Source organism: Dendropsophus ebraccatus, chromosome 1 (genome assembly GCF_027789765.1).
Source record: "Dendropsophus ebraccatus isolate aDenEbr1 chromosome 1, aDenEbr1.pat, whole genome shotgun sequence".
Classification (NCBI taxonomy): domain Eukaryota; kingdom Metazoa; phylum Chordata; class Amphibia; order Anura; family Hylidae; genus Dendropsophus; species Dendropsophus ebraccatus.
The window spans coordinates 195,605,657-195,858,562 of NC_091454.1; the positions used below are offsets into that span (position 1 = coordinate 195,605,657).

The window sequence follows — 252,906 nt, forward strand, 5'->3', positions numbered from 1 at the left end:
AATACCATTCCACCTGAAGCATTGACAACTGTAGCGGAGATGGTAGGGGTCGATATGGTTCGGTTATAAGTTGAGTTGCTTAGTTTTAAAGAAAATTATGCAATTCTAAAAAAATAACCTTGCCCACCTGTGGTTGAAACCCCAGAGGAAACACAGGATGACGAAGCAGAAGGCAGTGATGGAAATACCTTAGCATATTAAAGGGGTAGTGCGGCGCTAAGAAATTATTCACAAAATAACAAACATTACAAAGTTATACAACTTTGTGATGTATGTTATGTATGTGAATGGCCCCCTTCCCGTGTTCCCCGACCCCCGCACGTGTACCCGGAAGTGTAGTGCATTATACATACCTGATCCGTGTCGACCGACCCCGTCTGTAATCTTGTCAAAGACTTCATCTTCGGGAGGCCGGCCGACCCACTCCTGCCATCCCTCATGCCGGCCCCCCTCTGCCGCGTCATAACTGTGCTCAGCCACGATTGGCTGAGCACAGTTATGCTCAGCATATCGCGGCTGAGCAGCGGTCGACACGGATCAGGTATGTATACTGCACTACACTTCTGGGTACACGTGCGGGGATGGTGGGACACGGGAAGGGGGCCATTCACATACATAACATACATTACAAAGTTGTATAACTTTGTAATGTGTGTTATTTTGTGAATAATTTCTTAGCGCCGCACTACCCCTTTAAAGCTGCCTTACTTGCTGTTATAGACTTTTGTATCACTATAATTTACACTCTGCTGCTTCTTGCTCTTTCTTGCACCCAGGTTTCATGTGAAAGAGTGTTTTCAAGCTGAAAATTGTAAAAAAAAAATCAACTGAGAACCTCGATTAGACAAGACCTTTCAGAGCCCCTTCTTCTGCTGAACATTGAGCGTGATATTTTACAGGATATAGACTATGATGTTAATAAATATGCAATGTCATCTTCTCTTCTAAAACGTATGGTTTTGTAAGACTTATGGCGAAACGCATCAACAATGTTTGCTCTGTGACTGTCCCGGTATTTGAATAGAGACAAGCTTTTATTCTGTGTTGGTGCTGGCTGGACCTCTGTTTTAGGCTTTTGTAAGCCTGTTGCTAATGTCTGTTTTTGTGGTATTAGATGTTTTTTGAGAGAAACTAGAAAATGTTATTGATTAATACAGGAGGTAGGGAAAGCAATTGTTGAAAAAAAACTTCATTTGTGATTGTGTAAAAACCTATATCCTTCATATACTATATCTTTCTTTGATTGAAGTTATACAAGTTATATATTTGAAAGCTTCTGTGTAGGCAATCCAGAAACACCTAATATAGTTATTCTACTGGTGTAAAATGGCAAAGGGATTTATAGAATACTAAACAGATTCTCTTGTCATGCCATGTCACCACAGGGACTTCTTTTCTGTCTGGATTCTCACACATGGCGCCTGTTATTTACCGAGGACTTGCTGGGCATGAAGCACTGGAGATGGGCCCATCAGCCCCCAGTGTGACGATCTGCCCTCCCCTCAGTGACGCGGCTACATTGGTTATAATGGAGCCATGTCACTGGGGGGGGTTGTCATACTGGGGGCCGGCGGGCTTCAGTCCCGGCCGTTGCTCGGTAATAGATTGGCGCCGTGCTCGAAAACCAGGCAGCGGTTAAAAAAAAAGGGAAGGCTCAAAAAAAGGCATTGGCATCCCCACGCCGACATCGGTCTATTCATGTAAGAAACAAAAAAGCAATGTACCAATGGTATATTCGCTTTAAGTTAATAATAATAATAATAATAATAATAATAATATTTATTAATTGTTAAAGTTTCTTATTTTATTAATAAACATTGGGGGGGGGGGAGATTTAGCAAACTGGTGTAAAGTAGAATTATCTTGGCTGCCCCTAGCAACCAATCAGATTCCACCTTTCACTTTTCAAACAATCTGTGAAGAATGAAGAGTTGAATCTGGTTGGTTGCTAGGGGCAACTAAGACAGTTCTACTTTACACCAGTTTGATAAATCTCCCACATTGTGCTTTATATTGTGCAGTCATGCATTATTTCCGTATGATGGGCCCCAGGTACCCCAGTCCGACCCTGGACTAAGCACTTGTCACTGTGGCCAGAAGTGGTATGCCCACCGCTGGGACTACTGATACACAATTTTTTTATTTTTTTTATTTTAATTTTTAAGTAACCACAGAGTCCAGTTCTATACACAAAAATAATGCTTCATCCATGAGGTGCGAAAAGATAACAATAGTCCTTTCTCCTGATGGAAAACACAGAATGCTTAGGACTGGGTACTTGAGGTATATAGTGGTGTGTACGTTAGCTTCTGTGTACTTTGACTTGGTTTAGTAGGTTAAGTGAAGGTGTAGTTGACTTGTGAGAAGGCTAGGGAACTACCAATGGGCCTTGTCTAAGTAGTACCGTACTCTGTTGGGGCGACTTTGCTTAGTGGACGGATCTTGATAGATGAACTCTTGGTTTAGGATAAGTTACCGCCTCCTACCAGAAAAGATCACTGGGTAGCACAAGCCCCAGGCTTCTACAACTGGGCGTAGCTATTCCCTTCTTCTACTGAACAGGGAGTGTGATATTTTAAGGGATGTGGACTATGATGGCGTGTTAATAAATTTGCAATGTCTTGTAAAACGGATGCTTTTGTAAGACTATTGCTAATGTCTGTCTTTGTGGTATTAGATGCTTTTTAGAGGAACTATTACTAACTAGAAAATGTTGTTTAATAGAGAAGGGAGGGAAAGCACTTGAAAAAAGGAGCGATCCACACATCTTACCCTGTCCGGGGTCAGCGCCGTAATGGCGCTGATCCCGGCTCGGCACTCGATTGCTTCCGGCTGCAGCAGCCGGAAGCAATCGATGTGCCTATCTCATCAATCTATGCTGCATAGATAGGCAGTGATGGGAATACCTTAGCATATTAAAGGGGTAGTTCGGCGCTAAGAAATTATTCACAAAATAACACACATTACAATGTTATACAACTTTGTAATGTATGTTATGTATGTGAATGGCCTCCTTCCCCGTGTTCCCCAACCCCTGCCCGTGGACCCGGAAGTGTAGTGCATTATACATACCTGATACGTGTCGACACCCGTCCGCCGTCTTCTGACAGTGATGTAATCTTCGGGAGGCCGGCCGACGCGCTCCTGCCGTCCCTCATGCCGGCCCCCCTCTGCTGCGTCATAACTGTGCTCAGCTTCGATTGGCTGAGCATAACTGTGCTCAGCCAATCGCGGCTGAGCATAGTTATGACGCGGCAGAGGGGGGACAGCATGAGAGACGGCAGGAGCGGGTCGGCCGGCGTTTCGAAGATTACATCACAGTCAGAAGACGGCGGACAGAGGCCGACACGTATCAGGTATGTATAATGCACTACACTTCCGGGTCCACGGGCGGGGTCGGGGAACACGGGGAAGGGGGCCATTCACATACATAACATACATTACAAAGTTGTATAACATTGTAATGTGTGTTATTTTGTGAATAATTTCTTAGCGCCGCACTAACCCTTTAATAAAAAGCCCCCTCCCCTAATAAAATTCTGAATCACCCCCCTTTTCCCATGTTATAAATAAAAATAAACAAATAAATAAATAAACAAACATGTTTGGTATCGCCGCGTGTGTAATCGCCCGAACTTTTAATTAATCACATTCCCGATCTCGCATGGTAAATAGCGTAAGCGCAAAAAATCCCAAAGTGCAAAATTGTGCATTTTTGGTCGCATCAAATCCAGAAAAATTTTAATAAAAAGCGATCAAAAAGTCACATATGCGTAATCAAGGTACCGATAGAAAGAACACATCATGGCGCAAAAAATGACACCTCGCACAGCCCCATAGACCAAAGGATAAAAGCGCTATAAGCCTGGGAATGGAGCGATTTTAAGGAACGTATATTTGTTAACAATGGTTTGAATTTTTTACAGGCCATCAGATACAATATAAGTTATACATGTTATATATCGTTGTAATCCTAACAACTTGAGGAACATGCACAACAAGTCAGTTTTACCCCAGGGCGAATGGCGTAAAAACAAATACCCCCCAAATAAACAAAATGCGTTGTTTTTTTCAATTTCACCACACATTGAATTTTTTCCTGGTTTCGCAGTGTACTTTATGCAAAAATTCAGCCTGTCATTGCAAAGTACCATTAGTGGCGCCAAAAATAAGGGATCATGTGGGTTTCTAGGTGAAGAAATGTAAGTGCTATGGGCTTTTAAGCACAAGGAGGAAAAAACGAAAACACAAAAATTTAAATTGGCCGGGTCCTCTAAGGCAGTGATTTTCAACCAAAGTTCCCCAAACTATGGTGCCCCTGTGAAACAGGAGAAAACAATGGGGGAGAGAAACCTGGGGATGGGGGAGAAATAGGGGAGAGAAGCAGGGGGGAGAGAAACATGGGGATGGGGGAGAGAAACAGCGGAGAGAGAACCAGGGGGGAGAAGTATGGTGGAGAGAAGCACAGGAGAGAAGCAGGGGGGAGAAGTATGGTGGAGAGAAGCACAGGAGAGAAGCAGGGGGGAGAAGTATGGTGGAGAGAAGCACAGGAGAGAAGCAGGGGGGAGAAGTATGGTGGAGAGAAGCACAGGAGAGAAGTAGGGGGGAGAAGTATGGTGGAGGGAAGCACAGGGGGGAGTAGAAAACAGGCCCAGGTTTCACACTGAGTGAGTATAAATAAATTTAGAATCTATATTATTAACTATATGTATAATATGTACTGTTTTAGTGTCATTTTGTGCCATTTTGGTTGGTGGTGTGCCCCAAGATTTTTTAAGTATAAAAACTGTGCCGCGGCTCAAAAAAGGTTGAAAATCACTGCTCTTAGGGTTAAAGGGGTAGTGCGGCGGTAAAGAATTATTCACAGACTAACACACATTACAAAGTTATACAACTTTGTAATGTATGTTATGTCTGTGAATGGCCCCCTTCCCCGTGTCCCACCACCCCCACCAGTGTACCCGGAAGTGTGGTGCGCTATACTCACCTGTCACGTGCCGACATCCGTCTCCGATCTTCAGCGAGTGACGTCTTCTTCGGGCGGCTGGCGAACAGCTCCGACTGTCCCGAATGCCGGCCGCCCTCTGCAGCGTCATCCGATGCTCAGCCGTGATTGGCTGAGCATAACTGTGCTCAGCCAATCGCGGCTGAGCACAGTTGTGACGCGGCGGAGGGGGGACGGGCGGCAGCGACTCGGCCGTCCGACCGTAGATGACGTTTGGCACAAGATGGCGGACGGCCCTCGACACGGATCAGGTAATGTTTATTGCACCAACACTTCCGGCTACACGGGTGGGGGTGGTGGGACATGGGGAACGGGGTGATTCACAGACATAACATACATTACAAAGTTGTATAACTTTGTAATGTGTGTTATTCTGTGAATAATTTCTGAGCGCCGCACTACCCCTTTAAAGTTAAAAATGTGCATTCTTTTAATAAGTAATCAGTTGTGATTGTGTTAAAACATAGATCTTTCTTTCCTTGATTCACAAAAAAAAAAAAAAATCTTTCCAATCAACTGGTGCCAGAAAGTTATACAGATTTGTAATTTGCTTCTTTTAATAAAATCTTGAGTCTTCCAGTAGTTATCAGCTGCTGTATGTCCTGCAGGAAGTGGTGTATTCTCTCCAGTCTAACACAGTGATCTCTGCTGCCACTTCTGTCCATGTCAGGAACTGTCCAGAGCAGTAGGAAATCTCCATAGAAAACCGATCCTGCTCTCCAGACTGGAAATACACCACTTCTTGTAGGACATACAGCAGCTGATAAGTACTTGAAGAATTGAGATTTTTTAATAGAAGAAAATTACGAAACTCTGGCACTTTATAGCAACAGTTGATTTAAAAGGAAAAAAGTTTTTGTGTGGGCTATCCAGAAACCGCGTAATACGCCTAATATAGCTATTGTACTCTCGTAAAATGGCAATAGGATTTATGCTGTATAACATTAAACAGATTGTCTTTTCATGCCATGTCACCACAGGGACTTCTTTTCTGTCTGAAATTTAGTTATCTATTTATTCATTTTTTAAAAAGTTTATTTATTTATGTTAAAGGAGAAGTCCGGCCTAAATTTTTATTAAAGTATTTTATTGCCCCCCAGAAGTTATACAAATCCCCAATATACACTTATTACGGGAAATGCTTATAAAGTGCTTTTTCCCCTGCACTTACTACTGCATCACGTCTTCACTTCCTGGATAAAATAGTGATGTCACGACTCGACTCCCAGAGCTGTGCGGGCTGTGGCTGCTGGAGAGGATGATGGCTGGGGCACACTTAGGGACACAGGGCACTGGAGGGACACTGAGCATCCCTCTGCCATCATCCTCTCCAGCAGCCACAACCCGCACAGCTTTGGGAGTCGGGTCGTGACATCACCATTTTATCCAGGAAGTGAAGCCTTGATGCAGTAGTAAGTGCAGGGAAAAAAGCACTTTATGTGCATTTCCCGTAATAAGTGTATATTGGTAATTCGTATAACTTTTGGGGGGAAGTAGAATACTTTAATAAAACTTTTTGCCAGACTTCTCCTTTAAAGTGTATTAACATTGTTTTCTATTACACAACTGTGGTGGTCGTGCGTTATTTCCGTATGGTGGGCCCCAAGGATCATATCTTCTGGTGGGCCCCAGGTACTCCAGTCCAACCCTGATTTCAGCCATCATTAATGCCAGCCAGGGTATGGTGCTTATCAATCCACAGTGACATCTTGTCTCCAGCATGCTGACATCACCAAATCTCCGCAACATCAGAGTATGATGTCATCCGGCCATTGGAGATTAGGCAGACATGCAGAGTGTAAGGATAGGACATAATGCAGAAATCACTAAAGCCCTAGATAAAGAGGGAATAAAGACAGAGAGGAAAGACAATACAGGAGGTAGTGGGGGGTATGGCAGCATTATCACCATCTCCATCTAATTCTCTTATTATTGCTAAAAAATATATAATAACACTTTCTGAAAGCCATTATGTCAGGCAATGTTCCTGAGTGGCTGTCTCATTTGCACACGCATTGTTCTTTCGAGAAACGTGACAGTGCCAACGCCAAACCTTATTTATTCCATTTTTTAAGTTTCTTTACTAATTACTAAAAAACGCTTTGGTGACACTTTAAAAGGGAATTGTACCCATTCTCCCATTAACAACAGCGCAGACTGGGAAATCACCGTGTTCCATCAGCGAGTCTTTTATCTCACATGAATAGACAAGAAAGCATCAAAGAAGTCAGTCATACAACTTTACCTAATTTATATGGGAGCGCTGACATTAATAAGACGGGAAGGATCATTGACAAAGTCGACGGATTCAATGAGAAAACAGAATTTGGTTGTTATGCATAAGTGTAAGGACAGGACGTTAATTATCGAATGACAGGGACGTGACCACTGTGGAGCCACGGATCTCGGGAATGAGAAGGAAACTCTTGGCTCTTTCGAAAGATATGTAAGTAGGGACCTGCACATTTATTGAGCCATGTAATAAGCTCTGTACATTGGTGAACACCTTGTATATTGGGGCTGGTTTACAGCACGGGACTTGTAGTACTGCCCTTAGGTGTCTAATAGATGGGCCAAGGCCATCTGCAAACCAGTGTAGATCTCAGTGATCACTTACACTAGATCTGTTATGTGGCCCTTTATAGCGATCAGCTGTTACCAGCCATATAGAGGACAAATAAAGTACAGGTGGTCCTCGGGTTACGACAGTCTCGAGTTACGACGTTGCGTGGTTACGACGCTTTGTTCCGACGCCTTGTTCCGACCTACGCGGTTCCGTCGTAAGTCGAGTACGTGCAGTGGCGGAAGAATACAGTACAGTACTGTACTATACTATACAGTGACAGGTTCCAGACTGAGAAAAACGAGTCTCCTGGCTGCTATAACGCCCTGCATTATGGCTCCCAAACCTAAGCCAGACTCTGCTGATGCCAGTGCATCAAAGAAAAGGAAGGCTATCACCATGGAGGTGAAATTAGATATCATAAAGAGATATGATAAGGGGGAAACAGGGACAGACATTGGTCGGTCATTAGGACTTAGTCGTTCGACTGTCGCTACGATTATCAAGGATAAAGATCGTATTCTTGAACATGTGAAAGGATCTGCTCCTATGAAAGCCACAGTGATAACAAAGCAGCGCAGTGGGCTTATCATTGAGATGGAAAGATTGCTGGTGCTGTGGTTGGAAGACCAAAACCAACGCCGTATCCCTGTGAGCCTTATGGTCATTCAGGAGAAGGCTCGGCGATTGTTTGAGGTGCTGAAAAGAGTGCAAGGTGAAGCTGCTAGTGGTGATGACAAAGCCGCAAGAGAGTTTCCTAAAGCACTGGCTCAGATAATTGCGGAGGGGGATTACTGTGCCCAACAACTGTTTAATGTGGATGAGTCAGGCTTGTTCTGGAAACGTTTGCCTAACCGCACGTACATCTCCAAGGAGGAGAAGTCAGCACCAGGTCATAAGGTCAGCAAGGAGAGACTGACTTTGCTTCTTGGAGGCAATGCTGTTGGTGAGTACAAACTGAAGCCCATGCTGGTGTATCAGGCTGAGAATCCCAGGGCACTCAAGGGCATTTCTAAGGCTCAACTACCAGTCATCTGGAAGTCTAACAGGAAGGCATGGGTGACACTTGCAGTGTTTAAGGACTGGTTCAACAACTATTTTGTGCCAAGCGTGGAGCGCTACTGTACCTCCAAGGATATCCCCTTTAAGGTGTTGCTCATTCTGGACAATGCCCCTGGACACCCTGCTGATGTGGATGACTTTCACCCTAATGTAAAGGTGGTTTACCTTCCACCTGTCCTAATACCACTGCTCTAATACAGCCTATGGACCAAGGAGTCATTGCTACATTCAAGGCCTACTGCCTCCGAAGGGTCATTGGCAATGCTTTACAAGCAACTGAAAAAATAAGGACTTGACTCTAAAGGACTTTTGGAAAAAATACAACATCCTTGATGCTGTGCAGAACATTGCTGATTCCTGGGATGAGGTGAAGGAGACCAGTATGAATTGTGTGTGGAAAAAACTTTGTCCCCAGTTTGTGACTGATGTCACAGAGGTTCAAGAGTCAGTGACTAGTGTCATACAGAACGTTGTTGCTATGAGTAAGACAATGAATCTGGAGGTGGAGGAGGAGGATGTCACAGAGCTACTGGCATCTCATGGAGAGGAGTTATCTGCTGAGGACCTTATACAGCTGGAGAAGCAAATCATAGAGGAAGAAGAAGACATACCAACCCCAGAACCCAAGAGATTCACAAGGCAGGGCTTGGCAAGAGGGTTTGCCCTGATTGAAGAAGGGTTGTCTAAGTTTGAGGCTGAGGATCCCAACATGGAGAGGTACAGTAGTGTTGCCAGAGGAGTCATGGATTCCCTTAGATGTTACAAGGAGATCTTAGAGGAGAAGAAGATGGTCTCCTTCCAGACTAACCTGCAGCAGTACTTCAAGACGGCTGAGAGGCCTGCAACAGATCCTGTACCTGTACCTGTACCCTCTACCTCAGCTGCCCCTCTTGACTTACCTGCCCCAGTATCTCCAGCACCTTCTGCAGCTTCCTCCCAATAAGCCTCTTCTCTCTTTAGAATTTTTTTTCTTACTGTACAGTACTGTACACTGTTTATTACTGTTAAAGTACTTACAGTACTGTTCTCTCTGTTACAGTACAGTACGTATGTACTGTTTTTTTCATTACAGTACTGTACACTCTTTAATACTGTTTATCATTATTAAACATACTGCACAACATTTTACTGTACCTATGTGTTTATTGATACTTATGTAGGGTACTGCGTTAGCATACAGTAGGTGTTAGGATAGGCTAAGTGTTTACAGCACAGTACTGTTATTATGGTACAGTACTGTATGAATGTATGATCCGACTTATGTCGAAATTCGGTTTACGACGACGCGCAAGAACGGATCAACGTCGTAAGTCGAGGACCACCTGTAGTCACACCATGACCTCTACCCTCACCATACAATGAGTGAATAATGCCACTGTCACAGCTGTGGTGCCGACCCGTGCTCTGGGCCGCCATTGCACCCTCTCCCCCAGGTCCCTGCACTATGCGGACGCTGGAGCCCACGTGTTGGGGCCATAACTCCAGTCGGTACAGCCACTATATTTACTATATAAAGAGCAATATTCTCCCTAGGCAGTGACCATACAGAGGTATCCAGCTTTATACAGGTTCTGCAGACCTTATAAGTCATAATAGTGCAGTTACATCCAGTGACTCACAGGAAACTTCTCTCCATGAATTGCAGGTGATGTTTTTGATATTCAAAGTTGTTTCATTTTCCTGTGTTCTCCATCTGGCCCAGCCATCATGAAGACTACTTTGACCATGACTCGTCTCCCCAGGATCTAATAGGGAAACATTTTAGGCTCCTTGCTCCAGCATTATTCTCGTCTCTGTGTTTTCAGCAGAAAGCAGCAGTTTAGAACTGGGGGAAGGAGACTGAATAGATAATAAAAAAATATGGAAGGAATTGTTAGTTTTACAATAGGCAGCAACATTTAAAAAATTGTGTTTGAGCGGAATACCCCTTTAAGTACAACAACCAGGGCACCACTGGGGGGAGGGTTAACTACAGCTACCAGGGCATCACTGGGGGTTAACCACAATGCTAAGGGCATAGCAGGGTGCAATACCTTGCTTTGCCCTGGGTGCTGCCAACACACACTATGCCACTGCCATGCACAGTATAACCATGATGTACATGCACCTATCCCTCTAAGAAACCATGATCTACATGTACCTATCCTTCTAAGGAACAGTAGAGGCACACAGGCCCTTCTAGCTAAAATCATTTCTCGTCAAATAGAGTACTTTAATGTTTCTAAATTATTGTTTCAGCTCCACTTTAGAGAACATAAAAAAAAACCTTCAAGCACCTTAAAAGCTCTTTTTTTTTTTTTTAAGCAGCGATTAACGTGTTACCGAAGCTTTTGCTCATTGTAAAAGTATTCGGAGAGGTTTAGTGTCATCATTACAACTTTGGAATATTGAATGTAAAATCGCTTGTTGCAAAAGGGTTTGCTAGGGCAAGTTAATAACTCAAATTATGTAGGTTTTGAGAAAAAAGGAGATATACATACAAAATGCACTTAAGAAAAGTATGCATGTATTTATGACTCATAACTCATTGGTTCTGAAGAGGATGGTCTATGTTCCGCCGCCCTACAATGAGGCCACTCTGCGGCAATAATATTCCTAAAAGTGTCCCTGTCGTTATAACTTTCAAAATCTAAATCAACAGTAGATGTGAAATAAAAGGTGTTCTATGGGTATTTGCTACTTCCTTGGACTGTTTCTGTCACAGACACGGGTGGCAGCAGAAAGCACTGTGTTAAACTGAAAACAATACACCACTTCCTGCAGGACATACAGCAGCTAATAAATATGGGAAGATTTTTAGAGTACCCCTTTAGGCGGGTAAAGAAATGCACAATGGTGTGATCTGACATTGGCTGTGGAGAGGTACAACTGTACATGTACAATAACATGATTGCTTCATACAGTAGTTAGGTTTGTAACTTATGTGTAAGTCCCCGTCTCTAAGTCTGTTTATAGAGATAGAGACAGTCTCTAATACTTAACCTAATCCTGTGTCCCTCTGCTGTTCCGTCAGGCGTTGCCATCTTGGTGACGTCACTTGCCTTCCAGCGCTAGTACACCTTGACATCCCCAAGATGGCGGTGCCTGATGGAACAGCAGCGGGACACAGAATTAGGTAAAGTATTACATACAGACTGCAAAGTCAGTCTGTATCTCTATAAACATGTGGTGTGTAATTATCCCCATGATTGGTTCCAGACCTTTCCCCACTCCTTACCTGTCTGTTTTAATAAATCCTTGTATTCCCCATAAAATAACAGTTCTGGATCATCCTTTCTTATAGCTGTGTGATGTTCTGTTCCTCTGTTATTCCTACTAGAAATGAATGACCCAATAACCAAGTGGATGTGACCAGTTGGGGGCGTGTCCTTACACTGTCTAACACTGTCAGCTGTGATTGGATAGTGTCAGATAGTATAGGGACACGCCCCCAACTGGTAACACCCACTTGGTTATTTAGTCATCCATTTCTAGTGAGAATATCGGAGAGGAACGGCACGTCACACAGCTATAAGAAAGGATGGTGCAGAATTGTTTTTTTCATGGGCATTGTATGTAGTTACTAAAACAGGCAGGTGATAGCCCCTCACTAAGCAACATTCAGCAGGGTGTTATCATGCAGACTATTCCAATACCAATATATAGGATATATCCAGGATAAATTCAGGTAAATACATACCTTCACATATTTCACTAGTCGGATTTGGGGTGTCATCTCATCAGGTCACTACAGTGACTGATTCATACACACAAAAAAAAAAAGTCTACACATAAGCATTTACCGTCTCTAGAAAACAAAATGGACAACTGTCTATACAAAAGCACCCACTTTTAAAAGGATGATCCGCAAACACCCTAGAATTCTCCCTAACAATAGGATTCCAGATAAGTTTCATATAGGAAGAAAAGACTAAAAAAAAAAAAAAAAAAGTATACAATGATGTGGATATGCCATAACGGTCTGGTTGGGAATACTCCTTTAATAGTAGCATGGTAATTGCTATGAGTGCTCCCCCAGACTGTACAGTGTATTGACAGGAGAGACGCGGGCCCACAACAGGGCTCAGGAGCTGCAGACTGTTTATCAGTCTCTATGGCGGTGCCTATTGCACAGTCCATTGTTCTCTTTCTCTTCTTTGTCGGCATTGTAATCGTGAAGCCATAATTACCGTAGGCAGACAAATAAACAGTCAGAGATGAAATGCTGGAATACTATGTTCCTGCTTTCATGCTAAACAGCCATTATGCTGGAAGAATAGGTAAATTACAACTATTTTATTTGTTGCGCAGAGTATAAAAAAAACAGCGAGTGGGAATTCTGCAGTGGATTCATATTTTGCCTGTTTCTGTACTGTGTTCACACTGTATACAGAGGCAGCAGGACAGGATGTCCCCATCTTTAGCAGTGTATGCGCTGGATGGCATGTCTGTGTCATTTCACACGCCCTATAACCCGCCGAGCTGCAGTGGCCCCCTCTCTTCCGAAGCTCTGCTGGGACGTTGGGGTCAGGGGGCGGCCATGTGTCTGTTTGTATATATGCCTGTATACTGTTATGTGTATGTATGCAGCGTGCCTTGTGCCATGTACATAGTGTGAGACACAGTCCTATTCCAGAACTGACTTGTTTCTTCCCAGCTCATAAGCCACAGGCCGTACACAGGGGATTGTAGTCATCTGTAACATCAGCCCCTTCTCATGAAAGATCATGACCAGCTATTGTCGAGTCCTTACACTTATCAAATTAAGACACAGGACTCTGGCGTGGATTCAATTGTCCAAAGCAGCCATTTTATTAAATTAACATGTGTAAAACAGTATCCCCATAAACCATGATGTCAGGGAGGTCCTCGAAGCCCCTTAACCACCAGGTGTTCCCCAAACCACGTCCACACAAGTTTTTTCCTCCAGCCTTATACTTATTTTGACAGTATGATGTGATTATATTGCTACCGTATATCTGTTGTTAAAGGGATTATCCAGCAAAAATCTTTTTCTATCAAATCAAATGGTGTTAGAAAGTTAGAAAGGTTTAGAAAGTTATTTAGATTTGTAATTTACTTTTATTTAAAAATCTCAAGTCTTCTAGTACTTACCAGCTGCTGTACATCCTTTTTTTTTCAGTCTGACACAGCACTCTCTGCTGCCACCTCTGTCCGAGACATGAACTATCCAAAGTAGTCACAAATCCCCATAGAAAACCTCTCCTGCTCTGAACAGTTCCGGACATGGACAGAGGTGGCAGCAGAGAGCACTGTGTCAGACTGGAAAGAAAACATCACTTCCCGCAGGACATACAGCAGCTGTTAAGTACTGGAAGAGTGGAGATTTTTAAATAGAATTACAAATCTATATAACTTTCTGAAACTGTTGATTTGAAAGGAAAAGATTTTCACTGGAAAACCCGTTTAAAATTAGGTTGGCTTAAGCATAATTTGACCATGTTTTATTTTAAAGCCTAGTCATAATAAAGCATATACAGCTTGGAAGTCCTATATATAACCCTAATCTCTCGTGTATATATATATATATATCTTGCTATCTATGACCCTACGTGTTGTCAAAACAAAAACAAGACTTTATCCCTTATGGCGATGCTTGTTTTATCCTTGTGACTGGGTGACATGTGTATATCTGCTGCCGAGCTCCTGTCTGTGTCATCTTGTGTAATACAATTACAGCTGGGTGCCCGCGGGGCTCAGGGTTCCTTCAGAGTTTGAAGGAGGACAGCCAGGGACTGCAGGCAGCCAGTATGGCCATTTATTAGTCCCAAATCCAATCGGCTCTGTGAGAGGCGTTTGATTACCCTCATAGAGCGGCTCATCTCCACAAGGCAAATTCAATTTGGTTTGAACTGTTAACGTTTAAATTGCATTAATGAATATTCCAACTAACACATGCAGTAAGGAAATTCAGGATTTGCCCACAGTGCAAAGGGTGACACGAGCCAAACATAGCAGGAACGCTAGGAGAGCTGCAAGAGAAATAGCTCAATGGAAAGTAGAGAAAATAAACACAAAACAGCGTAATGTTACCGGGCACGTAATACGGACATAACATAGAAGACTCTTTTATAGTACCCATTCAGGGCGTGAATGTTACTTCACAAAGTGTGTGGTGAAACAAGCCAAACGGAGTAGAGCTATGTTCACATGCTGTATAAACAATAGCGGTTCCCCATGAACGCTACCCATGTCCTGAATTAATGATCATGATCATTAATTCTGGCCGTAGGTAGAGTTAAACAACATCCATTCACGCGGAACGGCCGTTGTTTATACAGCCTGTGAACGTAGCCTTAGGGTACTATTACACGGAACTATAATCAGCCGAATCGGCCCTATCCGGCCGGTTATTGTTCCGTGTAATAAACACAATGATCAGCCGATGGTTATTGTCATCGGCTGATCCTTGATATAGGTAATAGTGGTGCGTGGCCGGTGGCTGACGATTTGCAAACTGTATACATTACCTATCCATGGTCCAGGCAGGGCTCCTCTTCCTCTCTGCTTCACCCCGGGTCCCGCGCGCTGCAGCTCCAGAGCAGCCTGTCTTAGCTGACAGGCCCCTCAGCCAGGAGCTGAATACAGAGAGTAGGGATGGTCCGAACCTGGTTCGGTTCGGGTTCGTACCAACCCGTACCCTCGGAAATGATTCCCGCTGTCTGCCCTCTCAGTGAAGAGGGTGGATACAGCGGGAGAACCGCCTGGAAAACTGGGATACAGCCATAACCATAGGCTGTATCCCAGTTTTCCAAACGTCCTCCCGCTGTATTCACCCACTGCATGGAGCGGGCAGACAGCGGAAATCTGATGCCAAGTGTTCGGGTTCATACGAACCCGAACCTCGGCAGATTCAGACCATCCCTAACAGAGAGTCCAACAGCACCTGTAGTGTCCACAACCCCAGTGGACCAGGAATCTAGTAGAGTAGGAGTCCAACCAGTAGCAGATTATAATAGGTCCTTTTTGGGCGGTAGCGCGGGGCCCTGAGCTCCTGGGGGGTCCACGACCACCCAAAAAGACATACTTTTAGTGGTGTATTGTCTCCTGGTTACACTTCCGCCATGATTTGCAAAAAAATCGCTGCTTTTTACCGCAATTTTACACAAATCAGGGCATCATGACATTATCTACCCTGTACTATGAACAGTGCTGCCATAGTTACAGTGGGTTCAATTAAGACAGGCCGCTCTGAAGCTGCAGCACGCAGGACCCGGGGAGAAGCGGACCACAAGAGGAGCCCTGGACCATGGATATGTAATGTATGCCAGTTTAGCAAGGGCTGCAAGGACATCAGTAACAATGTCCATGCAGCCCTTGTTAAACGATTATCGGGCCGTGTAATAGGCCCAGTAAACTCGCTTACAGTTATCGGGCCACCATCAGCCCGTGTAATAACACCCTAAAGGTAAAAAACAGACACAATGCAGTTGTACTTCTACTTCTTTTTAACCTGTGTCACAGTGTCACTGAGGTGGGACTTTTCAGCCATTGAGCCCGCCCTCCCTGTCCAGTGCTTGCTGCATTAGGTGCCTGCTGTAGTCCACTCCATCGACCCACCCCCGGCGACACCACGGGGGGGGGGGGGGGTGGAGGGGAGATTGTAGATTACTGTGATGGACTGAACCAGGGAGAGGGAGAGGAAGTGGTGTATTCTTTCCAGTCTGACACAGTGCTCTCTGCTGCCACCTCGGTCCATCTCAGGAACTGTCCAGTAGCATGTCCCCATAGAAAACCTCTCCTGCTCTGGACAGTTCCTGACATGAACAGAGGTGGCAGCAGAGAGCACTATGTCAGACTGGAAAAAATACACCACTTCCTGCAGGACATACAGCAGCTGATAAGTACTGAAGACTTTTTAGATAGAAGTAAATTACAAACTTCCGTGTCCCTGATTTAATGCTTTAAAAAAAAAATTAAAAAAAGACGCACAGTAACAGCTGAAGTAATTACTGCACATGGCCAACCAAAATTTAACAAAAGCTCATTGTGAGTTTTACGCCCCTTTCACACATGCGTTTATTCAGTCTGCATTTGCTGATCTGCAAATGCCCCATAAACACACTTGTATGCGTTGCAGATCTGTGTTGCAAACACAAACAGGCAATTCACCTGTTCTAAATTAAGGGGTCAGTGCTAATGCAGACAGGTTGGGGACAGTGGATAACCTTGTCAGCAGTACCTCTGTCCCCTGCCCTACAGTATAATGCAGGAACATATTTCCCAGTGGGCTGTTGTGTAGTACCTTCCTTAGGCCACATTCACACGTTCCACATGGAACACAGACCCCCCCCCCCCCCCCCCCAGGGCAGCATCTGTGATAAGATGCTGGGAGTGGGGGAACTGTACAGATATGTGCAGTGCTGTAATAACAGCATTGCACGGTGGGTATCTGTACAGTTCCCCCGCTCCCAGCATCTTATCACAGATGCTGCCCAGGTGGGGGGAGAAATCCGTTACAGGTATTTCACGTCCGTGTTCCATGCGCAACACGAAATGTGTAAATGAGGCCTAATGGGCAGCACAGGGAAGAGAAAGAAAGAAATAACAGACAGTGCTAGAGGGACATTAAGGGTGAGCGCTGGATTTCAGTCACTTTTTTTTTTTAACTTTTGCTGGATATCCTTACGGACAAGTCACTCTTGCGTAACCAGCTTTTATCCCATATCACAAGGGTAGTGCGAGAGAAAAATATATACTCCAGCATCCTTAAAGGGAATCTGAGAGCTGTAATTTATATTCCAAGCTGCTGACACTGGAGACAGATGGTACCTTTCATGTATCCGGCTGTGCTTCCAGGATGTAGAAAAATGTTTTTATTCTCTGGTACAAAGAGTCTTTCCCAAGTTCCTAAAGTGCCGAGGGCTGTAATGCTTCCATACTCCCCATCCATAAATGATCCTGCTTGGGACTCAGCTTCCAGGTGTCCATCAGGATGGGAGGGGGAGAGAAAGGAAGAATTTCAGCTTGCAGCTTGTCAGGAGCTTGGGAAAGCATGTGTATAGTGAATGCCAAGGAGGCTCTGAGAGTGATGGAAGAGCTACAAGATAAGGATCATGAGTGATGCATCAAGAACTCCACCTGTACTAATAAATAAATAAAAAAAAGTATAACAGTATAAACAGTTCTTAGTGACATTGTCCTGCTGCAGAATAACAAACTGGCAAAGTCTTGGGGCTGGATTACACAGCCTGATCAGTAATGTAAATGAGCGCTGAGCCACTAAATGGGCACTGGTTTCCTGAGCCTATTACATGGCTCGATAGTCGCACAGCTATAGATATGTTAGCAATGTCTGTGCAGCCCTTGCTTCAAAAGTGTAAAATAATAAAGTATATACATATCTCTCCACGCTCCCTGGTGCTTCTTCCCTCTACCTGCTGTCCACAGCTGCTGTTGGAACTTCAGAGCCAGTCTCTGAAGTGACGGGCCACTTAGCCAATCACTGACCGCTGCGGTCCTGTCTCAGCCAGCGATCGGCTGAGCAGCCTGTCAGAGACAAGCTCTGAAGTTCCAACAGCAACTGTGGACAGAAGCCAAGAAGACATCGGGGAGCGTTATGTATATACTTTATTTTCTTTACACATTCACCAGTCATCGGCCATGCATCGCTATTACAAGTAGTGTAAAACACATGATCAGACAATGATCATTGTCATCGGCTGTGTTCATGTTTTCCAGACCTCCCTAGGGCTGCATCCACCTTTTTTAGCCACCAGTATTCAAATGGCAAACAATCACACTCATCTCTATTAGCCACTGTTTAGTAATTTTGTCAGTGACAACCTAAAACAAAAAGTAAAAAAATTGTACCGTAAAGCGTATTTAATTTTATATTAATTGCAATGGAATAGGGCGCCAGCACCTCAGCAATCTTGTGAATGATAAGTTTACAGCACAGTTTCAATGGAGTTGTACAAGATTAGAAAACATAGCCGCTATCTGCTATAAACAGTAGCACAATTATCTACTGATTGGCTGCGGTACTGCAGCCCCAACCACAAACAGTTGCATGGCAAAAAGGAGTTGTTATCCAGTACCTGAAAACATAGTTACTTTCTTCCTTCTAGAAACAGCGCCACTTGTGTCCTGAACCTGTGTGTGGTATTGAAACGTGGTCCCATTAAAGTGAATGGAGCACAAATTTAACACCCCATACAACATGAGCACAGTATGTAGTGCTGTTTTCGGGAGGAAACAGACATATTTTTCCACTCCTGGATTCCCCCCCCCCCCCCTTTTTTGTTTTGGAAAAGGCAGGTCTACACTGCACGGTAGAACAATATTCCTCTACTGGGAACTATACCCATTTTTGGCCCCAAAAAAATTACAAAAAGGATTATGGACTATAATTGCTATCCAGTTACAATTCTATCAACTTCCATTTACTCGAATGGGAAAATGCTAAAGCTTTCCTGAGTGCAGGAACAGCAGATCCCATGTGAACATGGTAGATGCTGCAGCATTCATCCAAACAGCAAGTTTACTTTAAACAGATTATCAGCAGGGGGTGCCGGGAGTAGGATCATCAATATTAGGTGGATAGGTCATCAATTGTGACTAGTTGGATAACCCCTTTAGAAGAATTTGGGGGGGGCAGGGATAGGATTCACAACTAATTGACTATTTCTACTATATCTTGACCCATTCTTATGTTTTCAGGGAAATTTAACATTTCATCCACATTGCCTAGGTGAAGTATATTATTGTAGCAGCAGAGATCTGATAAATATAGACATCAACACCTTGAACGCTTTGCAAAATTCTGTCAGTGTGCCACGTGTTTTGCTGAATGAGGCCACCGTCATCAGGAAACAGTCACTACTTAGTACATGTTAAAGTAATGTTAAAGAATGATAGAAACTAAGGTGTTTTAGTTGTAGAAGATTCTTTAGAGGATCGCACCCTTCCCATAATGAATTTGTGATGCACACATGCCCATTGTAGATACCTTTAGCAATGGACAGAGATAAACATGGACATTCAAACCAGTCTTAGGCTACAGAGCTGCCTTATGTTTGTATACCAATAACTCTATGGGCTTGGACCAGAACCATCTTGGCCCATACTCCTGCTGAACATCAATGGGTTCAGCCAGGGCCATATTACCAGCTGTTGCTGCCCTAGGCACTAAACCTGAAGACTCCCCATATTCACTAACCAACTAGCATCATGAAGAAATGGGAGAGTGGTTTCGGCCACATGCATTTTTCCACATGTAGAAACATTGTCTAAATCGCGTCTTTCATGGTAGGTAATAGCTCCAGGTGTCACATTTAACACTGCCAGACCTGACCAATACCACCATACCCCCTCCCCCCACCCAAAATCGAAAAGACACCAGATTTATTGGCAAGTCTGAATGGGAGGTGGGAGACTAAAAAATAAAAAAAACACAGCACTTCCTATGTTCTGACTTTTTTTTCTAAGCATCTAAACACAGGAAGTCCCGCGTTTCCCAAGTCATCTGAGTGGTCATAGAAGGCAGTCATGTGATTGATTGACACATTGAGCCATGACACTCTGTACTGGCTGGACTTCATGTGTTTGGTCTCTGTTCTTCAATCAGCACAATATTTAAAAAAAAGCTTCAGGAGACTGGACCTGGATTTCTGTAAGTACAGCTTTGTTTTACAGCATGATAAAAAAAAAAATGAATGTATATTGCAGACTTGCTTTATATCACACCTACTGTTGATTTAGCTTTTGAAAGTTATAACAGGGACATTTAAAGACATATTCCATTGCAGGTATACAAGTTACAGAAACCTAATTCAAGTGCATGGGATGTAAATAACAAATATGTTGGGTATTGTAGCAAAATCTAATGCAGAGTGTTTGAGGTTGACAAGGGGAAACTACCATTCTGTCTTGGATGATAAACCTTAGCAACCTTTTGCTCCTATGTATAGTATATATTAAGCAAGTTAAAAATAAAAATTGCACCTTTCAAAAACAGCACCGCTCTTGCCCCCAATTTGGATGTAGCATTGCAGCATACTTCTATTGAAGTTGTAAAACCGAAGAAAACCATGTTTTTATCTGATCCTAGATAACTTCTTTAAGCAAACATGTGGTAGTTTAGGCTCAGCCTACTTATTGGAGGACATTATCTAAAACTACCACTTATACTCCTGTGTCACAGAACTCCACGCATGCCCTAACAGCCATGAATATGCTGGGAGTTGTAGTTTTCCCAGTAGCTAGAGACCATTTACCAGTTCACACAGACAGGTATGACGTAAACATCCCCCAGAACAAGTACCGTTCAGCAGAAGAGACTGTTCCCATGCTCTCTGTCCCATTCAAAACCTCTCTGACCTATTGTGACTGAGAAGTGGACCTAGTCATTGTATTTTATTACAGTACTGTATAAATAGGCAATAGGGAGCAGTTAAAATAGCTTTGCTTTCATACACTACAGTTCACACATGGATTTCATTCCCATCCTATAATAGAAGGGACTTTTTCCCATTACTTTATGTAACATCTGTAGAAAATCTCAAAACTGATCTAAGAACCAAAAGTTGCAGGAAATATGACATGGATTTGACTTTTAATCAGGTATAGATAGGCCTATTCATCCACCAGATGACCACAGCCTGGGTGTACATAGAGACAATATATCCCCCAACTAGACTATACATTGTAGTAAGAGAACCATTTTATAGATGAACTGGTTAATTCTTGGGGGGTGGCAACGTGTGCATTGTTCTTTCGTTTGAACCAGAGTTTCTACAGAGCTGCAAGTACATCTGCTGCATTAAGACAGACATCTGTAAGAGTTAAACATAGCTTTGCTACAATCTATGCCTGACCATTGCACAAATTTATTTAGCCTGAAATATTGTGTATACTGAATATCATTAACAAATAGGAAAAAAAAATTGCAATAGGCTGAATACAATTACCATTTGCAAAACGTGGATCACACATGTAAACTGTTTTATTGGACCAAGCTCGGCTTGGCAGACAATGTAACATAAAAAGCAGAAGAGAATTTCCATCAGCAGTAAACATATAAACATGGCAGCAGTGATGGATTTGGTTCTTCTAGTACATGTCACATCTAGCTCTCTATACACCTACATCTGCCTGTTAGGTTTTATAAATAGAGAGTTATAAGCAACCTGTTCATTGCTGGTGGTCACCAAACAGAGTGCGTCCAATGGCTACAAAGAATCCGACGGAAAGCCTTCCTGAAGTCCTGGTTGAATATTGTGTAGATAACTGGGTTGAGGGAGCTATTACAGTATCCAATCCAGAAGAAGAACTGAAAGAGACTTTGTGGGATATAGCACACATCTGGACATACGGCTCCAAGACTGTAGGTGAAGAAGAAAGGAAACCAGCACAGGACAAAGACCCCGATGACCACAGCTAAGACAAAGGTGAACCTCTTTTCCCGGTTGATGTGGCTTTTCTTCTTAGTCATAGACACAGCTTCTTGTGACTTTGGCAGCAGAATAACCCCTTTGGGTGTAACGACAGTGTCCACGATGGAAGGCCCATGGCCATTTGTCTCTTTGACTTTGCTGGACAGTGCAGGGTCAGCTTGGTTCTCATTTTGTGCTGGAAGGGAGAGGTTCCCACCATAATGGATGTCCCCATCAGGCTTCTCCTGGGAAGTGGTGCAAGTGTAAACAGACAAGTTCTTCACGTTACCTTTAGTTTGACAGTCAACTGACTTTTTGTGGGGTCCTTTTGCAGCCTTGTTCTTCTTGCTTCGACGTATGGCTATGAGGTAAATTCTTAGGTACACCAGGATCATGATCAGGCAAGGTGCAAAGAAAGAGCAGATGCTGGAGGACAAAATATACCAAGGGTCCTCATTCAGCTTGCACTGAGGTTTCTCATTTTTGTGGTCTTCCTTTTTACCCTTGTAGATCAACGGAGGCAAAGAAATTAAGGCTGCTAGAGTCCAGACTATTAGTATAATACACTTTATCCTCCTAGGAGTCCGCTTGGAATTGTATTCAATGGCTTGACTGATAGACCAGTACCTGTCCAAGCTAATGGCACATAGGTGCACTATGGAGGATGTGCAAAACAGAACATCCAGGGCCAAATACATCTCACACCAAGTCTTTCCAAAGTACCAGTATCCCATTAACTCATTTGCCAAGGAGAATGGAATAATAAGAGTGGCCACCAGGATGTCCGCCGCAGCTAGAGACACCAGGAAGAGGTTCTGAGGAGCTTTTAGTGAACGGCTGGTCAGGACAGCGACGATCACCAAAAAGTTTCCAAAAATGGTGAAGAGGATGAGAAAGGTAATGATTGCCGCTATGGCAGCTGTTGTCTGTACGGAGTAAGAGACTGTAGATGCCATGGTTAGGACCACAACCAAAAGACTTGTAGATCTTAAACTCCAGGCTAAGGAAGTCTTATGATGAAATGTTCAGGCTCCATCAGTCCACAGGTTTGTTCATGCAAAGGCTGAAAGTTTTTAGAACTTCATGAAAAAAAAAGTTTAAATCATCAAGTTGTGGTTGTGGGCATGAAGTTCTTGTGGTCAAGGCTATACATCCAAGTGCTGTCTGGGTATGCTCTAAGGAGAGTAGTCTTCTCAGTTCAGTTGCAGTGAAATTAGAAGGTCTTTCTTAGACTTCTTGCATCGAGGTGAGAAATGCAGATTTTCTGTGCTTTTAAAGTACTGAATGTTTAGTTTCTCCAGCCCTAGTGTGATGTCAGATACTCTACAGCTCAACCCACTTTTCTTAAGGGGGAGGGAGTCTCCTGTTGAATCCTCTTCACTATACAGATTTATTCCAGAATTGTGTACCGCACAGCACTTCCTCCTGCTGTTTATTTGTTAGCAGAGAGTTTAGTGACTGCACATTACTTACAAAACCACCGGGAGCATCATTACTAATCTCACCAGCATTCAGATAATAGCATTCGGTGCTTCAGTCACACAGCACAGACATTAATGCTCTAGCCTCCGGGATATACACCACTTGATGTAGAAAGAATCTGGATATTTTTACCGTTTAGTTTTTTTCTGTTCTATTTCACCCAGTTCCTACCGATGCCTTTACTAAATGACAATATACCAATTAATGTGCGATATTAGCGCATAACATACCAAGTATTCTGCTTTCGTGTCCTGAATATATAGAGTGTAGATTGTGCGCTCGCGAATCCATCAACGTCTTAACCCCTTGTTCATCTCAATTTTAGTTCAGCACCAAGGATAGCATAGGCAACTCTACATCAGCAGCTCCCTCTACTGACAATTTGCTAAAGCAGTAAGACAATGCCACACGGAAGTCCTTTGTTAAAAGGTTTATTACGCTACACAGAACGCAACTTTACATCAACTGCACTGCCCAACATATAGATTGTCGATAGCAATGTTACTTCTCCGCGGTAATCCCAGAACTCCTTCCACAAACACCTAAAAAAGAAGAAAATTAGAAATTAGCATCTTATTCCTCTTCCTAGCCCTTTAGCATTGGAAGATTACAACACAATCTAATTGACAGATCCAATCAACACTACTCAAGTGTTCGGATTCTGTGATGCTATCTGAACACTCGACATTTGATCCATGTCGGTGCAGAAGCTGGAGGCATTCCTAAGGAGTCATGGAAAACACGGATAACCATAGGCTGCATCCACATTTAATTTTTGCAGCGACAGGAAATCAAACAGAGCATTTGGATAATGTTGCCAAATTATTTACATTATATAAGATCTTTGTGCAGCCATGTAAGCTCTAGGCTGCGCATCGCCCTGTATAGAGGGAGCATTTAAAGTTAAAGGGCTGATTGATAGACTTACATTTAGTCAGCTATATGGAGAAAATGCTTCATTTTTTCTATCAGTAATATATGTTAGATAAGGGGGGGGGGGCAGTTAGGAGACACTGTTTTGCAGTTTTTCTGAGCTGAAGAGTCCAGTGTGTGGGAGGGAAAGTCTGTGCTGTTCTCTTCCTTGATGCTTGTATATGAGCAGCAGTGTAATATGGCTTATCCTTCTCTATTACACAGGATATCTTCATAAGTAGTGTAGCAGTAACCTCTGTCCTCAATGTGGTGTTTACCCTCTGGGAGAAGATTGTGTGTTTTTCTTCAGTGTGCTATGGCTGCAGCAGTGTGTGTGTGTGTGTGTGTGTGTGTGTGTGTGTACGTGTGTGTGTGTACACGCTATGGCTGCATAGGCTGGCTGTGCGTGTATGCTATGGCTACAGCAGGCTGCGTGTGTTTGAGAGATGGGAAATTAATGGGTATTCTGGGCAAGTGTGAAAATTTCTAGAGGGGACATAATACAGAAGTACTATTCACCCTTCTCTGTGCCCTCACAGTGCAGCATCCAGGCTCATGGTCCCCTGATCCTGTGATGTCAGGGCTCCACTCAAAAATGCCAACCCAGCCAACCAGTGAGTGAGGTGGGACACAGCTGCAGTCACCGACTGGCTGAGCAGGTAGTTCCTATGGGGGTCACGATGATTCAGGAGTGCGGACACTAACAGATGATAAATCCGTTCCGTAAATTGTTCAGGACAAGGTGGCTGGAAACACATGAGAATCTGCTTTATAGCTTTCCTTAACTCAGAATGAGGATATGTTTCTGGCTTTGGAATCAAAGGCTGCAATTAAAAACCCTGACCATGTGAACATACCCTAGAATGGTATGAATGGCATAGTAAATAGTATGACTACTCCACCCTGTCTAGTTAGTATATTGTTTCAGGTCAGTGAATAGTGTCAAAGGTCTGGCACCCACACCCTACAAGTCGTCCAGTTTTAGACATGCAGCCTAAATGATTACTACACCAAATACATTACAGCAGCAGCATGGCTCTCCAGCTGTTGCAAAGTTACAATTCCCATAATGCCTGGACAGCCTTTGGCTGAAAGTTCCCCATCCCTGCATTAGATGGCAGTCCCAAAATGGTAGACTTTTTCCACCTCTATAAAATGTACCCAACCCTAATTATAAAAGTCTTATGATCCCTAAATAAGTGATGTCCCTACAGTTTTCTATACTCTGAAACTGGAAGGGGTAACTTACATGAGGGTTATTGCGTAGAAGACGAGGTGGTAGCATTACTTGAACTTCAGTCCACTTCACATGTTTCTGACCACCAGATGACCACACAAGAGCCTGCTCTCCAGCAGTAGTTATAATGTACACATTTAGAGTACCTTTAGAAGATGTAAGGGGGGGGGGGGGGGGGGGGGGGGGGGGAAACAAAAATAAATTAACTGCATTCCATGGATATGGCTTGGACTAAAGAAAAAAAGAGTTTTGGGAGATCTACCTGAACTGCACAGTAGCAACCTTACTAAAAAGTAACATCTACACTGTCAACGTCCTCAAGTATGTTCTAATATAAACACTATGCCGTATATCAAGGATATCCACCCTGCTATTACTCCTCTTGACTGTGTAAATCGACCTATACGACTACCTCCACATAGATGCCCCACCAGTTGTATGGTGACAAGACAACAGTCCACATCAGACGTGTCAAACTCAGATCCTCCAGCTGTTTTAAGACTACATTTCCCATCATGCCTGGACAGCCAAAGCTAAGGATGTCCCAGGCATGACTATACTTGTAGTTTTGAAACAGCTGGAGGGCCTGAGTTTGACATCCCTGGTCCACATGTAGGCAAATAGTTCATGTGGTCAAGGCCCTTCCACTCGAGTGTTGCCTGAGTATCTTCAAGGAATGTTTTAGGATTAGTCATATTGTGACCTTCATCTCCTTAATTTCATAGGTAGATAAAAAGGTAAGATTCAGGTATCCAGACAGAGATTTGGGATTTTGGCATACATTGGTTCCTGCAACTATCTGAAGGCAAGTGGTCTAGTGAGAACATGACCCTATGGTTGCTAACCAATACCATTAATAGTGTTACCACTGCCCTGCCCCCCCCCCCCCCCCCCCCCCAACTAAAATACCAGTAGGAGTTTTAGTTATGCAAAAATGGAAGATCCCCAAGCTTGAAGGCCAATACATTTTGCAACAGATTCATCATGGATCTTGTAATAAAGGAAGCCATGTCCTATCGCCCTATGGTCATACTTTCCGGTTCAATACAACCGGACACAATATTTAGTTTTAGAAATAACTATTGTAGAACTTACCCTTAGCACCTGATTGGGAACCATATAAAAAGGATATGCAATTGGATGGATGAACAATAGGCCTTAAAAGCCAAGCCTTCTGTCCAAAGACCCTCTCTTCCGGGTTGTGCTTTAGGGACAAGTAGAAGCCTGATTAAAAATTAAAAAAAAAAAAAAAAAAAAAAAAAAAAAAAAAAAAAAAAAAAAAAAAAAGGGAAATTACTTACGGTAATGAGGTATCCCGGAGTACATGACAGCACCAACCAGAGAGAGGGACTCCACCCCCCCCCAAGGACAGGAACCTGAAGATATAAAAAGAGCAGGCCCTCCTCTTCCTCCTCAGTGAATTTCCGAGACCAAAGAGAGCCTGAATCATTAGTTACAACAATTCTATAAACAATACACCTATTATCCAAATCCAACACAAAACACCCCGTGAATACCCTAGTGCGAAAGGAAGACAAAGGAAAAAAAGGGTGGGTTATACCATGGTGCTGTCATGTACTCCGGGAAACATCATTACCGTAAGTAATTTACGTTTTCCCCCTCGACATGAAAGCACCAACCAGAGATGGAAAATTAGGGAGGGAACACCTTTCTCCCAAAGGCAAGTTCAGAGGCAGAAGAAAGATCCAAAACGATAGTGACAAAAAAAGTGTGTGGTGAAGACCATACTGCCGCCCTGCATATCTGATCTAGCGAGGCGTCCCCCTTTTCGGCCCAGGAGGTGGCCACTGCTCGAGTAGAGTGAGCTTTTACAGAGAGAGGAGGAGACAGACCAGAAGACGAGTAACACATACATATAGCCTGCCTAATCCACCTAGCTAGCGTCCCCATAGATACTTTACTACCTCTGTTAGGACCTGCAAACTGTATAAACAGGGAATTTGCCTTTCTGAACAGTTTTGTCACTTCTAAATATTTAATCACTGCCCTCCTCACGTCCAGCAAGTGAAATTCCCTTTCCCTATCATTCCTGGGGTTCTCACAGAAGGATGGGAGGACTATTTCTTGTGTTTGGTGGAAATTAGAGACTACCTTAGGTAGAAAAGAGGGATCTGGGTTAAAGATAATTCTATCCGGCAGTATTTTTGTGTAAGGTTCTGTACTGGATAAGTGGACTCTCACAAACCCTTCTGGCTGAGGTGACTGCCACCAGCAAGGCTGTTTTCCACGTTAACACTTTCAGGGAAACTTCTGACAGACAATGGCTCAAAGGGCTCTTTAATTAACGCATTCAGGACCACATTTAGGTCCCATGGAGGAGTTCTGCTCACTACTCTGGGGCATATTTTTACTAAAGCGCTAAAGAAACGCATGATCCACGGGTGTTTAGCTAGTTGTTGATCATATAATGCCCCTAGCGCCGACACTTGTACTTTTAGGGTTGCTGGTTTTAATCCCTTCTCTAGCCCTTTCTGCCAAAAAATCCAGAATTTTTGCTATATTTGGACTACTAAAGTCCAACTGCCTTGTTCCCACAAAATTAAAGAAGGCCTGCCAGATTCTGAAATAAAGTTTACAGGTGATCGGCTTTCTGCTCAGCTGCAAGGTAGTAATTACTGCATCTGATAAGCCTTTGCTCTTAAGAATTATTCTCTCAAGAGCCAAGCCGTCAAGTGTAGATGTTGTGCTTGTGGATGCAGGATCGGACCCTGAGATAGTAGGTCTGGCAGTTCTGGTAGCACCCACGGGTCTGCTATTGACATGTCTCTGAGGGATGAGAACCAAGCCCTGCGAGGCCAAAATGGGGCAATCAGAATGACTCTCGCTTGATCCTGCCTGATTTTTCTCAACACCATTGGGAGAATGGCTATTGGAGGGAAGGCATATGATAGGTCCCACCCCCAAGTCTGTGACAGGGTGTCCACCGCCAGCGGATTGTCCTTGGGGGACAGTGAGTAGAACTGGTCTGTCGATTCTCCCTGGTTGCAAATAAATCCACGTCCGGACTCCCCCACAGACAAACAATCTTTTGGAAGATCTCTGTTCAACTTCCATTCTCCCTGCTTTAGACGGTTTCTGCTTAAGTAGTCCGCCCTTACATTTAGCGATACCTTTAGGTGAACAGCCGAGAGGCTTAGGAGATTTAGCTCTGCAAAGGCAAAGATTTCATAAGAGATTCAATAAACTCTTGCACCTTGTGGTGCCCTGCCTGTTTATTATTGCTACCGCTGTGGAGTTGTCTGTAAGAACGTTAATGTTTGAGTTCTTAATATAACACTCTGACATCTTAAGAGCCTCCCCTATTGCCGCCAACTCCCTGAAATTAGATGATGATTTTTCTGCAAAGGAAGTATCCCATGATCCCTGGAAGTCTAAACTACCTAGGTGAGCTCCCCAACCTGAGGGACTGGCATCTGTAGTGATAACCAAAGGGCATTTCCTGACACAGGATAACCCCACCGTAAGATGATCAGTTACCAACCACCAGGACAAACTTTCTACAACGCCTTTGGACAATACTATGGACCTGTCTAGCCCTCTCGGGGACACTTTCCAGAGATCTAGGAGATATGTCTGAAGGGGTCTGGAATGTGTCTGCGCCCATGGGACTGCTGGAAAAGCTGCCGTAAATAATCCCAACAAAGACATACCCCTTCTGACTGTGAGCCTGGAATTTCTTACTGCCAGCGACACTGCGGATTGTATTTTCTGAATTTTTTCCTCTGGCAGAAAAGACTTTTGCACAGAAGAGTCTAAAACGATCTCCAGGAATTTTTTCCTTTGAGCTGGAGACAGAAAAAGATTTTTCATAATTTACAATCCAGCCTAGTTTACCTAAGATGGCTAAAGTTCTATTCACTAGAGACACTGCTGATTCTGCCACCAAAAAAAAAAAAATAAATCGTCTAAATAGGGGATGAACAGACCTGGCCCTTCCCTGACATGCGCTGCCATCTCTGCCACGATTTTGGTGAATACTCTGGGTGCTATTGCTATGCCGAAGGGAAGAGCCTGGAATTGGAGATAAAACAAAGAGCCATTTATACAGATAGCAATATGCAGGTACTTTTGAAACTGAGTGAATAGGGACATGTAGGTAAGCATCCTTTAGGTCAATAGATGCCATGAAGCAGTCTTTGCCAAGTAAATTAACTGTAGACTTGATAGTCTCCATCTTAAACTTCTGGTATCTCAGATATTTATTTAATGGTTTTAAATCAATGATAACTATAGGATTGATCTGGTTTTTGGATCAAAAAAAGGTTAAGAGTAGAAACCATGACACCTTTCAGCCTCTGGCACTGGCACCAGGACATTTTTATTCATCAAAGAAATAACTTCCCCCTCCAAGGTCTTCTGACCTAATTCTCCCATGTGACTTTTTGTCACCAAAAATCGGGTTGGGGGTAAGGACACAAAATCAAAAGTAACTCCTTCTCGGACATAACTGAGAACCCAACTGCTACCACAGATCTTTTCCCATTCACTAAAAAAAAAAAAAAAAAAAAAAAAAAAAAAAAAAAAGAACAAATCTTAATCTGCCTCCTACCTGCTCTAAACTACTGGGCTGCTGGCTTCTTCCCGGTGTCAGACTTCTGGTTGAAGAGGTACCCTCTAGTTTTGGTTGCTCCTCTACCTCTTGATCTATCTGAACCTCTACCCCGGAAGTTTCCCCTTCCTTGTACCCGAAAGGACTGAAATCTTCCCGGTTGATAAGTAGAGGGGAAACCCTTCTTGTCCCCCGCTTTCTCTAGTAAATCTTCTAACACCGAACCAAATATTATATTTCCCTCACAGGGAATGTTACACAATTTTGTTTTGGCCGCTGCATCCCCTGACCAATTCTTTAGCCATATAGCACGCCTGGCTGAATTGGACAGGGCTGCTGATCTTGCGGAAAACCGCAAGGCATCCGCAGAAGCATCCGCTAAAAAGGATGCCGATTTTCTCAGCCTGGGCAAAGATGCCAACAGATTTGCTCTAGATTCTCCAGACTGCAGCCCTTCCTCTAGCTGCGCCAACCACAACAACATAGCCCTGGCCACGCAAGTGCCTGCTATACTCGGTTTAAAAGATTCTGTTGTGGCTTCCCAAGACCTCTTTAAGAACCCCTCAGCCTTTTTATCCATTGGGTCCTTTAAGGTGCCCAGATCGTCAAACGGGAGAGTTCCCTTTTTTGAGACTTTGGCAATGGCCACGTCTATCTTTGGGGGATGGTCCCACCCTGGATTTTCTGACTCATTGAAAGGGTATTTCCTTTTTACAGCCCTGGGTACAAACCCCTTTCTATCAGGCTTGGACCATTCCCTTTTAATAAGGGCTGAGATACTTCTGTGGACTGGAAAGACTATTTTCTTTTTCTCTTCCAGCCCCCCAAACATAATATCTTGGACTGATTTAGCCACCACTTGTTCCTCCAGCAGCATAGTAGCACGGACTTCTCTATCTAAAAAGTCCACATCCTCTAAGGGGCATAATGGTTTCCTTCCTGTATCTTCCTCTGCTACATTAGCTTCCTCCATCTCAGAGGTATAATTTTCTGCGCCATCCGTATCCTGATCAGAATGCCCCACACCTGCATGCGAGGGACCCGCAGCCTCCCCAGCAGGAGGGGCTGCAGCAGCTGGGATCATTTTTAGAGAGTTCTGGATTTCCGTCTTAAGGCCCTATTCCACCAACAGATCTGACGACAGATTATCTGCCAAAGATTTGAAGCCAAACCCAGGAATGGATTTGAAAAGAGGAGAAATCCAGGCTTTCCTTTATGACCTGTTCTCTGTTTATAGTCTGTTCCTGGGTTTGGCTTCAAATCTTTGGCAGATAATCTGTCGTCAGATCTGTTGGTGGAATAGGGCCTTTAATCAACTCCCTAAAACAGGAAAAATAAATGCCTTTAGCTATGTGCTTGAACCCTCTACAAGGTCAGCCAACATTACCAGCAAAATACAGGGCTAAAAGAGGAATCACTCACTTCATAGATGATAGTAAGGTAGACATATTAGGGACTTCTGCTGACACCATCTTGCTTACACAGGAGTCACATGTAGGACGATCCAAATCAGAAGGCAGCCTGCCTTTACAAATCCTACATTCCTTCTTAGTGCTCTTTGAGGATCTTTTAGTCTCCTCCTCCTGAGAACACATATTGTCAGCTCCCCATAAAATCTCGTCTTACCTCCAAGTGACCCTCAGCCCTCTGGTACCCTGGGTTTCTCCGCTGGCCGTTCAGATTTCTCACTCATCGCTGCGCTCCAGTGACCGGCCTTCTCACCCCCAATCGCCTGCGCCACACGCTCGCCCTCACTGATACCACGAGCGCTCCTCACTGATACCACGAGCGCTCCTCACTGAAGAGCCTCCAGCATCCGGCGCTCTTCCGGCGTGTGACGTGGCTTCCGGAACTCCCAGACGTGTCACTTTCCATAAGTTCCGGTACTAGGCCGCAATCATCCGGACCTTCCGACGCGCCACTGCGCGTCCCTCCGGAAGCTCCGATACTCCGTCCGGCCCGCCGACTGGGAAACAGACCCCGGTGCGTCCTCAGTCTCCGGGGTGAGTAGGTCTTAGACCGAAACCACGGCCTCTAGAGCGTCCCCCTCAGCATACATCCCCAGGGAATAGAGGGAGCCCCGGTCTCACATTTACTTTCAGGCTTCCCATAGGGACAGGAAACCACTGAGGAGGAAGAGGAGGGCCTGCTCTTTTATATCTTCAGGTTCCTGTCCCTGGGGGGGCGGAGTCCCTCTCTCTGGTTGGTGCTGTCATGTCGAGGGGGAAAGTTATATACCAGGAAAATGAAAATTAAAGCCTGTATTCTGTACAATGTAAAAAACAAAACTAACCTTCGGGAGCAAGATGGCCATCCTTCACATTCAGATTCCTCCAAACACGTTTCCAGTCCAAGTCATCTTCATCGCTTTGCTTCCATCCACAAAATCCATGTTGAAACCCACAAACATGTTCAGTTTCCTCTGAACTTTTGCTGTGTGAACGTGTTAATTCTTTACTGTTTTTCCACCTTGGATGGTGCTCAGGCCGCAAACCTAAAGTCTTAGACGCTAAAAACCTTTTCCTAACAACTTTCAGGAGAAGATTTTTCTGTACATGTTCGTCTTCTTCCACATTCGGAATTTCACCCATTCCAGAAGAAGTCCACGTGTCTTCAGTTGTAACTTGCTTTTCACTGCTTTGATAGCTTGAAGTCTGCAGAGTGCTGTGGTTTTCCATTATATCAACATTAGACTTGGTTGTTTGCGGCATGTGGGTGGACATGTCCTCAGTGAACGAGCCTTCCCTAATGGTGGAAGCTGCCGCTGTACTTTCAGACGAGTCGATATTAGGAATTGCTTCAGTTGTAAAGATTTCCGTCCCCTTTTTCCCCTCAGTAAAGTTGGACTCCAGTTCAGTTGTGTTGAATATGGGCGCTGGAGTTGACCAGGTTGTACCTCCAAATATCCACTCTGAATTGGTGGCAGAAGGACTTACAGCAGACATATTAGTGACAGCAGACATATTAGTGAAAGCTGTATGGCGCTCACTTAGTAACTGTTCGGTGGCATTTTGAGTGTTTAAACCTGTATAATTTTCTTGTTTGGATTCAGGAGTTGCTGTTCTAGTAGGCTCTGTCCATGGTTGCTCAATAGACCCATGTGGAACCAAAACTGTAGAATTGTCTTGCATAGATTCAGGGGCTGACGTTCTATTAGAAGACTCTGTTGGAGGTTTCTCTGTTGACCTATGGGGAACTAAACCTGTAGAATTGTCTTGTACGGACATAAAGCCAGTTGGTACATATTTGGACTCTTGAATTGAAACTGGAGTGGAGTCTGGACTAGAAGAATGGAGGACATCTTGGCTAGTTTTGGATTCTTCAGCAGGGGGAGGAGAAGCTGTACTTTGTTCTTCTTTCAAGATAAGAGAGAGGCCCTGAGAACCAGACTTTGCTTCAGGACAAGTAGACATATCCTTAAAAACACCTTCAATTTTCTCAGGGAATTTTAAATCCTCTGAAAAAGGTTTAATTAAAAAAAAGAAAAGAAAAATTGTTACAAACAGTACAGTGTATAAAAGTCACCTTCGCTTTGCTGCATAAATGGGTAGGGCTTAAAGTGACACTGTCACCCCTTTTTGCATTCTGACATCTCTACACAGGTGTAAAGAGTAAATTTAGCGTTTTTCATACCTTATTTTATATCATACGTCATGGTGCTTTCAAGTAAAAAGTGACCTTTTATCAACTGCAGATTGTGTTAAGTGGGCAGGGCCTCATGGCATTAGCGTCACTTAGCCCCGCCCACAATGCCACTGTTGGCCCCCACCCCCTTAATGCCCATTGGTGGGCCGACCTAAAGAGGGTGGGGCCTAGACCTTTCGGCCAGCCTGCTCTAATGGCCGACGAGGGGGCGGAGGTATGAAAAATGCTAAATTTACCCTTTACACCTGTGTAGACATGTCAGAATGCAGAAAGGGGGTGACAATGCACACTTCTGGCATAAAATGTCGACTAGTAGATTGTGTTGACAGTTTAAAGAGGTACCATGTTTTCACAACAGCTTGAGCTGCTGTGACACTGGCAGACTGTCTAGTCTAGGTTTACATGTCTAGGAATTAGTGTTTGAAACGGTGACCACTTAACGGGAATCTATAAGATGCAATTAATGTTCTAAGTTGCTGACACTTTTAAATAGCAGTTTGATCAAAGAGACACATTGTACTTTCAAAGACAGGGACACAGACTGCAAAGGGCCCCCATGCAAAAAAAAAAAAAAAGTTTGGGCCCCCATAACCTATTCATTTCTCCACCTTTCTGCCTTAGGGTACAAACCCACACACCGTATACGCAGCGTATTTACTGCTGCGATATGCAGCAAATACGCAGCAGATTAGATCTAAATAACTGAACAGGGCACCAAATCTGCACCATCAAATCTGCTGCGTATACGTCGTGTGGGTTTGTACCCTTAAAAGGCACACATGTATGTACGTTTGCGTATCTGGTACATGTCCTGGTTTCTCGTAAGGGCCCTGCAGCGCAGCACAGATGCCAGGGCCCACTAAAGGACTGTACTGCAGTCAGTGCAGGCCCCAGTGTGGGACTGAGGTACCTGTGGCCACCAATAGAATTTATCATGGGGGGCACCCAAATAAAGAACCCATCAGAAATGACATGCAGACCTTGTCCCATCTTGGACTGATGTATCTGTGACCACAACTCCCAAAACTACAACTCTCCGAATGCCTTACACTTCTGAAGCTCTCAGAGAATGCTGGGAGTTGTGGTTTCTAGGGAGACAACCCCTTGAGTTGTCTACTCATTTGTACTTAAAATCCCAGCATATCCTGAGGACTTCAGACTCCAGTAAATGCTGGGAGTTGTAGTATTTGCAGCTGCTGTGCTTGGTGGGTCCTAGGTGCATTGTACACTTGATGCTGTGTGGGGGATGAGAATATATAGCTCAGAGTGTGGAAGTAACCCCAGAACAGCACTAATAGGGGATAGAACAAATGGGCCCTTAATCACTGCTGGGGCACAGGTGGGATACATGTACCGCATGTGGCTTCACAGGTGGGATACATGTACTGTGTGGGCGGAAAAAAAAAAAAAAAAAAAAAAAAAAAAAAAAAAAACACATGCTGCAGGGAGATGGGGGGGGGGGCACAGATATTGGCTAAAAAGTCAACTTACAATCAAAAACTTACAGCAGAGGGGTGGGGGGGTCCGGTGCTCTCTTCACAGTCCACCCTCTATCTTACAACTCCCAGCAGCCTGACAGACACACTGACAATCACTGTAAGAGCTGCTGCTGCTCTTCAGTCCTATCCCTGGCAGCCATAACCCTGCAGGATCCCTCCAGCCCCGGTCACCACATGCTCCCTCCTCTCCTCCTCACACAAGGTATGGTGGACAGTGGAGTACAGGAGGGGGTGTCAGCAGCAGCGTGCAGAAGGAAAGGAGGAGAGAGGATACAGCATCTAGTCACCAAGTGGGCCCGCACTTCCCGGGTGCTGATACTGCCTGGGGAGCCCACCACAGAAATGTGCCATGCTGAGCTGACACTTTAGAGTCTGAGGCTGGTGGGACCCTCTATTGTGTGTCCTAGTAGGCGCCTTCATTTTGGTAGGCATGTTTTATACACTAAAAATGGTACACATGCATCAATCCCCCCCCCCTTCATGTTCCCATCTTTACTTCTATAGTAGAAACAGTGTAGATGTATAGTGTGCATTGGTAACCCAGACAATGGACTATTAACAATGGAGGGCAAAGTGCAAGCATATCAAGTTTGCTAAATGAATGCATGTGGGGAGGGGGGCTTATGTAACCCAACAAGTCTTATATGGTTAACTGTTAGTTGAGATGGGAATACCCCTTTAAAAAAAAGGGGGAACTAAGGTTAGACCAGTGCTTCTCAAACTGAGGCACCCCCTAGTTGCTGGGGAGGCAGTTCTCACAAAAAATGCCCAGTCCTTTCCCTGACTGCAACAATCTCTGCTTTAGGAACATCATTGACTCATTTTATACTTATGTTATACAGAGATAAGGAGACAAACAGAGGGTAGACTAAGCAATAGTTTTTATATTTGCATGGACTTCTACCATAGATGGTGAGGCCCCAACATAGTCTTGGTCAGTCTGGTGAGGCCCAGGCATCATGTTGTCATGTTGTCTGTTGGCTCCAGTAGAAAAACTGAGAAGCACTGGGTTAGACAAATCTAACCTGCTAATTCTCCCCCCCCCCCCCCCCCGCCCCGCCCAAACACCACCCAGGACATTAAGGTGGAAGCTATAAGGTCCTCCCTTCCTCCTTGGTGCCACTGTTCGTTGGTATAAACTCCACTCTGGAGCACTAACAGCACAGGACTGGCGCAGAGGAAGAAGGTAAGAGACATGCCTTACGCCTCAGTGTCCCCGATGCTATAGGGGGGCTATCAGCAGGTTAGATTGGTCTAACCTGCTGATAGTTCCTCTAAGAATTTTAATGTAAGTGACTGGTTTAATATTTCTCAAGAATTAGTCCCTGAAGGTATGGCATTTAAATACAGCACAGTTTGGCTCTCAAGGAGGTGACTATTAAAGGCTTGTGAACAGACGATCAAGTAACCCAAGTTATCCCTGTGTAGTAGAGGGCTATAGTTTATAAAAAAAAAAAAAAAAAAAAAAAAAAAAGCAGCTCTGTAGCAGTCAATAAAAAGAATGCTACCGATTTACATTACCAAATCCTTAAAGCAGTGCTTTCCTACAAAATACCAGTTAAAGGTTCTTAGAAGGGTCTTACCTGGCGTGGGTTTGTAGTACTCTGTGCAATTGTACAGTATGTTTACTTTCTGAACGTCTAAATCACTTAGACCTGTCCTTTGGCCGATTGTCACATTGTCCTTTGTTATAATTGTGACGGTGCCAGGCTCACCAAATGCATCTCTGACATGAAAATAAAACAATAATGATTACTAGCCAGGGGTCTGAAATTTCAACAGCTGCAGTCTACTCAGGTCAGTTACAGACTCAACCCCTTTGGCCCACAAGAGGTCATGGTCTTTCAGCTACAGATTTGTAGATTACTTCTGGTTTACAGAACTCCAGTCTTCCAGTACTTATCAGTTGCTGTATGTCCTATAGCGAGTGGTGTATTCTGGTCTAGTCTGACGCTTCTCTGTGCTGCCACCTCTGTCCACGACAATATAACCAGAGCAGGAGAAAGTTTAAAAAAAAAAAAAAAAGACAGGTGGCAGCAACCCTTCCTGCAGGACATACAGCAGCTGAAAAGTACTGAAAGACTGGAGTTTTGTAAATTAAAAAAAAAAAAAGTTAGTAGTTTACAAATCCTGACACCAATCAATTTAAATTATTTTCCTCCCGAGTACCCATTTGAATACACTAAGGTTTAATGCTTCCCAATATCGGATACCTTGGATTCTTCTATTTTTAATGATTCCTTTAATGGAAATGAAGTTGAAACTCCATCTTGAATAGTACAGCCAGGATACCTATGCTATGCACAGAGGGAGATTTATCTAACATGGTGTAAAGTGAAACTGGCTCAGTTGTCCCTAGCAACCAGATTACACTTTTCATTCCTCATACTTTGAAAAAAGTTAGAATCTTATTGGTTGCTAGGGGCAACTGAGCCAGTTTCACTTTACACCATGTTTGATAAATCCCTCCCATAGATCTCAAATGTATAAAGTAATGTTACATACTGAATACTGGCCATACTGAACATCGTTAGTCACCAGTTTCACACTGGAGTATTATACAGCCAGACCTGCAGTCAGCCCTGGACTTGAGACCACAATACACTAGCCAACCCCAACTGTACCGAGACGACAGCACCACTGGATAGACATCAGTAAAAGCATTCAGAACATGAAGATTGCCTTTATTCATGACCTTAATGTCAAGGGAGCGGGGCCATCATTCACAGGGCCCTAGCACTGTTAGGCCTCACTGTGCAGTATACCCATACAGTTATCAGGGCTGAATACGGAGACCGTGAGATGCAGTGGTGCTAGGGTCTAGTGAATAATAGGCCAACAGTGGTGGGTATATCCCAACATAATGTCACTGTCCTTGAGCATCAAATACCGGCCTCAGCGTCACAATAACCGATTCTGGTAAAATATAGATCTGGGCTGCACCAGCCATGAGCAGTACTGATCTAACCGATCAGTGCAGTATAATGTATACTAAACTGACCTCAATGAGAGATCAGTGCAGGGGGGACTCCTAATGTATGTGAAGGGGAAAAAAAAAAATAAAATCCCCTCCCCTAATGAAAGTTTGAATCATTCCCTTTTCCTAATTTTATAAACAAACATTTAGTATAGCCGCATGTGTAATTGCCCTAACTATCAACATTTTTGATCATGCACGGTAGATGCGTAAAACTACGCATTTTTGGTTGGATCAAATCCAAAAAATTGTAATAAATCAAAAAGTCGCATATACCAGGCAAGATACCGATAAAAAGTACAGATCAAAGAAAAAAAAGAAAAAAAAAAAAAAAAAAAAAAAAAACACACACCTCACATAGCCCCATAGACCAAAAGATAAAAGTGGTAAGAATGGTAAGCGCAATTTTAATGGCACTTTTTTTATATAAAGGCTTCAATTTCAAAGCACAAGTAATTTATTCCGGTTATGCAGTATATTTTATAGAAAAATTAAGTCCGTAGTTAATTAAAAATAAGGGTTTATGGGTCTGTAGGTGAGAAATTCAGGAACTGGGGGGGGACCCCAAAAAACTTAGTGCAAAAGCGAGGAATTGGCTTGTCCTTCAAGGGGTTAAAAGGGAATTCCTCAGGTCATTGAGGTTCGAGGCCCTACATGGCGATTCAGCTAATGCTATATGATTGGTATGGGTTACAGGTCTGGGGAAGTGTAGGCCACTCCTATGCTGGAAGAGTGACCTGTCGGCCTCGGACCTCACATGTAGAGCTCTATGTATCAGCCACTGTTCCCTTAGGGGGGGTGCTGGTGTTCGTGTGGGCAGGAGTCTTGTCTATACAGAACTGCCCTATACCTTGAGTGGTACAGAAACAAGCCCATACTACATGAACACCACAGGCCTTAGATAATCTTCAGGGATGCTCAACGGCACATAAGTTATTGAGACTTGTTGGAATATACCCACCACTGTTGGCTTTTGGTTTAATAGTTTGACATGAGGAAACCACCATTGCATGCTCTCACTTTAATGCCTTACGTCCATGACATCTAGTTTTAAATTTCTCTTTATTTAAATATAATATTGAGATTATATATATATATATATATATATATATATATATATATATATATATATATATATATATATATATACACACATACATATACACACAAATACTTACTTGGAGTAGTGAAGGACGGATCTATAGTCATACTTGGTGCTAATATTTGTTGAGTTGTGTTTACAAAAGTTTGCCTTATATTCTAAAAAAGGAAAAAAAAAAAAAAAAAAAAAAAAGTTTCAGATTGTAGATCTGGATAGATATTTGACAGATTGTATAAGCTCTATGTGTCACCTCTAACCAAAAACAAATCATGCCATGATCTGAAATCAATGACTGGTTGCATGCATGGGTACAACAAGACTCTAAAGTAGGTGTACCTTGAAGGCTATAAAGGTCATAGGGCAATGTTTATAAGGACTAAAACTAAGATATATATATACACACACTATATCTCTGTTGGAACTTTAAGAATGCTATATTTCGGCAAGTCTTCAGTAAGCCCCCCTGACCATCATTCTGTACTCACTACCCTATAATTAGGGATGAGTGAATTTACAGTAGTCTAGATGCAGCTTTTCCTGCAGTATAGAGTGCATTCACACTGAGGAATTCACGGATTCTGCCGCTCGCTTCTGCTTGACTCTCCACCTGTGCCATAGACCCCATTCTATGCTCGGGCAGAATCTGTACGAGCGGAGAGTCAAGCAACGGAATCCACTGGATGTTATCCGCAAGAATTGTGTAGTATGAACGCACCCTTAGAAGGCCGATGATCAGACTGCAGAGAAAGCAATTCACTTAGGGCCCTATTACACAGATTTGTCTGACAGATTTTTGAAGCCAAAGGCAGGAACAGATGAAGCCGAGAACAGGTTATAAAAGACTGACATTTCTCTTTTCAAATACGTTCCTGGCTTTGGCTTCAAAAATCTGTCAGACAAATGTGTGTAATAGAGCCTTTAGATGTGCTCATTCCTTTTCATAGTGACAAAGTGAAAACAGTTAGAAACCTTTGATAAATTTAAGAGACTAAAACCTTGCATTGATACAAGTATTCTGACCATTTAGTCTGTTGAAGGCTCTTGGTAGGGATTTGGAGGCTTTCTGGACATTTTTTGCTGTCAATCCTCTCAAGCTCTGTCTGGTTGGATGAGGACTGTTAGTTGATGCCATTTTCAGGTCTCTCCAAAGATGTTCTATTGGGTTAAAGTCAGGGCACTGACTGGGTCACTCAAAAGACTTCCAGAGTTTCAGAGCTGCCCCTAAGATGTTCCTGCTTTGGCTGTATGCTCAGAATATGCTTTTCAGCCCAGAGCTCTGGATCAGGTTTCCATTAAGAATCTTTGTACCTTAGCTGCATTCGGTATTTTAACATCGACCAGTTGCCCCGTTTGTTGCAGAGGAACACCCCTTGCAGCATGATGCTACCACCACACTTCACTGATTATTGGACAGGTGATGACCATTTCCCGGTTCCCACCCAGACACTATGCTTAGCATCAAGACCAAAAAGTTCAATCTTGGACCTGACCAGATAGTCTGATTGTAAGAAGCCAAAGTCCTTTAGGTGCTTATTTGCAAACTTCAGACAGGCCACCATGTGTATTTTACCCTAAAGCCAAAGTCGGTGATGTGTTGACGCAATGGTTGACTAGATCTCTCCATTCCCAAGTTAGGCAAAGGCATCCAGCTCCAGGAAGAGTCCCAGTTGTCCAGAAGATTTTCATTTAAACCTTGTGAAAGCCACTGCGCTCTTGGGATTTCCGTGCTGAGGAATCTTTGTGTCCCTTCTCCAGATGTGTGCCTACATACAGTACAATCCCGTCTGAGCTCTTCAGGCAGCCCTTTCCTCCTCATGGCTTGGTTTTCACTCTGATTTGCATTGTCAACAGCAAGACCTTCTATAGACACGGCTGTACCCTTCCAAATCCTCAACTGATTTTACCACAAATGACTCCCAACCAGGGTGCAGAAACATCTTATATGATCCAAAGAAGTTGGAAGTGCCCAGAGCTAAAATGTCAAGGGTCAGACCAAAGGTGATAAATACACAAAGAATTTCTAAAATTCTGTTTTCACATGTTCATTGCAGTGCACAAAATTATTTTTTGTCTGGTACAAGGCAACAATGAAAGGGTTAAAAGGATCTTAAGACTTTCCAAGTGTACCTTATGTGCATTGTATTAGCTGCCATTACTTACAACTATAAAAAGCCATCAACCATTAGACCTGGATAATGCAAGAGGTAGACAAATGTTCACAATGCAAAGTTGAACTTGTGATTTTTAAAGGGGTTAGGCAGAGCTACAAAAACATGGCGACTTTTCCCCCTCTCTTGCCTAAAGTTCAGGTGTGGTTAGCAATGAAGCTCCATTTACTTCAATGGAACAGAGTTTGAAACCCCACTAAATCTGGAGACGAGAGGGGGAAAAGTGGCCATGCTTTTGTAGTGCTGGATAACCCCTTTAAAGGGGTTATCCAGCGCTACAAAAAGACGACAACTTTCTTCCAGAGACAGCACCACTCTTTCCAGTTCAGGTGTGATTTGCAATTAAGTGCCATTCACTTTAATGGAACTGAGTTACAAAACCCACACCCAAATTGTAGACAAGAGGAGCTGTCTCGGTAAAAAAGTGGCCATGTTTTTGTAGTACTGGATAACCCCTGCAAGGCCAAACAAAATAAATTGTTCTTGGCATAAAATCTTAACGACCCCAGTACAGAATTAAACTAGGAAACTTATGTATACACAACTATAGGACACTGGAGTATAAAAAAAAAAAAATAATGACTTCCAACTCTCCATGTGTTGTAACATTTTTTTCATACTTTGAGCTATGGTACTCCACTCAATTGTCACATAGTCATCCCGGTCGGCACGCGAGTGCTCATGCAAGAAGCCAACTGCATGCATCAATTCATGTAACACAACTCCTATGGGTCTTTTTAAACAGTTGTGATCCAACGAGACTAATTGTGCCTTCCCAATACGTCCAACATAAGAGGAACAGCTGTGGGGGAAAAAAGAAATATCAAGTTAGACCTAACCAACCAGCTGGTATGTCTTACATTCATCCATGGCGCAGTTTCCTCCTCAGTCTGGCAAGACCAATAGGAGCACTGCCCCACCGCCATAGCACCACCCGGCCCACCTGCTTTGTCATTAGAAGGGTCAGGTTGGATTGGATTGGCACTATTGGGGGGGGCAGGGCAGTCCTCTAATGGTCAAGCCAGGAACAGACTATAAATACAGAACGGGTCATAAAGGAAAGACTGAGATTTTTTCTAATTCTCAAATCAATTCCATTTGTATTTTAGGTTAGTGGTAAAATTTTGACAGATATCCATACAATTTTCTTGTGAAAACACCTCCATTTCAAAGAAATAAAGAAAACAAAGGCATAGTTTTTCTGCAGTTTCCATGTAGGTTATATTACATGACAGTTTATTGACCACACACATACAATGACCAAAGATGGGATGCTGCAAACTAGATAGTATTGCCCTTGATTACCCCCCCCCCGCCCCCCCAAAAGAGGTGCGGTTTATGTAAATCAAAGTTTGTACCAGTACTACTCTATTACCCAAAGGTATGACTTGTCTTTATAATTTGTTATATTTCTCTCACCCGGCTCGTTCTGAAGAAATGTCGAGGTAGTCCTTTTCTGCCTTGCGTTCAATAAAACGCACACAGGTTTTCTCGTGAAACATTTCCATTGCAAGTTTTATTTTATTTTCTTCCTTCTCATCTGTAGATATAAATTGTCACATTAGTCATGATGGATAGATTTCATCAGCATTACTTTATAGATATTAGATATCTACAGAATAGAAATGCTTTAATAAAATGCTCACAAGACCCCTGTGCACCCACACAAAATCACTATGACCTTACGTCATGCTCCACTCTATATACAGCAGGATCTAGTGGCACCAGATAACATTTTACTGTCTGAACCTGAAACCTCTGCATTTCATTCCCCCTGGCTGCAGAAGTTGGATGCTGCCCTAGGAAAGTCCTGAAAACATGGAAACAACCATAGGCTGTAACAGGTCCACCCAATGCCATTTAGACCACCACACACTTACTATAACCAGTTAATCTATAGTAGACAGACACGTGTTCATTATTTTTCTTCCACAAATGCGGAGGTGGTACGGAGTACGGAGTGGGTGGCTGTGATGACCATGAAGTGGGGAGGTAAAAAGAAAAAAAAATAATTATTTTCCATTATAAATATAGAGATTAGGTGGTCAATAAATATTGCCAGGTGCAGTAAATACTCACATATGGATGGATGTCTCCTTCAATCAAGTTAGGAATTTCTAGAAGATAGATTTTTGCCATGAAGCAAATATTAAAATACTAGCACAGTGCTTTATTTACAAAATAAAAATTATATTATAATATATACACATACACTAGTAGTCCCCTAAATTATGGCTAAACCAAAAGAGACATCTAGTGTTCGGCAGGTGACCTATGGCCGGAGCCACACAACCACCTACAGAGAACCACCCCACCATAGAACTACAGCTAGGTACCATGTCAAGATTTTGATCAGTGAGATCAGTGTTAGTAGATACAAACCAGGAAGAAGTGGGATAGGAATGCAAGTAGCATTATGAAGGCTAGGCGAGAGCAATGGTGATCTACTATAAAGGCTTGAAATGTGGCCTTCAAATACACATCCCCACCCCAGCTTGCATCACTTTTGCAGTTCCTAAAAGATCAGGTTACATTTAGCCCACACAAATGTATGGTGACGGGAAGGTCGAGGAGGTGGAGACTTGAGAGCCAGAAGCAAATTGATAACAAGAGCGTATGAAGTTTCTCCTCAAGGCTTTATTCACAGCTTAAGACCATTCAGTACTGCTTTCTAATGTCCTCTGTGCTGCTGCCGCTTCTTGGAGTGTGCTATGCAGATCCTATCTTTCTGTGTGTAGTGTTTGGAAGTTCTCAGAGAAAAGGCACCACACCTGTCTTCAGGTTGTGGGTGGTATTACAATTCGGCTCCATTTTTTTTTATGGCAGCAAGCTGCAAAACAGCCAAATCTGGGACAATCCTGGTGGTAGTCATGGCAATGGAGGTCAATATCAATACAGCCACTGCCTAGACATTATGGCTAGTTCCTGTCCCCACATTTTCATATATATGCACATATTTTCTCTCTAAATTATCAGAACGAGAGTGGAGTGTTGCTGGAAACCTACACAACTGTACAATAGCCACAAATAAATTGCCTTTGGCCATAAGCCAAGGACCTTCCAAAGCAGCAACACTAACTAGAGTCACTAATTCCCATGGGTTTCGGCTGTGCTGTATACATATGTGTCACACAGATCTGTGTATGCAGGATTGCAGATTGTATGGGGCTCTGTATGTACAAAGAAAAGGGGAGTCACCGGAGCACTCTCCCCAAACACTATTAGATGCACACCTCCGGGATAGAGGGTGTGAAATACGGAAAGAGCAGGATGCCTTACCTTTGTTAATGTCCAGAATGCTATCCAGGCCATCAGGCTCATGGTGGCCATGCTCATCCGACATTACTGAGAAAGCAAACCGTAATAAGGATTCAGTTTCTTAAAACAAAGGTCATTTAGGACAAAAAAAAACAAACAAAACACCTGTTTCTTTCCAAAACAGCATTAGGGTACATTCACACAGTCTGCTGTGGATGTAACTAGGATGTGTAAAAAAAAAAAAAAAAAAAAAAAAGAAGGGGAACAGCAACAGATTTGCACAAATCATGGTACATGTAAATGTACCCTACAACTGTGTACACACTTACAGCATCAGCTGCAGATTTCATGCAGCAAGACCCGCAACAAAATCAACAACATCGCTGCAGGATGTGTTAAGGAGGCTGCGGGCGGCGGCTGGCTGGAGCATATACTTTACCTGGTCCCCGCTCCGGCTTGCTGAAGACACCGGGAACCGCCGGAGCCGGGATCAGGTAAAAGTATATGCTCCGGTGGCCCGGGGGTTAAAAGGGCGGGCTGCAGACAAACTTGCAGCAGGGATGTTCATCCCTGCTGCAATTTTGCCTGCCATTGACTACACAGGGACGGGATACGCAGCAAGAAACTCGCTGCGTATATGTCCTGTGTGTTTGTACCCTAAAGCTAATTTTACACAAGTGTATAAAATGAACCCTTTCTTGCAAACAGCAAGAAAGCAAAACAGCACCACCCATATCTTCAGGTTGTGTGTGGTATTACAATTCAGCTCCACACCTAAAATAAAAGGGTTATCCAGCGTGGGGGCACTTTTTTAGGGGGGGACCGGGGAGGAGGTGGTTGAAATAAAAGACGTCCACTTACCTCGCCGGTTTCAGCAGTGGGTCCCGCATCACTCAGTGAAGGAGGCGGGATCCGTTTGAAGTCCGCTCGGATCCCGCCTCCTTCACTGAATGGCTGAGCGGCCCTGAGACGTAGCGTCTCAGGCAGCGCCAGACACCAGGAGGCGGCCGGGAACAGGGCACCGGAGCGCCGTGATGCGGGACCCGCCGCTGGAACAGGGGAGGTAAGTGGACGTCTTTTATTTCAGCCACCTCCTCCCTGGTCCCCCCCAAAAAGTGCCCCCACGCTGGATAACCCCTTTAAGGACACAAGTGGTGCATTTTACTGGCAGAAGGCAGCCATGATGTTTTTATGTCAGCACACCCAGATAACTATGCTCCCACAACATAAAAATTAAGCACAAATAATGGCCAATGGACTTTTTTTTTTTTTTTTTTTTTGCATCCTTGTTACAGATGCAAGTTCTGACCTGGTTTCCCCACGTCTGTACAATTCAAGCAAATATAGGGGGAAAATAAAAAAAGCTAGGATTCCTATATTTTGTTAATCCTTCCCCCCCAAAAGTTATTTAAAAAAAAAAAAAAAAAAAAAAAAAAGGGGGAAGTAGTATATAAAATGTATTCCAAAATGGTACCGATAAAAAGTACAAAACCCAAAAACATGACTATTTTTATAGTTACCCCACTGAAAATGAAAAATAGTTTTTTAGAGACACCTGACAGCTAATATAGTATACAGCAACACATTATTGTAAAAAGTTTCCATATATCCAAAGAGGAGACCTGTATACCATAACCAAACTATTACCTCCAACTACAAGCAGACAAATGACTAGTATCCAACCCATGGTGATGGATGGAATGATGGCTGAGTCAGGCTGTAGCTGAATACTATATATAGGTCAGCTGGCCAGAGTAAATCAGGGAGGGCTCTGGATATCTCAGGCTGCGTTCCAACATGCGTGCTAACACCTGCACCTGAAACCATGCTCCCTTGCATTCTCCAATGGCCACATAGTGTTGCCAAAAGTCCCAGGAAAATCGCACAACTATTGGTGAACACAAGGGGGCATGTTTTCACGTGCATGCATTTGCTCGGCCCCAGGGTGTGTTCACATGGTCAGGTTTTTAATTGAATACAGATCAAATTCCGAATGAATGTGGAAATACAATCTTGGGTTATGTTCCGACACAGTATTTTTGGCCAGTATTTTGCAACCAAAACCAGGAGTGGATTGAAAACACAAAAAAGGCTATGTTCACACATATTTAGTGGATCGCTGTGTCAAACAATGGCCACTGTCTTACATGTTCACTCAGCTGATACTGCAGCTTCGTTCAGGTCCAGCGGCACCATTCAAATCCGGCGCGCGCTCCCGTCATCCGCTGCTGTGACCCCTCTTCTGTCTCCTGTGATTGAACACAGGAAGTCACACTTTACAATGCATTCTCTATGGGAGAGCGAGACTTTCGGCGTTCAATCACAGGAGACAGAAAAGGGGTCACAGCAGAGGATGACGGGAGTGTGCGCCAGATTTGAACGGCGCTGCTTTACCGGAACTCACTGTGGTGAGTATACGCGTCAGCGCCTGGGGGGGAAGGGTGCAGGGGGCAAAAATAATATATATTGTGAACTGCATCTTTAAACTGATTTGGACTTCACGGCATCATGTATCATTTTGATGCTGGGAGTTCAGTGATTCTGGTCCATATCACATCCTTCATGCATGGACCATAATCACAGAGAGTGTGAACGACGCCCTCTTTGTGTGAACCTGACCTAACTGCGAATTGTCCTGGTTCTGCAGTTGACATACCTGAAGACCACACACCGTATACGCAGTGTATTTACTGCTGCGATACGCAGAAAATACGCAGCAGATTAGATCTAAATAACTGAACACAAAATCAAATCTGCACCATCAAATCTGCTGCGTATCTGCTGCGTATACGTCGTGTGGGTTTGTACCCTTACAGACATCATTTTGAAGTAAAGATATGTCCATATTATACAAATTATGGGGGAGATTTATCAAACATGGTGTAAAGTGAAACTTGCCCCTAGCAACCAATCAGATTCCACCTTTCATTCCAGATTCACAGATTCTCTCGAAAATGAAAGGTGGAATCTGATCGGTTGCTAAGGGCAATTGAGCCAGTTTCACTTACACCATGTTTGATTAATCTCCCCCTTCATCCATAATTTGCATAATACAGACATATTTTGCCCCTATAATGGCAGCCGTCCAAAAAGACAGCTATAGAACGGCTAAAAAAAAAAAGTGTGAACATAGCCTTAAACTGCAAAACTGGTTCTTTCTTTTCTTGGGCCGTGTTCACACACATTGCCATTTCATTGCGGTATTGTTGGACTTGGCATTTTGCAGTGAGGAGAAGCTTGATAAAGGTGTCAGTTCGACACCGAAATGCGTCACTCATTTTTAAGCCTAGTGTGAATAAACGCCCAAGAAAGACACTTGTGAGATCCTTGGAGTTATTTTGGGAGTGGTGCACCATGGCTGTATGTATGGTCCAATGGTCAATTCCAAAATTGCAGTATTGTTGCAGTACTGCAGTGTTTTTACTACAATGACACAGCACAGCTACAGTACTGCAATATGTGAACACATCCATAGTGGGTGAAAGAAAGAGGGGTAGAGGACAAAGGGTTGTTCGGTTTGTAATGAATTTTTGTTTTGCTGTGTTTTTTATGACTGCTGTATGGCTTGCATTACACAGGACAAATTAACCCCCACCCAGATTATACCCGGGTATAGTTTGGCCTAGGTCAGAGTATACCCTAGGGTTCATAATAGCCTAGGCCAGAGTATACCCCGGGGTGTAAAATAGCCTGGCCAAACTATACCCCGGGGTACATAATAGCCTAGGCCAAACTATATTCCAGTGTGTAAAATAACCTAGGCCAACTATACCTTGGGGTGTAAAATAGCCTAGGCCAAACTATGCCCATCCAGGCCAGAGTATATCCATGTAATGTGGAACCTGGATATAGTCTGGCCCAGGCCACAGTATACCTCATGGGATATAGTTTCATTCTCGGGGTGTAATATAGCCTAGGCCAGACTATATACCTCCAGGCCATATTGTTATCACTTCACTGGTTTTCTCACACTGTCTCTAATTTGTTGAAAAGTGCGCTGTCTCCTATCTCTGCTGGGCTTCCGGGTCATGTGCTGATCAGGTGACCCATAAACATTCACCCGATAGTAGGGTAGGATTTTGTGCAAAAACTGAAAATTTGTACATGATGGGGGAGATTTATCAAACTGGTGTAAAGTAGAATTGTCTTAGTTGCCCCTTAGCAACCAATCAGATTCCATCTTTCATTCCTTACAGATTCTTTGAAAAATGAAAGGTGGAATCTGATTGGTTGCTAGGGGCAACTTAGCCAATTCTACTTTACACCAGTCTGATAAATCTCCCTGGATAAATCTATCATGTGGAGTATGAGGGAATGGGGTTGGGCAGTGGGGCCTTATGATTGTGGGAGGCCTAAGCGTGGGGGCCATATGCACAGCCCAAGCCATTATCTGCCTCCCTGCACACAAGTCAATCTATTCAAATACTGTAAGGCCGCATTCACACGTTCTGTGTTCTGCATGTAACGGACTTTCCCCCGCCCGGGCAGCATCTGTGAGCTGGGGAACTGTATTCATATGCACCGCGCTGTAATGACAGAGCTATGCGCTGATTCATTACAGCATGGCGCATATGCATACAGTTCCCCCGCTCCCAGCATCTTATCACAGATGTTGCCCGGAGGTGGTGGTGGTGGTTGTCCGTTACATGCATTCCACGTCCGTGTTCCGTGCAGAACACAGAACGTGTGAATGCGGCCTAACAATTTTGTGCAAGTGTTTTTTTTCCTGAGAAGTAAATATAAAAGTTTGTTATGCTATTTGTGTTGTGTTGTGATATTCGCAGACAATTAAACCTAATTAGCTGTAATTATTCTAATTATGTTATGATTGAGATCTGTTCTAGCTCCTAAATAAGCACATTTACTCACAATGAAAATACAGAGATGACGTGTGTGTGGGGAAAATCTAAGTAAATGAGAGGGGGCTATAAATAAAGATCCCAAATGGCTGATAATCACTAGAAATGGAAGTATGTTCAAACGTAGCATTTAGACTGGGTTCCCCCACAGTATTTTTGCCCAGTATTTTGCATCCAAAATCAGGAGTGGATTAAAAACACAGAAAGGCTGGTTGGGGGGATCCAGCCGCTAGACCATTATGGAAATTTAAATGCAGCTGTCATGTTTGATATTTCTGCGCTCACAATGTTTACTTTGCATGATTAGGAATGTCATAGTTTAATAGTTTGGGCAATTTCACACACAGCGATACCAAATGTGTGTGTGTGTGTGTGTGTGTGTGTGTATGTATGTATGTATATACAGGGCCGATTCAGGCGCCCCCCCCCCCCCCCACCACTGCAGCCATCAACTCACCTGTCCCACACCGCAGCCGGCCCGCGCTCTCTGCTGTCTCCACATCCCGTCAGGTCCCGCAATGTCACCCTGCAGCTGTCATGGACCTCCAGGCTGTGGTGAGTGAGTGGGGTGATCGGGTCCGCGCGACCCGATCACCCCAGCGCGTCCCCCACCGACCCCGGGCACTCACCACAGCCTGGAGGTCCGTGACAGCTGCAGGGTGACATCGCGGGACCTGACGGGATGTAGAGAGCGCGGGCGACGGGACAGGTGAGCGGCCGCTGTCATTTTTGTTAAGTGATACTTGACAGCAGGGGGGACATAATGCCGCCCCCTGCCGGACCGCAAAATCTGCCGCCTGAGGCGGAAGGCTTATTCCGCCTCATGGCAGAAGCGTGCCTGTGTGTGTATGTATATATATATATATATATACATACACACTCACCGGCCACTTTATTAGGTACACCTGTCCAACTGCACGTTACCACTTAATTTCTAATCAGCCAATCACATGGCGGCAACTCAGTGCATTTAGGCATGTAGACATGGTCAAGACAATCTCCTGCAGTTCAAACCGAGCATCAGTATGGGGAAGAAAGGTGATTTGAGTGCCTTTGAACGTGGCATGGTTGTTGGTGCCAGAAGGGCTGGTCTGAGTATTTCAGAAACTGCTGATTTACTGGGATTTTCACGCACAACCATCTTTAGGGTTTACAGAGAATGGTCCGAAAAAGAAAAAACATCCAGTGAGCGGCAGTTCTGTGGGCGGAAATGCCTTGAGGTCAGAGGAGAATGGGCAGACTGGTTCGAGCTGATAGAAAGGCAACAGTGACTCAAATAGCCAACCGTTACAACCAAGGTAGGCAGAAGAGCATCTCTGAACGCACAGTACCTCCAACTTTGAGGCAGATGGGCTACAGCAGCAGAAGACCACACCGGGTGCCACTCCTTTCAGCTAAGAACAGGAAACTGAGGCTACAATTTGCACAAGCTCATCGAAATTGGACAGTAGAAGATTGGAAAAACGTTGCCTGGTCTGATGAGTCTCGATTTCTGCTGCGACATTCATAGTTACATAGTTACATAGTTACATAGTTAATTCGGATGGTAGGGTCAGAATTTGGCGTCAACAACATGAAAGCATGGATCCATCCTGCCTTGTATCAACGGTTCAGGCTGGTGGTGGTGGTGTCATGGTGTGGGGAATATTTTCTTGGCACTCTTTGGGCCCCTTGGTACCAATTGAGCATCGTTGCATTGCCACAGCCTACCTGAGTATTGTTGGTGACCATGTCCATCCCTTTATGACCACAATGTACCCAACATCTGATGGCTACTTTCAGCAGGATAATGCGCCATGTCATAAAGCTAGAATCATCTCAGACTGGTTTCTTGAACATGACAATGAGTTCACTGTACTCAAATGGCCTCCACAGTCACCAGATCTCAATCCAATAGAGCATCTTTGGGATGTGGTGGAACGGGAGATTCGCATCATGGATGTGCAGCCGACAAATCTGCGGCAACTGTGTGATGCCATCACCAAAATCTCAGAGGAATGCTTCCAGCACCTTGTTGAATCTATGCCACCAAGAATTGAGGCAGTTTTGAAGGCAAAAGGGGGTCCAACCCGTTACTAGCATGGTGTACCTAATAAAGTGGCCGGTGAGTGTGTGTATATATATATATATATATATATATATATATATATATATATATATATATATATACTTTATTTTTGAAAAATGAAAAAGGTGGGTGATTTAAACTTATTACAGGGTAGGATTATTTATATTTAAAAAAAAAAAAAAAACTTGTTTTTTTTACAAATTTTTGTAGTCCCCCTAAAGGACTCCTATGAGCAATAGCATGATTGCTCATGGAGATCAATGCAATATCTATGTATTGCATTTGTTGGTGTTATCAGCACTCAATTGCTAAAGGCTGCTGACCACCAATGACTTTTAACACTATTTAAATGCCTCTGTCAGTTTTAACAGTGGCATCTGAATGGTTAATAGCCAGCACAAACTGATCAATGAGCCACAGTGCCCAGCTGCTATCAGTGGCCTGGTATAAAGAGGGCACGCGTTGTTAGCCCACTCTATATCCTCTTAAGGATACATTGGCGAAAGGCAGGGTCGCAGCGGTCGCCGCTGCGACCCGGCCCGCTACGAGGGGGGGCCCTGCTCCCCCCTTAAATTACTCTTGTGACCGCAAGCATTGATTTGCTTGCGGTCACAAGAGCGTGCTCGTCCGGGCCCCCGGCTGATGCGCGGCTGCCGGGGGTGTCCCATCCTATCCCCGGCAGCGCGCCGCATCAGTGAGCTGCCTGGGGCCCTGACTTCCGGCACAGGAAGCGCACGTCAGAGACGCTTCCTGTGTCAGAAGTCACAGCCCCGGCGTACAGGGAGCTCACTGATGCGCCGCGCTGTCAGGGATAGGATGGGACACCCCCGGCAGCCGTGCATCAGCCGGGGACAGCGCCTGAAGAAGAAGAGGATCGCCGGGGGAGCGGGATGTCAGGTGAGTTTGTGTGTTTGTTTTTTTTAAATACTGCTTAGCATAGAGGAGGAAGGGGGGGGGCATCTATAATGGTGGAAAGAGAACAGGGGGGCATCTATAATGGGGGGAGAGGGGGGCATCTATAAGGGGGGAAAGAGAACAGGGGGGCATCTATAATGGGGGAGAGTGGGGGCATCTATAATGGGGGAGAGGGGGGCATCTATAAGGGGGGAAGAGAAGAGGGGGCATCTATAATGGGGGGAGAGGGGGGCATCTATAAGGGGGGGAGAAGAGGGGCCATCTTCAAGGGGGGGGGGAGAGGGGGCCATCTATAAGGGGAGGGGGTATCTATAAGGGGGGGAGAAGAGGGGGCCATCTTCAAGGGGGGGGAGTGGGGCCATCTATAAGGGGAGGGGGGCATCTATAATGTGGGGGAGAGAGGGGGCATCTATAATGGGGGTAGAGGGGGTCATCTATAAGGGGAGGGGGGAGAAGAGGCCATCTATAAGGGAAGGGGGGTGCAACATGCAGTGGGGGCCATCTATATATACTATAAGGGGGTCACATAGTGTCAGGGCTACCCACTAAATGAGGGTGTAAAGGGGCCAATACAGATGTGCAGTGTGTATAGAGATGAGGATGGTGCCAGTGTGAGGAGACTAATATGTCTGTCTGGCAGATTCTGTGGATTTGTGGCTCGGAGAAGTTCTCATAATGGCCCAGGACGGATGGAGAAGATGAAAAGGAAAGAACTCCGATCAGAGAAGACGTCCCCTGTGAGTCACCTGATATATCTGCGCTGTAATTTATATGGTGTATACAACCTGTGTGGAGCTGCTTCCACCTCTATATGAGTGTATGAGGTGATAGTGATCTGTGTACAGTGGATCTTATTCAGTAGCAGAGGTGGTGTTAGTCAGTATGTGGCGGTGTAAGTTGGTATGTGGCGGTAATATTTGTTACTTGTTATCCGGTACTGTGTTTTATTGGTCTCAGTATACTGGTTTTGGTCAGTAACAATATAGTGGTGATGGTAGTGGTTGTGGTGTGGCGTTAATATTTGCCCCTTGTATACTTGTATTATTGGCAATATTGGTCTCAGTATACAGTAACAGTATGGCGGTAATATATATGGTGATAATATTTTCACTTCCTATATGCTGGTGTTATTGGTAATATCTGTCAGTTTTTGAGTCGAAACGTCGCTGTACGTATACGGGTGAATAAACCTGCACCTATTTACTTTACTGGAGTGCCGTCTACCTGCTTTATTTTATATTATATATATATATATATATACATATACACACACACATACACCTACCAGTAGCATCACTTGGTCGTGAAAGGGGGGGGGGGGGGCCCCAAGTTGACCTCTCGCACTAGGGCCCAGGAGACATTAGCTACGCCCCTGGCGAAAGGGTATATCACGTGTCCTTAAGAGGTTAAAGTAAATCTGTGACCGCCTGACCACTTACCAAGCTGGTGGCACCGCTGGATAGATATCAGTGAAAACATTCAAAACATAACTTTGTTGCCTGTGCCTTTCTTTTCATAAAAAACACCTTTACTTTTGCTGTGAATGGTGTCAAAGAGGTATTGTTCCCTGGGTCCCAGGAATTCCGCCAGCCTGTGTGTCATAATAGCAGTCTATGAGAGACTTGCACGCCTCCTCTCTCCACGCTGAAGAATAAACACGTCCATTCTTCAGTGCGGAGAGAGGAGGCGCGCGAGCCTCCCATAGACTGCTACTATGACACAGAGGCTGGCGGTAATTCCGCCAGTTTTACTCCGTGTGAACGGAGCCTAAGAAGACACAGACAAGTTTTATACAAGTATATATTGAATGTGCAGCATCTAAGCTTGTGGATGGAGCAGAGAACGGCACTCAATGCAGCGGACTTTGGGGTCTTTCAGGGAAATGTGTCAGACAAACAATCATTTAACCAAGTTATCCCCGTCCTTCCCACACACATAAATGTTCGGCATGGACAAGCGGTCCTGCGTTTTCTATGGCAAGGAGAAGAGAGACTAGTTGCCCCAGGTAGAAGAGGAAGAAGTGAGCCAGTGCTGTTGTGTGTATTTGTATGTGTGTCTGTCTGTGTGTAAAGATAATAGGAGGAGCCCGACACTCACCAAGTAAATTTTTTTTTTTTTGGTAAATCTTATTTTATTAATTTTGCATATAGAAAACAATAAAGCAGAAAAACAAAGTATACATGTGACAAGGATCACACATAGATACAAAATTACATAAGTTGCTTCGTAACCACAAAGAAAGAAATAGGGCCGTACCGACCAGGGAGAACCCTTACGTACGCCCTAGGCCCACTCCATTAAGTGGTGGATCATAGATACATGTTGATGGGCGACCCCTTAAACCAGGGGTACATTACCCCTCTTGCAAGCCCGAGCGATCTACCATCCACCCATTCTGCCTCAATACACCTCAGGGCAAGTAGACATAGAAACATAGAAAGGAACAGATAAGAAACGTGAAAGGAAACATCTTGGGGAAGGAAAAAGAAGGTTCAGTCATCCGGAGAAATAGGGGGGGAGGGGGGGGGAGGGGAACCAGGGAGGAGGGTGAGGCATGTAGGAAAGGTAAGTACACTTCACCAGCGCGCCTCCTAGCGAACCAGCCATCGGGCAAAGAGCGGACCCTCCTTGAATGTGGTCCAAGCCAGCCACAGGCGGTCCACCCTATTTCCCCGGGAGTGTTCCTCCGCCGTCAGGGACTCCATGCGGTAAAGGAGATCCATCTCCGTCACCCATTCAGCGATGGATGGAGGGATTGTAGACTTCCAATGTCGCGGGATGACAGTACGTGCCGCGGTGAGGAAGTGTCTCAAAAGGTCCCTCTTGACGGCGGAGGAAGAGCCCGGTAGCAGGGAGAGCAGGGCCAAGGCGGCTGAGGGCACAACAGATTTATCAGTTACTTGTTTATATATAGTGAACACGGCGTCCCAGAAGGGAGTCAATGCCGAGCAGCTCCACCATACATGTACCATGGTGCCCACATCCATTCCACAGTGCCAGCACAGATCCGACACCTCCGGATAGCAACGGTGCAGGAGTTGCGGGTATCTGTACCACCGGGTCAGAATTTTAAAATTTTTCTCTTGAGCAAGACAGGCCATGGGCATCTTGTGTGTAAGCGTAAATATTTTCCGTTTGTCCGAGTCGGAAAAAGTGAGACCTAACTCAGTTTCCCAAGTGCGCAGGTATGAGGGCTCAGGATCAGCATCAGCTGTCATCAGGATGCGGTACAGCCGGGAGAGAACCCTCAGCGGTGGAGAGGACTCCAGGAGGAGCGATTCCAGCTCCGTCGGTGAGGTCATAGGGATTCCCCGAGGGAAGGCGGAGCGCACGTAGGCCTTCAGCTGTTCATATTCCAGCCAGGATAGGGGCCTCCCCGGGCAGGCCTCCTGCAGCGACTGGAGAGTCCCTAGCGCCCTGTTGGGCCCCAGGATCTGTCCCATCCTCACGTCTTCAGAAGCCGGCCATCCCAGGAATGAATCCCGACCACAGGCCGGTGGAAAAGCAGGGTTACTGAATAGAGGGCTCATGAGCCCTGCGCGATGGGAGACGCTGTGGGAGAGAAGGAGTCTGTCCCACAGCCGCAAAAACCCACCGGTGAGATGTGGAAAAGTATCCATGTGTGGGCGGTGGATCGGGAAGACCCATGGTAAGGATTTCAAGGCTATGGGCGACAAAGCCCCCTCGATCCTGACCCATTGCTTGTCTGCAGCATTGTGGAGCCAGTCCACAACACGTAGAAGGACTGAGGCCCTGTAGTAAAAGGAGAAATCAGGCAGACCCGCCCCACCGTCCAACTTGTGTCTGGTGAGGGTTTTGTATTTAATGCGCGGCCGGATAGGGCCCCAGATAAACTTGCGAAGAAGGGTGCGTAATTGATGGAAGAAGGAGGATGGGGAGCGCCTGAAAGGAGTATAAGAACCTAGGCAATATATCCATTTTAATAACATTGATTCTCCCAAACCAAGACAGCTGCGATTTGTCATAAGAGGCCAGGTCCGTTTTAGTGCGGGCCAGTAGGGGGAGAAAGTTCAGGGAAAATAAAGCGGAGGGGTCCTTAGGAACCCACACCCCGAGATATTTAATGGCAGGGGCTTGCCATTTGAATGGGAAGGCGTCTCTCAATCGCAGCACCATGGAATCCGACAGGGAAACATTAAGGATCTCGGTTTTGGTATAGTTAACTTTAAAGTTACTCACATTCCCGAACCTGTCAAACTCCCTAAGTACAGCGGGGAAGGAGGCCAAGGGGTCCGTCGCGTAGAGCAAGAGGTCGTCGGCGTATAATGCCAGTTTGTAGTGAGTGTTAGCTAATTTAATGCCGTGGACATCGGGTGCGCGCCGCAGGGCCACCGCCAGGTGCTCCATGACAAGCACGTACAGCATTGGCGACAGAGGGCATCCCTGGCGCGTGCCATTAGCAACTACGATTGGTGCGGAGAGCATGCCATTTACTTTCACCCTCGCCGTAGGATTTAGATACAACGTCGCGATTTTCTCCTGTAGCACTGTCCCCAGACCTATCTGCTCCAACGTGGCCCGCAAAAAGGCCCAGTGTACCCGGTCGAAAGCCTTTTCAGCATCGATCGAGACTAGACAGGCGGGCACACCGGACCTCTGTGCATGGGACAGCAGGAGAAGAGTTTTGTTTAGGTTGTCCCTGGCCTCCCTACGTGGGACAAAGCCCACCTGGTCAGTGTGGATGAGCCCAGGGAGATGGGGTCCCAGCCGGTTTGCAATCATTTTGGAGAACATTTTGATATCCACATTGATCAATGATATAGGCCGATAATTGGCGCAGGAGGATGGGTCCTTCCCCGGTTTCGGGATGACCACTATGGTGGCCATGAGGGACTGGTTAGGAAAGGGGCAGGTGGGGGTGACAGCATTAAAGGCCCGCAGCATAAGGGGAGCCAGCTGAGCAGCGAACTCCTTATAAAAGGCCGCTGTGAACCTGTCCGGGCCAGGGCTTTTACCACTAGGGGAATGTTTGATTACCTGTGAGAGCTCCTGCTCAGAGAAGGGGGCGTCAAGGTCGTCCACAATCTCAGATGACAATGTTGGCAGGGGGGTGGAGGCTATGTACTGTTGCACCCTAGCGGAGAACGCCTCAGGAGGCATGTCCGCTAGCGGACCCCTAAGGCTGTACAGGGTATGGTAAAATTGGCGGAAGGCCTCAACTATGTCTGTTGGGGAGGAACAAAGTCCCCCAGAAGAAGTAGCCACGGAGGGAACAAATGTCTGTGTTGATCTCGGGTGTATGAACCGCGCAAGGGGGGCTCCGCATTTATTAGAGTATTCATAGTAAAAACGCTTAAGTCTCTCCCTATGGCGCGCATGTTTTTGGTCAATTAGTTTTTGCAATTGGCCTCTCAATTCTATGAGGGTCGCCAGGGTTTGTGGATCCTGAGATTGCTTATGTGAGACCTCAGCTGTATGTATCTTGGTGAGGAGATGGGAGATAGTCGCTAAGTGGTCTCTCTTCAGGCGCGCCCCAGACTGTATTAGCACCCCTCTAAGGACACATTTGAGGGCCTCCCATTGTATGGGGAGGGGAGTGTCGTCAGCTACGTGAGACTCCATGAAGTCTGCAATGGCCTTCCGAATGGCTGCCTGGCAGGCAACGTCCCTCAACAGGCTCGGATTAAGTCTCCAGTTCCACTCTCTAGGAGCGGTGTCTGGTAGAGTAAGCACGAGTGTGACGGGAGCGTGGTCGGCCCAGGTCATGGGGTCAATAGTTGTCCGCGGGTGCCAGGAGAGCAAGTGGTGGCTAATTAGGAACATATCTATCCTGCTGTATGTGTTGTGTACCGTGGAAAAGTAGGTGTAGTCCCTTACCCCAGGGTGTTGAATTCGCCAAACATCTACCAGTTTGAGCTCGAACAGTCGCCTCTTGAGAGAGCGAGCCTGCGATACAGGAATAGAGGACCTGCCCGCCGAGGAATCCAAGGCTCTATCAAGGACCAGATTAAAGTCTCCGGCCGTGATGATGAGGCCCTCTGCGAACCTCCCCAACGCCTTAAGGTATCTCATCCCGGACTGCACCTGATTATGATTAGGAAGGTAGACGTTAGCAATAGTGTATACCTTAGTCGCAATGCGCACTTTTAGAAAAATATAGCGACCATCGGGGTCCACTTCCGAGCCCAGGACTGTTGCAGAAAGAGATTTGTGTAAGGCAATACTCACACCTTTGGTCTTTGCTTCCGGGTTGGTGCTGTGGAACCACTGGGAGTAGTATCGGGTCGGCATGGCCGGCACATGTCCGGTTCTGAAGTGAGTCTCCTGAAACAACACTATCTGGGTGCGTTGCTTATGCATGTGGTACAACACCTGAGAGCGCCTTTCAGGCTTGTTCAAACCTCGTATGTTGAGGGAGGTTAATTTTAGGGAGGTCATCATGCAGTCCTATGCCGGGCTCGCTAGGAGTAGGGAAAGCAAATGGGGAAACCAGGGACAAGGGGGGAGGTAAGGAAGGGAGGGAAGATGTTAGCCAGCGACTGAAAGGAGGGACAAAAGAAAGACAGACGGACAACAGGATACAGATGTTCAGACGAGACAGACAGACAAAACTAAAATATAGGACAGGTCTATAGGAGAGCTGTCCTCCACTATTCACTAAGAATAGAGGGGAGAACTTCAACAGGAATATCGTGTAAAAATCTACACGTTCAGTAACTAAGTGGGAGGTGACTGGAGAGAAGTGAACAACAGGGTGTCTCCAGCACTCCCCTCTGGGCTCTGGTAGCCTAAACGGAAATTGGTTATAACAAGAAGAACAGATAAACTGTAACCTGGAGTATGGTCAAAACAGAAGCATGAGGGCCGGGACGGCCGACAGAGGAGCAATCAGTATGTAACCACCGGAGGCCCACCTACCCCGGGCCAGCCCAGGAACCCCTAGAGAGGCTAACAACTGCCAATCACTGTAGTGGGGAGCAACACAGGGGCTCCCGGCTGACCCCGCGCAGGGGACCCCCATAGCGGGCCACCAAATAATGGGAACCAAGAGAGGCCACAGCATATTCTCCTCTCCACAACAGGAAGAGGCACACATAGCATGTTTGTGTTCCACTAGCCCGGTGTCCACGGAGGATGGGGGGGGGGGGGGAAAGCCAGCAGACCCGGTAGTTTGTCTCCAGCGGGGGGGCTGACCACGGGGGCAGACCCGAGTGGGCAGCAGGTGACTGAAGGAGTAAGGGCTGAAAAGCTGGTAAGCCGATAGGAGATCAACGTCCACAGCGCCGGTCAGGCACTACGCCCGGAAAACCTCCATGAGACAGTCTTAGGCCAGATATAGGATCCCCACTGGTGCTGCAGGGCTTATGGCTGATGATAGGGAAGAGCAAGCTTCAGAAGTCTGCAGTAGAACTAAGGCCGTCTCTCCCAACTGGAGCAATAATAAGAAGGGGACCTCACTCCGGTACAGGGGACACCAAACCTATGAAGGAGGTGCGTGATCTCCACAGCATCACAGTTCGGCCTGCATCGGTTCCGGGGTACGTCTGCGGCGTCTGTTTGTCCGCGGTGGTCTCTGAGCTTGTGGTCCCGCTCTGGCAGAACGTTGCAGGGGCGGTAACATGTAAGGCCATTCGTTGAGGGTGACCGGAGGTAAGTCAAGGGCCGAGAGGAGGTCGGGCAGGTCAGCCGGGGTGCGCAGATACTGTACCCTGTTCCCCTGACGGACCTGCAGCTGGAAGGGGTATCCCCAAGAGTACAGGATGCGCTTCTCCCGCAGGACGGACAGCAGTGGCCTCAATGCCCTCCTCTTTGCCAGCGTCGTGCGTGACAGATCTGTTAGGAGCTGTATTTGTGCTCCATCAAAGTCAATGGTGCCCATCTCCCTGGCCTTACGCATAATGTCCTCTTTAATAAGGAAGAAATGTATTCTGCACACTACGTCCCTGGGCCGCGCTAAGTCCGAGCTCGGTGGGCCCAGGGTCCTATGGGCCCTGTCAATCTCTATGGGGTCTGTGACAGGTCTGTTGAGGACCATGTTAAATATGCCCAGCAGTGTCGGCACAAGATCTTGTTGTTGCACCGCTTCGGGTATACCCCGGACCCTCACATTATTTCGGCGGTTTCTGTTCTCCGCGTCATCCGCCATGTCATATAACTGTTGAATTTGCTGGGCGTGCATGTCTAGCTGTTGCTGGTGCGCTTGTTGCTCAGTCTGCAGGTGTGTGGCAGCCTGCTCCAGGGATTGAACATTGGAGGTCAGAGTGACAAGGTCTGTGCGTAGGGACCGTATCTCGGCTTTACATACAGCCTCCATCCTGGATATATACCCCTCCATGTCATGTTTGGTCGGTATGGCCGCCATTTGCTCCCTAAGAGCCAAAATGTCCGCTCCTGCAAGGGGCGTCATTGCGCCCGTACTCACGGTTCCCAGCGGGGGTGTAGCGGTAACATCTCGGGGGTCCCGGTCTCTGAGCAAAGCAGGGAAGTCCTGGGAGAGTGCGGGCTCGCTGGGAGCAGCTGCAGCTGCGGCAGGCTGTAAGCGCGGCACTGTGGACCGGACGGCCATCTTGGGAATGGAGGAGCGGGAGCCCGCCGGCGTGGTTTGAGCAAAAAAGCGCTGAATCCCGCTTCTGTTTCTCTTCGGGGTCACCTCAGGCTGCCGGGGGGACTTCGGGCTAGCAGACCCAGGCATTAATGCTTCCGCAGGCTGCGTTCAGACGCTGATATACCGAGGGGAGGCTGGAGGCTGTACGGAGCTCCTACAGTGTGCTGCTGCTCGGCGCCATGACCAGACCACGCCCCCACTCACCAAGTAAATTATGCTTCTTTATTGTAGTGTAGCACACATATGGTACAAGGACGCGTTTCGGTCAAGCATGGCCTTCATCAGCTTAGGGGTGTACATTTCTCTCACCTCGAGCACCACCGCCACGGAAGTGCTGTCTTCTACATATTTCTACACTGTCTGTGTGTAAAAACTGGCAGGTGAGTAGAGGGGTGGGTTATGAAGACAGGAGTGCAGCACTGTGCTGCTGGTTTACAGGTGGAGCAGTACAGTGTGGTGTTGGAATATACAGGTAGATCAGTATTTATTGGTGCAGTGTGGTGTTGGGTTATACAGGTGTAGCAGCATTTACTGCTGCAGTGTGATGTTGGGGTATAATGGTGGAGCAGCATGTATTAGTGCATTGTTCTGTTGAGTTATACAGGGAATTTTTTAGCTGCATTGTGGTTTTGGTTTGTCACTGGTAGAGAAGTATTTGGTGACCTTGAAATCACTTAAAGTGACTGTACCATCAGGCCCAGGCTGAAGCACTGGAGGCGGGCCGACCCACCCTTAGTGGGAGGAAACCCCAGCCCCTCTATGATAGGGTTCCATTGATTCTAATGGAGTCACATCATGGAGAGGCTAGTGTTTCCTCCAACTAAATGGTGGGTCCGCCCGCCTCCAGTGCTTCAGCCTGGGCCTGGTGGTACAGTCACTTTAAATAAAACTAGTCAGGTTGCACATGGGTGCTACTCAAACACACAAAAGAGGCAATTTTTTTTTAGTACCATGTACTTTTAATAACACATTTAATTAAAAATAAAAAAAAAACTAAATGTAACATCACATAAATGGGAGCTCCCGGATTGGAGGAGCAGTGCAAATGCTTACACTAAAAGGGATTTTTATTTAAATGCCGTACACTTCATTGTCCCAATTGGATATAAACAATAACACTTTAAAAGAGACTTAACACCACATGATTAACCCTTAAGGTACTAAGTCCCAGCTGTGTGCGTAGCCATGCTCTAACTCAGGGATGGGGAACCTTCGGCCCTCCAGCTGTTGCAAAACTACAACTCCCATGCCTGGACAGCCTTCGGCTGTCTAGGCATGATGAGAATTGTAGTTTTGCAACAGCTGGAGGGCCAAAAGTTCCCCATCCCTGCTCTAACTACTCCACAGTCTGTGACCACTCACACATTTGTATTTTCCACTAAGTTGGTCCTTTAGAATTTATTACTGGCTATGTAGGAAATAATTGGTTTCCTTGTATTGGTAATGCGGATTTAACAATACTGCACTAGGCAAGCGAGAGCTAAAAGCCTTGTTTTAAGTGCTGTGATTTCCAATGGTTATTTGTTATTATGTTCTCGCAAATTGCTTTTTATTTTTTTTGGGGGGGTGGGGAGGGGAAGAAAATTACACCTTTAAGCAAAATAGTTTTATTCGTTGCATGAAAATGATGCTCCCCCATTTCCTACAAATTTGTTATTTTTATATATATTTTTTTTAAAGTGCCAAGTTTCTGGAGAGCTTCAGAGGAAATTCTTTAGGCTTGGAGTGATTTCTTACCGCTAGGCATGTTTTCCCGTAGGGAGCACCACCTCCACTGCAACAAATGACGCTTTTATACAGCTCGAGAAGGTACTGTTCCCATCGTGAAGGGACAACTCCCCCCCCTTCCCTTATGCATAATTGGTTGTTTGTATGAAACATAAGTGCCTTGTAAGGATCCACCCACAAGTAAAAAAAAACACAGAGACAGGGTATAGAAAAAAAGCCCTTTTTGTATGGCAGCATCAGCTATGTTTTCGGACGCTTTTACACGCTAGTATTTTGCATCTGTATTTATCTAGAGTCTTTCCATTTTCACCCAAGCTTTTGGCTTAGGCTCCGTGCACACGGAGCAAAAAAGTGTCGGAATGCCGCCAGCCTCCCTGTCATAATTACAGTCTATGGGAGGCTCGTGCGCCTTCTCTCTGTGCTGAAGAATGAACATTCTTCAGCGCGGAGAGAGGAGGCGCGCAAGCCTCCCATAGACTGTCATTATGACAGGGAGGCTGGCGGCATTCAGACACTTTTTTGCTCCGTGTGCACACAGCCTTACTCTGGCACGTTGTTATACTTGCTGACAAAGTCCACAATAGCCACTTCTTCACACAGGAGAATACCACCATCACCTTCATGGTGAGTACCATGGTTCAGCCGTGATCCAATCATTCAGCATTTGAATATTGGTGGCTGAAGTAATTGTTGTCCTAAGGGGCCTGGGAAAACAAGGATACAGCCATAGGCCATGTTCACATGCTGTAAAACAGCGGCTGTTCTGGGACACTGTTCAACCCGGCCGATACTGCAGAACCAAGTTACGCTCATGTCTATTCAGCCATTACTGGTTGGTTTCATGAAACTGTACCATTTCACATTTCAGATCTGTTGCACCCAGGACTACCACAGTTCTAAGGTCATCTAAGAACCGTATGGTCACCTGGAATGATTCCAGAATGTCAAGTGAGCCGAATAAGAATTACTATAAAGCCCCATGATGGTCCGAGTCTACATAATAAACGGTGAGCAGGTCCTTGGCCCGGGTACTGAAACTTAAAAAGGGTTTTCTGCGCATCTTAGGGAGCCAGTCACGCATGTGCTATGGGCCAGCATTACAGAGCTCCCAACATCATTTATTATGATGCCGGGAGCTCCGAATGAGTTTAAATCTTTGGGCAGCTGCGTCAATACAGTAGTGTGAAGATATAAACTGATTCGGTGCACAGCACGTCAGACACCCAACACCCCCACCAATTGATCGGCACTACTACAACACACAAACATTGTGTAGTGGTGGCACTAGGTTCATTTCAGAGTGGATAGGCCATCAATGTAAAGTGCCCAGAAAACTACTTTAATGTAGACTCAAAACCATGGCTCGCTGCTCATCTGAGAAGCTATTTGGCAGAATATAGGCCCCACTACATGTTATAACCAAACACCAGAATCGGACCATGAACCATGGTTTTGCATCCTTTCCACTGGAATCAAAGCACTGATTTCGCTACTTGGTCACTAAACCTAACATCTACAACAGGGGTAGGGAACCTTGGCTCTCCAGCTGTTGCAAAACTACAACTCCCATCATGCCTGGACTGGACTTTGGCTGTCCAGGCACCACGGCAGTTGTAGTTTTGAAGCAGCTGGAGAGCAAAGGTTCCCAACCCCTGGTCTATAACCATCATTGACACATACATCTGTAATAGACACGGAGGTCTGCAGAACTGGAGATACACAATACAAAGACTTTTCTGGACTCTTATTGGAAAACACTCCAGGCAGCCTGCAATGGCTATAGGCAATAGCCAGCATTGAACTGCATAGAGAATGTAGGCAAGATAGGCTGTGGATTTAATATCCCTTTAAGAAGAAGAAGAAAAAAAAAAATAAAAAATTTTACATTCTAGGTTTCAATCTGCTTGCAGTAAAGGTCATCGGTGCACGTGTGCACACCATCACCATTATGCTACACAAAGGGTCAAATCCACAAACACTTGATAGTTGCGTTATTACAAAGAAAGTTTTAAGAGAAGTTTTTAAAACACTTGAGTTTTTTGCACACGAAGAAGAAGCTTAACTCTTTGGGTAATGTACAGCAGTGATTCCCCAACCCTCAACTGGTCACGTTTTTTCTTGATAACCTTACAGAAATATCTATGGGATATCCTCACAATCTGACCGACTGGGGGCAAAAGCAGACTTGAATCTGATCTTCAGCACTTTGCATCTTGGATATCACCTCTGTATTACGACATCTAACGCACAACTATAGGCTGAGGATCACAGAGACCAGGAGAGATTCCTTCATATGAATAAGGGAGGGGTAAACACAGACATTCCTATAAGGCCACATCTGATGTCCACCCACTCAGAGGAAAAACAGTCAATTCTCCATATCATCGCGAACAGACATCAAAATCCATCGTCGACATTCGTGTGATCCAGTAACCCAGTTCTTATACATATACGGATTAAAAAAAAAAAAAATCATAGTAGAAGGCCAAGATGCTTTCTTCTGCCATGCAACTGTTCCCTAACAATATTAATTCAGAAAGTCACCAGTGTAGTAGTAGTTGGGCAAGACGCCTCACAGTACGGATCCTACGAGACATAGACCTCAGTCTGCATTGGTGGTGCCCATGAAGCATTGCCCTGCAGCTGTAGAGGTGGCACCTGTAGTACAAGACACAGACGGCCTCACAAGGATTATGGAGTTCTATTTTTGCTCGCCGGTACCTGGTTTCATCTGAGATGCCATAAGGCCTCACACTGTGCTACAGCTGTGGTCTGTAATTGTGGCTTGTGGAGGTAAGGCAGGGCATGAGTATCCCTATTACGCGTAGTCCATCTGCGGTGGGGCGTGCGCTGCCGCCGGCTTTCGCTCGGGGCTGGCTCTAGCTTCACTGCCGCAGTCCTGAGGTCGGGAGGATATGTAATCTCTCACTTTGATCTCCATGTTCCTGGCGCGGAGTGTTGCTAGGTGTAGCTTCTCTAAGAAATCTGGCATCCCTGTGAAAAGTGTGAACGTTACTGGAGTACTCGCAAACATCAGATTATTCAATACCCACATGATTAAAGGGAACCTCTTGTTTCATTCCTGTAGAAGGATACAAGTGCAAACTCCTGGCAATGCCAGAGTTTGTGGCTAAAGAAAGTGGTATATTAAAAATGCCATAAATCCCATAGACTTGTATTGCAACATACTTGCTATGCAAGTCTATGGGACTTCTCTATAACCACACAAAGCTAAAGCTGAAGCTGTCCAGGCATGATAGGAATTGTTGTATTGCAACAGCTGGAGGGCTGCCAGTTCGCCATCCCTGCCCTAAGTAAACATAACCATGCATCCATGTCCAGCCGACCACACACTGCGACTATAAAAATACTAGCCCCATATGAAATGCAGTGATTGACAGTTATACATCATTGTGTTATTAAAGGGGTTATCCAGCGCTACAAAAACATGGCCACTTTCCCCCTACTGTTGTCTCCAGTTTGGGTGGGATTTTGAAACTCAGTTCCATTGAAGTAAATGGAGCTTAATTTCAAACTGCACCTGAACTGGAGACAACAGTAGGGGGAAAAGTGGCCATGTTTTTGTAGCGCTGGATAACCCCTTTAAAGGTTTGTCAACTGTGTTAGTCCCACAGCCATTTCCCTGAACCACGCGACATCTCAAATGGGGTTTTCCAATGACGAAACTTCATCTTAACTCTCCATAAGTAATTCTGTTACTTATTCTAAGGTTTCTCACACTTTCCTTCTGCTTTTGATGCAGAGTGTCTGATCTGTGGTCTTCAATGCCCCACTTCCTGTTTAGAGTACATCCTGTACTGGACTTCCTGTTCCTGCTGGGCACTCTAGCTTATAATTCAGCCAGCTTTGTCTCCCTCCTTCAACACCTTCTTAAGCCTGGGCCATTCCACATGGTGGGTGGGAGATAAAGTTGGCTGACTTCCTGTTTAAAATGTACAGCAGGAACAGGAAGTGTTACGGGAAGTATACTAGACAGAAAGTGGGGGAGTTTAGGACAGAATGACAAAAACGCCAAAGGAAAGCATGAACACACAAAGTTAGTAAAATACCCTTAAATTTTAATGAACTTACCGCTGGACACCATCCAGTTTACACAGTAGCGTGGAAACACCGTCTGTGGGTTGTCACTGTAGATCAGCATGTAATCGAAGCCGTTCTGAGGAGGAGAGAACACTGTAAGGAGAAGTCTACTGTGATCTTATACATAGCCCCATCCCTACTACTGAGGTTAGGTGACCACTCTGCAAATGGTGATTGTGGGTGGGTTCCCACTACGGAATCCGGGTGGATAACCCCCGCAAGCATCTCCACCCATGCCATAGACTCCATTCTATGGTCTGGCAGATTCTGCCATCCACCCAAACAATTCACATGGATGGTGGCATTTGCCCAACCATAGAATGGAGTCTATGATACAGGCGTGAGCGTGGGGCGAGGTACTGAATCCACGGCACGTTATCCATCCGGATTCTGTAGCCCGAACACACCCAAAGAGAGGACAGCAGAAGTGCTGTATCTGGAAGGAAGTAGTCATGTTTTTTTAATCCTGCATAACTTCTATAAGAATTAAGGTATGTTCACACTGAGCAAATATGATGGAATTCCACGGCGGAGCTCTCCACGACAGAATCCCACCGTGCTCAGTGTCCTGTAGTGAGTGAATTGGAGGGCGCGTGTGCATCCGCTTCCCCCCCTCCACACTCAAAGAATTGACATGTCACTCCATTGAGCGGAGAGCCGCGGCAGCGGAGGAGCGCGCTCTCTCTCCCATAGACGGGCAATGACACACTGAAACAGGCAGGATACCGCCTGATTTGCTCAGTGTGGACATAACCTTAGAGTATTTTTTCAGAAATCTGTTGCATCTGCAATATTGTCTGCTCCCCTGTGTGAACAGGATTATTTCCATGACTACTGAAAATACAGAATATGGCGTCGACAAGGAGACACCCCGATTTTATTATCTTAGAATCCACAGGAACGCTACCTCATCAAATGTGGTGTGTGGCCGGATCACCATCTGGGACTGGTAGTTACGAACCCGTACATAGTTAAGAGACTCTGGCACCTCAGGATGCTCCACCGCCCTACCGGATCCAATAGAAAGGGTAATTTAATTAAAATTAATTTGAGATTAAATTGTCTTCTAAAAAATGTTTAAAAATAAAAAAAAAAAATTATATATATATATATATATCAATCATTACCATAGTAATAAATAATATAATTACCGAGAAACCAGAATCATGGTGTTGTTCTCCAGGTCCACGTGATATTTCCTGACGTAGACATAATCCCGGGAATACATTGGATACTGTAAAAATATAAATGTTCATACACATAAGCATAGTGTCTGGTTTGGCGACACCTTGTGGGTTTGATCTTCTGGCTCCACTGCTGAAGCGCGTCCACCACTCTCTTTATATAGCGATTCAGCTGTTCAGTCGTGAAGCCAGATGGCAGGAGAAGCTTTCATTACACAGTGAGGAGGATCTAATCACAGTAACAAGATTACGGGAAGCTTAATCCAATCTATCGTATTATATAGGGTTGGATTTTTTTTATTTCTTTTGTTTTCATCCCTCTAGAGGACCCAACACGTCCATTCATTATACCAGGGATGAGGAACCTTTGGCCCTCCAGCTGTTGCAAAACTACAATTCCCAGCATGCCTGGACAGCCAAAGCTAAAGCTTTGGCTGTCCAGGCATGGTGGGAATTGTAGTTTTGCACCAGCTGGAGGGACAAAGGTTCCTCATCCTTGCATTATATCGACGATTGAACGATTTTAAAGGGGTCATCAAGGGTAAAAAAAACATGTCTGCTTCCTTCCAGAAACAGCACCGCCCTTGTCCTCAGTTTGGATGTGGTATTGCAGCTCGGGTCCATTGAAGTGAAAGGAGCTGAATTGCAATGCCACACACAACCTGAGGACAGGGGTGGCGCTGTATTAAATAAAATAATATTAAGACTCACAGGGAAATGAGTGACCCAGTGAACGACTTCAGATCCAGACACCACGTCTCTCTCAATCACTTCCAGTTTAATGACCAGCGCGTCCCACTTCTTACGATACTCTGTGTCCAGCTGAGGGCAAAGTACAGAATACTGAGCTCTAGAACATAGAACGTGATCAGGAACATGACACACATGAATGGAGGCAAAGCCTACCTGAACATTAAAGAACTGGCGAGGCGTCACATCCTTGTACGAGCCAAACACTGTGGGCGGCAGAACAAAGAAACATATCAGCAGTGTAACAGGAAGGTCACAAACACAAGGTTGTCATTATATATATACACCTATCAAGTCAGAGCTACGTGAGGGCAGAAGCGCGTTTGATGACTTTGGAACATGAGTGTCACAGCGGTGCCACAAAAAGGGGGTCACACATACAGCACAAACACAGCTCAGGGTGGGAGTGAACTAACGCAGTTGGTCTTAGGGCCCTATTCCACCAGACGATTATCGTTCGCATAATCGTTAACGATCTCAAACGACCTCTATTGCGAAAGACCTAAAAAACATTTGCAATAATTTTTTTCTTCGCTATTGCGTTTGTATCTACAGCGAACGACATCTTATTCAATGCGAACGTTTTGCGAACGAGCAACAATAACAATAGGTGCAGGTCTTATAAAGCGATCAACGATTTCTCGTTCGGTCGTTAATTGTTAACTGCATTTCAACCGAACGATTATCGTTTAGATCCGAACGATTTAACGATAATCTGAACGATAATCGTCCGGTGGAATACGGCCCTTAGGATATAGTCACACAAGATAAACGGACGACTGAACTTTCATGTAGATTTGACAAGGAAATATCTTAAAATCCGTATCAAAGATGATTAGATGTGGAATTTTTAAGTGCACTGGGATGATTTCACATGGAATCTGTCAATCCTTAAAGCAGAATTCAAATCCACGTCTATAATTTCTGTTTAAAGTGGTACTCTGGTGAAAACCAAGTTTTACCGATTTGTAAATGACCTCTATTTAAAAACCTCAAGTCTTTCAGTACTTGTCAGCAGCTGAATGTCCTGCAGGAAGTAGTGTATTCTTTCCAGTCTGACACAGTGCTCTCTGCTGCCACCTGCTGTCAGGAACTGTCCAGAGCGGTAGCAAATCCCCAAAGAAAACCTCTCCTGCTCTGGACAGTTCCTGACATGGACAGAGGTGTCAGCAAAGAGCACTGTGTCAGACTGGTAAGAATACACCACTGCAGGACATACAGCAGCTGATAAGTACTGGAAGACTGGAGATTTTTAAATAGAAGTAAATTACTATTCTGTATAACTTTCTGACATCAGTCGATTTATAAACAAACAAACAAATTTCACCCCTTTGTAATAAATATTAAAAAAAACAAAAACAAACAGGACTTTGTCTGCATGGGCCAATAGGACCAAAGGTACAGATCACAGGGCCCCTACTGAAATACATAGGGTCTTAGGGGGAGATTTATCAAGCATGGTGTAAAGTGAAACTGGCTCAGTTGCCCCTAGTAACCAATCAGATTCCACCTTTCATTCCTCACAGACTCTTTGGAAAATGAAAGGTGGAATCTGATTGGTTGTTCGGGACAACTGAGCCAGTTTCACTTTACACCATGTTTGATAGTGACAGACTACAACACAGGTTAAGGGGCAGCTTTTAGGTAATAGATATGGTAACCAAGGGTAAAAGAAAGGAAAATGGCAGAATCTGCATCACAGTTGGACTCTTATTACTTAGTATGAACGTACCCTATAGCTTGGACTACACAGTAATTTTGACCAGGGGTCACACAACTAAAGATCTCAGTGTGTCTCTCTGCATGGATCATATGATATCGCAGCTAAGTGTCCTTTTCCATGGGCCGATCAATAATGTAAACGAGCGCCGATTTGCTAGATTGGCGCTCATTTACTGGGCCTATTACACGGCCCGATAATCGTTTAACGAGGGCTGCAGGGACATAGTTACCGATGTCCTTGCAGTCCTTGTCATCATACTTACCTAAACATGTTGCAGGTCTTCTCCTGCGCTCCTTCCTGCCGGTCCCGGGCGCAGCAGCAGCTTTGGTGTGGCCTATCTGAGCTGACAGACTGCTCAGCCAATCACTGGCTGTGGCGATCCTGGCCAGTGATTGGCTGAGCAGTCTGTCAGCTCAGACAGGCCACACCGAAGCTACTGCTGCGTGCGGGACCAGGAGAAAGAAGGAGCGCAGGAGAAGCCCTGCAACATGGTTAGGTAAAGCATGCTGCTTGCGAGATCGCCGCTGCACGTCGCTATTGGTCGGTCGGTGCCCGATCACTTTTGGTTTGAACCTAAATAAACGATCAGCTGATGACACGATCATCGGCTGATCGTTATCTCCATTCCACGGAGCAATAATCGGCCGATTATCGCTCCGTGGAAAAGGCCCCTAAGCAAAGTGAAAACAGCGGCAACCTTGTCTTCACGTTGTGTGCGGTATTACAATTCAGCTCCATTTACTTCAATGAGACTGAGCTTCAAAACCCCACACCAAAGCTGAGGACAGGAGAGGTACTGTTTCTGGAAGAAAGCAGCCATGTTTATCTAAGCCTGCCCTAGACAACCCCTTTAAATCAAAGTTTAGAGGCACTGCCTCACTGGCTGAATAGGCCTATACACATGCACAGCTGACAATCTCACCTTTCTTGAGTTGCACCCAGACGCCTACTGATCAAAACTCCTACTGTACTACCTATTACATGTCCATTCATAAAACTCCCCTTTAAGGAAGCAGCTGTACTTTTATAAGCTACAGCGGCGATCTGTCCAATCCTAGATTACCATCACAACTTCCAGCACATTAACCCACTTACTTTGCTATAAGTAGAACTACTATCTATAATCCACTCGCTGAGCGGCTCATACACAATGAGAAAGGAGTCGGCTAAAGACTGGAGGGAATCTGTCACCGGGTTAGCCCTATGTCAGGGCAGCATAAGCAGGTGGCAGACCCCCCCATCCCAGCTACGTATTACTTACAGAAGGCTGGCAGTGGATGGCGGGGGCAGCTGTTCATAAAAATCCAGGACTACAGCAGCTACAACACCAATGAGATCTGCTTCATAAAGGACACAAGTGACACTGCCCTGGAAGCCGGTATCGGTCACCAGTCTATGCGGCAGGAAGGAGACTATGATATTGCACCATGGATAGTGCAGCCCAATGCCAATGCCCAATGTCCAGCATACTAGCAGCACAGCATTAGTGATGCACACTACAGCTACCAGCATGCCCAGCTCACAGTTAGAGGCACCATAGGGCACAGGTACAAAAACACAGCCAATAATCCCATCCATCAGCATGCCTTGATAACTGGGATTCTTGTGCGTACAGCTACCTGGGCCAATAGTGCTGGGAACAAGGCACGGATAGATAGATAGATAGATAGATAGATAGATAGATAGATAGATAGATAGATAGATAGATAGACCTCACCTCTGTACTGATACAGGTGAGTCCCCTCCATATAATATATATATATACACACATATATACACACACACATCCCTCACCTCTGTACTGATACAGGGGAGTCCCCTCCATATAATATATATATACACATATATACACACACACATCCCTCACCTCTGTACTGATACAGGGGAGTCCCCTCCATATAATATATATATACACATATATACACACACACATCCCTCACCTCTGTACTGATACAGGTGAGTCCCCTCGATCGGTCGCCTCCACAGCCGAAAGTCTTTTTTATCCATTACCAGCTCCCAGCCATCCTCACTGTCCTCATATGATGGGGTCTGCCCTGGAGATTTGTGACGTGCCAGCTGCATGCGCTTCATCTCCTCCGCCGGCCTGTAGACGAAAGGATCAGTATGAATGGAGGAGATCAGCAGATCAGATATACTGTAAAGTATCATATTATATTATACTATATATAAATACACAGCAGTAGCGTACTTTGGTGGGGGCAGAGGGGGCGGTCGCTCCCAGGCCCACACAAGCAGGGGGCCCACTGAAGATTTTGCCAGTTAATGCTGTCCACAAAAGCTATTGCAGAGAGACTTAACAAATGTCTACTGGCTGTAGGTGGCCCCTGGCTAGCAACCAGAGCCCACACAGCTACAGAATGTTGTGTCTGACCATTTAGCTGTATGCGAGGAGAACATACAGTTGAATGCAGCAGGGTGATTGACAAAGCGAGGAGAGCATTGGCTCTCCACCCTGCCAATCACTGTTGTGGCCACAAGAGGCCGTTCCCCCCCCCCCCCCCCTTAGAGCTGTGGGACATGAGTGATGTCACTTGTGCGCTCACAGAACAGGGAGAGAGTCAACATCAAAAGACTACAGTACTGCAACCGCACAGCAGGTAAGTATGGCTTTTTTCCCCTTATTTTTAGTGGAGGAGACCTATGTGGGTGGGTGGGGCTAACTCCTGGGAAGGATGTCATCTATGGGGGTTGGGGTATGGGATATGCTGGCTAACTGAAAAGGGGGTACCTAATCTGGAGGTACAGTCTACTCACAGTGGTGTAAAAGGATGATAAATCTCCCTCAATGTATCTATAGCTCTCTCTGATCAGGGCATTCTCTCTACAGAACCTAAATGTGTTAAAGGGGTCGGTCACCAAATTTTTTTTTTTCTTTAAAATCAACTGGTGCTGGAAAGTTCCAGAGATTTGTATTTTACTTCTATTAAAAAAATCTCGAGTCTTCCAGTACTTATCAGCTGCTGTTTGTCCTTCAGAAAGTGGTGTATTCTTTCCAGTCTGTAGAGCAGGGGGGTTTCCTATGGAGATTTGCTGCTCTGGACAGTTCCTGACATGGACAGAGGTGGCAGCAAAGAGCACTATGTCAGACTGGAGAGAATACACCATTTCCTGCAGGACATACAGCAGCTGATAAGTACTGGAAAGATTGAGTTTTTTAATAGAAGTACACTCACCGGCCACTTTATTAGGTACACCATGCTAGTAACGGGTTGGACCCCCTTTTGCCTTTAGAACTGCCTCAATTCTTGGTGGCGTAGATACAACAAGGTGCTGGAAGCATTCCTCAGAGATTTTGGTCCATATTGACATGATGGCATCACACAGTTGCCGCAGATTTGTCGGCTGCACATCCATGATGCGAATCTCCCGTTCCACCACATCCCAAAGATGCTCTATTGGATTGAGATCTGGTGACTGTGGAGGCCATTGGAGTACAGTGAACTCATTGTCATGTTCAAGAAACCAGTCTGAGATGATTCTAGCTTTATGACATGGCGCATTATCCTGCTGAAAGTAGCCATCAGATGTTGGGTACATTGTGGTCATAAAGGGATGGACATGGTCAGCAACAATACTCAGGTAGGCTGTGGCGTTGCAACGATGCTCAATTGGTACCAAGGGGCCCAAAGAGTGCCAAGAAAATATTCCCCACACCATGACACCACCACCACCAGCCTGAACCGTTGATACAAGGCAGGATGGATCCATGCTTTCATGTTGTTGACGCCAAATTCTGACCCTACCATCCGAATGTCGCAGCAGAAATCGAGACTCATCAGACCAGGCAACGTTTTTCCAATCTTCTACTGTCCAATTTCGATGAGCTTGTGCAAATTGTAGCCTCAGTTTCCTGTTCTTAGCTGAAAGGAGTGGCACCCGGTGTGGTCTTCTGCTGCTGTAGCCCATCTGCCTCAAAGTTGGACGTACTGTGCGTTCAGAGATGCTCTTCTGCCTACCTTGGTTGTAACGGTTGGCTATTTGAGTCACTGTTGCCTTTCTATCAGCTCGAACCAGTCTGCCCATTCTCCTCTGACCTCTGGCATCAACAAGGCATTTCCGCCCACAGAACTGCCGCTCACTGGATGTTTTTTCTTTTTCGGACCATTCTCCGTAAACCCTAGAGATGGTTGTGCATGAGAATCCCAGTAGATCAGCAGTTTCTGAAATACTCAGACCAGCCCTTCTGGCACCAACAACCATGCCACGTTCAAAGGCACTCAAATCACCTTTCTTTCCCATACTGATGCTCGGTTTGAACTGCAGGAGATTGTCTTGACCATGTCTACATGCCTAAATGCACTGAGTTGCCGCCATGTGATTGGCTGATTAGAAATTAAGTGGTAACGTGCAGTTGGACAGGTGTACCTAATAAAGTGGCCGGTGAGTGTATATTACAATTCTATGGCATTCTCTGGCAACTGCATATAATGGTAGTATGAAGCATATAATCCAGAGCTGCACTCCTAATTGTGCTGGTTGCCCAGGCAAACTGTCAATAATAATGCAGCCATGCAGACCTCTACAGACCTGAGCAGGCTCCTGTACAGCAGAGGAAGGGTACATTATACAGGATTACTGTGCTGTACAAAGGTGGAGTCAGCAAGGAATGCCGGGAGAGTTCAGCTCTGAGGGGTGCAGAATTATGGATCTGATCACTCAGGATCAGCGCTGTAAGTCAATGAGATCTGTCAGGATGACCTTCTCATTGCTCCAGGCCACAATGCAGAAGAAAGCCGCACAGCCATGAGCCTTGATCACACACTGCAGTTTCCCAGCTCAGGTTTTGCTACAGATCCACAGCACGTTTTAATTGTATCCTCCAAAAAACCGCAACAAAGAGAACCGCATAGTACAGTGATTGGACTACAACTCCCAGCATGCCCCGCTATCCCCCAGCCTGTCAGTGCATGCTGGGACTTGTAGTTCCCCGGACATGTGATAAGGCCGGTCTAACCTGAGGATCTCGTCCTCCCGCACACGCTCCTCTTCCCATAGGAAGGCCCCGGTGAGCGCAGCCAGCAGCCTGCCCGTCCTCCCCGGCCTGTTCCCGTAGCGCAGGCCCCGGATGAGAGCCCTGGCGTTCCGTTCTCCATGGCGCTGCTGGGCTCTCCCATAGCGGCACACTGGGGGCAGGCGGGAGCGGAGCCATCCTCCGATCCCCGCCGAGACACCGCGGACCACCTGCTGCCACATCCCGAGGAGAGAGCGCTCAGCGCCAGCCTGCAGCACGCTAGACAGACGCAGGCCGCGACCACACCTTCCCGCACTGCCATTGGTCAGCAGCTTCCAGAACTGTTCGCTGATTGGAGCTGAGAGCTGTCAATCGTAAACTGACTTTCCACTCTGACACCAAGCACAACCCTGCTCAAGGGCAACAGAGATGAGCTGATAACGTGACCGGCCACGTGACCGAGGACTGTACCTGCAGCAGCCGGGTGTGCCGGCCCCATTGTGATAATGGCCGGAAAAGTACAAGATGTTATGGGCGTCCTGTGCTTATTAGTATGGAGCTATGACTGGCAGAGTGGCAGTGCCCAGGAAGGCTGGGGTATAGCTATAGCGGTAGCAGGTGTCCTGTGGGGCTGGAGTATAACTATAGGGGTAGCAGGTGTCCTGTGGGGCTGTGGTATAACTATAGGGGTAGCAGTTGCCCTCTGGCACATGGTGGGGCATAACTATAGGGGTAGCAGTTGTCCTGTGGGGCTGGGGTATAACTATAGGGGTAGCAGTTGTGCTGTGGGGCTGGGGTATAACTATAGGGGTAGCAGTTGTGCTGTGGCACATGGTGGGGCTGGGGTATAACTATAGGGGTAGCAGTTGTCCTGTGGGGCTGGGGTATAACTATAGGGGTAGCAGTTGTGCTGTGGCACATGGTGGGGCTGGGGTATAACTATAGGGGTAGCAGTTGTCCTCTGGCACATGGTGGGGCTGGGGTATAACTATAGGGGTAGCAGTTGCCCTCTGGCACATGGTGGGGCTGGGGTATAACTATAGGGGTAGCAGTTGTCCTCTGCCACATGGTGGGGCTGGGGTATAACTATAGGGGTAGCAGTTGTCCTGTGGGGCTGGGGTATAACTATAGGGGTAGCAGTTGTGCTGTGGGGCTGGGGTATAACTATAGGGGTAGCAGTTGTGCTGTGGCACATGGTGGGGCTGGGGTATAACTATAGGGGTAGCAGTTGTCCTGTGGGGCTGGGGTATAACTATAGGGGTAGCAGTTGTGCTGTGGCACATGGTGGGGCTGGGGTATAACTATAGGGGTAGCAGTTGTCCTCTGGCACATGGTGGGGCTGGGGTATAACTATAGGGGTAGCAGTTGCCCTCTGGCACATGGTGGGGCTGGGGTATAACTATAGGGGTAGCAGTTGTCCTCTGCCACATGGTGGGGCTGGGGTATAACTATAGGGGTAGCAGTTGTTCTCTGGTACATGGTGGGGCTGGGGAATAACTATAGGGGTAGCAGTTGTCCTGTGGTACATGGTGGGGCTGGGGTATAACTATAGGGGTAGCAGTTGCCCTCTGGCACATGGTGGGGCTGGGGTATAACTGTAGGGGTAGCAGTTGTTCTCTGGTACATGGTGGGGTATAACTATAGGGGTAGCAGTTGTCCTGTGGGGCTGGGGTATAACTATAGGGGTAGCAGTTGTCCTCTGGCACATGGTGGGGCTGGGGTATAACTATAGGGGTAGCAGTTGCCCTCTGGCACATGGTGGGGCTGGGGTATAACTGTAGGGGTAGCAGTTGTTCTCTGGTACATGGTGGGGTATAACTATAGGGGTAGCAGTTGTCCTGTGGGGCTGGGGTATAACTATAGGGGTAGCAGTTGTCCTCTGGCACATGGTGGGGCTGGGGTATAACTATAGGGGTAGCAGTTGTCCTCTGGCACATGGTGGGGCTGGGGTATAACTATAGGGGTAGCAGTTGTCCTGTGGGGCTGGGGTATAACTATAGGGGTAGCAGTTGTCCTCTGGCACATGGTGGGGCTGGGGTATAACTATAGGGGTAGCAGTTGCCCTCTGCCACATGGTGGGGCTGGGGTATAACTATAGGGATAGCAGTTGTTCTCTGGTACATGGTGGGGCTGGGGTATAACTATAGGGGTAGCAGTTGTCCTGTGGTACATGGTGGGGCTGGGGTATACCTATAGGGGTAGCAGTTGTCCTGTGGCACATGGTGGGGCTGGGGTATAACTATAGGGGTAGCAGTTGTCCTGTGGTACATGGTGGGGCTGGGGTATACCTATAGGGGTAGCAGTTGTCCTGTGGCACATGGTGGGGCTGGGGTATAACTATAGGGGTAGCAGTTGTCCTCTGGCACATGGTGGGGCTGGGGTATAACTATAGGGGTAGCAGTTGCCCTCTGCTACATGGTGGGGCTGGGGTATACCTATAGGGGTAGCAGTTGTCCTGTGGCACATGGTGGGGCTGGGGTATAACTATAGGGGTAGCAGTTGTCCTGTGGCACATGGTGGGGCTGGGGTATAACTATAGGGGTAGCAGTTGTCCTGTGGCACATGGTGGGGCTGGGGTATAACTATAGGGGTAGTAGTTGTCCTGTGGCACATGGTGGGGCTGGGGTATAACTGTAGGGGTAGTAGTTGTCCTCTGGTACATGGTGGGGCTGGGGTATAACTATAGGGGTAGTAGTTGTCCTCTGGTACATGGTGGGGCTGGGGTATAACTATAGGGGTACCAGTTGCCCTCTGCCACATGGTGGGGCTGGGGTATAACTATAGGGGTAGCAGTTGTCCTGTGGGGCTGGGGTATAACTATAGGGGTAGCAGTTGTCCTCTGGCACATGGTGGGGCTGGGGTATAACTATAGGAGTAGCAGTTGCCCTCTGCCACATGGTGGGGCTGGGGTATAACTATAGGGATAGCAGTTGTTCTCTGGTACGTGGTGGGGCTGGGGTATAACTATAGGGGTAGCAGTTGTCCTGTGGGGCTGTGGTATAACTATAGGGGTAGCAGTTGCCCTCTGGCACATGGTGGGGCTGGGGTATAACTGTAGGGGTAGCAGTTGTCCTCTGGTACATGGTGGGGCTGGGGTATAACTATAGGGGTAGCAGTTGTCCTGTGGGGCTGGGGTATAACTATAGGGGTAGCAGTTATCCTGTGGTACATGGTGGGGCTGGGGTATAACTATAGGGGTAGCAGTTGTCCTCTGGCACATGGTGGGGCTGGGGTATAACTATAGGGGTAGCAGTTGCCCTCTGCCACATGGTGGGGCTGGGGTATAACTATAGGGATAGCAGTTGTTCTCTGGTACATGGTGGGGCTGGGGTATAACTATAGGGGTAGCAGTTGTCCTGTGGGGCTGGGGTATAACTATAGGGGTAGCAGTTGCCCTCTGCCACATGGTGGGGCTGGGGTATAACTATAGGGATAGCAGTTGTTCTCTGGTACATGGTGGGGCTGGGGTATAACTGTAGGGGTAGCAGTTGTCCTCTGGTACATGGTAAACAGTGGGCCAGGGGCATCTCTTCCAGGTTTTGCACTGGTGCCCAGGAAGTTAGTTATGCTTCTACTCTCAGTACTCAGAGCCAACCAGGGACTACCTTATAAGAAATAGCCCCATGCCCTCACCTAATGAAAGGAACCCTCATAAGCCCAAATATGGTGCCCCCAAATTGCCCCTACAAATTTAAGCAACAAGGTCTCCAGAGCTGTCAGATAAGGTTACCCCATTGGCAGCTACAGTAGAGGCCAAATCCACAGTATAGGTGAGCACCTTGATGTAGCCTGTTCCCCTTTATTGAGTGTTTTGGGTGTGTGGCGCCCCAGTCCCAGCTGTCCAATGACTGCTGCAAATTCAGAATGTATTGATTCAATGTCATAGTTCTTGGGGTCTTTTGGTTTCAAGGTATAGATGATGGTGTTATGTGGTTTGGCTCTCCAATCTCCGATGCCAGCTGATTTTTGTGGCCCAGTCCCTGGTGCCCACTGGTTTGCTGGCCCTATCTGAGTTCTGTCTGGTGCTGCTGTCTAGTATCCCAGTCTCTAGTACTCAGTAATGTATAATGCTAATCCCAGGTGGTCAGGCATTTCCCGCAAGTCCTTCATGCCAGGTGGTTCTTTTTATCAGCAGATTATAACAGCAGCTCAGATTGTGGACAGGGGGATAAAATCCTTGGAGGGCAGCTCACACGGACTGATGAAAGAGAGGAAAGCAGATATAAGGCTTCTGTTGGAAACCATATAGTTTGTGTACAAGCACAGAGAGAAAATTGAGCTTATACAGCAAACTGGTGAGGCTATAGAAGCAAAAATAAGCAACATTTTCAAAGGTGTCCATAGCTTATAAGGCAACCATCAGGATTCCCTTGACTTTGTTCAGTGAATCAACAACCATCACAGCATGGTATGGCAGACAGATAGCTATCTTTAGGTTGCAACATTGTTGGAGGTGTATATGGATACAGTACATACCTGTGACATACCAATATAGATTAGGAAAGAAACTCAGCCACTCCTGATCCACATAACTTCCATCCAGCAACACCCAAACATAATACAAGGCCAATGTCTCTGGATCTGGAAAATTACCAGGATACAATGTATTCCAAAGATGTAAACTTCAAATCAGTTTAGAGACATGAAAACACGTGAGGAGATCTGATGAACCCTATCATATATGATTGAGCTGATTGGTTTGTTTTAGCCTATGTTCTCACATAGTACAGTACTATGGTGCTCATCACATGCTAAAATGATCACTCAAAATGTTGCAATATGCCCCAAGTAGGAGCATTAAAGATGTAGGACACAGAATAGCCTTTAAAATGGAGCTAATCTGTAGCCACAAATGTGTCAGCCCTGCAAAAATCCATGGCTACCATTGTGTAATTTGCAGATGTTAAAAAAAAAATGCAGTGTGAACACACCCATAGAGATTACGATCATGTTTCTTATTGGCTGGTTCTAGTGTAGCTGCTGACTAATATGCTTGGGGAGAAAGGAAGAGCTGCGTCATTCTCTTTACTATCTATATAGCTTCTGTAGTACTAGGGATAAATAGTAAAATTAGTAAACAGCTACCATAAGGGTATGTTCACACATCACTTTTTAGTGCTCCAAATATCCCCAGGAGCATAAATCTTAAAGGGGTTATCCGCCTATGTGCAAAAAAATTAAATGCTAGCTGGTTTTACCAAGCCCCCCACTGAGTATTTTGAGCTGTCTCCTGTCTTTAGCTGCTGCCATTCCTGAGTTACAAGTCTTTCTAAAAGCCGATCTATAACAAAGATGTCGCTGGCCAGGAAACTACATTTTCTCCTCTCGCCCTATGACGGCACCCCTGGAGAGGACCACCTCCTCCCATTGGACAGGAAACAGGACCACTGGACCTTTAAAAGAAGCATCTCGCCCCACTCACGCCAGTTTCTGTTTCCTGTCCATGGGAGCAGGACGTGCAGGAGTGTATATCCTCCTGCTTGCTGGTTTTTTTTTTTTTTTTCCTTTTTCAGAAGCTTTTAAGACTGGGGCACCCGGCGTACCTATAGTGCCGTCATCCCGGCCGTATAAGTCTCCGCTGTAGGAGCCACGGCCAAGTCTGCCCTCCGCCCCAGCACCTCCTGGAGAGGGTCCCCGTGTGACCCCGGCGCTCCAGTCCCGAGCAGCGTGGTCTCCTCTGGTGCTGGGTCCTGCTTGGGCCTCTGGGCGCGGCGGCGCGCGCGCGCCCTGGTGGTTCCTGGCAGCCGCCGTCGGCGTGCGTGCGGGACGCGCTTACGTCACGACGCAGGACGCCGGCGCCCCGAGATGACGTCACGCGCTGGGGCCTGTGAGTAGGATATCCTGCGGCCTTGCCGGCAGCATCCGGGCCTCGGCCTGTCGGGGGTGGGGTTCCACACACACGGGAGGGTGTGCCGCATCAGCGCCGCGGCAGGGGGCGGAGCCAGCCGGTCTTCTATCAGCAGGTGCCAGGAATAAAAGCTGGATTCTGTCGCTGAGGCAGTGTACATCCAGGAGAGCTTGCTGCTAGTACAGGTGTACTCAGCCACTGTTTGGTGGTTGTTTTCTCTTTACAAACTCCCAAAAGTTCCAATAAGAGGAATATCATGGAGTCACAAGGCGCTGAACAATCGGATAATCCTCAACCTGAGACCATTGCGGTATGGTGTGGGTAAGAGGGGTTCCCCCCAATGAAGTCTTGTTTCTTATTAGAGTCTAAATAGGTTTTTTCTCTCTCTCTCTCTGTATATTAATCTAGGAGGTTGCTAAAGCCAGGGCTAAACCTAGGGATTGCCCTATATGTAAGAAGAGACTAAGTAGTTCCTACACAAAGACCTTATGTGGGGGCTGCATGAATAGAGTGCTGGATGACCAGGGACCAGCATTCTTGAGAAGTATGAAGGGATTAATTAAAAGGCAGATTCGGGTAGGTGTGTTAATTCCTATTTTTATCTTTTAAAAAGAAAAAGAGAGAGAGAAGAGAATATTTTATAGTACATTTTTTTCTGTGTATTTCAGGCCTCTCTCCCTTCCACATCCACTTCTACTCCCCCTGCAGTAGATCCCGTGGTGGAGATCCCTCCTAGGGAAATCCCAGGTCCTAGTGGGGAGGCTCCGAATATTCCCTATGAGGAGGTGGAGGATGAGGAGGAGGAAGAGGCTGAAGGGGATGAACAGCTATCTGGCCTGGAGGAACCAGGAGAGCTTTCACAGACCATAGAAACCCAGGGGGAAGATACGGCAAAAAAGCTCATGCCAGTTGAACTGGTGGACAATATTGTAAAGGCTGTCAGGCAGACCATGGCCATAGAAGACAATCCACAGCCTAAGTCCATTCAGGACATTATGTTCGAGGGTCTGGCCCCCAGACAACGTCCAGTCTTTCCTATACATCAGAGTCTAAAGACATTGATTACAAACGAATGGGCTCGCCCGGATAGAAAGTTCTTTGTTCCTCGGGCTGTAAGTTCCAGAGACTGTGGGTCTCTCCTTTTTTATACAAAGGATGCCTTATATTATTCCTTGTACTTACTTGAATTTTTTCCTTTTCTTAGTATAAGAGAAAATATCCGTTTAATGCTGAGGAGGTATCAACGTGGGAATCAGCACCTAAGATTGATCCTCCGGTGGCAAAATTAACAAGGAAAGATGCTTTGCCCTTTGAGGATTCCGCATCCATGAAGGACCCTATGGATAAAAGGGCAGAGGTCTATTTAAGGAAGAATTGGGAAGCAACTACTGCCACTTTTAAACCTCTCGTAGCTACTACCTCGGTAGCAAGGGCTACAGAAATCTGGGTGGCACAACTAAAGGAACAGATTAGATCGGGGGCCACTACAGAGGAATTGCTGAGCAAGTTTCCCATCATAGAGGGTTCGGTTTCCTTCATGGCAGAGGCCTCTGCGGATGCTTTAAGATTGTCGGCCAGGTCGGCAGCCCTTTCTAATTCTGCGAGGAGGACCCTATGGCTTAGGGACTGGAAGGGAGATGTCACATCCAGAGCTAAGCTCTGTGCGGTCCCTTGTGAGGGCAATCTTTTATTTGGCTCGGCCTTAGAGAAGGTACTAGAGAAGGCCTCAGATAAGAAAAAGAGCTTCCCACTAGTCTCTACACAAGCAACCAGGCCTTCCAGAGGTAGAGGCAGAAGAGGCAGAGGTGGCACCCAAGTAGGAAGAAAGGACTGGAGGCCCCCTAAAAAAGGTAGAGGTCTTATGTTTTCAGGAGGGGATACCTCTAAGAAACAATCACAATGACGCCAGATTCCTGTGGGAGGGCGATTACAATTTTTTTGTTCAGAATGGTTTGCGATTTCCAACAGTTCTTTTGTGTGTGACATAATAAAGTCTGGACTTAAGATTTCTTTTTTGTCCTCCCCAGGAGAAAGATTTACTATTACTAATGTTACCTCTAATCCCGAGAAACATACGGCCATGGTGACGGAGGTCAGGTCATTAATAGATAAGCGGGTCCTTGTTCCGGTACCGGAGGACCAGAAAGGTAGAGGGTTTTATTCGACCCTCTTCTTGGTTAAGAAGCCCAATGGCTCCTTTCGGACCATTATCAACCTCAAACCCCTTAACCAAGCTCTCTCCTACGAAAAATTTAGAATGGAGTCCATCTCCACGGCTATTCTAAACTTATCCCATAATTGCTATATGGCCACGATTGATCTTCGGGACGCGTATTACCACATCCCCGTTCATCCAGATCACCAAAAATTCCTGAGAGTAGCAGTGAATATAGAGGGATCGGTGTTTCACTATCAGTACACGGCCATGCCATTTGGTATTTCCCAGGCACCTAGGATTTTCACCAAAGTTATGGCTGAGGTGATGGCCCACGTCAGGGAGAGAGACATTATTATTATCCCATACCTTGACGATTTTCTTTTGGTCGGTGAGTCCATGGCCTCAGTGACAGCAGACATCTCCATAGTGGAAGAGGTGTTCTCTAGGCTAGGATGGGAAGTAAATGATGAAAAGTCTAATAAAACCCCATCACAGTATTGTAAATTCCTTGGAATATGCCTAGATTCGGTTTCTCAAAGATCCTTTCTGCCTGAAAATAAGATACTGTCGGTCATCCAAAAGGTCCAGGAACTAATAGACCACCCGGAAGTCGCTATTAGGGGAGCAATGTCAGTGTTGGGACTTTTTACCTCCTGCATCCCGGCAGTTCAGTGGGCCCAGTATCATTCAAGGACCTTACAATTACAGATATTAGAGGTATGGAATAGAGAGACTGACAATCTAGACGATGTGTTTGTTTTATCTCCACAGACTCTCAGGTCGCTATCCTGGTGGACAGAAAGAAACAACTTGAACAGGGGTATGCCTTGGAACATACGAGAGTTACTAACGATAACTACAGACGCAAGCCCATACGGTTGGGGGGCTCACTCAGACTCACTAGTTCTTCAAGGGGTATGGAACCCGGAGCACTCCAGACAGTCACAAAATGTGAGAGAACTAAGGGCAGTGTTTCTGGCACTATCACAGGCACTTCCAGTCATCAAGGGAAGAAATGTGAGAATCCTCACGGACAATGCGACAGCAGTAGCCTACCTAAACCACCAGGGGGGCACCAGGTCAGTGGAACTAATGAGGATTTCCCACTTTATATTCAGGCTGGCAGAACTTCACCTTCTCTCCCTCTCAGCTCTACATCTCAGGGGGGTAGACAACTGCAGAGCGGACTTCCTGAGCCGACATCAGCTGCACCAGGGGGAGTGGGAGTTAAATCAGGAAGTATTCCAGCAGATTTGCCTTCTATGGGGCTATCCACAGATAGACCTATTCGCCTCCCGTCAGAACAGGAAGACCAAAGTATTCTATTCCCTATGCCAGTCGGACAAGCCACTAGCGCTGGACGCGCTTGCACAATCATGGCAGAGGGGTCTACTCTACGCCTTCCCGCCTATTCGACTCCTACCACGAGTCATCAGGAAGATCAGGCAGGACAAGGCACATATAATATTAATTGCTCCATTTTGGCCCAGAAGGGTATGGTTCACTTGGCTCCGCAAGATGTCTCTAGCGGATCCCTGGGTTCTACCAGAACGAACGGATCTCCTGAACCAGGGCCCAGTATACCATCCAGGAATTGGGAGCCTCCATCTGACAGCCTGGCTTTTGAGAGGCAGTTACTGAGAGACCGTGGACTCTCGGACGAGGTAATATCTACTATGCTGGCCAGCAGGAAAAAGGTCACTTCGGACATTTACTTCAGAACCTGGAGGACCTTTCTCCGATTCGTTGGTCATCCCGTTAACATCCTGGAACCACCCAACATCCCTCTGGTTCTAGATTTCCTACAAGAAGGTCTCAAAAAGCACCTCAGGCCAAGTACTATCAAGGTACAAATTTCTGCCCTCAGTGTACTGTACGACTTTAAGCTGGCAGAGCATCCTTGGGTCAAGCGCTTTGTTAACGCAGCAGTAAGGCTCCACCCGTCAGTGAGAAACAAGCTGCCACCATGGGATTTAAATCTGGTGCTCTCAGGACTAACAACATCCCCCTTCGAGCCAATTGCAGAGATACAGATCAGATTTCTTTCCTGGAAAGTGGCATTCCTTCTAGCAATCACTTCCGCTAGAAGAGTTGGAGAGATCAGAGCTTTCTCCATCACTCAGCCCTACATGGTTATTAGAGATGATAGAATCACACTCTCCCCTGATCCGGCCTTCCTTCCTAAGGTAGTGTCAGAATTTCACAGATCTCAAGAGGTTATCCTTCCTTCCTTTTGTGTAGATGCATCTAACGATATGGAGGCTTTATTTCACACGTTAGACGTTAGGCGTGCTATAATACACTACCTTGAAGTTACCAGGGAATGGAGGATAGATAACAATATCCTGATAGCTTTCCAGGGGAAGAATAGAGGTAGGGCAGCCTCTTCACAGACGATATCTAGGTGGATTAGACAGGCCATCAAGGAATGCTATAGAAGTGGTAATAAGGAACTTCCTACTTCTATAACAGCACACTCTACTAGAGCAGTCTCTACTTCATGGGCTGAGAGGGCCGCAGTGTCTATAGAAGAGATATGTAGAGCAGCTACCTGGAGTTCCCCGCATACATTCTTCAGACATTATAGGTTGCAACTCTCTCCTTCGGAGGATCTTAGCTTTGGCCGTAGAGTCCTACAGGCGGTAGTCCCTCCCTAGGCGGATATTCCTAGTCTACTCTCCAGGGGTGCCGTCATAGGGCGAGAGGAGAAAATATAAAATTACTAACCGGTAATTTCTTTTCTTTGAGCCTATGACGGCACCCCGCCTATACCCACCCATTATAAGTTATTACACTTAATTTAGGTTATGCACATAGGAAGATAGTTATATATTCTAAGATACTTTCACTTGCCTAGCACACATGTGTTACACTTGTTGCTGTGTGTCCTTTTCTACATGTATGTTTGTTAAGCCTTCGCTCCTAGGTTCTTGCTAACAGACTGGCGTGAGTGGGGCGAGATGCTTCTTTTAAAGGTCCAGTGGTCCTGTTTCCTGTCCAATGGGAGGAGGTGGTCCTCTCCAGGGGTGCCGTCATAGGCTCAAAGAAAAGAAATTACCGGTTAGTAATTTTATATTTTCCTGATTGGTCCATTTGCGTACTCGCCCCCTTAGGGTACGTTTACACAGAAAGATTTATCTGACAGATTTTGGAAGCCAAAGCCAGGAATGGATTTGAAAAGAGGAGAGATCCCAGTCTTTCCTTTATGACTGGATCCCTGTTTATAGTCTGTTCCTGGTTTTGGCTTCAAAGATCTGACAGATAAATCTGTCTGTGTAAACGCACCATAAGCTTTCTTTCCTGCCCACTGCTGTCATTACTATTGCTCACTAAACACAGGACTGTTTTTTTCACTGATTTTGCATCACATCACCCCAGTATGTATTCCATACTAGCTGACGATGTAGCAGAGCTGACGTACGCATGGTGTATCCATGTGCTGCATAACGGGCATCTGTTTACTGGGGGTGGGGGGTGTAGTGTAGGGGTAGATCTCTGCTTGCTGACTGTGAATGAAAACATTCTAGTTCCATCCAGACTCCAAGAACATCTATAACATTTAGAATATGCATAGCCGTGACGCAAAGACAGGTACATATGCCTGCCTTCACTGACAGCAAGCAGAGATAGAACTATAACTTCACATATCAAAGAGACCAAGGCTCATAGACGCATGTAAGTCTATGGAAGCAGCACAGGTGCATGGAGATGATGCAGATAGTGTCTCATGGGGTTGACATTTAAGTGACACTTACACTTTAAACTTTGGGGGACATTTACTATTAAGTCTAAAACATGCTGAAGCTTTGGCTGTCCAGGCATAATGAGACTTGTAGTTTTCCAACAGCAGGAGGGCAGTGAGTTTGACACCCTTGCCTTATAGCAGCAGAATTCCATGGCTGTGGCCTGTCCCTCTTCTTCACAGATGCGCTAACTTCAATGGGTCATCCATGCACTGCCCAGAGGAGAAAGTTACTACTGAGGTTCCTTTAGTAACCCCTGTGGCAGCTCAGCAGTCCATAAGGTCCATGCTCGGAATTGCAAATATTGCCCCCTAAGTTACTTCTATACACGGCTATCTGTCTGGTATTGAGAATGTGACCTCTGACACATGGTGGGGCTGGGGTATAACTATAGGGGTAGCGGTTGTCTGGTGGCACATGGTGGGGCTGGGGTATAACTATAGGGTTAGCAGTTATTCTGTGGCACATGGTAGGGCTGGGGTATAACTATAGGGGTAGCAGTTGTCCCCTGGGACATGGTGGGGCTGGGGTATAACTATAAGGGGTAGCAGTTGTCCTGTGGCACATGGTGGGGCTGGGGTATAACTATAGGGGTGGCAGTTGCCCTCTGGCACATGGTGGAGCTGGGGTATAACTATAAGGGGTAGCAGTTGTCCTGTGGTACATGGTGGGGCTGGGTTATAACTATAAGGGGTAGCAGTTGTCCTGTGGTACATGGTGGGGCTGGGGTATAACTATAGGGGTAGCAGTTGCCCTCTGGCACATGGTGGGGCTGGGGTATAACTATAGGGGTAGCAGTTGTCCTGTGGTACATGGTGGGGCTGGGGTATAACTATAGGGGTAGCAGTTGTCCTGTGGTACATGGTGGGCCTGGGGTATAACTATAGGGGTAGCAGTTGTCCTGTGGCACATGGTGGGGCTGGGTTATAACTATAGGGGTAGCAGTTATCCTGTGGTACATGGTGGGGCTGGGGTATAACTATAGGGGTAGCAGTTGCCTTCTGCTACATGGTGGGGCTGGGGTATAACTATAGGGGTAGCAGTTGTCCTGTGGCACATGGTGGGGCTGGGGTATAACTATAGGGGTAGCAGTTGCCTTCTGCTACATGGTGGGGCTGGGGTATAACTATAGGGGTAGCAGTTGTCCTCTGGTACATGGTGGGGTTGGGGTATAACTATAGGGGTAGCAGTTGTCCTGTGGCACATGGTGGGGCTGGGTTATAACTATAGGGGTAGCAGTTATCCTGTGGTACATGGTGGGGCTGGGGTATAACTATAGGGGTAGCAGTTGTCCTCTGGTACATGGTGGGGTTGGGGTATAACTATAGGGGTAGCAGTTGTCCTGTGGCACATGGTGGGGCTGGGGTATAACTATAGGGGTAGCAGTTATCCTGTGGTACATGGTGGGGCTGGGGTATAACTATAGGGGTAGCAGTTATCCTGTGGTACATGGTGGGGCTGGGGTATAACTATAGGGGTAGCAGTTGCCCTCTGGCACATGGTGGGGCTGGGGTATAACTATAGGGGTAGCAGTTATTCTGTGGCACATGGTAGGGCTGGGGTATAACTATAGGGGTGGCAGTTGCCCTCTGGCACATGGTGGAGCTGGGGTATAACTATAAGGGGTAGCAGTTGTCCTGTGGTACATGGTGGGGCTAAGGTATAACTATAGGGGTAGCAGTTGTCCTGTGGCACATGGTGGGGCTGGGGAATAACTATAGGGGTCGCAGTTATTCTGTGGCACATGGTGGGGCTGGGGTATAACTATAGGGGTAGCAGTTGTCCTGTGGCACATGGTGGGGCTGGGTTATAACTATAGGGGTAGCAGTTATCCTGTGGTACATGGTGGGGCTAAGGTATAACTATAGGGGTAGCAGTTGTCCTGTGGCACATGGTGGGGCTGGGGAATAACTATAGGGGTAGCAGTTGTCCTGTGGCACATGGTGGGGCTGGGGTATAACTATAGGGGTAGCAGTTGTCCTCTGGCACATGGTGGGGGTGGGGTATAACTATAGGGGTAGCAGTTGTCCTCTGGTACATGGTGGGGCTGGGGTATAGCTATAGGGGTAGCAGTTGTCCTCTGGCACATGGTGGGGCTGGGGTATAACTATAGGGGTAGCAGTTGTCCTCTGGCACATGGTGGGGCATAACTATAGGGGTAGCAGTTGCCCTCTGGCACATGGTGGGGCTGGGGTATAACTATAGGGTTAGCAGTTATTCTGTGGCACATGGTAGGGCTGGGGTATAACTATAGGGGTGGCAGTTGTCCTCTGGCACATGGTGGGGCTGGGGTATAACTATAGGGGTAGCAGTTATCCTGTGGTACATGGTGGGGCTGGGGTATAACTATAGGGGTAGCAGTTGCCCTCTGCTACATGGTGGGGCTGGGGTATAACTATAGGGGTAGCAGTTGTCCTCTGGTACATGGTGGGGTTGGGGTATAACTATAGGGGTAGCAGTTGTCCTGTGGCACATGGTGGGGCTGGGGTATAACTATAGGGGTAGCAGTTATCCTGTGGTACATGGTGGGGTTGGGGTATAACTATAGGGGTAGCAGTTGGCAGTTATCCTGTGGTACATGGTGGGGCTGGGGTATAACTATAGGGGTAGCAGTTATCCTGTGGCACATGGTGGGGCTGGGGTATAACTATAGGGGTAGCAGTTGTCCTGTGGCACATGGTGGGGCTGGGGTATAACTATAGGGGTAGCAGTTGTCCTGTGGTACATGGTGGGGCTGGGGTATAACTGTAGGGGTAGCAATTGCCCTCTGCTACATGGTGGGGCTGGGGTATAACTATAGGGGTAGCAGTTGTCCTCCGGCACATGGTGGGGCTGGGGTATAACTATAGGGGTAGCAGTTGCCCTCTGGCACATGGTGGGGCTGGGGTATAACTATAGGGGTAGCAGTTGTCCTGTGGCACATGGTGGGGCTGGGGTATAACTATAGGGGTAGCAGTTGCCCTCTGGCACATGGTGGGGCTGGGGTATAACTATAGGGGTAGCAGTTGTCCTGTGGCACATGGTGGGGCTGGGGTATAACTATAGGGGTAGCAGTTGCCCTCTGGCACATGGTGGGGCTGGGGTATAACTATAGGGGTAGCAGTTGTCCTGTGGCACATGGTGGGGCTGGGGTATAACTATAGGGGTAGCAGTTGTCCTGTGGTACATGGTGGGGCTGGGGTATAACTATAGGGGTAGCAGTTGCCCTCTGGCACATGGTGGGGCTGGGGTATAACTATAGGGGTAGCAGTTGTCCTGTGGCACATGGTGGGTCTGGGGTATAACTATAGGGGTAGCAGTTGTCCTGTGGCACATGGTGGGGCTGGGTTATAACTATAGGGGTAGCAGTTATCCTGTGGTACATGGTGGGGCTGAGGTATAACTATAGGGGTAGCAGTTGTCCTCTGGCACATGGTGGGGCATAACTATAGGGGTAGCAGTTATCCTGTGGTACATGGTGGGGCTGAGGTATAACTATAGGGGTAGCAGTTGTCCTCTGGCACATGGTGGGGTATAACTATAGGGGTAGCAGTTGCCCTCTGGGACATGGTGGGGCTGGGGTATAACTATAGGGGTAGCAGTTGTCCTCTGGCACATGGTGGGGCTGGGGTATAACTATAGGGGTAGCAGTTGTCCTGTGGCACATGGTGGGGCTGGGGTATAACTATAGGGGTAGCAGTTGTCCTGTGGCACATGGTGGGGCTGGGGTATAACTATAGGGGTAGCAGTTGTCCTGTGGCACATGGTGGGGCTGGGGTATAACTATAGGGGTAGCAGTTGTCCTCTGGCACATGGTGGGGCTGGGGTATAACTATAGGGGTAGCAGTTGTCCTGTGGGGCTGGGGTATAACTATAGGGGTAGCAGTTGTCCTCTGGCACATGGTGGGGGTGGGGTATAACTATAGGGGTAGCAGTTGTCCTGTGGCACATGGTGGGGCTGGGGTATAACTATAGGGGTAGCAGTTGTCCTGTGGCACATGGTGGGGCTGGGGTATAACTATAGGGGTAGCAGTTGTCCTGTGGCACATGGTGGGTCTGGGGTATAACTATAGGGGTAGCAGTTGTCCTGTGGCACATGGTGGGGCTGGGTTATAACTATAGGGGTAGCAGTTATCCTGTGGTACATGGTGGGGCTGAGGTATAACTATAGGGGTAGCAGTTGTCCTCTGGCACATGGTGGGGCATAACTATAGGGGTAGCAGTTATCCTGTGGTACATGGTGGGGCTGAGGTATAACTATAGGGGTAGCAGTTGTCCTCTGGCACATGGTGGGGTATAACTATAGGGGTAGCAGTTGCCCTCTGGGACATGGTGGGGCTGGGGTATAACTATAGGGGTAGCAGTTGTCCTCTGGCACATGGTGGGGCTGGGGTATAACTATAGGGGTAGCAGTTGTCCTGTGGCACATGGTGGGGCTGGGGTATAACTATAGGGGTAGCAGTTGTCCTGTGGCACATGGTGGGGCTGGGGTATAACTATAGGGGTAGCAGTTGTCCTCTGGCACATGGTGGGGCTGGGGTATAACTATAGGGGTAGCAGTTGTCCTGTGGGGCTGGGGTATAACTATAGGGGTAGCAGTTGTCCTCTGGCACATGGTGGGGGTGGGGTATAACTATAGGGGTAGCAGTTGTCCTGTGGCACATGGTGGGGCTGGGGTATAACTATAGGGGTAGCAGTTGTCCTGTGGCACATGGTGGGGCTGGGGTATAACTATAGGGGTAGCAGTTGTCCTGTGGCACATGGTGGGTCTGGGGTATAACTATAGGGGTAGCAGTTGTCCTGTGGCACATGGTGGGGCTGGGTTATAACTATAGGGGTAGCAGTTATCCTGTGGTACATGGTGGGGCTGAGGTATAACTATAGGGGTAGCAGTTGTCCTCTGGCACATGGTGGGGCATAACTATAGGGGTAGCAGTTATCCTGTGGTACATGGTGGGGCTGAGGTATAACTATAGGGGTAGCAGTTGTCCTCTGGCACATGGTGGGGTATAACTATAGGGGTAGCAGTTGCCCTCTGGGACATGGTGGGGCTGGGGTATAACTATAGGGGTAGCAGTTGTCCTCTGGCACATGGTGGGGCTGGGGTATAACTATAGGGGTAGCAGTTGTCCTGTGGCACATGGTGGGGCTGGGGTATAACTATAGGGGTAGCAGTTGTCCTGTGGCACATGGTGGGGCTGGGGTATAACTATAGGGGTAGCAGTTGTCCTGTGGCACATGGTGGGGCTGGGGTATAACTATAGGGGTAGCAGTTGTCCTGTGGGGCTGGGGTATAACTATAGGGGTAGCAGTTGTCCTCTGGCACATGGTGGGGGTGGGGTATAACTATAGGGGTAGCAGTTGTCCTGTGGCACATGGTGGGGCTGGGGTATAACTATAGGGGTAGCAGTTGTCCTGTGGCACATGGTGGGGCTGGGGTATAACTATAGGGGTAGCAGTTGTCCTGTGGCACATGGTGGGTCTGGGGTATAACTATAGGGGTAGCAGTTATCCTGTGGTACATGGTGGGGCTGAGGTATAACTATAGGGGTAGCAGTTGTCCTCTGGCACATGGTGGGGCATAACTATAGGGGTAGCAGTTATCCTGTGGTACATGGTGGGGCTGAGGTATAACTATAGGGGTAGCAGTTGTCCTCTGGCACATGGTGGGGTATAACTATAGGGGTAGCAGTTGCCCTCTGGGACATGGTGGGGCTGGGGTATAACTATAGGGGTAGCAGTTGTCCTCTGGCACATGGTGGGGCTGGGGTATAACTATAGGGGTAGCAGTTGTCCTGTGGCACATGGTGGGGCTGGGGTATAACTATAGGGGTAGCAGTTGTCCTGTGGCACATGGTGGGGCTGGGGTATAACTATAGGGGTAGCAGTTGTCCTGTGGCACATGGTGGGGCTGGGGTATAACTATAGGGGTAGCAGTTGTCCTCTGGCACATGGTGGGGCTGGGGTATAACTATAGGGGTAGCAGTTGTCCTGTGGGGCTGGGGTATAACTATAGGGGTAGCAGTTGTCCTCTGGCACATGGTGGGGGTGGGGTATAACTATAGGGGTAGCAGTTGTCCTGTGGCACATGGTGGGGCTGGGGTATAACTATAGGGGTAGCAGTTGTCCTGTGGCACATGGTGGGGCTGGGGTATAACTATAGGGGTAGCAGTTGTCCTGTGGCACATGGTGGGTCTGGGGTATAACTATAGGGGTAGCAGTTGTCCTGTGGCACATGGTGGGGCTGGGTTATAACTATAGGGGTAGCAGTTATCCTGTGGTACATGGTGGGGCTGAGGTATAACTATAGGGGTAGCAGTTGTCCTCTGGCACATGGTGGGGCATAACTATAGGGGTAGCAGTTATCCTGTGGTACATGGTGGGGCTGAGGTATAACTATAGGGGTAGCAGTTGTCCTCTGGCACATGGTGGGGTATAACTATAGGGGTAGCAGTTGCCCTCTGGGACATGGTGGGGCTGGGGTATAACTATAGGGGTAGCAGTTGTCCTCTGGCACATGGTGGGGCTGGGGTATAACTATAGGGGTAGCAGTTGTCCTGTGGCACATGGTGGGGCTGGGGTATAACTATAGGGGTAGCAGTTGTCCTCTGGCACATGGTGGGGCTGGGGTATAACTATAGGGGTAGCAGTTGTCCTGTGGGGCTGGGGTATAACTATAGGGGTAGCAGTTGTCCTCTGGCACATGGTGGGGGTGGGGTATAACTATAGGGGTAGCAGTTGTCCTGTGGCACATGGTGGGGCTGGGGTATAACTATAGGGGTAGCAGTTGTCCTGTGGCACATGGTGGGGCTGGGGTATAACTATAGGGGTAGCAGTTGTCCTGTGGCACATGGTGGGGCTGGGGTATAACTATAGGGGTAGCAGTTGTCCTGTGGCACATGGTGGGGCTGGGGTATACCTATAGGGGTAGCAGTTGTCCTCTGGCACATGGTGGGGCTGGGGTATAGCTATAGGGGTAGCAGTTGTCCTCTGGCACATGGTGGGGCTGGGGTATAACTATAGGGGTAGCAGTTGTCAGTCCCGCCTCTTAATACTCCCACCCTCCATTTCTTTTGAAACAAGACCCAAATGACAAAGTAATATTAATTTTTTTTTATTATTTTCCTATAAAATAAAAAACACACAGAGCAGTCTGAACGAAATGAATATATAAAAAAAATCAATAGCATTTGTATCATTCAACAGATCCGTATGGGAAATTTCCTCCCGAGCGGAGACTAAAATGAAAACATCCACAGAATATTCATTGCCGATTGTGTGTGGTATCAGTTCACGAATAGAAGCTAGATCTAAAACAGAAGCCAAATCTACATTAAAGACGTTGTGGAACATATACAAAAACACATGGCAATCCGAAGTGGGAGATTATCTTCTGTATGCACCCTGTATTTCATGGTCTACCCCCGTATTCAAGTATGCATAAGGTGCAGTGCAATGAAATGCTCTACTCGACGGATGTAAACTGGGTAACTATATCAACTTCTGAATGAAAGAGCCCCCCCCAAGTGGGAAAACACACTAGTAAATATAAGAAAATCCATTATAACTATCTGCTGGAAAGATGGGTGCCAGCCAATAAAGCTCACCTTGTATGCTCACTGTCTAGTCCCTTCACTATGGCCCACATTTATCAGTGTACAACAGTTTTTGTGCCTTAAAGGGTTACTCCATATCTGGCATAACGGCTCTGTACATTGGTATAGTGGTGGTGGTGACGTCTGGCAGCTCCCATTCCCGTTCCCAGACCATGAATGGGCTTTCACGAATCTAACAAAGTTATAGAGAAGGGTGTGCCTTTTACCATACTTGATGTGGGCCGTAATCTCTATATGCCAATATGGCACTCAAAACAGCTTCCTCAGGGTTTTCACCACTTAACTAGTTCGCTATTAAAGGGGTTATCCTAGATTAGAAAAAAACACAGCTACTTGCAAAAACAGCGCCATCCCTGTCCTCAGGTTGTGTGTGGTACTACAATTCATTTTTATTCACTTCAATCGAACTGAGCTGCAAAACCCCAAACTGAGGACAGGAGAGGTGCTGTTTCTGGAAGAAAGCGGCCATGTATTTGCAAGCCTGTAAAGCTTAGTGTCTAACTATATAGCTACACTTAAAACTTCCAAAGGGGTGGCGCCCATCTTTTTCAGGACTAACTGAATACGGCTCAGTTCATACTTAGATTTTTAGGCATATTGAAAGTATACGCCAATGTTTTGATGAGTTCCTATGTCACGATGATTTTCCTTATGGCATATACTGGGTTGGTATGTATATTGTATAAATGTGGTGTGGTCTATTACTCTTTTCTATAAAGAAGGGCACAGTTAAAAATTTATATTGTATTTTCTTTCCCTAATAGATGTCAATGGCTGACATATATCACTTTTTCATACGTCAGGCATTACTCCTAGCAGATACCTTTAGCAATCCTAAAAAAATGAAGTGTGAACTGAGCCCAACTCTGCGTATACCAATAAGAAATGTCACCCAGCTTTCCCAATTTCCTGCTCAGTTATCTATTAACTTACTGCTCCTAGCTGATCAGGACTCTCGGAAAGCTGGGTGGCTTCTAAGATGGTTGTTATATATAAACAGATAGAATGATGTTTTACATTTACTAGTGTATACACATATACACTATGGGGAAGATTTATCAAACATGGTGTAAAATGAAACGGTCTCAGTTGCCCCTAGCAACCAGATTCCACCTTTCATTTTCCAAAGAGTCTGTGAGGAATGAAAGGTGGAATCTGATTGGTTGCTAGGGGCAACTGAGCCAGTTTCACTTTACACCATGGGCGAGATTTATCAAGCATGGTGTAAAGTGAAACTGGCCCAGTTGCCCCTAGCAACCAATCAGATTTCACCTTTCATTCCTCACAGACTCTTTGGAAAATGAAAGTAGGAATCTGATTGGTTGCTAGGGGCAACTGAGCCAGTTTCACTTTACACCATGTTTGATAAATCTCTGTATGTATATATATATATATATGTATATGTATATATATATACACGATCCATAGTAGAAAGGTCAGAACAAATTAAGAAGGAGAATATTGGTGAATACCGAAGGCCATAGGTCAGTATCAGAGCTGAGGATTATCCATATTAATGTGCAAAGCTATACAAGGCTTAACCCCGCCTCAGTGATCAGGGACAGCTATGAAATGAACCCAGTAACATCAAAGCCTCACCTATATACCAGTGTGGACTGATATCACAATAACATACACCAACAGTCAATAGAAGAACCTATAAATTACTCGTAATAGTAAAAACAAAGGTTACAGTCAAGCAGTAAGAAAGATAACCTGTCACTATAGGTCACTGGACCCTGCTTGGCCTGGAGGCTTGCACTCTTTATACCCCCCCCCCCAATGACCCAGTTTGGCCACATACATCTAACTTTATTAGGGTCTAATACCTGGTGACAGATTATCCTTACATCCTCCAGGTTTCTTTGTTCTTGTCAAAATATATATCTCAGGGAACACACCATTATTGCTCCATCTTTTCTAGTTACCTTGATGCCAAATGAAAAGAGGGTTTTTACCCCTAAAATCTTAAAAAGTCTCCAGTGAATAGAAAAGTCCTGAAGTCATTCTCTAAAAATTGATTCTAATACCATATATTTCCTTATTTCTTAGATAATATTGAGTATTCCAATTTCATCAACAAACTCCTAGGGGTCACCTCCCCCATTCCAGTCTCTCTGCTTTACATGTCCTGGTGATACACTGGCACATCATGTCCTGACTGTGCCTCACCAGGGTAAAAAAACAGAAGAACTGGAAACAGATCGGAGTGTTGGCACTTGAGCAAGTGAGATGAGTACAGTGTAGTTTATTATGTTACAGCAGTCTTTATTAAACTGGAATACTCCTTATAAAACTACATAGTCTGGTCAGCTATAACATAATGCTGGTAGACTGGAATTTTCATGTTTCTTTTCAAATGATAACATTTTGTCTGCCTGAAGCCACCACTAGGGGGAGCTAATAGAATTCATTTTAACCTGAACCCTACAGAACTAATTCATAATAAAGTATGCAGGTCATATGAGGGACAAAATTGCAGAATTGAAAAGAAAACCATTTCCTTTAGGCTGGGTTCACACACTGTATACTTCAGGCAGTATTTGGTCCTCAAGTCAGGTCCTCATAGCAACCAAAACCAGGAGTGGATTGAAAACACAGAAAGGCTCTGTTCACACAATGTTGAAATTGAGTGGATGGCCGTCATATAACGGTAAATAACTGCCATTATTTCAATATAACAGCCGTTGTTTTAAAATAACAGCAAAAATTTGCCATTAAATGACGGCCATCCACTCAATTACAACATTAACAACATTATGTGAACATAGCCTTTCTGTGTTTTCAATCCACTCCTGGTTTTGGTTGCTATACAGCCTCACAAATACAGCCTCAAATATACATAGTGTGAACCCAGCCATAAAGTGTTTGTTTCACTTTAAAAAACTTTTTGCACTGATTGTTATTGTCAGGGAGAAATACTTGGCTGAGCTCTTTACTCCTTGGCTCGCTGCCCTTTTCCTTCTTGCTGCATGAGACGGCTCCATTGTAAGTCGTCACAGCTCGTCTTCTGCAGAAAAAAAGGGATGGCTGCAAGGTAAAGAGAGAAGCACTCAGCCGTGCACTTCTCCTGGTTTTTGATCAGACCCCGAATGATCAAAAATTTACACTTGCCTTGTGTGACGAGTCAAAAGGGTTTGTTTTTTTTAAAGTGGCAGGGACTTTACATTACAACTCCAGGACTTCTATTCATTGGTGATTTTTTTTAGATCTTAGGTAAAAAGCAATAAACTAGCTATTTATAGAATAAAAACTAGTAAAAGCAATGGAATATTATTATTTTATTTTTTTTAAATGCCCACTATTTTTCCTAAAAATGTGCCACCATGTCGGCTGTAGGGAAGCAATGGAAAAAAAAAAATCCATTTTGTACTGAATATGTAAATTTTCTATAACATCTGGGGAATGGGATTAAATAATATTATATAATGCTCTAGTCATTTTTTTTTGCCAAGTGCCTGCCTGGTAAATGCCTATTGTGCCCCTGGAAACCAGAAGAAAATATATATATTTAAAAAGACTATATACACCAAAGGTATATAAATATCACCCATGCATTAAACTGCGTGTGCTCCATCACACGGGTGGCAGCCATTTTGTGGGTGGAGTCAAAATAACTGACAGTTCCTTTAAATTGGCCAATCGTAGAGATGGATACTGAAACCACAGAACGACTGCCCCCCGTGTGTGTGTACTGTAGAGACGGCCACACGTTATGTCATGGCAGAGAAAACCAAAATATTAAAACACATTGGGGGCAGATTTAGGAAATGGTCTAAAAGTTAAAAATTCTTTTGTTGCCCATAGCAACAAAGAAAGTTTTTTCTTTCCTTTTAGACAGGTTTTTTTTTAAATTTAAAAGTTTAAAAAACACTCAACTGTCACAATTGTGTATGCAGGACGTACGGCGCTCTCTTTCTTCTTAGAACCGCACGTCCTCTTCATACAACAGAACTGTAACGGAATATCAGAACCCAACTAAGCTGCCGCTTCCCCGAACCGCTGTCAAATCCCAGCTTCACTTTGGTATGTATGATAAAGGCGAAGCCCACCCAAAGCCTGAAAGGTCAGGTGTGACTGTGATAAGTATCACTATCTAGGAAGCTGAGATATCTGTATGCATCACCTGCAGTACCAGAAATGGCCACACTCCTGTATGGCGCTGTGCCTTTAATTTGCAGATCTGTATCAATCAGTGATCGCTCACTGATGTCCTTTCTCAGGGCAGTTCTACAATAACTCTTCAAACAGCTCCGCATATCTCAGCTTCCCAGATAATTTCCTAGAATACTGTGATAAACTAGATTAAATGTTCAGGTTTGGAGTGGATTTAGCCTTTATTACCCTTAAAAAAATTGATAGGAAATATATAGCTTACAATTGTAAGCATTATAGCATGCCCACGTGTGATGGTGACACCGCGCAGCAGCCAATTCTAGCAAAAAAGTGAGTGTGTCCAATTAAAACTAGTAATGGGGGGGGGAGGGGTCAGACATGGGTGGGGAGGGTGACGCGGTTATAGACAGGAAAAGCATTCTGGAGGTTGTGAACAATCACAAAAATAGAACAGCAAAGGAAGCAGATGTGAAATCTGATGTGGATGACCGAACTGCAGGAGGGTACGGAACAGCCCGTTTTCCGTACACGTACGCCAGTTTGGCCACAATGTCCTTTTTGATGCAAGCAGCAGGTTCTCCATGTTTTATAGGGAGACAGTCTTACGGATGATGCTGGCCCTCTCCCTAGGGGGCCCTGGTTATGGCGTGTAAGCAGGCGGTGGTTGGAAAGGATTCATGACGTCATACTCAGCTGGGTAAGAGTCAGCTTCCATCTCTGAGAGCAACTCCAAAGCCTGCTCTTCTTCCTCTGATGGATAATGGCGTAGGAGGTTGGCAGCGGTGGCCAGGATGGATGCTCCCCCTGCCCCGGCCACCAGGTAAAAACTGACGGCAAAGGTGACGTAGACTTGGGAGCCGTGGTATTGTTTGTGTTGCTGCTGGAGGGCGAGTATGAGCTCCGAGGCCCAGTAGCAGAAACCGATGACTGTAGCGCACTGCAAAACTGTAAGATATGGAAACCAGGAGAGAGGGTGGAACATTATTAAAGGGGTAGTTCACAAAAAAAAAAATCTTTCAAATCAACTGGTCCCAGCAAGTGTCAGAAATTTTCTAATTTACTTCTAGTAAAAAATTTCAAACCTTCCAGTACTTATCAGCTGCTTTATGTCCTGCAGGAAGTGGTGTTTTCTTTCCAGTCTGAAACAGTGCTCTCTGTTGCCACCTCTGTCCTTTTCAGGAACTGTCCAGAGTAGTAGAAAATCTCCATAAACCTCTCCTGCTCTGCAGACTGGAAAGAATACACTACTTCCTGCAGGACATACAGCAGCTTATAAGTACTGGAAGACTTGAGATTTTTTTAAAAGGAGTAAATTTAAAATCTCTGGCACTTTCTGGGACTAGTTGATCTCAAAGAAAAACATTTTTGGTGAACTACCCCTTTAAGGAGGCAACTATACAATGAACACACATATATTGGCTGTAAAGGTGGACATAGCTGAATTGTAAAGTGCTGCGGAACCTGTTGGCGCAAAATAAATAAAAATTATTATTATTATAGCCTTTACTCCAGGGATTAGGACTTCGCAGGCCTCCAGCTGTTGCAAAACTACAATTCCCATCATGCCTGGACAGCCAAAGCTAAAGCTTTGGCTGTCCAGGCATAATGGGAATTGTAGTTTTACAACAGCTGGAGGGCCGCAGGGTTCCCTTTCCTGCTTTATTCCAAAACTTTAATAAAACCAACGGTACCGTATGCTGTGATAATAAATACCTGTGAGTATGTGAGCAAACGCGTAGCGCCTCGTGATCTTGAGGGCTGGATGTTTGGGGCCAAAGACGTCGAGCAAAAAGGCGGTCATACTACAGGCGATACCCAAGAAGCAGAAGCCGGCGATGACACGGAGGAGGAGGATTGTCTGATGGTTCATACAGAATTCTAAGTGGAGAAGTGAAATCAAGTTATTTAGTTTAAACATAATTTCTAGTGGACAATCCATAAGGTAGAACCCCTGCAAACAGTGTTAAATGTTTGAAATTTGAATTCCAGATAGATTCACTTAAAGGGAAACTCCAGAGGAAAACAATATACTTTTAAATCTAGTGGTGTCAGGTATGTAAATTACTTCTATTTAAAAATCTAAAATTTTTCCAGTACTTATCAGCTACTGTATGTCCTGTAGGAAGTGGTGTATACCTTCCAGTCTGACACAGTGCTCTCTGCTGCCACCTCTGTCCATGTCAGGAACTGTCCAGAGCGGGAGAGGTTTTCTATGGGGATTTGCTACTGCTCTGGACAAAGGTGGCAGCAGAGAGCACTGTGTCAGAATAGAAAGAATACCCCACTTCCTGAAGGACATACAGCGGCTAATAAGTACTGGAAGACTAAAAATATTTTTTAATAGAAGCAAAACACTGACAGGGATGGGGGAAGGGTGAGACATTACAGCCTGCAGTCCTTCACTGACACTACATGTGCTAATGGCAGTAATACCTGGCTAGAATATAACCTGCACCGATAAAATGAAGGGATGTTTGCCGCTGTCTGCTTGCACAATTGCATGGAGCTCTGTATGTGAAGCACAACTCACTCAGTTGAGAGGATACTCACAATATCTTTTCTATCATTAAAAGATTTTCTAACCTTAGTAAGCACCCCTGCCCCGTACACCCCTCCCTTTCCTTAAAGTATTATTCCAAGTGACTCAAATCCTCCTGTATATATCCTTAAAGGGGTTATCTAGTGCTACAAAAACATGGCCACTTTCTTTCAGAGACAACACGACTCTTGTCTCCAGTTCAGGTGCAGTTTGCAATTAAGCTCCATTCACTTCAATGGAACTGAGCAGCAAAACCCCACTCTATCTGGAGACAAGAGTGGGGCTGTCTCTGGAAGAAAATGGCCATGTTTTTGTAGAGCTGGATAACCCTTTTAAAACGTTTAACATGCCAGTAACACTATAAAGCATGCAACTTACTTGTAAGAAGCTCAGGGTCCTCCGTTCCCAGTACATCGGCCACCCCCAGCTCCTGGCGTTTGCAGGTTCCCCCGTGGATATGTAACCAGGCTGGTTCTGCTAGAGCGGTACACAGGGCTGTGATGGACAATGCACCAGGCAGGGCAGATGCCAGGCTTCTTTCTGGCTGCTTGGGAAGGGCATGGGCCCCGTGACCTCTTCTCCTTTGCATCGAAGAACCACCGGACCCGCCGGGAGCAAACATCTCAGGTGCTGGTGTCTGTCTAGAGCCAGAAAGCAGAGAAAATAGAGGATGATATTCACCATCTGTCAGCTGAGAAAGCACAAGGGGGAAGGGGCCTAGAACACTGTATACGGTATACAAGCTTTCTTTCACAATAAATATGTCGGACGGTATTGGAGAAAATCTGCTTTGCTGATACGTTTATTAATTGGCTAAAATGATTATACGCATCCTTGCTTCAGAATCAATGGCTGCTTATCCCTGACATTTGCTCTCTCCAGTCTATGGTGCTACTGAACACAGCCAAGAGTTGTACTTGCCTAGCTCCGACATCTCCACAGACAATGAACTTAGGATTGTGGCTTCATACAGGACTCGTGTGCATATTTTTAAGACCACAAAGATCCAGCAAGGGCTGCGGGGGACATGTCAGCAATGTATACTTACCTGTCCTGTTCCCCTGCAGCTGCCAAATCTCGCTGTCAGTATTTTAGAAACATCTGGTGACATCCTGCTCCCCCTGGAAATGGCTGGTCAGCACAGGGAGGCAGCAGGACATCTCAGTGGTGGAGAGCGAGCAGCCCGAGATCTGGCAGCTGTAGGAGAGCGGGACAGGTAAGTACATATTACTGACATGTCCATAACCCAGGCAGAATCCGCAATTTTTAAATTTAACCTCTTTGAGTCATAGGGGGATTTACGAAGACCGGCGTACAAGTACACTGGTCTTATATTAGGCCCTGCTCCCTTTTCCCAAGTAGGAGGCGCACGCCTCTTAGTGAATCCGGCCGGCGCCCAGCTTACCAAATCTACACCTGCTTCCAGCAGGTGTAAATTTGCCTCATAATGTGCGCCTGCGAGCAGGCGTAAATCATGATAAATGAGGCGTGGAAGGAGGCCACGCCATCGGGAGAGGCAGGCGTGCGCCAGGGATAAGGGGCGAATCTGCACCTTCTCCCTGGCGTACGCTTCGTAAATCCCCCCATAGAGTATATTATACACCCCCATTCTTACCCAAATAGATGTGCAGGACCCCTCTATTTCTATTTGGAGCCACATTCATCCAGAAGGTTTACTCCATATTTTCTGGCAAAATCGCCACTAGGCTGATATACATGGCCTTCTCAACTTAGGTAATACTAGCCCCATTGGTGTGTCTACTGGGACATGTAGATGATCAAATAGCAGAAGAAGAGAAAAAAACCTGCAAGAATATGATAACATGGCTAAGAAGGTGATAACCAGACACTGCTTAGTGACAACCCACCAAGTATAACAAATCTTACTAAACAGGTCCATCGGCGCATCATGCAGCAGAAAGCAACTGTATATATGGTTGTCCCTCAACTTACAATGGCCTCAGGATACAATATTTCCAACACACAATGAACCTTTCTAGACCATTGTAACTTGAGACCAGACTCAGCATACAATGTTAGACAGTCAGGATCTGCCGCACAAGAGAATAGTTAGATGATCGACCAATAGAAATGGCCATTTTAATGGTAAAATCCCAGTATTACTGAAGTACCTGCACTAGTTGGCTGTCTAGTATTTCCTCTCTATAGTACAGTTTGAGGCTATGTTCAAACTACGTATATTTGAGGCTGTATGTTTGAGGCTGTAAAGCAACCAAAACAAGGAGTGGATTGAAAACACAGAAAGGATCTGTTCACATAATGTTGTAATTGAGTGGATGGCCGCCATTTAATGGCAAATATTTGCTGTTATTTTAAAATAACGGCCGTTATATTGAAATAATGGCAGTTATTTATTGTTATGTGGCGGCCATCCACTCAATTTCACCATTGTGTGAACAGATCCTTTCTGTGTTTTTAATCCACTCCTGGTTTTGGTTGCCATGAGGACCTGACATGAGGACCAAATACTGCCTGAAATATACATAGTGTGAACCCAGCCTTATACTACATGTCCTGTACTGCTGTGTCTAGTATCTCCTCTCTACAGTACAGTGTGATACTACATGTCCTGTACTACTGTGTGTGTCTAGTATCCGCTGTACAGTACAGTGTGATACTACATGTCCTGTACCACTGTGTTTGTGTGTGTCTACTATCTCCTCTCTACAGTACAGTGTGATAGTACATGTCATGTACTGCTGTGTGTCTGGTATCTCCTCTCTACAGTACAGTGTGATACTACATGTCCTGTACTGCTGTGTGTGTCTGGTATCTCCTCTCTACAGTAAAGTGTGATACTACATGTCCTGTACTGCTGTGTGTCTAGTATCTCCTCTCTATAGTACACTGTGATACTACATGTCCTGTACTGCTGTGTGTGTGTCTAGTATCTCCTCTCTACAGTACAGTGTGTTACTACAGTGATTTTCAACCTTTTTTGAGCCGCGGCACACTTTTTATACTTAAAAAATCCCGGGGCACACCACCAACCAAAATGACACTAAAACAGTACATATTATACATATAGTTAATAATATAGATTCTAAATGTATTTATACTCACTCAGTGTGAAACCTGGGCCTGTTTTCTTCTCCCCCCTGTGCTTCTCTCCTGTGCTTCTCTCCACCATACTTCTCCCCCTGCTTCTCTCCTGTGCTTCTCTCCACCATACTTCTCCCCCCTGCTTCTCTCCACCATACTTCTCCCCCCTGCTTCTCTCCTGTGCTTCTCTCCACCATACTTCTCCCCCCTGCTTCTCTCCACCATACTTCTCCCCCCTGCTTCTCTCCTGTGCTTCTCTCCACCATACTTCTACCCCCTGCTTCTCTCCTGTGCTTCTCTCCACCATACTTTCCCCCCCTGCTTCTCTCCACCATACTTCTCCCCCCTGCTCCTCTCCTGTGCTTCTCTCCACCATACTTCTCCCCCCTGCTTCTCTCCTGTACTTCTCTCCCCCATGCTTCCCTTCTGTGCTTCTCTCTCCCATGCTTCTCTCCTGTGCTTCTCTCCCCCATCCCCATGTTTCTCTCCCCTGTTTCTCCCCCATCCCCAGGTTTCTCTTCCCCATTGTTTTCTCCTGTTTCACAGGGGCACCATAGTTTGGGGAACTTTTCCCGCGGCACACCCGACCATGTGTTGCGGCACACTGGTTGGAAATCACTGTGTTACTACATGTCCTATTCTGCTGTGTGTGTCTAGTATCCTCTGTACAGTACAGTGTGATACTACATGTCCTGTACCACTGTGTGTGTGTATACTATCTCCTCTCTACAGTATAGTGTGATACTACATGTCCTGTACTGCTGTGTGTGTCTAGTATCTCCTCTCTATAGTACAGTGTGATACTACATGTCCTGTACTGCTGCGTGTCTAGTATCTCCTTTCTACAGTACAGTGTAATACTACATGTCCTGTACTGCTGTGTGTCTAGTATCTCCTCTCTATAGTACAGTGTGATACTACATGTCCTGTACTGCTGCGTGTCTAGTATCTCCTCTCTACAGTACAGTGTAATACTACATGTCCTGTACTGCTGTGTGTCTAGTATCTCCTCTGTACAGTATAGTGTGATACTACATGTCCTGTACTGCTGTGTGTCTAGTATCTCCTCTGTATAGTATAGTGTGATACTACATGTCCTGTACTGCTGTGTGTGTCTAGTAACCCCTCTCTATAGTACAGTGTGGTACTACATGTCCTGTACTGCTGTGTGTGTGTCTAGTATCTCCTCTCTACAGTACAGTGTGTTACTACATGTCCTGTACTGCTGTGTGTGTCTAGTATCTCCTCTCTACAGTACAGTGTAATCCTACATGTCCTGTACTGCTGTGTGCGTCTAGTATCTCCTCTCTACAGTATAGTATAATACTACATGTCCTGTACTGTTGTGTGTGTCTAGTATTTCCTCTCTACAGTACAGTGTGATACTAAATGTCCTGTACTGCTGTGTGTTTCTGGTATCTCCTCTCTACAGTATAGTGTGATACTACATGTCCTGTACTGCTGTGTGCATCTAGTATCTCCTCTCTACAGTACAGTGTGATACTACATGTCCTTTACTGCTGTGTGTGTCTAGTATCCCATTTCTATAGTACAGTGTAATCCTACATGTCCTGTACTGCTGTGTGTGTCTAGTATCCCCTCTTTATAGTACAGTGTGATACTACATGTCCTGTACTGCTGTGTGTGTCTAGTATCCCCTCTCTATAGTACAGTGTGATACTACATGTCCTGTACTGCTGTGTGTCCTCCAGTCCTCTTCATAGAAAGTAATATAAGGTCTCCAGTCTCTCTGACTGTTATATATAAGGACTTGCTTTATCCATATTAGTTACAGGCTCTTTTTTCTTTAAATCTTCATTTTTTTCTCATTTTGGGGTGACATTATGTGGGTTTCAGAACCAAATGCCAGTTTTCCATAGAGTTTTGGACTCAAGATGCAATATTTTCAACATACAATGGGCGTCCTTTACCCAGTTAATATTGTAACTTGTGGCACCATTCTATGTGTGTAGACTCCAATGTCTCCTACATTGGTCACCTCCCTGGCCCATTACAGGTAAAGGCTGGACGTTATGGTGTGTGTCTGTCTGCTGGGACCCCCATGATCACAAGAATGGAGGAGCCCAGTTAGCTGAGCCTCTATAGGAGTACCATGCTTGGCTATCTATCCATGTGAATAAAGTGGAGACCAAGCATGTGCACTGCAGGTCCAGGAGACAAGGGACTTATGGAAGAGACCTCAGGGGTCGGACACCAACCAGTCAGCTAGTTATCCCAATTTTTAATCTTGGGATAATCCCTGTAATGAATATCCATGTGGCCACCAAAGAAAAGACAAGTGGAACCAAGAGAAGACAACATGGCATGGCCTATTTCCAGAGCTGCTGCTACTTCTTCTGCCTATGGTCAGGGGTCAAAGCAGATGACCCCCTGCCGATCAGAAATGGACACATACTATAATGATATCCCCATACTATAGTAATACTAGACAAATCGATTTTTAACGACTAACGATAAACAATCGCAAACGAGATTGTTTATCGTTAACCTAAAATCATTCACCATATTACACAGAACGATGGTTGTTGGTTACGATTGCTACTACGATCGTTTACTCCGCCTGATCCCAGCAAAAGAAGGAACAATTTGGAATTACACTGAACGATTAGTGAACAAATGCGGAATTACAGCGAACGGTTGGCGATTGTTTTAGGGCCAGATGTAAATCAACAATCAACGGCACGCAAACGATTACACAGGACGATTATCATTTAAATTTGAACGATATAACGATTTTCCGCACAATAATTGTCCCGTGTAATAGGGCCCTCAGTCATAGACTTTTTTAGCAGGTCCTCATATTAATGGCTGCCCTGTAATCTGTCGATGGTGAAGCCGGGACCGGACAGGTGGATCTCAATTCATCACAGTAAACAGCTGCAGAGAAGTCAGGCAGCTGCTCATCTCAATCTCAACGCAGACATGTCCATCGGTCACATGCATGGTTATACTGGAGTCGGGGAAGGTGGCATTTTACGGCAATGGGCAACTATACTGTAGCATACATATTCATATGTATAATAAAAGTAATGAAGAAAACATCCACTATAGGCCTTAAGGCCATGAATGTGCCATGGGCCCAGCTAGTGGAGTAGTAAACCCCATGGTGAGTCACAAGCATTTCTGTAACAAATCATCTACTGTGTATACACCTTGAGGCTGGGTTCACACTACGTATATTTCAGTCAGTATTGTGGTCCTCATATTGCAACCAAAACCAGGAGTGGATTAAAAACACAGAAAGGCTCTGTTCACACAATGGTGAAATTGAGTGGATGGCCGCCATATAACAGTAAATAACGGCCATTATTTCAATATAACAGCCGTTGTTCTAAAATAACAGCAAATATTTGGCATTAAATGGCGGCCATCCACTCAATTTCAGCATTGTGTGAACAGATCCTTTCTGTGTTTTTAATCCACTCCTGGTTTTGTTTGCAATATGAGGACCGCAATACTGACTGAAATATACGTAGTGTGAACCCAGCCTAAAGCAACTCTGTACCCACAATCTGACCCCCCAAACCGCTTGCACCTTCAGATAGCTGCTTTTAATCCAAGATCTGTCCTGGGGTCCTTTCAGCAGGTGATGCAGTTATTGTCCTAAAAAACAACTTTTAAACTTGCAGCACCATGCCAAACTGGTGTGGCCTAGAGTGTCTGTGCCCTAACTCTGCACCACCCCTCCGTTCCTCCTCATCATTAGGAATGCCACTGGCAGGATTTTCCTATTCCTCTGCAGTAAACACTGCACAGTTGCCTTAAGGATCCAGCCCATGTGCCGTACTGACACAGGTGATGAATAGGAGACAATCTGCCTGGGGCATAGCTGATGATGAAGAGGGCAGGGAGGAGGGATGGAGAGGTTGTGCAATTCTAGGGCACAGTTACTTTAGGCCATGCCAGGTTGGCATAGGGCTGCAAGTTTAAGAGTTGTTTTTTAGGACAATACCTGCATCATCTGCCAAACGGACCACAGGACAGATCTTGGATTAAAAGCAGCTATCCGAAGGTACAAGTGGTTTGGGGGGGGGGAGGCAGATTGTGGGTACAGAGTCACTTTAAAGCGCCTTTTACACAGGCCAATTATCGGGCAAAAAAACGTCAAATCGTTAAAATTTCTGCAATAATCTTCTGGTGCAACGATAAAACAACTAACAAAATTTTTTTCCTATGTCATTAATCGCATCTTTTGAGCTGACCTCAAAATCATTGTTAGGGTACAAACACACACGGCTTATACGCTGCGTATTTACTGCTGCGATACGCAGCAGATACGCAGCAGATTAGATCTAAATAACTGAACACAGCATCAAATCTGCTGCGTATCTGCTGTGTGTGTTTGTACCCTTAATCATTCTCAGGTCTCAGTGTAAACACTCATCGGTCCCAGTATAAAGGTACGAAGGCAATTACGAATATTCACAGTATATACATACGAACACAATTGCAATCGCATTAACGACTTTTCATAGTGATTTATCTTCTCATCTTATCGTTTACAAGAAAAAAATCATTGCTTGCTGTTTGCTAAGTAAGCAATTTAGGGCCCTATTACACAAACAGATTATCTGACAGATTTTTTGCAGCCAAAGCCAGGAATGGACTATGAACAGACAACAGGTAATAAAGGAAAGACTGAGATTTCTCCTCTTTTCAAATCCATTCCAAATGTTACGGATCATAACATCTGTAACATTTCAGCAATCTTGCACTGCACCATATGCTCTTCGGGCCTCCATTTAAAGGGGTAGTTTGGCAAAAAAAAAATTCAGATCAACTGGTGTCAGAAAGTTATATAGATTTAAAATGTACTTCTATTACAAAATTTTAAGCCTTCCAGTAGTTATCAGCTGCTGTATGTCCTGTAGGAAGATGTATTCTTTCCAGTCTGGAGAGCAGGAAAAGTTTTCTATGGGGATTTGCTCCTGCTCTGGACAGTTCCTGACATGGACAGAGGTGGCAGAAGAGAGCACTGTGTCAGACTGGAAAGAATACACCACTTCCTGCAGGACATACAGCAGCTGATAAGTACTGGAAGACTTAAGACTTTTTAATAGGGGCGCTGCAGGTAAAGTAAACACTTCAAGGGATTAGAGGGACTCTCGGCTGTTATTAGGCTATTGTCAAGGGACCCTTGTAACCAGTAGGGATTGTCCAGAGGATTACCCCTATTGTTATTCTTATTTACAGACAGGAGGACACTTCTGACCAAAGACAACAATGGCAGGAATGTTATGGGGACAAAATAAGCAGAGCAGAGGGCTGTACATTCTCTGTATGTCAGTATACCAGCACTGAGGTCACTGGGCTGAACATACTTCACCATTAACCACGACGGGTCCATTTTGCAGGACTGAATGGTGCAGCTGACCATGTTTTTTTATGTGCTATAAAATAAATGGATACATTTTGGAAAATGGACCCATGAGTATGTCTGGCCCATTAAACTCAACAGACCGGCCATCAGTGTGTGGCGGTATACAGCCCTCCAGCTGTTGTAAAACTACAACTCCCATCATGCCTGTGCAGCCAAAGCTTTAGAGGTCCGGGCATGATGGGAATTTTAGTTTTGCAACAGCTGGAGAGCTTACAAGTTTGACACCTGTGATCTAAACATTTAAGGCCCTATTCCACGGAACGATTATTGTTCATAAACTCGCTCCAACGACCGCTCGTTAATGTTAATCGCTTTGTGGAATTGGTGTAAACGAGCGAATGGCAAAGGCAAAATCGTTATAGTCTCGTTTAAAATTGTTTTTCAGCATGTCGAAAAAAAACCGTTGGTCTTTGAAAGATAATTCGCTAATCGATTCGTAAAATTTGAAATCTTTCAGTCGTTCGTAAAAAGGTTTAAAAAAAGTAGACCAGACTTGTGCTGTTTGGGGGCAGCTTCCTCCGCCGGCGGTGCTGGCCGGGTTTTGGTGTGGCAATTTTGGGTCTGGTCCTGTGGCACGGGGGTTGCAGGGCCGTTCCATGGCCTCCCTTCCCTGACTGTGCACGCCTGCGGGGGTGGTGGTCGCTGACTGGCACAGTGTGGACTTAGTGTAGGAACCCATGTGTATCAGATACCTGCACGCGGTACATGGGGCACTGTGGCTTGATCAATTCACATACAGAATTCTGATGTTTTTTATGCAGCCGAGAGGCACTAGTATCAGCCATAGGTGTGAGGTGCAGCACTCTTTTTCTTCCCTGAACCTTAAAAAAAGTAGGTGTGTTGTATGGTCATGATCACCATGGCGAACGTTTTAAACGACCATGAAATAATATTTACACTACATATATCGTTCGCTTAAAAAAAAATCGTTTAGTGATCGTTAACGAGCGGTTGTTGGAGCGAGTTTACGAACGATAATAAGGAACGATATAAGGAATAGGGCCTTTAGGAAATATGTGACTGCCTAATACAGGAGCGTTATGTACCCACATTTTGACCACAAATTTGACTCTATGGGCCCTTGCACACTGGGTAAAAGAGGCGGAATTTACGAGCGTAGACCGCTCAAAATTTAACCTGTCCTATTTCTTCAATGGGATTTCCCTTGCGCCTCTCCTCTCTACTGAAACAATTAACATGTTCGTTCTTTGAGCGGAGAGGCGCAAGAGAAATCCCATTGAAGAAAAAGGACAGGTTAAATTTGGAGCAGACTACCCCCATAAATTCCGCCTCTTTTACACCGACCAAGTACCTTGTGAATTACTAGAGCAGGGCTAGGGAACCTTGGCTCTCCAGCTACAACTACAACTCCCATCATGCCTGAACAGGAGGATCGAAGATTCCCCATCCCTGCTGTGGGGATTGTGTTGCATGGCAGCCAATGTAAGAGAATGGAGTGACACTGTGACCACTAGACCTCCATCTTTGGCTGTGGCCACTAGTAGGTGGTGACATAATCCTATCAGGACACCTGAGTTGTAGTTTTGCCATAGCTGGATAGTGATATGTCGGGAAACACTGAATTATACAATATTTTACTATGGCGCTTATGACATCACAGCCGCAATCTGGAAAAGTTTTGATGGTGTAAGTTCTTGCTGAATACTATGACATCATCACTTCCATATACTCCCCTTATAACAATGGGCATAGCTGGGAGCTGTATGTGTAGGAGTCTACCTGGAGGCAGGATGTATGTATATATATATATATATATATATATATATATATATATATATATATATATATATATATATATATACAGCAGTCACAGGTATAATAACAGTATAGTATAATAATCCTATGTATTATGTAATAAACCTATTATTATAGTATGATCACATGATACAATGATCCTAAGGTCTATTTAGGATCTCTAAACACCAACCCCAGCCCCCCAACACACTCACCCCGAGCCCTGATCCCCTCACAGCCATCCTACCCCGGCCCTTCCCCCCATCTCCCCGGTGTTACTGACCGCAGCCACCGGTCCTCTCCTCCCCGTAGCTCGGCTATAAGCACAGCTGACTTCCGCCTCCTCCCTGCGTCATCGGCCAAAACCCAGGTAAAAAACAAGAGGTTAGATTATAACAATAGACTTGTCTGCTGTAAGCAGCTCTAGACGCCATATTTCCGGAGTCTATTACATATGCCGGAATACGAAGTTATCTACTCAAAAATGGCGCTGCAAAAGAGACGGGGGATGGAAGATTATGTTTGGCCTCCAGTGATTAGAATGCGTGCGGTTTAGGAAGCGCAGTTCTGTGAATGACCGGGGGAGGCAGCAGCGGCGGATGTCCCAGAGTGCAGTGCGGCCGAGGGAGGAGGAAGTGAGAGAAGTAACGTGGGAAAACAATCAGGGAGAGGGTGAGTGCGGCATGGGTTGTGACTATAGGACGAGATGGAAGGAGGAAAGTAACTGGGTGAAGTGTGAATAGCTGTGGTGTCCAGCTTTTGTGAGACTACAATTCCCAGCATGCCCTGACAGCCACTGGTTGTATACAGGGCAGTGGTCTCCAACCTGTGACAGTCCAGCTGTTGCAAAACTTCATCCCCGGTACGGTGGGCATGCTGGGAGTTGTAGTTTTGTAACTATGACCTTGATTAGCCTCCATTTCTTGGTACTTCTGTAAGCTCCATAGCGGCCTCATTGTGCTGATGGGTGGAGGCTGGCCTCTCATTGCTTCATGGCTTGTAGAACAGCATAACCCCATCCCAGTACTATAGCAGGGGATGGGCAGCCTTGGCCCTCCAGCTGATGCAAAACTACAACTCCCATCATGCCCGGACAGCCGAGGCTTTAGCTTTGACTGTCCATGCATGATGGGAGTTGTAGTTTTGCATCAGCTCAAGAACCAAGGTTGCCTGCCCCTGCACTAGTGGGATGTAGTGTCCACATAATATCATGGATTCAGGAGCTGTGAGCGACTCTTATAAGTGGAAATATAAGCAGGTTAGAAGAATCTAACCTGCTGATAGTCCCTTATTGTGCAGGAGATGCCGAGGATGAAGATGTCTCTTACCTTCATCCTCAGCGCTGTTCCCGTGCACTGTCGTTTACTCCTTGGTCCGGTAAGTCCATTAGTGCTGCGGAATCTGTGTGCGCTATACAAATAAAAGCATTATTATTATTATATCTTCATCCTCCACGTCTCCTGCGCTTGTAATCCAAATCCACTCTTATACCAAAGCAAAACTTTCCATAAGAAATCATAGAAATGCAGATAATTGCTTCCACGCCCCAAAAATAATGATTTTTTTTTAAATTCTGAATAACATGTAAAACAGATGAAACAAACAATGAGAAACAGCTGGATATGTGATGATATAAATTACTGTACAGTAATAGCAATCAGCATGTGGAGTATAATGTATAGTACATAGTGCATAAACCTGCAGCAGCAGTTTGTAGATACAGGATGGAGCTGCAGATCCCCATAATAGTGAGGACTAACAGAGACTGCAAGGAGCATGAAGGAATGAGCAGGACAGATGTGGGCACATACATGCAGCACTCTCTGTCCGGGGAGAGAGGGGTTACAGCTATGGAGAGATTACCTCCACAGTCCTGTCCTCTGATGTAAGCCCAAGCCTGAAGTGGATCTGCTATGATTTGGAAGGTGAGGGAGACTTCCTGGGTCAGAGTGCTGAGCTGTAGACCCCGCTATGCAGACCATGCCCCTCCCCCGCTCCGCCTCCCACCCAGTACAGGGAGCTCTTAAACCAAAGCAATGCTCTTAAACCAATCACAATTTTGAAAATTTGTGAGCTCTTAAACTAAAATGCTCTTAAACGAAGGTACTACTGTGTGTGTGTGTGTGTGTATATATATATGTGTGTATGTATGTGTATATATATATATATATATATATATAATGTATGTATGTATATATATGTATATGTAAATTAAAAAACTATACATTTATTTTAATGAATACCACAAAGCAATAACTTTATTAAAGCAATGGCAATGTATTAACAAAAGCATTTGATTATGAATAACTAGATATGAAGAGATGTTCACTCATCAGGAAAGCCTGACGCCCGTCGTAGACATGAGATCACTTGTGTTCAGCTTCAGAGTAACTGGGAGGAGAAGGATTGCAGCAAAGGGGGGGGGGGGGGTGATCAGGAAGGTCAATGAGGAGGGTATAGGGAGTACTGAGAAATATTTGGGATGGTATATAAGTAGTATAACTGAAAGGGTCATCCTATTTGGACATCCTCTTTCCATATTGTCATGGAAGTCGCTTCCTGTTACCATAACTATACATGGGCACAAATACCTCGCTATAAGCTGAATGATTTACTAATAGAAAAATCAATCTCATGCAGAGCTATTACCACTGGCCCGCGCCATTAATCCTCATCTGACTGTAGTTACCTCTTATATCAGGGCAGGACCTGTGCATTGTCACTGTGCTGGAAGGGATCTCGTGTGGCCGCCATTAGAGGTGCGTGTATTATCATATCTTATTTCTCCACAGAATCGATCACAGCATGAAGGACTCGCTGACCCTGCTGTGCAGAGTAAGCGCTCACCCCGACTCCCGCTGCTGGTTCCTGGCCTGGAACCCTACAGGAACTCTCCTAGCGTCATGTGGAGGAGATAAGACTATCCGGATTTGGGGCAAGGAGGGTACGTACACTTGTGTTGCTGTACCACGTGAAGGGGTTGTCAAGCGAAAATCTCTTTCTTTCATATCAACTGGTGTCAGAAAGTTATATAGATTTGTAATTTACTTCTATTAAAAAAAAAAAAAAAATCTCAAGTCTTCCCATACATTAGCTGCTGTATGTCCTGCAGGAAGTGTTGTTTTATTTTTCAGTCTGACACAGTGCTCTCTGCTGACATCTCTGGCCGAGACAGGAACTGCCCAGAGCAGGAGAGGTTTTCTATGGGGATTCATAGAAAACCGAGACCGAGTTCCTGTCTTGGACAGAGGTGTCAGCAGAGAGCACTGTGTCAGGCTGAAAATAAAACAACATTTCTTGCAGGACATACAGCAGCTAATAAGTATGGGAAGACTTGAGATTTTTTAATAGAAGTAAATTATAAATCTTTATAACTTGATATCAGTTGATTTGAAAGAAAAAGATTTTCGCTGGATAACCCCTTTTAAATAGCAGTAAATCAGCCAGAATAGGGTGGAGGCATCTATAAAGAGCTGACAGATTCCCTTTAAGTATGACTAAAAGAAAAGCTAAGTGGAGGACAGGCATAGTCCGAAATATCACTGGTGAAGTGCGTTGGGGGATGTCTCAGTTTGACATTCCTCATTGTAATAATTTTTTGCCTCGGCAGGGGATAACTGGGTCTGTAAGTCAGTCCTTGGAAAAGGTCACCAGCGCACAGTCCGGAAAGTAGCATGGTCACCCTGTGGGAATTACCTAGCCTCTGCCAGTTTTGATGCCACCACTTGCATTTGGATGAAGAAGAACAGTGACTTTGAGGTACAGAGACATTAAGGAAGGGCACTGCCAAACAGCATTATCTATTAAATGAGAAGACAAGGGTATGACCATAAGAGTACCAATTCTGTTTTTTCTTTCCAGTGTGTCACCACCCTTGAAGGACATGAGAATGAGGTGAAGTCTGTGGCCTGGGCTCCTTCTGGCAGTCTCCTGGCCACCTGCAGCCGTGACAAGAGTGTGTGGGTTTGGGAAGGTGAGCTTATGTATACAGCAGCGTACAGTGCCCAATGCTGCGTTTCATGACAGCTTGGTAAAGCCGGTATTCTTGTTTCCGCCGTGTAACTTTATTATCCGTCTTGTATCTGTTGTTTCCTGCAGTTGATGAAGAGGAGGAATATGAGTGTGTCAGTGTCTTGAACTCACACACACAGGATGTGAAGCATGTAGTGTGGCACCCAAACCAAGAGGTGAGAGGTCAGGCATACTACAAGCCAGGATTACATTAAAAAATGACTATTGTACTGCGCTCAATGGAACCTTGTAAGATGGAGCCATAGCGAGACTCAGCGCCACACACTTACATGGCTTTGGATCTCTCAGGACAGGGCCCGGTCTCATAAGGTTCCCCTAGTGCTGTACTGACAGGGTGCTCTTGTAGAGGGTTGCATGTCAATTTAAAGGGGGCACAGTAACAGAAAATGGTGCGCACATAACTGATATATTTTGCCCTGTACTGACATGTTATCACTTTATCTTCTGTAACTATGTCCCTATGTATAGGTATTAGCCTCAGCCAGCTATGATGACACTGTGAAGCTGTACCATGAGGAGGAGGATGACTGGGTGTGCTGTGCCACTCTGGAAGGTCACACGTCCACCGTATGGAGTTTGTCGTTTGATCAGAGTGGGGAGCAGTTGGCCACCTGCAGTGATGATAAGACTCTGCGGATCTGGAGACACATAAGGTCTGGAGAAGAGCAAGGTAAGGAAATGTAATAGCACGGATTACACGGGGAATGTTAGCGGATGCAAAAAAAAACTTTAGTTGTGATCATCACAGTTGCACCTTTGTATGAAAGTCATCATTCTGACAGACTGGTTCCTGGCATTCATTTCTTATAGAAGGGTGCGGAAAGTTCAGGTGAATGTTAGGCCCCTTGCACACAGTCAATCCTCACTGCTGTATTCTGTGGGGCAAAGCACATGAACATGGATTCCACAGCCTGTGCATTTGTCAGAAGCCCAGACCTCAAAAAGCCGGACACGCCATTATATGGCCACCCCCTCCTTTCCTCACATTCGAATGGTCAGTCTATGAGGCTATGTATCATTCATGAACACACACCATGATATAAAGTGTGGGAAGCTGAGGCAGCAACAATGCGCTAAATTCTGCACCAGCTGAAGTTTGTAAAAACATCAAAAAACGATAATGCCTGTGTCAGGTCTGACATATCAGGTCCCTTATAGAGTTAAAGGGGTAGTGTGGTGAAAAACATTTCCCCTCATTCCCTCCCCACATGCAAAGTTATATAACTTCATAATAAACATTGGTAGCCAATTCCAGGTACTTACCCCACTTTCCCTGGTCCCGCTGGCCACCGGAAGTGGCTTACTTCCGGGTTCGTCAGGACCATCTTACAGCCCCGGGCCCCATCTGGGGGTCGACACTTAGGCCGGCACCTCATGATCTGCGGCGTTCCTTGGGCTCCCAGGCATTCCCTCCCTGCTTGGCACGCCTCTCCTACCTCCCCAAGCTCTGCAATTGGGTCCTGCTTCACTCTGTCTCTCTCTCTGTCAGAACTATTACAACTGCAAGTTCCAGCGCACCCGATGGTGATACACATATCAGGCCAGTGTGTAGCACATCACAGTGATTGCCCACCCGATGTATACAGTCGTGTACGCCCCCCCCCCTCCTGTATACAATGCTGTTCCCCCCCCCCTCCCCTGTATTCAATCCTGCTCCCCCTGCAGGCACCGCTAACGACATCTGTCACCTCCCACCCATCGGGCAGGTGACAGTGCCGCAGAGTCGCCATCTACCTCCTGTGTCCTGTAACCCCGCCGGCACCACCACCACCATCATCGACGTTCCCCCTCAGCGCGGCTCACAGCTGACAGTGCCGCACAGCTGCCGGACTCAATGAACTCAAAATGGCCACTGTGCAGTACTGTCAGCTTTGAGCCGCGCTGGGAGGGAGTGTCGATAGTGGTGGCGGTGCCGGCGGGGTTACAGGACACAGGAGGTAGATGGCGACTCTGCGGCACTGTCACCTGCCCGCCAGGTGCCTGCAGGGGGGAACAGGATTGTATACAGGGGGGGTGTACATGACTGTATACATCGGGTGGGCGATCGCACATCACTGTATAACCCAAGCGGGGCGGATGGGAGTCGGGGCGGTCGTACATGACTGTATACCCGGGGGAGGGGGGTTACATGACTGTATGTTTATGACCTGCTTTACCCTGTCGCTCTCTGTACAGCTGTCAGTACTATTAGGGCTATGTTCACACTGCGTACGATTCCGGCTGCATTTCTTACGCCGGCGTACATGTGCGGCTTAAACTACGGGCGTAGTAAAAATAGACATGTGGCCGGATGCGTACGCACTGCGAACATACGCCCGTAGTAGAGTTATGCTTCCCTAGCTTGTTTCGACGCGATCTGAGGCAGGTCATTTACTTGGAAATCTTCGCCCAGCCCCAAAAACCACACAGAACCTTTTGGATCGAAAAATCAAGTTCAATTTAGCTGAAATAAGTACTTCAAATGGGACCGCATGGAAATCCACGGCCGTGAGTTTGAACATTACCGTCCTCAAACAATGGTCTTGTTCATTTTTCACGGCCCCGTATACGATCAGGTCGTAAGTTCATACGTAGTGTGCATTGTGCGGCCGTATATCGTTTACTTTCAAGCGAACGCATCAACCTCAAAACTACGTGCATATATTCTCGGTTCGCACTACGAGCGGAAAGATACGTAGTGTGAACATAGCCTAGAACTGCAGGTCCCAGCAGACCCGATGGTCATACACACTGGCCTGATACGTGTATCACCATCGGGTGTGCTGGGACTTGCAGTTGTAATAGTTCTGACAGAGAGAGAGACAGAGTGAAGCAGGACCCAATTGCAGAGCTTGGGGAGGTAGGAGAGGCGTGCCAAGCAGGGAGGGAGTGCCTGGGAGCCCAAGGAACGCCGCAGATCATGAGGTGCCGGCCTACGTGTCGACCCCCAGATGGCGCCCGGGGTTGTAAGATGGTCCTGACGAACCCGGAAGTAAGCCACTTCCGGTGGCCAGCGGGACCAGGGAAAGTGGGGTAAGGACCTGGAATTGGCTACCAATGTATATTATGAAGTTATATAACTTTGCATGTGGGGAGGGAATGAGGGGAAATGCTTTTCACCGCACTACCCCTTTAATAAAGTTTAACCAAAAACAAAGTGACTAAGGGTGCCTTTACACAGAGAGATTTACCTGACAGATTTTTGAAGCCAAAGCCAGGAACAGACTATAAACAGAGAATAGGTCGTAAAGGAAAGGTTGACATTTCTTCTCTTCTCAAATCCATTCCTGGCTTTGGCTTCAAAAATCTGTTAGATAAATCTCTCTGTGTAAGGGCACCCTAAGGAAAAAGGGACTTTGCAGATGAGATGTATCAGGAGGAGTACATTTTGGCAATGTAAAAATCGGAGTGTTCTAGTTATTTTTTTTGTCCATCCCCTGTATATAAAGTGCTTGGATCAAAAACATTTTAAAGAAATTAAGGGGTTGTATTTATAAGCAGTTTTGCAATATACTCCCTTTTTTTTTGTTTGTTTTCTATGTTTAAATCAAGGTTATACATGCTCCATGCTCCCCCTGTGCTGATATTTGGTCTAAACACAGGAAGTCCCAGTCCTCTGTGCTCATACAAGAAAGACACCTGTTTTACTTTGGCTAATTATATATCAGCATGGAGGGAGCATGAACCGCAGTTTGACAGGAAGGGAGACACCTAGTGGCCATGTGTATAACGTAGATTTAAAGGGGTTATCCAGCACTACAAAAACATGGCCACTTTCTTTCATGGACAGCCCTACTCTTTGGGTGTAGGTTTTGCAGCTTAATTCCTTTAAAGTGAATGAAGCTTAAAGGAGAAGTCCAGCAAAAATTCCTTCCCCCAAATCTTATACAAATCCCCAATATACACTTATTACTGGAAATGCACATATAGGGGGAGATTTATCAGACATGGTGTAAAGTGAAACTGGCTCAGTTACCCCTAGCAACCAATCAGATTACACCTTTCATTTTCCAAAGAGTCTGTGAGGAATGAAAGGTGGAATCTGATTGGTTGCTAGGGGCAACTGAGCCAGTTTTACTTTACACCATGTTTGATAAATCTCCCCCAAAGTGTTTTTTTTTCCCTGCACTTACTGGAGACAAGGATGGTGCTGTTTATGGTAGAAAGTGGCCATGTTTTAGTAGAAAAAAAAAGTGTAAATTGTAAATTGCAAAACTGTTTGCGATCACAACCTCTGTTGGCTTCTCTAAAAAAAAAAATTGTGACAGCTCCACTTCAAGCACAGCTGGACGGACAGTCTCTTCTTATGGCATTGTTCTTTCTGGGCACAGCTTGTAATTCTCTCCAGTTTCTTTAATGTTCCCATTTTTATTTAGGTAAAAAGGATCCCACTTGGAAGTGTGTATGTACCCTGACAGGATACCACACCAGGACCATCTATGATGTTCATTGGTAAGCAGTAGGCAATTGTTGTCCAGTGCTGTTCTTTCCATACATTTGCTGTCTGTGGATTGACTGGGAGCAGATCTTGATGGAAGAGGGTAAAACATAGCTGCAGGATCAGACTACACTGCAGAAATTTTGAGACCGTGAGGCAGGTAGAGTCTGTGGCAGGGATTCCACTAGGAATTTCCGCCTTTTTTCTGCAGTTTGAACTGGCCCATAGAGTGGGTTTATAGTCTCACTATGGGGAAAACACACAGTAGGTCTGCATAGAGGTGCATGGATGCCTCATTTTCATTCTGTACGTATTGGAGTAATACGTAACATTGGTTGTAGCCTTCCAACTTGGGGATAAGGAGAAAACTCAGGATCAGTAATTGGGGTGGATAGACAAGGGACATTCTGACGTTCCTTCTATGGCCTTTTACCCATAGGAGTCATCTGACCGGTTCCATTGCTACGGCCTGTGGAGATGACGCTATCAGGATCTTTGAAGAAGACGCCGGCTCTGATCCTCTGCAAGCGACGTTCTCTCTGACAGCCCACATGCCCCGAGCCCACTCTCAAGATGTCAACTGTGTGGCATGGCACCCTAAACAACCCGGTCTCTTGGCTTCTTGCAGTGATGATGGAGAAATGGCATTTTGGCAGTATCAGCGCCCAGAATAGTGTAGAAATGGATTGTCCTAAAATCTAAATATTGACTTTTCAATTACTCAGAACCAGAAAATGCAGGTCATTTCTCTTATCACTATATTAACCATCTTCTTACCCACTTTATGTATATTATCACATTCATTTCAATATGTCTCAAGTATCGGATATAAATTGTGGGTGTCCGCTAAGTGACATCATGATGTCCTTACTCATAGTCATGTTCCATAGTAGTTTTATTTTATGAGAATGCAATTCAGAATTAAAGGATTGCTGAAAGGTACAGAGTCGTTTACAAACTTGTTACTACTAATGCTATATATATTCTGACTTTAAACAAATTGACTTAAAAAAAAAAAAAAAAAAAAGCAGTGGTGGAGATCTTTTGCTTCAATTTAGTGTATATTTTTTAAAGCATTTTGTGTTAAAGGGAGAAATCTGGTTAAGAAAGATGTAACCTGTCCAATCCCCACCTATACTCTAAGCCTGTTTGTAATAGGTTTCTATTACATGAATTGGTCCGTTTATCTGTCACACACCCTGAAGCTGCAGAAAATCCTCACTTCCTGGTCTTCTCGGTCTCAGCTCCTCTGCCCTCCCCCTCCCTTCTGAGACAGAGGTCACATGATCTGTTTCTTTTGTTGCCAGGCAAACTGTAACATGTCATCTGTAACCCTGTCCACCACTGACATCACACTGTTATTACATGGCCAGAGGGAGGGGGAACAGCCTCCCCTGAGTAGTATAAGGGAGAGGAGACACCATTGTTTCATCTCTCTATGTAGATGAATAGAGAGTTGGATAAATATGGGGAAAGATTTATCAAACGGTGCAAAATATACACTGGTGTAAACCAATCACAGCTCAGCTTTCAGCTCTGATAAAATGAAAGCTGTGCTGTGATTGGTTGCTGTGGGCAATTTACATCAGTGGATATTTTACACAGTTTGATAAATCTGGGCCATTGTGTATACTGTGCAAAGTAAAAGGAGATTGAGCCAGTGGTGGTCAGATAGTACAAGACAGGTCTGGGTACCCAGCAGTTGGCTCTGAGGTGCAGTGCATGATGGGAGATGTAGTTTCCCAGGTGAGTGCCATGATGTAAAACTGGGATCATATGTATAAGTTTGAATCCTGGTAAAGGAGCAGCGTAGACAAGTGGGAAAGGTCTGACAATTGGTGGGGAATCGGTGAGTGCACCTATATGCGTTTTGTACATTTTTTTTTTTTTATGGAAGCACTGAACGTCCCCTTTAAGCCCCAAAATAGAGGTCCGTTGTTAACAGGGGCAGGGATATGGGTGGAGAATAGGATTACATGTCCTTACCTACTCTCTGGCCAAAAACAAAAGTTACTGGTAAATGCTGTTGTTTTTTTTTTTTATACTTATATATACGTCATATCATTTTAAACAGAGCCCCATCAGTGCTGCATAATATGTGAAAGTTGTGTCGGTAAAGGAGCTTTGATACTTCAGTAGTAGTGGTGTGTGTGTGTATGGGGAGGGAAGTCATGCTGGTGCAGGAATTAGTGATTACACTTCTGATATAGTCCACACTGATCAGGCAAAGTGAGCTGTGATCCAGAAGGGAGGTCCAGTCTCTTGATGTGCTATGACTTTTGATGTAAGAGCAGATTCAGCAAGTTATGGTTGCTGTAAAAGCCCCAACTCCTGAGACAGCAAGTCTGATCACCAAATAGAAGATATGACTAGAAGAGATTATAAGAGGAAAAGCCTGCATAGTGTCCACAGAAGTGACCACTCCCAAGGATGGCATGGAGAGGAACAGAAGAAGAGCAAGAGTCCTTATTAAAAAGTGTCTACAACATTTGGGAGCAGAGGGGTAAAATATGAAAACACACTGTGTACTGATGAACTATTGGGAGGGTGAAAGATAGACACCCCCCTCTCACCCATTACCCACTGGGGTACTCAGATATATCCTTTTACTTTCGGTTCTGAAATAAAATGGTGTTGACTTATCCTGCACAACCAGAAATGAGACACAAGAAGCATCACTAAAGAGCTCAAGAGAAAACCGAAGGGTCTTCATACAAGGTCAGGATTTCTGAAGTTTGTACTGTAGTTTTAAACAAGCAGGAGCAGTCTGTGTTTAAAGGGAACCAATCACGCAGAAAATCAATGTAAAGCTAAGGATACGTGCTGGTAGATCACCCAGCACACTTCCCAAATATGCCCCTGTAACCTATGTGCCCCCCTCAATTAGACAGTATTCTTACTTTGTTCAAGTCACGCGCTGTATGTAAATTTTTGGTAAGTAGTCAAGGTGGGCGTATGTAGTCACGGTCCGGGGCTGTAATCACGCCCAGAGGGGCGTGATTCGGAGGCTTGCGGTCCAGTGACGTCATCCGGCGGCTGACGTCTTCGGGAACCCGCGCATGCGCAGTAAGTCAGCGTCGTCTCCCGCCCTACTGCGCATGACGGACATAGCCTCGAACTCACTTAGCGCCGGAGATCGTCACTGGAGGCTGTGTTTCACCTGCTGGGCTCACCTCAATTCCTCTTTCTGCAGAAATTTGGTATTCCTCATAAGTTCTTTCTTCACTGTCACCAATGATTTTATTTGCAGGTCCCCACTGCCACCAATGATAATCGCCCTCACTGCCACCAATAATAATCCCCCCACTGCCACCAATGATAACCCCCCCACTGCCACCAATGATAACCCCCTCACTGCCACCAATGATTAACCCCCTCACTGCCACCAATGATTAACCCCCTCACTGCCACCAATGATAATCCCCCTCACTGCCACCAACGATAATCCCCCCACTGCCACCAATGAAAATCCCCCTCACTGCCACCAGTCATAACCCCCCCACACCTCACTGCCAACAATAATTGCATTAGCACCTCACTGCTAGCAGTCTTTAACCGCCTCACTTCCAACATTGATTATCCCATGTTATGGTGCGTTTACACAGAGATTTATCTGCCAGATTTTTGAAGCCAAAGCCAGGAATGGATCTGAGAAAAGGAGAAGTCTCATCCCTTCATTTATGACCTGTTCTCTGTTTATAGTCAGTTTTTTCTTTTGGGTTCAAAAATCTGTAAGATAAATCTCTGTGTAAACGCACCATAACTTCCAACACTCAGTACAGGGGGGGGGTTATCGTTGGTGGCAGTGGGGGGTTATAATTGGTGGCAGTGAGGGGGTTAATCGTTTGTGGCAGTGGGGGGGGGTTAATCGTTGGTAGCAGTGGGGGGGTTATCATTGGTGGCAGTGAGGGGATTAATCATTGGTGGCAGTGGGGGGGGTTAATCATTGGTGGCAGTGGGGGGGGGGTTAATCGTTGGTGGCAGTGGGGGGGTTATCATTGGTGGCAGTGAGGGGGTTAATCATTGGTGGCAGTGGAGGGGGTTAATCATTGGTGGCAGTGGGGGGGGGGGTTAATCGTTGGTGGCAGTGAGGGGGATTATCATTGGTGGCAGTGAGGGGGATTATCATTGGTGGCAGTGAGGGGGATTATCATTGGTGGCAGTGAGGGGGATTATCATTGGTGGCAGTGAGGGGGATTATCATTGGTGGCAGTGGGGGGGATTATCATTGGTGGCAGTGAGGGGGTTAATCATTGGTGGCAGTGGGGGGGGTTAATCGTTGGTGGCAGTGGGGGGGGTTAATCGTTGGTGGCAGTGAGGGGGATTATCATTGGTGGCAGTGAGGGGGATTATCATTGGTGGCAGTGGGGGGGTTAATCGTTGGTGGCAGTGGGGGGGGGGGTTAATCGTTGGTGGCAGTGAGGGGGATTATCATTGGTGGCAGTGAGGGGGATTATCATTGGTGGCAGTGGGGGGGTTAATCGTTGGTGGCAGTGGGGACCTGCAAATAAAATCATTGGTGGCAGTGAAGACCTGCAAATAAAATCATTGGTGACAGGGAGAGTTTGCAAAGTAAATCATTGGTGGCAGTGAAGAAAGAACTGATGAGGAATACCAAATTTCTGCAGAAAGAGGAATTGAGGTGAGCCCAGCAGGTGAAACACAGCCTCCAGCGACGATCTCCGGCGCTAAGTGAGTTCGAGGCTATGTCCGTCATGCGCAGTATGGTGGGAGACGACGCTGACGTACTGCGCATGCGCGGGTTCCCGAAGACGTCGGCGCGGCCGCGATGCGCAACGCAAGCCGCCGGATGACGTCACTGGACCGCAAGCCTCCGAATCACGCCCCTCTGGGTGTGATTACAGCCCCGGACCGTGACTACATACGCCCACCTTGACTACTTACCAAAAATTTACATACAGCGCGTGACCTGAACAAAGTAAGAATACTGTCTAATTGAGGGGGGCACAGAGGTTACAGGGGCATATTTGGGAAGTGTGCAGGGTGATCTACCAGCACGTATCCTTAGCTTTACATTGATTTTCTGCGTGATTGGTTCCCTTTAAGACGACAGCAGCTGTGCCAAACGAAACATCTAAAGGGGTATTCCACTCAAATATAACTATTTGTTGCTGCCCATGGTAAAACTAACAATTCCTTCCATACTTATTATCTAATTAGTCTCCCCCAGTTCTGAGCTGCTGCTTTCTGTTGAAGACACAAAAATCTGCCCTCCTTTCGGAGATTGCTGACGTAAACAATTCTCTAACTAAGGGACCTGGTTACATCAGCTGTCTCAAAAAGGGGGGGGGGGGGGGAGAGGAGAAAAACTCACACAGATTTGTGTCTTCAGAAAGTAGCAGGTCAGAAATGGGGGAAGGAGACTGAATATGGAAGGAATTGTTAATCTCACCATGGGGAACAACATATCAAAAGTTATGTTTGAGTGGAATACCCCTTTAAGTACCAAGGTGTGCAGACTGATAGGTCACAATAAGCCTTGGACTAAACTAGGGTTGGTCAGGCAATTGGGGGGGGGGGGCAAAACTGAAAAGCATGTTCAGGGGAGTGGACAAGTAAGCCCAAATAGTTGTCAGTGAGGGCAGAGCCAAAACTGGAGCCCTTGGTCTGAGGCATGGAGAAACCTCATTGGGCTGGAACTACAGTTAATGTTTGGAGAGACCCAAGATAGCTGATGTGGATTCTTGAGAAGTACTGCTTAGGCGGATGGGAGCGCATCATGACCCCTCTCTGTATCATCTTAATGGTAGTATGATGGGTATACCCATCGTCTGTTGTTAAAAGGGTTAATGTACTTTCCCCTCTGGACTTTTGGGCTTTCCCGTTGTTGTAAAACTTCAAGTTCCAGCATGCTGTTTTAAAGGCAAAAAAAACCTTAACTCCTTCTCCATTACAGGTGCCTCCAGGACATAATACTTTTACACTTTCTTCTTGGCCTATGCCCCCAGCGAAATCAAATCCTATAACAGTGACTTTTTCACAAGACATGAACACAAGATACAAAACCAAAAGTTTATTTTATAAACTAGTTAGAGACAAAACAAGGACAAGGACTTGTAAAGATTCTTCTGTCATTACATAAGCTCCCTGCTGTGCCTCTCATTACATATTCACTGGTGTCACACTGTTCCCGAGCATCACATTAAACAGCTCCTATTTACAACAACATTGTCTACAAGAACTCCGGAACACTTGCTTCATTTCACTTGCAGAGTAAGAAAGACAATGATCTGGACTAACATTAACCCTCCTGAAATGAGAACGTCCTAATCTGAGTCGCTGTCGCTCTCGGCCTCTTTTACATCTACGCTGAACTTGTACTCCTGGTCACATCCCATGTAAGCGTCGCTCATGAAGTAAAGGGTGTAATTGTGCGTCCCGGTGGCTGGAGCCACAAAATCCAGCTTAACCTGAGGGAACGAAAAACAAGCGGATTAGACATATGGGCAGCATTCTCAAAACAGTCAACATGTTAAAAGAAGTCTTAAAGAGTCACTGTCTTTTTTTTTTTTTTGCAGAAATCAATAGTCCAGGCGATGAAGAAACTTTGTAATTGGGTTTATTAGGCAAATATGCCATTATCTGCATTTAAAAAGCTTTTTCCCAGGTCTCCCCCCCCCCCCCCCTCCCATCCACTGCTCATTATCAGGAAATTTCCACTCTTTTACATCGGTCGAGCCCTGTGTAACCTATGGAGAGGGGGGAGGAGGGAGATTAGTCGGCAGCAGAGAGCATAAAACAAAGGATTACACAGCAGGACCTGTGTGAAAGCTGTATTCAGAGGTCAGTGCTAACTTCAGAGGAGATAGCCTGGTGATGTAGCTGTAAATTAACTTTTTGTTGTCCTGTTTTGGTGCCTCATCTCCCTCCACCCTTTCCCTCTCCATAGAAAACCATGAAGACGGGGGTGGGGGAGAGCTTCAAACTGCTTTTTCATTTTTCGGCTAATAAACCCAATTACAAAGTTTCTTAAAAATTGCCTGTACTATTGATTTCTGCAAAAAAGATTTTAACGACTGTGACACTTTAAGGCCTGGAATCTTGCTGGCATATTGCACACAATTTAAAGGGAGCCTGTCATTATTTTCTTGCTGCCTAAACCACCACATCATGGAGAAAGTGGGGGGGGGGGGGGGGGGGAGAATTGTCCCTGATGGCATCTCACTGCTCCACTGGCCTTGCTTGATAGGTCTCTCTCTATATCCAAACAGGGTGAAATGTATCAATGGAGGCTAATAGGACTGGGATAAGCTGCAGGTGACTGTCCTCATAATGCATGGTTTGCACCACACTAAAGTGATGGCAGGTTCCTTTTAAAGGGGTTGTCCAGCAAAAATCTTTTTCTTTCAAATCAACTGGTGTCAGAAAGTTATACAGATTTATAATTTACTTCTATTAAAAAATCTCAAGTCTTCCCATACTTATAAGCTTCTGTATGTCCTGCAGGGAATGTTTTATTTTCAGCCTGACACAGTGCTCTCTGCTGACATCTCTGGCCAAGACAGGAACTCTGTGTCGGTTTTCTATGAATGCCCATAGAAAACCCCTCCTGCTCTGGACAATTCCTGTCTTGGCCAGAGATATCAGCAGAGAGCACTGTGTCAGACTGAAAGTAAAAACATTATAAAAGTGTGGGAAGACTTGAGATTTTTTTAAGTAAATTATAAATCTATATAACTTTCTGACACCAGTTGATTTGAAAGAAAAAGATTTTTGCTGGACAACCCCTTTAAGACAAGATAACCGCACAATCTCACATGTGGTAATACAGTTTTCTCCAGTTATCGCAATAGCACAACACTGCAATCCAATAGCAATACATTTGCGATATTGGAATACCACTGTGGTGCCCTGAGCCAAGGTTTCACAAAGTGGCAATATAAGTATTCGTACGACAGCTGTTACTCTCAGATCCTCCCTATAGTTTTAATTGAACAGAACCAGGATCACTAAAACTTTGAATCTGCCCTCTCTGTGTAGACTGCTAAAAATGTAATGACAGGTGGCAGTACTGGAGGCAAGATAACACTATATGCAGAACAATCTTTGTATGCAGCTCCTATATCCCATTCCCTGGGGGCTTCTATATACCTCTTCATGGAGGCTGGATTAGCCTGTGGACACTTTGACCATTACCGACCAGCTGTCATAAAGCAGACAGCCCCTGCTGCACTAATGCAAAAAAATGGCCAGCACTTCACCACCTCAGTTCACACTATGCAGTTTGCTTCTAGTGTTATATATGGGGTGTGTGTCTACCTCCTTGGCTAGCACTCTACCCATCTACTGTGAATGTTTTAAACAGAGATTAGTTGGATCCCAGTGTGTAGGCTTAATGTGAGAGGCCAATGCTAGAGTAGGACCATCTCTCCGAGGGCACCTTGGTGTGGTGAGTTGGTACACTCTGTTTGATCAAATAGATTGCTAAGAACCTCATTTTTAAACTCTTTAGAATAGGTTTTTATCGTGTGTATAACAGAGGAAGTATGTGCGGTACATCCTGGCGCTTGCACTATTGCAGGACTTCCATATGGCCTACCCAGGAAAAAATATTGGAAATAAAAAACAACACTTTTATTTCTTCTAAAACATGTGTCTATCTGGTACTCACCTTGGCCTTCTGCTGAAGCGTCAGTCTCTTGATGGAAATCAGGCTGTTTGATTTTGCATCTCCGATGACAACCCACCAGCCCTCCTCACGTTTCTACAAGGATGAACATGTAAACTTCATTAAAAAGCGTCAGATTACATGTTAAATTAGTCAAAAAAAAAAGAATGAAGAATGGTCTAGGAAGTCATAAAAAACACACAGCAGATTGATCTCTGACTGTAGACCATACCTGAGGGAATAGGGGGGCAATAACTGGTCCTGTAACTTCCTCTTCTCGTTCTAGCTGCACAAGTACCACGACAGCTCCTCCGCTGAAATAAAAGAAACAAGTCACATTAGCCGAGAGCTCTATACATTAAAGACAGCTTATACCTGAGGACTTAAAGGAGTTCTCTAGGACTTGATATGGATGGTCTAGACCAAGGATAAGCAATCATTATCATGGGCCTAAAAACCCAACATGTCCACAATCTGCAAAGGGCCTGTGGTGTTCTAGCATAAATTGTGGCCATTTTATATAGTTTACCAGGTACAGCTCTGTACATTTTGCAGTGGCAATGCCAGGTACTGCAGCTCTCTAAAGGGCATTTGGGTAAACAGTACTGAACTGCGCCCAGTAAACAAGGGAGCGCTGCATTTGCCCTTTCAGTCATCTGAATAATGGGGATGCTGGGAGTTGCACTTCCCCTGATCGGCTATGGATTGCCTATCCTAAGGATAAGCCATCAATATCATAGCCAAAAATATTTTCTGCTTTTTTTCCCCTACCATCTCCATATTTCAGTAGGCAATTTGGCTATCCCATAGATAAAAGGCTGTCAGAGAATCCTCGTGTTTTTGGACAATATTAAAGTGTAACCACTACCTATAAGCGCTGCTAGGGGCCGATGTTATAATGATCATTTCAGGACACCAGATTCATAGAACTGAAGCCATAGAACTCTTACAAACATATTATTGCATTGCCAGCACTTACCTCCTAATCATTTCCTTCTCCGCCACCTCATAAGAGAGTTCAATATTGGGATAGCGGTTGCAGAATCTGGCCACATCAGCCATCTGGCCGTCGGAGAGTTGCAGCAGCTCAGTACGATCCTCGTCCTCCATCTCCATAATGTCGAACACGCTCTCCACTCCCTGCATTATAAGATACATCAGTGGTCAGAGGTGTGCCCTGAAAGGTGGTCACTATGATAATACTGAGAGAGGTTATACCAGAAGCAGAGTAGCATTACAGATGCCATCTTACCTTGTCTGTGCACCTCTTTATGTGCTCAGACGTGAAGTGCGGCAACTGTTTCAGATAGGAGTCCTTGGACCACATGGCTTGGGTGACCATTTGTGCCAATTCCATAGCAGCGAGAGCTGGGCTGAGCCAACCATTACTGGAGAGCACATCCACACATGCCTGGATGAGCCGGATTGCCTGGAGAATAGACACATACAGTGAAGGTTAAGTGGTGTAATTCTGGGATGACTTAGCAGACATTGCATTGTACCTTATTCCTCACCTTACTAAGGATTTCCTCTGTATCTGACTGGAGTTCTGCGCTCAGCTGCATCCTGGAGAGGTGAGCCTGGAGCAGTAGGTTGGTCTTCACATGGGGGTCATTGAATTTAGGATTAGTAAGCTTATGAGGAACTTTCTGTGCCAGCTGGAGGGTAAAAGAAGAATAATTTACATGACTGTAAATCACTAAATCATCATTCTACTACTAGATCCTTCTATTACTTTTCTCCTCGCTTACCTGGCGCAGCAGGTTATCCTCACGGTGGCGGATAGGTATGCTTTCATACTCCGCAGCATTGGAGATAATTTCTATCAATCCCCGCACCTTGGTCTTGGCATTCAAGGACATGCTAAACAATTCTAGGAAAAAAAAGTAGAAGAAGGATTAGCTTGGGCTGGAGCCAGAGAATATTCCGAGAAGATAGAGTAAGGAGGTTTTCTTCACCTATGGTGGTGTAGTTGATGTAATAATAAGCTGCTATCATGCCCAGATTGAGAGGAGCAACATCCATTTCATCTTCAATGCTGATGCATTTGGACTGTTCTAGGTCGCTGAGCGTCTGTTCAACCAGTTCTGACAAGTGGTCCGACAGATGTCTGTGAGACACCCCTGAAATGTAGCCAAATAATGACTTTAGTTCTCTAGAACCCGAGGCACTCAGTTAAACTAACCGTACCAATCTGTATCCAGTCCTCACCCTGCAGGTTGTAGTAGTTTGGATTCTGTGTCATCCGTCTGTACAGGAATGTCCAGGTCAAGTAGTCCACTGCGTCCTGTTTGTTTTCTATGGTTTTGGTGACAATCTCGGCATTGAAATGGTCATGTAAGCAGTGATCCAAGTGAGATTCAACCGGCAGAGGCTCATACAGGAATTTCTTGAAAAAGTCCTGGAAGAAGTTAAAAAGGGTAGAAAAAATAAAAAAGTGAATATATTACAGACAAACAAAAACAGCCACTGTAACTAAAGCATAATACCTAATGTAATAAATAATCTAGTATACGATATATAGTGATATATACAATACTTAAAGGGTCACTGTCGTTTAAATCTTTTTTTTGCAGAAATCAATAGTACAGGCGTTTTTAAGTAACTTTTTAATTGGGTTTATTAGCCGAAAAATGCATTTTTATTATGAAAAAGCAGTTTGAAGCTCTCCCCCCTGTCTTTATGGTTATCTATGGAGAGGGGAGGGGTGGGGAAGGGAGATGAGCACCAAAAGAGGACAACAAAGTTAATTTACAGCTGCATCACCGGGCTATCTCCTCTGAAGTCACCACTGACCTCCGAATACTGGCTTTCATACAGCTTCCCACTGTGTAATTCTTTGTTCTCTGCTCTCTGCTGCCGACTAATCTCCCTCCTCCCCTCTCCATAGAGCAGACAGGGCCCGAATGATGAAAAAAAGTCAAGATTTCCTGATAATGAGCAGTGAATGAGAGAGAGGAGGGAGGGGGGGGAGGGAGTCTTTTTGAATGCAGATAATGGCATACTTGCCTAATAAACCCAATTACAAAGTTTCTTAATCACCTGGACTATTGATTTCTGCAAAAAAATTAAATGACAGTGACACTTTAAAAAACACAAGGAAGGATGGAAATGTCCGTTCTCTTACCTTCTTTGATCCTTGACACATAATAACACATCGGCCTTCGTCGTCTTGCAAAGGTCTGTTTGCATATCCCACCATCTGGAGAACATCATAGATAGGATAATCCACATACCTAATAAAAAGGGAAAAATATTAGGAGGGCAAATTTTACAGTAAATAAACTCAACGTTTACAGAGTGAACTATACGTACGCATGAATCTTTCCATTGTAATACTGAGTGTCCATGATGATAACTAGATGAGCAGAAATGTTCAGACCCCAGCAAAGGCTGCGAGAAGCTACAATCACCTGCACGGCCCCTGTTGTGGACAAGAAGGATTAATATCTAAGAGACAGTGAAGTCATCAATTGCATATGGTGCATGGATTATTACTAACTGTACAGAACCATGCATCTGATACATGGAAAGTAGCTATTGAATAGCAGCATGAAGAGATATAGATGACTGAGGATTTGATATAGGAATATATTGAAAAGATATGTTTCATGATGACATTAATAACCTTTATTAGCTTCAATATAGTATTAGGACAGGGGAAAAACACAACAAAAAAAAAAGTCCAGGAAAAATCAAACAGCTTTATTACCTGAATTAAAGAGTTGTTCCACAATGCGCCTCTCTAAAGAAGAGAGCCCCTCGTGCAGATATCCCACACCGTTCAGCAGGGTCTCTTTCAATGTGCTGTCACCGAGTTTCTCCAGGTAAGGAGCAAGATCTTTTTCTGTACAGTGAAGGAATCTAAAAAAGTAAAACATTAGGATAACATTAGTATTGGGTTTATATAGGGAATAGTTTAGGTGGAGACATTTTATTTTAACCATACCTTTGACGCTGGACATCTGAGGCGCATGTGGTGAGTATATCAATGGCTGTGAGCCGCGTCTGCTTCCGAGATGGGACAAAGACAATGATGGGCTTTTTGGGAGAGTGCTTCACAATGGCGTGGTAAACTGGCTTGGCCATGGAGAGCAGTCTGGTTTGTGTGTGACTGATGTTAAAACCCTGGAAGGTGGAAATGGGGTCAGAAGTGAACATGGATGCAAGATCTGGGTCAACATTTGTACCTTGCTAAGTAATTCTATATTTAAGTCTTTAAATTAGAGAGAGAGTACTATTTAGGAACAAGACAATGATGTCAGACAAAAATTCTACCAGTTCAGCATTAACAAAGGAGGTGTTACTACTGATGTTACACTGTATGCTAAAGAGGTGGCCATCACCACTTATACATCAAGTTTATGTCCACACACCAACTACACTGTAGCATGAGATCTACTTTAACCCTAACGGTGGCCATTCACATTATGCCAGGGTTAGATTAGTGGTGCCGCCAAACAATCTTTGAACATTTGTGGACAACTTAGAAATGCTGGCAATATTACATGCAAAAACCTTACCTGTATGTGTAGCTCCAAGGGAACAGGCCTCACATTAGGGTGGAAATTAAAAGTTGATGTAGCGCTGCATCCAAGCCAGTGAGCCACATCTTTGGCGTTGGACAGAGAGGAGCTGAGAGCCACTATACGGATCGGCCTTTCAATCTGGGAGGAGATGTAGCGCATACGGGAGCAGATAACCTCCAGCACAGGCTGTGGGCAAGAACAGAGGTAATGTCACAAATCTTTATAATATTTAAAGTGTCACTGTCGTAATTTATTTATTTTTATTTTTTTGCAGAAATCAATAGTCCAGGCGATTTTAGGAAACTTTATTAGGCAAATATGCCATTAACCGCATTAAAAAAAGACTTTTTTCCAGGCCCCCCCCCTCCCTCCTCTCGCTCATCTACTGCTCATTATCAGGAAATCATGTCTTGTAGCATCAGACATGCTTGTCTGTTCTATGGAGAGGGGAGGACGGAGATTAGTCGGCAGCAGAGAACAAAGGATTACACAGCAGGACCTGTGTGAAAGCGGTATTCAGAGGTCAGAGCTGACTTCAGAGGAGATAGCCCGTGATGTTGCTGTAAATTAACTCTTTGTTGTCCTGTTTTGGTGCCTCAGCTCCCTCTCCAAAGAGAACAATAAAGAAGGAGGGGAGAGCTTCAAACTGCTTTTTCATGATGATAATGCATTTTTCGGCTAATAAACCCAACTATAAAGTTTCTTAAAATCGCCTGTACTATTGATTTCTGGGGGGGGTGGTAAAGTAATTATGTTGATAAACTGGAGAAATATTTTCTTGGCGATGGGAATGATCAAAAACCAACTCACCCCGTTGGCTCCACCAATGAGATGAGTCTCATCTACAATGAAGAGGCTGACGTTTTGCACATTTTTACGTTGCTTCCAGCGTCTAGATAAGATGTCCCACTTCTCTGGGGTGCTGATGATGATATTCCCCTTTCCAAGTAGCTTCAGATCGGTGCTGGTTTCACCAGTCAGCAGGACGACCTTCTTATACAGCCTGTCTTGAAACTTCTCAAACCAATCCATAAACACCTACACGAAAACAAGACGGCAAAAGTTAGAAAGTGCTGCTTACATAGTCTCCAAGAAGAGATGCCTTCTGGTTTCCACAAGGACACTGTTCCATAGCGAGAAGATGAAATAGGTTTACCTATCTGCACAGACAGCCCACTGAAAGTCATCCACAGACTATGCGCAGAATAGCATAGGAACCTGGACTGTGTAATGACTTGTCAGGAATAGTGATGTTAAGATACCAGAATTCTGAGTTCAAAACTGATGCCAGCTTTTTAAAATTTTGCTACCTGATACACCAATTTGACAATTAAAGGAGAACTCCGGGCTGGGGTGATGTTTGGCAAAGTGCTGGGGAGGATGGAAGTAGTAACAAGCTCTCACCAACCTCACGCATTTGCCGATGCCGCTATCCGGCAGCTCCAGCCCCTTCTGGCTGAGCGGGGTCCCATTTCGGCCACTGACTGGCTGAATGGATCTAATAAGTCACATCCCAGGCCCCAACTCAGACCCAAAAGTGTCTGGGTCCAGGAGACTGGAGCTACAGGATACCGGCATCAGCGCTGGAGCGGGGGAGGTGAGAGCATGTTACTTCTTTCACCTTCCCCAGCACTCTGCCAAAAATCACCCCAGCCTTTAGTTCTGCTTCAAGTTTTAAAATACAAGTATTTGTCCCTCCCCCAGACTGCATATATAATGTGACCTTGACACTGCCATGCTTTTAGGAGTATACCTTATGTTAAGCCATGCTACTGCGCAGCTAAAAAAGTATCACATAATCCTGGTATTGAACAGATTTTTTTGGCCCCAAGTATCGTCGGTGCATCACGCTTAACTAGTCAGGAATTTTTTTTTTTTTTTGGGCAAACGCACAGCAGAATAGAATGGGGCCTATACTAGCCACAATGGTGGATAGTATATGGACAGTCTTCTACAGCTGAGCGCAAGCAGCCCTGCTTTGCCAGTCATTCAGCTCCGTCAAAGTTGCGAACTACTTCTCCAGCAAATTACTACTCTTCAGGACTTGGGCGAAGAGCCATCAACACTATAAACTCAAGTCGCTTGATTCCTAGTTTACATATTCGTCAGTCTGATCTCTCACTGACATATGCATGAGCTGAAAAGTGAAAGCTTTGTGAAAGTGAAGAGATAAGTTATTAGCATAGATTTCCATAAGTGAATCATATCTAACAGCTGACATATATGGCTAATGAATGCACAGAAAGGAGTAATGGGATAATGCAGCCGATTGAGTGAGCGTGTGGGTGGAGGACAGATTAGATGTGTACTGATTCCTCTGGAGAGCTGGAACACCAAACACACAAAACTCTAATTATTGTAAGAAACAAAAGTGAGATCTTTAGACGATGTCTGAAAAGGAAGAGAGGATTTAAAGGTAGATTAATACCTCTATGATGGTCGTAGAAAGTATACAGGGAGGCAAATCTATGCAGGAGACTGACGTGGGAGGATGGAAAAGTTTCTAACAGAACATGCAGACAATTACTAAAAGTACCTAGAAAACCGCTCAAACTAAAAGGCAGAACACAACTAAAATTATCATAATGCATCTGGAATATGGGGAGGACAGGCAAACCGTTTAAAGGAATTAATGCGTTTGTGGGACAAAGAAAAAGAAAGTATTTGTAAAAAGTCTTAAATGAAAGCCAACTAAAGCAGAGGTACTCAGTGTAAGGATCCATAGGTAATGCAGGAATAGATTTAAAGGGTTTTTTTGCAGGAAAGAAGCTATGGTTTTTTGAATTCTGGATAACTCCTTTGAGAAGAAAGCAGCATGGTGAATAAAAGTAAATGCTGTGGGGGCATTTATCAGATAAGTTGCAGAGTGGAGGGGGAACGATCCTCAAGCACATTTGGGTTTATCCGAACCCAAGCATGCAACATTTGATTACCGGTGGCTGAAGAAGTTTGATGCAGCCCTAGAGGGTCTGGGAAAACATAGATACAGTCTATGGGCCATATCCACGTTTTTTTAGGCAACCTTAGCGCTGCAGCCTCTGGAAATCAAATGCCGCATACTCAGGCTCTGACAAACCCAAGCATGGTCGAGGTTCGCTCACCTCTATTGCAGAACTTTCTGCTACCATACCCATTCATCTAAAGAGGCTTGCATAAATTCAAGTACATACTGCAGAAACAATCACATCCACATAAATGGAATGGCTGTGAAAGATGCTGAACCCTCATTCTGACCCTTAGTCATATAGCGCATGAAGCTGTTCACACAGCATCACATGACTGAGGGATCTATCGTGCCAGTGTTCAAGTAGCCTTGTCACCGATAACATGACTGCAAGGGGCTTGAACAGAGTACGTTTACCAGGCACTTGCAGTCATGATATCACTGATGTCCAGACATCAACGGGAATCGGGGGATAAGGGACAAGAGAGACAAAAGAAGTGCAAAGGAATATGGAGCAGGGCAATATTTGCAGACCTTCAGCACCCACTGAAAGAATAAAAAGGATCCTAATACACAGGCCAGCAATCAGCCAATGAACAAAGCCAACATCAAGTTATGTAATAGGGCCCCAAATCCTGCCTCCATAAAAAATGTAAAGTAACAGGACATTTGGAAAAATGGTGGTCTGTAAGGGGGTAATATACAACGTTTCATTGGATGATGCTCAATCACGTTGGGGAAGATTTCAGTGCAACCATATAACCCATTTAAATGAAAAGCAACAGTAGCATGGAGAGATTACCTGTTCAGCTAGAGCCTCCATGGGAGTGATGTAAACACAGCGACCTTCCGAGTTCTGCAACAGCATACGAAGAATAGCAAACTCTGCACAGATGGTTTTGCCACTGCCTGTGGGAGCGCCCACGAAGACATTGTCATCGCTGTTATACACGGTGTTGAATACTAGGGAGAAAAAATAGAGATAAAGAGAAATTTAATGTAAGTTTACTTACTCACTAACAGCGCACATTCCACAGAAACTGCACAGACTCAAGAGACGGGGTGAAAGATTTCAGTGAAATGCAACAAAACATTGAAAAATATTTAATTTGTAATAAACTATTCACAAAATTACTCCTTACACCATTAGCACCACCTACAGCTAATGCCCAGTGCAGGTTGTGTGAGGTATTACAATTTAGGTGCACATATTTTAATGGAACTAAGCTGTAAAACCCACACCCGAACTAAAAACAGGAGGGGTGCTGTTTATTGAAGAAAGCAGCCATGTTTTTTTTTTTTTTTTTAAGCCTGGACAACCCCTTTAAGGGTACGTTCACACGTACCGACTCGCGGTAGAAATCTCGCTGCGAGTTTTGCAGCGAGATCAGCTACGAGTTAAAAGGTCCTGGCAGGCCCCTGTCAATACATACTCGCAGCGGTCTTTTACACCGCTGCGCGTATGTATTGCAGCTGCCCCCTTAACACCTTCGGCTGCCTCTCTCTTTGCCGCACGGGGTCCCGGCGTCCTGTTCTCCTGCCCAGCCAATCGGTGGCTGCGGCTGGGCAACACACTGATTGGATGGGAGGGAGAGCAGGATGCCGGGACCCTGTGCGGCTAGGAGAGAGGCAATGTACATACAGACAGCGTGGGAGCCAAGCGGCAGCCGAAGGGGTTGAGGGGGCGGCTGCAATACATACTTGCAGCGAGTATGTATTGACAGTGGCCTGCCAGGACCTTAACTCGTAGCGGATCTCGCAGCGAGATTTCCACTGTGAGTAAGTACCTGTAAACGTACCCTAATAAATGATACCTACCATAAATATTCATGTGGGCCCTACTGAGGCTGGAGGAAGAATACTAATATAACCTTCCTGACACACTGGTGGATGGGGGGGGGGAAACACTAGCTCTAAAGTATATACCTTGGACTTCAAAAAATAAATAAAAAAACACAACACTTACCCTGGGTCTGAATAGGGTTAAAGAACGGAAACTTGTCTTGGTAGAGACTCTCAAAAGCACTGTTTCTCAAAGCAGAAACAGGTAGTGGCTGCAAATCCAGAAGCTCTGTGGGAGGGGGGTATTTCTCAGGCAGTATTAAGTGACGGAAAGACACAGGAAGTTGTGTTTCACAGGCTGAAAATAGAAGACAGAAAAGACATTTATAATGGTACTCGCTATTAGATCAAATCCTATGCGAAGAATCTAATTTTTCCTATAGTAGTGTTACAATTTAAAATTATCTATATTATGTATATATCTTGGCAATTGCAGTGTGCTGTTGTACTTTATGCATTTGTCTCCTTATCAATCCCCTGCTGCACCCATAATTCCCAGAAGCCCCATTGGTGTGTTAACATGTGACCACTGCAGCCAGTCACAGGCTATAGCAGTGATTGTCATTGACTGGCTGCCGTGTCTACTGTATGTGGATGGACAGACAAATTGGGGTCCCATAGACATGCTGGCACAGCAGAGAACTCCTAAAGCAAACTATCACCTTTGTTCAACTGTAGCATTCTAGGCAGTTCACATAAAGACTCATGGGACTACACAAGCCCTTTAACAAATATATACTTTATATAAACAAATACAATGGAACTGACATTTAAAGGGAACCAATCACCGGAAAAACGCATATAGAGCTTTTGAAATGTGCTGTTAGAGCACACAGCACACTTGCCACACTTGTTTCCATAGCCTCCGTGCCTTCCCCGTGTAAGCCGCAAAGTAACTTTATAAAACTGGCGCCCTGTATGCTAATTACCTGAGGTAGTCACCTGGGCGGTGTTCGGCTAGCAGGTAGTCACGGTCCCCTGGGCGTTCTACCGCTGTAATCACGCCCCTCTGGGCGTGATTCAAATGGCCGAGTAGTTGTTACATTCTGATGCCGGCCGCCGCCGCACATGCGCAGTGCAGCCGCTTCCATTCCGGCGGTACTGCGCCTGTGCAGAATAGCCTCGAATAGCCTGTTAGCCGGAGTTCGAGGCTATTCTGCACAGGCGCAGTCCAACCGGAATGGAAGCGGCTGCACTGCGCATGTGCGGCGGCGTCCGGCATCAGTACGTAAGCGCGCCGACGTTGGGCACGGCGCGCTCCCAAGTGACGCCACAGCCACTCTGCCATTTGAATCACGCCCAGAGGGGCGTGATTACAGCGGAAGAACGCCCAGGGGACCGTGACTACCTGCTAGCCGAACACCGCCCAGGTGACTACCTCAGGTTATTAGCATACAGGGCGCCAGTTTTATAAAGTTACTTTGCGGCTTACACAGGGAAGGCACGGAGGCTATGGAAACACGTGTGGCAAGTGTGCTGTGTGCTCTAACAGCACATTTCAAAAGCTATATATGCTTTTTTCCAGTGATTGGTTCCCTTTAAAGATGAACTGCTCTCTCTCTGGGCAGGTATCCTGATATTTTAATATTTGCACTTCCCATAACAATAACTGAGGATATTTTCTTTGAAATATACATTGTGCTTTTCCTCTGTTATACCTCCTAAAATGTATATATAAACTAATAACCGATAGGTCCATTAGAGATGTGCCTTCACAGGCAAAGTCAACAATGTCTGACAGTGAGGGAACACCAATTGGAAATTAGAAAAAAAACTGAACTGTTACTTTATGAGTTATGGAAGAATAGACTAAAACATTACAGGAGAGTGGACAGCTCCACTTTTAAGAATTGTCCAGCTTGGTTACTTACAAAGCCAGCGGTCTGACACAACCCTAATGAAGTACTGTGGAGGCAAAGGCTCGAATACTGGCACAAAGAAAGTGACAAGATGCTCATCCTGGGCATATTTGGCTTTGAGGAGAAAGTATTCATGATGCAAAATCACTTCACTGTCCACATCTTCTACTAATATCCAAAAGGCTTCAGAAGAACCGTGAACCTGGCAACAAAAGAGGATGAGAAAATCAGAACACAAAATGCAAAAGGTAGAAACAAAATGCAAAAGCTGGCGATCAGGCCCATAGAACGCACCTTCTCATCCCACTGGAAGTCAGGGGTTATGGTCAGCTCCACTTTCAATGTGGAACGAGTGATGGGCTGTAAGTGCACAGACAAGTCGAGCTTTGGGAATAAGTGCACGTATTTATGGATGGTTTTTCCCATCTTGGGCATACGGATCAGCTCACCTATGGAGGCACAAATATTTTAAGCGTTAAAACTCACGGCACGGACGCAAAATTAAAAATGAAGGGAAACAACCTGAGGGTATACAGGCTACAGAATCCAGGGGGATCACCCATGGCCACGCGCATCTCCACTGGTCCCATGGGCTTCATTTTATGATTTGGCAAAATTTGCTGTCTGCCCGAAGAAAGAACCCGCTCCTTCTTCGGGCGGACTGCGGAATCTGCCAAACCATAGAATAAAGCCCATGGGATCAGCCGAGATGCACGCCTCCGTGGGCGAGGTGCGGAGTCCGAGGTGGGTGATCAGCCAGGATTCTGTAGTGTGGACATACCCTGATTTAAGAAATTAAAAGTGAAAAAAATGACCAAACTAGGAAAATGCTAAGGGAAGTTGACACAATGGGGAAAACTTAAAACCATTGACCCTTTAAGACAAAGGCTAATCGGGAAGCCACCGCTACAGTAAACTGGCTCCTACTACATTGTATGTACAAATGTATGACTACTTGAATTTCTTTCCACCAAGAAGAGTCAAACACTGAAGTTTTGGCAAGTGGACCCACGCTGTCTACATTCTCGGTAAAGTACTGCCCCAAGTTAAGATCTCACCAGGAAAGATGATCTCCTTACCTATCTCATTATGATTCAAGTCATACAGACGTTCAAATGGGAAGTTTTTCTTCTCAATCTTCTTAACCACTTCTTCTGGAAGCTTTCTGAACTGACGAAGAGGACACATGGACTGCCACCTGTAAATAAAGATCAGAGCTTAGTGCTTTAACAGGGAGGTTGGAAACAAGTCTATGGACCCATCAAGGAGGTGACTTACATCCTCTTATCTATCATCTTGCAGAGATTCAGAGTTTTGTCAGTGAGCTGTGCCCATCCTCGGTTCAGTACAATTTCAAATATTGCTCGCATGAGACGTCCTGCAGACTAGAATGGGGGGGAAAAAAAAAAGTCAGGACAGAACACTGGGTGAAAATGACAACAAATAATTCATGTGTTATTTTCTGGCTGAAAGGTAAATTCTTAACATTAGGTAGTAATATAGATGTGTCAATATACCTGTGTGACGTACACCATGTCAGCCATCAGCGCAAAGCCTTCTAGTTTCAGCTGTGAGATGTAAGCTTGGAGTAAAACATTGATCTATAAAACACAAAAAGGTAAAGCCATTAGTTATTGGCCTACAGCGATAAAACACTGATCATGTAGAACATGGCATAGCAGTAAAAGTCTCACTTTTGCACTTGGCTCCTCTATACTCTCTTTTACAGGAATTGGTACCCTTTCCAAGAGTTTCTGTAATTCTAACTTCTCTTCCTAAAAGACAATTCAGATGTCAAAAATCTGTAAAGACACCCAATTATTTACAGTCAATACACATCCACAAGTCTTATATTCACCCACCTCTCTGACTGTGATGTTCTTGAACTCTGAGGACAAGGAGAACACGCGGAACAGTTCAATTTCACTGAGAGTTGGCTTCAGCAGCTGGTTGTAAGTCTGCATGGAATCATTGGTAATGTAATAGTGGCTGGCAATACGACCCAATTCAGTGACCTGTAAAAGAAAATCATCAATAAAACTGAACGTGCAACATATCTTAACGGGAGTTACAGAAACAATGTAGCTTGCTTTACTATGCCATTTCCATTAATGTTTATGGGAGGGCCCTTGTTCAAGACAGATGTGGCCATATGGCATAAACATCTCAGAGGGCAATATCGTTTTAAGTTAACAAAAAAGTTGTAATGCCAGCACACACTCCAATTGTATTTTTACCTGAAAGTTCCCAGTCTTCTTGTCATATTTGACCAAGTTGTTCTTGTCCAACATAAGAGCTGCTGTATGGATTAAGTCTAAGCGCCGTTGCTCCAGTAAGGAATCAGATTTTACATCATCATGTGAGATTCCATAGAGATTGGGTGAGCGAAGCATACGTATGTATAAGTAAGTGTAACCCAGCCAGTTCACAGCATCCTAAAAAACAGCAAACATCAGCACGTAACCCGGTGAAGTCCTCGCCCTCATCCACTACAGAGTAATGCGCCCCTGCATACAAACGCAGACACATTTACCTTTGCATTTTGTACATTTCCAAGGACCACCTCAGCGTTCAGCATGTCTGGGAGTTTGGCCACCATCTGACTCTCAATCGGTAGTTGCTGGTTGAGGAGAGAGAGGTAATACTGCAGCTCCCCATGTGATGTAATGAGGATACCTTCACCTTTTGTATCATACTGAGGACGTCCAGCTCTACCCAGCATCTAAAAGGAAAAAAAAAAATAGGGAAGTGCTTTACTGGTCAGTTTCAGGTTATACATCATGTGATGTATAAAAACTCTACCCAAATTATACAAATCATACAGGGATACTAACCTGCAGGATATCCAGGGCTCCCAGCTCAGTCCACCTGCCTTTTTCAGGACTGTAAACCTGAGTTCCTTTGATGATGACTGTATGAGCTGGAAGATTCACACCCCAGGCCAGCGTGGCTGTAGAGACCAGAACCTGTAACCAAAAATATTAGTTATGAATTTGGATATCTATCCATAATACACAGTGAAACCTTTTACTGTGTATTTAATAAAAAAAAAAAAAAAACGCTGTGAAATCTGTTGGCGCTATACTAATAATACTAATACTACTAATACATTATTATTATTATTGTTATTATCTCTCCCCTCTCCAGTCTATGCTTAACGCAGCAGCCAGACTCATCTTCCTCTCCAGCCAATATACTGACGTCTCCCCTCTGTGCCAGTCACTGCACTGGTTACCCATTAAATTCAGAATTCACTTCAAGCTTCTCACCCTCACCCATAAAAGCTCTCCACAACTCTGCCCCTCCATACATCTCCTCCCTCATCCCCACCTACCATCCTACCCGTGCTCTTCGCTCTGCTAATGATCTAACCCTAACATCTGCCATAATCAGAACCTCTCACTCCCGCCTCCAAGACTTCTCTCGTGCTGCACCAGTTCTCTGGACCACCTTACCCAAAGACCTCAGACTCATACCCAATACTCAGTTTCAAGCGTGCCCTGAAGACTCATCTCTTCAGGTTTGCTTATAACATTCCCTAAACTTGTTCCCCCTTCTGTTGTTTCCCTCGCTCTATATCTCTGACTGTTTCTGCACTTTATATGTTTACTTGCAATCAGATACTGGCGTTGTTACTGGCTCATCCTGTATTTCTAACTATGTACAATGGCTGGACCATGAACAAATAAAGCACTTATGCCTGGTGTCAACCCAAGTTGTAGTCTGTAAGCTCCAGTGAGCAGGTCTCGTTTATACTTTGTATTTTTATTTATTCTAATTATTTAACTGTGTATTATGTACCTCTGTACTGTATGCATGGGAAAAAGCGCTGCAGAGTTTGTTAAAGGGAACCTGTCACCCCCCGTACCGGGGTGACAGGCTCCCGACCCCCCGTTAGAGACCCCTATACTTACCTCATTCCGCCGGGTCCCGCTTCTGGATCCGGTCGGGTCCCGGAGATCTCAGCCGCTGCAGCCCGGCGCGCGCGCTGAGAGATGAGTCCAACACCCATAGAGAATGACAGGAGAGTCCAGCGCTCCGTCATTCTCTATGAGCGTTGGACTCATCTGTCAGCGCGCGCGCCGGGCTGCAGCGGCTGAGATCTCCGGGACCCGACCGAATCCAGAAGCGGGACCCGGCGGGATGAGGTAAGTATAGGGGTCTCTAACGGGGGGTCGGGAGCCTGTCACCCCGGCACGGGGGGTGACAGGTTCCCTTTAACGCTATACAAATAAATATATTATTATTTTAAACCTCTCCAAAATACACAGATATCTGGTTCCAATGTATTTCATGCATACTGAGTGCTTTCTTTGAAAAGACTACCCCCTAGAAGAGGAAGTCCGACGCTTTACTGTAATGGCAATATTGTTACAAATTATTTTACTGAAAATCCACATTGTAAAATATATTCTGCTTTGTTGGTTTATTGCTTTGGACAAACGCTCACCTGTATGTGCTTATCAGCAAACAGATCCTCCACCAGGGTCCTGTCCACACGGCTCATACCCGCATGATGAATAGCGAATCCATATGGCAGGAGATCTTTCAATTCCAGGTTCTATACAGGAAATAATTATTTAAAAAAAAAAAAAATTATACAATTTTAGATATGGAATTACAAAAGTAGAAAGAAAATCAGCATTGGTTTTACAAGAGAAAGAAATTCACCTTGCATTGTTCAGCCTCTGTACGCAGCACCTCAGTTGATGCAGAACCCTCACGGAGGAACAGGCCTAATGTATCCTTCTCCAGGCACATATCTCTGATGGCACGAGAGGTTTTGCCAGTTTCTTTCCTGGAATGGACAAAAACCAGCACCTAGGAGGAGAAGAACTGAGTTAAGCATATACCCTTTTTTCACTTTTGGTGGAACATCTGCATGAAGATATCACACAAGAAAAAGTCTCTACTTTAGTCAGCAAACAGACCTGGTTTTTCCCAGCATGCTCCATAATCTTCTCGTAAACAATCTCATTCATGATCTGGAAACGTTTGATAGCCTTTTTTTCTGTGATTCCAACATATGTTTGCTCCAGAGGTACTGGGCGGAAACTAAAAGCAGAAGAAAATTAGAAAAACCTTCATCTGACTTCAAAGGTTATAAAAGAGGTCAATGATGACATTTAATATAAATCAAAAGGTACCTGTTGTCAAAATAGAAGAGTCCTTTAGCAGGATCAACGCGAAGGAAAGTAGCTACGTCTTCATAGTTGGGGAGTGTGGCACTAAGGCCCACCAACCTCACATCTTCTTGGGTCATCTCAATGTTACGGATGGCTCTGGCCACTAAAGATTCCAAGACGGGACCTCTGTCATCATGAAGGAGGTGGACTTCATCCTGAAGAAAGAGAAAATAAAAAGCAACAGTAAATTGTCAATCATGCATAGCCATAATCATGTGAATATGATGCAAGGATATCTGCTGCTAGATATGTAGGGACTGACCAGGATGATCAGACGGACAAGCTGAGTGTAAGTTCTCTCGCCTCCTTTACGGGTGATGATATCCCACTTCTCTGGTGTGCACACAATGATCTGGGTTGCGTTGATCTCCTCTTTACAAAGTTGATGATCACCTGTCAGCTCTGCCACAGTTATACCATATGTGGATAATCTCTGAACAGAAAAAAATAAGTGTGAGGGACATGAATGCTAAACCAAGCTACAAGGAGATCCAAATGTTAAAAAAACAAATAAACCAAAAACACACTTTATCCCTTACCTTGCTGAAACTGCCCACCATTTCTTGTACCAAAGACCTCATGGGAGCAATGTAGATAATTTTGAAGTTGTCGATATTGATAGTGCCATCTATATTGATGTGCTTCCCAATCTCCCTCAACATGCACATGAGAGCAACGTTTGTCTTACCAGCACCCTAAAGGGAGACAATTACAGCTAAGTCAAGGACCTATAACTGACAGAGTACTACTACCCTCAGTGGGTTGTGAATAAAATACTCACAGTGGGGGCACAAAGCAGCAGATTCTCATCTGTTTCTAGTGCAGCTTTGAAAAGTTTGCTCTGTATCCTGTTTAAAGTTTTAAATCCATCAAACCCAGCTTGGGCGTATTTTGGAAGTTTTTCAATGGGCACAAGTTGCTGGAAAAAGGAAAATAAATAAATAAATAAATAAAAAAAAACTGATGATAAAATTGAATTCTTCCAAGAAAAAAAAAAATATTCAATGAATTTCTATTTACCTCATCAGCTGCAAAGGGTTTTGGTTTCAGTGCAGGTACATGAACTTCCTCATAACCTTTTCTTTGCCGTCTAAAAGAGCCATCAGGAAGCTGGCAACGCTTGTTGGCCATGAAGTGGCTGCCCTGTGCAAACACCAAGTCTTCAAGGTCCAAGACTTGACGTGGTGTGAAAGACTGTAAAAGCGGAACATGTAAGATTTTATCAAAGAATATATTATAATAACATTATATATATATTAGTTAGGTTTATTTAATAAATTACATTAAAAAAAAAAACTACCTCCCCTTGTTCCATCTCCATGCTTTCCAAGTCTGTGTCCACACGGGACTGTCTCACCCTCTCTCTGCGGGTGCGCTCCTCCTAAAGGCAAAAGCAAACTTAGCATTAGTAACAGAATCCCCTAGCATAAGCAGAGGAGGCAGAGATGATAAAGGCTTTCAACATCACAATGAGTCAACCATCCGAAAGAGGCCCATGGAGTCTCTGACCTTATCCACCACTAGCAAAGAAAGCAAGTATACTTGAAAGGTAAACTGACCAGTGTCACGCTACCTCAAACCCCATGCTTTTAAGAACTAAATAATACAGACAGGAATTCACCTGCCACATTTGACATTTGAGAGACTGCACAGAAACTAATTTGGCATAGCTGGTCTGCCAACAGACTGATATATTCTCACATGCATTTTTTTATTGTTACAACTGCACTTTTATTCTACTTCCCAGTGCCTTGTGTAGTTTAAACCTTGTTTGAAATTAACCAATAATAAAATAAAATTATTGAAAAAACAAATCCTCCATATGTCACACATCACAACTCACCCGAATCAGATCCTCCTTCTCAGTTTCCTGTAGCTGGTACAAATACTTGGATAATTCAGAGTCCGACTCCATTTTGCCAATAATTCTCTCTTTCTCCGCTTCACTCTGAGCACTGGCCAACAGCGTACAATACAGAACTGAGGAGAAAAAACAAAGACATTACACTATTATATTCACTTGAAATGAACTAAAATAATGGCAGGAGAATTCAGCTAAGCACTGTGCCCTTATATTTCTGATTAACTCCTTCGGTGAGTGATGAATTATGTGGTGCACATAAGCCATAAAGGTCTATTAATAGGCACTATGCATGTTTTGATGAGCAGATTAAATCAGAAACCTTTTTACTGAAAAGAAAGCGTCCATGTGTTTCTAAGCATGGCTAACCCCCTTTAAATAATGAATTAGGGACTAGCCGCAAAGGAATACTTACTCATCATTCGATGCTGTCTCAGTACTTTGATGAAATCGAAGGTGTTGAACCCTAGAAGCAGAACCAGCTGATTTTCACATTCACGATCATCTCCAGCAGTCTAGGGACAGAGGGTAGATGTAAATATTTACAATAACCCTGATATTCTAGAAGGCTGCAACCATCCCCAGGATAGTGTCTAAAGGGAGGAACTTATGACAGTAGATGTAGCTGTCATTTGCAACTATGGCAGTTTATACAGAAATGAAAAATGCAAACATCTAAAAAGGGAAAAGAAAATGTCAGCTTTACTAATCTATGGACATATTTATGTTATGGATGAAATACCCAAGATATTTATATACCTTTAAGATTTCCAGAACCTCATCTGCTTTTTTTTGGGAGACAATGGCATCATCATAAAACCTGCTCAGCTGCCTCTGCAACCAAAAGGCATCAATGTCTAGAGGGTGAAGATCCTTCTTCTTAGAACTCATAAGTTCTCCAGATGTCACAAGCTAAAGGAATAATGGAATAAATGCTGTCAATAATACTTCAATGATTTCATGGCAGCCAGGTCAACTCCATGAAAAGGAATATTTAAATGAAAACTACAGTATATTGTTTGCTGTTTTAAAAGGGGTTGCCCAAGATCAGAAAAAATATGGATGTATCTTAACAGTCCCAAACCTGTCCATACACTTTGTGTACTATCAGATGCAACCCATGGAAAGTGTGGCTCAGTTGCTGATAGAAAGCAGCCACGTTTTCTAATCTTCTACAACCCCTTTAAAAATTGTCCATAGTTCAAACAGACAGACAGTCAAAGCCAGAAAATATTCTCTCATTTGCAGGTAAAAGAGTTCATTGGCTTCTTACATTTGCAGATAGTGTCCCTCTGACAACTGCTTCATCTCCATCCATATCATCATCGGAGGCTTCATCTCTCACCTCACCATAAACATCTTCGTCACCCACCTACCAGAGAACAAACATTTATACAAGATTATGCCCTTAATACACCAGGTGGATACAATCTATGCCATACACTGCATAAGCCACTCACCTCTTCATCAGACTCAAACTGCACATTGACCCCATAGGTCTCATCTATATTATCATCTGCAAAGACATAAAAAAAATATTGAATAAATGAATACACTTAAGGGAGGCATTTGCAGTGTTTGTGTTGTGCAATGGTAGTGAAAAGAATGCATAATCTAAAATGAAAGATGCTGGGACATCACTAAGAATTGCAGACTGCTAGAGCCAAGGTGGAGAAGCGTATGGATGAGAACTTGGATGAGAACTAGGACATCAAACGTTTTTTTTAAAGTGAAAGTCCCACTTAAATACAGTTAATAATCCCGATACTAACCCATGTTCTGGATTTCCTTGTCCCCTCCATAATCTGTTATCTTCTTGCCCAGATTGACAAGCACATGGTACCGCGTGTCATCTGTCTGTCCCAGGAGCTGCTCTATTTCCCTTCTTCTCTCCTTGTCTCGCAGCTTGTCATTCTTCATCACTGCCAGGACCTCATCAGCAGCACCACACAGAATGTCTCTCGGCTGATATAAGAGAACAATATAAACATTTACATAATTAACTACAACCTAAAGCACAAAGTACAATGAGGAGAGACAGTAAAGAAAACAATGTAAACTTAAAGGTACTATTAGAAAAAAGAGGATTTTTTTGTACTCACCGTAAAATCCCTTTCTTGTGGCTTCATTGGGGGACACAGCACCAGTGGGTATAGGCTACTGCCACTAGGAGGCGACACTAGACAGAAGAAGAAGTGACTCCGCCTGGCAGGCTATACCCCTCCTACAGGCACCAGGCTAACTCAGTTTAGTCACAAGCAGTAGAAAATAGTAACAAAAAACAGGCAAAAAAACAGACTGGTCCCGGGAACGAAAACCCCAAGAACAGAACAAGCCCCGGGAGCACAACCTCAAACAGGGTGGGAGCTGTGTCCCCCAATGAAGCCACAAGAAAGGGATTTTACGGTGAGTACAAAAAAATCCTCTTTTCTTGTGCCTGTCATTGGGGGACACAGCACCAGTGGGACGTACAAAAGCAGTCCCAGAGGGTGGGGAAAGAAGATTACAATCCCCATGCGGCCCGCCTAACGCACAGCGGCCTGTAGAACCTTGCGGCCCAGACTGGCGTCAGAGGAAGCCAGGATATGGACCTGATAAAACTTTGAAAAAGTGTGGACTGAAGACCAGGTGGCGGCCTTGCAGACCTGGGACACTGAAGCCTGATGGCGGACCGCCCAAGAGGCCCCCACAGCCCGAGTAGAATGAGCGGTGACCCGAAAGGGAGGAGCCCTGCCACGAACGCGGTAGGCCTCTGCGATGGCTGCCTTGATCCAACGCCCAATGCTGGTCTTGGAAGCAGCCAGTCCCTTGCGCGGACCCGACGGGACCACAAACAAGGAATCCGAGCGGCGAAAGGAAGCAGTGACGGACAAGTAGATCCGTATGGCCCGGACAAGGTCCAAACAATGCAGGGACCGTTCCCTAGGATGGGAGGGCGCAGGGCAAAAAGAGGGGAGAATGATGTCCTCATTAAGGTGGAATGCAGACACGACCTTCGGCAGGAAGGAAGGAAGAGGACGAAGCACCACCTTGTCCTCGTGAAGGACCAGATAAGGGGAGCGACAAGAGAGCGCTGCCAGTTCAGACACCCTACGGATGGAGGTAATCGCCACCAGGAAGGCGACTTTCCAAGAAAGGAAACAAAGAGACACCTCACAAAGAGGCTCAAAGGGAGGACCTTGTAGAACCTCGAGGACTAAATTAAGATCCCAGGGCTCTAAAGGCTGTCGAAAAGGAGGGGCCAAATGGACCACCCCCTGAAGAAAGGTCTTCACCTGAGGGCGGAAAGCCAGAGCCCGCTGAAAAAGAACAGACAGGGCGGAAATCTGCGAACGCAAGGTGGAATGACTGAGGCCTTTATCCAGCCCGGATTGTAAAAAGGAAAGAATCTTGGGCGTGGAACACACCAAGGGGTGAAAATTATTCTGTTCGCACCAAGAAAAGAAGGCCTTCCACACGCGATGGTAGATCCGAGCTGACTGAGGCTTACGGGCCTTAAGCATGGTTTGGATGACTGGTTCCGAGAACCCACGAAACCTCAATACCGCGGCTTCAACAGCCACGCCGTTAAACTCAGCTGAGGTAAATTGGGGTGGAACATTGGCCCTTGTGAAAGGAGGTCGGCCCGCAGGGGAAGTTGCCAGGGGGCGTCGGCCAGGAGGTGCACTACGTCGGCGTACCAGGATCGGCGCGGCCAGTCTGGAGCGACAAGAATGGCGGAAACGCCGAGTGCCTTGAAGCGCTTCAGGACTCGTGGGAGAATGGGCAGAGGAGGAAAGGCGTAAACCAGGGAGAACTGCTCCCATGGGGTCACCAAGGCGTCGACCGCGAACGCGCAAGGATCCCGGGCTCGAGTCACATAGATGGGGAGTTTGTGGTTCAGCCTGGAGGCGAAGAGATCTACGTCTGGGAATCCCCACCGCCGGCAGATTTGAAGAAACACCTCGGGATGTAGAGCCCATTCGCCCTGATCCAGTCTTTCGCGGCTGAGGTAGTCCGCCGCCCAGTTGTCCACCCCGGGAATGTGGACTGCCGAGAGGGCTGGAACAAAACGCTCCGCCCAATGGAGAATGCGAGCGGCCTCGGTCATGACAGAGCGGCTCCTGGTGCCGCCTTGACGGTTCAGATAAGCAACGGCGGTGACGTTGTCGGTCTGAACACGGACCGGGTAACCCCTCAGGAGATCGGTCCACTGAGACAGGGCGAGAAAGATGGCCCGGAGCTCCAGGATATTGATGTGAAGCCGAGCCTCCATCGGCGACCAAGAGCCCTGAGCTGTGTGGCTCCCGAAGACAGCCCCCCACCCGGACAGGCTGGCATCCGTAGAGACGACCAGCCAATTGAGGGGGAGGAACGAGCGGCCGAGGAGGACCACCGGAGACGTCAACCACCAAAGAAGCTCCCTGCGAACAGCAGGGGACAGGAGGATCTTCTTGTGGAGAGACAGAGGGGACCTGTCCCATTGAGACAGAATCGCCCGCTGCAGAGGGCGCGAATGAAACTGAGCGAAGGGGATCGCCTCGAAGGAGGAGACCATCTTGCCCAGGACTCGCATGCAAAGGCGAATCGAACAGGGGGCGCCCGAGCGGAGCAGAGAGACTGCCGAGCGCAGGGAGGCAACTTTGTTGGGAGGAAGGAGGACACGGGCCGTCTCGGTGTTGAATAGCATCCCGAGAAACTCCATAGAGCGGGAGGGAAGTAGGGAAGATTTTCGGTAATTGATCACCCAACCGAAAGTGGTCAAGAGATCGAGTGTGATCTGGAGGCTGGACAAAGTGTCCTGTTTGGAGCGGCCCTTTACCAAGAGGTCGTCCAGGTATGGCAGGACAGCCACCCCCTTTGACCGAAGCAGAGCCATCAAAGGTGCAAGGATTTTTGTAAAGACCCGAGGGGCCGTGGCGAGCCCGAAGGGCAGGGCAACGAACTGGAAATGTCCAGAACCGACGGCGAAACGTAGGAAACGTTGATGACTGGCTGCGATGGGAACATGCAGATAGGCGTCGCGGATGTCTATAGATGCAAGAAATTCGTCCTGCTCTAGAGACGCGACCACCGACCGCAAGGATTCCATGCGGAACCGCCGAAGGCGAACGAACCTGTTCAGCCGTTTCAAATCCAGGATAGGACGGACCGAGCCGTCCTTTTTGGGGACTGTGAACAGATTGGAATAGAATCCCTGGAAATGCTCGGAGGGAGGAACTGGGACCACAACTCCTTGAGCTAGGAGATTCTGAACCGCCCGAAAAAGCTCGGAAAGCCGCGCCGAAGAGCGTGGGAGATTTGACGGAAAAAAGCGAGGAGGCGGCATGGACGCGAACTCGATTTTGTATCCTGAAGACACCACCTCCCGTACCCACACATCGGGCACATGGGCGAGCCAAATCTCCTTGAAGGAGAGCAGACGACCCCCTACTTGAGGGAGAGACCCGACAGGGAAAGGACCATCAGGAAGAAGACTTGGGGGCAGGACCTTTAGAAGGGCGAGAACGGGGCTGCCAGGAGGGGCGGGGTTTGAAAGAGGGCTTCCTAGAAGGAGCTGGAGGCGCATCCTTAGCCGGCCGACGACGCGCCGGAGGCTCAAAGGAGCGGAAACGGCTGGAACGCCTGTGAGGCTGAGGGCGCCGGGACCGGTTTTGAGGGAGCAAGGAACTCTTCCCCCCTGTAGCGTCCGAGATTATTTTATCAAGCCGCTCCCCGAAAAGTCTGTTCCCTGCAAAGGGAAGAGAGGTCAGAGCCTTCTTGGAGGCGGCATCAGCTGACCAGCATTTTAACCAAACAGATCGTCGGATGGCTACAGAGTTAGCCAGGGACCGCGCAGACAAACGAGCAGCTTCCTGAGAAGCGTCGCACAAGTATTTGGACGCATGCAGAATCTGCGAGGCCAGAGGCAGGAGATCCTCGCGCGGGGTGTCCAGGGAGAGGTCATGGACTAACTGCCTGGCCCAAGAGGAACAAGCCTTGCTGACCCAGGATGCAGCAAAGGTAGGACGTAGGGCCGAACCGGCCGCAATAAAGACAGACTTCGAAAAAGCGTCGATTTTCTTGTCGACTGGGTCAGTGAGTGAAGCACCATCTGCCAGAGGCAGAGTAGTTGACTTGGAAAGTCGAGAAACCGGAGGGTCCACAGAGGGGGGCACTGTCCATGTAGTGACCAAGTCAGGGGAGAAGGGAAACAAGGCCTCGGCACGCTTAGAGGATGGAATCCGCCGGTCAGGGTGATTCCACTCCTTTGCTAGAAGATCTTCAAAATCCTTATGGTTGGGGAAAACCAAAGGCTGTCGCTTATGGCGACTGAAAGAGACTTCACTCCTGGAAGTAGAAGGGGACTCTTCTGCAATATGTAAGGTGTCCCGCACTGCACGGATCAAGGCCTGCACTGCAGAGGCCAGCTGATCCTCCCTGTCGGACTCTGAGGCAGAGTCAGAGGGGTCCCCCGAGGTGGCGGAGAGGGGTCGCTGGGAAGCGGAACCGCCTGCAGTGGATCTGTCCGGAGAAGGGTCTGAGGAACACCTAGAAGGTGACCGTGAGACAGAGAGTCTAGATCTCCTAGAAGGTGACCGTGAGACAGAGAGTCTAGATCTCTTATGAGACCGTCCTCTGGAAGGCGAGTCAGGAGATACCCTGGAGGGTCCCGCCGCTGGAGGCGCTTGGGAAGGCAACCGCTCAATGGCATGGATCATGACCTGGGACAGCTTAGAGAGGTCACCGATCGCCTGGGACAGGGATCTAGCCCACTCAGGGGAGGCTGCATCTGAACCTGCAGGGGAGGTCTCCTGGGAGGTGGCACTAGGGTTAAGGCATAGCAGACAGAGGGGGCCAGGCTGACCGCAGGGGAACTTTTTATTGCAGCGAGCACACGCAAAGTGTGTCGCCACAGCCGCAGGAGCGAGCTGCCTAGGGGGGTCGTCCCGGGGACCAGACATGGTAGCTAGGGCTGGTAGCCTGGAGAGTGGAGGAGGGGAATATCACCCACTGGGTGAGCCTACCCGACCCTGGAGCTGCTGCGGCACTGGATGCTGGAGCTGCACTGGATGCTGGAGCACGCTGGATGCTGTGGATTCTGAGCTGCTGCTGCTGTGCACAGGGAGCTGAGGCTGCTGTACTGGCAGGCAGAGAGAACAGCAGGTGGCCACAAGCTGCTGCGCTGCAGAGACGAGAGGAGGAAGGGAGGGGGCACAGGAAGGAGCAGGTGGGGGCTACAGGAGTAGCCAATAAGAGACAAGCTAGCGGCGGGAAGGGCCGAAAACGGGCGGGCGCTCCGCCCCCGTGACGTCACTCGTGTGCGCCGATGCGGCCTAGCTCCGGCAGAAGCCGGGGGCTAAATTTATGGGCAGGCCGGCGGCAGCGAGACGGCGGCGCGGAGCGCTGAAGAACGCGGCCGCCGGCAGAAAGGAAGGGAGAAGAGCCCGGTAAACCACCCGGTCGCCCCTATGGAGCTGCTGCATGCGGGCAGGAGCTCCAGAGACTCCCTCCACCCCCTCTCCCTGAGAAAGAGGCCCGCACAGACCATCTTGCCCAGGGCCTCTGAGAGGGAGGCAGGGAGGGAGAGAGGCAGGGAGGGAGAAAGACAGGAGGGGAAGAGGCAGGGAAGGGGAGTAATTAGGCGCCCTGGTAGGATGACCCCCCCCAGATTCCAAAGAGGGCTAAGGACAGGAATACTCACCTGTCCAGCGTCTTCAGGTGCGCGCAGGGTCACCCCTTCGGTCACCTCGCACCTTTGTGGGGGACCGGTATCCTGCCGCAGGGAGCGGGCGTTGGGGGACGGGTGACCGGCGCAGGGAAAAGAAACTTTCCATGCACCCTCAGGGGGAACTGCGTCTGATGTGGCAGCCCACGCCGACGGTCCCCCTGATAACCTAAAAGAAAAGAAAAAGAAATAAAAAATGGAGGTGCATGCACCTGTGTCTACCTCCTACGGACACTAGACTAAAACTGAGTTAGCCTGGTGCCTGTAGGAGGGGTATAGCCTGCCAGGCGGAGTCACTTCTTCTTCTGTCTAGTGTCGCCTCCTAGTGGCAGTAGCCTATACCCACTGGTGCTGTGTCCCCCAATGACAGGCACAAGAAAAAAAGAAAAAAAACATTGAGATAGAGTGTACCTGATCTCCCAGTGCCGCCTGTATGAAGCTGAGCAGGACTTCATAGGTCTCACGAGTCTCCTTGGTTTTAGGTTTATATATAATTCCCACCATTTCATCGATTCCTTCTGACAAGAGGGTGAAACCTTTCATCTTGTTTATGTCATGTCTGTCTTCATCTCTCTTTCTCCTCCTAAAAGGGGAACACAACGTAATATAATACAGTTAGAGAAGCTCTCTATCCTATATCACTCTGAATTGATAGGGGTGTTATGTCAAAAGAACAAGAACATTGAATACGTCTGAAAATAATCCTTCCCCATGAGGTAAACAGCACATAGCTGTGGATGACACGTCGTAACTAAAGATTGGTAGGGGTAGTGCGGCGGTAAAGAATTATTCACAGAATAACACACATTACAAAGTTATACAACTTTGTAATGTATGTTATGTCTGTGAATAGCCCACTTCCCGTGTCCCACCACCCCCACCCGTGTACCCCGAAGTGTGGTGCGCTATACATACCTGTCACGTGCCAACTCGTCTCCGATCTTCAGTCATTGGGGCAACCTTCGGACGGCCGGGCCGAATCCCTCCGACCGTCCTGAGTGCCGGCCCCCCTCTGCCGTGTCATCGGCTGCTCAGCCGCGATTGGAGACGAGTCGGCAAGTGACAGGTATGTATAGCGCACCACACTTCCGGGTACACGGGTGGGGGTGGTGGGACACGGGAAGGGGGCCATTCACAGACATAACATACATTACAAAGTTGTATAACTTTGTAATGTGTGTTATTCTGTGAATAATTCTTTACCACCGCACTACCCCTTTAACCCTTTGAGGACCAGGCCCAAAATGACCCAGTGGACCGCGCAAATTTTGATCTTAGTGTTTTCGTTTTTCCCTCCCCCCTTCTAAGAGCTCTAGCACTCTCAGTTTTCTATCTACAAGCCATGTAAGTGCTTGTTTTTTACAGGAATAGTTGTACTGTGTAATGGCGTCATTCATTTTACCATAACATGTATGATGGAATTCCAAATATATTATTTATGAAGATATAAATAGGTGAAATCGTAAATAAGAATGCAATATGGTAACGTTTGGGGGGTTCCTGTGTCTACGTAATGCACTATATGGTAACAGCGACATGATATTATTCTATAGGTCAGTCCGAACACAACCATATGCAGGTTTACACAGATTCTCTAATGTTATATATGTATTTTTTTATGAAATCCTTTTTTTTGGCAATTAAATATTAATAAATTGGGCCTATTGTGACGCTTATAACGGTTTTATTTTTTCACCTACGGGGCTGTATGGGGTGTCATTTTTTCCGCCATGATCTATAGTTTTTATTAAGACCATATTTGTGAAGATCGGACGTTTTGATCACTTTTTATTGATTTTTTTTAATATATAATGTAACATAAAATCGGTAATCTGCGCACTTTTTCCCCTCTTTTCGTGTACGCCGTTTACCGTTCGCAATAACGCTTGTTATATTTTAATAGATCGGACAATTTCGCACGCTACGGTATATTATATGTTTATCTATTTATTTATTTTTATATGTTTTATTTATATAATGGGAAAGGGGGGTGATTTAGACTTCTATTGGGGGAGGGGTTTTGGGGTAGTGTAATAGTGTTTTGAACTTTTTTTTTTTTTTTACACTTTTGAAGTCCCTTTGGGGGACTTGTACATACAGTACTTTGATTTATACACTGATCATTGCTATGCCATAGGCATAGCATTGATCAGTGTTATCGGCGATCTGCTCATTGAGCCTGCCTGTGCAGGCTCAGTGTAGCAGATCGCCGATCGGACCGCACGGAGGCAGGTGAGAGACCTCCGGCAGTCCGTTTCAACTATCAGGACCCCCGCAGTCACACTGCGGGGGTCCCGATTGGTAAGTGACAGGGGACTCCCCCTGTCACTTACACTGCAGCGTGTCATTACCGGTGAGGTCCCGGCTGCTGTTTGCAGCCGGCCCCCACCTGCTATGAAGCACGCTCCGCTCCGGAGCACGCTTCATAGCGGGAGAAACACCCAGGACGTAAGGTTACGTCATGGGTCGTCTGGGGACAGACTTCCATGATGTAACCCTACGTCCAGGGTCGTCTAGGGGTTAACAGGGCTTTAAAACATTTCAGAGTTCAGCAGAGGCCAAGCATGCTCACAGCCGCTCTATCCACTTTCAAGACTTGTGATTAGTTGCAGCGATAGGGCCCTTAACAACTGACTGATCAGTTCTCTTGTGGATCGGGGAAAACTTCTTAGCTTGGGATTGGCCCTCTAACTTTAATGTGAAAAAGGTGAGCACAGATCTGCTTTGTGCAAACTACAGAAACCACACGGATAACTTCCAGCGGATTTCGTGCACGCTGCCGCTTGAAGTTCCACCCGTCCCATAGGCTCCAATCTATGCTTAGGCAGATTCCGCTGTCTGCCCAAAGAACATGTCAATTCTTTGGGCGGACAGCGGAATCTGCCTGAGCATAGAATGGAGCCTATGGGACAGGTGAAACTTCAAGTGGGAGTGCACGCGGAATCCGCTGGAAGTTATCCATGCGGATTCTGTAGTGTCCACATACCCTGACACAGGAAGTCCTGCCAACAAAGTGATGAATTCTTTCACCAAAATCATTAGTTCATTTAATCAAGTTCCCCCTTTCCTGCATCTGCTACTTAAAATATATGATGCTTGTACATTCCCACTATTTGGTGTTTGTGACATAAGAAACTAGTTTCCACAAAGACAGACATGGCCCAGTGTTTTACCACAGCACTCACTTAGCTCTTCTCTCCTCCTGCATTTGTGGCTTGGTTTTTTGCGCCTTATCCCCCATGCGGGTCCCTTCCAGTTTCCCCACCAGTGACAGCACCTCCCCAGTGGGCTCATCTCGGCGGGTCCTATCGATCAAGGAACGATCTGCTTGAAGTACGAGGTTAGAGTTCTAAGGAAGAAGAAAGCAAATTTTAATTTAAAAAAAAAGCAGCGATGTACACATTATCTGTTCGTGTTTTAGGTTACACACTACACATCAGCAACATGATAAGACTGAGGGTAGTTGTAGATGTAAGTCAATAACGCTTAGTGCATACACAGGGCAAGCAATTTAGATACCTATATATACCTATATAAACCATATATATAATCAAGGTATAGTGTTTATAGGGGTATACTACATTCAACCTATATACCTATATAAACCATATACATAAGCAAGGTATAGTGTTTATAGGGGTATACTACATTCAACATGTTTTACCTTTGCACACAATAGGTGATAGTTGTCCAGAATGTTCAGGGTATAACCCCCTTAGGTGACCACTAATTACCAAGACACATGTGCTGCCTCTCCTACCAAATTCTACGGTATGGAGCAGACATATAGCAGATAATACCGCTCATCTATCTTCATCAGTCCGATAAAGCTTAATAGAGCTCGCAGAATGTATGTCCACAAACGTCTATTCATTCCTAGTGGGATCTAAGAGGAGGGACTGCCAGGCAACCAGACCCTTATTACCTACTGTGATCCCCAATGACACCAGCAAGAAATACTCTCCTGGGATTACTACACAGATATAAAGTAACCAAACATGAGAGAAACTACGGTACTATGAAACCAAACTGAAGGGTCGGAGGTGGATTTTTTTCTACTGAGAAAAAGAAGTTCCACTTTTCCTGGAAAAGCTCTATCCACAAACAACTAATTTATATAATATATATATATATATATATATATATATACACACATGTTTTAGTTTCTATCACTTATGTGACTCCATGTCTGACCATGTGGCTCTAATAAAAAGAACAATTCTATATCCTCAGTATTTCTGGTATCTAATAAAGTTCCATTATTCTTTATGTAACTTCTATTTGTAGACACAAGAAGTCCACCATCCACGTATCAGTCTGAATTCATACTGTAGCTTCTTTACTTTTTCCACAGACTCATTATCTTATTTATTAATGACGGGGTTCAGACCCAGACTATTCAGGAGAAAGAGCGGGGAGGAGTGTGTGCTTGGTGTTCTCTCTCTCCCAGGTCCATGCCATGTAATTCTATGGGGCTGTTTCACAAAGACACAGTGTGTGTGGTCCAAACACTCGCACCAATTAAAATATCTGACACGTCAAAAGCTTTCAGGAGCTGCAGGCAGGCTTCAAAGTGTACCTCCAGTAGTGGGGGCAGTTTTGTGAATAATCACAGGGGAAGTCATGGGGGCCATGGTAGATGAGTATGTGTAAAAGGGGTTATCCAGCACTTAAAAACTTTTACTATATTTTGCTGACTTTATATAAAACATACCAAACATCTTATCCTCAGCAAACTCCCCCCATGCTTCAGAGTTCCTTGCTGACCACAGCCACCGTCACTTCCTAACTAAGCCAATTGCTGACTATTGGTCCTTTAACACGGAGCAATAATTCGCCTAATCCAACGATTAACTATTTCGTAGTAACGATGTGTTTTTTATAATGATCAGCATTTTAACAGATCGATATATCATTTGAAAAAATTGTTATTGCGATCGTTTTAAGATTGCTTAAGCCCATCTCACACATAGGGTGAATCGGTAAAAGACTGTTTACACGCAGCAATCTGCAAGTTTTCAGTGAACGACGTTTGAGAACATGTTGAAAGATCACAATGACCGATTTCTCGCTCGTCGCTTGATCGTTCGCTGTGTTTACACAAGCCGATTATCACTCAAATGCGATCCTTATCGCAAAAATTCAAATGATAATTGTTTTGTGTAGAAGAACTATAAGACGGGACATCACCGCAGCCAGTGATCAGCCAGTCACTGCTGAGACAAGTTTATCCCGGACGTGGTGGCAGCTGTGGTCAGCAAGGAACCTGGAGACGCTGCAGAGCGACACTGGAGGATCTTGGAAAGGTAAGAATAAGAGGTTTGTTATATTTTACAATAGGGCAGCAACATTTAGGGTACAAACCCACTTGACGTATTTGCTGCGTGAATCAGTCTTAAAAATAAGCAGGCAAAACGCAGGTTGGCTTTATACAATTGTTCTGCGTTAAAATACGCAATTGCGTATTTTTGAAGCGTGAAGCTTGTTGTTAGCAAAGCATCAGTTGTTAACAACCTGTGCGAAAAACGCATGTAGCTTCACGCTTCAAAAATACGCAATTGCGTATTAACGCAGAACAATTGTATAAAGCCAACCTGCGTTTTGCCTGCTTATTTTTAAGACTGATTCACGCAGCAAATACGTCAAGTGGGTTTGTACCCTTAGGGTACAAACACACACGGCTTATACGCTGCGTATTTACTGCTGCGATACGCAGCAGATTAGATCTAAATAACTGAACACAGCATCAAATCTGCTGTGTGTGTTTGTACCCTTAAGGGTATATTCACATGAACGGACTCGCAGCGAGATTCTCGGTGAGAGTCCGGCAGGTCCTGGCAGTTCCCACACACTATATACTTGCTGCGGTCAGTATGTAATTCTACCGCCCTTAACCCCTTCTGCTCCCCCGCTGTAAGCATACATTACCTGTCCTTGCTGCACGGGTCCGGCGTCCTGCTGTCCCGCCCGGCCAATCAGTGGCTGCGGCTGGGCAACACACTGATTGGCCGGACGGGAGAGCAGGACGCCGGGACCCCGTGCAGCAAGGACAGGTAATGTATGCTTACAGCGGGGGAGCCAGCCGGGAGCAGAAGGGGTTAAGGGCGGTAGAATTACATACTCGCTGCGGTCGTTCAGACCGCAGCAAGTATATAGTGTGTGGGAACTGCCAGGACCAGCCGGACTGGCAGCGAGAATCTCGCTGCGAGTCCGTTCGTGTGAATATACCCTAAAACGGATTTTTATTGCCGAATAACCCCTCTAATTTTTTTTAACTGTATCCAGAATAACCCTTTATATGTCCTTTAATATCCCTATTCTAAGAATCTATGGGGGTCCCGGCAATCAGACCCCTACTGATCAACATATTATTCCCTATGTTACAGATATTGGGTGAAAAGGGAATACCCCTTTAATGTCTTGGACCCTTTACAGATTACATTGGCGATGCCAAAATATACCTACAATGTGTGGCCATAAAGCGGTGTGTGTGGGCAGCAGCAGCAGCACACCTCATAGACTCACTTAGTGACTGTAGTACTATGGTACACCAAGTCAGTGAGGATCTGCTGGTGTTATACATCCTGTTCACACAGTCAGGTAAGTATTTCTGCAGGCTGCAGGCCCCACAGGTTCCTTTATTGCTGCCATTTCTGCTCTCAAGACAAAGAAAACCTGATTTTTTTTTCTGCCCCAGAATAGAGGTGCTCCTGTAGAACTACAAGTCTCAGCACTGACATAAGCAGGAGCATATAGAGCTGTAACCTACAATCTGCGGTTCCCCCACTATTTACAAACTATAAAACCCAACATGCCATGGCAGAATGACTGTCCGGGCATGCTGGGCTTTGTAGTTTTACAACGGAGAAAGAACCACATGTTGAAGACCACTGACGTAAATCTAACTGCAGCTGTAGATGAATCGCTGATTCTGTACCGGCCTCCTCCATTGCGCACAACAGAGCTATGACCTATCATATCCTCACCGGACTCCCGAGACGGTATATCACACCATAACCGAATTACTTACCGCCTTATACTCGTACTGAAGGCTACGGGCAGTTACATCCGCCATGGCGACGTCGGCTGCCCGGTCTACGCTTCACACACGGGGCAAACAACGCGCTAGAGACGAAACTTCCGCCCTGGCACTTCCGCTTCCGGGTTGCAATGCCCTGTAGATGGATTTTTTTTTTTAAATAAACTTTATTTTAACTTGTTCAGTTGCGGACATAGGTTATGTTTTTGATAACAGTTGCACAATGAAACGAATTATTTTTTAAAATAAAACTAGACATTTAAAAAAAAAAAAAACTATAATATTGTTTTTCATTCCTATCTATTTTATCACACATTCATTCCCTATCTGCAGGACAAATTGTTTGTCACTTGAATACCCCTTGAAGTAAACTTGACTGTTTCAGGTTCATGTGATTCTAAACCCCTTGTTATAAGTCAGGGCCGTCACATTACTGTACTTATACTGGTGTGTACTGGTCCCCTCATATGAGACCTTTTGCGCCCCTTTATAGTTACCATCCTTGACTGCACCTGAAACCTAAAACAGTAGTTTTTTTTGGTTTGTTTATTTTTAAACTACAAACAGTACAATGTATCTGCCCAAATTTATAAATAAAGTTATTTTCTCAATCTTCCATTATATTCCACAAGGATCTATTTATTGTTTTTTATGTATTTTATTGAATTGTTGCATCATGTGACTTCTTTATAATTGTCTTTCTTGAGGGTGTGTTCACACGTACAGGATCTGCAGCAGATTTGATGGCGCAGATTTGAAGCTGCAGATTCAAAGCAAACCAATTCTGGGCCATCTAATCTGCTGCGAAATTGCTGCAGATTCAAATCTGCGCCATCAAATCTGCTGCAGATCCTGTACGTGTGAACGCACCCTTACTCTATTTTTTTTTCCTTCAAGAATTTAAAGGGAACCAGTCAGTCCAATCGGGCTGATATAGTTCCCTGAACCGCTGTATACAGCTCCTGCAGCAGCCGTGGAGAGGATAAATGACAGTCAGAGAGGTCCCTTACTAGCCTCTCTGCCTGTCAATCATCCCTCCGAGCATGCTGACAGGCGGAGCGCGCTGACAGGAAGACGCCCAGATGACTACTTCCCCGCCGCTGCCTGTCACGCGCACGTGGGATTAAAGTCCTTTTTTTCGGCTATACAGCTCCTGCTGCAGCCGTGGACGGTATGTGCCGCATCTGCTGCAGGAGCTGTATACAGCGGTTCAGGGAACCATATTAGCCTGATTGGGCTGATTGGTTCCCTTTAAAGAGCCTTCTCCATTTGGTCACTCTTCTAGTCATCTCCATATTGGTTGATTTCCATACTTCTCCTTCTTCTTTTGTGTCCTCTGTATCACCACTCTCATTGTCATCAACTAGGTCTGATGGTTCCTATACTTCTATTCCTCAGTTCATCACTTCCTCTTTTTGGTCACCTTCCTCGTCATCTTCTATTGTTGAGTCCCATACTTTTATTCTGCCTTTCACAATTAAAGGGGTATTACAGTGAAAAAAAATATTTCTTTCAAATCCACTGGTGTCTGAAAATACCTGAGATTTGTAATTTATTTCTATAAAAAAATGTCCAGTCTCCCAGTACTTATGAGCTGCAGTATGTCCTGCAGGAAGTGATGGATTCTTTCTAGTCTGACACAGTGCTCTCTGCTGCCACCTCTGTCCATGTCAGGAACTGTCCAGAGCAGTAGCAAATCCCCATAGAAAACCTCTCCTGCTCTGGACAGTTCCTGACATGGACAGAGGTGGCAGCAGAGAGCACTGTGTCAGACTGGAAAGAACACACCATATCCTGCAGGACATACTGCAGGTGATAAGTACTGGAAGACTGGAGCTTTTTAAATAAAATTAATTTACAAATCTGTATAACTTTTTGACGCCAGTTGATTTGAAAACAATATTTGCTCAGAAGAGTACCACTTTAACCATTTGGTCACTCTTCTTGGCATCATCTAATCCACAATCTTTTTAGTTGTTTAAGGTTTCTGTTTTTATTTCCCCCAGCTCACCATTCTTATAACTTTAATGATAATTTACATCCTTCATCTTCTGGACGACTTTTATCAATCCTATGGAGGGGGCTCTTCTTCTTATAATTCTAAAAAGGAAATAAAAGGAGAAATCCGGCAACAATTTTTATTAAAGTATTGTATTGCCCCCCAAAAGTTATACAAATCCCCAATATACACTTATTACGGGAAATACTTATAAAGTGCTTTTTTCCCTGCAGTTACTACTGCATCAAGGCTTCACTTCCTGGATAACATGGTGATGTCACTTCCTGGATAACATGGTGATGTCATGACCCGAGTCCCAGAGCTGTGCGGGCTGTGGCTGCTGGAGAGGATGATGGCAGGGGGACACTGAGGGACACAGGGCACTGGAGGGACACTGAGTGTCTCTCTGCCATCATCCTCTCCAGCAGCCACAGCCGCACAGCTCTGGGAGTCGGGTCGTGACATCACCATGTTATCCAGGAAGTGACATCACCATGTTATCCAGGAAGTGACATCACCATGTTATCCAGGAAGTAAAGCCTTGATGCAGTAGTAAGTGCAGAGAAAAAAGCACTTTATGTGCATTTCCCGTAATAAGTGTATATTGGTGATTTGTATAACTTTATTTTTTTTGGTACTATCACTAGGATAAGTCAGGAGATGTACACACAGTGCGATCGCTCTTGTTTGTGTGTCACATGACCTGGAGAGACTCATAATGTAAATCTATGGGGCTATTCAGGTCTCAGATAGAGCGAGAAGAGGAGCTTCCAGCAGCACGGCCAATCCCTATTCATTCTACTGATCAGTCAGTGTCTGAACACCCAAATACCGACCAATAAAAACGTTTGACATGGCCTCTAGGATATGTCAAGTTGTTTTAGTCACATGTAAGTTGTTCGTACAGTTTTTCACTGTCTGTCCTGTGAATACGTCTTTTTTTAGCTATAATCGGTTTAAGTAACTATTCTTTAAAAAAACTCCTGACATTTCATAGCAACACGTCAAAAGTTTGCATCATTGTTCTATAGGCTGCCATTTTAACGGAGATCACTCGTATTACAAGTTTATAGGAGAGAAGAAGGGTCAGAGCGAGTGCTGCTGAGCGCATCTACCCCTATGTTCTAGCGATTGTCAGGGGTCTCAGCACCTGGACCCCCACTGACATGTCACTATGACCTATCAGTAGTTTTTTTTAAATGATTGGTAACCTTGAAAAATTGGCAGATTTTGTTATGATAATGCATCTATTGATGTCAATGAAGAATCAGGTGTTAGTGCACACAAGGGGGAAAAATTTAACATTCCAATGCCCTTAAAGCAAATGTACCGCTTCCCTATATAATTTTTTTTATATGACCTGGTTGGCAGCAGTGCGTAGATCCCGACGGCACTGGGATCTGTTGCCTGGTTACCACCATCTGCGCTGGATTCTCTATATACAAATAGGGTGGCTCAGTGCACTGCAGACGGATCGGCTCCCCAGTGCACCATTAGCCTCTCCCTTCTGGGGCGCAGCAAGACTAGATTCAGGAGACACGTCACAGAGGGAAGGGGATATCTGTGTACTGGGGGTGCCGGGCCGCCTGCAGTGCACTGAGCCGCCCTAATAGCCTAATGAGAAACCGTCACAGATAGCGATTTAAAAAATGGACGCCGCCACTGGAATCTGCATGTTGGCATAGTCCAGGTCATATTAAAAAAAATTAAAAAGTATATAAAATATATATATATTTAAAGTAGTGATACATTCGCTTTAAATTTGCATCTCCTTCATTTTCTGCCAATTTGGTATATATATATATATATATATATATATATATATATATATATATATGTGTGTGTGTGTGTGTGTGTGTGTGTGTCGACAATTTTTTTTTTTTTTTCACCAATATCAATTAAACTGCGTTTATGAACACAGCCAAATTTCTGCTACAAAAACGGCCAAAAAGCCGCATGAACATGGCCACAGTCTACAAAACGAGACACAACGCGGTACCGCACGCACCCGCACAGTTCACTACCAATAATGTAGACTTAGGGCAATTGGTGAAAACAAATATGGCGCTCCAAAACTCAAAGCTCCGCCCACACGTTGGAATCCTTTGACTACGTGCCCCTCCCACAGTTCCTTTCACACATTCGGCCGCCCTGAGCCGTTACCCTGTGACGTCATCACGTTTGGAGGAAGGCGCGGAAATTTTGAAAGCGCAGCAGGACGGAAGCCGGGAAGAGTTGAGGTATGCGGTGCTCTGTTATGTCCTTACGTGAGTCTGTGTGCCGCGCTGCTGGCTGTCAGTACTTGCTGGGAGTAGTAGTTGTTTATTAGTGTTCATCTATCAGGGCTTTTCTCTGTGTCTGACAGCAGCCTCCTATGTATAAAGCATGTCTGTTAGTGAGGAGTATAACCACCCCAATACGTCCCCTAGCCTCCCACCCAGACTACAACTCCCATCATGCCCCTGCAGTCTGTGACTGTCAGCCTGCTGTGGGTTGTAGCTTCAGACATCCCTATACATATAGGTCAAGGGTATGAAACTTTGGCTCTCCAGTTGTTGGAAAACTACAACTCCCATCATGCCTGGACAGCCAAAGCTAAAGCTTTGGCTGTCCAGGCATGATGGGAGTTGTAGTTTTCCAACAACTGGAGAGCCAAGGTTCCATATCCGTGTTCTATAGTATCACTGGGTCCCCTTATCTCTATAATGAGTAACCAGCGATGACCATTAGAAGGCAAGGAGCGGTGGGCGGCAGTTTGTGGGGTTTTGACATCACAGGAACCACTAAGATGACAGGTGTCAATCTGCTGCCCTCCAGATGTTGCAAAACTACAATTCCCATCATTCCTGGACAGCCAAAGCTTTAGTTGTCTAGACATGATGGCAATTGTAGTTTTGCAATAGATGATGGGCCTCAGTTTGACTCCCCTGACTACGGAATCTGCCAAAAAACTGTCCCAGCATTATGATTAATTACGGTCTCGGAAGTTTTAAAACTGTTTAAAAGTTCAAACTAGTGTACTGGCACAGCCACACGGCTGTGTCGATACATTAGCGCAAACTTTTAAACCGTTTCGCAGGACTGACATGTAATTAAAAGGAACCAGCCCCAGCTATAGTGCATAAAACGCTGTAAGCTCCTTATAGAGATGCTGAAGTGTTCTCTTACCATACTCTGTGTGCCATTTTCCTAGGGGGTATATCAGAGAAAACGTTGTTGTTATCTGACGCACGGTGTAGGGGGAAAGCCGTGACTAGTCACCTGAGCATTTTCCCGGCCGTGACTAGTCATGGCTCTCTGCCTGTCAGTGTGCAATGCAGGAATGATTGACAGGCACAAAGGCCTGTTAGAAGCCTGTCAATCATCCCTGCAGAGAGCCGTGACTAGTCACGACCGTAAAAAAGCTGAGATGACTAGTCACAGCTTTCCCCCTACACCGTGCGTCAGATTAAAATAACATTTTCTCTGATATGCCCCCTAGGAAAACGGCACACAGAGTATGGTAAGACATCGCTTTAGCGGCTCTATTAGGAGCTTACAGCGTTCTATGCATGATAGCTGGGACTGGTTCCCTTTAATTGTGATGGGGCTCTGAGGTCTGGTCTGCCGAATATCATCCTTGTACAGATGGTATTTAAATGCTAATGTTGCTATTGAATATCCAGCTAGATGGTTAAAGGATACAATTTTATTAAAGAAGCAGTTCACAAAAAAATATTATCCCCCCCCACTCACCACAGCTGATCGGTGTCTCGCGGCGCCGTTCAAATCCGCCGTGCGCTCACATCTGCCTCTGCTGTCACTCCTCTTCTCTGACCTGTGATTATTTGCCAGAACTCTCACGCTTCCATGCATTCTCTATGGAATCACGTGACTTCCGGTGTTCAATTACAAGGCAGAGAAGAGGAGTCACTGCAGAAGCTGAAGTGAGCGCGCGCCGGATTTGAACGGCACCAGGGGACACCGATCAGCTGTGGTGAGTATACGTGCTGGGGGGGGGGCCACAATGATATTTTTTTTTGCAAACTGCTTCTTTAAAGTATTGTATTGCCCCCCAAAAGTTATACAAATCACCAATATACACTTATTATGGGAAATGCTTGTAAAGTGCTTTTTCCCCTGCACTTACTACTGCATCAAGGCTTCACTTCCTGGATAACATGGTGATGTCACTTCCTGGATAACATGGTGATGTCACTTCCTGGATAACATGGTGATGTTACGACCCGACTCCCAGAGCTGTGCAGGCTGTGGCTGCTGGAGAGGATGATGGCAGAGGGATGCTCAATGTCCCTCCAGTGCCCTGTGTCCCTCAGTGTCTGCCATCATCCTCTCCAGCGGCCACAGCCCGCACAGCTCTGGGAGTCGGGTCGTGACGTCACCATTTTATCCAGGAAGTGACATTACCATGTTATCCAGGAAGTGACATTACCATGTTATCCAGGAAGTGAGATCATTTTATCCAGGAAGTGAAGCCTTGATGCAGTAGTAAGTGCAGGGAAAAAGCACTTTATAAGCATTTCCCATATTAAGTGTATATTGGGGATTTGTATAACTTTTGGGGGGTCAATACAATACTTTAATAAATTTTTTTTTGCTGGACTTCTCCTTTAAACGGCTGTGATCAGAGTTCTCTTCAGTCACATGCCCACTCCTTCCGTCCTCCTCACCAGGACTTGTGTATATGGCTGCAGTGGTGACATGCTTATACACTCATCACAGCTGCTACAGTAGTGTACATCAACAGAAGCCAGATTGGCCACAGGGGTGACGTGGATATATACGGATGTGTCATCAGTATGGCCATGTAAACAACTCTGGTGGGGATTAGACTGGTATATGTAGCTTTGTTTGACGTTTTATCACATTTTGTTCTAGTGGCCTCCCAGGGCCTCCCAGTGGTCTCCCAGAGTTGGTGAGTTGCCCTAATTTTCTTTGGCTGCAGTAACTTTTCATTAGGTTGATTTCACACACAAGTGTTTTTTTTTGTTTTTTTTTAATTCCATTGTCGTCTTTGCAGTTTTTTGAGCCACAACCATAAGTGGATCCAAAAAGAAGTATATGTAACTTCTGACTCATTCCTTACTGCTGTAGGGGTGTTGCTGTTGTAGGTCTCTAAAATGTTATACCCCGTGTAATCTGTAATTAGTCACTTAGTATAGGAAATGCTCTGTGTATCCTGGTGTCCTATCACCGCTACTCTTCATGGGTCCTCGTGGCCTATCACCACTACTCCTTATGGGTCCTTGTGGCCTATCACCACTACTCCTTATGGGTCCTTGTGGCCTATCACCACTACTCCTTATGGGTCCTTGTGGCCTATCACCACTACTCCTTATGGGTCCTTGTGGCCTATCACCACTACTCCTTATGGGTCCTTGTGGCCTATCACCACTACTCCTTATGGGTCCTTGTGGCCTATCACCACTACTCCTTATGGGTCCTTGTGGCCTATCACCACTACTCCTTATGGGTCCTTGTGGCCTATCACCCCTACTCTTCATGGGTCCTTGTGGCCTATCACCACTACTCTCCATGGCTCCTTGTGGCCTATCACCCCTACTCTTCATGGGTCCTTGTGGCCTATCGCCCCTACTCTCCATGGCTCCTCGTGGCCTATCACCCCTACTCTTCATGGGTCCTTGTGGCCTATCGCCCCTACTCTCCATGGCTCCTCGTGGCCTATCACCCCTACTCTTCATGGGTCCTTGTGGCCTATTACCACTACTCCTTATGGGTCCCAGTTATTCTCATTGTGCCCATATGCTCTGGCATTGCCATTTATCCTAGGAGGAACACTACTTGCATACATGGTCTTCTCTATCTGATACAAACTCTTTACCAGGACTGGCGCTCTGCCTTAGCCCAAGCTGGTCCAGTATTGACTTTTATTCCCCCCAGTCAGGCACTAACTTAAAGGGAATCCATCGCCTAGTAGATCCATATAAAAAATGCTGACACAGTATGGTCAGTATAATCATTATCGGTCGCACGTCCCTCTGTGTAAACAGGGATGTGCAGCTGATAACGGTGTATGTTAAAGGCTCCTCAAACAACACAGCGAATGTTCATGCTGCTTGATTAATCATGCTTTGTAAAGACGCCACGAGACCGGCGCTAGTGTAAAAGGGCCCTAAGGCTTGTCCGTGTCTTCAAAAAGTGAAAAGATGGTTTTAACCCCCGCCTAGTGAAGAGTCAAAGAGGCGTGCCAGTGCACTTAAGTGCTCCGCCCCCACTCCTCCAGCTATGACTGACAGGCAGGGCTCTGCACTATGGCTATGGCTCACAAGCATGCTCTGGCACAGTCATGGCTGGAGGAGTCGGGGAGGGCAGTGAGAATAGTTGCGGCTGGGACACTTGAGACAATCACTGCCTTCACCTGTAACTAGCTACCTCTCCTAGAGAAATGCTTCCCCCTCGTATCCCATTCACTGTCTGTGCTATTACACTCACAGACAGCGAGCGGGAGGAGCTTCCCGGATGATCCTTACATCATTGAAGTCAGCGGTGGTCTGCATGGTCTTTTAATATGTCCTATTACACTAAACGATTAATGGCCAAGATACTAGACTTGAAGACCATTCAAACCTTGGAGTGGCTTTGCGTATGGTTGACTGGCTCTCCAGGCATGATGGGAATTGTAGTTTTGGAACATCTGGAGGGCTGCAGGTTTGATGCCTGTACTTTTTTTGCCTGATATACATATAATTCATCTAAGTAATTCCAGTTATTCAGACATACCTATTATAGTTCAATGTTTTTTCTTCACCAGGCACCATGAACACATCAACTCCTCAGTCAGGGGGGCGCCACAAGCCATTGTCTCCATCTGGTGCGTATCTGTCTCCAGCCACCAGATCACAGCCCGTCAGCGCCGCCGGGACCCCCACTTTACAGAACTTCACCAGCAACGATGATGAGTGGGAAAGGAAACAGAGACGGAGGTCCAGGGTGATAGACTTGCAGCTTAGCAACGCAGATTCCCCTGCATCTGTCATCTCTCCTGGCCAGAGGTGAGTGTCTGAAGCACAGGCGTCTAATTCGCAATTGCAAAACTACAACTCCCATCATGCTAAAGCTTTGGCTTTCCGGGCATGATGGAAACTATAGTTTTACAACAGCTGGAGGGCTGCAAGTTTGACTCTAAAGAGTCCGAACATGTGCTGCACAAACCCTGGAGCAACCGCATCCAGTTACCTGTTTTGTTGCAAGCTTTGGTTCTGTAAATGCAGCTCTAATACTTCTGTGATGACATCTTGGATCACAATGTAATGAATATTTTATTGCATTAATATTAGATCCTAATGCTGCTAAATCCCAAATATAAAAGCAGCAGTAATCCTTTGTAGCGTCATTTCCCACTACAGAAGAAGGAAAAAAAAACAAATGTGTTTAATATCCAACAATAACCTTAAAACAATGTTTTAATAAACTTCCCTAATCTACATGGAGGTCCTACTGTGAATAGTCATAGTAACCTGCTGAACAAATAACATACACCCACGTACAACAATTATGAGCAGTTTTCATCTGCAGTTTTTTAATGGGCACATGGCCTAGGCTGGGTTTGGATTAGAGGAGGAACATTTTTAAGTAATATATTGTGAAATTAACAATGAAAATAAGCATGTATATCAATATCAAGCTCTTCTATTTATGGAGACATTTTCTAACTTCAGTGGACATCTAACGGGTGCAAAAAGACATACGTGTTATTAAAGGGGTACTCCATATTAAATGGTGTCAGAAAGGTATACAGATCTGTAAATGACTTCTCTTTAAAAATCCAAAGTCTTCCAGTACTTATCTGCTGCTGTATGTCCTGCAGGAAGTGGTGTATTATTTCCAGTCTGACACAGTGCTCTCTGCTGCCACCTCTGTCTGTGACAGGAACTGTCCAGAGCAGTACAGGTTTTATACTTGCTGCTGAGAGCAGAGAGCACTGTGTCAGATTTGAAAGAATACACCACTTCTGGCAGGACATACAGCAGCTAATAAGTACTGGAAGACTTAAGATTTTTATATAGAAATAAATTACAAATCTATACCAGTTTATACCAAACACCAGTTTGTTTGAATGTTGTTTTTTTCTGGAATGCCACTTTAAGGAAGTTTGTTATGGACAGTAACTAATACTAAATAGCAGCTTTAGTTTGTGTCCTAAAGGGGAAATGTCCATGTTAGGGCACCTGAACCTGTTAATAGAGGGTAATAGGGGGAAGTCACACCAAGGAATATGGTATCTGAAAATATGGTTCTCTGGTGTTGCGTTTCTCTGTAATATCTATATTACTAATAAGCAAATGAGGCTGTTTGGTGTACAGAGGGTCTTCCTTTACCCTCAGGTGCACCAATACAGTCATCATCATGAATACTGAGGAACCCATTTGCTATGACCTAACTCCATACCACTGCATGGGGGTTCAGTATTGATAAGCAGGAGGAGGAGTAAGAGGAACCATAATCCATAGTATAACCTAAGCCTTTAGCTTTTTTAAAACAAGTTAGAATGCCCTAGAGGGGTTTTCTGTACAAATTTATTGTTGACCTGATCAATGGGGAGGGGGGTCCAACAACTACCACCCCCACCAATCAGCTGTTTGCCAGAGCACCAGCATACCCAGTGAAACAGAGCAGGAACTGGACAGCGCCATTCATAGTCTAGTGGGTAAGCTTGGTTATTGCAGCTCAGCTCCCATTGGATTCAATGAGAGCTGAGGTCCATATAGATTGTGCTGAGACTTTTCCTATATACAATTCCCAAGCTGTGTGCTGCTTATTTCATGGCAACTCCACATTTTGAATTGACGTCTATATTGTATGGACAGCTACAATATGTTCTCATTGTGTTGGCTTATCGTGTGCAGTCATAGAATATATTTCACAACCATGACTAATCTTTGTTTGACAGATCTGAGGCCTTATCGCTCCTCTTACCCAAGCTGTCCAACGCGCAGATCTCGGACCATTACTCCACCTGCATCAAGCTGTCTCAGGAGAATGTAGGTTCTCAGCTCATCACATATATACGCAGCTGATAGCAGTAAGTGCGCACAATACTGTATGTCATTTTTCCCCCCATGTTTTTACCGCAGAGAATAACAACAAAGAATGCCTTTGGGCTTCACCTGATTGACTACATGGGAGACATACTTAAGGAGAAAGGGAGTGAATTAACCAATTTTAAGGTACATTAAAGTCTCATGTCTTTAGTTCTTTCCTAGAGATGAGTAGAACTAAAGCATGTTTACCGGTGGCTGAAGAAGTTCGATGCTGCCCAAGGGAGTCTGGGAAAACATGGACACGGCCATAGATTGTATCCATGTTTTCCTGGACTCCTTAGGGCATGGGTCTCAAACTCGTGGCCCTCCAGCTGTTGCCAAACTACAATTCCCATCATGCCTGGACAGCCAAAGCTAAAGCTTTGGCTGTCCAGGCATGATGGGAATTGTAGTTTGGCAACAGCTGGAGGGCCTCGAGTTTGAGACCTCTGCCTTAGGGCTTTATCCTCCACCTTCAGCCCCCAGTGTTCATATGTCGAATGATCAGACTCAAACATGCTCGGGTTGCACTCATTTCTCATCTATTATTATTTATTTATTTTTTAGCCATTTACACAACTAATCTCCCCTTTTATTACAGGTTGCCGCAGGAACTCTCGATGCAAGTGCCAAAATCTATGCTGTGAGAGTTGATGCAGTACATGCTGATGTGTACAAAGTATTAGGCGGGCTTGGCAAAGAGTCGCAAGGACCAGAAAACGCAGAAAACCAGGGAGCTGGTGTGTACAGATTAGCGTCATGGCCTTCTGTTCAGCTGTTTAAGAGCTGATTCAGTTTATAATGCGAAATCTGGTTTAATACACGTGGTAGCGGAAGTGGCTTCTAGTCTGTAATCTTATCAATGGAGAGGAGTATTTCCTTAAAGGGGTATACATTTTTTTTAGGTCATGTGAAATGCAAAAGAAAGCAATTTTGCAGTGCATTGCATTAGCAAAATTTCTTTCTTTTTTAAGTGTGGTCCCTTTCTCCTCCCGACCACTGCCATTGGCTATGAGAGTGGTGGCCGGGCAGTGACAGGACTGGTGGTTGGACCTGGTAAATATGTTTTTACTACTTAGATATCTGCCTCTGACAGCCCCATCCGCAGCTTCCTGTCCACTTCTCCCTCCTCGCTGTCTGTGCGTGTACAGTGAGCAGGGAACGAGGGGGCCCTTGCTTCCTCCCCGATACTGTAATACATCCTATAGACAATCTGCAGCAAAGGTAGGCAGTGCCTTCGAGAAATCTGTCCTTGTGCGTAGTCCTGTGTAAGACTCTTCTCTAAAACAGAAACATTTCAGGTCCTGTGGATTTTTTTCTTTTTATAAATGTATTTTTTTTTGTGCTCTGTTTGATAGAAAATGCCAGTCAGGAACCTCAAAATAAAAAGAAAAGGAAAAGGCAACATTCGATGGAAACCATCGAGCAGAATCTTAACAACATTACACGTTCAGCAACAGACAGAGTTGATCAGGTGAGTTCCTGTAGTCAGGATAGGTTTAGAGTGTGTTCAGGTGTTTAACTGCATTTAATTAACGCAAAAATAGGTAAGGGTATGAACAGCGGAGTGGGCCAGATCACAAAATAAATGCTAATTAGATAAAGATTAAACCCCTTATAGTGCAGTGGATGAAGGTAAGACATTTACCTTCATCTTTGGCGCCCTGTGCCCTATAGGGCCATATCAGCAGGTTAGATGCTAATAATAAGTTCTTCAAATCACACACACAGCTGATACTGCAGACCTAGATATGATCTCCCCTTCAGTTTTGTGTTCTCCTTTCTGTAGGTCGATCCCCTCTTTCAGAAAGCCGCTGCCTCATTTGATGAATGCAGTACTGTGGGTGTATTCCTCACTGCGCTCCGGTGTTCTGACTATCGCAGCGAGCTACACTTTGATGATTACCTGATGCCGCTATCTACCATTGAAGAGGAAACCCTTCCTACTCTTAACTCTACGGACACTGTCGAGCTGAAGCGTAAGTCATCCAGTAACCTTTAGGCTGCGACTGCATGCCGATTCCCATTAGATGCCAATAGATCATTATAATGCCTTTTCATATGGAGCGACTATCAGCAGGAGAGGAATTATACAATCCTTACATGGATGCCGATATCAATGGAGTTCAGCCGAAGTCCACATTCAGCTTTTATGCAGTGTAGAGGAGTTGATCGACGGGGAGAAATCTTCTGAACTAGGCAGATGCTCCGGCCGATAGCACTGCACATAAGTTCACACAGTCCAATTTTCTGTGGCAAAAGTGGGATACTGAGTGACGTCACTCTCCTTAGTTATGGATCCTAGTGCAAGCCAGAAGTTATCCTATGCATTTCAGTGTACACAGACACCTTCATCAGGGACATCCTCTACACTGGATGTGGACTTCGCCTGAACTCCATTGATATCGGCATTCATGTAAGTGTTCTATTCACCTTTCCATCTGGATTTCTATACAAGTATTTGTCACCTATATAATCATGACCCTCCTTATTCTGACTGACCCACTAATAGTCTGTGCTGGGTGTATCTATATGTTTAGTCTTTGATCTGTATAATTGGGGGAATAAAGGGTTTCCCCCACACACCAAGCAGCATTTTTATTTTTGTATACAGCGCTAGTGAGCATATCAACACAAGGTGTATACTAACAAAGTGAGTTGACTACATTAATTAATATTAATAATAGGAATTGTGTAATAGGAATTATACAATGTAAAACCTCAATGAAACTGTTCAAATTAAACTTATATTTTTAATTTTTGTTATTAGTTTGTAAACCTCTTATTGTTTCCTGTAGCTCTGTTGGTGACTTGTGCAGAAAAGCGACCATTATGCCCATCACTCTCCAAATTCCGCTTGCTGCAGCTAGATGGTGATGAGGTACAGTAATATTTTCACGTCGAATGAGTTATAATCTGCTCTGTATCCGTAGAGATCCCAATTATCCGTGCCCCCAGTCATACTGAATGTGATCTCCTATTCCTCTGGATGGCGTGCAGTCAGGAGTAAATGAAGTGATGAGAGCTCTCACAATCACGCCGCCCCCTGCTGGGGGATGCCTGCCGCTAATACATCTGTAAGCCATTATTTCCACTGTGCAGGAAAGCTCAACAAACAGCACTTTCCTATAGAGCGATCCACTGAAAAAAAACAAACATGTTGTGGATGACTTATCCTACTTTATCCTTGTATTGCGGCATTCATCAGGGTTTTCCATCAGATGAGCCTAATGTATCTCTATATTCACCTTGTAATAGTACAATGCTATTAGTCATGACAGGACACTAATTGTAGAATGAATTTTTCAGACTGTATCCACTCTAACCGATAAATACAAGGAAAGCGATCACGCCTTTGACATAAATGCTGAAGTGGAGGATGATGTTCCTGAGCCGGCAGGTCCCGAGATGGATGATTTTGATGCAGACATGTGTGATGGGAATGAAGTGGAAGATCTTGGACAGTTCCCAGAGCAACGTGAAGCTTGTAGAGCGGAGAGAAAGGGGTATGTTCCTCCTCCTTTCCTGATGCAATGTAATGCTGATTAGTTCCTTACTGTGACATAATTCATACAATGAGGCTTGCTTTTTTTCATCTTGACAAGCCCTTTCCTCGTGCACTTACTATTAGGGCATAAATCTAAAGATGTCATATGAGCCAGAGCCACTGACAATCAGTGGATATAAATGGCTCCGTGTCATACCGTGATAAAGCCTTCTGTATTTCTCGGCTACAATCACACGTTCCTGAATTTTTCAGGACCGTATGTTATGTTTGCAAATGTTGACCAACGTACAGAATGTGCTAATGTAGCCTGTTATTTGTTGTATTTAGCGAACCTAAAAAAGGTTCTAATACTAGAATGACCTACATGGTCAGCAGGGGGCGGTAGTTGCTGTACAGAAAGCCATATAAGTCATACACGTTATTGCTGACCGCGTGGGCACATACGCAGCTATGAGTGCAGATCAGTGCTAATCACAGTGTGGACTGGCATCAATATACTATCGTACAACTTAGCAATTATTGGCAAGGAGCTTTGCTAGAAACACTAATTTTCCCATTAATCGTCATCTTTTAAGCGGCCTTATAAATCATTGTCTACTGGCTGCACATCTCTCGATGTAAACAGTAAAATGTCCGTCTAATAGCAGTGAATTTAAATGGCCGCTTGATTAGTTGCGCCTGCGGTGTGAAGTTTACACCCACCTGACTTTTTATGGAAAACCACAGATCGTCAACCGTATAGTGAAATCCCTATGTCTTGGGCACAGGGGATTTAGCAACATACAGTATATTGTAATTAATGCATCATATGCTACAAAATGGCCAGGAAACAAAACATTATTATTTTTATTATTTTTTTTTTATTATACTAAACACAGTTCTCTTTTAAGTGTTGTAGGCAACGTTCGTGATGAAACCACCCCATCAAATATAGGGTATTAGTTTATGATAGAAAACACTTGTTGAAGGGGATCAGTCACATGGAGTATGCTGCTCGATTTGAGTGCAGCACATTACTTAGCTGTATTTCTTCTTTTTTTTCCCCCCCCAAGTTGCATAATGAATGTAGTAGTAATACAATTTTTTACTTCTATAACACCAACATATTCTGCAACACTTTACAATTCTGGGGTAACATACATAGACAAAAATAGACGAGATATACATGTACTTATCAAACCATACATGAGGAGTTTGGGCCCTGCTCACCTGAGGTTAGGGTCCTATTACACAGAGCAATTTTTAACGATAAACGATCGCAAACGAGATTGTTTATCGTTAACCTGAAATCATTCACCATATTACACAGAACGATGGTTGTTAGATACGATCATTACTACAGTCGTTATGGCGGTTGTTACTATGATCGTTTATTCCAGCAAAACAATGAACAATGTGCAATTACACTGAACAATTAGTGATAATTTTAGGTTCAGATCTAAATCAACGATCGGCGACATACGAACGATTTTTCGATCGTTTACTGTAATTACACAGAACGATTATCGTTTAAATTAGAATGATTTAACGATTTTTCGCCCGATAAACGTCCCGTGTAATAGGGCCCTTACAGTCTGAGGCAAAAGGCAGAGCGGATTGGAGAGGAGTCAGATTTTCTTGGGTAATTCATTCCATAGAAGCCTTTTAGTAAGTTCTTTTGTCTAGCTCACAAAAATAATCTCCAAACAATGGTAGTTTGGGCGCTGGGGTATTACTGTACTTGAGAGGATGTAGGGGGGTAAAAGGTTGAAATGTGCGTAACTGACTAAATGTTTAATAATGTTAGATTTCCCATAAATTAAATTTTAGTTGTATTTCTATTAGGTCACAGATTACTAAAATAGCAGAAGTAGACATTGGTACCATGTGCCTACAGCTGTCCTCTTGTCCTGGAGAGTATTCATATTTCAGTCCCCGCACCATGTCCATGTGGGCCGGCCCTGAACACTGGCGATTCAGACCGAGACAGAAATGTAAGTGATTACACGTTTTGCCGATCTTCCTAAAAGACTAGACAAGAACTTTATCGGTAACCGCCGTCTCCCTTCTGCCTTAAATAGTTGAGCCTGCTGGTGAGAAGCAAAAGGTTAAGAAGGCGAAAAAAGTCTTTGTTCTCGACTTTGAGGAGGATATTGATTTTAAGGCTCATTTTTGCAAGACGAGGGTAAGTCATCTCAACGTATATTGGAGGTAACAGAAGTGCTCCCCTAAAGTTATGTAGTCGCAACCTATCTGTCACATACTGCTTTAAAGCATCACTATGGGATCCCTAATAAGTACCTGCTATGGTTTAACCCTTTCAAGGCCTGAGGCTTCTGGTTTCCATGGCTACCATCGGTGCTCTGCAATCACTTCTCAGAACCCCGATGGACATCGGCAGAGAATTCTCCCTCTGTAGAGGGAGAATTCTCTAACAGGAGCCCTATAGATGCTGCAGTCGTACTGACCGCAGTATCTATTGGGTTAACTCTCAGCACCGGAGCTCAGCGGGTCCCCAGCTATCACTGATAGCCGGGACCCACCGCGGATGACACAGGCGCAGCTTCTATGCCTGTGTCATCCTGCAGAGTAAATTAACGTGGCTGCAGAGTCGTTAATTTACTGTGGAGCGGCGGGAGGAGGTAAAAAATGCAGAGACTGAGGACTCCCTAAGATAATGTGGATAACATGCTTATGTTCATCTGTAAAGGGGAACACAGTTTAATCTGCTGTGATCTCATGAAACTTTCATGCTTCGTTTCTGACAAAGGAAGTAAGCATGAAGAAATTGTGTTCCATGTTTATAGCAAAGTATATTGCGGTGAATCACTTCTGTTCCCTTAATAGGCAGCCACGACGCTGGCAAAGACAACGCTTGAGAACCAAAAAAAGAAGGCCACCACGCTGCCAGCGGATTTCCACTATGATCCAGACAACATTGCAAAGCTGAACCTACGGCCTGCAGATAGGGTAACGTGTCTCCCTCATTCTGCCCAAGTTAAAAAGGTTGTCTGGGCTTAGAAAAACATTGCGGTTTTCTTTCGCTAACCACACTCGTCCTGTCCTAAGTTTGGGTGTCATTTTGCATCTTCATTCCAATTAAGTGAATGGAGTTGAATTTTAATACCACACAACCTGAGGACAGGGGTGGTGCTGTTTTTGCAAGAAGATAGCTGTTCTTCTTCTAATGCTAGATAACCCCTTTAACTTTTTCTGTTTGTATTTTTTCCACCCCACAGATCAAAAAGGTGACTCCAATGAATCCTAGTTCTGAGCAAGAAGATGGTATCCGAGAATATGATTATAACAACCCCAATGATACCTCAAACTTCTGCCCAGCTTTGCAGGTAAGTGCTGCTGCTCAAAGCGGTTATGCAATTTAATTTCCACAGGATAGAGGACAAGTATGAGATTGCAGTGGGTCCGATCTCCGGGCCCCCGGAGGATCTCTGTATCAGCATCCCTACTCCTTTGTTTTTAAGACAGTTGTGACCCGCGGTTCTCTTTATTTCCTATGGGGCCGCTGGAGAGAGCCAAGTTGGCTCTTTCTGGGCAAAAAAATGTTTTTTTTTAAATCCGCAAACCCCTTAAAATGGGATTTGGTTCACTGTATATGGTGCCTTACTAAAATAGCAAGGTTACTTAATCACTAAGTGGATCTCTGTGTCATGCACCCACTAGGCCCTGCTTTGGGCCTTACCTCACCACAGTGATTCCCGTACACTGTAGGAAGTGGTGACAATACACTGTCTAGAACTGTAAAAAAAAAAAAAAAAAAAGTTTGACAGAAATCATAATTTTATAGGTGAGTCTTGAATGGGAATATCAACTAGCTAGTTCCTGTGTTTATTACAGGTCTCTCCCTGTACATGAATAAGGTGAGACTTAGTCAATCAAGCCCAGAAGGGCATAGCATCCATCAATGAACCGGTAGACCGCACTTGCTGTGTTTGGGGTCATCGTGTGCAGTCTTCACTCAGCCAGTCAGTGGTTAAGGCTGAGCAGAGACTGCATGTGCCGACCTCAAACACAGCAAGTATCTACCAGGTCTGGTGCGGGTGAATAGAAGTGATGACTTGTGCACAGGAGGTAAGGACTTACCCTCCAAACAGGCACCAATAGAGAGTTTTTTTGGAACACCCCTTTAAAGCTGCATTTACGTCTCATTTTAAAGCTATGATTTCTCTGAAACTGTAACGTTTCGCAGTAAACCATAGTTCATTGTAATAAAGGGAGTCTGTGGCTCCTTCATCCTGACAGCCCTATTGTAATGCTACAAGGAATGCCCTTCTAGTGTTATAATTATGTTACTGAGCTTTTGAACCATCTTGTGGTTTAGGTTGATGATGACTATGATGACGATGGGCCATTCATGGGAGCCAGCGATGACTTTACAGTGTGCAATGGGACAGAAGGCAACAGGTTAAGTCTGGACGGTGAACACAATCTTATTGCAGAACCACAGAAGGTGAGTAGCACACTTCCAGTATGAAAGTAAGAATTGGAAGAAGAACTGAAGCTCCTCCGTGTCACCATTTTCCCAATCTACTTGCAGGTAAACAGGATAGAAATAAATTATGCTAAAACAGCCAAAAAGATGGACATGAAGCACCTGAAAACAAGTATGTGGGGGCTGCTGACCAGTGACTCACAAAAAGACAATGAGGTAAGCAGACTTATCATAGTTATTGAGTATTATAACTTACAGGGTATCTGTCTTTTGGTGGCACTAGAGAACACAGATTTTCTTCAGGAGGAGAGCCAATGTGTATGTGCCAATATTTAGCAAGTTACATACAGAAAGTATTCAGGTCGTATACACGTACAATTATTATATGGATGGCTTTAAAGAGAATTCTATGAGATGGGTTTATGGTGACCAAGCATGATCTATTAGTATCTTAGCAATGGGACTATGTTTTATGTATCAGGTTGTTCTCAATTGATGGAGTAGTCATCTGTGGTTACACCACCTGTCTTTGTAAGGAACGTTATTGCCCGTCACTGTACGTTTTCTCTTAGGCCAGATTACTGTTTTTTTTCCTTTCAGGTATTACATTTATGGCGTTTGGTTGAACCTATAGGCAACTGTACAGACATATAGTTACCTATTTCTACCATTAACTGTGTGACTACATTTTTCTGCACATGTGAGCTACAAGTATCCTGATGTATGCCAGCCAAGCACACATCACATATAACATTGTTGAGCACAAAGCTGATATATTTTTATCCAATTTTAGCCGGCACCTAAGAATGAAACAGAAGATGCAGTTGTGAAGGATGACAGAGTATTCAGCAACATTACACGTGATCTTCAGAAGAGGTACAGAGGTTAAAAAGAGAAAAAAAACCTATTTAGTGTTTATATCTGTATGTTCTGTGACTGACATTTGTCTTGTGATTCATAGATTACCTACCACCATGGCACAGAACCTCTCCGTTCCCTTGGCCTTTGCTTGTCTTTTGCATCTTGCTAACGAAAAGGTGAGTAAACAGAAGATGAGCAAGCTCATAATTGCATTCCTGCAATAGAAATGTCATGGCGTCTGGTATTCTTTTTTCTTATCCCTGAGTTAAAGTGACTCTACCCACAATCTGCAATGGATCTGTCTCTACACAGCCTGCACAATGCTGACATATACAATACACAGTACTAGAGTGGAAGTGCAATGTATTGTATCAGTGATCAGAAGATCACTAGTTAATAGAGATGAGCGAACCTCGAGCTTGCTCGAGTCCATCCGAAGCCGAACTCTCTGCATTTGATTAGCGGGGGCTGCTGAAGTTGGATAAAGCCCTAAAGCTATGTGCATGGATATAGTCATTGGCTGTATCCATGTTTTCCAGACAACCTTAGAGCTTTATCCAAGTTCAGCAGCCCCTGCTAATCAAATGCCGAAAGTTCGGGTTTGGATGGACTCAAACCCGAACCCGGTTCGCACATCTCTACTAGTTAATATACACTAGTGTAAAAGTTAAATAAAAGGTATATAAAACAATTGTTACCTAAATATACCCCAAGTAGGTATACGTTTAGTATCACTGCATCCATAAAGACCCAAGCTATAAAACTATAATAATATTAATTCCCCCCCATTTATTTATTTATTTATTTATTTATTCTTACTGCACACTGAATAGCCTAAATTTAATATTTTTACAAAAAAAATAATTTCCCATTATCCCTCCAAAACAGCTAATAAAATTATTAATGCAAATATGGCAGCAATCAAATAAAAGCTGTCCTGCAGAAAAAAAAAAAAAGACCTCCTATGGCTACATGGGCAAAAATAAAACAATGGTATGACTCTTGGAGGGTGTCAATGAAGAAAAAAAAAAAAAAAAGCTTGGTCATTAAGGCCCCAAATAGGCTGGTCACTAAAGGTTTAACAGGGACAATTGACCATAAAATATCATTTCTGGAAGATAACTTCTGGTATAACTGTGCTGTGTGTCTCCTCTTTTATATATACACTACATCTCATTGTGGTTTCTTTGTCTCTCCCACCTGCTTCCCTAGAATTTAAAGCTGCAAGAAGTGGACGATCTGTCTGATGTGATAATAATGCAAGGAGAATGACCTCACGCCCTAGAAGACCCCTCCCAGAATTCTCACCCACATGACTATAAATTAGTATATTTTTAGGATTGTTCCGCTCTCTACATCTGAGCTGTGGATGGCGGGGACACGTCTGTAAATAATGTATTTATGTGACATTTTTACATTTTTTATTCTTTTCCTCTACGTACTAAAAAAAAAAAAAAAAAAAAAGAGAAAATAAAACACTTATCAGCCAAAATCCAAACAGTGTTTAATATTTCACAGCAACAAAAACATTTACAAGAGGGAACTGAATGGGAGAGTGTTCATTTTTTTTTTTTTCATAAGGTTTAGGTTCATTGCCTGTCAGGAGGGGGAGAACCAGGAAGTGCACCTGTCTGAGCTTTTATACTTCTGCTTTCCGCTCCCTGCGATCTGCTGCTGTCTGGAGGCAAACTCTGTGTCGAGGCTCTAAGAGAAACACAGAAAGATGTGATCAGAAAGGAGTATAGACGTACTGGGCGCTTACCAGAAGTATATATGGCCCCCCGTACCTCTTTACTAAGTCTCAGACGCTCCTGCCACTGCTCTGACTCCATCCGGTGTTCTGCGTCCAGTCGTTGTAATTTTTTGGTTTCTTGATCTTGCAAAGTTCGCATTTTTTCTTCCTGTTTATGGAAGAAGCACAAATTCCTGTATGAAAGCGGGGGACATCTACAGCGTGCCCGTTTTGCCTGCTAAAATATACTTTTGCCTTGTAGCAGGTTTTAGGCAGACCCAAAACCAGGGATGGAAAACCTTCGGCCCTTCAGCTGTTGCAAAACTACATTTCCTATAATTCCCAAAGCTTTAGCTTTGGCTCTCCGGGCATGATGGAAAATGTAGTTTTGCAACAGCTGGAGGGCCGAGGGTTCCCCATCCCTGGTCTTAAAAAAAAAAATCAATAGAACCGTGCTTCTGTATCTAGTTTGTCTAGGTCATGAGACACAGCAGGGAAAGAATGTGTTAAATGCATACTTGTTTCTCATAACAGATACATATACTTATACTACATATAACTTCACGCCATGAAAATTTTAAAAGGTATCTTTTTTTTTTTTTTTTAATGCATATTTTGAATAGGTACTTTTTTTCCGTTCAAATCAACTGGTGTCAAAAAATTATATAGATTTGTAACTTCTACTAATTAAAAAAAAAATACCAGTACTTATCAGCTACTGTATGTCCTGCAGGAAGCGGTGGCAGCAGTGCACACTGTGTAGGACTGAAAAGAATATACCACTATACAAGTAAATTACAAATCTATAATTTTCTCACACTACTTGATTTGAAAGTTTTTTTTTTTTTTTTTTTTTACCTGAGTACCCCTTTAAACAAACGTGTCAGAATGAGAACTAAGGGGTTGAAGTGTTCATTGGAGAGTGGAGTAAGAATTGCATGTATGTATAGAAAGTCTGATATCTATATGCTGCACTTTTAAGAAGAGCTGAGCTGAAATGAATGGGAACCTTAGTTAGTCTACTATTCTTTCTGTACTATTCTGTGTTTTTTTTTTTTTTCGTTTTTTTTTTTTGCAGAAATCAATAGTACTGGTGATTTTAAGAACCTTTGTAATTGGGTTTATTAGGCAAATATGCCATTATCTGCATTGAAAAAGACTTTTCCCGCCCCCCCCCCTCCTCTCTCTCATCCACTGCTCATCATCAGGAAATCATGTCTTGTTGCATCAGACTTTCCCCTGTCTGTTCTATGGAGAGGGGAGGGGGGAGGAGGAAGATTAGTCAGCAGCAGAGAACAAAGGATTACACAGCGGGAGTTGTGTGAAAGCCTCTATTCAGAGGTCAGTGCTGACTTAAGACAAGATAGCCCAGTGATGTAGCTGTAAATTAACTCTTTGTTGTCCTGTTTTGGTGCCTCGTCTCCCTCCACCCCTCCCCTTTTCATAGAGAACAATGAGGACAGGGGGGAGAGGTTCAAACTGCTTTTTCATGATAAAAATGCATTTTTTTGGCTAATAAACCCAATTATAAAAGTTTCTTAAAATCGTCTGTACAAATTAAACAGGTACACTTTAATTGCAGGCATCCCACTGTATGTATGTCCGATATCCCCTATGAACTAAGATGGACAGATTTGGATGTGACGTTCAGTCTGGGTTGTGCTTATTTTCTCTATCCCAGTTAAAAGAACCCTTCACGGTAACCGCTTCCCAAATGGAGCCCATTGTAATGGACGTTGAACCAACACTAGATGCAGTCTACCCCATAAATGTGTATTCATCTGAACACTCCGAGGTTTCAGACAAGGAGGCCTTGAGGGGCTTTATGGGTGGCTGAGGTGGATGATTTACCTGTATCTGTACCAGCTCTCTGCACGTCTCCTCTAGATGTTCCTTGAACTTCTGCAGCTCCTGTTCTTGCTTCTGCTGCAGTTTCTGAGATTCTTCCTTTTGTCTCAGTGTTTCTTGTTGCAAAAACTAAAAGAAAACCATTGTCTTTTGAGTCATACAATATAACTTGGCCTTTGTGTTGAATATGCTTTCTCTATAGCCATAGTCATTCTCAGTACCAGAGCGTGCGGCATTTTGAATACCAGTGGCTGAAGTAGTTTGATGCAGCCCTAGGTAGGTCCTGGAAATAATATGGGGGGGAGAATTATCAAACATGGTGTAAAGTGAAACTGTCTCAGTTGCCCCTAGCAACCAATCAGATTCCACCTTTCATTTTCCAATAAGTCTGTGAGGAATAAAAGGTGGAATCTGATTGGTTGCTAGGGGCAACTGAGCCAGTTTCACTTTACACCTTGTTTGATAAATCTCCCCCCCCCCCCCATATTATTTCCAGGACCTACCTAGGGCTGCATCAAACTACTTTAGCCACTGGTATTCAAAATGTCGCACGCTCAGGTTCAGGCGGACCTTACTTTCCACCTATGAAACAATATTACAATACAGGAAACAAATGTCCTTTTTGGATAGTTAGCTGTGAATGACAATGTTTTTTGCTTTCTATAAAGGGTCTATTTTTCTAAAGATTCTCCCTGTTCATATCACCTAGTTGGACATATGAGGTATAAGGGGTATTACATGGTTCATGTAAACAGTGTACCTGGCTGTCAGTCTCTGCACTCTGTAATGTCGGGAGGGATAACCTGATGACCTTGCTTTGATTAACCTTCCCAGCATTACAGAATGCAGAGACAGCCGGCCAGGGACGCTAGTTACATGGGCTTACATGAGCCTTCTCGGAAGGGAGGAGGAGAGAGCAGGTCACACACAGTTTTCATACTTTACTGGGGTGGGCCCTGGGCCCCTCTGCCACATGGGCCCTGTAGCAGCTGCGTGGTCTGCCTTCATAGAAGCTATGCCAGTGCTCTTCTGGTTAGACATAGTTTCTCCTGGTGACAACTGCAGATTGCAGGGACTCTAAGGGTCCTATTACACGGAACGGTTTTTAACGATAAACAATCTCAAACAAGATTGTGTATCATTAACCTGAAATCTTTCACCATATTACACAGAACAATGGTTGGTAGTTATGATTGTTACTACGATCGTTATTGTGATCGTTACTATGATCGTTTACTCCTTCTGATCCCAGCAAAATAATGAACAATGTGCAATTATGCTGCGTTTACACGTAACGATTATTGGCCTGATCGTACGATTAGCGATGTCGGATTTACGATTTTTTTTTTATAACGATCAGCGTTTAGACGGTACGATATATCGTACGAAAATTTGCACTGCGATCGTTTTGCGATCGTTTAAGCCTATCTCACACATTAGTTAAATCGGCGAACGACTGTTCACACGGAACGATTTGCAAATTTTTTGCGTACGATGAACGACGATTTGCTGACCTGATGAAAGATCACGATGTACGATTTATCGTGCGTCGTTCGATCGTTCGCTGCGTTTACACGTACGATTATCGTTCCAATTCGACTGTTATCGCGCAAATTCGCACGATAATCGTTACGTGTAAACGCAGCATTACACTGAACGATTAGTGAACAAATGCGGAACTTGAGCGAACGAATGTGGAATTACAGCGAACGATTAACGATAATTTTAGGGTCAGATCTAAATCAACAATCAACCACATACGAACGATTTTTCGATCGTTTCCTGCAATTACACAGAACGATTATCGTTTAAATTTGAACGATATAACAATTTTTCGCACGATAATCGTCCTGTGTAATAGGGCCCTAAGGGATTTCCCAGGAATTTCTTTTTTTTTTTTTTTTAGTGATTGCCTGCTCTCAGGACAGGCCATCAATATCTGATCTCTAGCACAGTGATTTTCAACCTTTTTTGAGCCGCGGCACACTTTTTATACTTAAAAAATCCCGGGGCACACCACCAACGAAAATGGCACTAAAACAGTTCATATTATACATAGAGTTAATAATATAGATTCTAAATGTATTTATACTCAGTGCGAAACCTGGGCCTGTTTTCTTCTCCCCCCCTACTTCTCTCCTGTGCTTCTCTCCACCATACTTCTCCCCCCGCTTCTCTCCTGTGCTTCTCTCCCCCGTGCTTCTCTCCTGTGCTTCTCTCCACCATACTTCTCTCCCCCGTGCTTCTCTCCTGTGCTTCTCTCCCCCGTGCTTCTCTCCTGTGCTTCTCTCCACCATAATTCTCTCCCCCGTGCTTCTCTCCTGTGCTTCTCTCCACCATACTTCTCTCCCCCGTGCTTCTCTCCTGTGCTTCTCTCCCCCGTGCTTCTCTCCTGTGCTTCTCTCCACCATACTTCTCTTCCCTGTGCTTCTCTCCTGTGCTTCTCTCCCCCATGCTTCTCTCCACCAAACTTCTCTCTCCCCTGTTTCTCCCCCATCCCCAGGTTTCTCTCCCCCTGCTTCTCCCCCATCCCCAGGTTTATCATCCCCCTGCTTCTCCCCCATACCCAGGTTTCTCTCCCCTCTGCTTCTCCCCATCCCCAGGTTTCTCTCCCCCTGCTTCTCCCCATCCCCAGGTTTCTCTCCCCTCTGCTTCTCCCCATCCCCAGGTTTCTCTCCCCCTGCTTCTCCCCATCCCCAGGTTTCTCTCCCCTCTGCTTCTCCCCATCCCCAGGTTTCTCTCCCCCTGCTTCTCCCCATCCCCAGGTTTCTCATCCCCCTGCTTCTCCCCCATCCCCAGGTTTCTCATCCCCCTGCTTCTCCCCCATCCCCAGGTTTCTCTCCCCTCTGCTTCTCCCCCATCCCCAGGTTTCTCTCCCCCCTGCTTCTCCCCCATCCCCAGGTTTCTCTCCCCCTGCTTCTCCCCATCACCAGGTTTCTCTCCCCCTGCTTCTCCCCATCCCCAGGTTTCTCATCCCCCTGCTTCTCCCCCATCCCCAGGTTTCTCTCCCCCTGCTTCTCTCCCATCCCCAGGTTTCTCATCCCCCTGCTTCTCTCCCATCCCCAGGTTTCTCATCCCCCTGCTTCTCCCCCATCCCCAGGTTTCTCATCCCCCTGCTTCTCCCCATCCCCAGGTTTCTCATCCCCCCTGCTTCTCCCCCATCCCCAGGTTTCTCTCCCCCCTGCTTCTCTCCCCCATCCCCATGTTTCTCATCCCCCTGCTTCTCCCCCATCCCCAGGTTTCTCTCCCCTCTGCTTCTCTCCCGTTTCATCCCCATCCCTGCTCACCTTCCCTGAGATGCTCGCCGCGGGTGCCGTCCCCCTCACCTACTACCGGACGCGCTCCTCCAATCAGGGGAGACCGGGAGCGTGGTGCGCTGCGGCGGGCCGTGATGCACGCATCCAATCAACATGTGCGCTACGGCTTGCCGCAGCGCACCACGCTCCCAGTCTCCCCTGATTGGAGGAGCGCGTCCGGTAGTAGGTGAGGGGGACGGCACCCGCGGCGAGCATCTCAGGGAAGGTGAGCAGGGATGGGATGAGAGGGGAGAGAAACCTGGGGATGTTCGGGCCAGTAGGTGAGGGGGACGGCGCCCGCGGCACACCCGACCATGTGTCACGGCACACTGGTTGAAAAACACTGCTCTAGCAGACTGCTATATACATTCTTGCAAAAACAGCGCCTCAGGTTGTGTGCGGTATTACAATTTAGCTCCATTCACTTCAATGGAACTGAGCTGCAATACCCAAACTGAAGACCGGAGTGCTGCTGACTATAGGGATGTATGCCGAGCTTTAGAGAAGCCAGACCCATTTACTTCCTGATGCAGGACATCTACACTCTGCTTTTGTGACCACTTTTTGTTCTCCCTGTGTGTTCTGCCTGTATTGTTTCTTGATCCCTCTCCATTCGTGCTGGGGTCTAGGAGTTAAAGCAGCCATTTCAGCTCCTGTGATGGCAGGATTTATCCAGTTGTCATAGAAATTTATAGTCTCCCTCTCCTCTTTGTCTGACTCGCTTTGTTAGCTTCTGTGCTATTCAATGTGTTACCTTGAAAGTAAAACACTGAAAAAAAATAAAAAAAATAAATCATGTGTCGTGATGGCAGTCAGCATTAGCTATCTCCCCGTATTTATTATTCCTATAGGGAGAGGGGGGGATGAGCCGCTGCCTGAAATCCCCGCTTTTTCTTATCTTCCTGCGTACATTGTGTTCCCAGCATCTGTCTTATATCAAGCTTCATATGTTTTTAGTGTGTAATTAATATAAAATATACTATTTCATTATATATATATATGTATAGTAAAACCAAACAATACAATAAAGAGTTTTATGGTAATTAATAGAAATCTAACAGTCTGATTGTTTTGTTCTGGGTTGGATCATGTGTAACTGTCCCTGTGAGAATTAAGGGGGTAGTTCACCCCCCAAAAAACTCTTCCACATCAACTGGTGCCAGAGATTTGTAATTTACTTCTATTAAAAAAATCTCAAGTCTTCCAGTACTTATCAGCTGCTGTATGTCCTGCAGAAAGTGGTGTATTCTTTCCAGTATTACACTGGTCTTTGCTGCCACCCCTGTCCGTGCCAGGAACTGTCCAGAGCAGTAGCAAATTCCCATAAAAGAAAAACTCTGCTGCTCTGGACGGTTCCTGACATGTACAGAGGTGGCAGCAGAGAGCACTGTCAAGACTGGTGACCACTTCCTGCAGGACATCCAGCAGCTGATAAGTACTGGAAGACTGGAGATTTTTTTAATAAAAGTAATTTACAAATTTCTGGCACCTGTTGATTTGAAAGAACAAAATATTTGGTGAACAACCCCTTTATATTGATTATTGCTCTGAGAACCTGTAGATCAGGGGTACGACTTTGACACTTGTGCTATAGATGATCCATTAACTGTTTTAGGATTAAGGATGTGTCTAGTAAAATAAACAGCAAATAAAACCTTAAGGGTGCGTTCACACCTACAGGATCCGCAGCAGATTTGATGGTGCAGATTTGATGCTGTGTTCAGTTATTTAAATGAAATCTGCTGCGGATCCGCAGCAGAAAATGCGCTGCGGATCCGGTAAGTGTGAACGTACCCTAAGGGTACAAACACACACCTTATACGCAGCAGATCTGCAGCAGATTTGATGGTGCAGATTTGATGCTGTGTTCAGTGTTCAGAAAATACGCTGCGGTACGGTGTGTGTGTTTGTACCCTAAAGGTTTTTTTTTTAACCTGTGATGTACATTCTTTTCTTTTAAATCAACTGGTTTCAAAAAGTTATATAGATTTGTAATTTACTTTTATTTAAAAATCTTAAGTCTTCCAGTACTTAGCTGCTGCATGTTCTGCAGGAAGTGGTGTATTCCTTCCAGTCTGACACAGTGCTCTCTGCTGCCACCTCTGGTCATGTCAGGAACTGTACAGAATATGCCAAAAAAAAGTGCCCATGGAGCCTCATTTAAAGTGACTGTACCACCAGGCCCAGGCTGAAGCACTGGAGGCGGGCCGACCCACCCTTAGTGGGAAGAAACCCCAGCCGCTTCATGACGTGACTCCATTAGAATCAATGGAACCCTATCATAAAGGGGCGGGGGTTTCCTCCCACTAAGGGTGGGTCGGCCCACCTCCAGTGCTTCTGCCTGGGCCTGGTGGTACAGTCACTTTAAGAGTCTCAAAACACAGGACTAGCCAGATATCCCTTTGGGAAGGACCCAGCCAAGAGGTGGCTCCTGTAGCCCTATAAGTCAATGTAATGATAAGGAAAAACTACGGCCAGGTATCCATCCACATACAGCTGTTTCAGAGTGTTGCTCTGTACAGGAACTGTCCACAGCAGTAGCAAATCCCCATAGAGAACCTCTCCTGCTCTGGACAGTTCCTGTCACGGACAGAGGTGGCAACAGAGAGCACGGTGTCAGACTGATAGTACATCAAGTCCGGCAGGACATATTGCAGCTCATAAGTACTGGAAGACTGGAGATTTTTAAATAGAAATAATTTACAAATCTATAGAAACCAATTGATTTAAAACACTTTTTTTTTTTGCCAGAGTTCCCTTTTTTAAAAAATACTATGCTATTCCCATACCCTTACATTTTCAGAAAGTAGCTACTTAATGCATTGTGCCATGCAGCACCTTTGTGCAACTTTGCATTCAAAAGGTCAATTAATGATCTTGATTTAACTTCAGCAGAAAGCGCATGACAGATAATGCTGCGGCAGCGGCCCGAACAAGCCTGAGGGCACATGTACGATACTCTTAGATCACTCAGCCTGGCACCGTGAAGTCATGCGTAACTGTCTATGTATATAATGTTCCCCTAAATGTGTCTTCACACATCATTTTTAATTGCAATTAGAGAATACAGAGCCAGAAACAGATGATAAATGGAGGTCACCTATATAGCAAAAACTAAAACGAATCTTCTTTTCAAATCAATTTCCAGCTTTGTATTCAATGATTGCAATTATAAACCTGAAGGTGTGAACGCACGCTCAGCATTGTCGCCTTCCTCCTCTGTGGTGTTGTGTTCTGATTGATCCTCACATATCACGGCTTGTTCAGTCTTTTTCTTCCTTTCAGTTACATTTTACATTTAAAATGGAGAAGGTGAGATATTTTTGGTTTAAATGGAATCTGTAAGCTCTATAAGTTCAAGTGTCAAAGGGACAGAGTCTTTTCCCTCCCCCATCCCTCCCTGCCTTGACGTCCAGGGTTCCTCTTCCTGTCCAGAGCAGGAAAGGTTTTGTATGAGGGTTTGCTACTACTCCGGACAGAGGTGGCAGCAAAGAGCATTGTGTCAGACTGGAAAGATAACACCACTTCCTGCAGGACATACAGCAGCTTATAAGTACTGGAAGACTTAATATTTTTATATAGACGTAATTTATAAATCTCTATAGCTTTCTGACACCAGTTGATGTGAAAAGAAACTATTTCTTTTCTCCGGAGTACCACTTTAAAGGCTGAGATTTGGCTGCATGGGCCCAAGATGTAGCAGTCAGCTGAAGAATGAATAAATGCTCATTCACTGGCTGATTTTTTTATGAGGTGCGGCACCAAAATCATTGTTAGTCAGCCGCACCTCTCACCATGTAGAAGGGATGGGAGGCAGACAATGAAGTAAGTAAAGGACCCCATGAATGATACAGCGCTCGTTTGTGTGGCCCTAAACTGCTGATAGCTGTGATAGGCTCCTGCATGGAGTGCCGATGGCGCTTGTATCCATCTTCTAAACAGACCCTATATGAGAGAAAGGAAAGCTGGCAGAATGGTAGTGTGAGGACTGCTCAGCACATGGGATGTCTAGATCTGGATGTCACAGCAACTAATGCTAATGCTCAGCTGCTTGGATTTCTCCCCCTTAAGACCCTACTACACAGAGAGATTATCTGCCGTATCAGGGGCCTCAGCTTCTAGGTATCAAGCAGGGAGGAAGGAGAGAGGAGACATTACAGCTTGTAGCTATTCAGGAGCTTGGGAACGCCTCTTTGACTCCTTGTACCAGAGAATAGGAGCAGAGGCCCAGTTCACACTGAGCAAAAACAGCGGAACTCTCCGCCACGGAATCCCGTCATGTTCAATGTCCTGCAGTGTCTGACCGCTACCGCCGCTCTCAGCTTAAAGAATTGACATGAGTGGGGAGGCTCTATGAAGTGAGCCCAGGAGCTGACCTCACTTCATAGAGAGTGAAGATCGTCTGCTATCAGCAAGCCGGGTTCTCACATTTTAATAATGGGCTACTAACCGCTTAAACACGTTTAATTGTCAGTGACAGAAGCTGCACTCCAGTCACTATCTGATAAGACCCCCGGGAGGGTTAATATTTATCTCTGTGTGGTCTGATTAGTAATCTTCTCATAGAGTCTGTCTCAGGCAGATTCTATGAGAAGATCACAGATAATGCCGATCAATGCTATGCAATGGCATAGCATTAACCAGTGTATGCAAACTAATAATTGCAGTCCCTGGGTGGACTTAAAAAGTGCAAAAAATAAATAAGTTGTAAAAAATATGACAGCCCCTCCCCCAATAAAAGTTAAAATCACTCCTCCTTTTCCATTTTCAAAATAAAACATGTAAAAATATATAAACATATTTAATATTGTAGCGTGCGTAATTGCCTGAACTAGTAAAATGTAACAATATTATTTCTGCATAATGAACAGCAAAAACTAAAAGAAAAAAAACACATTTGTCCCATAATCAAAAATGTGTTGTTTTTTTTAAGCAATCACAAATTCCCATGTGGACAGATATGATACTAATAAAAGCAAAAAATGATGTGCAAACCAGCCCTGTAAGTGGAAAAATAGAACCGATATGGCTTTTAGAAGGCAAGAAGGAAAAAAGAAAACATTAAAGGGGAATTCCGGTGATTTTTGTTTTATTATTTCAAATGAACTGGCATTAGAAAGTTTTATAGATTTGTAGTTGACTTCTACTTAAAAAAAAAAATCTTAAGTCTATCAGTACTTATCAGCTGTTGTATGTCCTGCAGGAAGTGGTGTATTCTTTCTAGTCTGACACAGTGCTCTCTGCTGCCACCTCTGTCCATGTCACGAACTGTCCAGAGCAGGGGAGGTTTTCTATGGGGATTTGCTACTGCTCTGGACAGTTCATGTCATAGACAGAGGTGGCAGTAGAGAGCACTCAGACCGCACTTCCTGCAGGACATACAGCAGCTGATAAGCACTGGAAGACTGGAGATTTTTAAATAGAGGTAAATTACAAATCTATCTATTTTCTGTTCATTTAAAAAAAAAAAAAAAACGTTTTCACTGGAGGACCCCTTTAAGGCCGTAGTAGTAGCAGCAAAGATACTCCATAGAGAAGAGTGCAACTCAAACATGTTCTAGTTCAATTGTTAAGCATTTAATTCCCGCTGCCTGAAGAAGTTGGATGCAGCATTGGGGAGTTCGGGAATACATAGATACAGCCATAGGCCTAAATATAAAAGCTGAACATGTAAGTGATCCCATTTTGTTCCTGCATAAATGGAAGCGGTAGAGATTTATAGTCCAACAAGCCCTTCTGAATAAGAGAACGCCTCCGACCACATCAGCCAGCTCCATTTCATTTGATGGCTTTGATGTTAGTGGATTTTATTGATTCCCACTGCTTATCCAAAAGGCCAAGTACCATTACTGTCCATAACCAAGGTTGGAGGACTTTACCGCAATGGTACCAGTCTAAATCAATTACCAATCCTCCTCTTTTCAATGTGAAATCACTGCAGGTAAGCACTAACTGGAATTTGCCATCTCTATATCATGCTTAGAGCTGCAGACATGGGCAGATAGCTGAAAGGGAGAGAAAATAAATGATACCTGTCCTTTAGCTAATGGCTGTTTACAAAGTTATAAAATAATGTTTTGCTCCTAAGGTCAAGAGTAGGCTTGATCGAACAGCGGAAAAAGCTAGGAAGGCTTGATCGAACAGCGGGAAAAGTTAGGCTAGTTCATGGAAAAAGGAGACATCCCGGGGACTGCCTGGAATTCTGGGATTCAGCCTAGGACGCAAACTGCGCAAATCAGTAGTAGCAAGATAACAGGTACTATCCCACATATACAGTATACAGCCCTATACTGGATATATAATTGTTTCTTTTACAACAATAAAATTAAAGAACTGGTCAACTCCTTTACAGGACGCAGACTGCGCAAATCAGTAGTAGCAAGATAACAGCTATTATCTCACACTCACAGTATACAGCCGTATACACTATCAGTAGATGTCTGAACACACTGCCTGTCTCACAACAGCTTCTAAATATAAGGTTTTTATACTTTTAGCCCTAACAAGGGCTTTGGGGGTCCCTGCCTACCTAACTTCACCTAAAAGCTTTCTCTCCCTGGCGAACAGCCTGTCCCTCTCTAGCTCCAACCAGCAAGTGACACAAATCGTAAATCCACTATTTTAGCCAGCCAATCACAGTTAGAGGTTTTTTGAAAAGACCTGCCTATTCCTAGTGCCTGTCCCTCCCCCTGCATGTTTATTGGCTGGAAAAAGAGCGAATCGAATTTTTACTGCGTTGGCGTTCTAATATTCGAATAGCTCGAATAGAGAACTATTTGATCAAATAGCTATTCGATTGAATAGTATTCGCTCAACACTAGTCAAGAGTCGTAAAGGCTGGGCTGAGCTGCAGCATGCATATCTCCTCTCTCCCCCACCCCTCCCTGCTTTCTATGATTGATAGAATCAATACAATTCATGACATCAATTATGCAAGGTAGGGAATGGTGCATGCTGCAGCTCAGCCTACCCTAAAGAAAAACATGATATTGTGGCAAGCAGCTATCAGCTAAAAGACGGGTATCATTTGTTTTATCTCCCTACCTTCTCATGTCTATGATAAAGACCTATATAGCTGACAGATTCTCTATACTAAAGACTTGAAGCGGTACTCCGGCGGAAATCTTTTTCTTTTAAATAATCTGGTTTAAGAAAGTTAAATAGATTTGAATTTTACTTCTATTAAAAATTGTCCAGTCTTCCAGTACTTATCAACTACTGTATGTCCTGCAGGAAGTGGTGTATTCTTCCCAGTCTGACACAGTGCTCTCGGCTGCCACCTCTGTCCTTGTCAGGAAGGTTTTCTATGGGGACTTGCTACTGCTCCCGACCATTCCTAATATGGACTGAGGTGGTAGGAGAAAGCACTGTGCCAGACTGGAAAGAATACTCCACTTCCTGCAGGACATACAGCAGCTGATTTTTAAATAGAAGTACATTACAAATCTATATAACTTAATGAAACCAGATGATTTGAAAGAAAATGATTTTTATCGGAGGACCCCTTTAACAACCTGAAGTCCAATTTCCAGCTATAAAGCAATGCTTTGGTGGTGATTTTACTAACAGTCTTATAGCCTTTTTTTTCCTTATGCTGCGTTTACACGGAACGATTATCGTGCGAATCTGCACGATAACGATCGAATTCGAACGATAATCGTACGTGTAAATGCAGCGAACGATCAAGCGACAAACGAGAAATCGTTCATTTTGATCTTTGAACATGTTCCCAAATCGTCGTTGGTCGGTCGCAAAAAATTTGCAGATCGTTCCATGTAAACAGTCGTTCACCGATTTACCCTATGTGTGAGATGGGCTTAAGCGATCGCAAAACGATTTTTCCGTACGATATATCATTCCGTCTAAACGCTGATGGTTATAAAAAAAAAAATTCTTACTTCGAAATCGTTACTCATACGATCGGGCGAATTATCGCTCCGTGTAGATGCAGCATAAGTGGGATTTGTCTTTAATCCCAGTAGTTCCTCGCTCCTCCACTTCTCTCCCTGCCAGATCTGCGGCTGCAGTTTCAGACTTGGAATCCTCAGTTCCTAGCAGCGGATCTCCCCAGCCTACAAATCATTGTTAGGTACTTTCAAGTGTCTTCATTGTCTCAGGGAGGTTATATAGGGAGCCATCCGCTATTCGTTTAGCTGCTGACCCCCTTTATGTTGCTGACTTTGAAATCGATAAAAGGAAATTTTCAGAGGGAAAATTTTACATTGCTTGTGGCTAAACGTCTGACCCTGCAGATGCACAGACTGTCCTTTAAAGAAACGCTCAAGATGTGCAGAATGGCGCTGCTTGTCAGTCTGTGTCTAGCTGCACATATTTTCCCAATATCATCAAAGCTAAAGAGATCTAAAATCTGGGTTTAAATAAAAAATGAGTTTACATCAGGACTCTTTACAGCATAAGCTGCCTAGTGTCTGTATATGAGGAGTAGCACTATTTACAGCCATTATATAACTTGTATATGGGATATTTCACCTAATTTCTACCCTGCAAGCTTCACTTCTAATTTTCAGAATCTAATCTCTATGAAGACTTTGACACATACACAGAAGAGGTGATCCTGTACTTCTATCTTGTTATAGTACACCCTAGGAAGCAGCAGCAGCATGGAGGACATTATACAGCAGTATAGAGAGGTAGAAGCTGTGAATAAAATCTGGGGTGTTGTCTCTGTTTGCTTCAGGCTTTCTACAGTCACTACCTCTCTCTTTCTCTTGCTTCCTTTATCACCCCCTTCCCCAACATGTGTGGAAAGTATGTAAATTAATCCTGCAGTGATCTGACAGACATAAAGGGGCACTCTTGTGAAAATAAATGTTTTTAAATCAACTGGTGCCAAAAAGTCATACAGATTTGCAAATGACATCTATTAAAGAAATAACTAAAGTCTTCCAGTACATATAAGCTGCCCTGCAGGAAGTGGTGTATTCTTTCAAGTGTGACACAGTGCTCTCTGCTGCAATCTGTCTGTGGGCGGGTTCAGACTACGGAATTAGTGCGGATAAAATCCGCCGTATTCCGTTGCTTGTGCGCGCTCACGGCCGCGCGCCTCTCCGCCCGTGCCATAGACACCATTCTATGCATGGGCGGATTTCGCATTCCGCCGAAAGAATTGACACGTCAATTCTTTCAGCAGATAGCGGAATCAGCCAGCTCATAGGATGGTGTCTATGGAGCCGACAGAAAGGCACGCGGCTGTGAGCGCGTTCTAGTGACGGAATTTGGCGGAATTTATCCGTGAGAATACCTCAGTGTGAACCCACCCTGTGTCAGGAAATGTCCAGAGGAGGAGAGATTTTCTATGGGGATTTGTACTGCTCAGGACACTTCCTGACATGGACAAAGGTGGCAGCAAAGAGCACTGTGTCAGACTAGAAGAATACACCACTTCCTGCAGGACTTCCTGCAGCTGATAAGTACTGAAAGTTTTTTTTTCTTTTCAATTACAAATCTGTATAACTTTCTTGAACCTCTTGACATGATTTTTTTCTCCGCTGAAAGTTTAGCGGGGTTGGAGGGTGCTGATAAGAGGAGGGAAGTTATTTTCTCTGATAAGATATATTATAAGGTTTCCTATATTTGCTGGCCCTATCGATTTACGCAAATCTTCTTTAAAGCACATTGACCATTTATATTACACTATATGTTTTAGGGCATTGAAAAAAGCCTTAGTAGCTGGAAAAACCTGTGCAATCTTATGAAAGACATGCAAACTCCATACACTTGTGTTCAGAAAATGCAGAGACAGCAAAATCTTGTCTTCATTTTCAAATATGATACAAATATATATTTAATATCACAAACAGCACCTGTACTATCAACATCTATATTTGTTCAAAAGGCCCCAAAACTTCCATGTACACAAAACAAGTGACACAACTACATTGATTCAACTTTTCATCAATTATTTCAAGTAAACTTACGTTAATATTTACAACTATAACCCTGAGGGATCATCATAGCAGGTAGTAGAGCTGAGCACATTAAGAACTGATCGTTAGAAATCACCTGCAAAGAACACTGCTGAAAAATGCGTCAAAAAGGTGGCATTGTGGATGCAGCCTAAGGACTGCCTGGAAAATAAAGATACAACCACAGGCTGTATCCAGTGCCGGACTGGCCCACCGGAGCCCCGGAGAATCCTCCGGTGGGCCACCAGCTTTAGGACCTGCACCAACACTGATTGACATGTCTTTTCTCACTCTTTCTTCATTGGTGGGGCCCCCAGGATCATTTCCTCTGGTGGGCCCCAGATACCCCAGTCCGACACTGGCTGTATCCATGTTTTTCAGGCACAATAGGATTCAAATGCTGATTGTGCGAGTTCATACAAAAAGGAACTTTCATAAAGTTCGCTCATCTCTAGTAGCATGCCATATTTCACTGTGTATCCAAGCAGATCTACCACCTGGGAGTCGAGGTAAGCGGGATGACGACAACTGCAGAGTTCACCCACCTTTCCCATAAATAGAATATGAATAGGAATAGAATTTATGAACTACTCAACAAAAGCAGTATTCTGCGCTATTCACCTGTTTGTTCCGCTCTTTCTGTACTGAAGCACTCAGTCCTTGGTTTTTCAGTCGCTCTTTGAACATTGTCTGGCGGTTTCTTGCTTCTGCACGCTGTGCCTTTTGACTACGTACTTTTTCTTGCAGCTGCTGACTCTTCAACTCTTCCAACAAGATCCCCTGATAGTGTTTGAGACGCTCCATTTCCTGGGTTGGGTGTAAATACAGTTAATATTCTGCCCCCTGTAGGATGTGTGACTTCTAATGTTCAACCTTGAAAAACAATAGGATATCGGAATATTGGCAATAGTGTAATCACGCTAAAGGGGTACACCGACAAGAATCTTTTTCTATTATATCAACTGCTGTCAGAAAGTTGTAAAAACTTTTACTTTACTTCTATTTAAAAAATTCTAGTCTTCCAGTACTTATCAGCTGCTCTATGTCCTGCAGGAAGTGGTGTATTCTTTCCAGTCTGACACAGTGCTCTCTGCTGCCACCTCTGTCCATGTCAGGAACTGTCCAGAGCAGTAGCAAGACCCCATAGAAAACCTCTCCTGCTCTGGACAGTTCCTGACATGGACAGAGGTGGCAGCAGAGAGCACTGTCTCAGACTGGAAAGAATACACCACTTCCTGCAGGACATACAACAGTTGATAAGTACTGGAGACTTTAGATTTTAAATTGAAGTAAATTACGTTGAGAGGGATTCTTCACTGTAAAATCAGAGAAACTATAAAATTTGGATCTCTTTTTTTTGCTGGGAATTTCTTTTTTTTTTTTGTAAGATACCACCAGGAGTCATCATAATGTTAGCGGTTCAGGCAGCTGCCTCAGACCCCGGGAAAGTGATCTTGTCACTGCCCCACCAAAGGATCGGAGTGTCCCAGGAATCCAGGACACAAACACAATAGAGCAATGACAGTGTCTGTAACACACACTGCCTATGAGGGAAGACAGGAGAAGAGAGCTGCACCTAGAGAGGAACAGCAGGCGGGGAATAAGTGGGAGTTTTTTTTTTTATATTTATTGTCATCATGGGGGCCATCTACTAAAAGGGGGGACTACAGTGCGGGGGGCTATCTACTATATGGGGGACTATAGAGGGGGTTCTCTACTAAAGAGTGACTACAGAGGGGGCTATCTACTAAAGGGGGACCTATACAGCGGCCATCTACTAAAGGGGGCCTAGAAAGGGGGCCATCTACTAAAGAGGGGACTTCACAGAGGGGGCTATCTAGGAGGCTGCTGTAAAGTAATCTGTACAGAATTACAGTAAAAGTGACAGTAGTAGATAAAAAGGTAAAAAATCTCCGCCTTTCCCCCTGTAGAATGACCTCTGCATAGGTCACAGAGCATGCTTACAAATGTGTCCAATACAAAGAATAGGGTCTGGAGATGTTCATTGTGTCTCTGTCCATGAGGCTATTTCACGGGCCGGCTGGAGTAGCAAAGAACCCTTTCAGCACTCGTTTGCTCCTTGTTGCCCGCTCGTTGCTGCCACCGCTATTCCACGCATCGGCAGTGAGCAGGGGAATCCGGAGGGGGGGGGGGGGGAGCTGCCCGGGTGATCGCTAGATCGTCCTGGCAGCCCATAGCATATAGCAGCTGCTGGCGGACGGAGTGACGACAGCAGATCGCTGCTACATGTTGAAGAACAAATGACTGCAACGATCAGCCGACATGAACGATGTCGGCTGATCGTTGCCTTCTATTTCACGGGACGATTATTGGCTGTAACGGCCGAATACGGACGATAATCGTTCCGTGGAATAAGGCTCTTACTGTAAAACACCAACTGCTGATAAAACAAATCAGTTAAGATGGCGCTAAACTGTACTAAAATAAAATAAAAAAAACTACAATCTGGAAATAGAAACAGATTTAAAAAAAAAAAAGAATGTTTCAGTATCTGCCTCTAACCAGTAAAAAAAAAATCTGGGCCATACATGCCCTTTAAGGTTCTATGAGCTGCCTGTCTGATACTGAGCAGGATACAGGTGACATTTACAACAATCAAAGAGTTTAATGCTGGTTGGCAAAGGAGGAGTTACCTGCTAGGTAATTACTGTCATTTTCTTCAGCTAGTCCTGTGAAACCTTTCCACACATCAACACTGGGCAGCATGAAACATGAACAGGTTCTCTGTCATTAACTCTGAAACGTTCTGGTGACAGGTCTCTCCTTAATTGTGGGAGACCTGTCAATCAAGCCCAGCATGGCGGGAGAAGCTGGAGGAGGGCTCTCCTCCTCGACTTTCCCCCTGTTCTTAGCTCACCTCTAAACTATGATTTTTATAATTTAATAATTTGTAATTTGATAGCTTCCTTTTAAATCCAAAAATGAATGATAAAATCAAACACAAGTAAAAGTTGCCCACAGTTATTATCAGCCTGAAGGATATAAGAAAGTTACATGGGTTTGTAAATTTTTCAAGTCTTCCTATATTTATCAGCTGCTGTATGTCCTACAGAAAGCGATGTATTCTTTCCAGTCTGACACAGTGCTCTCTGCTGCCACCTCTGTCTGTGTCAAGAACTGTCCAGAGCGGTAGCAAATCCCCATAGAATCCTCTCCTACTTTGGACAGTTCCCGACACAGACAGAGGTGGCAGCAAAGAGCACTGTGTCAGACTGGAAAGAATACACCACTTCCTGCAGGAGATACAGCAGCTGATAAGTACTGGAAGACTTGAGATTTTTAACAAATCTGTGTAAGTTTCTGGCAACAGTTGATTAAATAAAAATACAGAGTACCCCTTTAAATAAACCCAAACCAGTGTACTACTGCATTGGATTTATCGAGAGGTGTACATCTCTTTATAAATCGAGGCGCACCTGAGACTGCCTGTGTGACAGTGTCAGAAATCACTGCCAGTTTGGAGCTATTACAAATGGCAAGTAAATTTAGCACACGGAGGCTGCCATGCTCCTTTCATGCAAAACAACACACCCCCTGTGCTAAGCTCCACCCATTTGGCAAGCAGGCCACAGATCAGCAAAAAATTGCTAATTGATGCCAATTTGCACCTTGTAACACAAAGGGTTGACAACCAGAATTTTTTTTTTCTGGATGATTTATGCAAAAAATCAGGGTCAGCCAATAGTTTTTACAGGCAAGTTGGAAAAACCATAATAAATAAAAAAAATTATAAAGTATAGCTCATAGCTCAATATACTGATAAAATATAATCACCAGCATTTACTATCACAACGACCCGCTAAAGAGCCAACAATCTCATCAATGTGTCTATTTCTTTCCCCAAAAACACTGAAAAAAAGCTCCTTATTATAACCGACTATCCAGGAACTTCTAGATGGTTGTCAATCCTGCCAGCACCACACCATTCACCTATGACACAGACAATTAAAACTCCCTGTACAATGCTGTAAATCGAGGACTGGCACAGGAGCTGTATATGCCAGCTGTAATATATCGCAAACATCCAGCTGCAATGGTTGGAATAAGAGATAACTCTGATCCCAGCTGTTTGACCCCTTGGGTTTCCATTGTAGTGGGAACTAAAGAATCTATATACTTAATTGGGAACCAAGAACCTAATCGGAAACAAATATGTTTAAAACGCCCTATTGGGAGGTAAAAAAACAAACAAACCATAAAATAAATTTCAATGAGGTTTATTTAAAAAAAATGTCCAAAGTAAGATGAACCAACCTGTTTCCCTATAAACTATATTTTATTAAAGGGGCACTCCATAGGAAAATAAATGTTTGCGAAAGAACTGGTTTCAGATACAGAAATGTAAAATTACTATTTTAAAAAATTCTGTACTTATCAGCTGCTGTATATCCTGCAAGAAGTGGTGTTTTCTCCAAAGACACAGTGCTCTCTGCTGCCACCTCTGCCCATGTCAGGAACTGTCCAGAGCAGTAGCAAATCCACATAGACAACCTCTCCTGCTTTGGACTGTTCCTAAAACGGACAGAGGTGGCATCAGAGAGCACTGTGTTAGACTGGAAAGAATACACCACTTCATGCAGGACATACAACAGCTGATAAGTACTGGAAGACCTTAGTTTATTAAATATAAGTCATTTACAAATCTGTATAATGTTCAGAATTTTTTTTTCTTCTCAAAGAGTTCTAAAAAATTAGCAAGAAAAAAGAAACAAAACACAATGCAGTGGTATGTTATGGGGTTAAACTGTGAGCGCATAAGCCTGTAGATAAATCGTGCCCTCCTGGCATCAGGACAACATTGGGCAGCAGCAGTCAGTTCCATCAGCCCATGAGCAATAATGAATTTTTACCTTCTCGTGCCTTTTGCGCAGCTGATGCTTCTGCAGGGCGTATTGTTCTATCACCTGATGTCGGAAAAGTTGATATTTCTCCTGTAGATGCCGCTCTTCGAGCTTGAGAATCACAGACTCACGAGCTGCAAAGAAAATATTTTTTTTTTTAGGTTAAGCCTATAAAAATACAATAAAAACAGAGAAAAAAAATGGAATGTGCTAAAACTGTGGATCCCTTGCTATAAGGATTGTTTAGATGTTAACAGATGTATTGACTTCAATAAGCCTATTAGACCAGCGATGCGAAACCTTCGGCCCTTCGCTTTGGCTGTCCAGGCATGATGGGAATTGTAGTTTTGCAACAGCTGGAGGGCCGAAGGTTCCCCATTGCTGTATTAGACTCTATATCCAGCTTATTCCACCGAACGATTATCGTTCAGATTATCGTTAAATCGTTCGAATCCAAACGATAATCGTTCGGTTGAAATGCAGTTAACGATTAACGACCGAACGAGAAATCGTTGATCGCTTTATAAGACCTGGACCTATTTTTATCGTTGCTTGTTCGCAAAACGTTCGCAAATCGTTCGCATTGAATAAGACGTCGTTTGGTCATTCACAGTAGATACGAACGTAATAGCGAAGAAATAGCGAAGAAAAAACTATCGCAAATACGATCATAAGTAACGGCCAGTAATGTTCCAACTACGGCCGTGGATTTCAATGCGGCTGCGCACAGAATAATTATTTCAGCCAAATTAAACTTGATTTTGAAATTAAAAATGTTCTGTGTAGTTCAATGGGCTGGGCGCAGAATTCCATATAAATGACCTGTTTCAGCCCGCTTAGAAACAAGCTAGGAAGCAAAATTATACAAGTTTCAGGCGCACATGTCCGGCCAGGTAAAAACAACGGCCGTAGATTTACGTAGCCATATACAGCGATGGGGAACCTACGGCCCTCCAGCTCTTGCAAAACTACAATTCCCATCATGCCTGGACAGCCAAAGTGAAGCTTTGGCTGTCCAGGCATGATGGGAATTGTAGTTTTGCAACCGCTGGAGGGCTGAAGGATCCCCATCCCTGGTCTATTGAATCAATACATCTGTTTGATAAATCTCCCCCCATGTTCCTGGAGATCAATGGAGAATACCAGTCTTCTATTCTATCAAATCCAATATGTATCCGCCAGACAAAAGGTTCTTCAGCCTCCCTCGTGGGCGCTTACCTCTCTTGAGGCTGTAGATTTTGCAGAGGTTTTCTCTCTCTATGCTCATCACCTTCTTCTTATGTTCATTCACTACTTTCTGTAAAGCCGAGTTCAGCTCCTGCTGTTGCTCTACAAGGAATTTCTCCTGTAACGAGAACAACCTTTCAGTAGTTCAATGTATCTGGGAACGGCGGGGATCAATGGGGGGCCGAGTGCAGAGCTCCTAATCTGCTTCTCATTGTGTATCTATCGGGGACCTTTTTTATCTGGATTCTATGTTTTCCCAAAAATAAAATAGGATCCCATTACAGAAAAGGAAAGTTTTTTTTTTTTTTTTTTTTTACAAGTGAACAGATAAAACACAGACTAAAAATAGGAGCTTGAGAATCAGGGTCATGTTAGACCACCGGAAAGGATGAGGATGGCCAGATGGGCTCAGGATTCGGTAAGGGCCATATCACATGTGGCTAAACAGGCCGGTAATTGCCATGTGTAATAGGGCCCGGCCCTTACTGTATCAGATCCTAAGCCCATCAGGGCACCTCAGCTTTTCTGATGATCTAACCGGACCCTGATTCAGATTTATGACCCTTTATGACTCTTATTTTTAGTTTATGTTCTATGGGGGAGATTTATCAAACATGGTGTAAAGTGAAACTGGCTCAGTTGCCCCTAGCAACCAATCAGATTCCACCTTTCATTTTCCAAAGAGTCTGTGAGGAATGAAAGGTGGAATCTGATTGGTTGCTAGGGGCAACTGAGCCAGTTTCACTTTACACCATGTTTCATAAATCTCCACCTATGTCCGGTAATCAACTGACAAACGATGGTTTTAAAGGGGTTGTCCAGGCTTAGAAAAACATGACTGCCTTATTCCAAAAACAACACCTCTCCTATCTCTAGTTTGGGTGTGGGGTTTTGCAGCTCTGTCCCTTTAAAGCTGAATTGTAATACCGCTGTGTTTGCTCAGTGTAAACTGGCCCTAATAGGCGATGTATTCAGATATGTCTATACCTGGATAGTCTATGCAGTCATCCCTTCCTGATAACCAACCATTAGGAGATCAGTACCGGTATGGGGAACTGGTCAAGCTGTACAATGCAACCCTCTTAGCCCCACAGAAGACAATAAAAGGTTCAATAGAAGACAAAAACATAAGCACAGGTTGTACATCAATAGCAGATCCATCCATCCATCCATCCATCCATCTATCTATCTATCTATCTATCTATCTATCTATCTATCTCCTATCTATCTATCTATCTATCTATCTATCTATCTATCTATCTATCTATCTATCCATCCATCCATCCATCCATCCATCCATCCATCCATCCATCCATCTATCTATCTATCTATCTATCTATCTATCTATCTATCTCCTATCTATCTATCTATCTATCTATCTATCTATCTATCTATCTATCTCTCTCCTATCTATCTATCTATCTATCTATCTATCTATCTATCTATCTCCTATCTATCTATCTCCTATCTATCTATCTATCTATCTATCTATCTATCTATCTATCTATCTATCTATCTGTCTATCACAGATAGAGAAAGAAGAGTTGAATCTGTTGTTGTTTAGTTTAGCATAGGCTTTTATTACAGAAATATCAGCCATATTCATTTGTATTTATCCACTGAAATGTTTTCCTAATGCTGCCTACAATTCCCATGAAGCCTCTGGCTTTGGAGATAGAAGGGGCAGAGTCTCATCATTGTTTTCATCTAAACCAGGGATGGGGAACCTTCGGCCCACCAGCTGCTGCAAAACTACAATTCCCATCATGCCTGGACAGCCAAAGCTTTGCTTTGGTTGTCCAGGCATGATGAGAATTGTAGTTTTGCAACAGCTAAAGGGCCTAAGGTGGGGTTAGTTAAATTGATACAGTTTTGATGCATTTTGTAAAGAAATATTGCCATGTAGCGAATGTGATTTGACCTATAATAACGATTGAAGGGTTTTATGAAGATTTAAAGTCTTCAGTCTGTTTTTCCAGCTATTTGTGTTTGCTGTGATTTTGCAAATGCAACATGTAGACACAGCCTGACAACATACAGACAGAGCTGGTGCGGAGAGGGGTGCGTAAGCAGCCAAGAGAGATTTAATAGGTGAATCTGTCATCCTGCAGTTCACAGGAAGCCTGCCGACCCAGGGCAGACCACTTCCTCTTACACAGTAAAGGGAAAATATTGCCTAGATTTATTTTTACTAATTAGATACAGATACTGGAACATGTTATTTTTTTAAAGGTGAACTCCAGCAAAAATATATATATTTTTTAAATAATCTTGTACCAGAAAGTCATACATATTTGTAATTTACTTCTATTTAAAAATCTTAAATCTTCCAGTAATTATCAGCTGCTGTACGTCCTGTAGGAAGTGGGGTATTCTTTCCAGTCTGACACAGTGCTCTCTGCTGCCACCTCTGTCAATGTTAGGAACTGTCCAGAGCAGAAGAGGTTTTCTATAAGGATTTGCTACTCTGGACAGTTCCTGACATGGACAGAGATGGCAGCAGAGTGCACTGTGTCAGACTGTAAAGAATACACCACTTCCTGCAGGACATACAGCAGCTAATAAGTACCGAAAGACTTAAGATTTTTTAAATAGAAGTAACCTTCTGAAACCAGTTGATTTGAAGGGAATGTTTTTTTTTGCTGGAGTGCCCCTTTAAATTGTTCTATATTCTATTGATAGTTTTTTATTTTATTTTAGTACAGTATTATGGGGCTGCCATTTTGCCTGAGCTGCTTTTAACATTTAGTAACATACTTTACAGCCAGCTTCATTAACATAGCCACAATGAACATCTCCAGCCCCTAATCTGTGAATGGGATGCCCTTGTAAGCATGCTCTGTGACCTATGTGACCTGTGGAAAGGTTATTTTACAGGGAAGTGAAAGCAGAGCTCCAAGTTAATTTGATACTTAGTGGTGTTACCTATCACTGTAATACTGGACAGGTCACTTTCCAGCAGCCCCCCTACTTATCAGCACAGAAAGAAAAGGAATTCTAAGCTTAGATTTAAGCCTAGTGGCCAAAATTTAAATTGCAAGATATCAGGATTGCAGTGGTGCCTTGGATTACGAGCATAATTCGTTCCGGGGCCGTGCTTGTAATCCAAATCCACTCTAAAACCAAAGCAAATTTTTCCAATATGAAATCATTGAAAAGCAGACAATTGGTTCCACACCCCAAAAATAATTATTTTTATTCTGAATAACATGTAGCTGCAGATCCCCATAATGCAGTAGCGTAATACAACAGGCTAGAATAGAGAAGCAGGGCTGCTGTCAGAGGTCTGTGTGGTCACATGACAGCAATGCGGAAAGGGGTGGGTGGTGTTCAGCATGATGGACCAATCAGGAAGTGAGAATCACAGAGCTGTGCAGGAGGACAGTGACAGAAACTTCTCTATACAGCAGTGTGAATGGCTGAGTTTGAGTGCATGCAAATTATAGCAACAGTGTATATAGCTGAGTGTGAGTGCAGGCACATTATAGCAGCAGTGTGTATAGCTGAGTATGAGTGCAGGCACATTATAGCAGCAGTGTGTATAGCTGAGTGTAAGTGCAGGCACGTTATAGCAGGAATGGAGAGGATGGGAAACACAAGGACTAACAGAGACTGCAGGGAGTATGAAGGAATGAGCAGGACATATGTGGGCACAGTATAGCAGCACTCTCTGTCCGGGGAGAGATGCTTTACAGGTATGGAGAGATTACCCCTTCAGTCCTGTCCCCTGATGCCATCCCCAGCCTAAAGTGCATCTGCTATGATTTGGAAGGTGAGGGAGACTTCCTGGGTTAAAGTACTGTGCTGTAGACCATGCTATGGAGACCATGCCCCTCCCCCACTCCACTGCCCACCCAGTACTGGGAGCTCTTAAATCAATGCAATGCTCTTAATCCAAGTTACAATTTTGAAAAACTGTGAGCTCTTCTTGTAAAACGCTCTTAATCCAAGTTACTTTTAAACCAAGGTACCACTGTATTTCCTAATATATAGATAGTAAAATGAAAAATTAAAAAAAAAACAACAACAAAATATGTTAAACATAAAAGCACACTGGCACAAGATGATGGGGATAAGCACCTGTCCCCTCCACATCTCAGAAGGCTCACTTCCAAGACGTGAAATCGCCAGAAGTGAGCTGTCTTCTGCTCCCTGGACAAACCCTTTAAGCACTGTCATTTTCTGTCAGGCTTCTGATCACATGTTACAGTAATGAAACAGATGGCACTCTTGGAATAGTGATGGCAAGTGTGCATTATATGGGAAAAAAGCAATAGAACGGCACAAATACCTTCAAAATATTGATAATACCAACACCGATCCCAGACTTATACCCCAACATTAGTGGTGGATGTCACCAATGCTATTAGTCTACACAAATCTCAGCCTTATGCTTGAAAGTCAACTCCATAGCGACGCCACGATTTACAAATTATATGTTAACAATGGATATGTTGTAGATGCCCCAAATATTTGGCCAAATTTTCTCCCCATTAAAGTACCTAGTGCATATACATAACCTGATGGTTGTACGGCAGAACCTAGCCACCACCATCACCACGTTCCTCTCTGGTTTTCCCAATAGCGACACAAAAATTTGGCCCATCGATTTATCCCTCGTCTAATCCCAGTGCAACCCCTCCAAAGCTTTGTCTTCCAACACGTAGGGAAAGCCTGGAACATGACAATTAATATTCATATATTTGATCCTTCTAATACATTGACACATTTTCTTCTTCTCCCCATATGGTGCCTTCTGGGAAGTTGATATTCTCCACCCACACCCCTTTCCGACAGCCAATTTCTGTCATACTTCTAGATTCGTGATTCGACAGATAATGGCTCTGAAAGCCTCGTGACTCGAAACCACACTTAAGTATAATATATATAATAGATGATACGTTTAGTTTAGCGCATAAAGCCGGTTTTACCTCTTGCCTCTTGTCCCTCAACTCCACTTTCCTCTTGTTCCTCTCTTTCTGATGCTGAGCCTTGATACGGAGGGCATCTTGCTGCAGGCGGTTGGTGTGCTCCTGCTCCCTCCGTGCTCGTGCCTGTTCCATCTGTCTCTCCAAGGCCTCGATCTCTCGCTCGTAATACTGCTTTTTACTCTGAAAGCCGACACAAAAGCTCTGTGTGAATACATGCAGGTCAAGCGTCCTCACCCCCCACCCCCCCTTTCCCAATTTCTGTGTCATTGGACATTAGCATTGCAAGCATGTATCCCTGCCATCCATATTAGATCTCTCCGGTTATCGATAAGTAATAGGGAACAGTTTCCAGTAAAAAGACGTCTGTCAACAGTTTGTGCTGGTCCTCCTGCCCACCCCATTGTCTACAGCTTCCAGTACAGCTTTGTTTTGCGACCCCACTTACTATAATCTCCTGTTCAATGTGTCGGAACATGATCTCCCTCTCTCTTTGCATTCGCTGCTCCAGCTGGCTCTGGGCTTTCATCTCTTCCTTCTGCAGCACTCTCAGCTGCTGTAGCTCCTGGCGCCTGCAGAATACATTAAATGGAACATTTCATGTGCTGGGTTAAGATCCCCTTTGCCAAGTATGGCAGAGATGCCACAGGCTGGCAGAGCATGCGAGGAGCTGCAATCATACCGTACCTAGAGAGCTACAGGTCGACGCTTCTAATCGTGATGAATGTGTACCCCTTGCCTACACACAGTGGAAGCAGCCATTTTTTGGGCTAAACCAATTTTTTTTTTCCCCCCCTCCCCGAGAATACAGCTTAATAATTCCCCTGGAAACGTTACCATTAAAGGAAGCATCTGTGATGTCATTAGTTTCTAAAGAATTTATAGACTGCATTCTCATGAATATTCATCCGGACGACGTCTTCGCTACTTAAATGCCAAGTACCTTTAAAAAATGCATCTGTCGCTTAGACACAATGATGTCAGCCATTTTGTGGACCGGAACACTATAAAAAAAAAATACTATGTGTCGATTCATTAGCAAACATCGTTTTTTGCGGGATTTTAGCTTTGGTGGGAGGTCACATGGGAGGTCGGGAGCATTAAGTTATATGTGAATGGCCTATTCAATGGAGAAAGTGAAATCTGTTCTCTTTAAGTTCAAGTTCACCCTTAAAGACAGCAGGGCGCCCCCCCCACCCCCCGCCTCTCCACCGCCACAACAGGGGGGGAGTAAAAGTACACTATCCGACCGAATGTTCTTTAATGTCCCGTTGAGAAAGAGTCTTTTTTAATGGAAATTGGGTTTAGGGGATAGCTTTAAAACAGGCTGGGATAGGAATAAGAAAGTATCTGACTTTAAAAACTCTATAGGAGATAGATAGATAGATAGATAGATAGATAGATAGATAGATAGATAGATAGATAGATAGATAGATAGATAGGAGATAGATAGATAGATAGATAGATAGATAGATAGATAGATAGGAGATAGATAGATAGATAGATAGGAGATAGATAGATAGATAGGAGATAGATAGGAGATAGATAGATAGATAGATAGATAGATAGAACAATCTTTCTAGAACCATTGGTGATTAGTTGATCACCAGACAGTCCACAAATAGAATGCACAGTGGCCACTGCAGGAGAAATGTGGTATTACATGGCACCTATTCATTATTAGACAATTATGTTCCACATTATCATGCAAAGAGCTCCAAGATAGTATTCTCTAGTTAATGGAGACTTAGAAAGTGGCTGTCCTGATGGTGAGGGTAAGTTAGGCCATAGTTTTCAGGGTTTTATGATCTTCTTTTACATCAGTCAAGGTCAGTAAATGTCTTTTGTTGTTTCTTGCCTTGTTCATATTGAATGGTTACTTATTGAATGATAAAGAAGATTAATATATAAAAATATATAAAAATAATTGTAGGCAATAGCACTAGATTGCTATAGAGAGAGCAGAGGACTTCTCTTCACATCTAAATATTTGCTCAGCGCAACAAGATATATATATATATCTTGTTGCGCTGAGCAAATATTTAGATGTGAAGAGAAGTCCTCTGCTCTCTCTATAGCAATCTAGTGCTATTGCCTACAATTATTTTATATATATATATATATACCGTGTTTCTCCAAAAATAAGACAGGGTCTTAAATTATTTACGCCTCTGAAAAAAAGGCCAATCCCTTGATTGTACTCAACGGGGGTAATATGTACCTTTACCTATAGAGTAAACCAGTTAGAGATCTATTCGCAGATTCATAGATTCGGCCCAAATCTGCAGACTTGGGAGGAAAGATGTGGGACTTGGAAGAGGGTGAAAGCAGATTTTGCCCTGCCATGGCACGAGGTAGTGGGGCACTTATTCTGTATGGTTGGAAGCTACTGTATGCCCAGTCTTCGGCTCTGTGACGTCAATGACTCTATGTGACATAACCTAGCACTAGAGAAAATGACTGTAACTAGGGCTTATTTTTGCAGTAGGCCTTGAATATGACCTCCTTCTGCTTACACAGAGACCGCCATATGAGGTTGTTCCTAGGTCTTTGTCTCTAGGTCGAGCTCCACTAAAGATTACCCCAAGTGGACAAGCATGTGTCAGTAAGATACGTCGGCACTTAGCAGCTTTGTCTTATAGGGGATCAGTCGCTCTTCTAGGGGGTGACTGTTCTGACGTCTAAGAAGATCCACAGCATAGACAAAGGTGTCCCAACTCACCGTTACCCCACTTTTGAAGCATAGCACTGCATACTAGTGGGTTCAGTCTCTAGTGAAGAAAACAGGTCCTCTCTTTTTCCTAACTGGAAGTTGACTCACTAAAAGAACCCGGACCAGGAAGTAACTCTGACCTTTATAAGGTTGTGTGACAGGAAGAAGGAAGAATAGAAAAAGGAAAGGGTAGAGTGTCTTGATTGGCTAAACACAACACAAAGCTAAATTTTGACACTACAGCTGTGTACAGGGGAGAGTGAGACATCTAGTGGCTGGAGCGGAAAATCACAACTACCAACTCTTGGTCTGACACCTAACAGAGTTACTTTCTGACAGGCGATAAAAGCTTTGTGACCCCTGTACTGGGACATTACATATGCATAGGGAGACATAGGCTTCTAATTCCATTCTTACCTAACCGTACGTTCTTTCATAACTCTGTTGCTTGGTTGAGCTTTACGTTTACATGAGGAGACTTGCATCTCCTTTCCATCCACTATGAATCTCCTGGTAATTCTGATTGTCTTTTCGGTGTCCACAGAACAGACGTCCTTTTCGTCTGAGTTTGGATCTTCACATTGCACCTAATAAACGTGATTACAATGAGGAACATTATCGAATTTAGACAAGTCTGAATTGATGCTTTTATTTATCAGGGTACCAGACATTGTCAAATATTGCAAATTTGAATGCTTTAATGCTTTTCATACCACCTGGTGGCAATGGTTGGGGTCATCCTGGATATGATGGGTATAAGAGAAGCATGTTACTTCTTTCTCTCTAGCTTAGGCTAGGTTCACACTGCATTTTTGCAATCCGTTTTTTTCATCCGTTTTTTTGCATGCATTTGTGTGCATCCGTATTGATCCGCTTTTTTATTGACTTCCATTGTAAAAAAAAAACTGATCAAAACGGATCCGTTTTTTTTTATTTGATGGGCACAAAAACGTAGCTGACACTACTTTTGTGTCCGTTAAAAAACGGATTCGTTTTTTTTTTTTTTTTTTTTTACAATGGAAGTCAACGAAAAACGGATCAAAACGGATGCACACAAAGGCATTAGTTTTTTGCAAAAAAAAACGATGAAAAAAACGGATTGTAAAAACGCAGTGTGAACCTAGCCTTATACATCTCTAAGGATAAAATTGCGACTAGAAATCTTGTCCCATTCAAAGGGCACAAGCAGGACACCACTGGGTGTCTCATTTGCCTGCAAACTGCCATCCACTGCCTGTTGTTAGGGGAATTCTGTCTTTAGCAGCAGGGAGAGCAAGACAGAGCACCAGAAGTGGGGGTGAGGCTTGCAGTATGCACAAGAGATACTCTGGGCTGTTTGCATACCAGCTGAGCCAGTCTGCCTCCACTAGAGGGTCCACGCTGCCCGTGAAAGGTAAATCTAGGCTTTCCTTGCATCTCTTACCACCCATAAATGGGTGGGCAGCTGCCTCTTGTTTTCTTACTATATACAGAGTGCTCCACTCTCCCTTTAGCTGCTTAAGTTTACTGCTTAGAACAGGGTTTCATTTCTGAAGGAAGGGAAAGGACGTTTGGGTGCAAGTAATGCAGCCAAATGACCCTGCTCTAGGGTAGAATCTATTTGCATTTTAAATGCTAAGTCTCATTTAGTGTGTTATTTAGAAGTATCATATCAATTGGAAACTATATGAGATTTGAGCTCTATCATTGGGTATCTATCTATAATAGGACTCTATATCGTCATCCTGTTTTTCCAAAGGGTAGTGCCAAACAGCTATGTGTTTTTTCTTTTAGGCTTCATACCTCCTCAGTTGAATTTAGGTCCTCCGTTATGTCTAGCATATCTTGAGTTGTTTCCTTCTGTATATTGGATTCACCATTGACTTCTGCAGGATGAACACTCCAAGAGCATCTGGCAAAGTTTAACTTTTTTTTGACTCGATGTTCCGGAGCAGGATCCTTTTGCTCATTCGTCCCACCACAGGCGTGGTCAGCATCCAAACCTTCATCAGATCTTTTTCTATCTTCTTCTTTATCAAGCAATGTCCTTAAATGTTCTTTTCTTTCTCTCACTTCATATTTCAGCTCTTTTTCTGTTGAACCGAACCGTGATTCCAAGTTTATTTCTTTTCCTGAACTTGCTATTGTCCATCGTCTTAACAATCTTCTGGCTGAATGATTATTACTCGCGGCACCGATAACTGGTGAGATAGGCCTGTATGCATATTCGTAGCCATTGGACGTGTGATTGCTGTATTGCTGTATATAAAGGTCGGTATCATTCTTGCTGTCAGTTTCTTTTAGAATTGGTAGATTTTCCTTTTCAACCACATTAGTGTGTATATTCTCCTTGTCACTATGACAAACTCCTTGGCTAAGCTCTGTTGTACCCCCAGAAGCAGGATTTACCGTTACTTCTGAAGATGACGTCTTCTCCTGCCCCATTAATACCTTGTTTTTGGCTACATCCTGGGCTTTTTTAGCAACCCATTTTACCGATGCCTTTTTTCCATGTGGAAACGAATGTGGATGTTTTTGTATTCCAATAGGCTTCTGTTTTTGAGGTTCAGACCATGAACATCTAAAAGAGTGTTGGAGTCCATTATTGATATGATGAACAGTTCTTTGCTCTTTAGTCTTATTTCCTTCATCCTCATTAGAACCTGACTTAATCTGCATTGGTTGTTTATCATCTTTGTTAGGAAGATGTAGATTTTCATTGACGTTATTTTCTGTGTGATTCTGTCCACTGGACAATTCTCCTCCCAATGTTCTCCAAGCAACAATGGAATTTCTCTTACTAGTCGATGGAACTGACCAGGTCTTTGCTAACATCCTGGTTGAAGAGCTAAGATTTTCATCACTTCTCCACCTCTGAGGAGCAGGTGCTAGAGAGCTAAATAAGTCCGAGGCTTTGCAGATGTCATGTGATTGATTTTCAGGAGTAATGATATCGCATTGATTTTCTTGGTTCAATATTGGAGACTCTTGAAGGTCAATATTAGCTTTTTCTTTAAAATCTTCATTAGCATGGCAAAGAGTGTCTGAACCCGTATCCATATGTTGCATATCAAGTAAGTCAATGACCTTAGCTCTGTCCTCATTTTCTCTCGGTACTCCAGAGATTTGTACGTTGGCAGGAACGTCCATTGGAGGTGTGTGCTGTTTTTCGACATGTTTTCTTTTACTCGTTTCAAGGTGATCACTGTCAACCCTCCATTTGACAGACGCTCTGGCTTCCCTTGACAATGAAGGAGCAGACCGTCTACGCATTTCCTTCAAGAAGCTTGTTCTTTTTTTTACTCTCATAGCTGGTTTTTGGTCTGTGTTTTTTATAGAATTTCTTTCTTGGGTGTCTTGCAGGCCATCTGTTGTTTTTACAGTGTCTCTGAGAATAGCTTCTTGACTTTGGACATCATTCTGAAAATAAAACAAGGTTTTAATTTTTCTGCTCTGACCTATGTGAATTACCATACAGCGTTACACCACTATTATTAGAATCTATAAGGATAAAAGTAGATTGAAGAAACTTTCTTCTTACCATCAAGTCACAATCTTTCAGACTCCCAACTTCTTCTTCTTCTGTAATTTCTGCCAAAACTTCAGCCACTAGTTCTCTTAATGGAGTATTATCAACATCCTTGGACACAAAGGAGTGCTAGATAAAAAAAGAGATATACAGGAGGCTGAATTGCTATTTTTTTATTAGACTGTGTTATGTTGTTGCCTTTTCTAATATAATGGAGTATTCCAACATTAAGTAAAAAAAAAGCATGCAGCAGAAGCATATAGCATTGTTTTGGGGGTCTAAGTTCTGCATTTTGCGGTTGCACTACCTGGTTAAGCAATTGCTCAGAACTACAATTCCCAAAATGCATTGCTTTCCCTTAGCTGCTGACCATAGACCTCCATCCCTACTCCCCTTCCCCCAGCAGTCCTCCCGCCTGCTCAAAACTGTTGCAGAACCAGTAAGGCTACAGCACCTGCTGCATCATTCAGCACAAGGCAGCAGGTACTGGTGCAGCAGGCTCACTTTTCCTAAATAGATATATATACTGTATGTATTTGTGTATATGACCAAAAGATGGTGATGTAGGCGGGGGGGGGGGCAGTCAGAGATGGTGACATAATTCAGGGAGGTCGGGCTACAGCTCCATTAGGAGCACTGCCGCGTTTCCCACCCTGCCTCTTCTAATGATAATCAATGGAGCTGATGACACGGCAGTGCTCCTAACTGTGCTCTGGATTGAAGTTTACCCCGACTAACAGGGCTGGACCGCCACTGAGAAGGAAGGTAAGACACATACCTTCCTCCTCAGCATCCCGCCACTATAGGGGGCTATCAGCAGGTTAGATTCGACTAACTAGCTGATAATTCCCCTTAAAATACAATTTTCTAAAACCCGATAACCCCTTTAACTAACCTCAAGAAGCTTATTGACTGAATATCGTTCTTGGGGATTCCTTTGTAAACACTTGTCAATAAAGTCTTTAAGGTCTTGAGACCTAAATAGAAAAATATAGAATGAAAACAAGTAACATTGCAACTAAAAATGGCAATTGTCTAAGCTCTGAAGTATAGATCTAGGAAGATATTAATATCTAGTTGCTTAATCAATAGAATTGTAGAAAAATTGACTTACCACAAGTACCGATACTTCAGATTTGGTGGCTGAGACTTGAGGATCTTGAGCAAAACACGAGTGGGATTCATTTCGTGGTTCGGTGGTTGAGTTTCAGCCAGCTCAATAAGAGTAATGCCTAGAGACCAGACATCAGCCTTGTAGTCATATGGGGCGTCTTTACAGGTCTCACACATTACAACTTCAGGAGCCATCCTACAAGCAATTGGGAAGAAAGTATTTTGTAATTCGGAATAAGGAGAACTCTAAATTCTTCTTGAGCTACATATATTTTACTCTGAATAATATGAGTTTTACTTTAGCTGTATTGAAAATTTGAGCCAGCAGAGTGTATCTGTCTTTACTAGATTTGAGTGGACTTGAGGACACTGTCCGGGTTCGGCAATTTCTGCCGAGCAGTCAAGTTCAGAGACGTTGCCGAACCTGGACAGTTTCCTCAAGTCCACTCAGCACTAATCATTACCACTACCATAATAACTATTAATAATGAGGAAATAAGAAAATATTGTTCTCTCACCAATAAGGAGTTCCAATGAAAGAGCTCCGACGTTGTAGGGTCTGACTGTTCACCGCCGAGACACCAAAATCAGCTAATAAATGCAAGACATGGGTAAGTTTAATACACATATGGTCAATAAAAGCTCATATTGCCTGTGTAATAGTTGTTCATCAACTTATGGCTTCTTTCTGGCTTGCTAAAAAAATCATCATTGAACTGATGAACAAATGAAGCAAAGGGCCACAGAAAAGATATTGGAATCACTTATGTAGCCTTCCATTTAGGATAGTCAAGCTTTGTAAAGGAATGCCGATCTACAAGATGGGCCCTAGTTTACAGTGTGCATTGGACCATGTAATAAGGCTCTTAGGCTACATGCACATGCATTGTCGTACTGGGGGAACTGGGGCCCACCAGAGGAAATGATCCTGGGGGCCACCAATGAAGAACCAGTGAGACGAACATATCAGTCAGTGTTTGTGCATGTTCTAAAGCTTGGGGCCCACTGGAGGATTCTCTGGTCTGAATTTCCTAACCCATAGACTTGTATTGGGCATGGAAACCCTTCAGGATTTTTCCTGAAAGGTGTCAGTTCCAGAAATAGGGCCTGTAAAATAGAGACGGTAATCTTTGCGGCTTGAATTCCAGCATGGATGCTTCATAGAAGCCTACGGGACCATCTGGAAATCCAAACAGCTCCAGATGTGCATCCAAAACTGTCCAGAATTCTGGATGTGCGGCTAGCCAGCTATAATCAAAAGCGTATTTAGTTAAATGTGGTGCTGTGTTTGACAGGGCAAGGAGCAAATGGCTCCCAGTCTGTGAAACACTCTTCTGGCCAAAAACAGCATTATGCCACAAGAGGCTGCTCTCTCCCACCCAGCACTGTGGCATATCAGTGAGGAAGAAGGGAAAGGAAGAAGCTGGGAAGAGAGCACGGAGAGTATGGATTTGTTTTTATCTTTATTTATTATGGTCAGGAAATACTGATGGTTTCCTGAAGCCTCCCGAAAGACTTCCTAACCAGTATTTCCTGACTGTAAAAACTGACACTCACCAACACAGATATTTTTGTAATGTGACCTTCTGGAGATAAAGGACAACTCTTACCCAGACGGATGTCTCCATGTTGGGTGAGCAGGATGTTTCCAGCCTTTAAGTCTCTGTGGATGATTTTATGTGAGTGTAAATGCTGGAGACCACAGAGAGTTTGGTAACAGACGACCCGGATCTGGCCCTCCGTCAGGCCATGGCCCAGTTCTGCAGAGGAGGGCATAGGAATTCAGACATTAGCATGGATTTTCATGTTGTCGCAGTTACATGTATAAAAATTGTGTTTTTTTACTGACCCAGCATTACTCCATCCAGGGCTCCTCCAGCACAGAACTCCATGACAATCTGAGAAAAAGAGACAGCTGCCAATCATATATGTATAGTGTCCTTTCTACTGCATGTTGGCCAGCATTTCCTATACCCTGTCTAATGATGCATTTTAACAGAAGTATACAGTGCATTTACTATCATGTCCTCTTACCCAGAGCTGTTGATCCCAAAAAATTGCCTCTAGGAGCTTAAGGATATTGGGATGCTGGCATTGCCCGAGGATATTGATCTCAGACACGTGATCCTCCAAGTATTCTTCACAGGAAATCTCAAGAATCTTAACTGCAGCCAACTCCTGTTTCTCCTTATGATGTGCCTGGAATAAAATATTAGCAGGTAATATTAGAGATGAGCGCAGTCAGATTATTCACCATTTGAATATCAATGGCTTTAGCTTTGGCCCTCTAGGCATGATGGGAATTGTAGTTTTGCAACAACTGGAGGGCCGCGAGTTTGACACCTGTGCTCTAGTGCTGGTCAGTCACACTCTCCTTTCCTAAGGGATTTGTTCAGCATGGTAAGGCTGGGTTCACACTGCGTTTTTGCAATCCGTTTTTTTCATCCGTTTTTTGCAGTAGTGTGCATCCGTTTTGATCCGTTTTTCCATTGACCTCCATTGTAAAAAAAAGGATCAAAACGTATCCGCTTTTTTTAACGGACACAAAAGTAGTGTCAGCTACATTTTTGCGTACGTCAAAAAAACGTTTTTTTTTTTTTACAATGGAAGTCAATGGAAAAACGGATCAAAACGGATGGACACAAATGCATCCGTTTTTTTCATCAGTTTTTTTGGCAAAAAAAAGGATGAAAAAAACGGATTACAAAAACGCAGTGTGAACCCAGCCTAAGCTTCAGAAATAATGCATATGGCCCATCAATCTTTATATAACCATTATGTAACACCATGGGGGAGATTTATCAAACTGGTGTACAGTAGAGTTGGCCCAGTTGCCCCTAGCAACCAATCAGATTCCACCTTTCATTCCTCACAGACTCTTTGGAAAATGAAAAGTGTAATCTGATTGGTTGCTAGGGGTAACTGAGCCAGTTTCACTTTACTTCACTTTGATACCCCCCCCCCCCCATATGTCTATAATTTTATATAAAGAATTTTTTTTTTCTATTGGATTCTTAAGAAAAAAAAATAGTGACATGCTTCATTGAATAGAATGTTAAGGAGTTATTATCCCTTAGAATCACTGCCGGTAGAGAAGAATACCCATTGTTAGACAGCATCAGGCAGCATGGCTTTGCAGGGACTAGTAAAATAGCTGAATGCACACCTTGAAGAAATAGCTTTAATGCCTCCAATAATCATTTACATTTCATTCAACAGATTTTCTATTTTTTTTTTTTTTTTTAAGAAAATATTCACAATATTTTGTCATTTGTCTTAGGAAAAATGCTAATATTCAAATTATATTCATGCCGAATAATAGAAGTAAGTTGCACTTGTCTCATCCTGAGGCTCTGTTCACACACAGCAAAATAAAAGTGAAATACGGCTGTAATTTTGAGGTAAAAATGATATAATTTTTGTAATTTTAAGGTAAAAATTATATAATAATGTGCTCTATCAACAGGCAACTGGCCGCCATTGAACAACGGCCGTAATTGATTATGATCGTCCAGATAATAAACATGCAAATTTTTTATACTGTTCTTTTGCAAAACACTTTTTACACCTTTTGGCCATGACCACGCAACATCTTTTTTTTTTTTTTTTGCATTTTAAATAAAAAAAAAATTTTGCCGTCAAATGGTCAAAGAAAGGCGTTGTGTGGTCATGGCCAGTAGTTACGCCAGTAGGTTGTTTTTTGTGTCATGATTTTTTTTCTAGATCAAACGTATTGATTGCTTTTTATTAATTTTTTTTTATACATAAAATTTCATTAAAAAGAAAACAATCTCTGTGTTTTTTTTACTGCTATTTGTTCACGCCGTTCACCATGCGGAAATAGTATTGTTTTCTTTTAATAGATCGGACGATTACGCACGCTACGGTATATTATATGTTAATATATGGGAGGGGCTTTGGGGCATTTTTTAAAACTTTTATTATTTTTTTTTTTACATTTTTTAAGTCCCCTTAGCGGACTTTTACATTATTACATTTCGATTACATACACTGATCACTGCTATGGTACAGCATAGCAGGGATCAGTGTTATCGGCGATCTTCTGATAGAGCCTGACTGAAGAAGAGTGAAGACCTTACTGCACGGAGGAAGGTAAGAGACCCCCGGCAGTCAGGCCATGCGATCGCTAAGTGACTGGAGTTGCTCCGGTCACGTATACTTAAACCACACGGTCGCAGCGTTTAAGGGGTTAATAGCGAGCAGCCACGCGGTTGTGTCGGCCCGCCACTGAGGGTAAGGGCCTGGCTGCAGATAGCAGCCGGTCCTTACCGGCTATAGAGTGAGCTCAGCTCGTGAGCCCGCTCCATAGCCCAGGACCCCGGCAGGGCTTACATTTACGCCCTCCTGCGTTAAGGCACAGGCAGTGGGGGGCGTAAATGTACGTCCATGGTCGTTAAGGGGTTACTAATAAAAAGATAGGAAACATACTCTTTAAAGCCATGAGGGCCCACCATTAGGATATACTGTACATATACTACTCAAAACTTTAAGGATATTTGGTTTGCTGAGGAAATTTATGGAAAATGTAAAGGACATACTGCAGTGATATTATACCATGAAAGTAGAAGTGTGCAATGGTGATTCCCTCATCTCAAACAATTTATTGAAAAAAAGCCAACACCAGTGGTGGGTATAACCCATCAGAACACGCCAGTGTCTCAATAACTTGTCATGAGTCCTTGAGCACCAATTACGGCTTGACAATGTCATCTCCTGCTGTTCACAAGTCGCCTTACTGTCTGCTGAGGCATGGTCTCCCACTCTTCTTGAAGGGTGGCCCTCTGGTCATTGAGGTTCTCATATACAGAGTTAAGAGCCTCTACATGGTGACTCAGCCAATCTCATAAGTTTTCTATGGGATTTAGGTCTGGAGAAAGTACAGGCCACTCCATGTGAGGTCTACAGCAGCCATTGCCTGATGATGTGACCTCGATGAGCTGGAGCATTTTCCTCCTGATGTTGAGGTCCCATTAGACAAAACAGTTTTTAACGATAAACGATCGTTAACCTGAAACCATTCACCATATTACACAGAATGATCAGCACTACAATCGTTTACTCCATCTGATCCCAGCAAAAGATAGAATGATTTTGAATTATGGTGCGTTTACACAGAGAGATTTATCTGACCAATTTTGGAAGCCAAAGCCAGGAATGGATTTGAAAAGAGAAGAAATCACAATCTTTCCTATATGGCCTGTTCTCTGTTTATAGTCTGTTCTGGGTTTTGGCGTAAAAAATCTGTCAGATAAATCTGTCTGTGTAAACGCACCATTACACTGAACAATTTGTGAACGACTGTAGGATTACAGCGAATGATTAACGATGACTTAAAGGAAAAGTCTGGCAAAATTTTTTATTAAAGTATTGTATTACCCCCAAAAAGTTATACAAATCCCCAATATACAATTATTACGGGAAATGCTTATAAAGTGCTTTTCTCCCTGCACTTACTACTGCATCAAGGCTTCACTTCCTGGATAACATGGTGATGTCATGACCCGACTCCCAGAGCTGTGCGGGCTGTGGCTGCTGGAGAGGATGATGGCAGGGGGACACTGAGGGACACAGAGCACTGAAGGGACACTGAGCATCCCTCTGCCATCATCCTCTCCAGCAGCCACAGCCCGCACAGCTCTGGGAGTCGGGTCGTGACATCACCATTTTATCCAGGAAGTGACATCACCATGTTATCCAGGAAATGACATCACAATGTTATCCAGTAAGTGAAGCCTTGATGCAGTAGTAAGTGCAGGAAAAAAAAACACTTTATAAGCATTTCCTGTAATAAGCGCTATATAGAATTCAAGCAATAATCGTTTATGTGCATTTGCCTTAATAAGTGTATATTGGTGATTTGTATAACTTTAGGGGGGGCAATACAACACTTTCATAAAATTTTTATCCGGACTTCTCCTTTAATCGTTCTCTGTAGTTCCACATTAGTTCCCTAATCGTTCAGTGTAATGCTGCGTTTACACGGAACGATTATTGTTCAAATTTTCGCATTAACGATCGCATTTGAGCGATAATCGTTTTGTGTACACACAGCAAACAATCAAGCGACCATCGAGAAATCGTTCATTTTGATCTTTCAACATGTCCTCAAATCGTTGTTTGTCGTTCGCTAAAAATTCGCAGATCGCTTTGTGTAAACAGTCTTTCAAAGATTCCCCCTATGTGAAAGATGGGCTTAAGCGATCTTAAAAACTATCGCAATAACGATTTTTCTTACAAATTTTCTAACAATTTTTCTAACGATTTATTTGTCTAAATGCTGATCGTTATAAAAACCAAATTGTTGTTTCAAAATCATTAAACAATCGATTGGACGAATTATAACAGCATAATTCCACTTCATTTGTTCAATTGCTGGGATCAGCTGGAGTAAATGATCGTAGTATTGGTGTGTTTACACAGAGAGATTTATCTGACAGATCTTTGAAGCCAAAGCCAGGAACAGACCATAAACGAAAGACTGAGATTTCTCCTCTTTTCAAATCCATTCCTAGCTTTGGCTTCCAAAATCTGTCAGATAAATCTCTCTGTGTAAACGCACCATTACATTTGGAACTAACGACTCTCGTTTCTGTGTAATATGGTGAACTATTTCAGGAAGTTTTCATTTGTGTTCGTTAATTGTTTATCGTTAATAATTGCTTCATCTAAGTTCCTATTTTTCTAATCTCATACACACATATACCACATATACATGACCCGTTCATCTATGAGTATTTTTGCAGCATGTGGGAGGAAACCAGAGTATCTTAAATAAGTCATGCCAGGTTCTCTTATTTGATTCATCATTGTTCCCTACTAACCCTATGTTGCCTGGCACATTCTTAAAGGGGTTATCCAGCGCTACAAAAACATGGCCACTTTCCCCCTACTGTTGTCTCCAGATTGGGTGGGGTTTTGTAACTCATTTCCAAGTAGTCATGTTTTTGTAGCACTGGATAACCCCTTTAAAATAAAATCAGGCCATGTCTGGGATCTGCCTGTATATCTGGAATGGGCCTCCCTGAACCAGTCCAGGTTGTGGCAGCAAGAAGTGACTTGGATTACAAGAAAAGCCAACCAAGGCGCTAGTAAATGGTAGCGATGGAAATGGCGTAGCACTATGAGCTGCGCTCTTTCTGTATCTCCTCACTTAGTCAGTGAATTGCATACCAGGCATACAACATAGATCACAGGTGTCAAACTTACAGGCCACCAGCTGTTGCAAAACTACAATTCCCATCATGCCTGGACAGCCAAAGCTAAAGCTTTGGCTGTCCAGGTATGATGGGAGTTGTAGTTTGGCAACAGCTGGTGGGCCATATGTTTGACTCCCCTGCCACATTACAAAGTTTTCTACAACTATGTATAAGGTCATATTTTCAGTTCCTCTTGTGCAGATACCATACAGTAGAATGAACATGATAGCTCAGACATATCGTGGCTTTTCATCTCACATCGGAAGTCTGTGTGGTTTTTCTTCTACTTCACCAATGTGTTGTCAGAGGAAATGCCCAAGCTGTCTACACACTGAGTAAATACGTAGTCACTATATAGAAGTCATCTAGTACTAAGTATTTGCATTTTTACATTAATCACTGATTCTCTTTGGCTTCTGCTTGGGGAGATTTATGAAACATGGTGTAAAGTGAAACAGGCTCAGTTGCCCCTAGCAACCAATCAGATTCCACCTTTCATTTCTCACAGACTCTTTGGAAAATAAAAGATGGAATCAGATTGGTTGCTAGGGGCAACTGAGCCAGTTTCACTTTACACTATGCTTGATAAATCTCCCCATTCATAACACATTCTGTCCACCTACATTTGGACCACCCTGTATTTGATCGAAAAATAGTACAGTAAAGAAAAAAAACCTGACAGGTTAAAGAAATGTACCCTCCAACTCAAAAGACCAAAAATATTTAAAGTGAACCTGTCATTATAGAGTAGAAGGAGCCAAACTTGCGTAAATCTCTGCTCATTGTGGGATAGTCAAGTGGGCGGTCCTTGCCAGTGACTGACAGATCTCTCTGTATGCACGCTTATGCGCAGATAGCTGTCCATCACTGTGTAGCACCACCCATGTGACTACATAGCTTAGAATGAACAGAAATTGATGTGAATAAATGACAAGTTATAAATTGCTTAAAGTCTTTCCATCTGACAACGCTATCCACCGATACACATGCTAGAATGTGACAGAGAGACGAGTTCTGGAAGATGGTGAGGGAGTATGTAGTGGACCACACAATCATCCTCCCTGATCCCTCTGCGTCATTTAACTATTGAGGTGGACAATGCTGTTCCCCAGTTGTAGTTTTTCACAAAACTACAAATCAATCTGCTCAGCTCCTCCTGCTCTATAACATGATGCCTGCAGATTGGGCTGCACTTTAACATACCATGTTCTCTTTGATGTTTATTATATGCACATATTTCCAGACAAGTAACATAAAAACAACTGCAAAAAATACACATGAAGTGTGCAAAAATATACCAAAGTGTAGACCCCAATAAGCTGCTCCCCTATACCACAGGTAATCCCCATGTACAATAGTAAATTAATGTAGGTCAATGACAAAAGGAGGTGATAAAATGTTCTACAACAAAGAACAAAACTACAAAAATATACATAAATGACAAAAAAAATATTGTTCATAATAATAATACAATGAGGCATTGCAAAGTTGTATCAATAAAAACAATGTGTTGTGATTAGAGGTGAGTGAACCACTAGAACGCTCGAGTTTGTCCAAACCTGAACTCTCAGCATATGATTACCGGTGGCTGAAGAAGTTGGATTCAGCCCTAGGGAGTCCTGGAAAATATGGATACAGCCACAGGCCATAGGCTCTGTCCATGTTTCCCAGGACTCCCTAGGGCTGCATCCAACTTCTTCAGCCACCGGTAATCATATGCTGAGAGTTCATGTTCAGCATACTCGAGGTTCGCTCATCTCTAGTTTAGATTTTTTTATATGGATGTGTTATACTACAGTTATTTATTTGTTTGCAGGGCGTAACTAGAAATGGGTGGGCCTCATAGCAAACTTTTGACCCCCCTTTCCAACTGACCACTAAGCCGTCAAGTGTAGTCATAACTGCATAACAGCATGCGATCCTCAGGAGTGCTTATAGTTAAAGGGACATTTACAGATCCACCTGGTGCTGCAAATGATGACAGCTCAGGGGGCCCAATGTATTGCAGGAGTAGTCCACAGGGACCCCTGATGCTGTGGGCCCCGTAGCAGCCGCTATGGCTGCTACAGTGGTAGTTACGCCCCTGTTTGTTTGTTGTAGCACTGTTGAGCGCTTGCTTGCTATTGCTATGCATTGATTTACTTATATTCTGGGAGATTATTTCTCTTTACGTTTAATCATAGTTCTATACAGTACTTTTATGGGCCTGGTTCTGTATACGGACACAGCTTTTTGGGGTCAGCACAGCTTTATTTGTACACACTTGTTCAGGACTCTATATCTGTGCCTGTAATTAACTAATAAACATGAAATATTTTTTGCTTTTGTATTTGCTATTATGAGTCTGGGCACACGCGTTTTGCCTGTGATGCTGTATGGAACAAGGTAGGAAGTTACCTAACTACAGTATTTATTTTTATTGTTAGCAATAGAAGTGTTAGCAATAGAGGAAACCTAATGTCCTGAGATTACCCAGAGCCTAAACAGAAAGACAACATATAAGCGCAAAAGTATGACAATGTAAAATTCAAGTATAATAGATTGCAGTGCAGTGTACCTAACCAGTGGACCAGGGGCTACATGTGGCTCGCCATAGCAGTTCTGAGCAGCGACGTAGCTTGGGTTGGGTTCATGGGGCAAAAATCTGTATGGGGCCCCATAAATCTGATGTGGCTTCCACCCAGTTGTCCAGGGGAGGGGGATAGTGCTGTCAGGGCCCTATACTCATTTCTCACTTGGCCCTGCTGTCTCGTCATTCTGACAGATCCCCAACACAAGAGTGACAATGCTTAGGTGCTGCAGTGATCAGGGGGGTTGCTGTCCCCTCTCGGGGTGCTGATGGTGCAACTGCAATTGGGAGGGGGCTCTGAGAGTGGTGTACCATGATGTCAGACCATGCTTTGTCCTTCGCCCAGGCCCCATAGCAGCTGCATGGTCTGCCATCATGGTAGCCACTGGTTCTGAGTTCTAACCATAAGAACTGTTAAACGACATTATTGCAGACATATCCTAATAGCTGAACTGTGCCGCTGCTGTGCTGGATAGTATATCATTAGTGACAAATTAAAAACCTTCGGATCCCCACCATCACTTAGTGTGACTCACAAGGGACAGAAGGTTGGAGACCTCTGGATTAAAAAATAATATGAGGAGTGAGTCAACAGATTTTTATCCGAATTCTAATAAAAAAAAACCCATTCATTTGGTTAAAAGGCTAGTGTAAAGGGCTGTGATAGTTAGAGGGTTAAAGTATTGGAACTTTTGATAAAAAGGGAAATTCTCATTTGCTCATTCTGTTACTAGAGGTGGGAGGTTATTTTCCACACAGTGCGGTATATGTACACTGTGGGGATAGCCAGGACAAAGGAGCCGTACAACCCCCTCCAGCTGGGGGTGTCCACTGTAAGGACCCTATTCTACGGGGCGATTATCGTTCGGATAATCGTTAAATCGATCGGAACATAGCGATAATCGTTCGGTTGAATAGCAGTTAACGATTAAACGACGAATGAGAAATAAGTGGAAACCAGAAAAAAAGTAAATGGTACTCTAGGTCAGCGCTGTCCCCAATGGAGAGAGTTAGCAATGGTGAATTAATGAATAAAAGAATTTAATAATAATGTATTAAAATGCACAGATATAAACACGTCATATCTGTGCTTTTTAATATATTATTATTAAATTCTTTTATTCGATAATTCACCATTGCTTACTCTCTCCATTGGGGATAGCACTGACCTAGAGTACCATTTACTTCTTTCCTGGTTTCCACTTATTCGTCGTTTGATCGTTAACTGCTATTCAACCGAATGATTATCGCTTCGTTCCGATCGATTTAATGATTATCCGAACGATAATCGTCCTGTAGAATAGGGCCCTTACAGTGGACACCCCCAACTGGAGGGGTTTGTACGGCTCTTTTGTCCTACCATTTCCCTTTTTCCTGGTTTGCACTTACTGTTTTCACGGGCCCCATTACTTTTGGGAGTATCCTGTTTTTTGGTACAGTCAGCTTAGCAGTCCTCAGGACACTGGGTTCTGTAGCCAGCTGGATCGCATCCTTGACTTGGACCTGTACCCCACATATTGGAAGGGGTGATATGCACAAAGCTCAAGTGACATTCAGGTGAGCCTCTGTTCACCCGACTCCACCCTTCTCCACTTAGGTATCACACGAGGCGCCTGTGTCCTGTTTTTTCTTTCTTTTTCAGTTTTGCCTAATAATGACATTCTGCTGCAATCCCATCCATCTAAAGCAACCAAGTAAGGGGGACACTCCCTCCATAATCCGTGATTAAAGGAGAAATCTGTTAATTTTAAAAGTTTGCCAGCAGGCAGAAGCAGGAGGGAACATAATAAATAAGTGTTACTTACCTCTTCCCGTGCTCCCAATGTGCCGCATCACAGGTTCTAGGATCCTGGCCAGCACTCATTTTTCCCTAAGTTCCAATGTCGCCAAAACTCAGGGGAAGATGACATTTTTTCATGAACTGCTACTTGAACCAATAATAACAGGAGAAGGCGAAAATCTTTTTCTTTCAAATCAACTGGTTTCAGAAAGTTATATAGATTTGTAATTTACTTCTTTTTAAAGATCTCAAGTCTTCCCATACTTATCAGCTGCTGTATTTCCTGCATGAAATGTTGTTTTCCCTTACGTCCCATTGGCATCACAACATATGGGGTAAATTCGCCCCTGCGAGCCCCTGGGACGAAGGAATATTTAATGAAAAAATAACAATTAAATTTTAATCCCCTCCTCCATGAGGTATAAATAGGCTCCACCTCCCCCTAGACCTCAGTCTTTTTTTACTTCGTTGCTGTTAGCCCTAGGGGACTTTGTCCCTCCTCCGTTTTTATGCTTTGTTAACCTGTTGCATTCAGGTTTTCCCTACAGGTAATGATTGCTGGGATGCCGCTGGAGCCGGTGTCCAGGTAGTATCCTGATATTTGCTTCTGCAGGTCTTAGCTTTTAAGTTTTTCTTACCTAGTGCTTCTTGGAACGCACTCTGCGTGTCACCCGAGCCGCTGGCTTTTCTTCCAGTCGCGTTCGACTGTGGAACGCATCGGCGCTGCGTGAGTCTCAGCACTGCGGCGTCGGCGTCATGTCACTTCCGGGGGCCGGCAGCGGCGCACTCTCTGCATGCCGGATTAGCTGTGTGTCCAAGGCAGAAGGTAAGCTCTTGCTACCTCTAGGTCTGGAAGGATTTTCTGTGGCTCATTTGGATCTAATAGAAAACATCTGAGTGCAAAGTGCTGTGATCTCTCTTCTATATACTTAAAAGTAAGTGTTGCTGCCACCTAGTGTCTCTTTCCGATATCACTCTAGCCAGGCTAGTGGTTTATATGTATTGTAATACATTGATTATTTGCAGATGTCTGAAATGGAGACCAGTCCTGCTGCTGGCAAAAGACCTTCTAAGGAAGCACTTCATGTACCGAGTGTGAGACTCCACTACCTGACGGCTATGGATACCGTAGGAGGATCATTTTTTCCAGATAAGATTCATCCTTTCTTTCATAAAAATATTTATGAATGCCTAAAAATATTTATAATGCCTAAGTACGCTGTCCTTCATGCAGACCTAAACCTTTGAGGAGCCTGATGTTCAGGATGTAGTTGTATGGGTCAAGGACTATGTGCAAAAGACTTTAGCGGCTAATGAGAATCGCCGCCCGTGTCCTAAGTTAAAGACCAAATGGAGTATTTTTCTCTCTACTCCCAGCCTTTGAGTATATTACTTTATGGCTGTAGGATTATGGTCATTTTCAGTTTTACTGTGATTGATGAAGTTAACTCATCATCTTCTTCTGAAACCTCTTCTACTTCTGAAGATGAGAAAGAATTATTCAGGGGGTATTTCACAGCTGATAGAATTCACAAGCTCTGCTAAGCTGTGCAAGCTGAAATACACCCTGAGGAAATAGAAGAGGATAGGATTGGTCCTCCTCAAAAAAGCCTAGGGCTTTTTCTGTGGGTAAGACTTCAGTGTCTATGTTACAGGCGGAATGGAAGGAACCGGAAAAGGCTCCGGGTTTGAGCAAGAGGTTTAAGACCTTATATGTTCTCAAGGAAGAACAATGTAAGGACTGGATTGAGCCTCCAAAGGTGGACCCGGCCATAGCCAAACTGTCAAAATGTACTGTGCTGCCTGCGGAGGACGGATCCAATCTTAAGGATCCGATGGATAGAAGGGTGGAGGTAGCCCTCAAGAGATCATATACGGCAGCGGCAGCCCAAGGGGCAGTCTCCATTTCTTCTTTTGAGGTTTCTAGAAGCCTAAGAAGATGGCTGGCCAAGGTCCAGGAAAATTGGAAGGTAGAGCTAGCAGGGACAAGGTCCTTCGCTCCTTAAAAAAGGTCATTATGGCCATTGACTTCCTCTGCGATGATGCATCTCAGGGAACCAGGTTAGCGTAAAAAAACTAGTACGCTCTCAACCGCTGCCGAAGGGCGCTATGGTTAAAACCCTGGGTTGGAGATGCTAACTCCAAAATTCAGCTCTGTAATATGGAGTTCCAGCCAGGTAGGCTGTTTGGCTCTGAGCTGGATAAATTAATGGAGGAATTGTCTGACAAGGAGGGGAAGTCCCTACCATTGTCCTATAAGAGCGGTGATTCCTTTCGCAGAGCAAAATCTCCTCAGCGAGGCAAAGGGAGATACCAGTACAGAGGTCGAGGAAGAAACTATTCCAGAAGAGGTTCCGGGAAGCAGCAGAATAAGGACACCAACAAGAAACCAGACTTCTGACGCAGAAGCTGTCCAGTGGGAACACGTCTGAGTTTGTTTCTCCCTGCCTGGGAAGAATTAAGAAAAGATCACTGGGTGTTAAATATTATTCAAAATGGTTATGTCCTTCATTTATCATCTCTTCCTCCTCCAAGATTTCTTCTGTCAAGAAATCTTAATCCAGAAAGACACTTAGTCCTAGAGACAGAAATTCTTCGCCTCCTTTCCATTGAGGCTCTAGAGGATGTTCCTCTATCTGAGATCGGTCAGGGAGTTTTACTCCCCAGTGTTACTAGTGCTGAAGCCATCCGGAAATTGGAGGCTTATTATAGATTTGCGATATCTCAACAGATGCATCGTAAAGAAGACTTTCCACATGGAGAACATAAGATCTGTAAAATCTATCCTCCAGGAGGGAGATTTTATGGTCACCATAGATCTACCGGATGCATATCTTCATGTACCGATTCTGAAGGCTCACAGGAGAGCCTTCGCCATCCAAATCCAGGGGAAGGTAAGACACTTACAATTCAAAGTCCTTCCATCTGGAATACCTCCGCACCCTTTGTTTTCACAAAGGTAGTGTCACCATGATGGTTCGCTTCCGTTTACAGGGGATAAAGTTATCCCTTACCTGGATGATTGGTTGATTATGACTCAGACTCAGGATCTTCTGAGAGTTCAGTTGAACTATGTCCAGGACATACTTCAACAATTAGGTTGGCTTATCAACATAGAGAAATCAGACTTAATTCCTAATTCCTCCTCGTCAGGTATCCATAAGAACATAAATGCGCTTTTTAGGGCTCCTTGCCTCAGCTGCGGACGCGGTGCCATGGGCGTTATGGCACATGAGATTTCTTCAGAGAGAAGCACTAACAGTATGGAACCGAGGACTGAAGGACTTGGATGCGATGCATGTTCTATCGACTCAAACAAGACATTCTCTAATGTGGTGGAGACAAGTCAAACATGGAGTTTATTTTCAGAACCACACTGGATAACCATCACGACGGATGCTTCAGGAACAGGTTGGGGAGCTCATCTGACAGTCATCACGACTGCAGGACCTTGGAGTCAACAGGAATCCGCTCTGCCCTCCAACGTGAGGGAGCTTAGAGCGATTTACCTAGCTCTTCTTCATTTTTCTCCTCCTATTTTACAGAGAGCAGTCAGAATCCGGATGAACGACATGACCTGTGTGGCGTACCTAAACAGGGAGGTACCAGATCCCCTTCTCTCCTCAGGGAAGTAGAGAAGATTTTTCTGTTGGGCAGAAACCAGAATAACCAGACTCTCTGCGATTCATATCAGGGGTGTCGACAATATATTGGCGGATTGACTGAGTCGAGGCCTGACATTACCGGGGGAATGGTCTCTCTCAAGGAGAGTGTTCATTCAGTTAACCCAGAGGTGGGGGCTTCCTCAGAGAGACCTCATGGCATCAGCAAGCAATGCCAAACTGAGGAATTTCTGTTCCCTTTACAGGGTAGACAATCCCACGGTAGTGGACTCAATGACAATACCATGGACATACCAGCTGGCGTATATCTTTCCTCCCATAGCCATGATTCCCAGAGTTTGATGAAGATCAGTTGTCAGTGATAATAATAACTTCCTTCTGGCCGAAGAGGGCATGGTTCACCCTGCCCATGAATATGAGCAGAGGGGAATTTTGGAGATTACCTCTGCATCCGGATCTAATATTCCAGGGTCAACATCTGTGCAGGAATCTTTCCAGCCTCAGCTTGACAGCTCGGAGACTGAGAGGACCGTATTGGACTCTAGTTTTTCTGAGAAGGTATAGTATACCCTTTCTCACGCTCGTAGTTGCACTACAAATAAATCTTATGCACGGATTTGGAAGATTTTCAAGATTGGTGTGTAAGCAGGAGTATTGATGGACTTAAACCTTCTACTCCACAGTCATTGGAGTTTTTACAGGAAGGCTTCTATAAAGGATTAAAACCTAGTTCCATCAAGGTGCAGATAGCAGCCCTCTCTGCACACCTAAACTCACGTTTCTTTCAGATCTTGGAGGTAAAGAATTTTGTTAAGGCTAGACTAGGCCTAACCTGGTAAAGCAGGTAGACCCATGGGACTTATCCTTTGTGTTGAGACGCCTGTGTCTTCCTCCCTTTAAGCCTTGGGAGGAAGTAGACTTCAAGTTAACATTGAAAGTTTCTCTTTTACTAGCCATTACCTCTGCTAAGAGAGTTGGAGAACTTCAAGCCCTTGGCTCCGCACCTCCATACGTGACTTTTTCCCAAGACAAAGTTATCCTTAGGTTCCTTCCAGGATTCCTGCCTATGGTGGCTTCATTTGCCAACATCAACCAGCCAATAGTATTGCCTGTATTTTCTCCTACTGGATCATCTAAAGAAGACTTGGATCTTTCTTTATTGGACGTATCCAGAGCTATCAAGATCTATCTACATAGAGTAGGTGATTTTCGTAAAGACGAGAATTTCTTTATCCCTTTCGCAGGAAAGAACAAGGGGAGAAAGGCTTCAAAACCTTTAATATCCAGATGGATCTGTGACTCCATTGCCTTATGTTACTCTTCTGCTGATCTGGATCCACCAGAATTTACCAGGGCTCACTCTACTAGAGCTGTGGCCTCCACTTGGGCAGAGCGTGCCGCTGTGCCACTTGAGGACATATGCCAGGCAGCTACCTGGTCGTCTTTGACAACCTTTGTGAGATATTTCAGGCTGGATACTTCTTTCTTGTCAAGAACAACCTTTGCAAGATCTGTTCTTAATGCGGACGTAATAAATAACCCGCCCATTGGGGATAATGCTTGCTAATTCCCCATATGTTGTGATGCCAATGGGACGTAAGGGAAGCTAAAATTATTATGTTAATTTGTTTTCCCTAAGACCCATTGGCATCACAAGACTCCCTCCCTGTGTTTTATGTTTCTTTATAATTAGACTGAGGTCTAGGGGGAGGTGGAGCCTATTTATACCTCATGGAGGAGGGGATTAAAATTTAATTGTTATTTTTTCATTAAATATTCCTTCGTCCCAGGGGCTCGCAGGGGCGAATTTACCCCATATGTTGTGATGCCAATGGGTCTTAGGGAAAACAAATTAACATAATAATTTTAGCTTCTTTTCAGTTTTACACAATGCTCTCTGCTGCCACCTCTGTCCATGTCAGGAACTGTCCAGAGCAGTAGAAAATCCCCATAGAAAACCTCCCCTACTCTGGACAGTTCCTGACATGGACAGAGATGGCAGCAGAGAGCACTGTGTCAGACTGAAAAGAATATAGCACTTCCTGCAGGACTTACAGCAGCTAAAAAGTATGGAAAAACTTAAGATTTTTAAATTGAAGTAAATTACAAATCTATATAACTTTCTGACACCAGTTCATTTGAAAGGTTTTTTTTTCACTGGATAACCCCTTTAAGGCCCTATTACACAGAAAGATTATTGTTAGAGATGAGCGAACCTCGAGCATGCTCGAGTCCATCCGAACCCGATCGTTCGGCATTTGATTAGCGGTGGCTGCTGAAGTTGGATAAAGCCCTAAGGCTATGTGGAGAACATGGATATAGTCATTGGCTGTATCCATGTTTTCCGGACAACCTTAGAGCTTTATCCAACTTCAGCAGCCACCGCTAATCAAATGCCGAACGATCGGGTTGGGATGGACTCGAGCATGCTCGAGGTTCGCTCATCTATAACAATAATCTTTCTGTGTAATAGGGCCTTAAAGGGGTTATCCAGTGAAAAAAAAACCTTTCAAATGAACTGGTGTCAGAAAGTTATATAGATTTGTAATTCGCTCATCTCTAATTATTGTCTGAAAAATTGTTATATCGTTTAAAATTAATTTGTATGTCTTTGATCGCATCTTTTGAGCTGACTATAAAATTGTTGTTAATCGTTCGGAAATCTTTTGGAGTATGTACACATTGTTCCTTTTTCATTACTTTGTCATGAACGATCTTAAACAATTGTAATTGCGATCGTAACTAACACCTATCGTTTTCTGTGTTATGGCGAATGATTTCAGGTTGTTCACAAAAGCTCTTGTTTGCAGTAGTGTATTGTTAATCGGAGAAAATGAAAAATCGCTTTGTCTAATACAGGTATGGTCTCCCACCACGGGTGTTGCTATTGGTTACACCCTTCGTAAAAGTCTGTACTAATTGTAAGCCAGTGGGGATGAAGTAGTGATAAAGTTTGCCACTAGATGTCGTTATTGCAGATATACGTACATAGATGCTGCATGGCTGGAGTATGGAAAGGGTTATTGTTTATTTGTGTGTCACATGGATCTGTGAACCTATAGGAGTATCTTCTTCTTCTGTCCTATCATCTCTCACTTTACTTCTTCTTACGCACTCTTCACACACTCACAGCGCCCTTTAGATACGCTGGAGATAGGAAGTCACATGTGTAGAGGAAGTGTTAAGGTCTTTTGTGTTGGACAATGTCAGGGAAGGACTGAATGCTCCCTACAGTGGTCCCCTTTGGGCCCTGGCCCTCTGCCAGGTCCCCTCACCCTAAAAGTTCAGTCTTAGTCAGGTCCCCGTATGGTTAGGAAGCAAGACAAGACACAACTCCGGTAAGCTCCTCAGCTTACTCTACACAACACTATGCAGTGTTAAACTCCTACAGGAGAGGACAAGTCAGAGATCATCTCAACCCACGCTGTGGACTAGGAGAGTCACAGTGTAGGACAGTATCCATATAAGAGCCAAAGAAGTTAGGAACTGATCTGGATAGAGCAAAGTTGCTAAGAGCCTAGGAACTCTATCTTGCAGTGCAGTTGTCAGCAGGGAACCCTCAGCAGTCCGCTTATCCCAGGTAACAGGGTCTGGGGCTTGTGTCACCCTCATAGGACAGGACACCCGGCACTGGTGGGCATACGGTGGTGTAAAGACCCAAAGGTCAAAACACGGGCACAAGTATTCTCTTCTTTTTCTTAAGTATTCTTCGGCCAACCACCACAGGAGTGGCGTCACACCTCAACACCTAGCAAGTGACCGTCCGTTCCTCTGACATAACACCTCAGGGGGTTACCACACAGGGGTAGGGAACCTTGACTCTCCAGCTGTTGCAAAACTACAACTCCAATCATGCCTGGACAGCCTGGGTTAACACTACGTTTTTGCATTTATTTATTTTTTTCATCTGTTTTTACAAAAAAAAATGGATGGAAAAACTGGTGCATTTGTGTGCATCCGTTTTGATCCATTATAAAAAAAAAAAGGTTTAAAACGCATCAGTTTTTTTTAATAACGTACACAAAAATAAGGTCAGCTATGTTTTTGTGTATGATAAAAAAAACATGCATTTTGATCCATTTTTTTATGATGGAAGTCAGAGGAAAAACGGCTCAAAACGGACACACACAAATGCATCAGCTTTTCCTCCAGCTTTTTCAACCTTTTTTTGTAAAAACGGATGAAAAACACTCATTGCAAAAACGTAGTGTGAGTCCAGCCAAAGCTTCAGGTTCCCAACCCCTACGACCCTTAGGCTGGGTTCACACTGAATTTTTGCAATACTTTTTTTAATCCATTTTATGCTAAAAACGGATGCCTTTGTTTACATCCGTTTTGGTCCATTAACTTCCATTATATAAAAAAGGATGAAAAACGGATCAAAACGCATCCTTTTCTTTTAGCGTACACAAAAATGTTGTCAACCATATGTTTGTGTAAGCTAGAAAAATGCATGTGTTTTGATCCGTTTTTGATCCTGCACAAATGCATCTGTTTTTCAGCCATTTTTCATCTGTTTTTTTTTTTTTTTTGCATAAAATGGATATAAAAAAAAACAGATTGTAAAAACTCACAGTTAACAGCTCTGCTCTAATAGACCTGAACTCAATGGCAGCCAAGCAGTAAAATGTGAGAAAAAGAAATAGCAATCATCATCTCCTATAAGCTGCAACGTACATCTAGCTTTTCAGCTTCTGACAGGACCCTTTAATGGGTTAAATACATCCAGACTATTTTTGTTCATAAATGATACCGTAACACCCACGTAATGGAAACATTTTATTGACCTTTACTTAAATAATAAAGTGAAATCTGGAATAAAGTAGAAAATCTCATCACTTCTGATACTTATATAATGATGAGTGTAATGACTATGAACTGGACTGGCCATTTTGGTGTCTATGTGAGATATGAGTTTGAGCTACATCCAAGTTTTGTGGATTTTCCCTCTAAATAAAAAATTGTCGTGTTAACATATTTTTTAAGACTTTGCACCAGTTCCAATAAATCTTATGAATAATCTTTATGATAATGGAATTAATTCCATTAACTTTGGTCAACAACCTAATAGGATGTGTTCAAAGAGGCTGCACTTGTTATATCTTAATATATAGGCCATGTATTTAAAAAAAAAAAATATATATATATATATATTAATTTTTATTTGGTTTGAATTGGAACATCGTGCCATTAATGATTGCTTTAGCACCAACATTAATGGACCCTGGGTCCATTGTTCAATAATTACTGGGTCCTCACACCATGTGATCTGGGGCTTGTTGTTATATATACATGTGGGTGGATGAGCCCTTGTGTACTCAGTACTGTCCAATAGAGCATATATTATGGTACCTACTATCTCAGCTCACAAAAAAGCCCTCTTTTGGGGGTCTCTTTTGGGTCGGAGTGTATCTTCTATTTTCCTATTACTATGCCCTTTTAAATAAAGAGATCTGTCTTATAATACAAAGTAAGAAAAAAAAACCTAAGCTATAATTTTTTTCTTTCGAGCCTGATTGTTCGGCATTTGGATACCGGTGGTTGAAAAAGTTTAATGCAGCCCGGGAAAACATGGATATAGCCATAGGCCATTGGCTTTTCCCGGACTCCCTAGAGCTGCATCCAACTTCAGCCACCGGTATGGTTGAGTTGCCATCATCTCTAATAGAGACCCATGTATTGTTCTTATATTCATTATTTCCTATTACTTACCTTGTAGACTTTTCCAAATGCCCCATCTCCAAGCTCAGTGAGGATTTCCCAGTTTTGTTCCGGATTAATATCCCGACGGAGCCATTGACATTCCACTAATCGCTTCTTTTCCCCTCCATACCCAAGGAACTTCAAGATAAAGGCCATGACTGAAGGTGCTGAACATTTGAGAAGTAACTATTGGCCCTTATGGCTCAAAATCATATAGGTCCAAGAGTAGAGAAATAGTAAGGCGAAATGCAGGCAAAAAGAATACACCGTGCCTAAAAAACCATTAAACGTAGAAGAGCGGTCTACTGAAGTAGTATTACGGCGATGTATATACTACTGAGCATGACCTAAGAGGAACAGTGATGGCAAAAATGACAAAGGAAGTCAGATGGGCCCATTGTATTTATGTGGCCGGTCCATAAGTAAAGAGAAACCAGAGTGATAACAGAGGATGCTCAATATCTCACTAGAATATAAGGTACAGGAAATAGAGCGCTGCGTGGAGGAAACTAAACCTCCTCCTTCTAACCACACATCAATAACTGAGAGAGCTGAACTCGAACTATGGGGAGGAAACCAGAGTATCACGCAGGTGTAGTAGGCAAATTTCATCTTGTTATACATGCTTGCCTGCACAGCTGGACATGGCGTCACCATCAATGTCCCAAAATGACTTAATAATGTTTTTATTTGTATAGCGCACACAGATTCCACAGCACTTCACCTATCTGTATGTTTTATTAGGTGTAGTAGGAAACCAGAGTACCTGGGGGAAACCCACGCAAACACGGAGAGAACATACAAACTCTTTGCAGATGTTGCCCTTGGTGGGATTTGAACCCAGGACTCCAGCAAGGCTGCAAGGCTACAGTGCTAACCACTGAGCCACCATGCTGCCCTTTTGGTGTACAGTAAAATGTTAGGTAAAATGGGAAGCCCCACTATCCGAAAATTCTTCCTAAATACTAGTAGACAAGTTATATGAAAAAATAGGAATGTTTGCAGAAAAAAAGACCACCTGGTCCTTCTAGTCTTCCCTAATATTATTTCCTTTCTTCTTATCTTAGGATAGATATATGATTATCCCAGGTAGGTTTACATTGACTTATTATGGATTTACCCACCACATGTGCTGTAAGTTTGTTCCAAGCCTCTACTACTTTTTCAGTAAAGTAAAATTTTCATATGTTGTCTCACGATCGCTCTCCCAACTAAGCTCAGATGGTGACCTTTTGTTCTTGTGTTCGGTTTCTTATTAAAAACACTTAACCTCATTTAACCTTTTAACATAATTAAAGGTTTCCCTTCTTTCCTCCTAACCAAATAATGTAACGTACATGGAAAAAAAATGTTAAAGGGGTACTCTGGCACTTTAAAACTTTTTATATAATGCTGCCCTTATAGAGAACATAATAAACATTTTATTCTTAAAGGAGATGTCTGGACAGACCTTATTTTTCACAAGTGCTAGTGGCCACACACCGCTGAGTTGGTCCCCCGGCCGTTTCCTGGTCTGAGTGGGGACGCAGGACGTGTCAGGTCTGTTCAGCCAGTCAACGGCCGCAGCTGAATCCCTCTATGGCTTCTGAATGGCTGAGCAGACCTGACACATCATATGCAGGTGAGAGCATGTTATCTTTTTTATCCTCCCTTCTCCTTTCACTCACTACACTACCCCAGTGTCCTCCTGTGGGGTCTTCCAGTCGCCACTGACTGATGCCACTTAAAAGAAAAACAGCCCGCTCAGCCAATCAGGGACCGAGATGATACAACGCTGCGGCCACTTTTTTTTTTTCTTGAAATCGACCTCTTATGCACTAAAATCACTATCAATGTTGTGCTATTTTTCTCAGCTGTGCAAGAAACTCAAATATGAGTAAACTTCATGATCATTATTTGCAGCTGTAATTCGTGACCATCTCTTCGCGTCAAAATGACAGTCGTCGAAAAAGATGTCTTCAAAATGACGTTGTGTGTACATGGCCTATTTGTTGGAAGAAAAAGCTTTGATAAATTCCCCCTATCTCTTTAAAAAAAAAACAAAAAAAAAAAACGTCAAAATAAAGGGCTAAATAAACTTCAAAAAGGTTAAAAAAAAACTTTTTTGCGTTTTGCTTTTTTTTTTTTACTTTGTTCTCATTGCTTTGTTTGCGGGAAATTTTAACAATTTTGTTCATCTCCCAAAAATAGGTATAACATTTTTGTGTGCATAACCTTGGAGCAGGAGCTACTTGTTAAAGGGGAAGGATCTGTCCGATTTGGAATGATCTGGAATGCTTCTGATCCTCGTATATGCTTATTAGTTCCACATATGTGATGATATCTGAGGATACGAGGTAATAGTTTTATACCTGTGATTCAAGAGGAAACTTCTGGAAAGGAAGTGGAAATTTCCATCCAATACATTAATATTCAATGGAAAATGAAGTGAGGTCATGGAAGACAGAGTTACTATGGACTCCACAGCTATCACCTACTATGAATACAACAGTGTGACTGTATCACCAGAAATACATGTTTTGCTCTGTTCCCAATTGTAAAGCATGCCATATCAAACTATATCTATTCATGATCACTTATATGTTTGTGCATGTGGTTTTGCATTATAGATTTTAATTGGATCTATAAAGGATCCTAGAAAGAAACCTAGAGGGATTAGCTGAGCGCTCATGTGTTCAAGGCAGAAAATGTCAGTACAAAACAAAATGTGACTATAATATTCTGGGCACTAGAGGGGGTACTGATAAAATCCTCCACGTGAAAGTGCCGGGAGACAAAGAAGTTGTAAACAATGAGACATTTCAGCTTCATTATCTGCAGCCAGAAGGCGGGAGAGGAGGAATTATAAAGGATGATCATTCCCCTCTCTATGTCTTGTGCATAGACAAAGCGAGTTGTAGTTCATGGCAATAGCATATGTGACGTCATACTTACCATCTGTAGAATGCAGAGTACTGTAAATATGTTGTGCCTCATCTACATGTTATGCATTGCTGGGCTTATTGTACCTGTTGATATGATGTGAGATGTGAAATCCTTATGACAAATTGGGGTTTTCTGCATATACTATGTTTTTGCATTGTATTCGGTTGTGGATTTTCGGTTAAGCAACTGCACATGTGCCATGATACTGATGGGAACATAGAAGGGGCTCACATGAGGGTCCACCTTCAGGGATGGGGAACCGTATGCCCTCCAGCTGTTGCAAAACTACCATTCCTATGAAAGCAAAGCTTTTTTGCAACAGCCTGAGGGCCAAAGGTTCCCCACTTCTGCTGTAGGTAGTAACTGATTGGTGCATGAGGTTGCATATGACCAATTGTGGGTGAATCCTCATGTCCAGGGGTGACCGACTGTCATATGTGATGGTGTGGTATCCCACTAGGGGTGTTACTGCTGTTCACACCCTTAACAAAAGTCTGTACTTTTTGTGGTCTTATTTCAGCCAAAGTATTACTAAAGATGACCACTAGATGTTGCTGTATTGTATATTGAAGTATGGAAGCTGCATAGCTGAAGTGTCTCAAAGGGTTATTGTGTTTATGTGTACCAGGTTCTGCGAACCATTAGGATCTTTACTTTCTTCTGTCCTATCACCTCTTCACTTTCTACTCTTCTGTTACACTCTTTCCACCCAACCACAGTGCACCTTACACGCTGGTTAGGAAGTTAGTCCCTTGGGTGAAGGAGGAGTCTTAGTTGAGCTTCGGTGAAGAAAGGACACAGCTCAGATAGCTCTCCACAGTGGTTCTACCTGGGCCCTGGCCCTCTGCCAGGTCCCCTTTACAGAAAAGTCTTAGTCTTAGTCAGTACCCCGCATGGGTAGGACGCAGGACAGTGCCCTCTAACAAACTTCTTTCTTAAAGTGCCTATACCATGCATGATGCAGTGTTAAACCTCTTGGGAGAGGACTAGCCAACAGATCCTCTCAACCCACGCCCAGGACTCAGGACTAGGAGTAACCACAGTGCAGGACAGTATCCACTAAAGAGCCAAAGAGCTAGGAACTGATCCGGGTGGAGCAAAGTTCCTGGAAAGTCTATGAACTCCATCTCGCAGCGCGAGTGTCAGCAGGAAACCCTCAGCACTCTGCTCATCCCAGGTAACAAGGTCCGGGGCCTGTGTCACCTATTAGTACAGTTCAGCCAAAGCTAGTGGGCATAAGGTGGTGTGAAGACTATAGGAAAGTCAATATAAGAGCACAGGTTGTCCTCTCCTTCTTCTTCTTCTTTTCCTCTACGAGTATTCTCCTATACACTCCAACATCCCGGCAGAGCACATGACTATATGGGTTGAAACTCTCATGGCACCCTCCTCTCTACTACGCTACCTTAGTACAACTCTACCAACTCTCCTACATCCTACTCAGCACTTATCACACAGATCTGGTGGTTCTACATCTCAGTATTTATTGGAACTGCGTGTATATCTACACACTTCTGTATTACCTGTTGCACATCTGCAAATAGTAAAGCAAGTCAACGTTATCAATGGAGTCTGTGATTTTTCACTACCACCTGCACAGCACTTACACCACAACCTTGGGACATTTTCCCTTTCTGTGGGTCCTACTATTATTCGGGAGGGTCATTACACCGCTCTGGCCACCTGTGACTACATCATCTGTGACTACACTATCCCAAGGGACCCGGCAGCAACCCGACAGGACACTGACCACAGGGGGAAAAGGGTACAACTGGCCTTACACCTTAAAAGCAGGCGTGCCATCACACCTGTGTGCCCACCAGGCACTGGCATCACGTGACAAACCCTTAAGGTCCGGCTGTATCTCGGCCATCCACCACAGGAGTGGCGTCACACTTCCATCTAGCAAGTGACCGGCCGTCCCACCACTACAATATCATCCGGGGGCTCACCACAATGGCAACACATCATTACACCAGTAGGGGGCAGTGTGTCCTCCACAGAAAAGGCAGAACTGAAGACCTTACCATAAGGCTGTCATACCTGAACACTTCAATTACTGGAGATCAGACAGACCTTGGATTCTTTACTAAAGACAATACAATTCCAATCCATAGCAGTCTAAATTTCTGGTTAACAATGCAGCTGCAAATGAGGATGATGGTGATCTCTCTGGGCCATCCGAGGCCTGCTCCCCATGTGTGCATGGTCTTATAAACCACTGCTCCATACACCTCCTAAAAGCTTGGTCAGAACAGTGCAGATGGTAGGTAATTTGTTGAAACGACCATCCTGCCTCTCTCAAAGTCTGTAAACTGAAAAAAAAACCCACTTTGATTGGGTCATAGATGTATGTTTACCAGTCAAACAATCAAGAGGTAAATGAGATACACTACCCAAAAGTAACCTCTGAGAACGTTTTTCCAGCAGGAGAGGAACTTCTACGTCCTCTTGTGGCAAGTCCCAGTGTCTAATCAGATTTTACCTGTAATCATTTATATATATGCCTAAGACATAACTCCAGGATGAGGATCTGGGCTCTTTATTTATTTATTTATTTTTTTGCCAATGAAGACATTGTAAGACTTGTAAGAAAAAGCATATGTAAAGTCATACCACCTCGTATTTGGTTGTCGATTTTGTGCAGTTAAAGGAGAAGTCTCACGAAACGTAAAATTCACCTGAAGGCAGGAGGGTGCGGGAACATAATAAAGAAGGTATACTTACCTATCCTTGTGCCCCTGTACGGCTGACTTACTGATATCTCCCAGCCTCCAGCAGCTCCCGCTGCTGCAAAGTCGCATACTCTGTTGATGGATTGCCTGCTCAGTAAATCGGTTACTAGGGCGGGACATGGCATCAGTCGGGAGCCAGAGACAGTACCCGGATGCTGGATAAAAATGGCATGAGGCAGCTGCTGAAGAAACCAGAGAGGGGTGCTACAGAGGCACGGGAAAGGGTAAGTATCCTTTCTTTATTATGTTCTCACTCCCCCTGCCCTCTAGTGGTTTTTACATTTCATGGGACTTCCTCTTTAAGCCACAGTACACTGGGGAATTGTTTTGTCTAAAATACCAGAAAAGCAGAAATAGGGAAAAAATTGAAAGGAAACCGAATCCAGCATAAAAAGTAACACAAAGTAAAATGAGGAATTGTAGAATCTGAGACATTGTATAATACCTAAAAATACTCCACATCTCCAGGCATCGCAGTTTAGGTATTTTCTTCTTCTTGGCCCAATATGTGTGATCAGATATGGTCAAATGAAATGGCCACCCCAGCAGGCCCCCCTCCTAACTAAGAGATTGTCTTCAACTTTTCAATGTTTTAGGGGTTTTTGGTTTGCAAACCCATTCCATATTTAAGTATCCTTTATTTTTTTTCTTCCATCATTCCTTGGAGGGTTTACTGGATTTTTTTTTGGATCACTGCTTTGCTGTGGGGTCCATCCTTGGCCGAGCTTCAATCCCCTGACAAGCAGTCTTACGCTATCCTCAGATACCCTTTGCAGATAACGTACAGGCCCTAATGCAGCAAAGCAGCCCCGATCCCTAACATTATGGTGTGGAGTCATACTGTATAGTACCTAGCAAGCACAATATATATTAGATAGCTGCAAATGATGGTTATCTGAGGAATAAAGAAAGCCCAAGTGTGATAGAGGAAGTCAAGAACGCTGATTTGTTAACAAGGATATATGAATTACTTTTAAGCAGAAATTATGATGTGCTCATCATAAACCTGTAAAGGGGGAAACGAGAGCGCTAGTTAAACCTTAACAGTGGTTGTCTATTCATAGCTAAAAGTCTCTTTAGTTTTATAGTGTACTTATCATTTCCAGAATACATGTCGTGGACATGTGTTTTGATGGGTAAAGATCTTGGTGTTCAGATCCCCACTGAGTGCACAACAGGAGACAGTCCCATAGACTTAAGGTTCCCATACAGTTTCAGTGACTGACGGCCGGACTGATCATTCGGCCATCAGAGATCTCTCCCGCCTGCTCCCCGTCCTCCCCAGGAAGACAGGAAAATTCGGCATAGTCAGATGGACATAGACAGGCCTGGGCCCCATTGGTCTATTTATTTCTCCACATACCATCTATAGTAGCATACTGGAAATCATCCCCGTCTCAGTGCCCATCTGCTCAGTCCAGTGCGCTTTCTCCAGCACAATATCATGGCATCGGAATGAGGAGTAGGTGGTTTCTTGTGATTGGCCATAGAAGTAAGGGAAAGAAAGTCCAGGTGTAAGTACTGCTGGCAAACGGCTCTGATCCCACCCCCTGAAATGGAGAGAGGGACTAATAGCTGTGCAAAATGCAGCCCTTTGAGCACTAAAATGCCCTTGCCACCACTCCGATGGGTTAATGTACCAAACCATATACTGTAAGTTTTGAACAGATAATCTTTACTGCTCCCTTTAAAAAAAACTGTATTGTACATACCAAATACCACCCATGCAGATTTTTACTCTTAAAGCTTCATATGACACATAGCACATATAGTAACTATGGATCCACGTTCCAGGACTACAGGATCCCCATTTGCTACCATATATGCTACAAGCTTACGGCTCCGCCATGTCCATTCGGTCAAAAAACATCTCCGGAAAGTCATCTTACATAGATAACCAATTCCGTCTTTGCAGTTACCGAAACTGATTTGTCCATGGATTGGCACGCCTCATTATCTAATACCTGGCTCCTGATGTCAGACTCTATTTGGATGGATCATTGACTTACATTATAGTCATGTGAGGATTATTTTGTGAAATGTACATATTTTACTAGTGATTCTTTCAGTCGCCTCTCCCAAACGAGATTCAGTCTTCCATGGTGACCTGACACCTCTACAACCCTTCATTTGCACGTAGAGATATATATTGCATAACCTTGCTGTACGTTAATTATACACCACCAATACAAGTTACAACATGTTATCTGCATAGGGAATACCTACCGGATAGTTCAATAAGACTTGTTCTTCTACCCTTATCTATGTGCTTTGCTGTGAATATGTATTTTATGATTCTTGTCTAAAGTTTGTTCCGGTTGAACATACAGTATTTCTGAGGGCCCTGTCGGTTTATTGTCACCAGTGTGGACCCTGAGGGCAAGAGTCACTGTGCATTATATTTTTGATGATAAAGTGTTTGATGAAAATGTTGACTGAACCTGCATGTTTCAGGTTGGCTTTGGGTTGCTCTTTTGTGCATTGAGCCACTGTTGTCTTCTCTTTTGAAATAGATCTATGTCATCTCTCGAAATTCTTTTTTGCTGTAGTTTAAAGAGTCACTGTCATTAAAAATTATTATATATTATTAGATATTGGTCACTTGCAGTCGAAAGTGTTCAATCGCTGGGTGGCGGACATTCCCTCAATCTAGAAGCATCGGAAGGAGGTCAAGAGCACTCTGATTCACTTTAGGTTCTTACTACAAAGAACTTACTATACTCCTGAGAGACCTCTTTTATATATATATATATATATATATATATAAATATATATATATTTTTTTTTTTTATAAATTCTTTATTTAACATTATCCACCACTAGACAGTCAACTGAGTGGAAACGGCTCCAATTATTGGAGATATAAAAATATTACCGAACATATACCAATGGTCAAAGGAACATCTTGTCACAGTGATATATAATGAAAAGGAGAGGTCCCACTGTCGACCTCTAGACCGCCTTTTTTCACATGAAACGAACGAATAGGAGATAAGTGGCAGGAGGACACTCACTACTCAAGAAAAACTGTGAGCAACAATAGAATAGAGGGAGAAGACAGAGATGGAAAGGTTGATAAGTAAGAAAAAGAAAGAGAAGGACTGGATACACTGGCTTATGTTAGATGATGTCACCAATGACTAAAGAGTTTCTGTGCTTCCAGTTATATGGTGTGTGTGTGTGTGTGCATGGGGGGGGGGGGGGGGGGGGTGCTCCGTGATTGTGTGTGTGTGTGTGCGCTGATGTAAGTCCATTTTGTTCATTGTTTGAGTCATCTCACATGCTTGAATCCTACTTTACATCCTGGACTGATTGTTGTTAGATTCTTTATTCTGTATTACATTTCTTCATAGTGAAGTACAAAATACCTATGTGAGAACTCTTGTTACATACTGTTAGGGTACGTACACACTAAGGATTAGCGCTGGATAACCCGTCACGCATTCTGCAGCTTGCACCCGCCCGCGGACTGTGGCGGGCGTGCGCGTCTCCAGCCGTGTCATAGACTCCATTCTATGCACGAGCAGATTCCGCCCTCCATTCCGTAGTGTGCACGTACCCTAAGTTTGAATATTGTTAAATAAAACCTTTAGAAAAAAAAAAGAGATTGATTATATCGGGTTTCGCTGCTAAGACCCAGTGTGATCAGGAGATATATCCGGTGAGAGAATGGCAGCAGCATCCACTCCCCAACTGTATCTCTGTAATGGCTAATTCGGACAATGTAATGACAATGAGGCTAAATTGTTGGAATCAGTGGCCGGGTGGGGAATGGATGGTGCAGCTGCTGTGCTCTCTTCCTAGCTATATCTCCGGATCACATTGGGTCCCAGCAGTGAAACCCCCTTTGATCAATAACTTGTAGCATGCTTGATGACATGTCAAAGGTTATTTTTAATGACAGGTACTCTTTAAGCTCTAAAAACAAGCAGAACCGTACCTAAGATGGAGACCATATCGGACTGCAAAAGATGTAGACTCTGATGGTTTAGATTCTATTAACTTGATGGGCTGTAGTAGCCATATCGATGGTTTGGGCCACCTACTGAAGGTCTCCTTCATTAAGCTTAGAAAATAGGTGTATTTTCTGCTCTAATCTTTAGGAGGCTTTCCATTAAAAAGGTGGAAAACCTCTTAAGGGGACAATTAAGAGATCGGCCCCCAGCATCTTTGTTTTGAATACAGCCATGGCTATGGTATGTGACCTGCAGCTCCATTCATTCTCTCTGGAGCCACCGGAAAGAGACGATATATTCAAAATCAGGAGTCGTGGACCGATCTCAGTTCTAAGTGGAATACCCTGTTAAGGCAAGTGCAATATGGCTGCACTTTTGCATCTGTATTATAACCACTAGTCCTTATGGCCATAGATCCCTATGATGCTTACAATTGAGGTCAATAGTCCCAGTTGGGGCGTAATATGATTGCAATAATGTGGCTATTAGAGATGAGCGAACCGGGTTCGGGTTCGAGTCGATCCGAACCCGAACTTTCGGCATTTGATTAGCGGGGGCTGCTGAACTTGGATAAAGCTCTAAGGTTGTCTGGAAAACATGGATACAGCCAATGACTATATCCATTATTTCCACATTGCCTTAGGGCTTTATCCAACTTCAGCAGCCACCGCTAATCAAATGCCGAAAGTTCGGGTTCGGATCGACTCGAGCATGCTCCAGGTTCACTCATCTCTAGTGGCTATGTTATGTTCATCTAATATGAGTACAAATCGTGTACAAATCGTGTTGACCAGTCTCCATTAAGGTGACCTTTACTTGCCCAAATTATTATCAGTGAATGGTTGCTCGCTGGATCAGTTTTGTGTTGCCGTTCACTTACATAAGGCTTTCAGGACATCATCTATTTACATGCCGTGCTACCGACAAATAACATTTTCTTCAATGTATCTGCTCTTTGCCTCTTCCATTAGAGATAGCTCCTTGAATCGTTGTTGGTTTTTAAGGTCCTCCATGGTCCCTCACCTAATTTCTATTATCTCTACTGTATAGACTTGTTATGAGACTTGTTGCGGTGACTCAGTATGACAGTAAATTCTTAGCTTTGTGCTATTAGCCAAGAGTGATCTCACTTACAGTTATATATAAGTCCGATAGGGTTCCACCTTCTGTAAACAGCTATGTAGATAAGATTGTGACACTGACTGAACTGCTGGTGGAAGATTAATCTTTTTTTTTTTATTATATTACATAGTGAATAGTGCAAATATTATTAATAACATCTAAAATTGCCCTTATTTATTAAAACTTCCATCTTCCAGAGTGGCCATATCATGAGCGTGCCCCTCCAAAGCGATACCATAGGATGGAGAAGGATTTTTTGTGAGGTTCACTGAAAACCTTTTGTTAGGCACCACTGAAGTACTAGTTGTAGCCCTGCACTGTATAAATACCTGCAATGCTTAGAAACCTATAACCACCACCAGTGTGGAGTAGACTTACCGAACTGTTTGGGTTCCATAACATTCTCCAAACTCGAACGCTCAGTATTTGACTCGGTGGCTGGGGAAGTTGGATGCTGCCTAAGGGCCCTATGACACTGAGCAATAATCGTCCAAATCGGTCCGATTCGGACGATTATTGCTCCGTGTAATAGAGACAATGATCAGCCGATGACAATGATCATCGGCTGATCGTTGGTAGAGGGTTGGACCTAAAATCGTTGGCCGCCGACCGGGCATCGTTATGTGTAATAATGTCGCACGGCCTTCAGCTGACGATTGCCCAAACACCTGACACCTTACCTCTCCCCGCTCCCTACCTTTTCTCCTGTGCTCCGCAATTTCCCCATCCCAGAGGCTGCAGCATCTGAGCATCCTTTCAGCTGACAGGACGCTCAGCCAATCACAGTCCGCGGTGGTCCTGTGATTGGCTGAGCGGCCTGTTAGCTGACAGGACGCTCAGATGCTGCTGCCGCCAGGACCAGGAAGCTGCGGAGTACAGGAGAGAAGACCGGGAGCAGGGAGAGGTAAGGTTTTAGGTGTTTGGGCAAGGGCTGCATGGACATTGATAACGATGTCCATGCAGCTCTTACTGCCCGATCATTGGGCCATCTAATAGGTCCAGTAAACAAGCAACGATCTAGCAGATCGGCACTCATTTGCTAAAACAATTGGGCCGTAGTCAGCTCATGTAATAGGACCCTAAGGGCTACCAGGAAAACATAGATACAGCCTATGGATGTATTCATATTTTCTAGGACTTATCACCACAGATCCAACTACTGCCTTAGCTTTTTGCAGCCTTTTGTCTAAATATACCTTTAACTCCCAGCAGCTGCAGGGTTACGGCATCTATGACTGTTCATGCCCACAAAGAAGAAGTCTTTGAATGTGACATTTGGAGTGCCGTAAACTTCAGACATTATGCTGCTCTGTTGCCATATTCTACTAGCATGTGTGTTCCCCACCCTCGACTCTATGAAATCTGTATTTTTCTGCTTTTTCAGCCTGTGTGCAGTGGGTTAGTAGTGGTCTCCCCCAGCACTTAGCTGTATTGTTGTTGATATAAATCTATAGACACACTGTAATTTTTTTTTAGAATAAAAACCCATCATGTATGTCATACTCTCACAAGCTATAATCGTCATCCGATACAATTGAATACGGTTGTACTGAGAAATTATGTGTAAAACCATGAAGAAAAAAAAAAAAAAGAGACCGTATTTGTGTGTATACAGTATGTGCAGTGTCGGTGGACGTCTGTTCTCCTCCTTCATATGCATGAGAGCATTTTTGTTACAATGAGAACTGACAGTCTTACGCTGATAGCAAATTTTTCATGCCCAAATAAACCGGCAAAGATGTGCTGGCTGCTCCACAGAACTGAGCGTATGACTAATGCCCCTATTCCACTGGTCGCCGCTATTCAGCGCGGCTGCAGCGAGCGGGTGAGTGCGGGAGGGGCAGCGGGGAGCTGCGGGGGGGGGGGGCTGCCCGGGGGATCGCTAGATCGTCCGGGCAGCCCATAGGATATAGCAGATCGCTGCTATATCAGTCGCTTGTTTTTCAACATGTTGAAAAACAAGCGACTGCAACGATCAGCCGACATGAACGATGTCGGCTGATCGTTGCACTCTATTCCACGGGACGATTATCGTCCGTAGCGGCCGATATTGGCCGAATACGAACGATAATCGTTCCGTGGAATAGGGCCTTAAAGCGAGTAATGTGTAGTCTGTCTGTGGAAGGAGCCGTTATGTGGTTAGGGATCGGAGAAGGAGGGAGGGAGCCCGCAGCAGAGGTGTCAGAGGTCTCAGTTGCAAGGTCTCATCTTCTAAGTTTCCCACTTTGGCCTCTTTTACATGACTGTATATTTCCATCCGTATACTGTCTGTAATTATTTGTCCCTAATTACGGAACGTGTAGAGCAAACTTTTCACACAGGGGGCCAGTTCACTGTCCCTAAGACCGTCGGAGGGCCAGACTATAAAAAAAACAAACTATAATCAAATCCCAATGCAAAATGCCCCCCCCCCCCAAAAGTAAAAGCATCCCTCTTTCTTTCCACCCCTCACCCAGCCCCCACTCAACCCCTCACTCCCCCCTCAACCAGCCTCCCCTAACTCCCCCTTCACACTCTCAACCAGCCCCCTCACCCCATATACTAATATTGTCCCCCTGCATTGTCCCCCATATAGTAATAATGCTCCCTGTTGTGCTCTCTATATAGTAATATTGTCCCCCTGCAATGTCCCCTATATAGTAATAATGTCCCCCTGCAATGTCCCCCATATAGTTATATTGTCCCCCTGCAGTGTCCCCCATATAGTTATATTGTCCCCCTGCAATGTCCCCCATATAGTTATATTGTCCCCTGAAATGTCCCCCATATAGTTATAATGCCCCCCTGCATTGCTACAAAAAAAAAAAATTATACTCACCTAATAGTGCCTTTTCTCTCCTCTTCAGCCCGTCAGTCATCCGGGGCGGGGGGTTGGTGGTCTGTGCGGAGCGGAGGAGGCAGGCGGCAGGGCCGACATCTCACAATGCTCCGGGATCTGCGGTCCGTGCCGCATGGACCACCAACCCCCCGCCCTGGATGTAACCTGGAAATGATCTCTGAGGGATCCTCCGGCAGGGGCAGTGATGACGTCGCTGCACCTGCTGGGGGATCCCTCCGGCGGGGATGTCGGCGGCAGTGTGGATGCGGGGCAGGGGCTGGCGTGATCAGTCTTCTCACTGACCACCAATGAAAGAGTTGTCTCTTCTGGAAGTGCAGCGGGGGCCGGATAAATGGCCTTGGGGGGCCGCATGCGGCCCGCGGGCCCTAGTTTGGGGACCCCTGGTGTAGAGCCTATTGATTCCCATGGGGCAATGCACACAACCATTGTTTTTATGATCCATGTATTTGCAGAAAGTCCTGTCCACATAAAAATAGGACTTATATCAGCGGTGGGGAACCTCCGGCCCGCGGGCCCTATCCGGACCCTAAGACCTCCCGATGCGGCCTGCGGCTCCTCTGTAATGTGTACCGATCCGGTGTGGAAGGATCCGCCATTCACAGCATCTTCCTGTCTCTGTGATAGCTGCCAGATACAGGAGGATGCTGTCTGTGCCGTCCCCTTCCCCACCAGAGCGGCGCACGTCTTCCTTCTCCTGTGGGCCAGGCGCGATGACGTCATTTCATTGCATGCCGCCTGCAGGAGAAGATCGGCACAGGCTAGAGGGGAGAGAAGAGGACCTGGGAAGCGTGGGAGCAGAGGAAAGGTGAGTGGAATGTTTATTTTTTTCATTTGGGACAGGCACTGGGGGTTAACTAGGCTACCAGGGACATGACTGGGGGGTGGTTAACTAGGATACCAGGGACATGACTGGGGACGGTTAACTAGGCTACCAGGGATTTGGATGGGGGGGTTTAACTAGGCTACCAGGGACATGACGGGGGGGTTAACTAGGCTACCAGGGACATGACTGGGGGGTTAACTAGGCTACCAGGGACCTGACTGGGGGGGTTAACTAGGCTACCAGGGACATCACTGTGGGGGGTGGGGTTAACTAGGCTACCAGGGACATGACTGGGGGGGTTAACTAGGCTACCAGAGACATCACTGGGGGGGGGTGTTAACTAGGCTACCAGGGACGTCACTGGGGGGGTTAACTAAGCCTACCAGAGGCATCACTTGGGGGTTAACTAGACTACAAGGGGCATGATTTGGGGGTTAACTAGACTACAAGGGGCATCACTGGGGGTTAACTACAATAGCACAGGCACTAGGGGAACAATACTTTGCCTTGCCCCGGGTGCTGCAAACCCACGCTACTAACTGCCGCGCACAGTATGTGGCCCTATAATGATTTTATTAATGTCCGACTGGCCCTTGACATGGAAAAGGTTCCCTACCCCTGACTTATATAGTCTGTATTTGTGGATCCGATTCAACCA

General features: G+C 44.6%; 9 protein-coding genes across 9 annotated transcripts; 3 read left to right on the plus strand and 6 right to left on the minus strand.

Annotated features, from left to right (window-relative positions):
* Positions 1-7,901: 7,901 nt before the first annotated feature.
* LOC138783828 (tigger transposable element-derived protein 1-like) lies at positions 7,902-9,573 on the plus strand. Its single transcript, XM_069959037.1, has 2 exons — positions 7,902-8,780; positions 8,974-9,573. The coding sequence occupies exons 1-2, from the start codon at positions 7,902-7,904 to the stop codon at positions 9,571-9,573; spliced, it is 1,479 nt and encodes a 492-aa protein (XP_069815138.1).
* Positions 9,574-21,518: 11,945 nt separating this feature from the next.
* Positions 21,519-23,238, minus strand: ADRA2B (adrenoceptor alpha 2B). The gene has a single exon (XM_069958327.1). It carries the CDS (start codon positions 22,960-22,962, stop codon positions 21,778-21,780), a length of 1,185 nt encoding a protein of 394 aa, XP_069814428.1. The 5' UTR covers positions 22,963-23,238; the 3' UTR covers positions 21,519-21,777.
* Positions 23,239-23,949: 711 nt separating this feature from the next.
* On the minus strand, positions 23,950-43,711 carry ASTL (astacin like metalloendopeptidase). The gene is made up of 10 exons (XM_069959052.1): positions 43,678-43,711; positions 43,479-43,566; positions 43,018-43,138; positions 42,219-42,400; positions 39,507-39,588; positions 36,935-37,077; positions 32,501-33,664; positions 26,733-26,861; positions 25,650-25,783; positions 23,950-24,030 (listed from the first exon to the last, which is right to left on the minus strand). The coding sequence occupies exons 3-10, from the start codon at positions 43,104-43,106 to the stop codon at positions 23,950-23,952; spliced, it is 2,004 nt and encodes a 667-aa protein (XP_069815153.1). The 5' UTR covers positions 43,107-43,138; positions 43,479-43,566; positions 43,678-43,711.
* A 19,776-nt stretch (positions 43,712-63,487) lies between these two features.
* Positions 63,488-76,028, minus strand: STARD7 (StAR related lipid transfer domain containing 7). The gene is made up of 8 exons (XM_069943424.1): positions 75,726-76,028; positions 72,691-72,854; positions 69,184-69,233; positions 68,989-69,099; positions 68,245-68,327; positions 68,001-68,100; positions 67,085-67,169; positions 63,488-65,986 (listed from the first exon to the last, which is right to left on the minus strand). Exons 1-8 carry the CDS (start codon positions 75,962-75,964, stop codon positions 65,811-65,813), a joined length of 1,008 nt encoding a protein of 335 aa, XP_069799525.1. The 5' UTR covers positions 75,965-76,028; the 3' UTR covers positions 63,488-65,810.
* Positions 76,029-97,932: 21,904 nt separating this feature from the next.
* TMEM127 (transmembrane protein 127) lies at positions 97,933-112,295 on the minus strand. The gene is made up of 4 exons (XM_069958445.1): positions 112,224-112,295; positions 102,100-102,362; positions 100,896-101,060; positions 97,933-100,127 (listed from the first exon to the last, which is right to left on the minus strand). Exons 2-4 carry the CDS (start codon positions 102,341-102,343, stop codon positions 99,823-99,825), a joined length of 714 nt encoding a protein of 237 aa, XP_069814546.1. The 5' UTR covers positions 102,344-102,362; positions 112,224-112,295; the 3' UTR covers positions 97,933-99,822.
* A 229-nt stretch (positions 112,296-112,524) lies between these two features.
* On the plus strand, positions 112,525-121,331 carry CIAO1 (cytosolic iron-sulfur assembly component 1). Its single transcript, XM_069958575.1, has 8 exons — positions 112,525-112,612; positions 114,733-114,884; positions 115,551-115,699; positions 115,802-115,913; positions 116,039-116,127; positions 116,441-116,642; positions 120,328-120,403; positions 120,829-121,331. The coding sequence occupies exons 2-8, from the start codon at positions 114,746-114,748 to the stop codon at positions 121,061-121,063; spliced, it is 1,002 nt and encodes a 333-aa protein (XP_069814676.1). The 5' UTR covers positions 112,525-112,612; positions 114,733-114,745; the 3' UTR covers positions 121,064-121,331.
* Positions 121,332-126,408: 5,077 nt separating this feature from the next.
* SNRNP200 (small nuclear ribonucleoprotein U5 subunit 200) lies at positions 126,409-162,094 on the minus strand. The gene is made up of 45 exons (XM_069943435.1): positions 161,957-162,094; positions 158,112-158,275; positions 155,338-155,509; positions 149,012-149,204; positions 148,700-148,755; positions 148,513-148,611; positions 147,999-148,151; positions 147,655-147,754; positions 147,222-147,358; positions 146,679-146,759; positions 146,399-146,572; positions 146,160-146,297; positions 145,918-146,073; positions 145,641-145,811; positions 145,340-145,533; positions 145,124-145,247; positions 144,864-145,013; positions 144,643-144,753; positions 143,027-143,158; positions 142,726-142,914; positions 142,430-142,627; positions 142,055-142,207; positions 141,887-141,967; positions 141,710-141,793; positions 141,471-141,577; positions 141,272-141,390; positions 140,487-140,641; positions 140,205-140,394; positions 138,458-138,631; positions 137,294-137,454; positions 134,358-134,585; positions 133,542-133,733; positions 132,968-133,146; positions 132,731-132,882; positions 132,334-132,442; positions 132,146-132,254; positions 131,230-131,419; positions 130,977-131,141; positions 130,770-130,891; positions 130,533-130,676; positions 130,271-130,447; positions 129,998-130,158; positions 129,251-129,332; positions 129,022-129,114; positions 126,409-126,820 (listed from the first exon to the last, which is right to left on the minus strand). Exons 1-45 carry the CDS (start codon positions 161,999-162,001, stop codon positions 126,677-126,679), a joined length of 6,408 nt encoding a protein of 2,135 aa, XP_069799536.1. The 5' UTR covers positions 162,002-162,094; the 3' UTR covers positions 126,409-126,676.
* Positions 162,095-166,112: 4,018 nt separating this feature from the next.
* Positions 166,113-183,664, plus strand: NCAPH (non-SMC condensin I complex subunit H). Its single transcript, XM_069943448.1, has 18 exons — positions 166,113-166,204; positions 170,737-170,977; positions 172,876-172,966; positions 173,060-173,152; positions 173,607-173,745; positions 174,364-174,479; positions 174,795-174,984; positions 175,804-175,886; positions 176,315-176,511; positions 178,338-178,486; positions 178,574-178,677; positions 179,340-179,462; positions 179,732-179,839; positions 180,832-180,960; positions 181,048-181,158; positions 181,736-181,818; positions 181,904-181,979; positions 183,016-183,664. The coding sequence occupies exons 2-18, from the start codon at positions 170,742-170,744 to the stop codon at positions 183,073-183,075; spliced, it is 2,088 nt and encodes a 695-aa protein (XP_069799549.1). The 5' UTR covers positions 166,113-166,204; positions 170,737-170,741; the 3' UTR covers positions 183,076-183,664.
* On the minus strand, positions 183,296-238,262 carry LOC138766109 (STE20-like serine/threonine-protein kinase). Its single transcript, XM_069943458.1, has 18 exons — positions 237,858-238,262; positions 218,991-219,155; positions 218,806-218,854; positions 218,567-218,716; positions 217,475-217,547; positions 216,958-217,152; positions 216,739-216,820; positions 215,856-215,972; positions 214,118-215,734; positions 212,753-212,922; positions 210,071-210,194; positions 209,626-209,805; positions 204,686-204,812; positions 203,477-203,601; positions 199,227-199,412; positions 185,387-185,512; positions 183,591-183,704; positions 183,296-183,507 (listed from the first exon to the last, which is right to left on the minus strand). Exons 1-18 carry the CDS (start codon positions 238,002-238,004, stop codon positions 183,403-183,405), a joined length of 3,852 nt encoding a protein of 1,283 aa, XP_069799559.1. The 5' UTR covers positions 238,005-238,262; the 3' UTR covers positions 183,296-183,402.
* Positions 238,263-252,906: the final 14,644 nt, after the last annotated feature.

Bases quoted from the DNA above. Each gene is read 5' to 3' on its own strand.
- TMEM127 (XM_069958445.1), bottom strand. From the start codon at position 102,343: ATGTTTGCTCCCGGCGGGTCCGGTGGTTCTTCGATGCAAAGGAGAAGA. The intron at 101,061-102,099 runs GTAAGTTGCATG...TTCTCCACTTAG, and splicing joins GGACCCTGAGCTTCTTACAA to AATTCTGTATGAACCATCAG. The intron at 100,128-100,895 runs GTATTTATTATC...CATATCTTACAG, and splicing joins GTTTGCTCACATACTCACAG to TTTTGCAGTGCGCTACAGTC.
- SNRNP200 (XM_069943435.1), bottom strand. From the start codon at position 162,001: ATGGCGGATGTAACTGCCCGTAGCCTTCAGTACGAGTATAAGGCG. The intron at 147,359-147,654 runs GTAAGTATTCCT...TTTTCTCCTCAG, and splicing joins GAGACAGCATCGAATGATGA to TTCTGTATTGTACGCTGTTG. The intron at 146,573-146,678 runs GTAGTTTTTTTT...CCGCTTTTACAG, and splicing joins TGGAGATGGAACAAGGGGAG to TCTTTCACACCACGTCAAGT.
- LOC138766109 (XM_069943458.1), bottom strand. From the start codon at position 238,004: ATGGCCTTTATCTTGAAGTTCCTTGGGTATGGAGGGGAAAAGAAGCGA. The intron at 216,821-216,957 runs GTAAGTCAATTT...TTTTCTATTTAG, and splicing joins CTGAAGTATCGGTACTTGTG to GTCTCAAGACCTTAAAGACT. The intron at 183,508-183,590 runs GTACGGGGGGCC...TGTTTCTCTTAG, and splicing joins GTCTGAGACTTAGTAAAGAG to AGCCTCGACACAGAGTTTGC.
- LOC138783828 (XM_069959037.1), top strand. From the start codon at position 7,902: ATGGCTCCCAAACCTAAGCCAGACTCTGCTGATGCCAGTGCATCAAAG. The intron at 8,781-8,973 runs GTAAAGGTGGTT...GATGCTGTGCAG, and splicing joins TGGATGACTTTCACCCTAAT to AACATTGCTGATTCCTGGGA.
- ADRA2B (XM_069958327.1), bottom strand. From the start codon at position 22,962: ATGGCATCTACAGTCTCTTACTCCGTACAGACAACAGCTGCCATAGCG.
- STARD7 (XM_069943424.1), bottom strand. From the start codon at position 75,964: ATGTGGCAGCAGGTGGTCCGCGGTGTCTCGGCGGGGATCGGAGGATGG. The intron at 69,234-72,690 runs GTGAGGGATGTG...TGCCGCCCACAG, and splicing joins TCACCTGTATCAGTACAGAG to TGTTTGGCTCGTACAAGGAT. The intron at 69,100-69,183 runs GTAGGCTTTGCC...CTTTGCCCTCAG, and splicing joins GCCAGTTCTTTAATGTTCAG to CTGGACACAGAGTATCGTAA.
- NCAPH (XM_069943448.1), top strand. From the start codon at position 170,742: ATGAACACATCAACTCCTCAGTCAGGGGGGCGCCACAAGCCATTGTCT. The intron at 174,985-175,803 runs GTAAGTCATCCA...TGTTTCCTGTAG, and splicing joins GGACACTGTCGAGCTGAAGC to CTCTGTTGGTGACTTGTGCA. The intron at 179,840-180,831 runs GTAAGTGCTGCT...CTTGTGGTTTAG, and splicing joins ACTTCTGCCCAGCTTTGCAG to GTTGATGATGACTATGATGA.
- CIAO1 (XM_069958575.1), top strand. From the start codon at position 114,746: ATGAAGGACTCGCTGACCCTGCTGTGCAGAGTAAGCGCTCACCCCGAC. The intron at 115,700-115,801 runs GTACAGAGACAT...TTTTCTTTCCAG, and splicing joins AGAAGAACAGTGACTTTGAG to TGTGTCACCACCCTTGAAGG. The intron at 115,914-116,038 runs GTGAGCTTATGT...TGTTTCCTGCAG, and splicing joins GAGTGTGTGGGTTTGGGAAG to TTGATGAAGAGGAGGAATAT.
- ASTL (XM_069959052.1), bottom strand. From the start codon at position 43,106: ATGGAAATGTTTCACGAGAAAACCTGTGTGCGTTTTATTGAACGCAAG. The intron at 39,589-42,218 runs GTATGAAAAAAA...TTCCTTTTTTAG, and splicing joins GTGGAGTACCATAGCTCAAA to AATATAAGGCAAACTTTTGT. The intron at 26,862-32,500 runs GTTAGTTTTGTT...ATTTTTAATCAG, and splicing joins TGGCCATCTTGCTCCCGAAG to GCTTCTACTTGTCCCTAAAG.